Source organism: Lissotriton helveticus, chromosome 10 (assembly GCF_964261635.1).
Source record: "Lissotriton helveticus chromosome 10, aLisHel1.1, whole genome shotgun sequence".
In the NCBI taxonomy this organism is placed as follows: Eukaryota; Metazoa; Chordata; class Amphibia; order Caudata; family Salamandridae; genus Lissotriton; species Lissotriton helveticus.
This window is the reverse complement of record NC_136071.1, coordinates 1,174,098-1,462,455: the sequence shown is the minus strand read 5'-3', so window position 1 is coordinate 1,462,455 and position 288,358 is coordinate 1,174,098. Positions and strand designations below refer to the sequence as shown.

General features: G+C 49.5%; 4 protein-coding genes across 4 annotated transcripts; 3 read left to right on the top strand and 1 right to left on the bottom strand.

Annotated features, from left to right (window-relative positions):
* The first annotated feature begins 75,817 nt into the window (after positions 1 to 75,817).
* UBL4A (ubiquitin like 4A) lies at positions 75,818 to 90,591 on the top strand. Its single transcript, XM_078664493.1, has 4 exons — positions 75,818 to 75,973; positions 79,704 to 79,809; positions 80,519 to 80,721; positions 90,373 to 90,591. Exons 1-4 carry the CDS (start codon positions 75,926 to 75,928, stop codon positions 90,481 to 90,483), a joined length of 468 nt encoding a protein of 155 aa, XP_078520619.1. The 5' UTR covers positions 75,818 to 75,925; the 3' UTR covers positions 90,484 to 90,591.
* Positions 90,592 to 111,341: 20,750 nt separating this feature from the next.
* On the top strand, positions 111,342 to 120,810 carry LOC144784986 (EKC/KEOPS complex subunit LAGE3-like). The gene is made up of 3 exons (XM_078664110.1): positions 111,342 to 111,422; positions 118,044 to 118,172; positions 120,315 to 120,810. Exons 1-3 carry the CDS (start codon positions 111,403 to 111,405, stop codon positions 120,430 to 120,432), a joined length of 267 nt encoding a protein of 88 aa, XP_078520236.1. The 5' UTR covers positions 111,342 to 111,402; the 3' UTR covers positions 120,433 to 120,810.
* An 8,907-nt stretch (positions 120,811 to 129,717) lies between these two features.
* On the top strand, positions 129,718 to 200,761 carry WDR45 (WD repeat domain 45). Its single transcript, XM_078664492.1, has 10 exons — positions 129,718 to 129,881; positions 134,555 to 134,629; positions 139,864 to 139,968; positions 151,107 to 151,212; positions 155,037 to 155,131; positions 170,570 to 170,649; positions 184,896 to 185,104; positions 186,675 to 186,776; positions 189,076 to 189,221; positions 200,120 to 200,761. Exons 1-10 carry the CDS (start codon positions 129,833 to 129,835, stop codon positions 200,227 to 200,229), a joined length of 1,077 nt encoding a protein of 358 aa, XP_078520618.1. The 5' UTR covers positions 129,718 to 129,832; the 3' UTR covers positions 200,230 to 200,761.
* Positions 200,762 to 200,874: 113 nt separating this feature from the next.
* LOC144785710 (uncharacterized) lies at positions 200,875 to 234,075 on the bottom strand. The gene is made up of 5 exons (XM_078664491.1): positions 233,885 to 234,075; positions 232,854 to 232,892; positions 226,814 to 227,492; positions 208,679 to 209,341; positions 200,875 to 202,709 (listed from the first exon to the last, which is right to left on the bottom strand). Exons 3-5 carry the CDS (start codon positions 227,181 to 227,183, stop codon positions 201,733 to 201,735), a joined length of 2,010 nt encoding a protein of 669 aa, XP_078520617.1. The 5' UTR covers positions 227,184 to 227,492; positions 232,854 to 232,892; positions 233,885 to 234,075; the 3' UTR covers positions 200,875 to 201,732.
* Positions 234,076 to 288,358: the final 54,283 nt, after the last annotated feature.

The window sequence follows — 288,358 nt, the reverse complement described above, 5'->3', positions numbered from 1 at the left end:
GCAATGCCAGTGGGAGGGCGTCGGGCCATTTCAGACCGTGGTAGCCACTATTTTGGCCAGTTTAAGCTTTAGTGTGGCATTGTGTCGTTCGACCAGCCCAGCAGATTGGGGGTGGAAGACTGCGTGGAATTTCTGTTTAATACCCAACCCATTTAGGATGAGCTGGATAACTTTGGCTATGAAGTGGGGGCCATTATCACTCCATAAAATACGACAGAGGCCATAACGGGGAAAGAACTCCTTTAACAGAACCTTTGCAGTGGCCATAGCGGTGTTGTCACGGGTTGGATATGCTTCTACCCACTTGCTAAATGCGCACACCACAACAAGTACATACTTTAGGCCTTGGCATCTGTCTAGCTGGATGTAGTCCATCTGTAGGACTTCAAATGGGTGGTTTGGGACCCCAAATCCCCCCCCGGGGTACTACAGTTCCTTTCCCGGGGTTGTGTTGCAGGCATATTAAGCATTGTTGGACCAGGCGTTTGGCGGAATCCGGGATCTTATCATTGTGCCAAACTCTGGAGACAAGGTCGATCATGGGGGCTGATCCTATGTGGGCAGGGGAGTGTGCCATGGTCAGTATGGGAATCAGGTATGAATCAGGTAGCAACCATTTGTTTGTGTCTTTTGTCCGCCAGCAGCCTTCATCGTCTTTTAATCCCACCCGTGTCCATTCAGTCAACTCGTGTTGTGTGCTAGCCGTTTGAATGTCCCTGATAGTGTCTCCAACGTCAGTCCATTTTTCCGCTTGTGACCTGGTCACGTACATACGTGTCGTTGTCCTATTTTCAGCTGTCGTTCGGGCAGTGATGTCGGCTAGTGCATTTCCCTGTCCAATAATGTCTGTCACCTTCTTGTGTGCCTGGCATTTGATGACGGCAAGCTTGTTGGGGAGGAGGACAGCTTCGATTAAGGCGGAGACTAGATCCCCGTGCAAAATGGGTGTGCCGTGTGAGGTCAAGAATCCCCTTTCCCTCCAAAGGAGCCCAAAATGGTGAACCACCCCGAAGGCATACTGGCTGTCGGTGTAAATGTTCGCTGTGGTTCCTGTTGCCAGGATGCAGGCTCGTGTCAAAGCAATCAGTTCCGCTGCCTGGGCAGATCGCTGGGTGATGCGGGCTGTTTCTACTACGGTTCGAGCCGTGGTGACTGCATAGGCAGCGGAAGTGGTACCGTCAGAGAGTTTGATGCAAGAACCGTCCACCCACAGCTCCCCGTCGGGGTCAGGGAAAGCCGTGTCTCTGAGATCAACCCTACTCCTGGTTTGTTCGTCCGTAAGAGTCACGCAGTCATGCACAGGGTGCACATTGGGATCGTTCTCTGGCAAGGGTAGCAGAGTTGCCGGGTTCAGTGTGGTGCATCTTTTCAGGGTGACATGGGGGGCAAGCAAAGTCAGTTCGTATCCAGTCAGTCGTGCACTCGTCAGATGTTGCGTCTTGGTTTGGTTCAGGAGGGTGTCGACTGCATGGGGTACCAGTACCGTGAGGGAATTCGAGAGTACAATCCCCTCACTCTGTCGGATAGAGATTGCAGCAGCAGCTACAGCTCGAAGGCAGGCAGGCAAGGCTCTGGCGACAGGGTCAAGAGTGGCAGAGAAGTAAGCGCACGGTCGTTGCCTAGGGCCGATGGCCTGGGTCAGGACAGATAAAGCGCACCCCTCCCTTTCGTGAGTGTAAAGGGAGAAGGGCTTTTTGTAATCAGGGGTACCTAGGACGGGGGCTGAGCAAAGGGCATCTCGCAGTTCCGTGAAGGAAGTTTGACACTCAGGGGTCCAAGGGAGTGGGAAAGGGACGTCTTTATTTAGCAGAGAAAGCAGTGGTTTTACAACGAGGCTAAAGTTCGGTAACCACTGTCGGCAGAAGGAGGTGAGGCCTAATAGGGAGCGAACCTGCTTCTGGGTCTTAGGGACAGGGGTATCTAGAATGGTTTGGATTCGATCAGGAGTGAGTTTTCTTCCATCCTTGGACAAAAGGTGACCTAGGTAAGTGACCTGGGGTAGGCAGAATTGCAACTTCTTCTTGGAGACCTTGTGGCCATTTTCCGCAAGGAAGTGCAGGAGTTGAATGGTGGCGGTAACCGCTAGAGGGGTGGTGTCGGCTGCCAAAAGGATGTCATCGACATATTGTACTAACACCACTCCGTCGGGTAACTGGACTTGGTCTAGTTGTCTTTTGAGGACCTGGCTGTAGATGCTAGGGCTTTCTGTGTAGCCCTGGGGCGCTCTGCAAAACCTGTATGAGCGGGCTTTTAGGGTAAAGCCGAAGAGATATCGGCTGTCTGGGTGGATGGGGATGGAAAAGAATGCGTTCTTAAGGTCGATGACGGTAAAGGTGGTGGCAGTAGAAGGAATCAAGGTCAGGATGGTGGTGATGTCTGAGACCACAGGGTACTGGGGTACCACCACTTTGTTGATCTCTCGGAGGTCGATGATAAAACGGTATGCTTTCTCATCTCCCTCTCCCTGCTTCTTGATAATGGGCAAGATAGGGCTGTTGCAAATGTTGCTAACCACTTCCTCTACCACTCCTGCGTCTATCAGTGACTGGATAATCATTACCAATGCCTTCTCGCCCTCTGGCGATATCCGATATTGTGGGAGTTTTGGGAGTGTTGCGTCTGGTCGGACAGTAATGTGTACTGGGTCAATTAACATACGCCCTACGTCCGAATCCGCTTTGGCCCACAGATACGGAGGCAGAGTGTCAAGCAGGGATGCGTCAACGTCGGTGATGGAAAACATGTGTTGGGGAGAGCAATGTCTAAGCAGAACGGGGTTGTCGTAAAGAAACACTCGAACTCCATCTTGAGAACACCTGATCGTCGCTCGGAAGTGTTTCAGTAAGTCAAGTCCCATAATGGCGTCAGGGCTATTGGAGGAGAGCAAGAACGTGGTGTCGGCGGTGTTGTTTTCTACGTCAAAGAGAATCGGGGCAGACAAAGGGTTGGTGGAGGGCGTTCCATCGAAACCTGTCGATGTTATGAGTGAGCCAGACAAGGGTGCCCTTGGAATCAGTCGTTTTGATAACGCACTACGTGTTGCGCCAGTGTCTACCAGAAATGGAGACTTGGTACCCAGGACCTTAGCAGTGACGTAAGGGCCCTGCGGGTCAACATAGAGCTCGACTGGATCCCTCCCTTGCCCTTGGCTGTCCTATGCGAAGTTGTGGGCGTCTTCATAGTCAGATTGTTGATATTGGTTCTGCCTGGGTCGATCAAACGTATTTGGTCTGCCTGATCTGTCGTTAGTCGTGTCATTTGGGGGCCCTCGCTGTTGTCCCTTATGTCTTAGCCCATTTGCTACGTCCCTGGGGTCTTTGTTTTTGATCATTTCCAGAAGAACTGGGCACTGGGATTTCCAATGGCCAGTCCCTTTGCAGAAAGCACACTGGTTCTCTCTAAGGTCTGTGCGTCCACTGTAGGAAGTCAGAGTGCGGTCCTGGGGAAATGTAGTCTTAGGGACGTTCGTCTGGTAGTTTCCCCGATATTGGTCTCGTCCTATAGTCACCCCTTGTAGTTTGGCAATCATCACCCTCTCTTTTAAGTCCTTCTTTTTCTCTGTTGCCCTATCGTTTTCATTTTTCTGATGCTCATAATATTGGGCCATTTGGAGAATCGCTGTAGGTTTGGAGGCTGCCCAACTACTCTCGCTGGCCTGTAGTTTCTGGGAGATCTCCGATGACAGGCCCTTAACATAATTCTGGACAAACAGATGGTGTCCGGTTGCAGTGGTCATGTCCTGGCCGCTGTAATCGGAGAACACCGTTTCAAACCGGGAGAAGTATTCCGATACATCCTCCTGGGGTTTCTGGCGACAGGCTGTTACTATCGACCAGTCCACTTTATTTTCTGGGATCAGGGTTTTTAATTTCTCTACGATTTTATCTGGAAGGTCTAGAATGGATTTCAAAGGCTTTTGTCCTGGTCCCCGTTGTTTATCCAGGTCATTGAGTTGTGACCAGGTTTGTCCAAACAGCTCAAGGTGGTCGACTTTCCGGATTTGCTTCCACACATCAGCTGGTAGACATAACCCGAAGAACAAGTCGATGTCAGCCAGGGTCATAATCGTTGAGCCCAGGGCTGTACCCAATTCAGTATAAAAGGCAGTGGGGTTTTTACGTAGGTCGGGTAGAGATTTCCGGAATGTCAGAATCTCTTGCCGGTCCCATGGCACGTAGACCCAGTTGAACACTACCCTTCCCTTCGCATCTTGGTTGTTTGCATCATCGTGAGTCCCTGTACCTCGGGGAGGAACCCAGTAAGGGGCAGCCTCTCGTATCGGCATCATGGTGTTAGATTGCTCGGTTGGTGGTTTGGTCACTACGGAGGTCGCGGATTTAGCTCCCGGCTCTCGTTCAGTGAGGTGGCGGAAAACCTCAAGCGTACGCGTAAGGAGGTCCGACACATCACACTCGCCCTCATCCCCGATATCGACCTTCCGGTACAGAGTCGTTAGGCTCCCGGGACCGTTGTCTCGATATCGGTCCTCGTATGCATTCAAGACATGATAACACAGTCGTACGGTAAAATGTCGTCTGTGACTCCCTGTATACGAGCTGAACATATCCGTGATGTACTCTTCATCTTCTTTCCTTTCTACCAGTGTCCTTGCTATTTTGTCGATCCCCGCTCGCTCATCTTTGCTTAGTCTGCTTGTTCTTGCAGGGCCAGCCCCTCGAGTCTCATGGTCGTCTAACGTTGTTGCTGATGCGGTATTTAATACAAGGGGTTCGGCTGGCACAGAGGCCATTGGGGCCGAAGCTGTGGCGGTACTTTCGTTTGTACCTGGGGGTGGCGCGTGCTGCGCTAAGGGTTGGGAAGGGGCATATGGAGGGGGCATGTAGATGATAGGAGGACCTAACAGCAGATCCTCGTTGGCTCGTTGTTTCGAGGGTAAATCAGGGTAGAGCATGGAGGGAGTTCTAACCGGACACTGGTTTGGTGTTTCCATTTCTAGTTTCTGTTTAGCTTTCTCTCTTTCCTTTATCTCTTTTTCTAGTTTCTGGGCAGCTAGGTGGGCTGCTTTTCGCAGCTCTTTTTCCAACCTACTCTCCGTTTTCTTTTTACGTTGTTCAGTTTCTTTGCGCCACATGCCGAAACTGTCAAGCATAGTGGGTGTTGTTTTGTTTTTACCCAGGGCTGTTTCTAGCGTTTTTATTTTATCATCATCATCGAAGGATCCTATCAGGGGCCACTGACTTTCTTGACCCTTTTTCGTATATTTATGCCATAGTTTACTATAGGCTATAGCGGTCAATCCATGCTTCATGAACATGTCCTTATTAGGGGTGCCTTCCAGTGGGGCTGGATGGTCCATCTCTAATAAGCGGTCCGGGCTAAACAGGCTACTAATCAGTGGGGAGAAGACAGACATGACGGCTCGTAACGAGGGACTAAAAAGTCAGCACTGCCTATCTTATCACTAGGTGCAAAGACTGGACAGAATATTTCTATTCTACGTTGTTTGCAGGCAGTGAATACCTCATGGATCAAAATAACAAAAAGACCAATAAATATTCAATGGGGAGAATGAGTAGGTCCGCAAAGATCTGCGTTACCTACCCTTTTCACTATCTGCAAAAAGGGTGGTCTCTTCCCTGTTTGCAGACAGAGAATCTCCAGAAAACAATAGTTTTGCGAACAACAGTTCAGTTTCAAGTAATTATTGAGTGGGGGAGAAAAAATAAGCACGGCTGCTGCCCTACCTATCCTCCACTGCTTGCAAAGAGAGAGCCCGTTGTTTCTCCGTTTGCAGACAGCGAATCTCCAAATAAATAAAAAGGAGCAATACTAGTATTTTTTTCTTAAAACAATCAAGCAATCAAGCAATCATTTCGCAACTTGTCGTGTTTACACGACCTTACCCGGACCGCATGGACAGTTTCTTGTCTTCCGAATCCAGCGCCCGATCGTCCTCTCTTCTCCGTTATCCTCGCGGCACTCCTGATGGTTCCCAGTCAGGACCGTAGATCACTCGAGAGAGGTCTGTTCGGAACCAGTGAAGTTCGGATGATCGGCTGTCAGACGAGGGTCTATCGGACAGACGCGTTCCCGATCGTTGCAGTCGTTCACTCTGTCGTCAGGACCTCTCCCACTGGATCCACGAGTCGCTGATGGGCCCCACGCTTGGGACGCCAATTGTAAAAGGGTGACACTACCAACCAGAATATAAGATCCTTAAGTATTGCCCGGCGGTGTCGCCTCTTGAACCCACAAGGAAGTTTAAACTACTGAAGAGGCAGGCGCTGGAGACTGGAAGGCAGGAAACAAGGTTTTTATTCTCTCCGGAGGAGAACACAGCAAAACAGACAGCAGGTATCGTTCTGAGGTGTTCTCCCCGCATCTCTGAGGCCTGGCCTCTTATACACAAGTTAATCACTTTATTGCATGAAACGCATTCTTGTTTATACTTTGATGTATGAAAAGACATCCTCGGAATCTCCCCTTCAGGTCCGTTCCCACACATAGTTACAGTTGAAGTCCCCACCCCGGTCACAACAGGTGGTGATCATCGCGCAGTTGGATATTCCGCCGATTCGCGGAATGTGTGGGGTTCGATCGGATCTCATGGGGTGGGGGCTTTGATCGACTCGGGGGTCCTTTGATGAGGGAAGCTTCCTACTGTACTGGGGGGTAATAAACAGTATCCGCAGAGCCAGATGGCGGCCTGGGAACGGGGAAGACAGGCGGGCACACAGAAAAAGGGGGTTTGCATCAAAAGGACCTGGGACCATGTAAGGAATGAAGGGGGGTGTCGTGCTGGGAACAGGATGGGATTCCGGGGCCGAGCTGCGCTGGAGAGGGGTTTATGACCCGAGACATGTGAGGGCGAGGGGGTTGTCAGCATGCGGGGGATGCCCGTGAGGCTAGGAGGGGGGTAGAGACGCGCTGGTTATCGGGAAAAGGGCAGGGAAGCCATGGTGTTCAAAATGGCGGCTGTTTACGTGCACGAAAAGGGTTCGAGAAGAGCAAGAGGGCGCCGATAATGTTGACGGTTTCAGCCTAACTTTCAACACAGGGGCCAGCTCATTGGCCCTCCAGTCAGGGAGGCAGTCCAAGTGGCGGTTCCTCCTGGCCCCAGCAGCAGCAACAGCAGTTCCCCTCAAGTAGGATCAGAAAAAGAACAACTTCTAAGGGGACACAGCCCCTTCTTATCCTAGTAAATCCTTTGTTCTGGCACAGGGTGAGGGGAGAAACCAGTCGCAGCTGGTTGGTGAGCACTCTTGATGTGCTCAATCACCCTTTTCATTCACTGGCAGGACTAGGGTCATTAGACGCACCGGGGGCGGAGCCAGCATTGTGTGGGGGAAAACCCAGCCTCATTCAGGACACAGGTGCACTCCTCCCCAGCCATCAGCATGCTAATCTCACACTCACCACCGGGCAGACCCATCCAGACTTCTGGAGCCAGGCTCACCAGCCAGCTCCAGTCAATCACACGCCAGGCATATTTTACACTGATATGCCAACTCCTAGAAGTGGCACTTCCGCACAAGACACAATCATGCCACATACATCATTGCAAAGCATTCAATCACACGAGTCCGCACATACCAGACTCGAGCCTGTACACCCCACGCATCAGGAACTACCAGGGACACAGACATTCCCCATGCATTCCTATGGGAGGGCCGGCCAACCTTACCACATGCACTCAGAGTGCGCACACACTTTACACTGGGACACAGTGAAAGTGCGCAGAACCCAAAAATCATCATCACCAGGTCACCATTTCACGCAAAAAGTCTAGGGGTGAACCTGCCCTAAGGGCCAAGTCCAACACCCCCTGTCTCTCTCTGCTCCCTCCCTGTCTCTGTCCCTCTGATCCTCCCTGTGTCTCTCTGCCTCCTCAGTGTCTCTGTCCTTCTGATCCTCCCTGTCTCTCTCTGCTCCCTCAGTGTCTCTGTCCCTCTGATCCTCCCTGTCTCTCTCTGCTCCCTCAGTGTCTCTGTCCCTCTGATCCTCCCCATCTCTCTCTGCTCCCTCAGTGTCTCTGTCCCTCTGATCCCCCCGTCTCTCTCTGCTCCCTCGGTGTCTCTGTCCTTCTGATCCTCCCTGTCTCTCTCTGCTCCCTCAGTGTCTCTGTCCCTCTGATCCCCTCTGTCTCTCTCTGCTCCCCCAGTGTCTCTGTCCCTCTGATCCTCCCCATCTCTCTCTGCTCCCCCGTCTCTCTCTGCTCCCTCAGTGTCTCTGTCCCTCTGATCCTCCCTGTCTCTCTCTGCTCCCTCAGTGTCTCTGTCCCTCTGATCCCCCCTGTCTCTCTCTGCTCCCTCAGTGTCTCTGTCCTTCTGATCCTCCCTGTCTCTCTCTGCTCCCTCAGTGTCTCTGTCCCTCTGATCCTCCCTGTCTCTCTCTGCTCCCTCAGTGTCTCTGTCCCTCTGATCCTCCCCGTCTCTCTCTGCTCCCTCAGTGTCTCTGTCCCTCTGATCCCCCTGTCTCTCTCTGCTCCCTCAGTGTCTCTGTCCCTCTGATCCCCCCTGTCTCTCTCTGCTCCCTCAGTGTCTCTGTCTCTCTGATCCTCCCTGTCTCTCTCTGCTCCCTCAGTGTCTCTGTCTCTCTCTGCTCCCTCAGTGTCTCTGTCCCTCTGATCCCCCCTGTCTCTCTCTGCTCCCTCAGTGTCTCTGTCCCTCTGATCCTCCCTGTCTCTCTCTGCTCCCTCAGTGTCTCTCTCTCTCTGCTCCCCCGTCTCTCTCTGCTCCCTCAGTGTCTCTGTCCCTCTGATCCTCCCTGTCTCTCTGCTCCCTCAGTGTCTCTGTCCCTCTGATCCCCCCTGTCTCTCTCTGCTCCCTCAGTGTCTCTGTCCCTCTGATCCCCCCCTGTCTCTCTCTGCTCCCTCAGTGTCTCTGTCCCTCTGATCCTCCCTGTCTCTCTCTGCTCCCTCAGTGTCTCTGTCCCTCTGATCCTCCCCGTCTCTCTCTGCTCCCTCGGTGTCTCTGTCCCTCTGATCCCCCCTGTCTCTCTCTGCTCCCTCAGTGTCTCTGTCCCTCTGATCCTCCCTGTCTCTCTCTGCTCCCTCAGTGTCTCTGTCCCTCTGATCCCCCCTGTCTCTCTCTGCTCCCTCAGTGTCTCTGTCCTTCTGATCCTCCCTGTCTCTCTCTGCTCCCTCGGTGTCTCTGTCTCTCTGATCCTCCCTGTCTCTCTCTGCTCCCTCAGTGTCTCTGTCCCTCTGATCCCCCTGTCTCTCTCTGCTCCCTCAGTGTCTCTGTCCCTCTGATCCTCCCTGTCTCTCTCTGCTCCCTCAGTGTCTCTGTCCCTCTGATCCCCCCTGTCTCTCTCTGCTCCCTCAGTGTCTCTGTCCCTCTGATCCTCCCTGTCTCTCTCTGCTCCCTCAGTGTCTCTGTCCTTCTGATCCCCCCTGTCTCTCTCTGCTCCCTCAGTGTCTCTGTCCCTCTGACCCCCCTGTCTCTCTCTGCTCCCTCAGTGTCTCTGACCCCCCCTGTCTCTCTCTGCTCCCTCAGTGTCTCTGTCCCTCTGATCCTCCCTGTCTCTCTCTGCTCCCTCAGTGTCTCTGTCCTTCTGATCCTCCCTGTCTCTCTCTGCTCCCTCAGTGTCTGTCTCTCTGATCCTCCCTGTCTCTCTCTGCTCCCTCAGTGTCTCTGACCCCCCCTGTCTCTCTCTGCTCCCTCAGTGTCTCTGTCCTTCTGATCCTCCCTGTCTCTCTCTGCTCCCTCAGTGTCTGTCTCTCTGATCCTCCCTGTCTCTCTCTGCTCCCTCAGTGTCTCTGACCCCCCCTGTCTCTCTCTGCTCCCTCAGTGTCTCTGTCCCTCTGATCCTCCCTGTCTCTCTGCTCCCTCAGTGTCTCTGTCCCTCTGATCCCCCCTGTCTCTCTCTGCTCCCTCAGTGTCTCTGTCCCTCTGATCCCCCCCTGTCTCTCTCTGCTCCCTCAGTGTCTCTGTCCCTCTGATCCTCCCTGTCTCTCTCTGCTCCCTCACTGTCTCTGTCCTGATTCTAGGTGGCTGGGCCCAGCCCGGAGGCAGAGGGAGGTCTGCTTCACGCTCCTGCATTACAGGTTCAGCAACATCCGGGCTGACAGCAGCAGAGGTGCAGGACTGCAGCGATGGAATGCGGCCCTTCCTGCTCCCTGCACCCTCCCCCTTGAACCCTGCCCCTTACTGCACTACGGAACCCTGCCTCTTGCCACCTATCTGAGCCCAAAGCGGTACAAAAGGGGGTGGTGATAGATGGAGCATCTGAACCAATCAAACACTCACACCCAGTCAACAGATCTGGGTTTAATCCATCACCGTTCTTTAGCCCACTCTGCCACCCCAGTTCGGACATGGCTATATGCAAATCAGTCTGACCCTGTGCCTCATGGGAACAGTCCAGCCCGAACTGCCAAGCCATGTCTTCCCTGGCCCGGAAACAAGCTTCCGAGGACCGGTTTCTGGTATTTCAGCCGTCATCAGCCAGGCTTGCTTGAATCCAGTGGCAAAGTGATTGGTTCAGATGCTCCGTCCATCACCACCCCTTTTGTACCTATCTGAGCCCAGCCTGTTACGGTCTGACCGAACCCTGCGGCCCCTTACGGCCTGACCGAACCCTGCGGCCCCTTACGGCCTGACCGAACCCTGCGGCCCCTTACGGCCTGACCGAACCCTGCGGCCCCTTACGGCCTGACCGAACCCTGCGGGCCCTTACGGCCTGACCGAACCCTGCGGGCCCTTACGGCCTGACCGATCCCTGCGGCCCCTTACGGCCTGACCGAACCCTACGGCCGCTTACGGCCTGACCAAACCCTGCGGCCGCTTACGGCCTGACCAAACCCTGCGGCCCCTTACGGCCTAACCGAACCCTGCGGCCCCTTACGGCCTGACTGAACCCTGCGGCCCCTTACGGCCTGACCGAACCCTGCGGCCCCTTACGGCCTGACCGAACCCTGCTGCCCCTTACGGCCTTACGGCCTGACCGAACCCTGCGGCCCCTTACGGCCTGACCGAACCCTGCAGCCCCTTACGGCCTGACCGAACCCTGCAGCCCCTTACGGCCTGACCGAACCCTGCGGCCCCTTACGGCCTGACCGAACCCTGCGGCCCCTTACGGCCTGACCGAACCCTGCGGCCCCTTACGGCCTGACCGAACCCTGCGGCCCCTTACGGCCTAACCAAACCCTGCAGCCCCTTACGGCCTGACTGAACCCTGCCGCCGCTTAAGGCCTGACCGAACACTGCCCCTTACGGCCTGAACGAACCCTGCCCCATACTGCCTAACCGACCCCTGCCCCTTACTGCACTACAGAACCCTGCCTCTTGCTGCCTATCCGAGCACAGCCTGTTACTGCCTGACCGAACCCTGCCACCCCTTACTACCCGACCGAACCCTGCCGCCCCTTACAGCCTGAATGAACCCTGCGACCCCTTACTGCCTGAATGAACCCTGTCCCTTACGGCTTGATCGAACCCTGCCCCTTACGGCCTGACCGAACCCTGCCCCTTACTGCCTAACCGACCCCTGCCCCTTACGGAACTACAGAACCCTGCCTCTTGCTGCCTATTCGAGCACAGCCTGTTACTGCCTGACCGAACCCTGCCACCCCTTACAGCCTGAACGAACCCTGCGGCCCCTTACTGCCTGAATGAACCCTGCCCATTACGGCCTGACTGAACCCTGCCGCCCCTTACTGCCTAACCAAACCCTGCCCCTTATGGCCTGACCGAACCCTGCCCCTTACGGCCTGACCGAACCCTGCCCGTTACGGCCTGACTGAACCCTGCCCCTTACGGCCTGACCGAACCCTGCCCCTTACGGCCTGACCGAACCCTGCCCCTTACGGCCTGACCGAACCCTGCCCCTTACGGCCTGATCAAACCCTGCCCCTTACTGCCTGATCAAACCCTGCCCCTTACTGCCTAACCGATCTCTGCCCCTCACTGCACTACAGAACCCTGCCTCTTGCTGCCTATTCGAGCACAGCCTGTTACTGCCTGACCGAACCCTGCCACCCCTTACAGCCTGAACGAACCTTGCGGCCCCTTACTGCCTGAATGAACCCTGCCCCTTATGGCCTGACCAAACCCTGCCGCCCCTTACTGCCTAACCAAACCCTGCTCTTTACTGCCTGACCGAACCCTGCCCCCCCTTACTGCCTGACCGAACCCTGCCGCCCCTTACTGCCTGACCGAACCCTGCTGCTCCTTACTGCCTGACCGAACCCTGCCGCCCCTTACTGCCTGACCGAACCCTGCCGCCCCTTACTGCCTGACCGAACCTGCCGCCCCTTACTGCCTGACCGAACCCTGCCGCCCCTTACTGCCTGACCGAACCCTGCCGACCCTTACTGCCTGACCGAACCCTGCTGCCCCTAACTGCCTGACCAAACCCTGCGGCCCCTTACTGCCCCTTACTGCCTGACCGAACCCTGCGGCCCCTTACTGCCTGACCGAACCCTGCGGCCCCTTACTGCCTGACCGAACCCTGCGGCCCCTTACTGCCTGACCGAACCCTGCGGCCCCTTACTGCCTGACCGAACCCTGCGGCCCCTTACTGCCTGACCGAACCCTGCGGCCCCTTACTGCCTGACCGAACCCTGCGGCCCCTTACTGCCTGACCGAACCCTGCGGCCCCTTACTGCCTGACCGAACCCTGTGGCCCCTTACTGCCTGACCGAACCCTGTGGCCCCTTACTGCCTGACTGAACCCTGCCCCTTATGGCCTGACCGAACCCTGCCACCCCTTACTGCCTGACCGAACCCTGCCACCCTTACTGCCTGACCGTACCCTGCCCCTTACGGCCTGACCGAACCCTGCCCCTTACGGCCTGACCGAACCCTGCCCCTTACGGCCTGACCGAACCCTGCCCCTTACGGCCTGACCGAACCCTGCCCCTTACGGCCTGACCGAACCCTGCCCCTTACGGCCTGACCGAACCCTGCCCCTTACGGCCTGACCGAACCCTGCCCCTTACGGCCTGACCGAACCCTGCTACTTTCTGCCTGAGTGAACCCTGCTGCCCCGTACTGCCTGACCGAACCCTGCTGCCCCTTACTACCTGACCAAACCCTGCTGCCCCTTACTGCCTGACCAAACCCTGCTGCCCCTTACTGCCTGACCAAACCCTGCTGCCCCTTACTGCCTGACCGAACCATGCCGCCCCTAACTGCCTGACCAAACCGTGCTACCCCTTACAGCCTGATCGAACCCTGCAGCTCCTTGTTGCCTGACTGAACCCTGCCCCTTACTGCCTGACCGAACCCTTTCTGCCTGAGCGAACCCTGCTACTTTCTGCCTGAGTGAACCCATTGGCCCCTTACTGCCTGAGCAAACCCTGCCGCCCTTACTGCCTGACCGAACCCTGCCGCCCCTTACTGCCTGACCGAACCCTGCTAATTTCTGCCTGAGTGAACCCTGCGGCCCCTTACTGCCTGAGTGAACCCTGCGGCCCCTTACTGCCTGAGTGAACCCTGCGGCCCCTTACTGCCTGAGTGAACCCTGCGGCCCCTTACTGCCTGAGTGAACCCTGCGGCCCCTTACTGCCTGAGTGAACCCTGCGGCCCCTTACTGCTGAGTGAACCCTGCCGCCCCTTACTGCCTGAGTGAACCCTGCCGCCCCTTACTGCCTGAGTGAACCCTGCCGCCCCTTACTGCCTGAGTGAACCCTGCCGCCCCTTACTGCCTGAGTGAACCCTGCCGCCCCTTACTGCCTGAGTGAACCCTGCCGCCCCTTACTGCCTGACCGAACCCTGCCGCCCCTAACTGCCTGACCAAACCCTGCGGCCCCTTACTGCCCCTTACTGCCTGACCGAACCCTGCGGCCCCTTACTGCCTGACCGAACCCTGCGGCCCCTTACTGCCTGACCGAACCCTGCGGCCCCTTACTGCCTGACCGAACCCTGCGGCCCCTTACTGCCTGACCGAACCCTGCGGCCCCTTACTGCCTGAGTGAACCCTGCGGCCCCTTACTGCCTGAGTGAACCCTGCGGCCCCTTACTGCCTGAGTGAACCCTGCGGCCCCTTACTGCCTGAGTGAACCCTGCGGCCCCTTACTGCCTGAGTGAACCCTGCGGCCCCTTACTGCCTGAGTGAACCCTGCGGCCCCTTACTGCCTGAGTGAACCCTGCGGCCCCTTACTGCCTGAGTGAACCCTGCGGCCCCTTACTGCCTGAGTGAACCCTGTGGCCCCTTACTGCCTGAGTGAACCCTGCCGCCCCTTACTGCCTGACCGAACCCTGCCGCCCCTTACTGCCTGACCGAACCCTGCCGCCCCTTACTGCCTGACCGAACCCTGCTGCTTTCTGCCTGATCGAACCATGCGGCCCCTTACTGCTTGACCGAACCCTGCCGCCCCTTACTGTCTGAGCGAACCCTGACGCCCCTTACTGTCTGAGCGAACCCTGCCGCCCCTTACTGTCTGAGCGAACCCTGCCGCCCCTTACTGTCTGAGCGAACCCTGCTACTTTCTGCCTGAGCGAACCCTGCTACTTTCTGCCTGAGCGAACCCTGCTACTTTCTGCCTGAGCGAACCCATTGGCCCCTTACTGCCTGAGCAAACCCTGCTACCCTTAGTGCCTGACCGAACCCTGCCGCCCCTTGCTGCCTGACCGAACCCTGCCGCCCTTACTGCCTGACCGAACTCTGCTGCCCTTACTGCCTGACCGAACCCTGCCACCCTTACTGCCTGACCGAACCCTGCTGCCCCTTACTGGCTGACCGAACCCTGCCGCCCTTACTGGCTGACCGAACCCTGCAGCCCCTTACTCGCTGACCGAACCCTAAGGCTCCTTACTGCCTGACCGAACCCTGCTGCCCCTTACTGCCTGACCGAACCCTGCGTCCCCTTACTGCCTGACCGAACCCTGCGTCCCCTTACTGCCTGACCGAACCCTGCGTCCCCTTACTGCCTGACTGAACCCTGCCGCCCCTTACTGCCTGATCGAACCCTGCGACCCCTTACTGCCTGACCGAACCCTGCCGTCCTTACTGCCTGACTGAACCCTGCCGCCCTTACTGCCTGAGTGAAACCTGCCGCCCTTACTGCCTGAGTGAAACCTGCCGCCCTTACTGCCTGAGTGAAACCTGCCGCCCTTACTGCCTGAGTGAAACCTGCCGCCCCTTACTGCCTGAGTGAAACCTGCCGCCCTTACTGCCTGACCGAACCCTGCCGCCCCTTACTGCCTGACCGAACCCTGCCGCCCCTTACTGCCTGACCGAACCCTGCCGCCCCTTACTGCCTGACCGAAGCCTTCGGCCCTTTACTGCCTGACCGAACCCTGCGGCCCCTTACTGCCTGACCGAACCCTGCATCCCCTTACTGCCTGACTGAACCCTGCCGCCCCTTACTGCGTGACTGAACTCTGTGGCCCCTTACTGCCTGACCGAACCCTGCGGCCCCTTACTGCCTGACTGAACCCTGCCGCCCCTTACTGCGTGACTGAACTCTGTGGCCCCTTACACCTAATCGACCCCTCACACCCCCCCCGAACCCCTCGAAATAACTTCAATGTACCTCTTCCTGTCGCACTGCAGCAGCCCTCTTCCAGCATTGATTACACTGGAATCTTGTGCCCTCCTGCTTCGTGCCATCTCTTTGCCACCCCTCACTTCCTCTTCCGGTAACACGCCATTTTAATTTCACGTACTTGGTAGTGGCACGGTGGTCTGCCCCAGCCCACGCACATGTCTGGCGTCTGCCTTTCTATGGGTTCTGTGATGAAGCGTTTGGCATGAAGGTGTGTGCCAGGGGTAACTACACAAGGCTCACAGGTACTGAAGGCCAGAGTGGCATGGAGACCTGTAGGAAGATATGTGGGTAGTGTGGAGGCACACACACAAGTGAAGGCAGATATGTGGTGCATAGGAAAATATGTGGGTAGCATGGTAGCAGATAAACCAGTGGGGGTATAACTGAAATTTAAAGTTTTTTTTCTTTTTTTTTTGTAAAAGCATCAAAGCCAAACTGACTTCCAAATACTGTAAGGTATATATAAACGCAAACAGAGCCCAGCATATTACACTGTAGGGCTATTGAGTTGTAAAACATAGGCCTCACTCAGGGTTTGGCGGAGAAGGACGAATGCCATAAAGCGGCGGCCCTCCATCTCCACTAACCATGTGGGTCCTCCCTGTAGAGTAGGAGAAATCACTGGATTTTTATCGATGGAGCTGCTGCTGTTTTCGCCGCCACTAACCCTTGACCCAGAGACAGAGGTTTGGGTGTACGTGGGGGGTATTTTTTATTTTCTCACTACTTCAAAATCTGAGGTGGAATGGTGGGCAAATGAATGTTGTGTTGAATTCTACCCGAGTAATTGCAAGCATTCTTCCCATCGCCTTCTGTGTGTTTCATGTACTGCCTTAAGTGGCAAGGGTGTGCCCAGACGTGGGTCTCGTGCTCACTGTGCCACTAGAATCATGCCACACCCGACTGAAGGGCCCCGATCAGGGTGAAACTGGTCCAGGGCTTATGTTCCAGTTTAGAGAGGACATGGCCTGGCAGTTCGGGCTTGACTATTCCTATTGGAGCCGGGTCAAGACTGATTTGCGTACAGCTGCGTCCAAATGGAGGTGGCATGGTGGGCAAAAAAATTATTGGTTGGAATGCTACTGTGAGAGTGCCATCTTGCATGGTATGCCCCCACTTTTTGCTCAATGGCTGATGTACTTTGAGTGTGCCCTGGGTCCCTACAAACCAGGTACCCAGGGCCTGTGTTCCTTCCCTGAAACTGTGTGAAACCTAAACCCAGTTGGCATCTCTGGCCACAGGTCAGCCCCTGGTAAATGGTACCCTAGGTACCCAGGGCACTGTGACCAGAGAAGACCCCTGAGGGCTGCAGCACTTATTGTGCCACCCTTATGGGCCCTGTACCCTGACACACACACAATGCCTTTGCAGGCTGAGTGACTTGGTGCAGAACTAAACAGAGAGTCGACATGGCACACATCCCTGTGTGCCATGCCCACAAACCCACTGCACTGGCATTCCTCAGTCACCCCTCTAGCTGTGTGCACTATGCCAGTGCTGTGGGCACAGGTGCATGAGCCCTGTACCCCTACAGTACCCAGGGCCATTCCTGGAGTAAGGCCATTAAGAGTATATGGTGCTGGGAGATTGTCATTACGAACTCCACAGCACCATAATGGCTTCACTGAAGACTGACAAGTTTGATATCAAACTTCTCAGCACATTAAACATACACTGATGCCAGTGTGGGATTTAATGTAAAATGCACCACAGAGGGCAACTTAGAGTTGCCCCCTGAACCTATCCTACAATACACGTCTTGTCTGAGAGGCTGCCTAGGCTGCCATCACCAGACATGTTGCTGCACCCCTGGGTGGAGAGCCCCTTCTCCAGGTCACTTGCTGTACTCCGCAACTGGCCCCCACCAGTTCTGACCCCCACTCTGGCGGGAAACCCTAAGTGAGGAAAAGGGGGTGTGCCAGCCTGCGCCAACTCCGCCCCTCAGGTGGGAGAGGCGAGGTGAAGCACAACTCCGGGCTCCGGCCATCTTGAGGATGGGGAGCCCTGCCCAATCAGAGATAGGCTTCTGCCCCCTCCCACAGGAGAGGAGCAGGCTAGGGGGTGTACTCACCCCAGGACAGGGACCCATTAGTCCCTGCCCTTACCCTTCCTGTAACGCTCCTAAATTTAGTATTTCGGGGCTCCCTGAACCTTCCTTACTCAGATCCCAATTTTGAAACAAGAAGAAGAACAAGAAGGACGACCTGCTGTGAAGCTGCTAATAAAAGGACGACACCAACTGACTTGGCCCCAGCCCTACCGGCCTGTTGATCCTTGAACCTGCTCCTGCTCAATCCCGGCGTCTCCTGTGGACAGCAACCTTGAAAACCCCAGAGGACCTGCCTGCCTTGCTCATCTAGAGACTGGGACTCGCATGAGCAGTGGTTCTGCTCAAACAAGCAACACCCCTGGTGCCAGCCAGGAACCACAAATCCAACACACTCTGCGCCCGGCCTGTGCCTGAGTGGACAAAGACCCTGAGGACGTCCCCCCGGCGATTGTGACCGGAAATCCAGTGCCCAAGGACCCTCCTCGACGACCAAGACGACGCCTGCAGTCTCACAAGCAGGGACCCCTCCCAACAGCGATCAGCAGAGGGTAAGATTTCCCGATGTCAAAAGACACCCCTGCACCCGGCGCCCCACGGCCCCCTGTGCCCAACCCTGGGGTGCCTAACTATCCTCCAAGATCCCAACTTACTCCTCGCAGTGTTGGTCGCTCCGGAAGAATCTCCGTCCCGAGCCTGCAGCCTTTGTTCATCTTCCAAATCTTTCATTGAATAACATTGATTGCCCGACGGCTCAAAAGCACCCTACACCCAGCCGCCCGAGTGCCGCTGGCAGTGCAACCTTTTTCCTAATCTACTTCCCCATTTGCCCTGAGCAAGTGACCTGGAGCCCAGCTCCTACAGCCGCATGGCCTGCTTGCCAGCAGCCACCAACCGAAGGCCCCCTGCCTCTCATGGGATAACATTGGGCCTAACTACCTCTGCACCCAGCTGCCCCTGTGCCGCTGAGGGTGTACCAACTGTACCTATCTGACCCGGGGAGACCCCTGAGTCTATGCCCGGAGCCTTAACTCTGCCAGTCGAGTACTTACCCAAAAGCCGATAACTCACTTTTCTTCCATAGGGTAACATTGACTGGTTTCACTTGGAAATTCTTCCAAGTGTGGAGTTTTTAAACTTTAAAATATTCATCTAAAATCAGCTGAACAACGAATTCCGATTTACTCACCTGTTATTAGGAGAGATCCCAGGGCTGTTTCTTTCAGCCCAGCACTGACCCTGAAAAGTCATTTTAACTGTACTTACCAGTAACTTGAATTTCCTTCTATAGGAATCAATTGTCTAGTTTCCCCAGCCAAGTTTCTAAGCGTCGATTTTCAAAAACGACAAATATTCCTTAAAAATTGCCTGTATGACTTAAACGCATTCTTTAAATTGTTTACAGGAGATGCACCCGTGCTGGATCCAGGATCCAACACGGAGTAAGAAAAAGTAATGATAGCACTACTTACCTGCTAAATGAATTTCCTCCTGTAGGATAACATTGGTGAGTCTATGTGGAAAAGTTGCAGTGTCAACTTTTAAAATACAATAATATTCCTTAAAAATCACTACTGTAACCAAAACGCTTTTATTTAACTGATTACAGGAGATGTCCCAGGACTGAATCTAGGATCCAGTCCTGTGGTTAGAAAAGTAATCCATAAAGTAACTAATTGCATTGGGAAACAACAGTTACAACGCAACTTTTACAACGGATTACTTTTACAACGCTACTATTACAACGCAGGATCTTTTACAACGACTGCCTTTACAACGCATGGCATTACACAGCAGATGCTATTACAACGCATGCCATTACAACGTAAGTATAGGTAAGTTTATCTTTTTTTAATCATCTATTTAATTTGGGTTTAGGGGTTTAGGGGTATTTTAAGGGTTCAGGGCTAGGTTTAGGATATGGGGTACAGGGGTATTTTTAGGTTTCAGGGCTAGGTTTGGGTTTTGGGGTACAGGGGTATTTTTAGGTTTCAGGGCTAGGTATGGGTTTTGGGGTACAGGGGTATTTTTAGGTTTCAGGGCTAGGTATGGGTTTTGGGGTACAGGGGTATTTTTAGGTTTCAGGGCTAGGTTTGGGTTTTGGGGTGCAGGGGTATTTTTAGGTTTCAGGGCTAGGTATGGGTTTTGGGGTACAGGGGTATTTTTAGGTTTCAGGGCTAGGTATGGGTTTTGGGGTACAGGGATATTTTTAGGTTTCAGGGCTAGGTTTGGGTTTTGGGGTACAGGGGTATTTTTAGGTTTCAGGGCTAGGTATGGGTTTTGGGGTACAGGGGTATTTTTAGGTTTCAGGGCTAGGTATGGGTTTTGGGGTACAGGGGTATTTTTAGGTTTCAGGGCTAGGTTTGGGTTTTGGGGTGCAGGGGTATTTTTAGGTTTCAGGGCTAGGTATGGGTTTTGGGGTACAGGGGTATTTTTAGGTTTCAGGGCTAGGTATGGGTTTTGGGGTACAGGGGTATTTTTAGGTTTCAGGGCTAGGTTTGGGTTTTGGGGTACAGGGGTATTTTTAGGTTTCAGGGCTAGGTATGGGTTTTGGGGTACAGGGGTATTTTTAGGTTTCAGGGCTAGGTTTGGGTTTTGGGGTACAGGGGTATTTTTAGGTTTCAGGGCTAGGTATGGGTTTTGGGGTACAGGGGTATTTTTAGGTTTTAGTGCTAGGTTTGGGTTTTGGGGTACAGGGGTATTTTTAGGTTTCAGGGCTAGGTATGGGTTTTGGGGTACAGGGGTATTTTTAGGTTTCAGGGCTAGGTTTGGGTTTTGGGGTACAGGGGTATTTTTAGGTTTTAGGGCTAGGTATGGGTTTTGGGGTACAGGGGTATTTTTAGGTTTCTTGCTAGGTATGGGTTTTGGGGTACAGGGGTATTTTTAGGTTTCAGGGCTAGGTATGGGTTTTGGGGTACAGGGGTATTTTAAGGGTTCAGGACTAGGTTTGGGTTTTGGGGTACATGGGTATTTTAAGGGTTCAGGACTAGGTTTGGGGTACAGGGGTATTTTAAGGGTTCAGGGCTAGGTTTGGGTTTTGGGGTACGGGGTATTTTAAGGGTTCATTTAAAAAAAAATAACTTAAAAAAATTACTTAAATTAAAAAAATTAAATAAATGAATTAAATTATTATTACTTACTATATATTTTAAAATGATATACTTACCTATACTTACGTTGTAATTGCATGCGTTGTAATAGCATCTGCTATGTAATGACATGCGTTGTAAAGGTATTCGTTGTAAATGATCCTGCGTTGTAAAATTCGTGTTGTAATGGTATGCGATGTAAAAGTTCCCGTTGTAACGTCATACATCCAATTGCATTTATCTAGAAATTTCCATTGAGCTCAATGTTGCATTGTGTTTGAAATTGTGTTGCCTATTGCAACAAACTGTAACTATTGTAATCAAAAAGTCTATTGCCGATTTGAAAAGTATTTAACTAAAGTAACTCATTCTGAGAAAGTATATTTTGATACCTTGTTGGTTCTAAAATAAAACTATATATTTGTATACAAACAATTGGCCTAGAGTTCAGTTGAGTGTGAGACCATTTGCTGACTGAGTGTGTGCAACAAATGCTTTACACTGTCCTCTGATACTGCCTTACTGCTCGACCAAGCTATCACTTTAGAGAGTAAGGTTATATCTAACTTTAACCTCTGCCAAACCTCTGGGGGCTGTGGACTCTGTGCACTGTACCTTACTTTGGACCAGTATATATAGAGCCACTTTCTTACAGCTACCCCGTGTGATTGCCAGTGGTTAGACTTATTGCAAGCATTCCTCCCATCACCTTTTGTGTGTGTCATGTACCGCCCGACGTGGCCATGGGTATGCCCAGACGTGGGTCCTGTGTTCACTGTTCCACTGGAACCATGCTACACCGGACTGAAGAAACCGATCAGGGTTCGGGCTGGACTGTTCCTATTGGAGCAGCGTCAAGACTGATTGGCATGTTGTTGGGTCCAAGCGTGGCATGGTGGGTAAAGAACAGTGGGTCGGAATGCTGCCTCGAGTGATTGCCAGTGGTTAGACTTACTGCAAGCCTTTTATCCATCGCCCTTTGGTGTTCGTGACGACATATGGATGCGGGTTGTATGTTGATCCATCCTTCTGACTGCTGCCGACTCGCACTAGGACCACGTCGCCCTGGTGTATGCGAGACTTCTGGCGTGTCGGTCTCTACTTTCCCCTTCTGTCCCTCCTCATCACATCATGAGGTTGAGTTTGACGATACGTGGTTGTTCAGTTCTTCCAGAGGGTGCGGTACCTGGGTTTGTATTCTCCACCCACCCATCCGGTGTCACACCGGTGGCACTGAGCGGCGGAGATCAGTATTTACACCGAGTGTGCCACAAAGTCTCAGATATGAAGCTGTAGATATTTCATGAGCCAGGCCACATTGTTGTTTCCCCAGTCCTTCGCTGGTGGCCACAGAGGCGAGTTCAAGGACTTGGAGGCTTTCGAATTCCTTCCTATAGAGGTGCCAGATGCAACAAAGAGCAAATACTTGCCCCCTTCCCTGTTGTAGGACAATGTCCCCTAATTCACCAGCAATTGTATCATGTATGTAACATGATGCTCCAATGAACAATTTGTAATAAGAAAGGTGTGAAGAAAAAAGAAAGTTAAAAAAAATAAAAAAAGAAAGAACGGTGAGCCTTGTCGGACTTGAGGATAAAAGGAATTTTCAAAGTGGAGAGGACTTTATTCAGTGCAGGTCTGACCACTTCTGCAGCAGCGCTGGGAATCCATCACTTCTGGACACAAGATGAGCATAGCTTCAACTGAACCCCATGTCAGGGGGGCTGCCACTCTACACGTTTTTAACGAGGTGGATTACCAACCGGACTAAAAATACTATTTGGAATACCTAACCTTTTTTAACGCACTCACTGCACTTCACTGTATCAACACCTTCACGGGCCACACACCCCCACTTCATCATACGGCTAAGGAACAAAAGATCCCCGACAAAGAGCCCCTTCGCGGGTGCCCGTTGGGTATTGCAGCGCCGGCCCAACGGGGAGCAGGTCCAGATGGTGAAGCATGGCACCTAGCTGGCTGGGTGTGTCAGGACCCTAGTTCCGCAAGAGCGGGACCTCCTCCGTATCCCTCTTCCCCCTAGTACTCCCACCACCACCTTCTTGTTAATGGATGCTCCACTTATCGCAATTTACTAGGCACCGCAATTAGAGGAACAGCATCCACATTTGCTTTAACCCTTTGCGTGCCGTCCGATGTCACGGTGGGCGTGTGCGGAGGACGGCCGGGGGCCATCCTGACCACGCCCAGTCCTAAATCACCAGCACGCCGCGGTCAACGGGTTAAAGAAACCAAGGGCCACTCTGGCCCAGAGGAGTCGTGGCTGGCAGCGGGGACATCTGCTTGTCTCTGGCGCCAGAGTCTTTCTCAGTTGTTGGCACTTGTGACATTCACCCACAGCTTTCGCCGCGAGGGCTTCCTGGATCTTGAACCCGCACTGGCTGGTGCACTGGATGGTTTGTTGCCACTGTCCCTCGGTGGCCATCGCGGCCTGGCTCCTCGGCCTGCTGTAGGAGGGGTGTTCCGCGTTCCCACAGTGAGGCCATGGTGGCGGCTGGCCAGTCCTGCCCGTGGGTGGGTGAAGGAGGTGAGCTGAGCCAATGGTTTCCCTTTCAGGAAAAAGATGCAACGCTCACAGGCCCAGGCAGCAGTGGGGTTTCTTTTCGGCTTCCGGACCTGGCTGGCCGGCTTGCTGTGGGTGGAATCACTATGGGTCGGCCTGGAGCCTCGGCTCGGGCTCTCTGTGCATCCGGCCAGGGGCGTAACACAGGCCCCCGCCGCCCCTGCAGCGAGGGGGGGGCCCAAGCTCCAAGGGGCCCCCTCTGCACCGCACTCTGGACAGAGAGCTCCTAATTGAGCCTGGAGGGGGCCCCTCTCCCGGGGCCACACTCAGGGGGGCATTGACGGTCACTCCAGTGTGTAGTGAAGGGTCATAGTAGGCCTCCTTCCCAGCACTTGTTATCTTTGTGCTCACAGTCCAGTGACCAGTTGAAAAGACCCCTTCTTTAGTGGGGTCCATCGGGGTGCGTCGACTCTGGCGATGTGACTCGCCGGGACCAGGACAGACCTGGCGGCGGGGCATTATTAGGGTCAGGGGCAAATACCAGCGCATCCACCTTACGGGCCAGGGTGCATTACCTGCTCTGGTGGTGACGCACTTCCTGTCTCTGGAGCTTTCTAGGAGAAGGGGTGTGTGAGCTCGAGGGGGCCTCTGCTGGGGCGGAAGGTCTGGTCTGCACTGGTGCCTGGCCTCGCAGTGCCCGGGTGGCACCACGGCTGCCCTGGCCTCTCACAGGCCAAGTGGCACCACCGCTTGGCAGGGCTGCTGCATAGTCAATGGGACAGTGCGATTCCTTCTCAGCAGGACTGTGATACCGGACAGGTCAAGCACTCCTTAGCAGGACAGTGATATAGGACAGGTCATGCACTCCTTAGCAGGACCGTGATATAGGACAGTGCATGCACTTCTCAGCAGGACAGTGTATAGGACAGTGCATGCACATCTCAGCAGGACAGTGATATAGGGCCGTGCATGCACTTCTCAGCAGGACAGTGATATAGGACAGTGCATGCACTTCTCAGCAGGACAGTGATATAGGACAGTGCATGCACCTCTCAGCAGGACAGTGTATAGGACAGTGCATGCACATCTCAGCAGGACAGTGATATAGGGCCGTGCATGCACTTCTCAGCAGGACAGTGATATAGGACAGTGCATGCACTTCTCAGCAGGACAGTGTATAGGACAGTGCATGCACTTCTCAGCAGGACAGTGATATAGGACAGTGCATGCACTTCTCAGCAGGACAGTGTATAGGACAGGTCATGCACTCCTTAGCAGGACAGTGATATAGGACAGGTCATGCACTCCTTAGCAGGACCGTGATATAGGACAGTGCATGCACCTCTCAGCAGGACAGTGTATAGGACAGGTCATGCACTCCTTAGCAGGACCGTGATATAGGGCCGTGCATGCACTTCTCAGCAGGACAGTGTACAGGACAGTGCATTCACTTCTCAGCAGGACAGTGATATAGGACAGTGCATGCACCTCTCAGCAGGACAGTGTATAGGACAGTGCATGCACATCTCAGCAGGACAGTGATATAGGGCCGTGCATGCACTTCTCAGCAGGACAGTGATATAGGACAGTGCATGCACTTCTCAGCAGGACAGTGTATAGGACAGTGCATGCACTTCTCAGCAGGACAGTGATATAGGACAGTGCATGCACTTCTCAGCAGGACAGTGTATAGGACAGGTCATGCACTCCTTAGCAGGACAGTGATATAGGACAGGTCATGTACTCCTTAGCAGGACCGTGATATAGGACAGTGCATGCACTTCTCAGCAGGACTGATATAGGACAGTGCATGCACTTCTCAGCAGGACAGTGTATAGGACAGTGCATTCACTTCTCAGCAGGACAGTGATATAGGACAGGTCATGCACTCCTTAGCAGGACAGTGTACAGGACAGTGCATGCACTTCTCAGCAGGACAGTGATATAGGACTGTGCATGCACCTCTCAGCAGGACAGTGTATAGGACAGTGCATGCACATCTCAGCAGGACAGTGATATAGGGCCGTGCATGCACTTCTCAGCAGGACAGTGATATAGGACTGTGCATGCACCTCTCAGCAGGACAGTGTATAGGACAGTGCATGCACATCTCAGCAGGACAGTGATATAGGGCCGTGCATGCACTTCTCAGCAGGACAGTGTATAGGACAGTGCATGCACTTCTCAGCAGGACAGTGTATAGGACAGTGCATGCACTTCTCAGCAGGACAGTGATATAGGACAGTGCATGCACTTCTCAGCAGGACAGTGATATAGGACAGTGCATGCACTTCTCAGCAGGACAGTGTATAGGACAGTGCATGCACTTCTCAGCAGGACAGTGTATAGGACAGTGCATGCACTTCTCAGCAGGACAGTGATATAGGACTGTGCATGCACCTCTCAGCAGGACAGTGTATAGGACAGTGCATGCACTTCTCAGCAGGACAGTGATATAGGACAGTGTATAGGACAGTGCATGCACCTCTCAGCAGGACAGCGATATAGGACAGTGCATGCACTTCTCAGCAGGACTGATATAGGACAGTGCATGCACTTCTCAGCAGGACAGCGATATAGGACAGTGCATGCACTTCTCAGCAGGACAGTGATACAGGACAGTGCATGCATTCCTTAGCAGGACAGCGATATAGGACAGGTCATGCACTCCTTAGCAGGACAGTGATATAGGACAGTGCATGCACTTCTCAGCAGGACAGTGTATAGGACAGTGTGATTCCTCTCAGCAGGGCTGTGCTGTAAACCAGCACTAACGCTTCTCAGATGGGCTTATGTGCACTTAATGGGACAGTGCAAGCACTTTTAACCAGGGATTTGCTATAGAACAGTAAAGGTGTTTTCAGCAGGGCTGATGTGCATTTAATTGGGCAGTACAAGCACTCCTCAGCAGGGATGAAATATAGGGCAGTTTACGCACTTGAGCATGGATGTGATACAGGACAGTACGAGCACTTGTCAGTAGGGCTGTGATGTAGGACAGTATGAGTACAGGGTGTGATATAGGGCAGTAGAAGCACCTCTAGGCTGGACTCTGATGGAGGACAGTATGAAAACTTCCCAGCAAGGCTGCTGTACGTTTAATGGCAGATTACAAGCACTTCTCTGCAATGATGTGATGTAGGAAAGTATGAGCACTTCTCAGCAGATGTAACATAGGACAGTATAAACATCACTTCTCAGCAGAGTGGTGACATAGGACAGTATGAGCATTTCTCTGGAGGAATTTGATATAGGGCAGTATGAGCAGTACTTCTTATCAGAGTATTAATATAGGACAATACGAACATTTCTCAGCAGGGCTGCTTTGCGTATAAAGGAACAGTAGGAGCACTTAAAGTGCATGTAATATGTGACACAGAGCACGTCTCAGCATGGATGTGATATAAGACGGTTCAAGTTGGAGCACGGATGCTGTGCATATAATGGCAGAGTATAAGCACTTCTCTGCAGCGATGTGATATATCTCTGATATATCTTCTGAAGTATTAGCACTTCAGAAGTGTTGAAATACCGCTCACGCACTTTCGGCAATAATGGGCATTACAGGTATTTCTCAGCAGGGCTGTGCTATAGAACAGTACGAGCATTTCTTTGTGAGTATCTAATATAAGATTGTAGAAGCACTTCTCAGCAGGTGTGTGATGTAGGACAGTAGAAGCACTTCAGCAGGGATGCCATATTGGGCAATAAGAGTACCTGACAGCAGGGCTGTGATTTGGGGCAGGAAAAGCACTTCTAAGCAGGACTCTAAAGGAGGACAGTATGAGTACAGGCCGTGATATAGGACAGTATAAACACCTCTAGGCTGGACTCTGATGGAGGACAGTATAAGGACTGGAGTAGGACAGTATAAACCCCTCTAGGCTGGACTCTGATGGAGGACAGTATGAGTGCAGGCCGTGATATAGGACAGTATGAACACCTCTAGGCTGGACTCTGATGGAGGACAGTATGAGTGCAGACCGTGGTATAGGACAGTATAAACCCCTCTAGGCTGGACTCTGATGGAGGACAGTATGAGTGCAGACCGTGGTATAGGACAGTATAAACCCCTCTAGGCTGGACTCTGATGGAGGACAGTATGAGTGCAGACCGTGGTATAGGACAGTATAAACCCCTCTAGGCTGGACTCTGATGGAGGACAGTATGAGTACAGGGCGTGATATAGGACAGTATAAACCCCTCTAGGCTGGACTCTGATGGAGGACAGTATGAGGACTGGAGTAGGACAGTATAAACCCCTCTAGGCTGGACTCTGATGGAGGACAGTATAAGGACTGGAGTAGGACAGTATAAACCCCTCTAGGCTGGACTCTGATGGAGGACAGTATGAGTGCAGGCCGTGATATAGGACAGTATGAACACCTCTAGGCTGGACTCTGATGGAGGACAGTATGAGTGCAGGCCGTGATATAGGACAGTATGAACACCTCTAGGCTGGACTCTGATGGAGGACAGTATGAGTGCAGACCGTGGTATAGGACAGTATAAACACCTCTAGGCTGGACTCTGATGGAGGACAGTATGAGTGCAGACCGTGGTATAGGACAGTATAAACCCCTCTAGGCTGGACTCTGATGGAGGACAGTATGAGTGCAGACCGTGGTATAGGACAGTATAAACCCCTCTAGGCTGGACTCTGATGGAGGACAGTATGAGTACAGGGCGTGATATAGGACAGTATAAACCCCTCTAGGCTGGACTCTGATGGAGGACAGTATGAGGACTGGAGTAGGACAGTATAAACCCCTCTAGGCTGGACTCTGATGGAGGACAGTATAAGGACTGGAGTAGGACAGTATAAACCCCTCTAGGCTGGACTCTGATGGAGGACAGTATGAGTGCAGGCCGTGATATAGGACAGTATGAACACCTCTAGGCTGGACTCTGATGGAGGACAGTATGAGTGCAGACCGTGGTATAGGACAGTATAAACACCTCTAGGCTGGACTCTGATGGAGGACAGTATGAGTGCAGACCGTGGTATAGGACAGTATAAACCCCTCTAGGCTGGACTCTGATGGAGGACAGTATGAGTGCAGACCGTGGTATAGGACAGTATAAACCCCTCTAGGCTGGACTCTGATGGAGGACAGTATGAGTGCAGGCCGTGATATAGGACAGTATAAACACCTCTAGGCTGGACTCTGATGGAGGACAGTATGAGTGCAGACCGTGGTATAGGACAGTATAAACCCCTCTAGTCTGGACTCTGATGGAGGACAGTATGAGTGCAGACCGTGGTATAGGACAGTATGAACACCTCTAGGCTGGACTCTGATGGAGGACAGTATGAGTGCAGACCGTGGTATAGGACAGTATAAACCCCTCTAGGCTGGACTCTGATGGAGGACAGTATGAGTGCAGACCGTGGTATAGGACAGTATAAACCCCTCTAGGCTGGACTCTGATGGAGGACAGTATGAGTACAGGGCGTGATATAGGACAGTATAAACCCCTCTAGGCTGGACTCTGATGGAGGACAGTATGAGGACTGGAGTAGGACAGTATACACCCCTCTAGGCTGGACTCTGATGGAGGACAGTATGAGGACTGGAGTAGGACAGTATAAACCCCTCTAGGCTGGACTCTGATGGAGGACAGTATGAGTGCAGGCCGTGATATAGGACAGTATGAACACCTCTAGGCTGGACTCTGATGGAGGACAGTATGAGTGCAGACCGTGGTATAGGACAGTATAAACCCCTCTAGGCTGGACTCTGATGGAGGACAGTATGAGTGCAGACCGTGGTATAGGACAGTATAAACCCCTCTAGGCTGGACTCTGATGGAGGACAGTATGAGTGCAGACCGTGGTATAGGACAGTATAAACCCCTCTAGGCTGGACTCTGATGGAGGACAGTATGAGGACTGGAGTAGGACAGTATAAACCCCTCTAGGCTGGACTCTGATGGAGGACAGTATGAGGACTGGAGTAGGACAGTATAAACCCCTCTAGGCTGGACTCTGATGGAGGACAGTATGAGTGCAGGCCGTGATATAGGACAGTATGAACACCTCTAGGCTGGACTCCGATGGAGGACAGTATGAGTGCAGACCGTGGTATAGGACAGTATAAACACCTCTAGGCTGGACTCTGATGGAGGACAGTATGAGTGCAGACCGTGGTATAGGACAGTATGAACCCCTCTAGGCTGGACTCTGATGGAGGACAGTATGAGTGCAGACCGTGGTATAGGACAGTATAAACACCTCTAGGCTGGACTCTGATGGAGGACAGTATGAGTGCAGACCGTGGTATAGGACAGTATAAACCCCTCTAGGCTGGACTCTGATGGAGGACAGTATGAGTGCAGACCGTGGAATAGGACAGTATGAACCCCTCTAGGCTGGACTCTGATGGAGGACAGTATGAGTGCAGGGCGTGATATAGGACAGTATAAACTCCTCTAGGCTGGACTCTGATGGAGGACAGTATGAGTGCAGACCGTGGTATAGGACAGTATGAACCCCTCTAGGCTGGACTCTGATGGAGGACAGTATGAGTGCAGACCGTGGTATAGGACAGTATAAACCCCTCTAGGCTGGACTCTGATGGAGGACAGTATGAGTGCAGACCGTGGTATAGGACAGTATAAACCCCTCTAGGCTGGACTCTGATGGAGGACAGTATGAGTGCAGACCGTGGTATAGGACAGTATAAACCCCTCTAGGCTGGACTCTGATGGAGGACAGTATGAGTGCAGACCGTGGTATAGGACAGTATGAACCCCTCTAGGCTGGACTCTGATGGAGGACAGTATGAGTGCAGACCGTGGTATAGGACAGTATAAACCCCTCTAGGCTGGACTCTGATGGAGGACAGTATGAGTGCAGACCGTGGTATAGGACAGTATAAACACCTCTAGGCTGGACTCTGATGGAGGACAGTATGAGTGCAGACCGTGGTATAGGACAGTGTAAACCCCTCTAGGCTGGACTCTGATGGAGGACAGTATGAGTACAGGAGGTGATATAGGACAGTATAAACACCTCTAGGCTGGACTCTGATGGAGGACAGTATGAGTGCAGACCGTGGTATAGGACAGTATGAACCCCTCTAGGCTGGACTCTGATGGAGGACAGTATGAGTGCAGACCGTGGTATAGGACAGTATAAACCCCTCTAGGCTGGACTCTGATGGAGGACAGTATGAGTGCAGACCGTGGTATAGGACAGTATAAACACCTCTAGGCTGGACTCTGATGGAGGACAGTATGAGTGCAGACCGTGGTATAGGACAGTGTAAACCCCTCTAGGCTGGACTCTGATGGAGGACAGTATGAGTACAGGAGGTGATATAGGACAGTATAAACACCTCTAGGCTGGACTCTGATGGAGGACAGTATGAGTGCAGACCGTGGTATAGGACAGTATAAACCCCTCTAGGCTGGACTCTGATGGAGGACAGTATGAGTGCAGACCGTGGTATAGGACAGTATAAACCCCTCTAGGCTGGACTCTGATGGAGGACAGTATGAGTGCAGACCGTGGTATAGGACAGTATAAACCCCTCTAGGCTGGACTCTGATGGAGGACAGTATGAGTGCAGACCGTGGTATAGGACAGTATAAACCCCTCTAGGCTGGACTCTGATGGAGGACAGTATGAGTGCAGACCGTGGTATAGGACAGTATAAACCCCTCTAGGCTGGACTCTGATGGAGGACAGTATGAGTGCAGACCGTGGTATAGGACAGTATAAACCCCTCTAGGCTGGACTCTGATGGAGGACAGTATGAGTACAGGGCGTGATATAGGACAGTATAAACCCCTCTAGGCTGGACTCTGATGGAGGACAGTATGAGGACTGGAGTAGGACAGTATAAACCCCTCTAGGCTGGACTCTGATGGAGGACAGTATGAGGACTGGAGTAGGACAGTATAAACCCCTCTAGGCTGGACTCTGATGGAGGACAGTATGAGGACTGGAGTAGGACAGTATAAACCCCTCTAGGCTGGACTCTGATGGAGGACAGTATGAGTGCAGGCCGTGATATAGGACAGTATGAACACCTCTAGGCTGGACTCTGATGGAGGACAGTATGAGTGCAGACCGTGGTATAGGACAGTATAAACACCTCTAGGCTGGACTCTGATGGAGGACAGTATGAGTGCAGACCGTGGTATAGGACAGTATGAACCCCTCTAGGCTGGACTCTGATGGAGGACAGTATGAGTGCAGACCGTGGTATAGGACAGTATAAACACCTCTAGGCTGGACTCTGATGGAGGACAGTATGAGTGCAGACCGTGGTATAGGACAGTATAAACCCCTCTAGGCTGGACTCTGATGGAGGACAGTATGAGTGCAGACCGTGGTATAGGACAGTATGAACCCCTCTAGGCTGGACTCTGATGGAGGACAGTATGAGTGCAGGGCGTGATAAAGGACAGTATAAACCCCTCTAGGCTGGACTCTGATGGAGGACAGTATGAGTGCAGACCGTGGTATAGGACAGTATGAACCCCTCTAGGCTGGACTCTGATGGAGGACAGTATGAGTGCAGACCGTGGTATAGGACAGTATAAACCCCTCTAGGCTGGACTCTGATGGAGGACAGTATGAGTGCAGACCGTGGTATAGGACAGTATAAACCCCTCTAGGCTGGACTCTGATGGAGGACAGTATGAGTGCAGACCGTGGTATAGGACAGTATAAACACCTCTAGGCTGGACTCTGATGGAGGACAGTATGAGTGCAGACCGTGGTATAGGACAGTGTAAACCCCTCTAGGCTGGACTCTGATGGAGGACAGTATGAGTACAGGAGGATATATAGGACAGTATAAACACCTCTAGGCTGGACTCTGATGGAGGACAGTATGAGTGCAGACCGTGGTATAGGACAGTATAAACACCTCTAGGCTGGACTCTGATGGAGGACAGTATGAGTGCAGACCGTGGTATAGGACAGTATGAATCCCTCTAGGCTGGACTCTGATGGAGGACAGTATGAGTGCAGACCGTGGTATAGGACAGTATAAACCCCTCTAGGCTGGACTCTGATGGAGGACAGTATGAGTGCAGACCGTGGTATAGGACAGTATAAACACCTCTAGGCTGGACTCTGATGGAGGACAGTATGAGTGCAGACCGTGGTATAGGACAGTATAAACACCTCTAGGCTGGACTCTGATGGAGGACAGTATGAGTGCAGACCGTGGTATAGGACAGTATGAACCCCTCTAGGCTGGACTCTGATGGAGGACAGTATGAGTGCAGACCGTGGTATAGGACAGTATAAACACCTCTAGGCTGGACTCTGATGGAGGACAGTATGAGTGCAGACCGTGGTATAGGACAGTATAAACCCCTCTAGGCTGGACTCTGATGGAGGACAGTATGAGTGCAGACCGTGGTATAGGACAGTATGAACCCCTCTAGGCTGGACTCTGATGGAGGACAGTATGAGTGCAGGGCGTGATATAGGACAGTATAAACCCCTCTAGGCTGGACTCTGATGGAGGACAGTATGAGTGCAGACCGTGGTATAGGACAGTGTAAACCCCTCTAGGCTGGACTCTGATGGAGGACAGTATGAGTACAGGAGGATATATAGGACAGTATAAACACCTCTAGGCTGGACTCTGATGGAGGACAGTATGAGTGCAGACCGTGGTATAGGACAGTATAAACACCTCTAGGCTGGACTCTGATGGAGGACAGTATGAGTGCAGACCGTGGTATAGGACAGTATAAACACCTCTAGGCTGGACTCTGATGGAGGACAGTATGAGTGCAGACCGTGGTATAGGACAGTATGAATCCCTCTAGGCTGGACTCTGATGGAGGACAGTATGAGGACTGGAGTAGGACAGTATAAACCCCTCTAGGCTGGACTCTGATGGAGGACAGTATGAGGACTGGAGTAGGACAGTATAAACCCCTCTAGGCTGGACTCTGATGGAGGACAGTATGAGGACTGGAGTAGGACAGTATAAACCCCTCTAGGCTGGACTCTGATGGAGGACAGTATGAGTGCAGACCGTGGTATAGGACAGTATGAACCCCTCTAGGCTGGACTCTGATGGAGGACAGTATGAGTGCAGACCGTGGTATAGGACAGTATAAACCCCTCTAGGCTGGACTCTGATGGAGGACAGTATGAGTGCAGACCGTGGTATAGGACAGTATAAACACCTCTAGGCTGGACTCTGATGGAGGACAGTATGAGTGCAGACCGTGGTATAGGACAGTATGAACCCCTCTAGGCTGGACTCTGATGGAGGACAGTATGAGTGCAGACCGTGGTATAGGACAGTATAAACCCCTCTAGGCTGGACTCTGATGGAGGACAGTATGAGTGCAGACCGTGGTATAGGACAGTATGAACCCCTCTAGGCTGGACTCTGATGGAGGACAGTATGAGTGCAGACCGTGGTATAGGACAGTATAAACCCCTCTAGGCTGGACTCTGATGGAGGACAGTATGAGTGCAGACCGTGGTATAGGACAGTATAAACACCTCTAGGCTGGACTCTGATGGAGGACAGTATGAGGACTGGAGTAGGACAGTATAAACCCCTCTAGGCTGGACTCTGATGGAGGACAGTATGAGGACTGGAGTAGGACAGTATAAACCCCTCTAGGCTGGACTCTGATGGAGGACAGTATGAGGACTGGAGTAGGACAGTATAAACCCCTCTAGGCTGGACTCTGATGGAGGACAGTATGAGTGCAGACCGTGGTATAGGACAGTATGAACCCCTCTAGGCTGGACTCTGATGGAGGACAGTATGAGTGCAGACCGTGGTATAGGACAGTATAAACCCCTCTAGGCTGGACTCTGATGGAGGACAGTATGAGTGCAGACCGTGGTATAGGACAGTATAAACACCTCTAGGCTGGACTCTGATGGAGGACAGTATGAGGACTGGAGTAGGACAGTATAAACCCCTCTAGGCTGGACTCTGATGGAGGACAGTATGAGGACTGGAGTAGGACAGTATAAACCCCTCTAGGCTGGACTCTGATGGAGGACAGTATGAGGACTGGAGTAGGACAGTATAAACCCCTCTAGGCTGGACTCTGATGGAGGACAGTATGAGGACTGGAGTAGGACAGTATAAACCCCTCTAGGCTGGACTCTGATGGAGGACAGTATGAGTGCAGGCCGTGATATAGGACAGTATGAACACCTCTAGGCTGGACTCTGATGGAGGACAGTATGAGTGCAGACCGTGGTATAGGACAGTATAAACACCTCTAGGCTGGACTCTGATGGAGGACAGTATGAGTGCAGACCGTGGTATAGGACAGTATAAACACCTCTAGGCTGGACTCTGATGGAGGACAGTATGAGTGCAGACCGTGGTATAGGACAGTGTAAACCCCTCTAGGCTAGACTCTGATGGAGGACAGTATGAGTACAGGAGGATATATAGGACAGTATGAACACCTCTAGGCTGGACTCCGATGGAGGACAGTATGAGTGCAGACCGTGGTATAGGACAGTATAAACACCTCTAGGCTGGACTCTGATGGAGGACAGTATGAGTGCAGACCGTGGTATAGGACAGTATGAACCCCTCTAGGCTGGACTCTGATGGAGGACAGTATGAGTGCAGACCGTGGTATAGGACAGTATGAACCCCTCTAGGCTGGACTCTGATGGAGGACAGTATGAGTGCAGACCGTGGTATAGGACAGTATAAACCCCTCTAGGCTGGACTCTGATGGAGGACAGTATGAGTGCAGACCGTGGTATAGGACAGTATAAACACCTCTAGGCTGGACTCTGATGGAGGACAGTATGAGGACTGGAGTAGGACAGTATAAACCCCTCTAGGCTGGACTCTGATGGAGGACAGTATGAGGACTGGAGTAGGACAGTATAAACCCCTCTAGGCTGGACTCTGATGGAGGACAGTATGAGGACTGGAGTAGGACAGTATAAACCCCTCTAGGCTGGACTCTGATGGAGGACAGTATGAGTGCAGACCGTGGTATAGGACAGTATGAACCCCTCTAGGCTGGACTCTGATGGAGGACAGTATGAGTGCAGACCGTGGTATAGGACAGTATAAACCCCTCTAGGCTGGACTCTGATGGAGGACAGTATGAGTGCAGACCGTGGTATAGGACAGTATAAACACCTCTAGGCTGGACTCTGATGGAGGACAGTATGAGGACTGGAGTAGGACAGTATAAACCCCTCTAGGCTGGACTCTGATGGAGGACAGTATGAGGACTGGAGTAGGACAGTATAAACCCCTCTAGGCTGGACTCTGATGGAGGACAGTATGAGGACTGGAGTAGGACAGTATAAACCCCTCTAGGCTGGACTCTGATGGAGGACAGTATGAGTGCAGGCCGTGATATAGGACAGTATGAACACCTCTAGGCTGGACTCTGATGGAGGACAGTATGAGTGCAGACCGTGGTATAGGACAGTATGAACCCCTCTAGGCTGGACTCTGATGGAGGACAGTATGAGTGCAGACCGTGGTATAGGACAGTATAAACCCCTCTAGGCTGTACTCTGATGGAGGACAGTATGAGTGCAGACCGTGGTATAGGACAGTATAAACACCTCTAGGCTGGACTCTGATGGAGGACAGTATGAGGACTGGAGTAGGACAGTATAAACCCCTCTAGGCTGGACTCTGATGGAGGACAGTATGAGGACTGGAGTAGGACAGTATAAACCCCTCTAGGCTGGACTCTGATGGAGGACAGTATAAGGACTGGAGTAGGACAGTATAAACCCCTCTAGGCTGGACTCTGATGGAGGACAGTATAAGGACTGGAGTAGGACAGTATAAACCCCTCTAGGCTGGACTCTGATGGAGGACAGTATAAGGACTGGAGTAGGACAGTATAAACCCCTCTAGGCTGGACTCTGATGGAGGACAGTATGAGGACTGGAGTAGGACAGTATAAACCCCTCTAGGCTGGACTCTGATGGAGGACAGTATGAGGACTGGAGTAGGACAGTATAAACCCCTCTAGGCTGGACTCTGATGGAGGACAGTATGAGTGCAGACCGTGGTATAGGACAGTATGAACCCCTCTAGGCTGGACTCTGATGGAGGACAGTATGAGTGCAGACCGTGGTATAGGACAGTATAAACACCTCTAGGCTGGACTCTGATGGAGGACAGTATGAGGACTGGAGTAGGACAGTATAAACCCCTCTAGGCTGGACTCTGATGGAGGACAGTATGAGGACTGGAGTAGGACAGTATAAACCCCTCTAGGCTGGACTCTGATGGAGGACAGTATGAGTGCAGACCGTGGTATAGGACAGTGTAAACCCCTCTAGGCTGGACTCTGATGGAGGACAGTATGAGTACAGGAGGTGATATAGGACAGTATAAACACCTCTAGGCTGGACTCTGATGGAGGACAGTATGAGTGCAGACCGTGGTATAGGACAGTATGAACCCCTCTAGGCTGGACTCTGATGGAGGACAGTATGAGTGCAGACCGTGGTATAGGACAGTATAAACCCCTCTAGGCTGGACTCTGATGGAGGACAGTATGAGTGCAGACCGTGGTATAGGACAGTATAAACACCTCTAGGCTGGACTCTGATGGAGGACAGTATGAGTGCAGACCGTGGTATAGGACAGTGTAAACCCCTCTAGGCTGGACTCTGATGGAGGACAGTATGAGTACAGGAGGTGATATAGGACAGTATAAACACCTCTAGGCTGGACTCTGATGGAGGACAGTATGAGTGCAGACCGTGGTATAGGACAGTATAAACCCCTCTAGGCTGGACTCTGATGGAGGACAGTATGAGTGCAGACCGTGGTATAGGACAGTATAAACCCCTCTAGGCTGGACTCTGATGGAGGACAGTATGAGTGCAGACCGTGGTATAGGACAGTATAAACCCCTCTAGGCTGGACTCTGATGGAGGACAGTATGAGTGCAGACCGTGGTATAGGACAGTATAAACCCCTCTAGGCTGGACTCTGATGGAGGACAGTATGAGTGCAGACCGTGGTATAGGACAGTATAAACCCCTCTAGGCTGGACTCTGATGGAGGACAGTATGAGTACAGGGCGTGATATAGGACAGTATAAACCCCTCTAGGCTGGACTCTGATGGAGGACAGTATGAGGACTGGAGTAGGACAGTATAAACCCCTCTAGGCTGGACTCTGATGGAGGACAGTATGAGGACTGGAGTAGGACAGTATAAACCCCTCTAGGCTGGACTCTGATGGAGGACAGTATGAGGACTGGAGTAGGACAGTATAAACCCCTCTAGGCTGGACTCTGATGGAGGACAGTATGAGTGCAGGCCGTGATATAGGACAGTATGAACACCTCTAGGCTGGACTCTGATGGAGGACAGTATGAGTGCAGACCGTGGTATAGGACAGTATAAACACCTCTAGGCTGGACTCTGATGGAGGACAGTATGAGTGCAGACCGTGGTATAGGACAGTATGAACCCCTCTAGGCTGGACTCTGATGGAGGACAGTATGAGTGCAGACCGTGGTATAGGACAGTATAAACACCTCTAGGCTGGACTCTGATGGAGGACAGTATGAGTGCAGACCGTGGTATAGGACAGTATAAACCCCTCTAGGCTGGACTCTGATGGAGGACAGTATGAGTGCAGACCGTGGTATAGGACAGTATGAACCCCTCTAGGCTGGACTCTGATGGAGGACAGTATGAGTGCAGGGCGTGATATAGGACAGTATAAACCCCTCTAGGCTGGACTCTGATGGAGGACAGTATGAGTGCAGACCGTGGTATAGGACAGTATGAACCCCTCTAGGCTGGACTCTGATGGAGGACAGTATGAGTGCAGACCGTGGTATAGGACAGTATAAACCCCTCTAGGCTGGACTCTGATGGAGGACAGTATGAGTGCAGACCGTGGTATAGGACAGTATAAACCCCTCTAGGCTGGACTCTGATGGAGGACAGTATGAGTGCAGACCGTGGTATAGGACAGTATAAACACCTCTAGGCTGGACTCTGATGGAGGACAGTATGAGTGCAGACCGTGGTATAGGACAGTGTAAACCCCTCTAGGCTGGACTCTGATGGAGGACAGTATGAGTACAGGAGGATATATAGGACAGTATAAACACCTCTAGGCTGGACTCTGATGGAGGACAGTATGAGTGCAGACCGTGGTATAGGACAGTATAAACACCTCTAGGCTGGACTCTGATGGAGGACAGTATGAGTGCAGACCGTGGTATAGGACAGTATGAATCCCTCTAGGCTGGACTCTGATGGAGGACAGTATGAGTGCAGACCGTGGTATAGGACAGTATAAACCCCTCTAGGCTGGACTCTGATGGAGGACAGTATGAGTGCAGACCGTGGTATAGGACAGTATAAACACCTCTAGGCTGGACTCTGATGGAGGACAGTATGAGTGCAGACCGTGGTATAGGACAGTATAAACACCTCTAGGCTGGACTCTGATGGAGGACAGTATGAGTGCAGACCGTGGTATAGGACAGTATGAACCCCTCTAGGCTGGACTCTGATGGAGGACAGTATGAGTGCAGACCGTGGTATAGGACAGTATAAACACCTCTAGGCTGGACTCTGATGGAGGACAGTATGAGTGCAGACCGTGGTATAGGACAGTATAAACCCCTCTAGGCTGGACTCTGATGGAGGACAGTATGAGTGCAGACCGTGGTATAGGACAGTATGAACCCCTCTAGGCTGGACTCTGATGGAGGACAGTATGAGTGCAGGGCGTGATATAGGACAGTATAAACCCCTCTAGGCTGGACTCTGATGGAGGACAGTATGAGTGCAGACCGTGGTATAGGACAGTGTAAACCCCTCTAGGCTGGACTCTGATGGAGGACAGTATGAGTACAGGAGGATATATAGGACAGTATAAACACCTCTAGGCTGGACTCTGATGGAGGACAGTATGAGTGCAGACCGTGGTATAGGACAGTATAAACACCTCTAGGCTGGACTCTGATGGAGGACAGTATGAGTGCAGACCGTGGTATAGGACAGTATAAACACCTCTAGGCTGGACTCTGATGGAGGACAGTATGAGTGCAGACCGTGGTATAGGACAGTATGAATCCCTCTAGGCTGGACTCTGATGGAGGACAGTATGAGGACTGGAGTAGGACAGTATAAACCCCTCTAGGCTGGACTCTGATGGAGGACAGTATGAGGACTGGAGTAGGACAGTATAAACCCCTCTAGGCTGGACTCTGATGGAGGACAGTATGAGGACTGGAGTAGGACAGTATAAACCCCTCTAGGCTGGACTCTGATGGAGGACAGTATGAGTGCAGACCGTGGTATAGGACAGTATGAACCCCTCTAGGCTGGACTCTGATGGAGGACAGTATGAGTGCAGACCGTGGTATAGGACAGTATAAACCCCTCTAGGCTGGACTCTGATGGAGGACAGTATGAGTGCAGACCGTGGTATAGGACAGTATAAACACCTCTAGGCTGGACTCTGATGGAGGACAGTATGAGTGCAGACCGTGGTATAGGACAGTATGAACCCCTCTAGGCTGGACTCTGATGGAGGACAGTATGAGTGCAGACCGTGGTATAGGACAGTATAAACCCCTCTAGGCTGGACTCTGATGGAGGACAGTATGAGTGCAGACCGTGGTATAGGACAGTATGAACCCCTCTAGGCTGGACTCTGATGGAGGACAGTATGAGTGCAGACCGTGGTATAGGACAGTATAAACCCCTCTAGGCTGGACTCTGATGGAGGACAGTATGAGTGCAGACCGTGGTATAGGACAGTATAAACACCTCTAGGCTGGACTCTGATGGAGGACAGTATGAGGACTGGAGTAGGACAGTATAAACCCCTCTAGGCTGGACTCTGATGGAGGACAGTATGAGGACTGGAGTAGGACAGTATAAACCCCTCTAGGCTGGACTCTGATGGAGGACAGTATGAGGACTGGAGTAGGACAGTATAAACCCCTTTAGGCTGGACTCTGATGGAGGACAGTATGAGTGCAGACCGTGGTATAGGACAGTATGAACCCCTCTAGGCTGGACTCTGATGGAGGACAGTATGAGTGCAGACCGTGGTATAGGACAGTATAAACCCCTCTAGGCTGGACTCTGATGGAGGACAGTATGAGTGCAGACCGTGGTATAGGACAGTATAAACACCTCTAGGCTGGACTCTGATGGAGGACAGTATGAGGACTGGAGTAGGACAGTATAAACCCCTCTAGGCTGGACTCTGATGGAGGACAGTATGAGGACTGGAGTAGGACAGTATAAACCCCTCTAGGCTGGACTCTGATGGAGGACAGTATGAGGACTGGAGTAGGACAGTATAAACCCCTCTAGGCTGGACTCTGATGGAGGACAGTATGAGGACTGGAGTCGGACAGTATAAACCCCTCTAGGCTGGACTCTGATGGAGGACAGTATGAGTGCAGGCCGTGATATAGGACAGTATGAACACCTCTAGGCTGGACTCTGATGGAGGACAGTATGAGTGCAGACCGTGGTATAGGACAGTATAAACACCTCTAGGCTGGACTCTGATGGAGGACAGTATGAGTGCAGACCGTGGTATAGGACAGTATAAACACCTCTAGGCTGGACTCTGATGGAGGACAGTATGAGTGCAGACCGTGGTATAGGACAGTGTAAACCCCTCTAGGCTAGACTCTGATGGAGGACAGTATGAGTACAGGAGGATATATAGGACAGTATGAACACCTCTAGGCTGGACTCCGATGGAGGACAGTATGAGTGCAGACCGTGGTATAGGACAGTATAAACACCTCTAGGCTGGACTCTGATGGAGGACAGTATGAGTGCAGACCGTGGTATAGGACAGTATGAACCCCTCTAGGCTGGACTCTGATGGAGGACAGTATGAGTGCAGACCGTGGTATAGGACAGTATGAACCCCTCTAGGCTGGACTCTGATGGAGGACAGTATGAGTGCAGACCGTGGTATAGGACAGTATAAACCCCTCTAGGCTGGACTCTGATGGAGGACAGTATGAGTGCAGACCGTGGTATAGGACAGTATAAACACCTCTAGGCTGGACTCTGATGGAGGACAGTATGAGGACTGGAGTAGGACAGTATAAACCCCTCTAGGCTGGACTCTGATGGAGGACAGTATGAGGACTGGAGTAGGACAGTATAAACCCCTCTAGGCTGGACTCTGATGGAGGACAGTATGAGGACTGGAGTAGGACAGTATAAACCCCTCTAGGCTGGACTCTGATGGAGGACAGTATGAGTGCAGACCGTGGTATAGGACAGTATGAACCCCTCTAGGCTGGACTCTGATGGAGGACAGTATGAGTGCAGACCGTGGTATAGGACAGTATAAACCCCTCTAGGCTGGACTCTGATGGAGGACAGTATGAGTGCAGACCGTGGTATAGGACAGTATAAACACCTCTAGGCTGGACTCTGATGGAGGACAGTATGAGGACTGGAGTAGGACAGTATAAACCCCTCTAGGCTGGACTCTGATGGAGGACAGTATGAGGACTGGAGTAGGACAGTATAAACCCCTCTAGGCTGGACTCTGATGGAGGACAGTATGAGGACTGGAGTAGGACAGTATAAACCCCTCTAGGCTGGACTCTGATGGAGGACAGTATGAGTGCAGGCCGTGATATAGGACAGTATGAACACCTCTAGGCTGGACTCTGATGGAGGACAGTATGAGTGCAGACCGTGGTATAGGACAGTATGAACCCCTCTAGGCTGGACTCTGATGGAGGACAGTATGAGTGCAGACCGTGGTATAGGACAGTATAAACCCCTCTAGGCTGTACTCTGATGGAGGACAGTATGAGTGCAGACCGTGGTATAGGACAGTATAAACACCTCTAGGCTGGACTCTGATGGAGGACAGTATGAGGACTGGAGTAGGACAGTATAAACCCCTCTAGGCTGGACTCTGATGGAGGACAGTATGAGGACTGGAGTAGGACAGTATAAACCCCTCTAGGCTGGACTCTGATGGAGGACAGTATAAGGACTGGAGTAGGACAGTATAAACCCCTCTAGGCTGGACTCTGATGGAGGACAGTATAAGGACTGGAGTAGGACAGTATAAACCCCTCTAGGCTGGACTCTGATGGAGGACAGTATAAGGACTGGAGTAGGACAGTATAAACCCCTCTAGGCTGGACTCTGATGGAGGACAGTATGAGGACTGGAGTAGGACAGTATAAACCCCTCTAGGCTGGACTCTGATGGAGGACAGTATGAGGACTGGAGTAGGACAGTATAAACCCCTCTAGGCTGGACTCTGATGGAGGACAGTATGAGTGCAGACCGTGGTATAGGACAGTATGAACCCCTCTAGGCTGGACTCTGATGGAGGACAGTATGAGTGCAGACCGTGGTATAGGACAGTATAAACACCTCTAGGCTGGACTCTGATGGAGGACAGTATGAGGACTGGAGTAGGACAGTATAAACCCCTCTAGGCTGGACTCTGATGGAGGACAGTATGAGGACTGGAGTAGGACAGTATAAACCCCTCTAGGCTGGACTCTGATGGAGGACAGTATGAGGACTGGAGTAGGACAGTATAAACCCCTCTAGGCTGGACTCTGATGGAGGACAGTATGAGTGCAGACCGTGGTATAGGACAGTATGAACCCCTCTAGGCTGGACTCTGATGGAGGACAGTATGAGTGCAGACCGTGGTATAGGACAGTATAAACCCCTCTAGGCTGGACTCTGATGGAGGACAGTATGAGTGCAGACCGTGGTATAGGACAGTATAAACACCTCTAGGCTGGACTCTGATGGAGGACAGTATGAGGACTGGAGTAGGACAGTATAAACCCCTCTAGGCTGGACTCTGATGGAGGACAGTATGAGGACTGGAGTAGGACAGTATAAACCCCTCTAGGCTGGACTCTGATGGAGGACAGTATGAGGACTGGAGTAGGACAGTATAAACCCCTCTAGGCTGGACTCTGATGGAGGACAGTATGAGTGCAGGCCGTGATATAGGACAGTATGAACACCTCTAGGCTGGACTCTGATGGAGGACAGTATGAGTGCAGACCGTGGTATAGGACAGTATAAACACCTCTAGGCTGGACTCTGATGGAGGACAGTATGAGTGCAGACCGTGGTATAGGACAGTATAAACACCTCTAGGCTGGACTCTGATGGAGGACAGTATGAGTGCAGACCGTGGTATAGGACAGTGTAAACCCCTCTAGGCTGGACTCTGATGGAGGACAGTATGAGTACAGGAGGATATATAGGACAGTATGAACACCTCTAGGCTGGACTCCGATGGAGGACAGTATGAGTGCAGACCGTGGTATAGGACAGTATAAACACCTCTAGGCTGGACTCTGATGGAGGACAGTATGAGTGCAGACCGTGGTATAGGACAGTATGAACCCCTCTAGGCTGGACTCTGATGGAGGACAGTATGAGTGCAGACCGTGGTATAGGACAGTATGAACCCCTCTAGGCTGGACTCTGATGGAGGACAGTATGAGTGCAGACCGTGGTATAGGACAGTATAAACCCCTCTAGGCTGGACTCTGATGGAGGACAGTATGAGTGCAGACCGTGGTATAGGACAGTATAAACACCTCTAGGCTGGACTCTGATGGAGGACAGTATGAGGACTGGAGTAGGACAGTATAAACCCCTCTAGGCTGGACTCTGATGGAGGACAGTATGAGGACTGGAGTAGGACAGTATAAACCCCTCTAGGCTGGACTCTGATGGAGGACAGTATGAGGACTGGAGTAGGACAGTATAAACCCCTCTAGGCTGGACTCTGATGGAGGACAGTATGAGTGCAGACCGTGGTATAGGACAGTATGAACCCCTCTAGGCTGGACTCTGATGGAGGACAGTATGAGTGCAGACCGTGGTATAGGACAGTATGAACCCCTCTAGGCTGGACTCTGATGGAGGACAGTATGAGTGCAGACCGTGGTATAGGACAGTATAAACCCCTCTAGGCTGGACTCTGATGGAGGACAGTATGAGGACTGGAGTAGGACAGTATAAACCCCTCTAGGCTGGACTCTGATGGAGGACAGTATGAGTGCAGACCGTGGTATAGGACAGTATGAACCCCTCTAGGCTGGACTCTGATAGAGGACAGTATGAGTGCAGACCGTGGTATAGGACAGTATGAACCCCTCTAGGCTGGACTCTGATGGAGGACAGTATGAGTGCAGACCGTGGTATAGGACAGTATAAACCCCTCTAGGCTGGACTCTGATGGAGGACAGTATGAGTACAGGAGGATATATAGGACAGTATGAACACCTCTAGGCTGGACTCCGATGGAGGACAGTATGAGTGCAGACCGTGGTATAGGACAGTATAAACACCTCTAGGCTGGACTCTGATGGAGGACAGTATGAGTGCAGACCGTGGTATAGGACAGTATGAACCCCTCTAGGCTGGACTCTGATGGAGGACAGTATGAGTGCAGACCGTGGTATAGGACAGTATGAACCCCTCTAGGCTGGACTCTGATGGAGGACAGTATGAGTGCAGACCGTGGTATAGGACAGTATAAACCCCTCTAGGCTGGACTCTGATGGAGGACAGTATGAGTGCAGACCGTGGTATAGGACAGTATAAACACCTCTAGGCTGGACTCTGATGGAGGACAGTATGAGGACTGGAGTAGGACAGTATAAACCCCTCTAGGCTGGACTCTGATGGAGGACAGTATGAGGACTGGAGTAGGACAGTATAAACCCCTCTAGGCTGGACTCTGATGGAGGACAGTATGAGGACTGGAGTAGGACAGTATAAACCCCTCTAGGCTGGACTCTGATGGAGGACAGTATGAGTGCAGACCGTGGTATAGGACAGTATGAACCCCTCTAGGCTGGACTCTGATGGAGGACAGTATGAGTGCAGACCGTGGTATAGGACAGTATGAACCCCTCTAGGCTGGACTCTGATGGAGGACAGTATGAGTGCAGACCGTGGTATAGGACAGTATAAACCCCTCTAGGCTGGACTCTGATGGAGGACAGTATGAGGACTGGAGTAGGACAGTATAAACCCCTCTAGGCTGGACTCTGATGGAGGACAGTATGAGTGCAGACCGTGGTATAGGACAGTATGAACCCCTCTAGGCTGGACTCTGATGGAGGACAGTATGAGTGCAGACCGTGGTATAGGACAGTATGAACCCCTCTAGGCTGGACTCTGATGGAGGACAGTATGAGTGCAGACCGTGGTATAGGACAGTATAAACCCCTCTAGGCTGTACTCTGATGGAGGACAGTATGAGTGCAGACCGTGGTATAGGACAGTATAAACACCTCTAGGCTGGACTCTGATGGAGGACAGTATGAGGACTGGAGTAGGACAGTATAAACCCCTCTAGGCTGGACTCTGATGGAGGACAGTATGAGGACTGGAGTAGGACAGTATAAACCCCTCTAGGCTGGACTCTGATGGAGGACAGTATGAGGACTGGAGTAGGACAGTATAAACCCCTCTAGGCTGGACTCTGATGGAGGACAGTATGAGTGCAGACCGTGGTATAGGACAGTATGAACCCCTCTAGGCTGGACTCTGATGGAGGACAGTATGAGTGCAGACCGTGGTATAGGACAGTATAAACCCCTCTAGGCTGGACTCTGATGGAGGACAGTATGAGTGCAGACCGTGGTATAGGACAGTATAAACACCTCTAGGCTGGACTCTGATGGAGGACAGTATGAGGACTGGAGTAGGACAGTATAAACCCCTCTAGGCTGGACTCTGATGGAGGACAGTATGAGGACTGGAGTAGGACAGTATAAACCCCTCTAGGCTGGACTCTGATGGAGGACAGTATGAGGACTGGAGTAGGACAGTATAAACCCCTCTAGGCTGGACTCTGATGGAGGACAGTATGAGTGCAGGCCGTGATATAGGACAGTATGAACACCTCTAGGCTGGACTCTGATGGAGGACAGTATGAGTGCAGACCGTGGTATAGGACAGTATGAACCCCTCTAGGCTGGACTCTGATGGAGGACAGTATGAGTGCAGACCGTGGTATAGGACAGTATAAACCCCTCTAGGCTGTACTCTGATGGAGGACAGTATGAGTGCAGACCGTGGTATAGGACAGTATAAACACCTCTAGGCTGGACTCTGATGGAGGACAGTATGAGGACTGGAGTAGGACAGTATAAACCCCTCTAGGCTGGACTCTGATGGAGGACAGTATGAGGACTGGAGTAGGACAGTATAAACCCCTCTAGGCTGGACTCTGATGGAGGACAGTATAAGGACTGGAGTAGGACAGTATAAACCCCTCTAGGCTGGACTCTGATGGAGGACAGTATAAGGACTGGAGTAGGACAGTATAAACCCCTCTAGGCTGGACTCTGATGGAGGACAGTATAAGGACTGGAGTAGGACAGTATAAACCCCTCTAGGCTGGACTCTGATGGAGGACAGTATGAGGACTGGAGTAGGACAGTATAAACCCCTCTAGGCTGGACTCTGATGGAGGACAGTATGAGGACTGGAGTAGGACAGTATAAACCCCTCTAGGCTGGACTCTGATGGAGGACAGTATGAGTGCAGACCGTGGTATAGGACAGTATGAACCCCTCTAGGCTGGACTCTGATGGAGGACAGTATGAGTGCAGACCGTGGTATAGGACAGTATAAACACCTCTAGGCTGGACTCTGATGGAGGACAGTATGAGGACTGGAGTAGGACAGTATAAACCCCTCTAGGCTGGACTCTGATGGAGGACAGTATGAGGACTGGAGTAGGACAGTATAAACCCCTCTAGGCTGGACTCTGATGGAGGACAGTATGAGGAATGGAGTAGGACAGTATAAACCCCTCTAGGCTGGACTCTGATGGAGGACAGTATGAGTGCAGACCGTGGTATAGGACAGTATGAACCCCTCTAGGCTGGACTCTGATGGAGGACAGTATGAGTGCAGACCGTGGTATAGGACAGTATAAACCCCTCTAGGCTGGACTCTGATGGAGGACAGTATGAGTGCAGACCGTGGTATAGGACAGTATAAACACCTCTAGGCTGGACTCTGATGGAGGACAGTATGAGGACTGGAGTAGGACAGTATAAACCCCTCTAGGCTGGACTCTGATGGAGGACAGTATGAGGACTGGAGTAGGACAGTATAAACCCCTCTAGGCTGGACTCTGATGGAGGACAGTATGAGGACTGGAGTAGGACAGTATAAACCCCTCTAGGCTGGACTCTGATGGAGGACAGTATGAGTGCAGGCCGTGATATAGGACAGTATGAACACCTCTAGGCTGGACTCTGATGGAGGACAGTATGAGTGCAGACCGTGGTATAGGACAGTATAAACACCTCTAGGCTGGACTCTGATGGAGGACAGTATGAGTGCAGACCGTGGTATAGGACAGTATAAACACCTCTAGGCTGGACTCTGATGGAGGACAGTATGAGTGCAGACCGTGGTATAGGACAGTGTAAACCCCTCTAGGCTGGACTCTGATGGAGGACAGTATGAGTACAGGAGGATATATAGGACAGTATGAACACCTCTAGGCTGGACTCCGATGGAGGACAGTATGAGTGCAGACCGTGGTATAGGACAGTATAAACACCTCTAGGCTGGACTCTGATGGAGGACAGTATGAGTGCAGACCGTGGTATAGGACAGTATGAACCCCTCTAGGCTGGACTCTGATGGAGGACAGTATGAGTGCAGACCGTGGTATAGGACAGTATGAACCCCTCTAGGCTGGACTCTGATGGAGGACAGTATGAGTGCAGACCGTGGTATAGGACAGTATAAACCCCTCTAGGCTGGACTCTGATGGAGGACAGTATGAGTGCAGACCGTGGTATAGGACAGTATAAACACCTCTAGGCTGGACTCTGATGGAGGACAGTATGAGGACTGGAGTAGGACAGTATAAACCCCTCTAGGCTGGACTCTGATGGAGGACAGTATGAGGACTGGAGTAGGACAGTATAAACCCCTCTAGGCTGGACTCTGATGGAGGACAGTATGAGGACTGGAGTAGGACAGTATAAACTCCTCTAGGCTGGACTCTGATGGAGGACAGTATGAGTGCAGACCGTGGTATAGGACAGTATGAACCCCTCTAGGCTGGACTCTGATGGAGGACAGTATGAGTGCAGACCGTGGTATAGGACAGTATGAACCCCTCTAGGCTGGACTCTGATGGAGGACAGTATGAGTGCAGACCGTGGTATAGGACAGTATAAACCCCTCTAGGCTGGACTCTGATGGAGGACAGTATGAGTGCAGACCGTGGAATAGGACAGTATGAACCCCTCTAGGCTGGACTCTGATGGAGGACAGTATGAGTGCAGGGCGTGATATAGGACAGTATAAACTCCTCTAGGCTGGACTCTGATGGAGGACAGTATGAGTGCAGACCGTGGTATAGGACAGTATGAACCCCTCTAGGCTGGACTCTGATGGAGGACAGTATGAGTGCAGACCGTGGTATAGGACAGTATAAACCCCTCTAGGCTGGACTCTGATGGAGGACAGTATGAGTGCAGACCGTGGTATAGGACAGTATAAACCCCTCTAGGCTGGACTCTGATGGAGGACAGTATGAGTGCAGACCGTGGTATAGGACAGTATAAACCCCTCTAGGCTGGACTCTGATGGAGGACAGTATGAGTGCAGACCGTGGTATAGGACAGTATGAACCCCTCTAGGCTGGACTCTGATGGAGGACAGTATGAGTGCAGACCGTGGTATAGGACAGTATAAACCCCTCTAGGCTGGACTCTGATGGAGGACAGTATGAGTGCAGACCGTGGTATAGGACAGTATAAACACCTCTAGGCTGGACTCTGATGGAGGACAGTATGAGTGCAGACCGTGGTATAGGACAGTGTAAACCCCTCTAGGCTGGACTCTGATGGAGGACAGTATGAGTACAGGAGGTGATATAGGACAGTATAAACACCTCTAGGCTGGACTCTGATGGAGGACAGTATGAGTGCAGACCGTGGTATAGGACAGTATGAACCCCTCTAGGCTGGACTCTGATGGAGGACAGTATGAGTGCAGACCGTGGTATAGGACAGTATAAACCCCTCTAGGCTGGACTCTGATGGAGGACAGTATGAGTGCAGACCGTGGTATAGGACAGTATAAACACCTCTAGGCTGGACTCTGATGGAGGACAGTATGAGTGCAGACCGTGGTATAGGACAGTGTAAACCCCTCTAGGCTGGACTCTGATGGAGGACAGTATGAGTACAGGAGGTGATATAGGACAGTATAAACACCTCTAGGCTGGACTCTGATGGAGGACAGTATGAGTGCAGACCGTGGTATAGGACAGTATAAACCCCTCTAGGCTGGACTCTGATGGAGGACAGTATGAGTGCAGACCGTGGTATAGGACAGTATAAACCCCTCTAGGCTGGACTCTGATGGAGGACAGTATGAGTGCAGACCGTGGTATAGGACAGTATAAACCCCTCTAGGCTGGACTCTGATGGAGGACAGTATGAGTGCAGACCGTGGTATAGGACAGTATAAACCCCTCTAGGCTGGACTCTGATGGAGGACAGTATGAGTGCAGACCGTGGTATAGGACAGTATAAACCCCTCTAGGCTGGACTCTGATGGAGGACAGTATGAGTGCAGACCGTGGTATAGGACAGTATAAACCCCTCTAGGCTGGACTCTGATGGAGGACAGTATGAGTACAGGGCGTGATATAGGACAGTATAAACCCCTCTAGGCTGGACTCTGATGGAGGACAGTATGAGGACTGGAGTAGGACAGTATAAACCCCTCTAGGCTGGACTCTGATGGAGGACAGTATGAGGACTGGAGTAGGACAGTATAAACCCCTCTAGGCTGGACTCTGATGGAGGACAGTATGAGGACTGGAGTAGGACAGTATAAACCCCTCTAGGCTGGACTCTGATGGAGGACAGTATGAGTGCAGGCCGTGATATAGGACAGTATGAACACCTCTAGGCTGGACTCTGATGGAGGACAGTATGAGTGCAGACCGTGGTATAGGACAGTATAAACACCTCTAGGCTGGACTCTGATGGAGGACAGTATGAGTGCAGACCGTGGTATAGGACAGTATGAACCCCTCTAGGCTGGACTCTGATGGAGGACAGTATGAGTGCAGACCGTGGTATAGGACAGTATAAACACCTCTAGGCTGGACTCTGATGGAGGACAGTATGAGTGCAGACCGTGGTATAGGACAGTATAAACCCCTCTAGGCTGGACTCTGATGGAGGACAGTATGAGTGCAGACCGTGGTATAGGACAGTATGAACCCCTCTAGGCTGGACTCTGATGGAGGACAGTATGAGTGCAGGGCGTGATATAGGACAGTATAAACCCCTCTAGGCTGGACTCTGATGGAGGACAGTATGAGTGCAGACCGTGGTATAGGACAGTATGAACCCCTCTAGGCTGGACTCTGATGGAGGACAGTATGAGTGCAGACCGTGGTATAGGACAGTATAAACCCCTCTAGGCTGGACTCTGATGGAGGACAGTATGAGTGCAGACCGTGGTATAGGACAGTATAAACCCCTCTAGGCTGGACTCTGATGGAGGACAGTATGAGTGCAGACCGTGGTATAGGACAGTATAAACACCTCTAGGCTGGACTCTGATGGAGGACAGTATGAGTGCAGACCGTGGTATAGGACAGTGTAAACCCCTCTAGGCTGGACTCTGATGGAGGACAGTATGAGTACAGGAGGATATATAGGACAGTATAAACACCTCTAGGCTGGACTCTGATGGAGGACAGTATGAGTGCAGACCGTGGTATAGGACAGTATAAACACCTCTAGGCTGGACTCTGATGGAGGACAGTATGAGTGCAGACCGTGGTATAGGACAGTATGAATCCCTCTAGGCTGGACTCTGATGGAGGACAGTATGAGTGCAGACCGTGGTATAGGACAGTATAAACCCCTCTAGGCTGGACTCTGATGGAGGACAGTATGAGTGCAGACCGTGGTATAGGACAGTATAAACACCTCTAGGCTGGACTCTGATGGAGGACAGTATGAGTGCAGACCGTGGTATAGGACAGTATAAACACCTCTAGGCTGGACTCTGATGGAGGACAGTATGAGTGCAGACCGTGGTATAGGACAGTATGAACCCCTCTAGGCTGGACTCTGATGGAGGACAGTATGAGTGCAGACCGTGGTATAGGACAGTATAAACACCTCTAGGCTGGACTCTGATGGAGGACAGTATGAGTGCAGACCGTGGTATAGGACAGTATAAACCCCTCTAGGCTGGACTCTGATGGAGGACAGTATGAGTGCAGACCGTGGTATAGGACAGTATGAACCCCTCTAGGCTGGACTCTGATGGAGGACAGTATGAGTGCAGGGCGTGATATAGGACAGTATAAACCCCTCTAGGCTGGACTCTGATGGAGGACAGTATGAGTGCAGACCGTGGTATAGGACAGTGTAAACCCCTCTAGGCTGGACTCTGATGGAGGACAGTATGAGTACAGGAGGATATATAGGACAGTATAAACACCTCTAGGCTGGACTCTGATGGAGGACAGTATGAGTGCAGACCGTGGTATAGGACAGTATAAACACCTCTAGGCTGGACTCTGATGGAGGACAGTATGAGTGCAGACCGTGGTATAGGACAGTATAAACACCTCTAGGCTGGACTCTGATGGAGGACAGTATGAGTGCAGACCGTGGTATAGGACAGTATGAATCCCTCTAGGCTGGACTCTGATGGAGGACAGTATGAGGACTGGAGTAGGACAGTATAAACCCCTCTAGGCTGGACTCTGATGGAGGACAGTATGAGGACTGGAGTAGGACAGTATAAACCCCTCTAGGCTGGACTCTGATGGAGGACAGTATGAGGACTGGAGTAGGACAGTATAAACCCCTCTAGGCTGGACTCTGATGGAGGACAGTATGAGTGCAGACCGTGGTATAGGACAGTATGAACCCCTCTAGGCTGGACTCTGATGGAGGACAGTATGAGTGCAGACCGTGGTATAGGACAGTATAAACCCCTCTAGGCTGGACTCTGATGGAGGACAGTATGAGTGCAGACCGTGGTATAGGACAGTATAAACACCTCTAGGCTGGACTCTGATGGAGGACAGTATGAGTGCAGACCGTGGTATAGGACAGTATGAACCCCTCTAGGCTGGACTCTGATGGAGGACAGTATGAGTGCAGACCGTGGTATAGGACAGTATAAACCCCTCTAGGCTGGACTCTGATGGAGGACAGTATGAGTGCAGACCGTGGTATAGGACAGTATGAACCCCTCTAGGCTGGACTCTGATGGAGGACAGTATGAGTGCAGGGCGTGATATAGGACAGTATAAACCCCTCTAGGCTGGACTCTGATGGAGGACAGTATGAGTGCAGACCGTGGTATAGGACAGTATGAACCCCTCTAGGCTGGACTCTGATGGAGGACAGTATGAGTGCAGACCGTGGTATAGGACAGTATAAACCCCTCTAGGCTGGACTCTGATGGAGGACAGTATGAGTGCAGACCGTGGTATAGGACAGTATAAACCCCTCTAGGCTGGACTCTGATGGAGGACAGTATGAGTGCAGACCGTGGTATAGGACAGTATAAACACCTCTAGGCTGGACTCTGATGGAGGACAGTATGAGTGCAGACCGTGGTATAGGACAGTGTAAACCCCTCTAGGCTGGACTCTGATGGAGGACAGTATGAGTACAGGAGGATATATAGGACAGTATAAACACCTCTAGGCTGGACTCTGATGGAGGACAGTATGAGTGCAGACCGTGGTATAGGACAGTATAAACACCTCTAGGCTGGACTCTGATGGAGGACAGTATGAGTGCAGACCGTGGTATAGGACAGTATGAATCCCTCTAGGCTGGACTCTGATGGAGGACAGTATGAGTGCAGACCGTGGTATAGGACAGTATAAACCCCTCTAGGCTGGACTCTGATGGAGGACAGTATGAGTGCAGACCGTGGTATAGGACAGTATAAACACCTCTAGGCTGGACTCTGATGGAGGACAGTATGAGTGCAGACCGTGGTATAGGACAGTATAAACACCTCTAGGCTGGACTCTGATGGAGGACAGTATGAGTGCAGACCGTGGTATAGGACAGTATGAACCCCTCTAGGCTGGACTCTGATGGAGGACAGTATGAGTGCAGACCGTGGTATAGGACAGTATAAACACCTCTAGGCTGGACTCTGATGGAGGACAGTATGAGTGCAGACCGTGGTATAGGACAGTATAAACCCCTCTAGGCTGGACTCTGATGGAGGACAGTATGAGTGCAGACCGTGGTATAGGACAGTATGAACCCCTCTAGGCTGGACTCTGATGGAGGACAGTATGAGTGCAGGGCGTGATATAGGACAGTATAAACCCCTCTAGGCTGGACTCTGATGGAGGACAGTATGAGTGCAGACCGTGGTATAGGACAGTGTAAACCCCTCTAGGCTGGACTCTGATGGAGGACAGTATGAGTACAGGAGGATATATAGGACAGTATAAACACCTCTAGGCTGGACTCTGATGGAGGACAGTATGAGTGCAGACCGTGGTATAGGACAGTATAAACACCTCTAGGCTGGACTCTGATGGAGGACAGTATGAGTGCAGACCGTGGTATAGGACAGTATAAACACCTCTAGGCTGGACTCTGATGGAGGACAGTATGAGTGCAGACCGTGGTATAGGACAGTATGAATCCCTCTAGGCTGGACTCTGATGGAGGACAGTATGAGGACTGGAGTAGGACAGTATAAACCCCTCTAGGCTGGACTCTGATGGAGGACAGTATGAGGACTGGAGTAGGACAGTATAAACCCCTCTAGGCTGGACTCTGATGGAGGACAGTATGAGGACTGGAGTAGGACAGTATAAACCCCTCTAGGCTGGACTCTGATGGAGGACAGTATGAGTGCAGACCGTGGTATAGGACAGTATGAACCCCTCTAGGCTGGACTCTGATGGAGGACAGTATGAGTGCAGACCGTGGTATAGGACAGTATAAACCCCTCTAGGCTGGACTCTGATGGAGGACAGTATGAGTGCAGACCGTGGTATAGGACAGTATAAACACCTCTAGGCTGGACTCTGATGGAGGACAGTATGAGTGCAGACCGTGGTATAGGACAGTATGAACCCCTCTAGGCTGGACTCTGATGGAGGACAGTATGAGTGCAGACCGTGGTATAGGACAGTATAAACCCCTCTAGGCTGGACTCTGATGGAGGACAGTATGAGTGCAGACCGTGGTATAGGACAGTATGAACCCCTCTAGGCTGGACTCTGATGGAGGACAGTATGAGTGCAGACCGTGGTATAGGACAGTATAAACCCCTCTAGGCTGGACTCTGATGGAGGACAGTATGAGTGCAGACCGTGGTATAGGACAGTATAAACACCTCTAGGCTGGACTCTGATGGAGGACAGTATGAGGACTGGAGTAGGACAGTATAAACCCCTCTAGGCTGGACTCTGATGGAGGACAGTATGAGGACTGGAGTAGGACAGTATAAACCCCTCTAGGCTGGACTCTGATGGAGGACAGTATGAGGACTGGAGTAGGACAGTATAAACCCCTCTAGGCTGGACTCTGATGGAGGACAGTATGAGTGCAGACCGTGGTATAGGACAGTATGAACCCCTCTAGGCTGGACTCTGATGGAGGACAGTATGAGTGCAGACCGTGGTATAGGACAGTATAAACCCCTCTAGGCTGGACTCTGATGGAGGACAGTATGAGTGCAGACCGTGGTATAGGACAGTATAAACACCTCTAGGCTGGACTCTGATGGAGGACAGTATGAGGACTGGAGTAGGACAGTATAAACCCCTCTAGGCTGGACTCTGATGGAGGACAGTATGAGGACTGGAGTAGGACAGTATAAACCCCTCTAGGCTGGACTCTGATGGAGGACAGTATGAGGACTGGAGTAGGACAGTATAAACCCCTCTAGGCTGGACTCTGATGGAGGACAGTATGAGGACTGGAGTAGGACAGTATAAACCCCTCTAGGCTGGACTCTGATGGAGGACAGTATGAGTGCAGGCCGTGATATAGGACAGTATGAACACCTCTAGGCTGGACTCTGATGGAGGACAGTATGAGTGCAGACCGTGGTATAGGACAGTATAAACACCTCTAGGCTGGACTCTGATGGAGGACAGTATGAGTGCAGACCGTGGTATAGGACAGTATAAACACCTCTAGACTGGACTCTGATGGAGGACAGTATGAGTGCAGACCGTGGTATAGGACAGTGTAAACCCCTCTAGGCTAGACTCTGATGGAGGACAGTATGAGTACAGGAGGATATATAGGACAGTATGAACACCTCTAGGCTGGACTCCGATGGAGGACAGTATGAGTGCAGACCGTGGTATAGGACAGTATAAACACCTCTAGGCTGGACTCTGATGGAGGACAGTATGAGGACTGGAGTAGGACAGTATAAACCCCTCTAGGCTGGACTCTGATGGAGGACAGTATGAGGACTGGAGTAGGACAGTATAAACCCCTCTAGGCTGGACTCTGATGGAGGACAGTATGAGGACTGGAGTAGGACAGTATAAACCCCTCTAGGCTGGACTCTGATGGAGGACAGTATGAGTGCAGACCGTGGTATAGGACAGTATGAACCCCTCTAGGCTGGACTCTGATGGAGGACAGTATGAGTGCAGACCGTGGTATAGGACAGTATAAACCCCTCTAGGCTGGACTCTGATGGAGGACAGTATGAGTGCAGACCGTGGTATAGGACAGTATAAACACCTCTAGGCTGGACTCTGATGGAGGACAGTATGAGGACTGGAGTAGGACAGTATAAACCCCTCTAGGCTGGACTCTGATGGAGGACAGTATGAGGACTGGAGTAGGACAGTATAAACCCCTCTAGGCTGGACTCTGATGGAGGACAGTATGAGGACTGGAGTAGGACAGTATAAACCCCTCTAGGCTGGACTCTGATGGAGGACAGTATGAGGACTGGAGTAGGACAGTATAAACCCCTCTAGGCTGGACTCTGATGGAGGACAGTATGAGTGCAGGCCGTGATATAGGACAGTATGAACACCTCTAGGCTGGACTCTGATGGAGGACAGTATGAGTGCAGACCGTGGTATAGGACAGTATAAACACCTCTAGGCTGGACTCTGATGGAGGACAGTATGAGTGCAGACCGTGGTATAGGACAGTATAAACACCTCTAGGCTGGACTCTGATGGAGGACAGTATGAGGACTGGAGTAGGACAGTATAAACCCCTCTAGGCTGGACTCTGATGGAGGACAGTATGAGGACTGGAGTAGGACAGTATAAACCCCTCTAGGCTGGATTCTGATGGAGGACAGTATGAGGACTGGAGTAGGACAGTATAAACCCCTCTAGGCTGGACTCTGATGGAGGACAGTATGAGTGCAGACCGTGGTATAGGACAGTATGAACCCCTCTAGGCTGGACTCTGATGGAGGACAGTATGAGTGCAGACCGTGGTATAGGACAGTATAAACCCCTCTAGGCTGGACTCTGATGGAGGACAGTATGAGTGCAGACCGTGGTATAGGACAGTATAAACACCTCTAGGCTGGACTCTGATGGAGGACAGTATGAGGACTGGAGTAGGACAGTATAAACCCCTCTAGGCTGGAAAAACCCCTCTAGGCTGGACTCTGATGGAGGACAGTATGAGGACTGGAGTAGGACAGTATAAACCCCTCTAGGCTGGACTCTGATGGAGGACAGTATGAGGACTGGAGTAGGACAGTATAAACCCCTCTAGGCTGGACTCTGATGGAGGACAGTATGAGTGCAGGCCGTGATATAGGACAGTATGAACACCTCTAGGCTGGACTCTGATGGAGGACAGTATGAGTGCAGACCGTGGTATAGGACAGTATGAATCCCTCTAGGCTGGACTCTGATGGAGGACAGTATGAGTGCAGACCGTGGTATAGGACAGTATAAACCCCTCTAGGCTGGACTCTGATGGAGGACAGTATGAGTGCAGACCGTGGTATAGGACAGTATAAACACCTCTAGGCTGGACTCTGATGGAGGACAGTATGAGTGCAGACCGTGGTATAGGACAGTATAAACACCTCTAGGCTGGACTCTGATGGAGGACAGTATGAGTGCAGACCGTGGTATAGGACAGTATGAACCCCTCTAGGCTGGACTCTGATGGAGGACAGTATGAGTGCAGACCGTGGTATAGGACAGTATAAACACCTCTAGGCTGGACTCTGATGGAGGACAGTATGAGTGCAGACCGTGGTATAGGACAGTATAAACCCCTCTAGGCTGGACTCTGATGGAGGACAGTATGAGTGCAGACCGTGGTATAGGACAGTATGAACCCCTCTAGGCTGGACTCTGATGGAGGACAGTATGAGTGCAGGGCGTGATATAGGACAGTATAAACCCCTCTAGGCTGGACTCTGATGGAGGACAGTATGAGTGCAGACCGTGGTATAGGACAGTGTAAACCCCTCTAGGCTGGACTCTGATGGAGGACAGTATGAGTACAGGAGGATATATAGGACAGTATAAACACCTCTAGGCTGGACTCTGATGGAGGACAGTATGAGTGCAGACCGTGGTATAGGACAGTATAAACACCTCTAGGCTGGACTCTGATGGAGGACAGTATGAGTGCAGACCGTGGTATAGGACAGTATAAACACCTCTAGGCTGGACTCTGATGGAGGACAGTATGAGTGCAGACCGTGGTATAGGACAGTATGAATCCCTCTAGGCTGGACTCTGATGGAGGACAGTATGAGGACTGGAGTAGGACAGTATAAACCCCTCTAGGCTGGACTCTGATGGAGGACAGTATGAGGACTGGAGTAGGACAGTATAAACCCCTCTAGGCTGGACTCTGATGGAGGACAGTATGAGGACTGGAGTAGGACAGTATAAACCCCTCTAGGCTGGACTCTGATGGAGGACAGTATGAGTGCAGACCGTGGTATAGGACAGTATGAACCCCTCTAGGCTGGACTCTGATGGAGGACAGTATGAGTGCAGACCGTGGTATAGGACAGTATAAACCCCTCTAGGCTGGACTCTGATGGAGGACAGTATGAGTGCAGACCGTGGTATAGGACAGTATAAACACCTCTAGGCTGGACTCTGATGGAGGACAGTATGAGTGCAGACCGTGGTATAGGACAGTATGAACCCCTCTAGGCTGGACTCTGATGGAGGACAGTATGAGTGCAGACCGTGGTATAGGACAGTATAAACCCCTCTAGGCTGGACTCTGATGGAGGACAGTATGAGTGCAGACCGTGGTATAGGACAGTATGAACCCCTCTAGGCTGGACTCTGATGGAGGACAGTATGAGTGCAGACCGTGGTATAGGACAGTATAAACCCCTCTAGGCTGGACTCTGATGGAGGACAGTATGAGTGCAGACCGTGGTATAGGACAGTATAAACACCTCTAGGCTGGACTCTGATGGAGGACAGTATGAGGACTGGAGTAGGACAGTATAAACCCCTCTAGGCTGGACTCTGATGGAGGACAGTATGAGGACTGGAGTAGGACAGTATAAACCCCTCTAGGCTGGACTCTGATGGAGGACAGTATGAGGACTGGAGTAGGACAGTATAAACCCCTCTAGGCTGGACTCTGATGGAGGACAGTATGAGTGCAGACCGTGGTATAGGACAGTATGAACCCCTCTAGGCTGGACTCTGATGGAGGACAGTATGAGTGCAGACCGTGGTATAGGACAGTATAAACCCCTCTAGGCTGGACTCTGATGGAGGACAGTATGAGTGCAGACCGTGGTATAGGACAGTATAAACACCTCTAGGCTGGACTCTGATGGAGGACAGTATGAGGACTGGAGTAGGACAGTATAAACCCCTCTAGGCTGGACTCTGATGGAGGACAGTATGAGGACTGGAGTAGGACAGTATAAACCCCTCTAGGCTGGACTCTGATGGAGGACAGTATGAGGACTGGAGTAGGACAGTATAAACCCCTCTAGGCTGGACTCTGATGGAGGACAGTATGAGGACTGGAGTAGGACAGTATAAACCCCTCTAGGCTGGACTCTGATGGAGGACAGTATGAGTGCAGGCCGTGATATAGGACAGTATGAACACCTCTAGGCTGGACTCTGATGGAGGACAGTATGAGTGCAGACCGTGGTATAGGACAGTATAAACACCTCTAGGCTGGACTCTGATGGAGGACAGTATGAGTGCAGACCGTGGTATAGGACAGTATAAACACCTCTAGACTGGACTCTGATGGAGGACAGTATGAGTGCAGACCGTGGTATAGGACAGTGTAAACCCCTCTAGGCTAGACTCTGATGGAGGACAGTATGAGTACAGGAGGATATATAGGACAGTATGAACACCTCTAGGCTGGACTCCGATGGAGGACAGTATGAGTGCAGACCGTGGTATAGGACAGTATAAACACCTCTAGGCTGGACTCTGATGGAGGACAGTATGAGGACTGGAGTAGGACAGTATAAACCCCTCTAGGCTGGACTCTGATGGAGGACAGTATGAGGACTGGAGTAGGACAGTATAAACCCCTCTAGGCTGGACTCTGATGGAGGACAGTATGAGGACTGGAGTAGGACAGTATAAACCCCTCTAGGCTGGACTCTGATGGAGGACAGTATGAGTGCAGACCGTGGTATAGGACAGTATGAACCCCTCTAGGCTGGACTCTGATGGAGGACAGTATGAGTGCAGACCGTGGTATAGGACAGTATAAACCCCTCTAGGCTGGACTCTGATGGAGGACAGTATGAGTGCAGACCGTGGTATAGGACAGTATAAACACCTCTAGGCTGGACTCTGATGGAGGACAGTATGAGGACTGGAGTAGGACAGTATAAACCCCTCTAGGCTGGACTCTGATGGAGGACAGTATGAGGACTGGAGTAGGACAGTATAAACCCCTCTAGGCTGGACTCTGATGGAGGACAGTATGAGGACTGGAGTAGGACAGTATAAACCCCTCTAGGCTGGACTCTGATGGAGGACAGTATGAGGACTGGAGTAGGACAGTATAAACCCCTCTAGGCTGGACTCTGATGGAGGACAGTATGAGTGCAGGCCGTGATATAGGACAGTATGAACACCTCTAGGCTGGACTCTGATGGAGGACAGTATGAGTGCAGACCGTGGTATAGGACAGTATAAACACCTCTAGGCTGGACTCTGATGGAGGACAGTATGAGTGCAGACCGTGGTATAGGACAGTATAAACACCTCTAGGCTGGACTCTGATGGAGGACAGTATGAGGACTGGAGTAGGACAGTATAAACCCCTCTAGGCTGGACTCTGATGGAGGACAGTATGAGGACTGGAGTAGGACAGTATAAACCCCTCTAGGCTGGATTCTGATGGAGGACAGTATGAGGACTGGAGTAGGACAGTATAAACCCCTCTAGGCTGGACTCTGATGGAGGACAGTATGAGTGCAGACCGTGGTATAGGACAGTATGAACCCCTCTAGGCTGGACTCTGATGGAGGACAGTATGAGTGCAGACCGTGGTATAGGACAGTATAAACCCCTCTAGGCTGGACTCTGATGGAGGACAGTATGAGTGCAGACCGTGGTATAGGACAGTATAAACACCTCTAGGCTGGACTCTGATGGAGGACAGTATGAGGACTGGAGTAGGACAGTATAAACCCCTCTAGGCTGGACTCTGATGGAGGACAGTATGAGGACTGGAGTAGGACAGTATAAACCCCTCTAGGCTGGACTCTGATGGAGGACAGTATGAGGACTGGAGTAGGACAGTATAAACCCCTCTAGGCTGGACTCTGATGGAGGACAGTATGAGGACTGGAGTAGGACAGTATAAACCCCTCTAGGCTGGACTCTGATGGAGGACAGTATGAGTGCAGGCCGTGATATAGGACAGTATGAACACCTCTAGGCTGGACTCTGATGGAGGACAGTATGAGTGCAGACCGTGGTATAGGACAGTATAAACACCTCTAGGCTGGACTCTGATGGAGGACAGTATGAGTGCAGACCGTGGTATAGGACAGTATAAACACCTCTAGGCTGGACTCTGATGGAGGACAGTATGAGTGCAGACCGTGGTATAGGACAGTGTAAACCCCTCTAGGCTAGACTCTGATGGAGGACAGTATGAGTACAGGAGGATATATAGGACAGTATGAACACCTCTAGGCTGGACTCCGATGGAGGACAGTATGAGTGCAGACCGTGGTATAGGACAGTATAAACACCTCTAGGCTGGACTCTGATGGAGGACAGTATGAGTGCAGACCGTGGTATAGGACAGTATGAACCCCTCTAGGCTGGACTCTGATGGAGGACAGTATGAGTGCAGACCGTGGTATAGGACAGTATGAACCCCTCTAGGCTGGACTCTGATGGAGGACAGTATGAGTGCAGACCGTGGTATAGGACAGTATAAACCCCTCTAGGCTGGACTCTGATGGAGGACAGTATGAGTGCAGACCGTGGTATAGGACAGTATAAACACCTCTAGGCTGGACTCTGATGGAGGACAGTATGAGGACTGGAGTAGGACAGTATAAACCCCTCTAGGCTGGACTCTGATGGAGGACAGTATGAGGACTGGAGTAGGACAGTATAAACCCCTCTAGGCTGGACTCTGATGGAGGACAGTATGAGGACTGGAGTAGGACAGTATAAACCCCTCTAGGCTGGACTCTGATGGAGGACAGTATGAGTGCAGACCGTGGTATAGGACAGTATGAACCCCTCTAGGCTGGACTCTGATGGAGGACAGTATGAGTGCAGACCGTGGTATAGGACAGTATAAACCCCTCTAGGCTGGACTCTGATGGAGGACAGTATGAGTGCAGACCGTGGTATAGGACAGTATAAACACCTCTAGGCTGGACTCTGATGGAGGACAGTATGAGGACTGGAGTAGGACAGTATAAACCCCTCTAGGCTGGACTCTGATGGAGGACAGTATGAGGACTGGAGTAGGACAGTATAAACCCCTCTAGGCTGGACTCTGATGGAGGACAGTATGAGGACTGGAGTAGGACAGTATAAACCCCTCTAGGCTGGACTCTGATGGAGGACAGTATGAGTGCAGGCCGTGATATAGGACAGTATGAACACCTCTAGGCTGGACTCTGATGGAGGACAGTATGAGTGCAGACCGTGGTATAGGACAGTATGAACCCCTCTAGGCTGGACTTTGATGGAGGACAGTATGAGTGCAGACCGTGGTATAGGACAGTATAAACCCCTCTAGGCTGTACTCTGATGGAGGACAGTATGAGTGCAGACCGTGGTATAGGACAGTATAAACACCTCTAGGCTGGACTCTGATGGAGGACAGTATGAGGACTGGAGTAGGACAGTATAAACCCCTCTAGGCTGGACTCTGATGGAGGACAGTATGAGGACTGGAGTAGGACAGTATAAACCCCTCTAGGCTGGACTCTGATGGAGGACAGTATAAGGACTGGAGTAGGACAGTATAAACCCCTCTAGGCTGGACTCTGATGGAGGACAGTATAAGGACTGGAGTAGGACAGTATAAACCCCTCTAGGCTGGACTCTGATGGAGGACAGTATAAGGACTGGAGTAGGACAGTATAAACCCCTCTAGGCTGGACTCTGATGGAGGACAGTATGAGGACTGGAGTAGGACAGTATAAACCCCTCTAGGCTGGACTCTGATGGAGGACAGTATGAGGACTGGAGTAGGACAGTATAAACCCCTCTAGGCTGGACTCTGATGGAGGACAGTATGAGTGCAGACCGTGGTATAGGACAGTATGAACCCCTCTAGGCTGGACTCTGATGGAGGACAGTATGAGTGCAGACCGTGGTATAGGACAGTATAAACACCTCTAGGCTGGACTCTGATGGAGGACAGTATGAGGACTGGAGTAGGACAGTATAAACCCCTCTAGGCTGGACTCTGATGGAGGACAGTATGAGGACTGGAGTAGGACAGTATAAACCCCTCTAGGCTGGACTCTGATGGAGGACAGTATGAGGACTGGAGTAGGACAGTATAAACCCCTCTAGGCTGGACTCTGATGGAGGACAGTATGAGTGCAGACCGTGGTATAGGACAGTATGAACCCCTCTTGGCTGGACTCTGATGGAGGACAGTATGAGTGCAGACCGTGGTATAGGACAGTATAAACCCCTCTAGGCTGGACTCTGATGGAGGACAGTATGAGTTCAGACCGTGGTATAGGACAGTATAAACACCTCTAGGCTGGACTCTGATGGAGGACAGTATGAGGACTGGAGTAGGACAGTATAAACCCCTCTAGGCTGGACTCTGATGGAGGACAGTATGAGGACTGGAGTAGGACAGTATAAACCCCTCTAGGCTGGACTCTGATGGAGGACAGTATGAGGACTGGAGTAGGACAGTATAAACCCCTCTAGGCTGGACTCTGATGGAGGACAGTATGAGTGCAGGCCGTGATATAGGACAGTATGAACACCTCTAGGCTGGACTCTGATGGAGGACAGTATGAGTGCAGACCGTGGTATAGGACAGTATAAACACCTCTAGGCTGGACTCTGATGGAGGACAGTATGAGTGCAGACCGTGGTATAGGACAGTATAAACACCTCTAGGCTGGACTCTGATGGAGGACAGTATGAGTGCAGACCGTGGTATAGGACAGTGTAAACCCCTCTAGGCTGGACTCTGATGGAGGACAGTATGAGTACAGGAGGATATATAGGACAGTATGAACACCTCTAGGCTGGACTCCGATGGAGGACAGTATGAGTGCAGACCGTGGTATAGGACAGTATAAACACCTCTAGGCTGGACTCTGATGGAGGACAGTATGAGTGCAGACCGTGGTATAGGACAGTATGAACCCCTCTAGGCTGGACTCTGATGGAGGACAGTATGAGTGCAGACCGTGGTATAGGACAGTATGAACCCCTCTAGGCTGGACTCTGATGGAGGACAGTATGAGTGCAGACCGTGGTATAGGACAGTATAAACCCCTCTAGGCTGGACTCTGATGGAGGACAGTATGAGTGCAGACCGTGGTATAGGACAGTATAAACACCTCTAGGCTGGACTCTGATGGAGGACAGTATGAGGACTGGAGTAGGACAGTATAAACCCCTCTAGGCTGGACTCTGATGGAGGACAGTATGAGGACTGGAGTAGGACAGTATAAACCCCTCTAGGCTGGACTCTGATGGAGGACAGTATGAGGACTGGAGTAGGACAGTATAAACCCCTCTAGGCTGGACTCTGATGGAGGACAGTATGAGTGCAGACCGTGGTATAGGACAGTATGAACCCCTCTAGGCTGGACTCTGATGGAGGACAGTATGAGTGCAGACCGTGGTATAGGACAGTATGAACCCCTCTAGGCTGGACTCTGATGGAGGACAGTATGAGTGCAGACCGTGGTATAGGACAGTATAAACCCCTCTAGGCTGGACTCTGATGGAGGACAGTATGAGGACTGGAGTAGGACAGTATAAACCCCTCTAGGCTGGACTCTGATGGAGGACAGTATGAGTGCAGACCGTGGTATAGGACAGTATGAACCCCTCTAGGCTGGACTCTGATAGAGGACAGTATGAGTGCAGACCGTGGTATAGGACAGTATGAACCCCTCTAGGCTGGACTCTGATGGAGGACAGTATGAGTGCAGACCGTGGTATAGGACAGTATAAACCCCTCTAGGCTGGACTCTGATGGAGGACAGTATGAGTACAGGAGGATATATAGGACAGTATGAACACCTCTAGGCTGGACTCCGATGGAGGACAGTATGAGTGCAGACCGTGGTATAGGACAGTATAAACACCTCTAGGCTGGACTCTGATGGAGGACAGTATGAGTGCAGACCGTGGTATAGGACAGTATGAACCCCTCTAGGCTGGACTCTGATGGAGGACAGTATGAGTGCAGACCGTGGTATAGGACAGTATGAACCCCTCTAGGCTGGACTCTGATGGAGGACAGTATGAGTGCAGACCGTGGTATAGGACAGTATAAACCCCTCTAGGCTGGACTCTGATGGAGGACAGTATGAGTGCAGACCGTGGTATAGGACAGTATAAACACCTCTAGGCTGGACTCTGATGGAGGACAGTATGAGGACTGGAGTAGGACAGTATAAACCCCTCTAGGCTGGACTCTGATGGAGGACAGTATGAGGACTGGAGTAGGACAGTATAAACCCCTCTAGGCTGGACTCTGATGGAGGACAGTATGAGGACTGGAGTAGGACAGTATAAACCCCTCTAGGCTGGACTCTGATGGAGGACAGTATGAGTGCAGACCGTGGTATAGGACAGTATGAACCCCTCTAGGCTGGACTCTGATGGAGGACAGTATGAGTGCAGACCGTGGTATAGGACAGTATGAACCCCTCTAGGCTGGACTCTGATGGAGGACAGTATGAGTGCAGACCGTGGTATAGGACAGTATAAACCCCTCTAGGCTGGACTCTGATGGAGGACAGTATGAGGACTGGAGTAGGACAGTATAAACCCCTCTAGGCTGGACTCTGATGGAGGACAGTATGAGTGCAGACCGTGGTATAGGACAGTATGAACCCCTCTAGGCTGGACTCTGATGGAGGACAGTATGAGTGCAGACCGTGGTATAGGACAGTATGAACCCCTCTAGGCTGGACTCTGATGGAGGACAGTATGAGTGCAGACCGTGGTATAGGACAGTATAAACCCCTCTAGGCTGTACTCTGATGGAGGACAGTATGAGTGCAGACCGTGGTATAGGACAGTATAAACACCTCTAGGCTGGACTCTGATGGAGGACAGTATGAGGACTGGAGTAGGACAGTATAAACCCCTCTAGGCTGGACTCTGATGGAGGACAGTATGAGGACTGGAGTAGGACAGTATAAACCCCTCTAGGCTGGACTCTGATGGAGGACAGTATGAGGACTGGAGTAGGACAGTATAAACCCCTCTAGGCTGGACTCTGATGGAGGACAGTATGAGTGCAGACCGTGGTATAGGACAGTATGAACCCCTCTAGGCTGGACTCTGATGGAGGACAGTATGAGTGCAGACCGTGGTATAGGACAGTATAAACCCCTCTAGGCTGGACTCTGATGGAGGACAGTATGAGTGCAGACCGTGGTATAGGACAGTATAAACACCTCTAGGCTGGACTCTGATGGAGGACAGTATGAGGACTGGAGTAGGACAGTATAAACCCCTCTAGGCTGGACTCTGATGGAGGACAGTATGAGGACTGGAGTAGGACAGTATAAACCCCTCTAGGCTGGACTCTGATGGAGGACAGTATGAGGACTGGAGTAGGACAGTATAAACCCCTCTAGGCTGGACTCTGATGGAGGACAGTATGAGTGCAGGCCGTGATATAGGACAGTATGAACACCTCTAGGCTGGACTCTGATGGAGGACAGTATGAGTGCAGACCGTGGTATAGGACAGTATGAACCCCTCTAGGCTGGACTCTGATGGAGGACAGTATGAGTGCAGACCGTGGTATAGGACAGTATAAACCCCTCTAGGCTGTACTCTGATGGAGGACAGTATGAGTGCAGACCGTGGTATAGGACAGTATAAACCCCTCTAGGCTGGACTCTGATGGAGGACAGTATGAGTGCAGACCGTGGTATAGGACAGTATAAACACCTCTAGGCTGGACTCTGATGGAGGACAGTATGAGGACTGGAGTAGGACAGTATAAACCCCTCTAGGCTGGACTCTGATGGAGGACAGTATGAGGACTGGAGTAGGACAGTATAAACCCCTCTAGGCTGGACTCTGATGGAGGACAGTATGAGGACTGGAGTAGGACAGTATAAACCCCTCTAGGCTGGACTCTGATGGAGGACAGTATGAGTGCAGACCGTGGTATAGGACAGTATGAACCCCTCTAGGCTGGACTCTGATGGAGGACAGTATGAGTGCAGACCGTGGTATAGGACAGTATGAACCCCTCTAGGCTGGACTCTGATGGAGGACAGTATGAGTGCAGACCGTGGTATAGGACAGTATAAACCCCTCTAGGCTGGACTCTGATGGAGGACAGTATGAGGACTGGAGTAGGACAGTATAAACCCCTCTAGGCTGGACTCTGATGGAGGACAGTATGAGTGCAGACCGTGGTATAGGACAGTATGAACCCCTCTAGGCTGGACTCTGATAGAGGACAGTATGAGTGCAGACCGTGGTATAGGACAGTATGAACCCCTCTAGGCTGGACTCTGATGGAGGACAGTATGAGTGCAGACCGTGGTATAGGACAGTATAAACCCCTCTAGGCTGGACTCTGATGGAGGACAGTATGAGTACAGGAGGATATATAGGACAGTATGAACACCTCTAGGCTGGACTCCGATGGAGGACAGTATGAGTGCAGACCGTGGTATAGGACAGTATAAACACCTCTAGGCTGGACTCTGATGGAGGACAGTATGAGTGCAGACCGTGGTATAGGACAGTATGAACCCCTCTAGGCTGGACTCTGATGGAGGACAGTATGAGTGCAGACCGTGGTATAGGACAGTATGAACCCCTCTAGGCTGGACTCTGATGGAGGACAGTATGAGTGCAGACCGTGGTATAGGACAGTATAAACCCCTCTAGGCTGGACTCTGATGGAGGACAGTATGAGTGCAGACCGTGGTATAGGACAGTATAAACACCTCTAGGCTGGACTCTGATGGAGGACAGTATGAGGACTGGAGTAGGACAGTATAAACCCCTCTAGGCTGGACTCTGATGGAGGACAGTATGAGGACTGGAGTAGGACAGTATAAACCCCTCTAGGCTGGACTCTGATGGAGGACAGTATGAGTGCAGACCGTGGTATAGGACAGTATGAACCCCTCTAGGCTGGACTCTGATGGAGGACAGTATGAGTGCAGACCGTGGTATAGGACAGTATGAACCCCTCTAGGCTGGACTCTGATGGAGGACAGTATGAGTGCAGACCGTGGTATAGGACAGTATAAACCCCTCTAGGCTGGACTCTGATGGAGGACAGTATGAGGACTGGAGTAGGACAGTATAAACCCCTCTAGGCTGGACTCTGATGGAGGACAGTATGAGTGCAGACCGTGGTATAGGACAGTATGAACCCCTCTAGGCTGGACTCTGATGGAGGACAGTATGAGTGCAGACCGTGGTATAGGACAGTATGAACCCCTCTAGGCTGGACTCTGATGGAGGACAGTATGAGTGCAGACCGTGGTATAGGACAGTATAAACCCCTCTAGGCTGTACTCTGATGGAGGACAGTATGAGTGCAGACCGTGGTATAGGACAGTATAAACACCTCTAGGCTGGACTCTGATGGAGGACAGTATGAGGACTGGAGTAGGACAGTATAAACCCCTCTAGGCTGGACTCTGATGGAGGACAGTATGAGGACTGGAGTAGGACAGTATAAACCCCTCTAGGCTGGACTCTGATGGAGGACAGTATGAGGACTGGAGTAGGACAGTATAAACCCCTCTAGGCTGGACTCTGATGGAGGACAGTATGAGTGCAGACCGTGGTATAGGACAGTATGAACCCTCTAGGCTGGACTCTGATGGAGGACAGTATGAGTGCAGACCGTGGTATAGGACAGTATAAACCCCTCTAGGCTGGACTCTGATGGAGGACAGTATGAGTGCAGACCGTGGTATAGGACAGTATAAACACCTCTAGGCTGGACTCTGATGGAGGACAGTATGAGGACTGGAGTAGGACAGTATAAACCCCTCTAGGCTGGACTCTGATGGAGGACAGTATGAGGACTGGAGTAGGACAGTATAAACCCCTCTAGGCTGGACTCTGATGGAGGACAGTATGAGGACTGGAGTAGGACAGTATAAACCCCTCTAGGCTGGACTCTGATGGAGGACAGTATGAGTGCAGGCCGTGATATAGGACAGTATGAACACCTCTAGGCTGGACTCTGATGGAGGACAGTATGAGTGCAGACCGTGGTATAGGACAGTATGAACCCCTCTAGGCTGGACTCTGATGGAGGACAGTATGAGTGCAGACCGTGGTATAGGACAGTATAAACCCCTCTAGGCTGTACTCTGATGGAGGACAGTATGAGTGCAGACCGTGGTATAGGACAGTATAAACACCTCTAGGCTGGACTCTGATGGAGGACAGTATGAGGACTGGAGTAGGACAGTATAAACCCCTCTAGGCTGGACTCTGATGGAGGACAGTATGAGGACTGGAGTAGGACAGTATAAACCCCTCTAGGCTGGACTCTGATGGAGGACAGTATAAGGACTGGAGTAGGACAGTATAAACCCCTCTAGGCTGGACTCTGATGGAGGACAGTATAGAGGACTGGAGTAGGACAGTATAAACCCTCTAGGCTGGACTCTGATGGAGGACAGTATGAGGACTGGAGTAGGACAGTATAAACCCCTCTAGGCTGGACTCTGATGGAGGACAGTATGAGGACTGGAGTAGGACAGTATAAACCCCTCTAGGCTGGACTCTGATGGAGGACAGTATGAGTGACTGGAGTAGGACAGTATAAACCCCTCTAGGCTGGACTCTGATGGAGGACAGTATGAGTGCAGACCGTGGTATAGGACAGTATGAACCCCTCTAGGCTGGACTCTGATGGAGGACAGTATGAGTGCAGACCGTGGTATAGGACAGTATAAACACCTCTAGGCTGGACTCTGATGGAGGACAGTATGAGGACTGGAGTAGGACAGTATAAACCCCTCTAGGCTGGACTCTGATGGAGGACAGTATGAGGACTGGAGTAGGACAGTATAAACCCCTCTAGGCTGGACTCTGATGGAGGACAGTATGAGTGCAGACCGTGGGAGTAGGACAGTATAAACCCCTCTAGGCTGGACTCTGATGGAGGACAGTATGAGTGCAGACCGTGGTATAGGACAGTATGAACCCCTCTAGGCTGGACTCTGATGGAGGACAGTATGAGTGCAGACCGTGGTATAGGACAGTATAAACCCCTCTAGGCTGGACTCTGATGGAGGACAGTATGAGTGCAGACCGTGGTATAGGACAGTATAAACACCTCTAGGCTGGACTCTGATGGAGGACAGTATGAGGACTGGAGTAGGACAGTATAAACCCCTCTAGGCTGGACTCTGATGGAGGACAGTATGAGGACTGGAGTAGGACAGTATAAACCCCTCTAGGCTGGACTCTGATGGAGGACAGTATGAGGACTGGAGTAGGACAGTATAAACCCCTCTAGGCTGGACTCTGATGGAGGACAGTATGAGTGCAGGCCGTGATATAGGACAGTATGAACACCTCTAGGCTGGACTCTGATGGAGGACAGTATGAGTGCAGACCGTGGTATAGGACAGTATAAACACCTCTAGGCTGGACTCTGATGGAGGACAGTATGAGTGCAGACCGTGGTATAGGACAGTATAAACACCTCTAGGCTGGACTCTGATGGAGGACAGTATGAGTGCAGACCGTGGTATAGGACAGTGTAAACCCCTCTAGGCTGGACTCTGATGGAGGACAGTATGAGTACAGGAGGATATATAGGACAGTATGAACACCTCTAGGCTGGACTCCGATGGAGGACAGTATGAGTGCAGACCGTGGTATAGGACAGTATAAACACCTCTAGGCTGGACTCTGATGGAGGACAGTATGAGTGCAGACCGTGGTATAGGACAGTATGAACCCCTCTAGGCTGGACTCTGATGGAGGACAGTATGAGTGCAGACCGTGGTATAGGACAGTATGAACCCCTCTAGGCTGGACTCTGATGGAGGACAGTATGAGTGCAGACCGTGGTATAGGACAGTATAAACCCCTCTAGGCTGGACTCTGATGGAGGACAGTATGAGTGCAGACCGTGGTATAGGACAGTATAAACACCTCTAGGCTGGACTCTGATGGAGGACAGTATGAGGACTGGAGTAGGACAGTATAAACCCCTCTAGGCTGGACTCTGATGGAGGACAGTATGAGGACTGGAGTAGGACAGTATAAACCCCTCTAGGCTGGACTCTGATGGAGGACAGTATGAGGACTGGAGTAGGACAGTATAAACCCCTCTAGGCTGGACTCTGATGGAGGACAGTATGAGTGCAGACCGTGGTATAGGACAGTATGAACCCCTCTAGGCTGGACTCTGATGGAGGACAGTATGAGTGCAGACCGTGGTATAGGACAGTATGAACCCCTCTAGGCTGGACTCTGATGGAGGACAGTATGAGTGCAGACCGTGGTATAGGACAGTATAAACCCCTCTAGGCTGGACTCTGATGGAGGACAGTATGAGGACTGGAGTAGGACAGTATAAACCCCTCTAGGCTGGACTCTGATGGAGGACAGTATGAGTGCAGACCGTGGTATAGGACAGTATGAACCCCTCTAGGCTGGACTCTGATGGAGGACAGTATGAGTGCAGACCGTGGTATAGGACAGTATGAACCCCTCTAGGCTGGACTCTGATGGAGGACAGTATGAGTGCAGACCGTGGTATAGGACAGTATAAACCCCTCTAGGCTGGACTCTGATGGAGGACAGTATGAGTACAGGAGGATATATAGGACAGTATGAACACCTCTAGGCTGGACTCCGATGGAGGACAGTATGAGTGCAGACCGTGGTATAGGACAGTATAAACACCTCTAGGCTGGACTCTGATGGAGGACAGTATGAGTGCAGACCGTGGTAAAGGACAGTATGAACCCCTCTAGGCTGGACTCTGATGGAGGACAGTATGAGTGCAGACCGTGGTATAGGACAGTATGAACCCCTCTAGGCTGGACTCTGATGGAGGACAGTATGAGTGCAGACCGTGGTATAGGACAGTATAAACCCCTCTAGGCTGGACTCTGATGGAGGACAGTATGAGTGCAGACCGTGGTATAGGACAGTATAAACACCTCTAGGCTGGACTCTGATGGAGGACAGTATGAGGACTGGAGTAGGACAGTATAAACCCCTCTAGGCTGGACTCTGATGGAGGACAGTATGAGGACTGGAGTAGGACAGTATAAACCCCTCTAGGCTGGACTCTGATGGAGGACAGTATGAGGACTGGAGTAGGACAGTATAAACCCCTCTAGGCTGGACTCTGATGGAGGACAGTATGAGTGCAGACCGTGGTATAGGACAGTATGAACCCCTCTAGGCTGGACTCTGATGGAGGACAGTATGAGTGCAGACCGTGGTATAGGACAGTATGAACCCCTCTAGGCTGGACTCTGATGGAGGACAGTATGAGTGCAGACCGTGGTATAGGACAGTATAAACCCCTCTAGGCTGGACTCTGATGGAGGACAGTATGAGGACTGGAGTAGGACAGTATAAACCCCTCTAGGCTGGACTCTGATGGAGGACAGTATGAGTGCAGACCGTGGTATAGGACAGTATGAACCCCTCTAGGCTGGACTCTGATGGAGGACAGTATGAGTGCAGACCGTGGTATAGGACAGTATGAACCCCTCTAGGCTGGACTCTGATGGAGGACAGTATGAGTGCAGACCGTGGTATAGGACAGTATAAACCCCTCTAGGCTGTACTCTGATGGAGGACAGTAGGAGTGCAGACCGTGGTATAGGACAGTATAAACACCTCTAGGCTGGACTCTGATGGAGGACAGTATGAGGACTGGAGTAGGACAGTATAAACCCCTCTAGGCTGGACTCTGATGGAGGACAGTATGAGGACTGGAGTAGGACAGTATAAACCCCTCTAGGCTGGACTCTGATGGAGGACAGTATAAGGACTGGAGTAGGACAGTATAAACCCCTCTAGGCTGGACTCTGATGGAGGACAGTATAAGGACTGGAGTAGGACAGTATAAACCCCTCTAGGCTGGACTCTGATGGAGGACAGTATAAGGACTGGAGTAGGATAGTATAAACCCCTCTAGGCTGGACTCTGATGGAGGACAGTATGAGGACTGGAGTAGGACAGTATAAACCCCTCTAGGCTGGACTCTGATGGAGGACAGTATGAGGACTGGAGTAGGACAGTATAAACCCCTCTAGGCTGGACTCTGATGGAGGACAGTATGAGTGCAGACCGTGGTATAGGACAGTATGAACCCCTCTAGGCTGGACTCTGATGGAGGACAGTATGAGTGCAGACCGTGGTATAGGACAGTATGAACCCCTCTAGGCTGGACTCTGATGGAGGACAGTATGAGTGCAGACCGTGGTATAGGACAGTATAAACCCCTCTAGGCTGGACTCTGATGGAGGACAGTATGAGTGCAGACCGTGGTATAGGACAGTATAAACACCTCTAGGCTGGACTCTGATGGAGGACAGTATGAGGACTGGAGTAGGACAGTATAAACCCCTCTAGGCTGGACTCTGATGGAGGACAGTATGAGGACTGGAGTAGGACAGTATAAACCCCTCTAGGCTGGACTCTGATGGAGGACAGTATGAGGACTGGAGTAGGACAGTATAAACCCCTCTAGGCTGGACTCTGATGGAGGACAGTATGAGTGCAGGCCGTGATATAGGACAGTATGAACACCTCTAGGCTGGACTCTGATGGAGGACAGTATGAGTGCAGACCGTGGTATAGGACAGTATGAACCCCTCTAGGCTGGACTCTGATGGAGGACAGTATGAGTGCAGACCGTGGTATAGGACAGTATAAACACCTCTAGGCTGGACTCTGATGGAGGACAGTATGAGTGCAGACCGTGGTATAGGACAGTATAAACACCTCTAGGCTGGACTCTGATGGAGGACAGTATGAGGACTGGAGTAGGACAGTATAAACCCCTCTAGGCTGGACTCTGATGGAGGACAGTATGAGGACTGGAGTAGGACAGTATAAACCCCTCTAGGCTGGACTCTGATGGAGGACAGTATAAGGACTGGAGTAGGACAGTATAAACCCCTGTAGGCTGGACTCTGATGGAGGACAGTATAAGGACTGGAGTAGGGCAGTATAAACCCCTCTAGGCTGGACTCTGATGGAGGACAGTATGAGTGCAGACCGTGGTATAGGACAGTATAAACACCTCTAGGCTGGACTCTGATGGAGGACAGTATGAGGACTGGAGTAGGACAGTATAAACCCCTCTAGGCTGGACTCTGATGGAGGACAGTATGAGGACTGGAGTAGGACAGTATAAACCCCTCTAGGCTGGACTCTGATGGAGGATAGTATAAGGACTGGAGTAGGACAGTATAAACCCCTCTAGGCTGGACTCTGATGGAGGACAGTATAAGGACTGGAGTAGGACAGTATAAACCCCTCTAGGCTGAACTCTGATGGAGGACAGTATAAGGACTGGAGTAGGGCAGTATAAACCCCTCTAGGCTGGACTCTGATGGAGGACAGTATGAGTGCAGACCGTGGTATAGGACAGTATAAACACCTCTAGGCTGGACTCTGATGGAGGACAGTATGAGGACTGGAGTAGGACAGTATAAACCCCTCTAGGCTGGACTCTGATGGAGGACAGTATGAGGACTGGAGTAGGACAGTATAAACCCCTCTAGGCTGGACTCTGATGGAGGACAGTATAAGGACTGGAGTAGGACAGTATAAACCCCTCTAGGCTGGACTCTGATGGAGGACAGTATGAGTGCAGACCGTGGTATAGGACAGTATAAACACCTCTAGGCTGGACTCTGATGGAGGACAGTATGAGGACTGGAGTAGGACAGTATAAACCCCTCTAGGCTGGACTCTGATGGAGGACAGTATGAGGACTGGAGTAGGACAGTATAAACCCCTCTAGGCTGGACTCTGATGGAGGACAGTATAAGGACTGGAGTAGGACAGTATAAACCCCTCTAGGCTGGACTCTGATGGAGGACAGTATGAGGACTGGAGTAGGACAGTATAAACCCCTCTAGGCTGGACTCTGATGGAGGACAGTATGAGTGCAGGCCGTGATATAGGACAGTATAAACACCTCTAGGCTGGACTCTGATGGAGGACAGTATGAGGACTGGAGTAGGACAGTACAGCATGAACCATAGTCTTTCTTCTCTTTCTCTACACCATATACTTGTGTATTTCCGGTCTCTGTTAAACTAACCCTTGAAGTGGGATTTTAAACTGCCGTGGGGCTCTTTAAACCGGGAGGCGTCACTAGGGGCGAGGATGTGGTTTAGCGGCCAGAGCTGCCGACCTTGGAGACCATGGCTCGAGCCTCGGGGTCTGTGACTCTCGGCGGATCCCCCCCCCCGGAATGTGTCCTTGTGTAACGGACCCGGTGCTCGCGTGAAGCCTCTGTAAATCTGCACCAAAGAACCATTGAAGGGGCGTGGCTTCGAGGCACCTGTGCCACGGGCCGCTCTACAGGGCCTAAGGTTACACTCTGTCCGTGTCTCCTCTCTATGGTCAGAGTGTACATTCCGTGCCGGGCACTTTTCTCTATGGTTACCGCTACCGGCTCCATGGGGGCCTAGGTTTCCACTCTGCCCGTGTCTCATCTCTATGGTCAGAGGGCGCTCCTGTTCATGGTTCCGGTATACACTCTATCCCCGCCGCTCCTCTCTATCGTTCCTGGTTCCGGTATACACTCTATCCCCGGCGCTCGTCTCTATCGCTCTTGTGTACTCTCTGCCCGGGCGCCCTCTATGGCTGACGCTGCTCTCGGTGTTGTCTGGGCTTCCGCTCTGTCCCTGCGTAGCTCTATGGTCAGAGCGCCCTCACTGGCTCTGCTGTCTATGGTTCCGGTATACACTCTATCCCCGGCGCTCCTCTCTATCGTTCCTGGTTCCGGTATACACTCCATCCCCGGCGCTCCTCTCTATCGTTCCTGGTTCCGGTATACACTCTATCCCCGCGCTCCTCTCTATCGCTCTTGTGTACTCTCTGCCCCCGCGCTCTCTATGGCTGGTGCTGTTCTCGGTGTTGTCTCCCGTGGCCCCGGTGATGCTTCTGACCGTGAAAGCGCTGCAGGGAGAGGAGGCCCGGCTGCAGGTACCGGGGCTGGGGGAGGGGGGAGGGGGGAGGGGGCTGCAGGTACCGAGGGGAGGGGGCTGCAGGTACCGAGGGGAGGGGGGAAGGGGGCTGCAGGTACGAGGGGGGGAGGGGGGCTGCAGGTACCGAGGGGAGGGGGGCTGCAGGTACTGGGGGAGGGGGGGCTGCAGGTACCGAGGGGAGGGGGGCTGCAGGTACCGGGGCTGGGGGAGGGTCCGCTGGCTGCTCTGGGGGTGCAGTGTCTGTCCAACCCAAGAGAGTGGGGTCTGTGTATTGCACAGGTGGGGGTGAAGGGGGCTTTCTGTGCATCACTGTAGAGGTGGGGTCTGTATGTCTAACGCAAGAGAAGGGGGCTGTATGTCCAGCAGGTCAGGAGTGGTCTCCATCTGCAGCACTGTAAGGGAGGGGGTTGTTGGTTACACAACTGAGGGAGGATCTATACATACACCGTTGACTGGGATCTGTACACCGCGGACGGGGATCCGTACGTACACCGCGGACGGGGATCCGTGCGTACACCGCGGACGGGGATCCGTGCGTACACCGCGGACGGGGATCCGTACGTACACCGCTGACGGGGATCCGTACGTACACCGCTGACGGGGATCCGTACGTACTCTGCTGACGGGGATCCGTACGTACTCTGCTGACGGGGATCCGCACGTACTCTGCTGACGGGGATCCGTACGTACTCTGCTGACGGGGATCCGTACGTACACTGCTGACGGGGATCCGTACGTACACCGCTGACGGGGATCCGTACATTCCATACATACACCGCTGACGGGGATCCGTACGTACTCCGCTGACGGGGATCCGTACGTACACTGATGAGGGGGATCGGTATGTACTCCCCTGACGGGGATCCGTGCGTACTCCGCTGAGGGGATCCGTGCGTACTCCGCTGAGGGGGATCCATGCGTACTCCGCTGAGGGGGGTCCGTGCGTACTCCGCTGAGGGGGATCCGTGCGTACTCCGCTGAGGGGGATCCATGCGTACTCCGCTGAGGGGGTCCGTGCGTACTCTGCTGAGGGGGATCCGTGCGTACTCCGCTGACGGGGATCCGTACGTAGTCCGCTGACGGGGATCCGTACGTACACTGCTGACGGGGATCTGTACGTACACCGCTGACGGGAATTAGGACGTACACCGCTGACGAGGATGGGTGCATACACCACTTGCGGGGATCCATGCGTACACCACTGCCGGGGATCTGTTCGTTCACCGCTGCCAGGGATCTGTTCGTTCACCGCTGCCGGGGATCTGTTCGTTCACCGCTGCCGGGGATCTGTGCGTTCACCGCTGGCGGGGATCTGTGCGTTCACCGCTGGCGGGGATCTGTGCGTTCACCGCTGGCGAGGATCTGTGCGTTCACCGCTGGCGAGGATCTGTGCGTTCACCGCGTGCGGGGATCTGTGCGTTCACCGCGTGCGGGGATCTGTGCGTTCACCGCATGCGGGGATCTGTGCGTTCACCGCGTGCGGGGATCTGTGCCTACACCGCTGGCGGGGATCTGTGCCTACACCGCTGGCGGCGATCCGTGCGTACATTGCTGGCGGCGATCCGTTTTCCTAGCACTAGGCAGTGGGGAATTTGTGCACCACACAGTATGTGTGTGCAGCACACAGTTTGTGTGTGCTTGTCTTTGCAGCACTGTAGGGGTGTCCATGGCCAGCGCTGGTGGGACGGGGGAGGATTCTTTTAGTGTGTCATAAGAGGAGAGGGATCCGTAGGTAGGAGTTTTCTGTACTTTCACTGGATAGGTGTGGTCTGGTTGTCCAGTACTGAAGGAATGGAGTGTTAGTCTGTCACTGAAGGGGTTTGTATGTGTTGCTTCGGAGGTTTGAGGGACAGCATTTCTCTGGCAAATCATTCATCTTACAGTGACCATTTAATGTTTCCTTTGTTGCCATAGATCATGTTGCACAGTGTGCCATCCATGGTATGTAGTAAAAAAAAAGTTACATGATGAGTGGATGAGGCTAAATACATGTGACCCCTGAGCATGGCCCTTCTATTATCTCCTCAGCCAGTCAGGCCCCAATCACAGTGGGTCTCCTTTGATATTCGTGTCCCCGCCTATTTGAATGGTCTGTAAGGTTCACATAAAACTTTCAGGGTGTGATTCAAACCTGCAAACAGAAAGCAAAAACAATTTGTGTGCATCAACTCTCCGGTTGCTGAAAGCTCAGCTTTGTTATACCAGATTTCTGTCTCTGAGGTTATTGTGGGTACAGAGTCTGCCTTGCCCTGCTGACCAGTGACAACGGGGCCTGCACTAGACCCTGCTGTTTCCTCTGCCTGACACCCTGTGAGCCTCAAAGTGCCTCACCTGAAGTCTTGGAGAGGCTTTAGAATTCTACTCCTGTGGTAGATTGGGACTTAAAAGACTAAAGTCAGCAGGTAAAATCTTTGACCAGGACAATTCTGGTTAGGGTATCCGACCCGTGCTCCATCGTGGTCTGGGTTATATTGTGCCTAGGTCCTCCGCTACCGCAACCATTGACTGTGCTCTGCTGGCACCAAGGGAAATGCCATTCAGTGCTGATGTCAGGCAATATATAATTCCCACACAGATGTTATGTTAATTTTCATAGCGCACTAATCACCTGAGACGATATTCAGGCGATGGAGAAGATCAGGATTCGGTAAGTGGTGAACAGTGGAGGATTTCTTTTTGGTGTCTGTGTTTTGGCAGGGATTGATCTGTTGGTGGGTCTGCTGAGTCACTGTAAAACGAGAGGTGTTTTTTTAAAGGGCCGCTATTTGTTGTGATATTCTTGGGGTAGGGTGACTGATCTAAGTAGTATTGTAGGCACGGTATAAAGTGTTGGGGGCTGTAATGGAAGTACTAAGGTTCTACTTGAGGCACAGGGTGAGGCAGGTGCCCCATGTTCAGGTAGTGGTGGTGACAAGGAGCGGATGCTGATTTGCATGAAATGCTTACTTTGAAAGCTGCTGCCATTAGTATTCATACCTTTGCTGTGGAGTGGTGTGGGGCTCTTGTGTGGTCGCAGAGTAGTGGCAGTCAGCCCATCCCCTGGCTCAAATACCATGGCTATGAGGATTTTTGGGACCCATTTAAAGTACCTCACGTTACTCTATGTCGATGGAAAGAACCTTGGATTCATGGCTGGTGATATAAGAGTTGTATCTTAGGTGTCACTTAAAGTTATGTGTCTGTGGTAGATTGCCCCCACCTGCTCGCGTAAAGGTACATGGTTATGGCATTGGCATGGAACTGTAAGCCCTGTGGATGGATTCCTTAAGCGCTGCATTCCTACCACTCAAGAAAGCATTCTTTGACCCGTTTTCATGTGAGCTGTGTGTTCTCATGCTTCGCTCTGTAATTCAAGCAGTAGTTGGTATGACACATGCTTGCTTTTTCATGAATGTAACATGCCAGGATCGTTCCACTTATACCTGCTACTGTAGCTCTTCTAAAGCCACGCATCGGAATGAGCTGACTCTGAGACCCCTGTTTCTTTGGGTGACTAGACTGTGTAACTGTGTGTAGGGACGTGCTTGTTTCTTGGGATGTTCGCTCACTGGCCAAGTGCTGGCTCTGTTGCCCACGGCAGACCAGGCCACCAAAGAAAACAAGCCTCAAAGTGGACCAAGCCTGATCTTTCCCTTTCTTGGATGCTGAGAGCTCAGAAGGGGTTGCATGGGTGTGTGTGCACTTTAGATGAGTTCCTTCTGACAAGGTTCTGCACTCTACCCGTACAGGTTTCACAGGAGGACCGGGTCTCCACAGTGAAGAAGCTGGTGGCTGAGAAGCTCAAGGTCCCGGTTGGTCAGCAGCGTCTCCTCTACAAGGGCAAGGCACTAGCAGGTACAGGGCATGTTGCTTGTGTTAAATGTGGATGCACATATACCACGCTTTGAACCCCCATACTCACCATTAGCTTTATTACTTCATTCCGTCAGAGGACCAGAACGTGCTAGCCACCCCCAGTGCCAAATACATTGGCACAAATAGAAAGTCTTTAGTTTTTTCCAGGTTGGAAATTCTTGTAGCAATTTTTTGCCCCAAACTGTTTGAAATACCACTACTATCACGTGATTCAGGAAAACAAATAAACCTGTTATGTTCTAAGTCTGTCTTTCTTTCCTCTCCTTTTGTCGGTACTTGCATGCTCTGTACAGGGTATGTACTGCCTAAACACATGATTGGATTGAAGTCTTCCTTCCCTGCTTACTTGTGAATGTTTCTTTACTTGTCTTCTTCTCTTGCATATGAGGAGCTCCTTTCTTTCCTCCTTGTGAATGTTTCTCTACCTTTCTGCTTCTCTCGAAGATGAGCAGCTCCTGTCCTGCCTCCTGCTGAATGTTTCTCTACATGTCTGCTTCTCTTGTAGATGACCAGCACCTGTCCGGTCTCGTCGTGAATGTTTCTCTACCTGTCTGCTTCTCTTGCAGATGAGCAGCTCCTGTCCTGTCTCATGTTAAATGTTCCTCTACTCGTCTGCTACTCTTTCAGACGAGCAGCTCATGTCCTGCCTTCTGTTGAATGTTTCTCTACCTGTTTGCTTCTCTTGCAGATGAGCAGCGACTCTCTGATTACTCCATCGGCCCAGACTCCAAGTTGAACCTGGTGTTGAAGCTGACCGAGAGACCGTCCCCTGAGGAGCCACCTAAGGGGATGTCCCCCCAGCCGCGTGGAGTCTGGCTCCTTTTGTCTCAGGTGCTGGCCAGACACTTCAGTACGTCTGATGCGGAGAAGATTTTGGAATATCTGCAGAAGGTGAGAGTGGGCATCTGATAGCGTGGGTGATACCTCTGAGCTATATCCTGGGCCTTCTGCTTGCTCCACTCAATCTGTCTGTCAGTGTAACAGTAGGCGCAGCTTTAAAGCACAAGGGAGCATTGAACATGCTCACCAGCAGCAGCCAGCGTCTGACATGTAGGTCACCACCTAAAGCTCTTCTTTAAAGCAAGCAAAATGCTGTGGACTCCTTTGTAAACTTCTCTTCCAGCTTTCCTTATATGTGCCTCGCTGCATCTTCAATGGCGACATTCTTACACCGGTGTCTCGCCTGATAGAGGTGAGCTCCTGCAACCCTGCGGGGAGCACTTGTGCTGGTTTAAGTAAATCCACTTCACTAGTGGGACGGTAGGGTGCTGAACAGGTCAGAGTTCAGAAGCCAAAGCAAATGTAATTGGGGATTTCCAGGCTTATCCCTGCTGTTGTGGCTCAACTAGCAGGCTTCCCTCAACTCCCCTAACAAAATAGCAAAGTTGGAAATCAAAAAGATACAATTCCAAACATAACAAAGTAAAAAATACAATGTAATGATTACAATTACGCCACAATGATAACATTTGACAACGGGGATCCAAGTTAAACATTTACAAATTAAAGACAAAGATGGATCAATAAGTTTTCCGGTCGCAAATGGCCCGATTCTCAGAATTGGGCCATTTGCAACCGGAAAAATGCTTTTTTGTATGCATCATTCTCAAATTGCGATTCAGTAACATGTTACATAATCAAAGTTTGGAATTGCTAAAACATACCAATTTGATATTGGGAAGGGGCGTGTTTGGAGCGTCCTTTCCTAAAACCGAATTGTAGTGGTATGTAAGAATGTTTAGCAACCGTATTGTCTTAGTGAGACTAGCGGGGAGATGACTATAGCAAGTCGTTTTGCGAATATTTTAGCATAGATTTTCCCGTTGTAATTAACGAGGGAAATTGGTCGATAGGACCCCGGGATATCAGGTGGTTTTTCCTTCTTTTTAAACACAACAATATTAGCCTCATCCCAGGATCCCGGTGAGCCCCCAGTTTGAGCTGCTTGAAATACGGCCAGCATGTCCGTTTTGAAATCCTGAAAAAAGGTCCTGTGGACCTCCGCGGGGAGCTTATCTGTCCCAGCCGCCTTACCAGCAGTCATGCTATTTATAACTAGTTCCAATTCATCTATAGTAATAGGGCCATCCAAAATCCCTACTTCCGCTTGGTCCAACCGCTCTAATATTACGTCTTGAAACTCCCAATCCCTAGTGTGTCGCCCAGCCTCCTGTTCTGTATATAGGGGGGGGAAAGCTCCAGGGCTGGATGGAATTCCCTCAGACATTTTCAAGCATGATAAGGCTCGGTGGGCAAAATATGTGACTGTGCTTGGAAATGCCCTTGCAAAAGGGGCAAAAATCCCGGATGTATGGAAGGGGGCAATTATAATCCCGATCTTTAAGAAAGGCGATCGGTCGCTACCGGCAAATTATAGACCCATAAGTTTGCTGGCCACTATCCAGAAAGTGGTGGGTAAGATGGTGGTCGACAAACTTATGTCTTGGGTGGATGAAAATAACGCCTTATCCCCCTACCAGGCAGGATTTAGACGTGCAACCAGCACGGTCGACCAAATCTTTCGTTTCACCATGTTACGGTGGGGAACTGTACTCCTTGGTGAAGGCAGCCTTTATGTAGCTTTTGTAAATCTGAGGGCTGCCTTCGATTTGGTGCCTAGGAGTAAGCTGTGGGGTGTTTTGAGTAACATAGGGGTTCCACTCGAATTACTTACATTAATAATGCGTCTCCACGAAAGCAATTTCGCCAAAGTCCAGTGGGGAAGGAACGGGGAATCTTCCATCAATTTCCCCGTTGAGCGGGGGGTACGTCAGGGTTGTGCCATGGCACCCTTGTTGATCTCCTTGTTCATTAATGGCATAGTGGATAGGATGCTGAATGCCAGGGTTGATGCACCTTCGCTGGCGGGCATCAGGGTTCCGATCCTGATGTTCGCCGACGATACCCTGATTGTGTCCAAGACCCCGGCAGGACTCCAGCGAGCCTTGAATATATTTGATATGTTTTGCAAGGAAAGGGGTCTTGAAGTCAATGTTAACAAAACTAAGCTGATGGTCTTCGGGCAAAAGCGTCAAGTCCAACCTAAGGTATCTCTGAACAGTATTAGACTAGAGGTAGTAAATGTTTTTACTTACCTAGGGGTGGAGATATCAAGCAAACCTGGCTGGACTAGACATATCGAGAAGGCAGTTTTGAAACATCAACAGATTTCGGGTGCGCTTCGAGTGGAACAAGCAAAATCTAAAATCAGGCCCATTAAACCTGTTCTCATGGTATACGACGCCAAAGCCTTAGGAGCAGCCCTTTACGGAGCTGAAGTCTGGGGCTTTGAGAGGTTTGATATGCTACAAAGGTCGGAGAACAGGTTTTTGAGAGGGATAACTAGTTTGCCCCAAAGTACACCGCTAATACCACTAGGCCTGGATTTGGGAAGAAGATCGCTCAGTGATCGTGCCCGCCTAAGGCCTATCCTTTACTGGAGACGGTTGTGGATGACCCCAGAAATTAGACATTATGCCGAGGGGTTTTCAGCCCTAGTTAAATCAGATGTTTTCCATAAAATTACATGGCTGAAAAAGCTCAGGGACGTTCTTGCTGAGCTTGGTTTATCCAAGCTGTGGGAAAATCCCTCTGGGGAAGCATTCCCTAGTAAAACAACTATAAAAGCTATATATTGGGATCACATTGACCAGAAGCTTTGGAGGAGTGCGACCCCAGAATCTATGGCGGGTAGGTTTATGGAAATCAAAACAAGACCTGTACTAGAACTGTATTGGGACACCTTAACTGTTCCACTAGACAGGAAATTATTTTTCCAGCTAAGGGCAGGTTCACTCCCCCTGAGGTCAATAACGTCTAACTGGGGATCCAATAGTAGCTCGAGTTGCCCGACATGTGGCGCCCCCAATGAAAGCATAGCACATTTCCTATTCCTATGTGAGGCCTATGTAAATCCAAGAAACATGTGGCTGGCACCTGTTTGTAGGAACCTTGGTGTCTTAAGTGGTGTCGAGGGTTTGAGAATTATCTGTTCCTCGACCGAATTGCCCATAGTAATAGGAACGGCAAAATATCTGGGGTGGGCTTGGGCCATAAGGCGGAGGTTACTATCCCCGAATAGGCTTTGAATTTTGGTTTCTCGTTTATATGCTCATATGAATTCTAATGCCAACTATCTTGAGGGAGACAATTTTGAATTTTAGCTATAACATGTTGCTAAATGTAAGTAATAAGTTTTGATTGTTTAACTTGGGTTATGGTCCACATTGTGGGCGATTTGGCTTTTTAACTTGCATTTAGCTCGTGTACCTTATGAGAAAGCTTATATTAACTTTTTTGTGAATATTTTATGTGTTTATACTGTGTATTTTAAGCTAGGAATTAAGTGCTAATGTATGTCTAGAGTTTTTTAAAAATGTGCAATTTTATATGTGTGTGCTTTTATGAGTGTATAACTCGAATAAAGCTTTCTCAAACTGTATATAATTCTTTATAAAAGTTATGGAAGATCTTTAAGACCTCCGGGGGATCATGTACCACATTACCCAAAGCATTCTTCATGCCATCTATTTTTTGTGCGGCCTCTTTTGAGCGAAGTTTTTGAGCTAAACAGCGCCCAGTGGCTTCACCAAACTCCTAGCCATCCTTTTTGTGCAGCTGATATTTTAACGCAATCTCCTTGCTCAATAACAGATTGATATAAGCCTTACATCTAGCGACATTGGTTTGTAGATCCGTAATATTTTTATGAGCCGAAATCCCAGGTGCATGATTTTCTTCAGCTGCTTTGAGCTTACTATATAATTCCTGAACAGCTAACTTAGCTTGCATTTGTTTATGCAATCCGTAACTCGGAGCTTTTCCTCTAAAACCAGCTTTAAGGGCATCCCAGATCCCAGACGACCCCACATGACGTGGAGTGCCAGTTGTTTTGGAAGAAATACTTAATCCAAACCTTCATGTGGTCAACAAAGATATTATCCAAAAGGAGCTTCCTGTGAAATGTAAAACCCCCTTGGGGCTCTACATGTACCTAGTGCAGGAATATCCAACACTACTGGCGCAAGGTCGGAAGTGATCCTACGGATATTCTTGGGCACGTACACGCCAAGATTTACTGTTTTAAAAAAAATGTAATTGTTTAAGCTAAAGCAGGCTTTGTCAGTGTCAAGGCTGTCACCGCCGACACACCAAACAGCACTTTTCATCTTTAATTCAGAATTTACAAGTGAACCAACTTCGCATATTTCACTGTTGAATTAAATGCAGCCGAACCTTGCGAACTTCAAGTCCTACTTTACTTTTGATTTATTTATTGTTAGAAATAGGCGCTCACACGTGTCAAAAATAGTTTTACTTTGACATGTAAATGCTGCATCTTGCCCTGCAGTGGCGAAGGGCTGCCGGGCAGCTTTACTGGCATGTTTTTTAAGTCTCCCTTGTGCATGATGTGAGACCTCACTGAAGTCCACACAGGGAGCTTGTGCCTTTTACCCAAGACGCCCCTGGGTACAAGTGTGCTGAATAGTTATTGTCATCATGTAACTCGTGTAGTCTTGGCACATTTCTGCTATGAGCTCACTTATAAGTCAAGTTTGCTGATAGGGTTGTGCCAGATATCAAAAAGGCACCATGTTTGCTGAATTATATCACACGCCTTGGGAGGTGCTTAGAACACTCCGACTGCCCAGAGGGTGGAATACGCCACAACCCAGCACCAAGAATGGGAAAGACATCTGAGGTGACGAAAAAAGGCAGATTCCTAAGGCCTGTTGCTGTCCAAATATGCTTCATGGTACCCCATGAAAAGACTTGTTTGAAATGAAGACTTTGTGTGAATATTCCAGAGAAGTGAATTTAATGGACAGGGAGACGCGGTTTCATATCCAATGGCCACTGGGTGCTCTGGGTGAGAGGGGGTCATTTCTCTCTTATTTGGTTAAATGTTTTGAGCTTGGCCTCCAAGCAAGGACAGAACAGAGCCCACTAGGCAATGATGCTGAAGTGTTTTACTGTGCTGTTAGTAATTCGTTTTTAATGAATGGAAGTGTGCCTGTGTACCACCTCTTACAAGGACAAGTCCTATACGTCTTGCACAGCTGTTCTCATCACCTTGGTCCACATGAAAGCGATGGTTGCTTTCTGCACTCCGCCTGTCCATCCACGTGTCAGCGATCGTAGCTCTTCCACGGGCCCTGGATGCATTTTACATCACTGGTGACAAGTGACACTGCTGTGACCATAGTCAAGTTTCTCGTGAATGGTATCTGATATTTTGTTGCTGCTATGCCCCGTTCCACTCCTCTATTTATGTCACCGAGGTGGTGTCACTCGCACACACATTCTGTTTGCAGGGCTCTCTCAAGGTTGGGTAAGGCGTGGCTGTTCACCCCCACGTGCTCTGTTTGCAGGGCTCTCTCAAGGTTGGGTAAGGCGTGGCTGTTCACCCCCACGTGCTCTGTTTGCAGGGCTCTCTCAAGGTTGGGTAAGGCGTGGCTGTTCACCCCCACGTGCTCTGTTTGCCGGGCTCTCTCAAGGTTGGTGTCACTTGCACACACATTCTGTTTGCAGGGCTCTCTCAAGGTTGGGTAAGGCGTGGCTATTCACCCCCACGTGCTTTGTTTGCCGGGCTCTCTCAAGGTTGGGTAAGGCGTGGCTGTTCACCCCCACGTGCTCTGTTTGCAGCGCTCTCTCAAGGTTGGGTAAGGCGTGGCTGTTCACCCCCACATGCTCTGTTTGCCGGGCTCTCTCAAGGTTGGTGTCACTTGCACACACATTCTGTTTGCAGGGCTCTCTCAAGGTTGGGTAAGGCGTGGCTGTTCACCCCCACGTGCTCTGTTTGCAGGGCTCTCTCAAGGTTGGGTAAGGCGTGGCTGTTCACCCCCACGTGCTCTGTTTGCAGGGCTCTCTCAAGGTTGGGTAAGGCGTGGCTGTTCACCCCCACGTGCTTTGTTTGCCGGGCTCTCTCAAGGTTGGGTAAGGCGTGGCTGTTCACCCCCACATGCTCTGTTTGCAGCGCTCTCTCAAGGTTGGGTAAGGCGTGGCTTTTCATCCCCACATGCTCTGTTTGCAGGGCTCTCTCAAGGTTGGGTAAGGCGTGGCTGTTCACCCCCACGTGCTCTGTTTGCAGGGCTCTCTCAAGGTTGGGTAAGGCGTGGCTGTTCACCCCCACGTGCTCTGTTTGCAGGGCTCTCTCAAGGTTGGGTAAGGCGTGGCTATTCACCCCCACGTGCTCTGTTTGCAGCGCTCTCTCAAGGTTGGGTAAGGTGTGGCTGTTCACCCCCACGTGCTCTGTTTGCAGGGCTCTCTCAAGGTTGGGTAAGGCGTGGCTATTCACCCCCACGTGCTCTGTTTGCAGCGCTCTCTCAAGGTTGGGTAAGGCGTGGCTGTTCACCCCCACGTGCTCTGTTTGCAGGGCTCCACACGCATTCCTTTTGTGTGTGCACCAAGGAAGGTGGGGGAGTGGAATCCGTGCGGGGGCATCACTGTTGTTACTGCTACAGGTACAGCCAGGACTAGAGTTGTGAATGGCCCACTGCTCCTCAGTTAATGGCTATCCCTTGCTGCTTAACCAGTGTGGTGGGACAGAGGGGGGTGCTGGCAGTAGCACGATGTGGTCGTTGCCACAGCACTGGATCTATAAACCATTTAAGAGCAGTGACCCTCATAAGTGGATCCTTTTGTTCGCTATAACTCCACCATCTGCAGCAGTCCGGCCCCTGGCTTTACTCGTCCAGGGAATTATGGGTTTAGGTGGGAAGCAGGGGTAGAGTTAAGTCCTCTATTGTTGAGTATGGCACAGAGAATATTTCAGCAGAGTGACTGAGTGTTGACTGCTTTAGGTTTAAGAGCCCTTTGAATATTGCCCATAGAAGGAAGCTTGTCGCGCAAGGAAGCTGCAGGAAGCCTCAAGGCAGTACTAATACCCATGGCTCGCACCTCTCTACAGTTCGCGCCTAGCTCTTCCCCTTTCCCCTAGGGTTGTCTGCTTAAACACAACATTCGCAAAGCTAATAGATCTTGCTTTTATAACGCGAGTATCGAGCTGTTGACCATGCCACTGTTTATCTGTAAAGTATTGTTTATGAAAAGCAAAAGAAAAAAACATTTCAAAACATGGGAGGATTAGCAAACACATAAGTCATGGCACCTGAAAACTTTAGATTAAATTCAGTGTTTTCAGTCTTTATAAATAGCACAGTTTATTTTTCTCTGAACCAATAAAAGAATGAGGAAGTAAATCTGTGCCAAGGCCCAATTTTCTTTGCGCAAGATTCATATATTTGCTCGCCTGCAGTAGCCCAGGGAGCAAATGTTTGGGCCTCCAGGAGAAGTGTAACTCTAAGTACACCTTCTGATTTAGACGCCAGCTGAGTGAATGAGCAGATGGGCCTTTCCCCAGAACCATAATAGCCTCTGTATGGCAAAGCTTGTGCTTTGAGGCAGTTTGTGGAACGCAGGCGATAAAACAGAAGCAACCCATAAAGCCTGCTCTTTAGCCATACCGTGGCTAAATTATCCCTGTTTCTGTGCCTTTACAAATCACCACAAACGGTGGATCATGAAGGATTACTAATGTATATAGACAGAATCAGACATAATCAGGACATCACATTCCGTTGTTAGGTAGCCCCTCACACACCCTGTTGCTGCCTCATCATCTGTTCTCATCCTGGTCCCTAAAAACCAGGATGGGCTCCACCATAATCCAGAGAGCACTTTGGATAATTTTTCCTGCCAGGGTCTTAGATTAAAAATACCTCAAAACGCCAATGCATCCCTTTTATTGTCTCTCCTTCAAACCTCCGATCTTGGGAGTGGTTGGTCAGTGCTTTGGTCTCCTAAAAATGCTGAGGAAATTTCTTCCTCTTCTATCCTTAGCACACAGGAAGATCACGGTCCAGGCCTTGATAGGCGCGCGACTGGACTACGCCAACGTGTTATATTTAGGTCTTCCTGAATATCTTCTTTCACGTCTTCAAACAGTGCAAAACGCGGCAGCACGAGCGCTTTTCGGTCTTAACCGGAGATCCCACACTGCAGCTCTTCTTAAATCTCTGCATTGGATGCCGATTCGTAAGCGCATCGTCTTTAAAACTTTGACCACGGCATTTAAGGCCCTCCATGGGACTGGTGCCCGCTATATCAGGAAAAGACTGGGCCTCTATCTTCCTTCAAGGTCCTTACCGTCGTCATCATTGGCCCTGGCCACTGTACCGGGAATTAGGCGAGCACGCATTGGGGGCCGCTATTTTAAACGCTTGGCACCCCAGCTCTGGAACTCATTACCTGAGTCTCTGCGGAAGAGCGGCAACCTCCGTGCTTTTAGGAAGGAACTCAAGACATGGCTTTTTGGACAATAACCTCATTGTACTCTCTTGCTCTGTGCCTGATAGATCTGTTTAGCACCAGGACACTCTACCTGAGTAGCTGTGCGCTTTATAAATCACCATATAATATAACATAACATAACATTTTATCCACTGTGTTCCAGGTATGATTACAAATTAGGGGGGTGTCTTTGGGGGTAATGGTTCTACCCCTATCTGTAAGATTATCTAAGCTGGAACTGCAGACTTTGGACTACTGCTCCCAGCTTTAATTTACCAAACCACACGCATGTTGACATATTGCAGTTGTTGTATTCATACATTTTCCCTGCAAAATCATAGGGTGTGAGGAAACCTGACAGACTAGACCCATCTCTGCTGACCCTCCAAAGAAAGGTGCACAGGCAGACGCCCATGTGACATGGAGATGGATTGTGTGGGCTCATGTGGTGCCATAGATGGAGATGGATTGTGTGGGCTTGTGTGGTGCCATAGATCAAGATGGATTGTGTGGGCTCGTGTGGTGCCATAGATCAAGATGGATTGTGTGGGCTCGTGTGGTGCCATAGATCAAGATGGATTGTGTGGGCTCGTGTGGTGCCATAGATGGAGATGGATTGTGTGGGCTCGTGTGGTGCCATAGATGGAGATGGATTGTGTGGGCTCGTGTGGTGCCATAGATGGATTGTGTGGGCTCGTGTGGTGCCATAGATGGAGATGGATTGTGTGGGCTCGTGTGGTGCCATAGATGGAGATGGATTGTGTGGGCTCGTGTGGTGCCATAGATGGATTGTGTGGGCTCGTGTGGTGCCATAGATCAAGATGGATTGTGTGGGCTCGTGTGGTGCCATAGATGGAGATGGATTGTGTGGGCTCGTGTGGTGCCATAGATGGAGATGGATTGTGTGGGCTCGTGTGGTGCCATAGATCGAGATGGATTGTGTGGGCTCGTGTGGTGCCATAGATGGAGATGGATTGTGTGGGCTCGTGTGGTGCCATAGATGGATTGTGTGGGCTCGTGTGGTGCCATAGATCGAGATGGATTGTGTGGGCTCGTGTGGTGCCATGGATCGAGGTGGATTGTGTGGGCTCGTGTGGTGCCATGGATCGAGGTGGATTGTGTGGGCTCGTGTGGTGCCATAGATAGAGATGGATTGTGTGGACTCGTGTTGTCGTGTTAAACGTAGAGATGACCAATATCTGAATCTCCCTCCCCCGTTGACCATGCTGCTTTCTTTTTCTCCTTCTGCAGGATTACGAGCGAAGCCTTCGCCTGCTCAGCCTGGATGACATTGAGCGCTTGGCAACACGCCTACTGCACCCCCAGATGCTAGAAGCCATGGAGATGGGCTTCCTGGACTAACCACTGGCAAAATCATGCTTTGAGGGGGACGAGTCCTGGTACCTCAAAAGGAGGGTTTGCTGGGGCCACTGTGTAACTTGCACATATTAAATGCTGTTCCTGGGCACATATTTTCGTTCTGCTTCCTGATTCAGTGTGGCTGTTGGCCATTCTGCGGTGCCGGCTGATAGTCCAAAGGCTGGAGACAGATATTTACAGCTCAGTGTGGTCCTGTTATGCGTCTTGTTGTTTTCTGATGTCACTCTTGAATATCTTGGGGCCTTAAACCACAACCTGCTGGGAAGCCATTCCTCGTGCCTTCTTGTATCCGTTATGGATGATGCTCGGGTGGAGAGGCAGTACGAATACCAATAAAATCAAGTGATAAGGAGATGAGCTAGTATTAAACGCAAGCTAGTCTAGACCACAATCCATTGCTGCCTGGTGGGGTCCCTCGCCTGCCAAGTCATCGATTCTGCTCCAAATCATTTCCAGCTTCCAAAGGTCCCTTCCTGGAGCTTTTCAGAGCTCCCATCCTTCTGGGAAATCACCTGACGTCACTGTGGGCTCTGGTAAGAGAGGGCGGCTCTTGTATTTGTGAAGGGGTCTCGGTGCAGTATGGCTGTCGCGAGCGGACAGTAAATGTGGGAGTTAGAGGTCAGTTTGGTTGGTAAGGGGGGGGCGTATCGAGCCAAACGTTTTAGTTGTTATATCTAGACATATATGTAAGTCGGCGAGGATGGATCGAGAGACAGAAATCAAAAATTCAAGGCCCCACCATTGAAACTGACCAGTGAACCAGGGTGACGGTCAAGTTCCTGTACTGCCGAAGGGAGCTGTTCAGTTTGAATCAGTACATTTTAGAGAATGGGGGACTTCTGCAGGACTTCTGCGTACTGTCATCTTCTTGGAATATTTTAGGAAAGGGAATTAAATTGTAAGCACCAGTATGGCCAGAGGAACACTGCAGATGGCAGTCTGAAGTGAAGCGTGGTCATTTCTTTCTGTCTTTTACCTCCATTTGTTCATTTTCAAAGTTTGTTTCTTTGTCCTTGAGTGACCCTGTTTCTCCTATGACTGTGTTACCAAAATCCACACACAACATCTACAGTGGTTGGTTTGTCCCACCTTGTGGTGCCTAGACTTCCATTCAGCATTTTTTATCTCCTGGAATGCGGATAGCCCTTCTGGGTGGGTGTCCTGGAGAAATGAGCTACAGCAATAGACACTGCGTGTTGTTGAATAAGAATCGACACAGGAGCGTGCTTGGGGGATGAGTGTGCTGCTGTAATGGTAACTTATAAAAAAAACTAAAGACCTTTATTGATGTTGTGTGGTTCCATTGGCCCTGCTTAGCGTGTAAGCTCATTTAGAATGGTTGGCGAGTTAGGAACTACTATTTGAGCCAGTTTTTAACTCTGAGATGGTCCAGGTTGAAACGTAACTTCTGCTCCTCTGCTGACAGACTCACTGCCACCATCTTTTCCAGTGTGTTAAGTGCACAAACTCCACCTTGGGAACCTATAGGAACGCTCCATCACTGCCCACGCAGAAGTGAGCAGAGTTAAGCATGTCGTTTCTGCCAGGGTTTTTATTCTGTTGAGTAAGCCTATGGGTGTAGGCTGCAGGCTATGTATATGCTATACCAAAGTATAGTTTCAGCAGTTCCTGAACCTCCTAATTTATAAAGGCCTGTTCACATGGGAAAACAAAGTTACGGGGGGAGGGGGGATGTTGCTGGCACGTATAATCGTCAAACTCCAGTTTGTACAGCCTCTAGAACCCATGCATCCTGCAATATTTTTTGTCAATTGGGTACGAAATGTTGAACCCTGCCCTCCCAAAACCACTTCTCTTAGAGGCTCGCCTGTTCCTGAGGATGCTCCACAATAGCCTCCTAAGGCATCATACCATCCCCTGTGACCCCGTGGGGGGTATATCCTCTCTGATGTCCTTGGAAGGAACCACGGCCGTACAATGAACCCCTGAATCTCCCAGCCCTGGCAAATCTGCTGAGGTCCTTCACAAATGGGAGATCAAACAGACCTCCAGTAGTTGCCCCAACTTCTGAACTTGCGAGTGCGCTTAACTTGGGGTCTATCCGAATTGATCTATGCCTTTCTGTTGCGATACCAGTTAGCGTTCCCCAACTGGCAAATCGCTGTCTGCCCCAGCCTGCTAGGATGTCTCAGTCTATAGGTCTTGAGGTATCTTTGGCCTTATAGGTCATTTCTAGGATCTTTGTGAGTGGCTCTACCAAACCCAGCACCGTATCTTTGCAATTGTGCCAAGCTCGATCCTGCTCTTCCTCCGGGTCCCCGGAATATTTCTTCATAAAGGTGACGATACTAGGGTCCTCTTCTGGGGTCTCGGTCACCATGCCTAGGAGGGTCGGTCTTGGGCTGCAAATGGATCCGAACCTCCTCAAATCTTTTTCTAGTATGTGTTTGGACATAGGTTTTCCACACCTGAGGTTGCAAACTATCAGAAGATCTGATTGACTATTGCAAAAACAACAAGTGATGGACTGAATGTGGATCAATGTCACACACTCCCCCAGTCAAAAGATCTGGGCCCAAATCCATCGTTTTTTTGCACTCCACACCACCCTGGGTTAGACAATGGCGATATGCAAATCAGCTCTGACCCTGTTGCCCCATGGGAACAGTCCAGTCCGAACTACAAAAGCCATGTCCTTCCCAGAGCGGAATCAAGCATCCGAGGACCGGACCGGTTTCGAGGTAACACCTCTCTTCAGCCCGGCTAGCTTGACTCCAAGTGGTGTGGAGTGCCTGGGACCCATGTCTGGGCATCCCCAGCGCACTTAGGGCGGCAATTGCAAAAACAACAAGTGATGGACTGAATGTGGATCAATGTCACACACTCCCCCAGTCAAAAGATCTGGGCCCAAATCCATCGTTTTTTTGCACTCCACACCACCCTGGGTTAGACAATGGCGATATGCAAATCAGCTCTGGCAACAGGGTCAGAGCTAATTTGCATAAAGCCATTATCTGACCCAGGGTGGTGTGGAGTGCAAAAAAACGATGGATTTGGGCCCAGATCTTTTGACTGGGGGAGTGTGTGACATTGATCCACATTCAGTCCATCACTTGTTGTTTTTTGCAATTGCCGCCCTAAGTGCGCTGGGGATGCCCAGACGTGGGTCCCAGGCACTCCACACCAATTGGAGTCAAGCTAGACGGGCTGAAGAGAGGTGTTACCTCGAAACCGGTCCGGTCCTCGGATGCTTGATTCCGGTCTGGGAAAGATATGGCTGTTGTAGTTCGGACTGGACTGTTCCCATGGGGCAACAGGGTCAGAGCTGATTTGCATAAAGCCATTATCTGACCCAGGGTGGTGTGGAGTGCAAAAAAACGATGGATTTGGGCCCAGATCTTTTGACTGGGGGAGTGTGTGACATTGATCCACATTCAGTCCATCACTTGTTGTTTTTTGCAATTGCCGCCCTAAGTGCGCTGGGGATGCCCAGACGTGGGTCCCAGGCACTCCACACCACTTGGAGTCAAGCTAGCCGGGCTGAAGAGAGGTGTTACCTCGAAACCGGTCCGGTCCTCGGATGCTTGATTCCGGTCTGGGAAAGATATGGCTGTTGTAGTTCGGACTGGACTGTTCCCATGGGGCAACAGGGTCAGAGCTGATTTGCATAAAGCCATTATCTGACCCAGGGTGGTGTGGAGTGCAAAAAAACGATGGATTTGGGCCCAGATCTTTTGACTGGGGGAGTGTGTGACATTGATCCACATTCAGTCCATCACTTGTTGTTTTTTGCAATTGCCGCCCTAAGTGCGCTGGGGATGCCCAGACGTGGGTCCCAGGCACTCCACACCACTTGGAGTCAAGCTAGCCGGGCTGAAGAGAGGTGTTACCTCGAAACCGGTCCGGTCCTCGGATGCTTGATTCCGGTCTGGGAAAGATATGGCTGTTGTAGTTCGGACTGGACTGTTCCCATGGGGCAACAGGGTCAGAGCTGATTTGCATAAAGCCATTATCTGACCCAGGGTGGTGTGGAGTGCAAAAAAACGATGGATTTGGGCCCAGATCTTTTGACTGGGGGAGTGTGTGACATTGATCCACATTCAGTCCATCACTTGTTGTTTTTTGCGATCTGATTGACTATGTCATGTGCAGCAAAGCCAGGTACCCTTCCAAGTGTTGGTGCTCTGAGGGGGATTCTCCTTGGTCTTGTGTTTCTTCGTGCTTGGCTCTGGTTTGTCCACCCTAGAGGATGGAATCTGACTATGAAGAATGGTCAGTGTTGGGGTCGTCACCTTTGGTGATTTAGTGCTGTGTCCGTCTGGTATCCTAGGTATCCGATAGGCAAGAGCACGAGAAAGTTTCTTAAACGCCTCCCTGTGTGGCCATGTTCTAGTTTTATTTTTGCCTTTTGAGGGTTAGGAGGTACTGGCAAGGGGGGACTAAAAGTTCTTCATGGACACAGGGCATTGGGCATATTATTGAAGACGTTTTGTAAAAGATTCTATTGGAATTGCCGATGCTTTGTTCGCAGACTGCTGAACACTAGTCCAACGCATCCGTCATCGTCTCTTCGAGCCCCAGTTAAAGCTCCTCGTAGCAGTCATTACATTCATCCTCCTAAGCCTGGAATGAAGTCATGATAATGGGATCCGGCGCCACTAAATCTATAGACAGTTTGTAACTACATGTTCTTCCCTTCAGGCACGCGGGCAGCAACCCCAAGGCAGGGCTAGTGATGGTTAAAGTGTGAAGGGAACTTTCTGACTTGTGCTCCTAAGGCGAAGCTTGAAAGTTTTAATTCCCTGCTGCCAAGGAGGGGGCGGGGGGGGGGGCATCACTGGGAAGCACAGCTTACCATATACGTTTTGCCCAAAATTACCACGGCTGTCTGTTAGCTGCTGGAGAGCCTGATATTCATACTGTTGGGGGCTATAATTACGAAAAAACGATTTAGGTGAGACGCAACTGATGGTTGTTCCTTGTTCACGTGAGGAGAGGGAGGGGAGAGTAGTACCCTAGCGTGAAAATGATAGATTAAAAGAAAATGTTTTACATGTCGGGAAACCCCTGAAGAAGGGTCCCACCCGAAATGCATTGGGTTTCCAATAAAATCTATGGCATGTGGAAACAGTGAGTCTCCTGCGTTCTTTGGAAAGTCAAGAGTGAAAGACCAAATATGGCTATGAGTAGAATGGATTGAAGAATAATCGAGATGAAGATTAGTGGATATAATTTTTGAAAAAAACAAAGAACTGAGTGCGAATTTGATTAATTAAATTCATTAAAATAGGTTGTCACAGCAGTGGCAACGGGAAAGTGGTTCCTTTGTGTTCTGGCTATGTAATTACTCCACATTTGAGTTTTGCTGCGGAGAACTGGCGCACATGCGTGACTCAAATAGTTGACATAAAAATCAGACTGCTTCTGTTGGAACTGACGCAGCTCGGCTCCACACTACTGGGCCACAAGCTCTGTACGCAGAAAACTCTTGAGAGGAACTCACGGAACATCCGCCGCAACATCTAGAAAAGAAAGCGGTGTTAAGGATAAGAAAATCCACCCTTTGATCAAGAGATTAAAATTTGTTTGAAACAATTGCAATGACGGGGACTGCTGGTCCTGATACGGGCGATGCGAATGTAGTAGTTGCTTATATACACAATTAAAAAAAAGAAAAACCTTTGTCATTTTATAAACACATGACAATAAACAATGAAGCAGCAACTCAGCAGATGGAGTACAGACACATCAGAGCCACAAGGCCCACATCAATTGCCAAGTTACATCATTAAGATAGTGTAGGGGGAAACAAAGACGTAGCCGTCCACCATAGTAAACATCACAATCCTAATACAATCCATATCAAACACCCCAACATAGTGTACCCAAGCGCTACATTGATTCATCACTGCCCCCTCCTCACCTCCCTCCGGATCCAAGAACTTTTGGCAAAGCAACCCCCAGGCTTCCAAGTCTAGCAGAAGTTTGGCCTCAGTTCTAATGCGACGCATTTGTGTTTCCGCTGTCACCGCCTGTTCTGAGACATCTCTAACCCAAAGCTCCTCCAAAGGAGCCCTCATCCCTAACCAAGTAATGGCTACACACCTCCTTGCCAGTGCTAGTGGCGGCTGCATGAATCTGTACGTCATTTTACTTTTCTTTGGAGGGACCAACAGCCCCAGCCAACAAAGCTGAGATGCTAGTTCTCAAACGAGGGCCGTGGCACGATTCAATCTGATCACTGTCTCCCAGAAGGCCCCATGCTAGATGCATAAATTCCGCCCCCCAACTGCACACCGTAGACACATGGAAGTGTAGTCCGGACTAATTTTATTCAGGTGCACAGGTTATTACGTAGGCGCGAAGCATGAAGTTAAAATTAACTAATTTGCACAGGGTTTTTCTGGACCCCATCCTCAGTAACTCACATGGCTGAGGCCAGTCCACAGCTGATATAGGGGTCTCCAGATCCTCCTCCCAGGCACTCCGCACCCTCAGCGCTGCCCTAACTGTATCAGCTTGAAGAGCCTTATATGTCAGGGATGTAAGATGTCGCATCGACCCCAGCGTCAATACCGCGCCCAACGTGGCCAATGCGGATGGAGCTTCCAGATAAGACGGCCAAATCGCCCTCACTGTGCCAGATACACCCACATAATGAAGAAAGTAGCCCAGGCCCAAAGCAGCCTGCTCCTGCGCCTCCTCAAAAAACAAAAATGCCTCACCAGAATACAAATCCCCCACTACCTCACAACCCCCCTCCTACCAAGAGTGGTAAAACAGTCTCTTTCTTCTGGCGAAATGGAGCCAAGATCCATATTGGCAGTTCCCTGTGAAATGAAGCCATCCTAATTACTACCAACACCAACCTATGCTTACCGCTGCTGTCTGTCGCACCAAACAAAGCGTGCCGTAAGACACCCCAGCACCTGCTATCAAGCACATAGGGAGTTTGTTCCCCTCTACCATCCCCGCCAGCAGATCCTTCTCCCAATTGCCCCGTCCTCTATCCATTTCACTGCATGCTGCGTATGAGCTGCATGATGGTACTCTCAAGCTCAGTACACCAAGGCCACCATCCTTTTATCCCTTCATCATGTCCGGCGCTGTCCTATTCGGCTTTCCTTCCCAGATAAGTGAGGTGAGAAGAGAGTTTAACCGACTGAACACCCCCACTCACAGGGGACATCATGAATTCTGAGTCACATACTGGCACTGAGGCAAAAACACCATCAATGCAGCTCAGATATTGTGTGGTAACCGTTTTAGAAATTGAAAGATTCAAGGGCCAAGGTCCAAAGTGCCACGGCCAAGGTCTTTGGAGCTTTACCGGTTTCTGTGGAAACAATAGACAAAGGGACTTGGCAGCTGGCGCTAAAAGGGGCCACCTGTAAAAGCCAAGGGGGACTTGCAAGTGAGTCTGAGGGCTCTCAAGGGAGAGTAAAGGTTGCAAGGGCTCTGAGGCCTCGTGAGCACAGCTAGATTAACGATGCCCCAGGTAGGCTGGGTGCAGTGAACTTGTGCAGCTGGGCAAAGGTGTGCAAAGATGGGCCTCGCGGTCAGTGGCTGACACCTTGGAGCGACGATTCTGGAGCTGCTGAGCAACTGCTGAGGTGGGTCTCTGAAGTCCTGAAGTTACACGTCGGTGCTGGCTCGCTGTAAAGTTGGAGTCTGCTTGGACTTGGCTTTGTAGGTTTTTGCAGCAAGGGCTCCGGTACCACAGGTATTGGTGCCTTTTGTCTCTGGTGGGTTCTAAGGCCTCATGACTTGAAGTAGAGGTTGAACTGACCCTCCAGAGCAGGGATACCTTTTGCTGGTACTCTGCGGCATCGGTCAGACCGCAGAGCTGGACGACGCTGGACCGGGCTTTGCTGTTTTGGGTGCTGCGGCTGCAGGGAGATAGTACCTCTATCTCGAGGGAGTTCTTTAATATTGCACTGCGTGCATGATTAGGGCACTTGGAGAAAATCCTTTTCCAGAGAGAGAGAGCTTTGCTAATCCTGACTTGATTCACTTCTGCTGATCTTGGAGCATGGGGTTCCCCATTCAAGCCTAAGAGACCTTCTATTATTATAAAACCTACTTCCTAGCAAGGGAGGGTGGTTCACAAGGCACTATAGGACCTGTTTCCACTATCATTATAATATGATTTCTCCCTTTGTGTTTTATGGAATTGTAACAATGCTGATCGTATTATTTTTAATCATATGCCTGCTTATGTTAGTAAAAATACTGCATCTTGGAGCACGTCGTTAAAATAAACATTTTAAACTTTTCCGTGTCTCTAATTACTCAGGTTGTGGACTGGTTTGAGAATAAAACGAAAGAGTGTTCTTGATTCCCACCATTCCAAAGAGTAGCCTAAGTCGCATGTTCTGGGTTGCCTAATCATTGGTAACTTTGCTATAGGACAGAGTGCTAATGAGACACTGATGCTAGTCGGTTAGGGCTTCTAGGTACGGAGGTGAGTTTTTTGGTCCACCACAATTCACTGAGGTCCTGGGTCTCTGTGCAGAGTTCTGTGTATGAGCAGAATCCCCGCAACAATACCTCAGGAGGTCTCTGGGGCTGAAGAGGGGAGTGTCCTTAGGTAGAGCACCCTGATGACCCACAAGGAAACCTGGCTTACTAGCAGTTCACTTGAGCTGAATCCAACTGCTGGGCCTCTGCCTAGTAGTGGTGCAAAGGGCAACAAGGCGAGTTTGCAGCATTGACTGCACAATGCAAGGCGCCTTGGGTAGCCTCGGCAAAGGCATCAACACTTTGTTACAGCGAGACGGAAACTGCTGCATCTTCGGGGTTCTGAAATGTGTTTGCACGGGTTCTGGATGCTCCTTCCAACCTCAAGCAATGGCGGTAGCAGGGTTGTTTTTCAGCTTCATCAAATCCCTCAAATTTGTTTCCACTTTCTCCCCCTTACAGCTAGGAAAACCGTAGTTTTGCCATCGTTACATCTCGATTTTACTACTGCAACAGCCTGTATGCGGGCTGTTCCAAGCAGCGAATCCATAGGCTTCAGATGGTCAAACACGCGGCAGCCAAGATGGCGCTACAGCTTCCTAAGCAGAGCTCTGCATCGGCTGCACTAAAAAGACTCCATTGGCTGCCAGTCCACAAAAGAATTGCATTCAAGACCCTGCTGCTAGTCTTTGAGCAGCCAAGGCCACCGACCCTAAATACCTCACGTCCAGATTCAGTCCTTATAAGACCTAGAGAACGCTGAGATCCTCAAATGCAAATCTTCTGAAGCCTCCCCCTTTAGACTAAAAACTCAGGAAGGAAAGGCCTTTACGGTGTTGTGCACCAAAGCCTGGAACCAAGTGCCAGCTCTCCTCCGCTTCACGGAAACGGAAGACTCATTCGAAAAAGCCTCAAAGGCCTGGCTTTTCCAACTCCCGGATGCACTCTGCCACGTCCTTATTTAATTCAATCTTTCCTGTCTACGTTAGGGTTTCACAGTGTTCCATAATGTAGAGGCAGGACGCTCAATCACGAGTGATCGTGCGCTTTAGACATGCAATATTCATTCATTCCTTCATTATTCATTCTTATCTACCAATCCTCTTCCCCTTAGGCCACAGCAGGAGTCATCTTGAGCCTGTTACTGACTCTTACAGGGGGGCAGCCAAAGGAAGCGGTGCCCTGGTCCAGTGCTTCCCTCTGTGGTTCATAGAGCATTGATGAAATCAAAAGGTGAACTTTGATAACCTGATGCTAAATTGAAAGAGAGAAGTCAACTGGAATGAGAGAAAGTGGAGCTGCCCTGCTCCTGTGAAGTGTCTGCAGTGAAGCTTCAAACAGAGCTCTAGGCACATTGAAATGCGTTTCCCATGGGTGGATACAGAGGGCTTGCGTGTAGGCTGTAGCACGTGGGCGCTTCCTTTTTCTGGTGCTTGGGGGCGTACCTCCGATGCAGTCACATGGACAGGTGTTGGAGGTGGGAGTACTGGACTGCACTGGTGTGACTGTTGTGTTTTCAGAAGTTCCGTCTGTGCATAGTGAGGACTGTCATGGCATCTGATGTTTGTGCAGCGCCCAGAGTGTGTCTTACTGTGTGCAGCACCCAGAGGGTGTCTTGCTGTGTGCAGCGCCCAGAGTGTGTGTTACTGTGTGCAGCACCCAGAGGGTGTCTTACTGTGTGCAGCACCCAGAGTGTGTGTTACTGTGTGCAGACTCAGTTGCGTTCTTCCGTCTCGCACTTGGTCGCGTTGCTTTGGCCAGCTGGTTGACTGGGCGTTTGGTGTGGTGGGGTGCTGGGCTTGCGTGGCTGGATGTGTCTGAGGCTGATGCCTTTGGGCATGTGTATTTTGCTTGGGGAAGATATAGAAGAGAGAGCTTGTTGTCTTGTTCCTGAATGATTGTTGCATCTGTTGGACATACTTTCTATCTTTACGGACATGGGATGGTGCAGTGATGAGGCGTGGCTGGGTTATCCTCCTGTAAATAAAGGGGACGCTGTTGTGATGCCTTTACGCATGGGCTGAGTAGGCATGCTGTGGAATGTATAGTGTGAAGCTGTGAGGATGGATGTGATGATGTGTGCAGTGTCTGTGCCAGGTGAAGCCTGGCAGGTTGTGAATTTAAGGATCTAGCATGATATAAAACTGACCTCTGACCTGAGTGGGTCCAGACTCTTGTGTGAACATCCTGCCCTTCAAGTACAACATTTCAGCGTTGTGTAAAGAACCAGCATTGAGAGGCAGTAGGACTCTGGTGGCAGTTCAGTGATATTCCAAAGAAGAGATGGCCAGCGGGGAGTTGGAGCAAGGCTCTCTGACCAGGAAGAAGTCGTCTCCGGTCATCCACCCTCAAATCCACTGGCGAGTGGTGTTGGCGCTAGCTGCTGGGTAGGAGGAACTCAACGAGAAAGGTGAGAAAAACCAAGCGGTCAGCTGGACAGAGAAAAGCCAGAGCTGCAAAGATCTCTGAGAACATTAAGAAGAGGAAGGTAACTACCAGTGATTATGGACCTGTAGGTCTGAGGGACTGTGAGTTGTGTTGATGTTGTCTGGAGGAGTGCGTTTGCTTTATTCACCATTCGTTGTTGAGTCAGGCTTGGCAGCGCATTGTGAGGTTGGGCATTTCTAATGGTTTTTCACTGTGCGGATTAATAAACCAGCATGGATGCGGCTATGAGCAGTGTGAATTTGATGGATGCGAGCCCTGCAGTGACAAAACTTTGCTGAATTTATTGTGAGAGCCAAGATCATCCCTGCCCTCAATCTTTATTGACACTTGTTCGTGAAATTATCACGTTTCCCACAAACAAAGCGTATTATTCTTTTCGATGCCCATATCTTGGGGATGAATATTCTATTGAATTTAACTAGAGAAGAGATCTAGTTATTTCTACTAACAACGTTGTGTACTACTTTAGATGACTGACGTCTTCGTATCATTTGTTGCTTGAGTAGGACAATTGATTCATGAGCCCTGAAGAAGGGACTGCTGTTGCGACTCGTGCTGGCTGTTAGTTTGGCGCAAATTGTCTTTATGAAATTAGGAAAAACAAACTTTATGGCAAATCATGAATAAAAGAGACTTTTATAGAAAAAGATAACAAATCGTGATTGTGTTGTTTCCACCTCGATAAGAACGAATGATGGGCTGCTTTATTTATATCTGCTTATGGCCACATTCTGCTTGCATTTCTTTATTCCTGTTATTTCCCAACCTGTCTCATCATTGCTCCTAATCAGAGGAGGCCCCTCTGGTCCTTTCCACCTTCAGGATGTTAGGAAGACCCCTCGACCCAAACATTGACAACTGGAGCTGAGGCAGCCAAGTCACAAAGAGGCATATGTACAAGCCTCTATCGCCAACACAACGTCACCTTTATGGCCATGTCTGAACTGGGGTGGCAGAGTGGGCTAAAGAATGGTGATGGATTAAACCCAGATCAGTTGACTGGGGGTGAGTGCTTGTATTGTCAACGCTCCGTCCATCATTTCCTTTGGTTTTGCCTTGTGAATAAGGCACAATTTCACACTGCATTTAGTGTGGAAGGGGTGGGAAGTGGGTGTGGTGTAGGAATTCCACGGCAACAGCCATTGATTTAGACGCTGCCCCCCTATTTACAAGGGTAGCATAAACAGGAGGCATAGCGTGAAAATAAGGCTAAGCCCCTATCGCCACCACAATGTTAGAAAAAGTGACGTTGTAGTGGCAATAGGGGCTTGTACATATGCCCCTGAGTGTCACTCAAAATGTCACACATGAGACTGGAAACTTGGCAGCAGTGTACCTTTTACCTGTTCCACCAGAGCAGCTGCAACTCCCGGGCCCCGGCCATGTTAATTACAGCTTATAGCAGTTGCACCCCCTGAGCCCCGGCCATATAATGGCGGCTCATAGCAGCTGCACCCCCTGAGCCCCGGCCATATAATGACAGCTCATAGGAGCTGCACCCCCCTGAGCCCCGGCCATATAATGACCGCTGTGAGAAGTTGGCCTGTATATGATGTTCACTATTCTAGTGTGCACCTTGCACCAGTCCAAACAACCCTTATGGTGATGGTTGTAAGTCAACCTTATAGACCAGCTATCCTAGTGGTAGCGTGGACAGAACAGTCTTAGGCTAAAAGACTCTTGAGGGCGTGTCAAGCCAGCTGTTTTACCATATGTAACCCCTTGAATATCAAATGAAAGGACACCACACATGATATATATAAAATATATATGTATTTATTTACTAACACACTCCTCTGAACATGTCTTCTTCCTCTAGAAGGGTGGAATGCTACCCCCGTCGCCAGAATTGGCGAGGGGGTAGTATTCCAAATTGTATGACACCTTACACGACATGTTTGGATAAAGCCAAACCAAAGTTAGCATTTAACCGCGAGGATTATAATGCACTTAAGAGTATATGGTATGGCGATATCATAGAACAGCTATAAGGACATGGTTCCGAAAGCTGCAGACAGGCTCAGCTCATGCTAGATCACCATTTCACACATAACCAAGCACTCTGCCTCCAGGATTGTTAAGGCCTGCCATAGGAGTGACTTAAAGGTTACTGTGTGTCTATATATAAGGGTAGATATAGGAATACTATACCTAAGCAAGGGGTGATTACACAACCTTGCCCCAGCTGAGTGATCAGCCAGTTGTGTCAGTTTGGATGGCCTGCCAGGGGTGGCAAAAGATATGCTGCAGCCCCTGGTAGGCCTTGGGTGCACCTATGCCCTGGGTACCTATGGTACACTATACAGGGGCTCATAAGGTGACCCAATATCAAATTAGGTATGTACCTAAAGTACATGGAGTCCATTTTACAGAGAGAGCAGATAGCCTGGGGCCCTGATTAGCAGGATCCCAGGCCAACTAAGTCGAAAACCAGCTAAACACAAGGCAAAAAAATCTGGGGTAACCATAGTCGGGTATCTACTTTCCTACAACTGCTCATAGCAGCTTCACCCCCCTGAGCCCCGGCCATATAATGTCAGCTCATAGCAGCTGCACCCCCTGAGCCCCGGCCATATAATGACAGCTCATAGCAGCTGCACCCATGAGCCACGGCCGTATAATGACAGCTCATAGCAGCTGCACCCCTAAGCTCCGGACATATAATGTCAGCTCATAACAGCTGCACCCCCTGAGCCCCGGCCATATAATGTTAGCTCATAGCAGCTGCACCCCCCTGAGCCCCGGCCATATATTGTCAGCTCATAGCAGCTGCCCCCCCTGAGCCACAGTCATTTAATGTCAGCTCATAGCAGCTGCACCCCCTGAGCCCCGGCCATATAATGTTAGCTCATAGCAGCTGCACCCCCCTGAGCCCGGCCATATATTGTCAGCTCAGCAGCTGCACCCCCTGAGCCACAGTCATTTAATGTCAGCTCATAGCAGCTGCACCCCCTGAGCCCCGGCCATATAATGTTAGCTCATAGCAGCTGCACCCCCCTGAGCCCCGGCCATATAATGTCAGCTCATAGCAGCTGCACCCCCTGAGCCACAGTCATTTAATGACCGCTCATAGCAGCTGCACCCCCTGAGCCCTGGCCATGTTAATGACAGCTCCTAGCAGCTGCACCCCGAGCCCCGGCCATATAATGACAGCTTATAGCAGCTGCACCCCTGGGCCCTGGCCATATAATGTTAGCTCATAGCAGCTGCACCCCCCTGAGCCCCAGCCATATAATGTCAGCTCATATCAGATGCACCCCACTGAACCCCGGCCATATAATGTCAGCTCATAGAAGCTGCACCCCCTGAGCCACGGTCATTTAATGTCAGCTCATAGCAGCTGCACCCTCTGAGCCCCGGCCATATAATGACAGCTCATAGCAGCTGCACCCCTGAGCCCCGGCCATATAATGTCAGCTCATAGCAGCTGCACCCCTGGGCCCCGGCCATATAATGTCAGCTCATAGCAGATGCACCCCGCTGAACCCCGGCCATATAATGTCAGCTCATAGCAGCTGCACCCCCCTGAGCCCCGGCCATATAATGTCAGCTCATAGCAGCTGCACTCCCTGAGCCACGGTCATAAAATGTCAGCTCATAGCAGCTGCACCCCCTGAGCACCAGCCATATAATGTCAGCTCATAGCAGCTGCACCCCCTGAGCCGCAGTCCCCCTGAGCCGCAGTCCTATAATGTCAGCTCATAACAGCTGCATCCCCTGAGCCCCGGCCATATAATGTCAGCTCACAGCAGCTGCACCCCCTGAGCCCCGGCCATATAATGTCAGCTCATAGCAGCTGCACCCCCTGAGCCACGGTCATATGATGTCAGCTCTTAGCAGCTGCACCCCCTGAGCCACGGTCATATAATGACAGCTCATAGCAGCTCCTCACTGGCTTGCACCTGCACCGAGCAGCAGCTGGAGGCCTGTCCAGTGCCCCCTTCTTTCTTTCCTGCAGCGGGGGGAGGGGGGGTCAAAGCACTGAGAGGCCTCACATTAAGGCGCTAGAGTTCAAGGCCTCGGAGAGACAGTGAGCGCTGGAAGAACCGCATGGGCTTGGAGGGCACTGTGCTTAATTGATTGGCTTCCTTCCTCTCTGATAGATGCCAAATGATCAAAATAGCGAACAGTCTTTCATCTCCTTTGGTGGTAGGTCAAGGTGTTCTTCAAGGCTCTATACTTGCACCTCTACTGTTCAATCTCTATTTAGAACCACTGGGAGAACTATTAGGTAAATCCGGGATCCACTATCATCTCTACGCTGACGACACTCAACTCTACCTCAAGGTTGCCTCCACTCACGATCTCTCTATCCTAAGCTCTACTCTCGACTCCATTCAAAACTGGATGTCAACTCGTCAACTGATTCTGAATCCCTCCAAAACCGAATTCCTCCTCCTCTCCTCCTCGCTTTCTCCTCCCCCGGTTCAATCATGGATGGATCAGATGAATCTACTAAACAATAAACCCATCATTGTCGACAGCGCAAAATCCCTTGGTGTCATACTCGACACAAAACTCAATCTAATCTCCCACATCAACTCCTTTGCAAAGTCCGCTCGATACCAACTGTACCTTCTTTGGGGGATTCGTCGCTTCTTCCCGCAGCATGACCTTAAAACCCTGGTCCAATCGCTGGTTCTCTCCAGACTTGACTTCTGCAATTCTCTTCTGACTGGCCTCCCCAAATCCCACCGGTCCCCCCTTAATTCTGTTCTCCATTCTGCAGCTTGTTTCATTTATGGGGCCAAAAGAAGCGATCACATCACACCGATGTTATCCACCCTCCGCTGGCTTCCCATTGAGGCAAGATCTATCTACAAGACTGCTTGTATCACCCACAAAGCCCGAACCTCTGGTGGCCGGAAGATCTGAGCCCCGCCCTGACCCCAAAGGACTCTGTGAGAAACTTAGGAGTCCGCTGGGATAACAAATTAGCTTTTGACAGTCAGGCTCAAACTGTCTCAGCGGCATGTTTTTCCAAGATAAGGATCTTAAAAAAACTAATCAACTATCTACCATGTGCTAACAGAAAAACCATTGTTCATGCCCTTATCATCTCCCATGTCGATTATGCTAATGGTCTGTATCTGGGACTCAATAAAGGTCTCTGTCAGAAACTTCAAAGGGTCCAAAATGCTGCTGCACGTTTAATCGGTGGCCTTTCCCGCAGACAGCATATTTCCCCATACTTAAGGGAACTACATTGGCTCTCTATGGGCAAACAAATTGAGTTTAAGGCGATGATACTCGCCTTTCGATCCACTAAGGGCCTTGGCTCGGCTCACCTTCAATCTACCTTGCGACCCTACAGTAATCTGAGAACCCTTCGCTCCAATACCAAATTTTTTCTGGCCACCCCAAGATACAGGAAAGCCCGAGCGAGTGGAAAGACCTTTGAGCTCAGGGCTGCTCTAAGATGGAACAAATTGCCTCTTGATCTTCGTAGGAGCAATTTGGAACAAGAATTCCGTAGATCCCTGAAAACCTTCCTGTTTCGCCTGTAATTTCTAGCCTTCGAGATGGTTATCATTCATTCAGCGCCGGGACACCCCGTTGGGGTATCTGCGCGCTTTACAAAAGACACAATAATAATAATATCATCCACAAAGCCATGCACACTTCCTCCCCTCGATACCTATTGAATAAACTGAAACTCTCTGGAAGCTCTAGACCATCACGTAATGCAGAAAATCTATTGCTTGAACCTCCCACTTTCAAGAAGGAAAGGTGTGAGAAATTGGCTCTGTATATACTGCACAATAAGGTAGATTAGTGTGTATAGAGTCCACAAACCCCAAAGGTATAACGGAGGTTAAAGTCAGAACTGACCTTATTCTCTAAAGTTGTAGCTTGGTCGAGCAGTAAGGCAGTACCAGAGGGCAGTGTAAGGCATTTGATGTACACACTCAGTCAGCAAATGGTTTCACACACTCAAGAACTGAACTCCAGGCCAATTGTTGTTATAGCCTCAGATATAGTGGTTTTATTTTTAGAACCAACAGTTATAAAAATATACTTTGAGGTACGAGTACTCTCATGTAAATACTTTGCAGAGGAGCAATATGTCTGTAAACACAATAATTACAGGTTAGCTAATAAGCAATACAGTTCTGAAACCCTCTAGCATTGAGCTCAATGGGTTTTTCATAGGAAAGTACAGTTGATTACTTTATGGATTACTTTGGTAGTTCCAGGACTAGATCTTAGATTCAGTCCTGGGGTTTAAGCTGAAACCAGATTAGCAAAAACGTTTTAGTTGCTGTGATGAATATTCCTGAATATAAATCTGTTTTAAAAGTTCACACTTAGAAACTTTTCAAGGTGATTCTGACAATGTTATCCAATGGGAGAAAATTCAGGTTGAAGGTAAAGTACGATTGTGTTACTTTTGTAACCCAGCACTAGTCTCCTAGGGCCAGCAATGGGGACTTAACTCAAAACAGGTAGGTAATTGCGTTTCAGTATTTCAGACGATTTTTAAAGAATATTTGCAGTTTTCAAAAGTAGACACTTAGAAGAAATTTCATAGAAAAGCAGACAATGGGTTCCTATGGAGAAAATACAGGTTACTAGTAAAACCCACTAGGGATTACTTTTGCGGTTCAGTACTGGGCTGAAAGGTACAGTACTGGCTTCTCTCCTGATCACAGGTGAGTATTTTCAAATTCGGACTTTGGCTGATTTTATAGGAATATTTTCAGTTTTCAAAACTCCACACAGAAAATTTTCGAGTCAAAATGGGTCAATGTTATCCAATGGCAGGTAAGTGAATTACCGGTTTAAAGTTGAGTACTTGGTTGGCGAAGTTAGGGTTCTGGGCGTGGACTCAGGGGTCCCCCAGGGTCATGTAGGTACAGTTGGATCACCCTCAGCGGCACAGGGGCGGCCGGGTGCAGAGGTCGGGAGGTCCAATGTTTTCCAATGAGGGAAAGGGGGCCTCCGGCTGGTGGCTGCTGGCTAGCAGGCCACGCGGCTCTGAGAGCTGGGCTCCTGGTCACTTGCTCAGGGCAAGGGGGAAAGTAAGATAGGAAAGAGAGGTCACAACCAGCGGTACTCGGGCGGCTGGGTGCAGGGTGCTTTTGAGCCGTCGGGCGCTCAATGTTATCCAAAGAGGATCTTGCGAAAGGAAAAAAGGCTGCAGGCTCGGGGACGGTGACTCTCCAGGGGCGACCAGCACTTTGAGAGGTAAGTTGGGATCTTGGAGCACAGGTAGATACCCCAAAGTGAGGCACAGGGGGCCGTGGGGAACCGGGTGCAGGGGTGTCTTTGGGGGTCGGAAAAGCTTACCCTCGGCTGGTCGTGGTTGGGGTGGCCCCTGGTTCTGAGTCTGCAGGCGTCGGCTGGTTCGTCGAGGAGGGTCTTTGGGCACTGGACTTCGGGTCCCAGTCGCCGGAGGGACGTCCTCGTGGTCTTGGTTCGGGTTGGCCCGGCCCGGGCTCGGCTGGTGCAGAGTGGGCTGGTCCGGAGCTTCCTGGTGGGCACCAGGTGGGTTGTTGCAGCAGAGCCTCTGCTGATGGGAGTCCCAATCTTCGAGAGGGTTAAGGCAGGCAGGTCCTCTGGGTGTCCCAAGGTTGCTGTCCGCGGAGGTCGCCGGGATTAGGCAGGAGCAGGTTCCAGGATCAACAGGCCGGTAGGGTTTGGGCCAAATCAGTTGTTGTTGTCCTGTTGTTAGCAGCTGCGCGGCGGGTCTTCTTCTTCTTGATCTTCTTTCTTCTTTTGATATCGGGATCTGAGGAAGGAAGGTTTAGGGAGCCCGTAAATACTACATTTAGGGGCGTTACAGGTAGGGCAAGGACAGGGACCAATAGGTCCCTGTCCTGTGGTGGGTACACCCCTATCCTGCTCCTCTCCTGGGGGAGGGGGGCAGGAGCCTAGCTGTGATTGGGCAGGGCTTCCTTCTTCAAGATGGCCGGAGCCCGGGGTCGTGCTTCACCTCGTCTCCCCCACCTAAGGGGTGGGGTTGGCACAGGTTGGCACCCCCCCTTCCTGACGGAGTTTTTCCCGCCAGTCTTCCTGCCAGAGTGGGGGTCAGGACTGGTGGGGGCTGGTTACTGGGTACAGCAAGTGGTCTGGGGAAGCTCTCAGAGGCGGTATGCCTTTGAAGCTTCCCCCTGTCCATCCTGGGGGAGACCTAGCACCTCGCCCAGGGTGTGCATTGTTGCAGGCCCAGGAGAGCGGGGGGTTCTCCACCCAGGGGTCCAGCAACATGTCTGCTGTGTGGCAGCCTCTGCAGCCACTCAGCCCAGACGTGGATTGTAGGTTCGGGTTTTGGAGGGCATCTCTAAGATGCCCTCTCGTGCATTTTACATTAAATCCCAGACTGGCATCAGTGTGGGTTTAATGTGCTGAGAAGTTTTATATCAAACTTGTTGGTCTTCAGTGAAGCCATTATGGTGCTGTGGAGTTCCTAATGACAACCTCCCAGCACCGTATACTCTCAATGGCATCACTGCACTTACGGTGCCCAGGAGTGGTCCTGGGTACTGTAGGGGCACAGGGCTCATGCACCTGTGCCCACACCACTGGCATAGGGCACCCAGCCAGAGGGGTGACTGATGTATGCCAGGGCAGTGGGTCTGTGGGTATGGCACACAGGGATGTGTGCCATGTCGACTCTTTACTTTGTTCTGTACTTAGACACTCAGCCTGCAAAGGCAGTGTGTGTGTGTCAGGGTAGAGGGCCCCTAAGGGTGGCACAATAAGTGCTGCAGCCCTCAGGGGTCTTCTCTGGTCACCATGCCCTGGGTACCTAGGGTACCATTTACTACGGGCTGACAGGTGGCCAGAGATGCCAATTGGGTATTTTGTTTCAGCATATATTTTCTTTGTAGGGAAGGAACACAGGCCCTGAGTGCCTGATTGGCAGGAGCCCAGGGCACACTCAGTCAAAGTACATCAGCAGTTCAGAAAAAAGTGGGGGCATACCATGCAAGAAAGATGGCACTTTCTCACAAAAGATCGCTGGCCCAATCCTTTTCAGGCAACGCGGTGAGAATCTGGAACTCACTTCCGCCTCAGCTCCGGACCACCGCCTCCTCCCAGGCCTTCAAAACTGACCTCAAAGTTCTCCTCCTTCAAAGACACTTCCAAAGTGAATTCATTCCCTCTCTGAGCCCGAGTGTCTAGCACTTATTGCAGGACTATACCTCTAATTTGACTGTTTTCTCTTATAACTGCACACTTGTCACTTTTATTTTCTCTTGTGCACTTTTGACCACCTCATGTATTTTTGGTTGCTCACAGTTTTTACTACCTCATGTATTTTGTTTGCTCACAATTGTCACTATTACCTTATGTAAGGAACGTATGTTTTTGCAATGTTCTTTTGTAATGTTTCTCATTATGTATCAGTTCTGTTCCTACTGTGAAGCCTCTGACGCCTTTGGGTAAAGTCCGCGCTATATAAAAATGCATAAATACATAAATAAATAAATATTATCTGAAGGAAGGCCTTTTACTATAGAAGATCTCTATTCTCCATGACTATGGAAGTGCCTTCCCAGTGGGTTCTGCCATTTATTGCAGGATTATCCTTCTACCTGTGTTTAGTTCTCTTTTGTAACATCAACAAGTCGCTCTCTCCTCCTGTAATGCACCGTTCGCTCCTCTTGTATTTTGTTGGCTCACGATTGTCACTTTTGCCTCATGTAACCTAACGTTTGCTTTTGTATTTTGTTCTCTTGTTTCAGTTCTGTTCCTCTTGTGAAGCCTCCGACGCCTTCGGGGAAAGTCCGCGCCAGAGAAAAATGCATCAAATAAAAAAATTATAATAAATGCTCCATGGGGAGGACAGGGGCTGGGGTGAAGGGGGATAAACAGCCCCCCCCATGCCGGACCCCAGAGGGCGCTCCTGGAGAGGAAAGGAGGGGCGGGGGGGTGTCCTCCAGTCCTCCCCTCCCCTTGCTGACGCCCCTCCTCCCGGGGGTGTGACTCCCCCTCCTGGCTCCGCCCCCCCGGCCCTCCCCCGCCGGAAGCGGCCCCCCCTCCTCCCACCGCGCTGGAGCCGGAGGAGCCGGGGCCGAGTCAGCCATGGAGGGCGCGCTCAGCTTGTATCCTGCACCGGGGGGGGGGGCAGATCTGCTGGGGATGGACGTGCACTAGGGTCGGTTCATGAGGGGTGGGTCTGTGGGGGTGGACGATGGTGGGGGCCCTTTGCAGTAAGATTGTGTGTGGTGCTCTTACGGTGGGGGGGTCTGTGGTAGGGGTGTGGGGGTGAGGGTGGGGGGGTCTGTGGGGTGAGAGGGGGGTCTGTGGATAGAGCGCGGAAGTCGCCGATTGTCCCCACGAGGTCTCGGGCATCTGCGATCCAGAGTTCAGGGCCGACCCATCATGTCATCCTTCTCAGGTCCATCGATTCCCAGCGCGTGCTCTGGATCGATCTTTGAACGCGCGCGCGCGCGGCCGAGTGAGACTGGAGGGGGTACGGGGGGGGGGGGGGGCTCGATGGATGGCGGGACAAGTGCAGGGGTCCGGGGGGGGGGGGGGGGGGTGCGGAGACTCCGGGGAAGAACACCCGAGGGTGGAGAGGGGTGCAAGGTGTGGACACCCTCACCTGTAACACCCCCTGAACCCACACTTACCACCCACACAGCCGGTGCACAGAGACGTTTTAAGACATGGGCAAAGTGGGCAATTGCCCAGGGCCCTCAGCTTCCTAGGGGCCCCCTGAGAAACTGAACTTTCTTCAAAATTAACATATAATTTAGTATACTTTGGCCTGTGGACTTGAATTAACAGGAAATGGTTAATAAAAAACAAATTTGTTCTGTATAGGGGCCCCCAATATATGTTTTGCCCAGGTCCCCCAAAAATCTTAAGATGTCCCTGCCGGTGCAGGCCTCAAAGCTGCCAACAGGCGCGCCAGGCAGGCAGGTGCCTCCAGGCAGCCCTAGCAATCCTGGGGGGGCTGGAGTCTGGCAGAAGGACCCTGAGGGGTGTCAGGCCTTACCAGTCTCCGAAGGCCGTATGACTGCAGCCATAGTGAGGCGCCTGAACCAACCAGGCTGTCCCCTGAGGCAAGAAGGGCTGCTGTCTGCGACAGTCAGGCGCCTGAACCAACCAAGCTGTCCCCTGAGGCCAGAAGGAGGTAGGACGATGCAGAGTCTGTGCTCTGCTGGGCCGCCCAGTAGCAGAAAACTCTTGAGAAATATTCTGTAGACACGAAGGGGCAGATTTACAACAAAGTGACGCATCTGTAGAAATGCGTCACTTTCTCTGCGCCATCATGAGAAACCCTTGCGCCACCATAGATGCTCCACAGTGATAGTCGTGCTGCAAGCACAACGCAATCCAGCAATGCATGGGAGGCCTTTCCTCCTTGAGCTGCGACCCTCCTTACGCCTGCTTCAAGCAGGCGTAAGGTTTTGGCGCAGTGGCGTCCTAGAAGTGGCGCAGTGAAATCTTGTATATTTCACTGCGTCACTTTTACGAGGCTTCCCTGCGTGGGAACGCCCACCCTGCATACATTATACCTGACAATAGGTGGCGCAAAAATGACAAAAGGGCCTTGTCAATCAGCCCCAAAATACCTAACCAACATGGGGGCCTATACACTGGATTGGGGGGCTGCACTGTGTGTGAGGTGGCTGTGGAGCACAGTGTGTGCCCGTGTGGGATTGTACTTGAGTGGTATCGATGCTTTTACTCTTCCATTGCGCCTCTGAGGTGAGTGCGGCCCTCCCCCGTCTGCCTGCAGCACTGTTGTCGCATGGAGTGGCGGCTCAGCCTCTGTGGGGTGAGTCTTGGCACACCCAGGGCCTGGTGGTACTACTTGAAAAGCCAGGTCTTCGGCTCCTTGTGAAGTTCAAGAAGTGAGGAGGAGGCTCTTATTTGGGGGGGGGGGGGCATTCCACACTTGTGGAGGGACGTAGGAGAGGGCCCGCCCCAGATCACGTTTTCGATGTGTGGGATGTGTGCGAGTAGGAGTCGGGACGAGCGGAGGTGTCTGGGAGGTTTGTGAAAGCAGACGCGATTGAGGTATGCCCGGTTAGGGTTATGTAGCGCCTTGGGAGTGTGGCTGACGAGTCTGATTTGTCCTCGTTTGTGTATGGGGAGCCAGCGGGGCTTCGTCAGGTGTGGTGTGATGTGCGTGCGGCCTCGGAGGTTGAAAGTGATTCTGGGTTGAGAGCAGTACATCATTTGTAAAGCAATAAGGGGCATATTTACGAGGAAGTGGAGGAGCGCGGCGTTGTGGTGGCGATAGGGGCTTGTAAATATTCCCCTAAGTGTCAGCGCCCTGGTCAGCAGTCCACAGCAACTTGCGCCACCCATAGTGCTACTAATGACAATTCAGGCTTTTTATATATTAAAATGACTAATAGGAGACACCCGGGCTATTTTTGTAGCTATGGGTGGCAGGTATTAGTCGTTTGTAATGTATATAGAATTATTAAACAACTGTTGTGTTCATCACAATATAGGACAAACTGCGCCCCCATGTGGCTGTCTGCCATAAGTCCCAGAATTGAAGATTAAGTGCTGGTGCTGAGCACCAGAACCCACTGGTTCAAATTAAGCACTAGTTGAGAGGGATTCTGGCCGCGGAGTTCTGAATGGTTTGCAGCCTTCTGCTGAGTTTTTTTGTTGATCCCAACCGAGAGGATGCTTCCGTAGTCCACTTGCCGGTGACACGGGCGTGTATGATGTTTTTCTGGGGTTTCTGATTTGAAAACCTTCTTCGGGTCATGGACGCACAAGGCCGTGGCAGCATTGACTTGGGGGTCTTGTTGAGTTTGCTGTCAATGATGATCCTGGGGTTCTTGACGTGGGTGCTGGGGGTGACGGACAGTCCTAATCTTTAGGCAGTTGTTTTTCATCCAGCAAGTAATTTCAGTCATGCAGGGAATGATCTTGACCCGGGTACTGGGGATCTTGTCTGTGGGGCAGAGACTGAGCTGCGTGTGTCAGCGCAGGAGAGGACGTTGATATCGGTAGAGCGGATGATGCTGGCTAGAGGTATCGTGTGCGTTGAAGGGGGTCCGGCTCAGGGGGGATCCTTGCGGACCTCCGCAGAGGAGGTTGTGGGTGTCCGAGGTGTGCTGTGCCCGGCTGACTGACTGGGTCCTTCCAGCCAGGAAGACGCAGACCCATCGGGTGCGTGTCTTTGGATTCCAGTGTCATGTAGGCGTTAGATGAGGATGATGTGGGAGACGGTGTCAAACGCTGCGGAAAGTTCCAGGAGGATGAGGGCTGCTGTGTCTCTCTCCCCACAGCCCCCCCCTCCAGTCATGCAGATGTGAGTAGCAGCGATAAGGGCAGTTTCTTTGCCGTAGTTGGGTCTGAAACCAGACTGAGAGGTGTCGAGGAGTGGGCAGCCATTGAGGTGTATTTGGGGTGCGTGTGACCATCCTCTGTCTGCATTGAGCCCGGTCTGTGGAGCACGGGGTGTCCCTCCGTGGGGTTGTGCTCCGGTGCCTTCAGTGGTTGTATCAGGTCATTGTGTCTCTGAGGTGAGTGTGACCAACCAGGGTCCGCACTGGGTCTGTGTGACTGTGGAGCGCAGGGGGTACTTCAGTGGGGTGGTTGTTCTCGATTGGTCCTGGCAGCTTGTACCGGAGCATCGTATCGATAAGGTGAGTGTGCGTAAACACGACCAGTCCATATTGGGTGATTCTATCATGCGTCCTTTGGGCATCTGTTTGAGGTGACTGTACCCGAGCTTGGTCTGTCTTCGGTGAATGCATCTGTTGTGCGACTGTTCAGGCCTCTGAAAATCATAAAAATGTTGCCAGATCTGGAGGCCTAATGACTTTAATAGTCTACTCGACCTATCTGTAATGTACTTGTCCAGTAAACTGGTCTCAAAGTGTGTGATGTAGGGATCTTTTATTTTGATATTGTGATGTAGGCAAGTCTTTTATTTTACAGAGCTGCCTTTTTCTTCATTGTCACATATGAGAGCCCCTTCAAATATCCACGTTCAGCATTTCTGCTGTACAAAAACCTCTTTTGTTTGATTTAATAAATTAAACGTTTGCCTCACGTATAATTAGAATCTGGCCCACATATGGGGTACACATGACCCCTAACTTGCCTCCTGGTTCACAAATAACTTTGTCGTCAGGGCAGGTGTAGGCATGTTTCTTAGTTCATGTTTAACCCCTTCGCTGCAGGGGTTAATTTCCCGCTGTGCTGGGGGGGAGGGGGACGCGCATGGCGCATGCTCATGACGAGCTGAGCTCGTCACAGGTGCATTACCTGCCCTGGAACGCTCAGCACAGCAGGGGAATTATCGCCGCGTGTGAGCGTTCCACGGCTCATTACGAGCTGAGCTCGTCATGAGCATGGAAGAGGTTAAAAACGTACTTTTAATAAATATATTACTGAAGCATAATGTGGTAGTGCACTGTCATTTACAAACAACACATTTTCCGTTGAAATGGCCACAACTTGTCCCACTAACACCCTGGTTTACTGATAATACTATATACCTTATATAAATTCTGTGGAAATTGGGTTTCAGCAAAAATATTTACCATTTGCACATCACCAAGTAAAGGGTTCCAAATGTGTTTTCATTCCTATTAAAAACTTACTTTTACTCATTTACAAAAAATGTGCTTTCATTACTGAAATATATTTTAAAATGTTTGTACAGTTCATTTACTAGCTGTTTAAATGTTGTGCATTAATTTTTCAAAATCCTCTAACTTTGCAGTCAGAGAAGAAAAGTAAACGTCAACCTCCAGGATAAAATACATTTTTAGAAGCCATAAGCTGACATTTGATCGGTCTCTGAACTCTGAGCGAATGCAACAAGATAAAAACAAGATTTAAGGGCATCTTTATTGCTTTTTCACCTTCTGAGTGAACAGAACTCCTGCTCTTTGTCAGCACCCCAGAGCAGGCTAGCAAGCCCATAAACAGCTCGCCCTGATAATATATGGCTCGCCATAACTAGTAGGGGAGTAGATATCTCGAGCCCTCCTGTTTCTCAGCACTTGTCTTGTGGTGTTGGTCTGTATGGTGTCTTTATCTTTTAGAATTGTTCTCTGGTTTCCGGGGAGGGGTGATGCCCTAGTAGTGGTACGTTATGTTGGATGCGGGACGCATGTCTGTGGTGTGTTCTGAGAGTCATGGGGCTGGTGATGTTGAGCCCTGTGCTAGCTGTGGGTGATTCTGTGCCTCTGTATGTGGGTGCTTTGTCGATCCATGTTGTCTTCTGGGTTCGGTGTCTCTGTGGCGTTGAGTCTGAGGTCCTGCTTCTCTTATAAATACCCTCTGTGGACACTCGCCCACCCTGCCAGGACCAGCAGAGACCGAGGAGCGCCTTCCAGGCCCCACTGGTGGTTCTTCCCAGGGCGGCACATTGACCAGAGGGGCGACCACCAAGGAATGACCCAACCTTCCAACCCTTGAAAGAGGCTTCAGCTCACCCCAGAGACCGCCCAGCTCAGACGTGTCTCTTCCCAACATCACATGCCCCCGGGACTCCAAGAGCAGCCCTGGTGGTCTGTAAAGGCACTGGGAGGGGAGGCGGGCAGTGCTGAGGGCGGTTTGATGGAAGTGAGGCGTGCTGTATCCGTCCTTAAGGGTGAGCTGCGCCTGACTATAAGTGTGGTATGTGATCATATTTAGGCACATTGCTCGGAGTCCCTTGTTTGTGCTCTGCTGTGCCTGGCGGTAAGGCGGTCTGTCGTAAGGTTTAAGCCCGATGCACTGCGTCCTTTGTTTGTGCTCTGCTGTGCCTGGCTGTGGGGTCGGTAAGGCGGTCTGTCGTAAGGTTTAAGCCCGATGCACTGCGTCCTTTGTTTGTGCTCTGCTGTGCCTGGCTGTGGGGCCGGTGAGGCGGTCTGTGATAAGGTTCAAGCCCAGTGCTCTGTGTCCCTTGTTAGTGCTCTGCTGTGCCTGGCTGTGGGGTCGGTAAGGCGGTCTGTGGTAAGGTTTAAGGCCAGTGCTCCGCGTCCCTTGTTTGTGCTCCGCGTCCCTTGTTTGTGCTCCGCGTCCCTTGTTTGTGCTCCGCGTCCCTTGTTTGTGCTCTGCGTCCCTTGTTTGTGCTCTGCGTCCCTTGTTTGTGCTCTGCGTCCCTTGTTTGTGCTCTGCGTCCCTTGTTTGTGCTCTGCGTCCCTTGTTTGTGCTCTGCGTCCCTTGTTTGTGCTCTGCGTCCCTTGTTTGTGCTCTGCGTCCCTGGTTTGTGCTCTGCGTCCCTTGTTTGTGCTCTGCGTCCCTTGTTTGTGCTCTGCGTCCCTTGTTTGTGCTCCGCGTCCCTTGTTTGTGCTCCGCGTCCCTTGTTTGTGCTCTGCGTCCCTTGTTTGTGCTCCGCGTCCCTTGTTTGTGCTCCGCGTCCCTTGTTTGTGCTCCGCGTCCCTTGTTTGTGCTCCGCGTCCCTTGTTTGTGCTCCGCGTCCCTTGTTTGTGCTCCGCGTCCCTTGTTTGTGCTCCGCGTCCCTTGTTTGTGCTCCGCGTCCCTTGTTTGTGCTCCGCGTCCCTTGTTTGTGCTCCGCGTCCCTTGTTTGTGCTCCGCGTCCCTTGTTTGTGTTCCGCGTCCCTTGTTTGTGCTCTGTTGTGCCAGGTTGCATGTATAGGAGCCGAGAAGGACACTTTACTGGGCCAGGGGGTCCTAGGTCGACTTAGGATGGGAGGTAGTGTCTCTACTCTAGAGGGTGTAACACTGCCAGTAGTGTGTGGGGGAGTCTTCGGGGTGTCTGCTTTGGACCTTGACCCTATGCTCAGCCAGCTGGACGTTCCTTTTCCATCTCACCTGGAGGCACAGATCGCACACAACAGTCTCGCCCCCGACAGGGAGCCACGAAAAGGGGGCATCAGCAAGACGCTGCTGGTGACCGACAACATCCTGCACGTGTGAGTATTACCACTCTTTCCAACACTTGAACTGCAGTCCTGTGAACCTACCGTCCCAAACTATTTGTCTTGTATACATAGTGCTCACAGGCTGACCCCACTATCTCAGGATCTGAAAATTCAGACAAATAAACAATTTCTGTGATTCTCTGCACAGATGCTTGGGGCTTCTGAGCTCTGTACCCTTGCCCACAGCGCCTAGAGCCTCTATGCACTATGCGTCAGGCTTTGCCAGGTGCCTTGAGCACACCTCTGCTATGCCCATCCCTCTCTGCCCTGGGCCTCTAGCCACAGTGTCCGTGCCCTCTCCCCACTATACCCGAGGCCTTGGCATGCGTTGGCAGGGTCCTCTCTGTGCTGTCCCTCTGCGGGTGTTCTCTGCCCACTGCCCGTGCCATCTTCCCACTGTGCCTGTGGACTTTGTCCCCATACCCAGGGCCTTGGTGAAGTATGCTCATCCCTCTCCACCCTGGGATTCTTGCCACAATGCCCAGCCCCCCTTCACATAGTGCCCAAGCCCTTTTCACATAGCTCGTGGAGCCTATGTACCCTATCCCGGTGCCTGGGGCCTTGACGCCCTCTGCCAGGGGGCACTGCACACAGTCCCTGTGTCTTGTGCACTTTGACCTTCCCCTCTTTTCATTGCGATTCTTTGCACAGTGATTGTCTCTCCCTCACAGAGTGCCTTAGCTCTCTTCAAAGGATGCCTCTGGCCTCCATGCACTGGTCACTGCCTGGGGCTCTTGTTCCTTGCATCCCTCTGCACCGTGCCCATCACTTCTCCTCTCTAAGACTTCTTGCAGAGTCCGTGCCTCCTTCACACAGTGCCCGAGTCTTCTTGGTGCTGGCTGGGGCCGCTTGACATTACCCACGCCTGGGGCCTTAGCACACTGAGCCAGGGGACTCTACACACCGTTCATGACGTTGGCACCCGGGCCTCTGGCCCTTTAGAACTCTGTGCTCAGTTGCTTGTGTCCTCTCTGCATGAATTTGGGGCCTTCTTGTCAAACAAAAACAAAGGAGTGTTCTATAATGCTCGCATGGCTGAGCCGCTGTCCGAATCATACAATGATTGTCAAAACAAGATGGTGATGGAAGGAATGTTTGAATTAACCTCTGCTAAGAGCCCAGTCCACATTCCAGCCCATCATTTGTGTCGCACTCTAGACCGAGACTCACCCCTTATGCAAATCAGTCTTGGTCCTGCACCAATAGGAACAGTCCTGCCTGGCCAAGTCTCCTCCAGATGGGAATGCAAGCAACCCCAGACCCCTAAGCCCACTGGGACTAAAGAACACGTGACTGAAGAACCCCAATCAGGGATTAACCGGTCTTGGGTGGCTTGTATTCTGATTCGGAGAGGCCCGGCTTTGGCAGTTCGGGCTGGACTGTCCTACTGGAGCACGGTCATGACTGATTTGCATATAGCTGGGTCCAAACGGAAGTGCCATGGCGTGAAATAAACAATGGACTGGGATGCAACCCGAGTAGTTACCAGTCGCTGAGATTAATTCAAGCATTCATCCATCACTTTTTTGTAACCTGTTGGCCTAATTCCCCCGCTGTGCTGAGGGGGCGGGTGGGCGCGCACAGCGCCTCGGTGTTTGTGCCGAGCTGAGCTCGTCGTGAGCCTCGGTGGCCGTGTGCTCATGACGAGCTGAGTTCGTCACGGCCACACCCGTTTTCATAGAACGTTCAGCACAGCGGGGGAATTAGCCCCGCGTGCGAGCGTTCGGACCGTTATGACGAGCTCAGCTCGTCATGAGCACACGAGCACCGTGGCTCATGACGAGCTCATGAGCGTCCAACGGGCTAATTCTCTTTCAAGCCCTCCAGGTAATCTTCAGAAGTACCCAGAGCCTTTACACAGTCGGCCCTGGAACGTTCGCACTCTTCCCCTTGCCTGCACCCGTGGCCTGCTCACCATTCCCTTAACTGTGCCTCCTTAGCTCTGTCTGTGCGCTCAGCAGTGAACGCGTGCCCTCTTTGCACTGCGCCTGGAGCCCTGCGGCATCCTCTTCATGCCTGGGACTTTCACACACTTCCTCTTTCTTGCCTGTACTTGTGGCCTGCCTGCTGTGCCTGCTGTACCTGGTCCTGTCCCAGATGTCTTACTTGCTTTTCCTCATTTACACTTTGCAGGCAGTGGAAAGCTGCTGAGGCCAGGATCCTGCGTGTTTCTATTAACTCCTTCCTGGACAACCTCTCCCTCGTCCTTCAAACCATTGACCGCTTCGGACCTGCGTTGGAGAGACCGTGACACTGACTGGAGCGCGCTGGGGCCAGTGACCGCAGCCACTGCTGGAGGACTAACTACAAGAGTGACTTGAGAAGCCAGCCCGAGGATGGTCCAGAGACGACAACCGAGCACATGGCGCAGCCGGAACCTTGAACTGTTGAAGCTCAAAAGCTACTCTGGCTGTCAGTGCCCTGGCTGCAAACATGACTGGGTCCCTTAATCTGAGCTTTCGGGCACCAACATCTGACTGGGCAGGGGCACATGGAGCGAGCTAGCATCTGACTGGACAAGGGCACAAGGGAGGGCACTAGCATCTGACGGGACAGGGCACATGGAGCGAGCTAGCATCTGACTGGACAAGGGCACAAGGGAGGGCACTAGCATCTGACTGGACAAGGGCACAAGGGAGGGCGCTAGCATCTGACTGGACAAGGGCACAAGGGAGGGTGCTAGCATCTGACGGGACAGGGGCACAGGGAGGGCGCTAGCATCTGACGGGACAGGGGCACAGGGAGGGCGCTAGCATCTGACGGGACAGGGCACAGGGAGGGCGCTAGCATCTGACTGGACAGGGGCACAGGGAGGGCGCTAGCATGACTGGGCAGGGGCACAGGGAGGGAGCTAGCATCTGATGGGACAGGGGCACAAGGGAGGGCGCTAGCATCTGACTGGGCAGGGGTGCAGGGAGACCTTGAAAGTCCTCTGTCCAGACAATGAGATGTCTAGCCAAAGGGATTCAAGTGGTCCTTCTCTCATGATGAATGGGGGATTGAGCAATGTGCACTCTGGTGGTGTTATGGGACACTTCCCTGCATCTGTTTGAGGATGTACAGGGGTCTCACCCAAATTTCCCAGAATAGTGTTAAATACCGGCCTGTTACCCTATACATTCTTTCCCAGTTACAGGCGGTGCACCCAAGCCCGCTCCCTAGCTCGTCAGTCTGTCACCTAGTCTGAATCCTCCATCCTAAATCTGCCAAACTAAGTTAACTCTTAAATCAATGTTGTATTTCAGCGTTCACTCTTCAGCTGCTTCTGTTTCCTGTTTTATTGTTTATTTGACCTGCTCAGATGATTGTGCAGCAACTGCCTGTTTGTGATGCGCAAGGTGTGCTGGTGGGACAAAGCTTGTTCCAGCTCCCACCGCGAAGTTGTCGAAACCTTGAGCAGCCTTTATTGGCCACAAAATAAAGAAATCTGCACAAAGATTGACGTCTCTGCTGGTCATTCACTTCCTGGTGGCCGAGTGAAATGTACCATTTGGATGTTCCAAACAATGCCCCCATTTCAGCCCCATCGACAGATCCTCCGTCTTCCAGTGATGCTGGAAAACACGCAGAATGTCACTTTCAGATCTACATAAATGACCTCCTTCTGTTCTGTTGTTATTGTATAGATAATGTTTACTTTCATGGCTGGCACAGCTGTGAAGGACAATTTTTTTGATAGCAACTTTTAATTGAATGTTAAATGGACACTCTGTAGTTAATAAGGCATGGAAAATCTGTCACGTTTAATGTAAAACCACTGAGAGCAAAAGCTGCATATATACCAGATTGACATTTGTCAACTCAGTTTTTATGAAATAGTGCAAAGTATGAACAGTGGTGACAAAGAATTTAGAAATGTCCCTGCAGTGTAGAGGTTTGGGTAAGATCCAGTTCCACTCCCTCACCCTCCAAAGGAGTGTAAAGGCTCAGATTCTGTGGTCTTCTCTATATTGGTGATTCAATTTGGTCTATAAACTTTTTCACAATAGAAAACATTTTAACCTTATTTTAATAATTCTGCACAAACCATTGTCCATGTTGGATATCCGGTTTGCCAAGGCATCAGTGGTTTCCTCATGAGTTACATGGGGTGTCTCTAAAACTCAGGATGTCGCCAGCACTGGGATTTTTTAAGTGTTCTTCAGAAGGATTATTAAACTCATTACTGTGATAGACAAAGAAATATACTTTCAGGTTATATCCAACTGTATGTGTGCAGGAATCTGGAAGAGGACTATACATAAATAACGCTACAAGGATTAAACTTTCAGGCGTGTCACTGCTGTTCCTACCCCCGCCTCATGACACCACCTGCAAAATCCACTTGAAACAAAGGACTTTGGGGCATATTATCCAGGGATTTATCTCCGCTTTTTTGGCTTTAAAAGCCAAGAAAGTGGAGATAAAATTATCTCCCTATCAGCAACAGGGTGCTAACACGCAAATTCGCATGTTAGCACCCTTTTTCTCTACGCTTCCCCTTGCATCACTAATGAGATGCAAAGGGGGCGTTCCAGAGAAAAATAATAGGAGAAATGTTGTTAAGCAACATTTCTCCTATTATCAAGGATATCGCTAACCCTGTTAGTGATAAAAAAAGCAGCACTAACCGCGGTTAGCGCTGCTTTTTTTACACCTGGTATTTTCCTGACTTAGCCATGATATCCTATGGAAGGTGGATATCATGGCTAAGTTTGTGAGCCCCTATCATCGTTGGTTTTCCAGCAATAATCTCTCATTTGGCAGTTAGCGCGAGGATTTTTATCACTTCTGAGATAAGCGTTGCTGATAGCACACTATCTCAGTGATAAAAATCCACGCTACCCGGCGATAATTTTCCTAGCGCGAAGTGCGCTTAGCGATAATTATCGCTGGGGCTTGATAATATGCCCCTAAATCTGTTCAGTGTGACCATTGATGACGAGTTCTGGTTCATACAGAGCCGTGCGCTTGAAAGCAGATCCTCTGCTTTACCGAACAAGTTCAATGTGAGATTTAGCGATAAAGAGCAGAAATATTTCTACCAGAAATGACAATGAAGAGATCAGTAGACGCATGTAGAAGAGAATGGGATGTTAGTATCAGAGCAAAAAAAGATAAGGGCGTTCATTGACGTGCGCAGCATTCCATTTGAAAAACGTACCATTCAGTCCAGGTCTGTTGGACCAGTCGAATCTGTGATCATAGAAGAGCAGGTTCTGTGCCCTGAGATCTCCCCTTTACTTTTAGGGCAGATTAGAAAAGAGGCGGAAAGTACTTGACCAAAGCCCATCAGCAAGAGCTTTACAGCACAAGGGGACCAGGAGGCTCACGATGGGAATCTGGATGTAGTGCGTGGTGGTCTGGGAGGGGTTCACAGGTCACGGTGTACGCAGCAGGACAGCTTACAAGTGAGGTATGCCGGGACAGTAATGTTTCAGTGGCTTGGAAACATCATGACAGAGTGGTTTTTATTTTCTGATCTGCCCTGTGTTTCCTCTGATGAACGTGAGAGTCTGTGGAGTAATTTGAAGGTGTATTTACTTTACTGTTCATCAGCAGAACACTGTTCTGATGACGGGTGATCCAATGCAAATGACCAGCAGTGATGGCATCTTTTGCTTTCTTATTCTGTTGCGTAAACTAAGGTTCTGGCTCAGCTCCACACGGTTTCTTTTTGCACACACAGGTGACACGAGTCAACTTAGTTCACTGCACCAGCAACTGGATGTGAAAGACAGGTTATTGTAGCTCCACAGGGCCCCACACAATCTATAGTTGAAATGGCATCAAATACCTCGGGTTACTAACAGTCCCTAAACGGGGATCCAAGGACGCCGTGGTGATTTGAAGAACCAATCTCATTCCTTACAATATCACACACACGAAGAAAAAGACACTTTAATTAAGAAGCGTTTATCTCCATAGTTTAATCGTATTGCTTAGTACATCAAAAATAACCACGCAGAATGTTAAAACGACACAAATACATGTGAATATCGAGAATAAAATGAATATTCCTGCCGTAGTTAAAGTGTCATCTAACACTCTAAAACTTACTTCACTAGGAAAGCATGGAGTAGCAAAACTTGCATCTAGAGGTTCCTAGGCGGAATCAACGCACTGTTTAGAGCAAAACGTTATAGAGTTACACATATAGTTATGAGAAATTGTGGATGCAGTGTCCCTGACAAAGGAAACACTTGTCATCCTCTCCTCCCACACTTGGCTTTGTATATATTCTCTGTATCAGTTGCCAGCATAAAGCGCAATGCGGCAGCATCTCTGTAAGCTGGCAGTCAAGCCCTTCTTTGGTAGTATTTTTCAAGTTAATCTGGGGCAAAGGACCCCCCCCCCCCTCCTCCCCCCAGTAACCAAGTGGGAGCCCTTTTACACCGTTTCTTATCTGAGATGGAAATTTCTGACATAACCATAGGAATGTCTGACATAACCTATGTGCATCAAGATGAAATGAAAGTCAAATGTATAGAGTGCTCTACTACCCCGGGGTGACCAGGTGCTATAGCTCTGGGAAACAGATACTAGTCTTAGACGCTGTCTTAAAAACAAGATAAAACATGTCAATTCAGACTTCACTGCTTATGTTATTGTTCTTGCCTGATGTTGAGCTAGAGATAACGAGGCACTTGTCCCAGACTGATGTCACATCAGGTGTTCTCATTGATGTCATTGTCTGAGTGACTTGACACTTTTGCAGGTTTTTGTAAAGATATGCAGAGACGACATCTAGATCAAAGGCAGACATGTCAATGATTCTGCAAAAATTGAGAAAACTGAGTCTCGCGCTGCTTAAGGACTTTATTTCAATTCTAGGTTTCAAATTGTGTTGCCCCTGCGGAGAGTCTGCCCACAGGTTCTACCTGTAAAATATGGATACGTCTAGTTGTGAGTGTTGTGTCACAAGGTATGAGTGAATGGCGCTGTGTGTTTGGGACTGTCTGCATGCATGCACATACTGGTAGTCTCTGTAGGCGGTCCTTTGGCTGTGGTAGACAAGAAAGTCTGCATCTCCCTGTGTTCTAGACCCCCTTCCTGAAACCAGTCTTTACTCTGCTGGGTAGTGGAGGGTTCCCAGAGGGCACAGTACGCCTGCACCGGCGTCACTACGAACTAACCCTCTAGTGGGTTGTAGATTTCCTTATAGGCATGGTGGCAGAGAAGACTTACTGCATTGATCCATGGCGAGAGGTGGAGCTGCAACGCCCCCTGCAAGGACCAAGACTTCCTAGGAGCCATATGACTCCTGCATAGTCTCCCTCCTGTGTGGGATCTTGCTCTGTTGCCTAACACTAGTTTTGACAGCAAAACTGGTTTGTCCCACACAGTGCAGAGTGGTCATTTGTAGGCGCTGTAGATTGCTAACTCTGACGTCCAGCGGCAGCTGGTGATGTGGTGGGTTTCAGGGAGTGCGTCCATCAACAGAAATATTTGACCTTGACCTATAATTTCAAGATAACAATAGGTTTCCCTGGGTGACAACAGTGGATGCGGACCCTGTTTACAAACTAAAAGCCAATTAGGGTCTTATCTTTTTCTTTTACACTGTGAACTCTGAGCAGTATCAGGCTCTCCAGTCACCACAGACTGGCCTGGCCCAACGGTCACCACTGGCTGGTGCATAGAGGCGCTCGAGCATCCTCTTAACTGCATCATTAATTTCACAGCACAAGGCCCTTGTTAGGATGGCCAGTCTTTGGGTCCAGGAGTTTTGGTCACCCTGCAGTCAAGGTTAAAGTGCACTAAGGTGTCCAGTCTTGAACCCAGAGCCATTGAAACAGGAGACCAGATATATTGTGGTATGGTTGCTATTGACCAGAACTTCAAAGACTGAAAATAATATAATGAAGACCCAACGAGTCCTGAAGTTCCACAAGTACACCCCAGTGTCGTCCCATAGGACAACATTAGCAAAAGAACCAGTTATAGAAAATCTAGATCCTGCCACTGAAGAATGTTTCGTTTTTTGATCTGTTTTATATTTCATTTTGTCAGCTGATTTTACGTACCGGAGAGTTGGACTCTTTGCCCTATTCTTCAGATATAGCACTGGTGGGATTTTGAAGGCATTGAGTGCTGCTTACTGCCTTGCTTTTCTAGGCTCTACCTCTTTCATGGCGAGGGGTCAACTTTAGTAATGGAATAGCTGCTGTTGCATTGAGAGGCTGTGAGCGAGGATGAAGATGCGTTCTCCATGATCATTATCCAGTTACTGTAAAAGGAAGGCACCCATGGCTTTGTCATAAGAGTCACTCAATTATTAATCTTTTCATAAGTTGGGAATAACAAACAGCAGTGGTCACGAAAGCTGACAAGCTTATTCAGTCATAGAGACTTTTCTTCGTTTTTTTTACCAATCTACTAATGTCAGAAGAATGCCTGGATTAGTCTTTAAAAGAATGAGTGTTCAGGAAACACTGAGGGGCATATTTACAAGCCCCCATCGCCACAGGAACATCAATTTTTCCTATGTTCCTGGGGCGAGAGGGGCTTCGCCTTATTTCCAAGGCGGTGTTAAGCCACGCTGCATTGTGGGCAATAGGTGTTGTGGTGGGTGTTCCACCGCAACACCCACTGATTTTGACCCTGCCCCAATTTACAAGGGCTGTGTAAATAGGAAGCAGCGCCAAAATTAAGACCAGGGAAAACTGGTCTTAACATGGTGAAACGAGGAGAAATGCTTTATATCGCCTTCTTTTTTTTGTTTCTGTGTTCTGCATTGTGCAGCAAATATAGAAACAGCAACTTGCCATGAATGATTGGTTATGTGCAGAAAGGGACACCTTCCTGCATATAAACAATTAAAAACAAGCATTGGAAATGCAATAGGTCTCGCAATAACGCGAGTCTGAACTATTAGCATTGTAAATGATAATGCCCTTTATTTTTGCGTTCTGGTTTTTGGAACATAAATAAAAGGCTTTGTCATTTACAAGGCCTATAGCTTAAATTTGCGTTAAAACGAGACCTATTGCATTGCAATGGTGGTGGTGCTGCTGAGTTTTTTCTGAATCTGCACCCACAATCTGCACCCACAATCTGCACCCACAATCTGCACCCACAATCTGCACTCTAAATCTGCACCCACAATCTGCACCCACAATCTGCACCCACAATCTGCACCCTGAATCTGCACCCACAATCTGCACCCTGAATCTGCACCCACAATCTGCACCCACAATGTGTGAGTGGCGTTGCGTGGGTGAGTGGCGTTGCGTGGGTGAGTGGCGTTGCGTGGCTGAGTGGCGTTGCGTGGCTGAGTGGCGTTGCGTGGCTGAGTGGCGTTGCGTGGCTGAGTGGCGTTGCGCGTGTGAGTGGCGTTGCGCGTGTGAGTGGCGTTGCGTGGCTGAGTGGCGTTGCGCGGCTGAGTGGCGTTGCGCGGCTGAGTGGCGTTGCGCGGCTGAGTGGCGTTGCGCGGCTGAGTGGCGTTGCGCGTGTGAGTGGCGTTGCGTGTGTGAGTGGCGTTGCGTGTGTGAGTGGCGTTGAGTGTGTGAGTGGTGTTGCTTGGGTGAGTGGCGTTGCGTGGATGAGTGGCGTTGCGTGGATGAGTGGCGTTGCGTGGATGAGTGGGGTTGCGTGGATGAGTGGGGTTGCGTGGGTGAGTGGGGTTGCGTGGGTGAGTGGTGTTGCTTGGGTGAGTGGCGTTGCTTGGGTGAGTGGCGTTGCGTGGGTGAGTGTGGTGTTGCGTGGATGATAGTGGGCTTGCGTGGGTGTGAGTGGCGTTGCGTGTCTGTAAGTGTTGCTGTGTGGGTGAAAGTGGCACAGAGCCTTTGATGTGGCCTGGCGCAGGAGAAATGCTGCTGCTGCTAATTAAATACAAGAGCGGCCGGGAAACACAAGTACGGCCGGCCACATAATTAGGGGAGGAGAAGCTGCACAGCACACGCTGGGAGAAGCCCTTTGATGTGCTGTGCGGCCGCGATGCGCGCTCTGTGCTGGGGGAGGGCCATTAGCCTGAACTCTCGGCAAGATCAAACGAAGGGTGGGAGGGACATTGAGGAACAGGAACAGATGGCCATGAAAGTGTATGGGCCAAATGCGCGTGCCTGTACGTGCACTCGAAGAAAACGCCACGGAAAAAAGCGGTGGTTTGACAATCCGTTCGAGCACTTGAATTCTCCCCCATTTCCCATTGCTTCGCAATGGTAAAGGACGAGACCTAAAAATAATAATGATTTACAACTTCTGTGTGCTGCACAATGACCACGAGGATGTTTATGCAGCTGTATTCCCACAAAGCGCTGCACTCCTCTTCACCCTCCTATCTAAACAAGGTATTGAAAGTCTCTGGAACAAATAAGGGTTTCTGAAATGCCCAATCCCTGGTCCTGAAACCCCCCACCTTCAGCCATGAACAGTGCATGAGCCAGTCATTCTCTGGTAGTGCCACAAGAATCTGGAACTCCTTGTCCCCTTTGCCAAACCACTTGCCTAGTCACCTCCAAAAAGGACCTTAAGCTCCTCCGTGTAGACAGACACCTTGGTTAATCACCCTCGACCAGATTTAAGTATTCGCTCCACCAGGATCTGAACTACCGGGGTTATGTGACCCCCCCCCCCCCCACCATCTACATCAGTGCATTAACTGTGTATGACCTTTGACCCAACGGCTGTACCTGGCTCCTGAGGTCCCTCCTGCACACATCTGGCGATGCCAAAGTCAGAGTGTAAACACTGGAACCCGTTGTAACCCTTGTATCCTGACACTGCTGTAAAGCGCTTGGATGCGTTCAGGCCATGTCCGCGCTATATATAAATTACAAAAATAAAATAAAACTAAGGGGCCTTTGCCCCGCAGCAGGGTCCTGGATTGAGATGGAAGCAGGCCTCAAGGAGTCACGTTGTGTGCACATGAAAGGCCTCCCAGGCCCCTCTCGGCCCCATGACTCACGGCCGCATGAGCTCAGTTTTGTAAGTATGTTTTCTATTCTTCTTCGCCCTCATGCAGCCTCCGTGGTACTCCTGTGTTGTGGTTCTAGTTGTTTAAAGTTTCACTGCTGTCTTATTGGTTGCTAGGCACGCGCACATCTAGATTGTGAAGCAGGTATAAGAATGACGTCAGTGATGTTATCGTGGGATTTCACCCTGGCTCTGTGTAGCCATCACTCCTCGCACAAGCTCTTTTACCTTACAAATAAAGTTCATAAAAATACATTTCTTTCTTCTGCTGTTTCTTCATGTACGATTTCACAACATCCTGGTTGTGTATCGGGCTCTGCGCGTTCACGAGGGGTGCCTCGAGGCGGCCGCGGCCGGTGGAGCCCCGCAGACCCAGCCCGGCCCGGCCCGAGGCCCTGAGGGCACTCGAGCCGAGCCGGCGCACACCAGGCCCACGCACGTACACGCACGCGCCGTCGACAGGCCACGGCGCGCGCAGGGACGCATGCGCACTCTGCGGCCAATCACCACTGCAGAGCTCTGTCGGGTGCGCTAGGACTGGCCGAGGCGCCTCCGATGGTCCAATCATAGGAAACCTTACCGCTATGAGTACCGCCCACTTTAGAGCGCGCCTGGAGTGTCTCCAGCCGTGGGATTGGCTGTGTGACCCGGAAGTGAATGACAGCAGTGAAAGGTAAATAAGCGAGCTGGAGCCGCGGCCGGTGACCGCCCCGTGACCCCACCTCCTCCCGGGCGGAGCCCCCGGCCCCGCAGCCATGGCGCAGCCGCGGGGGGTGAACAGTCTGCGCTTCAACCAGGACCAGAGTGAGTGCCGCAGCGTCCTGGGCGGAGGCCCCCGGCGCCCCCGCTGGGGGCCCCAGGGAGGCAGCAGAGGGGCCCCTTGTGTCCATGGGGCGCTCCCTGGATGATTACACCTGAGCATGGGCCCCTCCACCCCCCCCAGCTCCATGGAGCACTCACAGGGTGCGTGTGCTGGCAGGGGGTGTGTGCTGGCAGGGGGTGTGTGCTGGCAGGGCTGTTTGTTGGCTGGGGGTGCTGGCAGGGGTATGTGCTTGGTGCCTGTTGGCAGGGTGTGTGTGCTGGCAGGGGTATGTGCTGGGTGGGGTGTGTTGGCTCGGGTATATGCTGGATGTCTGCTGGCAGGGGGGTGTGTGCTGGCAGGGGTATATGCTGGGTGTCTGCTGGCAGGGGGGTGTGTGCTGGCAGGGGTATATGCTGGGTGTCTGCTGGCAGGGGGTGTGTGCTGGGTGTGTGTGCTGGCAGGGGTATATGCTGGGTGTTTGCTGGCAGGGTGTGTGCTGGCAGGGGTATATGCTGGGTGTTTGCTGGCAGGGTGTGTGCTGGCAGGGGTATATGCTGGGTGTCTGCTGGCAGGGTGTGTGTGCTGGCAGGGGTATGTGCTGGGTGGGGTGTGTTGGCTCGGGTATATGCTGGATGTCTGCTGGCAGGGGGTGTGTGCTGGCAGGGGTATGTGCTGGGTGGGGTGTGTTGGCTCGGGTATATGCTGGGTGTCTGCTGGCAGGGTGTGTGTGCTGGCAGGGGTATGTGCTGGGTGGGGTGTGTTGGCTCGGGTATATGCTGGATGTCTGCTGGCAGGGGGGTGTGTGCTGGCAGGGGTATATGCTGGGTGTCTGCTGGCAGGGGGTGTGTGCTGGGTGTGTGTGCTGGCAGGGGTATATGCTGGGTGTTTGCTGGCAGGGTGTGTGCTGGCAGGGGTATATGCTGGGTGTTTGCTGGCAGGGTGTGTGCTGGCAGGGGTATATGCTGGGTGTCTGCTGGCAGGGTGTGTGTGCTGGCAGGGGTATGTGCTGGGTGGGGTGTGTTGGCTCGGGTATATGCTGGATGTCTGCTGGCAGGGGGTGTGTGCTGGCAGGGGTATGTGCTGGGTGGGGTGTGTTGGCTCGGGTATATGCTGGGTGTCTGCTGGCAGGGGGTGTGTGCTGGCAGGGGTATGTGCTGGGTGGGGTGTGTTGGCTCGGGTATATGCTGGGTGTCTGCTGGCAGGGGTGTGTGTGCTGGCAGGGGTATATGCTGGGTGTCTGCTGGCATGGTGTGTGTGCTGGCAGGGGTATATGCTGGGTGTCTGCTGGCAGGGGGTGTGTGCTGGCAGGGGTATATGCTGGGTGTCTGCTGGCAGGGGGTGTGTGCTGGCAGGGCTGTTTGTTGGCTGGGGGTGCTGGCAGGGGTATATGCTGGCAGGGGTATGTGCTTGGTGTCTGTTGGCAGGGTGTGTGTGCTGGCAGGGGTATGTGCTGGGTGGGGTGTGTTGGCTCGGGTATATGCTGGATGTCTGCTGGCAGGGGTGTGTGTGCTGGCAGGGGTATATGCTGGGTGTCTGCTGGCATGGTGTGTGTGCTGGCAGGGGTATATGCTGGGTGTTTGCTGGCAGGGTGTGTGTTGGCAGGGGTATATGCTGGGTGTCTGCTGGCAGGGGGGGGGTTCTGTTGGGGTTCCAGAGGGAGACAAAAGCAGAAGGGAATTTAGTGCTAAGGCAGAAACAACAGAAGGAGAAGGGAGGACAGGAAGGTTCTTCCATGCCCAGGGTCAGTAGTTGTTTTAGGTGTCACAAGGAGGGTCATTACAAGAGAGACTGTTGGATGAAAGATCCTGTACCAGTTACACCCATGATAGGGACACCCCATGGCTGAGGCCCACTAGCCCCTAGCCCCTGTTTGTCCCATGGCTCCCTAAACGGTGTCTGACAGTGTTGTAGCACACCTTGGTATTAAGTACAATTGTTTAGAACTTGCAGACGCTTCAGAAGAAAGAACACTATGCAAATTCAGGTGATGCTGTTCAAACTATTGAAGAATACATTATTTTATCATGCATGGAAACATAGGAAGGCCACTATATTTATCCTGTTCTCACTATCCCCCAAAATATAATAGTTTGTGTAGAATATATACAATGCTGCACTTAGCAGAGCAACATTATAGGCTTACATAGCACAACAATTGGGAAAGGGGGGTCCAAGGGAGACTGTTTAAAGACCTGCAAGGAGTACACTCTCAACACAAAACAAATCCTTGGGTCTATATTAGCGCACACAAGTGCCTGTGAAGTGACAGACTAATGTCTCACACACTCCCCACGTGGGAGAGATCCCTTTCAGGACGAATACCCTCACCCACCAGAGGCTGCATGCTTCATCATATGGGTATCTCTTGTCGACAGCGAGCCAGTGTAGGTCTCTCAGGAGGGGGGTGATGTGGCTGCGGCGGGGGATGTTGCCGATCAGTCGGGCGGAGGCGTTTTGGTTGCGTTGTAGTCGTCGTAGGTGTTTGGCTGGGATTCCTGCGTAGAGTGCGTTGCCGTAGTCCAGTCTGCTGCTGACGAGGGCCTGTATCACCATTCTTCTTATTTCGGTCGGGATCCACTTGTAGATCCTGCGGAGCATGCGGAGGGTGTTGTAGCAGGAGAAGGAGACGGCGTTGACCTGCTTAGCCATGGAGAGGGAGGAGTCGAGGATGAATCCTAGGTTGCGTGCATGGTCGGTGGGTGTTGGTGCTGTTCCCAGTGTGGTCGGCCACCAGGAGTCGTCCCAGGCTGAGGAGGTGGGTCCGAGGATGAGTACCTCTGTCTTGTCCTAGTTCAGCTTCAGACGGTTGCTCCTCATCCAGTTGGCGACGGCCTTCATTCTCTCGTGGAGGTTGGTTTTGGCGGTGTGTGGGTCCTTGGTGAGGGAGAGGATGAGCTGGGTGTCGTCTGCGTAGGAGATGTTGAGGTCGTACTGGCGGGCCAGTTGTGCGAGGGGGGTCATGTATATGTTGAACAGCGTCGGGCTGAGGCATGAGCCCTGGGGGACGCCGCAGATGATGTTGGTGGCTTCGGATTGGAAGAGTGGGAGGCGGATGCTCTTGGTTCTGCCGGTGAGGAAGGACGTGGTCCAGTCAAGGTCCTTTTCTTGGATTCCGGCTTCTAGGAGGCGTGTCTTTAGAGTGCGATGACAGACTGTGTCGAAGGCGGCCGACAGGTCCATGACGATGAGGGCTGATGTTTCACCGTTGTCTAGTTGGTGCCTAATGTCGTCTGTGGCGGCGATGAGGGCTGTCTCGGTGCTGTGGTTTCGTCTGAATCCAGACTGGAACCGGTCCATGACGTTGTTGTCTTCCAGGTGGTGGGCCAATTGCCTGTTGACGATTTTCTCGATGACCTTAGCCGGGAATGGTAGCAGGGAGATGGGCCGGAACTTCTTGAGGTCCTCGGGGTCCGCCTTGGGCTTCTTGAGGAGGGCGTTGATTTCGGCGTGCTTCCAGCTTTCTGGGAATGTCGCTGTTTCGAAGGAGATGTTGATGACCTTCCGTAGTTGGGGTGCGATGGCTGCGTCTGCTTTGTTGAATACGTGGTGTGGTCACGGGGTCTGACGGAGATCCCGAGTGGATGGAGTTCATGACCTTACGTGTCTTGTCGCCGTTGACGTTGGACCAGGAGGTCAGGCGGATGGCGTTGGTGATGTTCACAGGGGAGGTGAAATCTGGCGTAGTCGGGCGGTTGTGGTGGTGAACCTGTCGTGGATGTCAGCGATCTTGTGGTGGAAGAAGGCGGCTAGGGAGTCGCACAGTTCTTGTGGGGGCGGGATGTCGTTGGCGCTGGGGTTGGATAGTTCCTTTACGATGCTGAAGAGCTCTTTGCTGTCCTGTGCATTGTTGTCCAAGCGGTCTTTGAAGGAGGATCTCTTGGCTAATCTGATGAGGTGGTGATATCTGCGGATGGCGTCCTTGTGGGCTGCGTGGTTGTCCGGTGTGTGTTCGTAGAGCCATATTTTCTCCAAATTCCGGCATGCGCGTTTGGAGGTCTGAAGCTCGTCTGTGAACCAGGTAGCTCTCTTGCTGGCGTGGCTGTTGGAGGGTTTCTTGAGCGGGGAGAGGGTGTTGGAGCAGTCTTCGATCCACTGCCTGAGGTTGCGTGCTGCTGCGTCTGGGTTGGTGGGTGGGTTCTGGGCGAATGTGGTGGTGATCATCCGGTCTTCGGTGACTTTGCCCCAGCAACGGCGAGGCAGCTGTTGGGTGCGGTGGTGCGTGGTTGGTTTCTTGAAGGTGAAATGAATAGATCTCAACAACCTTTGCTCCTGCACCTCAGCACACACAACTTCTCCTCATGCAATAGGTCTCAACAGCCTCTGTTCCTGCACGTCAGCACCAGCACACATGACTCCTCTTCATGCACTAGATTTCAACAATCTCTGCTCCTGCGGGTCAGCACCAGCACACATAACTCCTCCTCTTGGAATAGATCTCAACAACCTCTGCTCCTGCACGTCTGCACCAGCATACATGACTTCTCATTCAATAGATCTCAACAACGTCTGCTCTTGCTCGTCAGCACCAGTACATAACTCCTACTCATGCACTAGATCTCAACACACACTCAGCCTCCCTGAGTACCAGGCCAGCCACAGGCTGCTGCTGCTCAAACTTCTAGCGCTTTAGTACCACTCACACAACTACCATCCTGTCTTTATCTCTCTGCTGCAGGTTGCTTCTGTTGTGCCATGGAGACTGGAGTCCGTATCTACAACGTGGAGCCTCTGATGGAGAAAGGACACCTTGGTGAGATGGCAATAGAGAACTTACTTTGGAAAGAGTACAAGAGGAGGGGAGCAGTGGAAAATACTATGAGAGAGAAAACCACAGGAAGAGAGCAAGAAGAGGAGGACCAGAGGAGTGAAAAATTAGTTGGTAACCTATGGGAGAAGAGCAGAGCGAGAGAACCATAGGAAGAGAACAAGGCAAGAGGGAAAGAACATTAGGAAGAGAGCAAGGAGGAAGAATCGAGGGAAGAGAGGACAAGCATGGGAAAAGACCATGAGGGAGTAGACAGAAAGCATGGAAAAATTCAAGATCACAGTAGAATTTCTGTGAAGGAATTAAACAAGGAGATTGAGAGAGAGAGAGAGAGAGAGAGAGAGAGAGAGAGAGAGAACCCTGGCAGAAGAATAGGAAAGGGAAATAAATAATCATGGAAGGGTGGAAGGCAGAGAAATATAAGTTGAAAGAGGGAAAAAATAAAATGTGTTTAGGAGTTTCCTAAATCTCTGGACATGCTGTCTTGTGCTGACTACAGAACGATGAACTGAAGGAGTCTAATGTATCCCATGTAGCGGTATGGAGGTAGAATCTAACCAAATTAAAAGTGAGCCCTTTAGTCTTACTCTGACACCACTTCTGTCAAAGCCAGTCATCATAGGAATGCCTGACTAAAGAGTTCAGTCTTGTGGGTTTTCTGAACTGGAAGTAATTCAATTCGGCTTTCCGGTTGAGGTCCAAGGAATTCCAGAGTTTGGTTCACTGGTCACCCATTGATGTGTCTCCACTGTTCTATTACTTGAAAATTCGTTGTTGTCTGTGATATAGATTACCCTGTCAAAGCTTCTTGGCTGAAATGTAATGTGGTTCTAAGTTTCTAAGTTTGGTTGGTCTGTTGTAGATGGAGCATTTTTTAATATAATCAAGGGTTCCAATGGGAGAGCAGAGGGCTTTCAAGGCCAGTTTAGCACTGTAATGTTTCTGGTGGTCAAAGTAGAGTTTGGCTGTATGATTTTGCAGTTGTTGCCTCTTGTTGCTGAGTTTTTTTAAGAGCCCTGAATAAGTGATATTAGAGTAGTCACCTAACCCATTACTGGGGCTCTTGTTAGTTCTGTCTGAGCGTTTGCAAGCCATGGAGCGAAGGGGCAATCACTGAAGTTAAAAGAAATTGCCTTTGTAAGGAAAAGAGCTGGAAATAAACAAAAAAAAAGTGGAGGTGTCGAGAACAAGCAAGGTATGTAAACAGCTAAAAGTGAAAGTCAAAATGGGAGACAGGAGGAGAGTGCACATTGGTAATAGCAAGGGACTAGCCTGACCGTCCAAGTGTCAGCGGGATGGGGAAGACACAGCCACCTTGCTACCATAGCACTGCTGTCATTGGTTGAAATTTCACCCATCAGTTTACCTTTTACACGTGTTTCTCTTTGGCAGAAGGGACTCTAAACCCTTATCTATCAATTTAGAAGGCCATTTGTGACATTCAATAATATATTATGAAGATCTCGCACTCTTTCTGATAATAGATCTCGTGGTTGGCCTGGGCGCTGGGTGCACTGTATAGGGAGAATCGGCTGATTTGGAATATGAAGTGTCAATTGATCGGCATTGGAGGTTTCCAGAGGGCTGACATCATGATCTGAATTTCAGAGAATGTCAACTAGTCTTTGTGTTCTGATCTTCAATTTTAGTGTGGTAACACCCGCATGTCCTCAATGCTATTTGAAGATTTGTAATGCCAGTAAAAACCAGGTGTTCCAAATTTAGTAGCCATGCACTGAGAACGTTTGATGGGGAATGAAAAATATACTGTTTAAACTTTCCAAAATGAACTGGTTTTCATATCGCAGGCTTAGAATTATATGACATGCTCCTTCAGAAATGTAACTGACGTTTAGGTTTACGATTACCTCTCTGTTCCGTCCAAGGGTTCTTGGCATTCTTAGCATGTAATCCTGCATGGCTAAACACTTATAAGGTTCCAAAGGCAAGACCTATTGGCTGTGCCAATGCTTGTTTACTCATGATAGGACAAAACAAAGTCATTCGTGGTCCATTGAATGTAATGCCCTGGGTAACAATTCAGTCAGCAAGTGAACAGAATCAGTCACGTAACGAAGATGGAAGGCCATGACCGTTGAACTTTAGTAGAAATCGTGGCGATAGAAGACGACAATCTTTCTTGCAAATACTGTTTAGAGCGGCCAGCAGAGTGACGCGATCTGTGGTCGCACTTTCAAAAGCCACTCACTAAATTTCTCGCAGTGCAGCGCATGCGCTGGCTCAGCGAGACCTAAAAATGTAAAACGGATTGTCTTGCCTGTACAGTGCATGAATGACCTAAAGAAATAAACGTGTGATGTCAGTGTGATTCTCAGATGTAAAATAGTTGTCCAGCATGTCAATGGAGGTGAAAGGAAAGAACCAATAGAAAGAAGATGAGACTAGGACTCCTGTTGATTGATCCAGGATGTGATTGATAATATCTCAAGGAAATGACTGAATGTTCCAGAGGCAAAGAAGGCTAACGGGGGCTGAACTAAAGTCCCGTAACATGTGTATTGATTAAAATATATTTGCTATGAATGACACAAGCACCATAGCATTACAAACCTAAAAATGTGAACTGGTGGCAGTTCTTTTCGGGACTCACAGAAAATCAAATAAGATCCACCAGAAAGACTCAGTAACTCTCCCAACACCCAAAGAATACCTCTTCAGGGCTTCCAGAGTCAGAGCAGTTTCCAGAGATCAAGGACCAGTTGCATTCTACCATTTTCACAAGCTGTTGACATTTGTGTCAAAGTTTCACTTTTTTGTGTGAAATCTGATCCAAGCTTGGCATTGCTGTGCAAAGTACCAAGTGTAGAGCAGCAGGAATAAAGACGTTTGAAAAGTCTGGTCTGTTCAGTGCCCGGATGTAGGGGACCAGGGACTGACACTTTTTTCACATTTCTAAGTAGTTGTGCATGGTAGCTCAGTACAGTTCTCGGACAGTGAGACTCATCAAGAGAGTTCCGTACAAGAACTGCCAAAGTTTAGGTCATGCTTAAAGGTTTGCTGCATCCTCAATCTAGGATTCCTTCCAAGAGCATGGCAATGAGATTTTTCATGTGAACGGAGTAAAGGTTGACTTCCCAGACTGAGATTGGTGTTTTCCTCAGCACTGCCCTTTGATACCAAGAAGAAAGAATGCATGTGGAATGGCCACCAGATGGCTACTTTCCATGGTTATACCTGTGACTTTCCACCAGACGGCCACCTTTCTATGCTTATACCTGTGACTTTCCACCCGACGGCCACCTTTTCCCATGCGTATACCTGTGTCTTGCCACCAGACAATCACCTTTCTATGCTTATACCTGTGATTTGCCAACAGATGGCTACTTTCCATGCTTATGCCTGTGAATTGCCACCAGACTGCCAGCTTTCTATGCTTATGCCTGTGATTGGCCACCAGACGGCCACCTTTCCAGTGCTTATGCCTATGACTTGCTATCAGAAGGCCACCTTTGTTTGTAACTTAAATTTAATTTGTAAATTAAATTTAATTTAAACCATACTTGGTTTGTGGGGAGCAGGGAGCCTAGCCGGGATGTAAATGTGTCCATTACGAGAAATGTTTCTATGCTTATGCCTGTGACTTGCCACCAGACGGCCACCTTTGTGTGCTTATGCCTGTGATTGGCCACCAGACGGCCACCTTTCTATGCTTATACCTGTGACTTGCTACCAGAAGGCCACCTTTGTGTGCTTATGCCTGTGACTTGCCACCAGACGGCCACCTTTCTATGCTTATACTTGTGACTTGCCACCAGACGGTCACCTTTCTTTACTTATACCTGTGACTTGCCACCAGACGGCCACCTTTCTATGCTTATACCTGTGACTTGCTACCAGAAGGCCACCTTTGTGTGCTTATGCCTGTGATTGGCCACCAGACGGCCACCTTTCTGCGCTTATCCCTGTGACTTGCCACCATGCTGCCACTTTTCTATGCTTATGCCTGTGACTTGCCACCAGACGTCCACCTTTCTAATCTTATGCCAGTGAGTTGCATGCAGGAGCCACCATTTCTGTGGGGTTTCTAGTCTGGACTGCCACAAGGAACTTTCTAGTTTTAACCAAGACTAATACATTTACTATGGTAGATAACCTTAGTCCTGTGGAAATGAGGCGTTGGATATCATCAAAGTGGCTGACCCATTGATGACACCCCAGGTCCCCTAGAAGCTAGAGATCAGAACATCAACACTTGTAGGCCACAAGGAGTAATGCAGCACTTGTACTCTGTATATTTATTTTTAGCCAATATCATCTCCAACTTGTACATCCGTTTCAAATCTATAATTACTATTCATTGTTTATTTACTGTGAACACCTACCTATGTCCGTCTCCCAGAAAAATCAATACACTAATCTGAGAAAGTGTAGCATTTTAAGATTCGATAATTTTACATATTAATATATGTGTGACTTTCATCTAGTCCTCACCAATTCCTAACAGAACTTGCACCAAATTCAATGATAGAAAGTCTGTATTGTTGTAGCTGATTATCACTTGACCTTGGAGCCAGGGGAACATGTAGTTCTATAAACATGTAAAGAATAAAGTTTCATATTTGTTTGTATCATGATCTTTAGAGCCACTGGACCACATTTGAGCTGTCTTGCTAAATGTCTCTAAAAGGTCTTACATTTTTAGTGGGTAAAGATCATTCACTCATGGTGGCAGGTGGAGAAATCTTCCATACTTTAGAAGCACTGCTGTTTTTTTGAGGCTGAGGGGTCTATACTTTCTCCAAAATCAATGTTGTGTTGCTATTTTAACACATCATTACAAACTGGGTTTTACCTTTTATAAATACTTGGTTTGTGGGGAGCAGGGAGCGTAGCCGCGATGTAAATGTGTCCATTACTTTGAGAAATGTTTATAATCCACATCCTCTAGGGATGAGGAGATACTTTCCCACCTTCTTATGCCCCCAATGTTCATTTTCTAATGTAGGGAGCCCGCAAACGTTTGTGGTTCGTTCACATTGCATAAATGTGGCCCAACCAGATGTCTGTCTCACACAGGCTCTCATGCACACAGTCTAACCCATGCTCTCACACACACAGTGATTGGTTTACATGCTAACTCTAGGTTAAAACTTGAAAATGAGACAAAATCTGGAAATCCAAGTGGTGCCAATGTTGAGTGAAAGCCTTATTCTGTGAAGTAGACATTGTCTTCTCTAATGCACCCCTTTCTCTCGCAGATCACGAGCAGGTGGGGAGCATCTGGCTGGTGGAAATGCTACATAGATCCAATCTCCTTGCCATCGTGGGTGGTGGCGGCAGTCCCAAGTTCTCTGAGATCTCAGGTAATTCCAATATAACCTGAACTCCAAGAACCATCTTTCTACTCTGCTGTGCCTCGCTGCACTGTGCTAGCTGCCTCTCCTCTTGCTGCTATCTCATTCTTTGCTTCTCCTGTCCCTGCTTCTCACTTCTCTGTGTTTTTTGCATCTCCCTAAGTTGCTTTCTTTTTCTTTTTCTCCTGTCTCTGCCTCTCGCTCCTCTATGCTTGCAGCTTTTACTCTAGTTGCCCTCCCATTCTTCACTTCTCCAGTTCCTACCTCTTTGTGCTCTCAGCCTCTCCTTTTGGTGCTCTCTGTCTTCTCCTACTTCTGCTTCTCGCTGCTGCTCTCTTATTCTTCGCTTTTCCTGTCTCTGCTTCTCCCTGCTGTGTGCTTGCAGCCTCTCCTTTTGCTGGTTTCTCATTATTTGCTTCTCCTGTCTGCTTCTCACTTCTCTGTGCTTGCAGCATCTCCTTTTTCTGCTCACTGTCTTCGCTTCTCCTGTTTGTTTCTCGCTGCTCTGTGCTTCACAGCCGCTCCTTGTGCTACTCTCTGTCTTTGCTTCTCCTGTCTTTGCTTCTCCCTGAAGCCTCTCCTTTTGCTGGTTTCTCATTCTTCGCTTCTCTGTTTCTCACTGCTCTCTGCTTGTAGCCTCTCCTTTTGCTGGTTTCTCATTCTTCGCTTCTCTTCTCTGTTTCTCACTGCTCTCTGCTTGTAGCCTCTCCTTTTGCTGGTTTCTCATTCTTCTCTTCTCCTGTCTGTTTCTTGCTGCTCTGTGCTTGCAGCCTCTCCCTTTGCTGGTTTCTCATTCTTCGCTTCTCCTGTCTGTTTCTCGCTGCTCTGTGCTTCACAGCCTCTGCTTTTTTTCTGCTCTCTGTCTTCGCTTTACCTGTTGTTGCGTCTCCCTGCAGCCTGTCCTTTTGCTGGTTTCTCATTCTTCGCTTCTCCTATCTTTGCTTCTCCCTGCTTTGTGCTTGAAGCCTCTCCCCTTGTTGCTCTGCATTCTCTGCATCTCTTCTCATCTCACTGCGCTGCCACTCCCTTCTTCCCTGAACCCCCCTCCCTTCTTTTTCCACCTCTATCTCTTGTTGTACAGCTTGTCTCTGCTCTGCCTCTCGCTGATCTTCATCTCTCTGCTTTGCCTCTACTGCCTCTGCCTCTCTTTCCCTTGCTACTCAAATAACTCCTTCCCTGCTCTGTCCTCTTGCCTTGCTTTCCATTACATCCCTCCCTCTCACTCCACTCTTTATCATTTTACTGCCTTAATTCTTTAATTCTCTTCCCACTGCACTTGTCTCTCAATACTCCTCACACTTGCTACAGGGTGTCCTTTTACACAGTCTGTCTCTTCAGTGCTTCTTACTGCTATTCACTGTCAAGTCCTGGCACTCTAATCACAGTGCCTGTCTCTGCTCTATCACTGGTCTGACTCTCAATACACTTTCCTTTCACTGCATCGCCTCTCACTGTCAGTGTGAGAGTTTGTCACCTTAATTACTGCTCTGGTTCACTCTGCTCTGGTTCACTCTGCTCTGGTTCACTCTGCTCTGGTTCACTCTGCTCTGGTTCACTCTGCTCTGGTTCACTCTGCTCTGGTTCACTCTGCTCTGGTTCACTCTGCTCTGGTTCACCCTGCTCTGGTTCACCCTGCTCTGGTTCACCCTGCTCTGGTTCACCCTGCTCTGCTTCACTCTGCTCTGGTTCACCCTGCTCTGGTTCACCCTGCTCTGGTCTGGTTCACTCTGCTCTGGTTCACTCTGCTCTGGTTCACTCTGCTCTGGTTCACTCTGCTCTGGTTCACTCTGCTCTGGTTCACCCTGCTCTGGTTCACTCTGCTCTGCTTCACTCTGCTCTGGTTCACTCTGCTCTGGTTCACTCTGCTCTGGTTCACTCTGCTCTGGTTCACTCTGCTCTGGTTCACTCTGCTCTGGTTCACTCTGCTCTGGTTCACTCTGCTCTGGTTCACTCTGCTCTGGTTCACTCTGCTCTGGTTCACTCTGCTCTGGTTCACTCTGCTCTGGTTCACTCTGCTCTGGTTCACTCTGCTCTGGTTCACTCTGCTCTGGTTCACTCTGCTCTGCTTCACTCTGCTCTGGTTCACTCTGCTCTGCTTCACTCTGCTCTGCTTCACTCTGCTCTGCTTCACTCTGCTCTGCTTCACTCTGCTCTGCTTCACTCTGCTCTGCTTCACTCTGCTCTGCTTCACTCTGCTCTGCTTCACTCTGCTCTGCTCTGCTTCGCTCTGCTCTGCTCTGCTTCGCTCTGCTCTGCTCTGCTCTGCTTCACTCTGCTCTGCTCTACTCTGCTTCGCTCTGCTTCACTCTGCTTTGCTCTGCTTCACTCTGCTCTGCTCTGCTTCACTCTGCTCTGCTTTGCTCTGCTTTGCTCTGCTCTGCTCTGCTCTGCTTCACTCTGCTCTGCTCTACTCTGCTTCGCTCTGCTTCACTCTGCTTTGCTCTGCTTCACTCTGCTCTGCTCTGCTTCACTCTGCTCTGCTTTGCTCTGCTTTGCTCTGCTTTGCTCTGCTCTGCTCTGCTTCGCTCTGCTCTGCTTCACTCTGCTCTGCTTCACTCTGCTCTGCTTCACTCTGCTCTGCTCTGCTTCACTCTGCTCTGCTCTGCTCTGCTTCACTCTGCTCTGCTCTACTCTGCTTCACTCTGCTTCACTCTGCTTTGCTCTGCTTCACTCTGCTCTGCTCTGCTTCACTCTGCTCTGCTTTGCTCTGCTTTGCTCTGCTCTGCTCTGCTCTGCTCTGCTCTGCTCTGCTTTGCTCTGCTCTGCTCTGCTTCGCTCTGCTCTGCTTCGCTCTGCTCTGCTTCGCTCTGCTCTGCTTCGCTCTGCTCTGCTTCGCTCTGCTCTGCTTCGCTCTGCTCTGCTTCGCTCTGCTCTGCTTCGCTCTGCTCTGCTTCGCTCTGCTCTGCTTCGCTCTGCTCTGCTTCGCTCTGCTCTGCTTCACTCTGCTCTAGTTCGCTCTGCTCTGCTTCACTCTGCTCTGCTTCGCTCTGCTCTGCTTCGCTCTGCTCTGCTTCGCTCTGCTCTGCTTCGCTCTGCTCTGCTTCGCTCTGCTCTGGTTCACTCTGCTCTGCTCTGGTTCACTCTGCTCTGCTCTGGTTCACTCTGCTCTGCTCTGCTTCGCTCTGCTTCGCTCTGCTTCACTCTGCTTTGCTCTGCTTCACTCTGCTCTGCTTTGCTCTGCTTTGCTCTGCTTCACTCTGCTCTGCTTTGCTCTGCTTTGCTCTGCTTCACTCTGCTCTGCTTTGCTCTGCTTCACTCTGCTCTGCTTTGCTTCGCTCTGCTCTGCTTCGCTCTGCTCTGCTTCACTCTGCTCTGCTTCGCTCTGCTCTGCTTCGCTCTGCTCTGCTTCACTCTGCTCTGCTTCGCTCTGCTCTGCTTCGCTCTGCTCTGCTTCACTCTGCTCTGCTTCGCTCTGCTCTGCTTCGCTCTGCTCTGCTTCGCTCTGCTCTGCTTCACTCTGCTCTGCTTCACTCTGCTCTGCTTCACTCTGCTCTGCTTCACTCTGCTCTGCTTCACTCTGCTCTGCTTCACTCTGCTCTGCTTCACTCTGCTCTGCTTCACTCTGCTCTGCTCTGGTTCACTCTGCTCTGCTCTGGTTCACTCTTCCCTGCTCTGGTTCACCCTGCTCTGCTCTGGTTCACTCTGCTCTGCTCTGGTTCACTCTGCTCTGCTCTGGTTCACTCTGCTCTGCTCTGGTTCACTCTGCTCTGCTCTGCTTCACTCTGCTTCGCTCTGCTTCACTCTGCTCTGCTTTGCTCTGCTTCACTCTGCTCTGCTTTGCTCTGCTTCACTCTGCTCTGCTTTGCTCTGCTTCACTCTGCTCTGCTTTGCTCTGCTTCACTCTGCTCTGCTTTGCTCTGCTTCACTCTGCTCTGCTTTGCTCTGCTTCACTCTGCTCTGCTTTGCTCTGCTTCGCTCTGCTTCACTCTGCTCTGCTTTGCTCTGCTTCACTCTGCTCTGCTTCACTCTGCTCTGCTTCACTCTGCTCTGCTTCACTCTGCTCTAGTTCACTCTGTTCTGCTCTAGTTCACTCTGTTCTGCTCTGGTTCACTCTGCTCTGCTCTGGTTCACTCTGCTCTGCTCTGCTTCGCTCTGCTCTGCTTTGCTCTGCTTCACTCTGCTCTAGTTCACTCTGCTCTAGTTCACTCTGCTCTGCTCTGGTTCACTCTGCTCTGCTCCACTCTGCTCTGCTCTGCTTCACTCTGCTCTGCTCCACTCTGCTCTGCTTCACTCTGCTCTACTCTGCTCCACTCTGCTCTGCTTCACTCTGCTCTACTCTGCTTCACTCTGCTCTGCTTCACTCTGCTCTGCTTCACTCGGCTCTGCTCTGGTTCACTCTGCTCTGGTTCACTCTGCTCTGCTTCACTCTGCTTCACTCTGCTCTGCTTCACTCTGCTCTGCTTCACTCTGCTCTGCTTCACTCTGCTCTGCTTCACTCTGCTCTGCTCCACTCTGCTCTGCTCTGGTTCACTCTGCTCTGGTTCACTCTGCTCTGCTCTGCTTCACTCTGCTCTGCTCTGGTTCACTCTGCTCTGCTCTGGTTCACTCTGCTCTGGTTCACTCTGCTCTGCTCTGCTTCACTCTGCTCTGGTTCGCTCTGCTCTGCTTCACTCTGCTCTGCTTCACTCTGCTCTGCTTCACTCTGCTCTGCTTCACTCTGCTCTGCTTCACTCTGCTCTGCTTCACTCTGCTCTGCTTCACTGCTCTGCTTCGCTCTGCTCTGCTTCGCTCTGCTCTGGTTCGCTCTGCTCTGCTTCGCTCTGCTCTGCTTCGCTCTGCTCTGCTTCGCTCTGCTCTGCTTCGCTCTGCTCTGCTTCGCTCTGCTCTGCTTCGCTCTGCTCTGCTTCGCTCTGCTCTGCTTCGCTCTGCTTCGCTCTGCTCTGCTTCGCTCTAGTTCACTCTGCTCTGCTTCGCTCTGCTCTGCTTCGCTCTGCTCTGCTTCGCTCTGCTCTGCTTCGCTCTGCTCTGCTTCACTCTGCTCTACTTCACTCTGCTCGGGTTCTCTGCGCGTTGCCTCTGGCTGCACTGCCGGTCACTGAACAGCCTCTTGCTGCTCTGATGCCCAATGCCCCTCTTTCACCGAGCTGCACTCTCTGTGCAGTCTCACTGCCTTGCAACCAGTGTCTTCAGTGGTACGTCCCTTTGTGACGTGTAAAGCTCTGCTATGCCCAGTGAAAGGCCCCTTATTGTTGCCCCCAGGACACTCTGGGCCGGATATAGATTTCGACAGACAGTGCTATCTGTCACCGTTGTGACTGAGTAACCCGTCAGCCAAGATCTAATTCAGACCGTCTTTAGTGGGGGGCCGATGTGTGATCATTCACCCCCCTGCATGTTAGCAGGCCCCCCCGTGGCCAGTAAAGGGTGGCAGTGCTTAGGGAGAGGAAGGGTTGCAGTGTGTGCGCAGGAATGCCCCTTAGTGGCCAGTGAAGGGTGTTTATGTTTAGGGAGAGGGAGGGCTCCAGTGTGTGCACAGGAAGGCCCCTCAGTGGCTAGTGAAGGGTGTCCGAGCTTAGGGGGACGCCTCTAGTGTGTGCACAGGAAGGCTCCTCAGTGGCCAGTGAAGTGTATTTGTACTCGGGGAGGGCTCCAGTGTGTGCATAGGAAGGCTCTGCAGTGTCCGGTGAAGTGTATTTGTGCTTCGGGAGGGAGAGGCTCCTGTATGCCAGGGAAGGGTGTTTGTGCATGGGGAGAGGGCTCCAGTGTGTGCACAGGAAGGCCCCTCTGTGGCCAGTGAAGGGGGTTTGTGCTTAGGGAGGGCTCCAGTGTGTGCACAGGAAGCCCCCTCAAGTGGCCGGTGAAGGGTGTTTGCGCTTAGGGAGGGCTCCAGTGTGTGTACAGGAAGCCCCTCAAGTGGCCGGTGAAGGGTGTTTACGCTTAGGGAGAGGGCTCGTGTGTACAGTAGCAGAGCTTGCATGTGTACCATGGCAGAACCTTCTTGTGTCCTGGCTTTGCCGGCCTTGTGTTTGGTTACAAATCTCCTGTGATGTGTGCAGTAGTAGGACCCCCGTGTGCAGTGGCAAGAACGTGTAGGCGCAGTGGCAGGTGTTCAGTGACGGGGTCTTTCTGTGTGCAGTAGCAAGAGCCACTGTGGAGTGGTAGGTTTGCAGTGGCTCTATGTGTGCAGTAAAGGGCTCCTCTATGTACAATACCAGGGCTTTCTAGCATTCTGTGACAGGGCCTAATGTGTGCATTTCTAGGGCCCTGGTGTACGCGACTCCAGCGCCCTGTGTATATAGAGCAGTATGTGCAGCGCCTGGCCTCTCAATGTGCAGCGCCTGGCCTCTCACTGTGCAGCGCCTGGCCTCTCACTGTGCAGCGCCTGGCCTCTCACTGTGCAGCGCCTGGGCCTCTCACTGTGCAGCGCCTGGCCTCTCAATGTGCAGCGCCTGGCCTCTCACTGTGCAGCGCCTGGCCTCTCACTGTGCAGCGCCTGGCCTCTCACTGTGCAGCGCCTGGCCTCTCACTGTGCAGCGCCTGGCCTCTCACTGTGCAGCGCCTGGGCCTCTCACTGTGCAGCGCCTGGGCCTCTCCCTGTGCAGCGCCTGGCCTCTCACTGTGCAGCGCCTGGCCTCTCACTGTGCAGCGCCTGGCCTCTCACTGTGCAGCGCCTGGCCTCTCACTGTGCAGCGCCTGGGCCTCTCACTGTGCAGCGCCTGGGCCTCTCACTGTGCAGCGCCTGGGCCTCTCACTGTGCAGCGCCTGGGCCTCTCACTGTGCAGCGCCTGGGCCTCTCACTGTGCAGCGCCTGGGCCTCTCACTGTGCAGCGCCTGGGCCTCTCACTGTGCAGCGCCTGGGCCTCTCACTGTGCAGCGCCTGGGCCTCTCACTGTGCAGCGCCTGGGCCTCTCACTGTGCAGCGCCTGGGCCTCTCACTGTGCAGCGCCTGGGCCTCTCAGTGTGCAGCGCCTGGGCCTCTCAGTGTGCAGCGCCTGGCCTCTCAGTGTGCAGCGCCTGGCCTCTCAGTGTGCAGCGCCTGGCCTCTCAGTGTGCAGCGCCTGGCCTGTAGATCTCCCGAGGCTTCGCCGGGAGCAACAGTGTTATTTTAATCCCTCCTGTTGACATTTTAAGACTTGTGCCTACCTGCTGAGTGCACAACGTTTAGCGCCAGGAACCAGCGCTCAGTTATTCTTTGGCTGCCCCTTCGCCTGCTTCCACGACCCAGACCGCCAGACCGCCTCCGCTGATCGCTTCCTCCTTGCCTCGCGTGGGGAGTGGGACGGGCGGACATCACACCTTGGGCGGGTCTGGGCTGGGCGTGCAGTCCTCTGGCTCCTCCACCCCCTGCCACGCCCCAATCGAAACTCCCCCCACATGTGTCCCTATATAATCACCTCCCCTTACCGACGGCGCAGCGGGCGGGCGCAGCGGGCGCGACGAAGGCGCGCCGAAGTTGCGCCTAAGTTAAGCCCGTCTGCGCCCGTCCGCGGCCGACCGGGGCTAGGGGCACATCACCCTGCCCAAATTATCTCCTACACTTCTTCCCAACTCCACAGTCTACAGGGTCCATGGTATCTATCTCCTTCGACTCACTCACGCATATCCCTGCTTGATTTATCCTCTGCTTCTCACTGCTCTTGTTCATCTGCCTCTCTCACTCCCGCTCCTCCTCCCAAAGAGGATGTCATCGCAGCTCCAGTTAAAACCCTCAAGGCCTATTATTTGAATACCAGATCGGCGGTGGCTCATTCACATGAACTATCAGTGTTGTTAGATCTCCATGCACCGGATCTTCTCCTCCTAACCGAGACATGGTTCTGCGATGACTCTCTACCTACTTTGCTAGCCACTCTGCCCGTCCCTTACTACGCCCTTCGAGCGGACCGTTCATCTGGCAGAATGGGGGGTGGCGTTTCAGTCATTGCCCGCGCTGATCTTCCATTTCAACTGCTCTCTCTCCCCGACATCGCCACCACCGAGTATCTCGCTATCCGCACCACGTCTATATCCCCCCCTCTCACCTGTGTTCTCATCTATCGCCCTCCCCAGTCACCTTTACGCTTTCTTCCTGATTTTCAGGAGGTGCTAGCCACCCTCTCTGTTAACAATTCTTCTGTGTTACTACTGGGCGATTTCAACTTCTGGCCTTCCGACCCAGCAGTGTGTTTATCTTCAAGAGAGTTCTCAGACACACTTCTATCTCTTAATTTTGTTTCCCATGTTTCTTCCCCCACTCACGTCAAGGGGCATATCTTGGACCAGATTTGGTCCTTGAACTGCCCTGTTGACTCCCTTTCTATCTCTCCCTGCTCTTGGTCTGACCACCACTTGATTTCTTTTGTTCTCCCTATTAGTTCTACGCCCAGGGTCCCCCTTCCTAAAAATGTCTGGGTCCGCTCGTGGAGCAGAGGTGACCCGGCGAACTTGTCTGCCCTTTTAAGTGCTTCCTACCCCGTCTTACACGGTCTTTCCACCTTGGCTCAGGCCAACATCATTGAACAATGGCTCTCCTCAGCCAGCGAGTCCATTGCCCCTTTGAAGCGATTGACTTCCAAGCGGGAGAAAGATGCCAATTTGTGGTTTATCGATGACCTTAAAACCATCAAATTATCGGTACGCCGTGCTGAGAGGGCCTGGAGGAGAAACTATTGTCCCATCTTAAGAGCTGACTTCACTACTCTATTAGCCCAATATAAGAATGCTATCTTGGCGGTTAAAACAGCCTATTTCTCCTCCAAGATCCTCACAGCCGAGAACCAATCAAAGGAAATCTTTTCGATTGTTCAGAACCTAGCCTTTTCAGATCGCACCTCCCTCAAGCCCTCCCCCTCCCAGGCCCTCTGTCACTCTTTGAATAGTTTTTTCATTGATAAAATCGCCGCTATCAAAGCCAGCCTCCCTTCACCTTCCCCGTTTTTTGTTGATCCTCAGTGCCCTCCTCCGCAAGGACAACTAAATATTCTCCCCCTTCTGACCAAGGAATCCTTTACATCATTAATTCCCCTTGTAAAATCTGGTTCTCCCCTTGATATCTGTCCCGCTCACATACTTCGTCTCATTTACACCTCTTGCCCCGATCCTCCCCTTCACTTTCTCAACAGCTCCCTTTCTCAGGGGGTTGTCCCCAACCCTTTGAAGTCTGCTATCATTTTACCTATTTTAAAGAAGCCTGGCGTGGACCCTTCGATCCCAGCCAACTATCGCCCCATTTCTCTCCTACCATTTTTGGCCAAGGTGCTCGAGCGCCATGTCACCAGGTCTCTGAGCACCTTTGTGGAAGAGAATGGGGTATTGGCTTCCCGTCAGGCTGGTTTTCGCCCTGCACACTCTACGGAGTCCGTAGTCCTTTCGGTCCTCGACAACCTCAGGGAGGGGAGGGATACCAATCAATCCCAGGCATTGGTCCTCCTCGATCTCTCTGCCGCCTTTGACACGGTGGATCACACCATCTTACTCTCCCGTGTCGCGGCGGCGGGGATCGGGGGCACGGCCCTGGTATGGTTATCCTCCTTCCTGAGGGACCGCACCCAGGCAGTTCGCCTGGGTGACTTCTCTGCGGACTTCCGGAAAGTTCAGTGCGGGGTCCCCCAAGGTTCCTCCCTTTCTCCTCTTCTGTTCAACCTTTACATTTCTCCCCTCATTTTTACTTTAGAACACATGGAGGTCTCCGTATATAACTATGCGGATGACCTCCAACTTGTTTTCAACCTATCTTCTTCTCCTGCTTCTATCTCTAATTTCCAGTCTACTATGATCTTTATCCGATACTGGATGGATTTCAACCACCTGAAACTCAACCCCGATAAGACCGAGATGGTGTTGACGGGTGGTTGCTCCAGTCCCTGGTCTTCACTTTTCTGGCCCCCTTCCCTTGGTCTACCTCCGGTCCCTTCTACCTCTGTCAAGACCCTAGGTATTAAACTCAACTCTCACCTTACCCTTCACTCCCAGGTTAGTTCTGTGGTTTCTTCTTCCTTTTTTTCTCTCCGTACCATCCGCAAGGTCTCTCGATTTTTCACCTTCGAGGCCTTGAAGCTGATCGTCCTTGCGATGGTCATCTCCCGCCTGGATTATGGCAACGCCCTATATGCAGGTATACCTGCATACAGTCTTAGGCGGTTGCAGATGATTCAAAACCTGGCGGCTCGGTTGGTCTTTAACCTTCCCAAATCCTCACATGTCACTCCCCTCCTGAAAACCTTACATTGGCTCCTGGTCCGGGAACGTGTCCAATTCAAGCTTGCGACTATCACCTACCAGGCTCGACTGGGCACGGCCCCTGCTTTCATTTCCTCGGAGATTATCCCTTACTTTCCAGCCAGGGAGCTCCGATCCTCTTCTCAATTTTTGTTGACAGTCCCCCGGTTTCGTCGGAAAAAATGGGGGGGCTCCAAATTTGCGACCCTTGCCCCAGCTCTCTGGAATTCATTACCCTTAGAGCTCAGATCCCTAACTCCATATTCCCAGTTTCGAAAGAAACTTAAAACTTATTTTTTCAGTAAAATCTTTATTTAGTCCCCGGTCATCTGTCCCCCTCCCTTTGTCCCCTGTGGAGATCTGCTAGTTACAGCGCCATGAAACCGCTGGTGAAGGAGCGCTATATAAAAACTTTTAAACTCAAACTCCAACTCAAACTCTCACTGTGCAGCGCCTGGCCTCTCAGTGTGCAGCGCCTGGCCTCTCAGTGTGCAGCGCCTGGCCTCTCACTGTGCAGCGCCTGGCCTCTCAGTGTGCAGCGCCTGGCCTCTCAGTGTGCAGCGCCTGGCCTCTCACTGTGCAGCGCCTGGGCCTCTCACTGTGCAGCGCCTGGGCCTCTCAGTGTGCAGCGCCTGGGCCTCTCAGTGTGCAGCGCCTGGGCCTCTCAGTGTGCAGAGCCTGGGCCTCTCACTGTGCAGCGCCTGGCCTCTCAGTGTGCAGCGCCTGGGCCTCTCACTGTGCAGCGCCTGGCCTCTCAGTGTGCAGCGCCTGGGCCTCTCAGTGTGCAGAGCCTGGGCCTCTCAGTGTGCAGCGCCTGGCCTCTCAGTGTGCAGCGCCTGGCCTCACTGTGCAGTGTCAGGGCCATGGTTGTGTTGTGGAGGGACCTCTGTATGCACACTCGCAGGGCTCCTTTTGTACAGTCTGGGCCTCCCTGTGGGCAGTGGCAGGTCCCTCTGTGTGTGCTGTGAGGGCCCTTCTGTGATTGCTCACAACACTTTCTTTCTCTACAGTTCTCATCTGGGATGATGCCCGTGAGGGGAAGGAGGGGAAGGATAAACTGGTTTTGGAATTCACCTTCACCAAACCGGTGCTGGCCGTCCGGGTGCGACACGATAAGTGAGTATAACGATGGCTGCACATTGGGGAGGAGGGTGCAGCGACACCAGGATTCAACAGGTGTTTTTTTTTTTTAAATGTTTTTATTAAACGGAACAAAAGAGGAAATGATACATACAAATGAAATGATAAGCATTACGTAGATCAAGAGAGCATAGCAACCTTGTTCATCATTTAAGTTGCATATTAGGAATATACGTAGTGACAAATCAACATCATAAATCTTTACATGTCCAATGTGTGCTATTCTGAGGTATTGCCATCGTCTTCAAGCCTTGGAGGCTCACAAATATTACCACGAAACCTATTCCAAGCCCCCTGGATTCAACAGGTTTGTGCTTAGATTCTGGATCTAGATCACAAACGCTCACAACAGTTTAGTCCCTTCCACTAATGTGGTCACAAGCACGCACCGCACAGGAGATCAGCCCCGTGTACGAATGTGGTGGTGACAGAACTTCACTGGAGTTTATGCAAACCCTCTACCCCGCGACAATACACATCAGTGCGCATGCAAAGCCGCAGCGCCCTTCTACCAACCTACCCATCTATATCTGATGCCCCTTCTCCTGCCTAAAGTCACCTGTGCAGGGAGGAGGCTGTCAACATTCCCCCCCACACTCCTACAACCCTCAAATATACAGAGAGACCACACAGCCAAAGGTGTTAGAGTACAGGTAGACATGTACCCCAGGCAGAGACACGTGTGTGCACAACATGTTTTAGGCAGCTCATTGTTGTGTCTGTCATATCTGACCCCGATTGTAGATCACTGACTAGAGGCTGATGGATGTACGATGTAACAGCGCGATCAAAATCATCGCGGTACATCACAACTCATCTTTTACAACGCAAGTCGTTACCACGACTTGCGCTGTAGGGCTCTGGACTTAGGAATAGTTAGATTTACTATTCCAACTCCAGCCTACGTACAGTAGGGAAGGTGTTGGAATAGTAAATCTACTATTCCTTAGTCTACAGCGCCCTCCAGTGCAAGTCGTGGTAACGACTTGCGTTGTAAAAGACGCGTTGTAATGGCACCGCAGTGTTTTAACCGCGTTGTGACGGTCGTTCACCGAGGCTGATACCAGAGACTGAATCACTTTACAGAATCTTAATTGAGACCCAAAAAACGTTATGGTATTATCTGCCTCGGGCACCAGGACAATAGGCCTTGCTCATCTGCTGGACTTTGATGACTGCAGTCTCGTGAACCTCCCTCATTCAGCCTTTGAGGCTGCTGGGAGGGCCGGGTAATGTAGTAGTAAAGCGTAGTATTTTACTAGGCTAGAGGCGTGGGAGCCACTGAAAAACTTAGACCAGAAACATGGCTCTGCTCTGGGTCCTCTTGTAATCTCGAACCAAACCCAAGCTGAACCTTTATGTAGTTTCTGTCCCTCACTGTTCCCTCAATCACCTTTTTGTCTAGGACGTCATCTTTTAACTTGATTTAACCTATAATACTTGCATGTATTTAGCATAGCCCATGGATGCAGCTCCTCAAAGACTTAACGGCAAAGAACTAACCTTAGTTTTAAAACCGGAGCAAGGCGGAGGCATCCATCTAGCGGCTGAATTGAACAACCATGAATCCTGGGACCAGTCTCTGCTTCCCTGCTTGACCAAATTGTGTGATCCTAGGCAATTACCTTAGTTGTCTGTGCCTCTTTGTTCCTAACATTTTCAAGCACCTTGAAATATCAGTTCAGGCTATCTGCTGTACCAGAACAATTCTTGTATATGTTTAAATAGACTTTAATGGTTCTCCATCCATAATAACAGCGCAGGCCGCATAGAATGTGTAGACGGCCTTTAGTCTCTCTAATGACATGGACGTCAGGCCTATGGAAAGAGGAAGAGACTTTTTCTAAGTTTATGTTTAGAAACTTTCACTTCTAATAAATGCCACTCAACACAGTGATACAGACCACGTCTGTAAAGTGAAACTCTTCAGTGTGAAACAATGCACCCTTTGAGCTTAGAAATGTCTTTATCTTGTTTTCAGTTTACAGACCAAAGATGATGTTGATCTGTTCAAATTAGGGCTCTTAGAACCAAACCAGATCCTGGGCTCCGCTCGGCTCTTCCTGTGAGTTTTCTGGCTTGCCCACCTTCATGCGAGGTTGGCTCCATAAGGGTTTTGTAAACAAAGGTGGAACGTTCTCAAATTCTGTACTCTCTCACACTTATTCCTACGTCTGTCCAAATTCAGTTGTATGAAATTCGTGTTTATGCAGCTTAAACAGGTGAAAATGAGCACAATTCTTTAGGTTGTTTTGTCCATTCTGAGGTCTGAAACTCTGAAGGGTGCACAGATTGTGAAACATGTAAACACTGAATGCTGCGCTAATGGTGTTTATAGGGCGTGCAGCGTATGAGCTTATGGGCATCTGTGCAAAGAGCTTCTCAGGGAAAACCAGAGCCCTTCTTGCAGTTGGCCAAGAAGTGAAAGATGGGATCCCATTCCCTCTCTCTGCTCCTCCTGTGGATATGAACACTGTCCTCTCATGCAGCCACATAGTTTGTTCCATTGATTGTCCCAACCACCTTGTGACTTCCAGTCCCTGCAGCATCTTTCGGGTTTGATTGGTTCTATATGTCCAGGGTCATAGCTTCAGAGCGGTATTTGGGGTGTTGCACCCCCCCTAATAAATGTATTTTCTGATAAATAGTTGGGTACAGATGCTTTCAGTCAAGTATAACAATTGCATTTTTCTCAGAATAGTTGCAGCCTTTTCGTAGCCCGAATCAAGATTGGGTCAAGTAACGGTAAATTCAAAGATGATTGGCCTTTGGGCAAGGATCCCACTGACACTCTATCCTCTCTGTGTCCAAACTATGCCATGACAAAAATTGAATCAGTTGTTGGTGCGCACTTTACAGTTGTAATAAAATAAACAACCTCTGCACTCACTGATGGTCAGAGACGTCTATTTAAGATACCAGAGGATGCAATGAACAACGAGGCTAAGATTGTCAAGACTTTTTGTAAGCGCTGCAGTGCGGTCATTGGAAGAACGCCTTACTAGACCTCATTGTGTGTTATGGCTCAATTCCTTTTATTGGTATTTTCAAAACAGGACCAAAATCAGCAATGCTAGTCTCAGAACACGCGGGAGGTCGCTAATCAAAACCTCCTGAAACCAGACTTATCTCCTCCTCTGCATTCTTTAAAAAAGAAGTAAAAGCTATCCTCATGACTAAATTCACCTGAACTTGTAATTTGGATCTATTTGAGACTCTACACCTATCTGCACTATTGTTTGTCTGATTGTCGATATGTATCACTGGTTTTAGTCAATTATTATGCTCCCCCATGTATCCACCCTATTTTGCTTTTCATTTTTTACCTACAACTATTCTTTGCTCAAGTTTGTTAATCACTTCCATGTTTCCTGTTTCCTTACCCCCTGTATTTGTAAAGCGCTCTGATATCTGCAAAGATCTTGTTTGCGCTATATAAAACTCTCAAAATAAAAAAATATGTGGAGGTGTCTGATGAATTTCACCAGAACTTTTTAGATACACACATATAACGCTGTTTTGAAAGTTCCCTGAAATATTGATTTTACAAAATATAATACTACTATAAAACCAAGTTTGTTTCCCTTTCCACTGCCGGTTAGGCCCCTCTCATTCATCAAGCTTGTATAATTTATTTTAACATTATATGTTAGCGTGACTATTGGAAATTCCGAAGATCACCCCCTTCCATACTTACTGACCAAGCTACGCCCCTGTCTGCGTCACTACCAAGCACCGCTTTGACTCTCTTCTCACAGTGTCTATGTTGTCTTATTGATCCGTGTTTTTCTTTTCCTCAGGATAATAATTGTTCTACGAAACCGGATCTATGTCTATTCCTATCCAGACAATCCGATCAAGCTTTTCGAGTTTGATACACGGGATAATCCGAAAGGTAAGTACACTTATCTCCGCCGTCTAGCAGCAGATACTGCTTTGGGGTCTCTCTCTGACCCAGGGGGTCTTGTCACTTTGTCTTGGGGTCTCCTGATGTGACACAGGGTGCTTGTTGTTAAGTCTGAGGGGTTTTGTTGGTCTGTCTTTGGGTTCCTGCTCTGTCTCTGATCTGATTCTCTTTGTCTCTTCAGTCGCTTCACTCTTGTCTCTGTGTTCCCGTTGTTCTATTACTGGAGTTTGGGTTATTTTCTGTTCTGATTGGCCTGGCATCCATTTGATTTCTCATTAGGTTGGAGGGGGGCCATTCACCGATTTGTCTATGAGCATCTTATTGGTTTTCCCTAATGGTTTCACCAGTCCCCCCCCCCCCCCCCCCCCCCCCAGCCGGGCCGTACGCTGTTCCCCCTCCGCCCCTATATAAGCTGAGCCACACCCGCCACACCCTCGACCGCACCTGCTTTGCCCCTATATAAGCTGGGCTGCGCACACTCCCACCTCCTCCCTTATAAAAGCCGGGCCACAGGCGCTTCCCCCTCTGTCCTTGTATATGCCGAGCCCGAGTACTCACCTAGTCCCCCTGCTCCACAACGCCAAGCTCATGTACGCTTTAAGGTACAGAAATAGAGAGTTTTCTCATAAAAGGAGGCTGCCTGGACATGGAAAGACGGCTGGGTACACACTACCAGATGTACGGGTGTTTAAAAAAAACAAATCGATGCAAAGAGGCTTTTGTAGATTCATGCTTTGCACACTCTGTGGTATATAAATAAATAATACCGGATCTAGGTTTGACTGGACATAGCAATAACAGATAGCTCAATAAATAAGAGTCAAGATTCGAGGTAGTAGGAGTTTGCAGGTTTAATACAGCATAAGGACAGGAACAGGACAACCTGCACGGGAACAGGATGGCAGGGCCCTGCAGGGGGGACAGGGAATGAGCGCGCTAACTTTAATAACAGTACACAAGTATATATACTAAAACAGTTGCATTACAGTGAATACAATAGGCGGAGCAGTGGGTGTGGTCAATAGCAGTCGCGAAAGATAAGGGTGAAAGTGGGTGTAGCAAGGCGTATACATAGACATGTGATGTAAACGTAACAGAATATGTCATTAATGGGGCGGAAACATGGAGGGGGCTACCTAAGGAGCCGGGACCTCTAACCTAATGGTGCGCGCAAACTGACAATGACGTGTTACTAGGAGAAGCTGGGGGCTATGAACTCTGTGCTAGGAGCAGAGACTGAAGTCTGGAGAGTCAGGGCGACATGTGCCTAAACAATATCTAGTATCTGATGTTTAGAGAACATGTTGATAGAATCCAAAAGTTATCGGGGTAAAGGCTAACAGACTCTAAGACTGGTGCATGCATTATTCTACATGTAGTGCGTGTTGAGGAATATAAAATGACCATAAATACAGTATTTCTCTTACATGGAGACGTAAAGGCTAGACAATGACGGAAACTATTGATGCGATTCAGTAGCTTAGGAATGCAGAGAAGGAGGGCTGGACTGATAACTAGAATCATAACATACTCTTGGCAGACTCAGAGGCAGAGCCAGGCTGAGCCGGGCACTGTGAGGCAGGAAGTAAGTGAAGGGTCAGGAATACAGGTGGGGGCTGTATCGCTCCTCAGCGAGGGTTCAGGAGACAGGAGCTGAATCTGGTGTCCGGGCCCTTTTGAGGCCTAGAAAACGGGGACTTTACAATGAAATAACGTGCACACTGAGAAACGTGGCAACGTAACTTTACATAGGCCTAATACTTGTAGTTTTCATGAGAACTGGAAACTGGCATACTAGAGATGGACACAACTGTAATTGCATCTTAAATCGAACATGGGGAATACATATGCATATTAATCATGCATACATAACATAAGATGGGGAACACGTAGGGACACAGAACATGGCAAAATTTACTTTTCCACATTCCCTCCTTGTCACTACGTTTCCATCAGGAAACATCAATATTCATGATACCATCTATCATTTCATACAGTATCATTTGCTCGTCTCGAATTTTCTTGGAACTGGATTTAGAACGGGACTTGGAACTAGGAATACAAGAGGTAGCACAAATGCCGCAAATCGCAGGGCCACATTGTATACAGAGGCAGCAACTGAATATGATCGCTACTGCAATACCTAGAAATGACAATACTTTCCATCCCCAGGCGGAAATCATATTCCAGAACCAACCGGACCATGTCCAGGTGCCTGGATCTTGGTGTAACATATGGGCAATTTTATGGAGTCTGGTTATAGCTGAATAAACAGACGGCGCGTTATTAGGAATGAAAATGCAGCAACTAGATCCGATGACTCTACATGCCCCGCCCCTATCGGCCAGTATGACGTCAAGGACGAGACGATTCTGGAGCACGACAATTCTCATAAAGGATTGCTCTTCGGTTAAGTTACCTAGAGCAGAGGTAGTCTCAATCACTACTGCTTCAAGGGTTCTGGTTAATCTACGTATCAGTTTACTATTCACGACAGTACCTAAGTAGGGGAAGGCACCTTTATTGATATCTATGTATTGCTCTAGAGCAGTTTCAGTATAATCGACAATCGGGAGATTTCTCTTGTGTCTAGTATGTACTAGGTGGGAATTCCTATGATAGTCAGGTGGGGCTAGAAAAACTGGTGGCAGTAGGAAGGCAATGTAACAGATACCATCCCAATCGAGGGGCAGACGAACATATGCGGTTTGACCACAAACAAAATAGGAATGACGTGAGGCTTTGAAAATAGATTTCCTACTGTCACTATACTTGACAATAGTAGTACAATCACTATGGCCTACATGTACGGAACCATTCTTTCGGACACATAATTCACCTTTGACTGGTAATACTGACATAGAGGGTAAGTCTGGAGTAGAATCAGACTGAACATTCAGGACCATGAAATTCGAAGAATAATTACCTAAATTATAAACTTCATTTTCTAGATCTAACCCTGTTCTGTGGGGAAGACCTTGCTTGTCTGGAAAACATGTACTGTTAAGAAAAGACATATCTGTTGAGGATGACGTTAACGTGGACCATGCTCCACACGAACCATTATGTGAAAATGGATAAGGAAACAGTGGCAGAACTCCCTTCGGTGTCTGGAAAGGGGGGAGTCGACCACACACCCAACAATTAGTGGCATTGCTGGTCTGGTGTGAATAATGTAACATGCGGATAAAGGAATTATTACGCATAGCAAGACGATAAGATAGTTCATGAGGAGGCAGATCACTAAATGTGTGCTCTACTGTAGCAATAGAAGACGTATTTACATGAGGAACTGGAAAATACAAATAAAATGCATAACCTGTGCAGGTAAACATAAGGCTGAAAAACAATATGAAACTTAGAAAAACGATACATCGGATTGAGTTTTGACTAACTCTCTCACTATGGGGGTCTATTTTATACATGTCAGAAACCGGTCTAACCGTTTCACCTAGGGGAGGACTTAGACAATCAAACTGGCTGACTTATTTTACTAGACCTTAATTTTTTCTTATACTCCTGCTGCGGAGTTTTCTCTAACAGGGAGGGATTCGTATCATAGTCCTTTGCGGGACAGTCCTTAAGAATAGTACTTTGGCAGTCTTTCAAATCCTCGGTAATGTTCTTGGTAACAGACTTCAATCCAAAAAATCTTTTCACATGTGACAAATGGACCCAGCCCTTCCTGCCTTCCAGCTTGACGGCAGTACGGGTGGCCAGGAGGACCTGTTTGGGTTCTTTCCAGCGAGGCTCCAGCGGACTTGAACGATCAAAGTTCCTCACAAGAACCATGCATCCGGAACGATTTCATGCGGTGCCACCTCGGTATTGTCTGGAAATGCGGCGGCAACCTGTGAACGACAAGAGTGTAGGGCAGACATCAAGGAAGCTAGGTAATCTGTCAGCATATTACTTGAAACATCGGTAATACTTCGGGGTCTAGGTGTACCCCACATGTTAGGGGGGCGGCCGAATACGACCTCGTACGGAGACAGACCTGATCGGGAATGTGCGACCATGCGCATATAAAACAAAGCGACTGGCAGAGCTACTATCCAGTCTACACCTTTCTCTTTACATACTTTTGCAATTCGAATTTTCAGGGTCTGATTATGTCTCTCTACTAGACCAGCTGCTTCTGGATGGCGTACACAATGGAACTTCCACTGGTACCCTAACAACAGGGAAATATGTTTCATAAGCTCGGATGAGAATGGCTGGCCGTTATCAGAATATACGACTCTAGGGAGTCCGTAGCGGGGGAAGAATTCACGAACCAACTGCTTGGCAGTGGTCGCGGCTGTGTAATCTGGGACTGGATATGCCTCTGTCCACCTGGAAAAAGCGCATACAACTACAAGGACATACTTGAAACCTCGACATCGCTCCATCTGAATATAATCCATCTGGAGGACTTCAAAAGGGTGGTCAGGGGGCTGGAAGCCACCTTGTTCCACCGGGACACTTTTACCTGGATTAAACTGGCAACATATCATACAGGTACGGACTTTCTGCTTAGCTGCAGCTCGTAAATGCTTGTTGAACCAAATGTTCTGGATACTATCTAACATAGCTTTTTCTCCTAAATGTGCTGGACTATGTGCGGTATTAATAATGACTTGAACCATAGAGTCGGGGAGAAACCATGTGGCTCTACCCTTCGTTACCCATCCCTGATCTGTCTGGACCCCTCCTTGTTCGGACCATTTCTTGATTTCATCGGGAGTAGCATGTGACTGGATATCTATGACGTCTTGAGTAGGGTCCTTAACTGTCATACATGTAGTCGGATCTGGAGTATGTGTCTGTGTCGGGTTAACTGAAATGTCTGGAGTCTGTGCTGTAAGTTTGGCTGTGCGATCTGCTAGATCATTACCTTGGGAAATAGTGTCAGTAACTTTCGTATGTGCTTTGCACTTCATGATAGCAATAGATGTCGGTAAATGTATGGCATCTAACAGAGCCTGAATAAGGAGACCATGCTGAATCTTGGTTCCATGAGAAGTCATGAAACCTCTCTCCTGCCAGAGCACTCCGAAGTCGTGTACAACTCCAAATGCGTAACGTGAATCTGTGTAAACATTAACTTTCAGGTTCTTAGCGTGTATGCAGGCTTGAGTCAGAGCAACTAGCTCTGCTGCTTGAGCAGACAGGGTGTCAATACGGTGTGTTTCTATAACTTCAGTGTCTGTAGTCACTGCATACGCGGCTACTAGTTCTCCTGTACTTGTTCTCATACATGAACCATCCACATAAAGTGTCAGGTCGGGATCTGGTAATGGAATATCTGTCAGATCTTGTCTTGGCTTTGTCATAGTGTTAACTACTTCCACACAGTCGTGTGTGGCAGAATTTGAATTAACTGATGGTAACAGTGTTGCAGGATTTAAAACGTTGCAGCGTCTGATTTCTATGTGTGGCTGGAACAGTGTCAGTTCATAACCTGTTAAACGTGCAATTGTCAAGTGCTGAGTCTGTGTTCGGTTTAAAAGAACTTCCACAGAGTGTGGAACTTGTACTGTCAAGGAATGTCCTAACACTATGGAATCACTTTGTCTGATAGCTAGTGCTGTGGCTGCAACTGACTTGAGGCACGCAGGCAGAGCAGGATCTAGTGTGCTCGAAAAATAAGCACAGGGCTTGTATTGTCCTGCTTGATCTTGTGTGAGAACAGATAATGCTGTACCTTCACGTTCTGTGACAAAAAGTGTAAAAGGCTTACTGTAGTTCGGTGTAGCTAGAACTGGAGCTTGGCATAGAGCTTTCTTTAACTCATTGAAACTAAGTGTATGTTCAGATGTCCAAGGGAGGACAGTCGATACGGCTGCCTCCTGTGTCGTTAACTGTATCAGTGGCTTGGCTAGAAATGCATACTGAGGAATCCATTGTCTGCAGTAAGAAGTGAGGCCGATAAAAGCACGTACCTCATTCTGGGTCTTGGGCTGAGGAAGACTCGCTATTAACTGGATACGGTCTGGTGTCAACTGCCTACCCCTCTTGGACAGTAAGTGGCCTAAATAGATCACTTGCTGGACACAGAATTGAAGCTTAGAAGGGGACACCTTGTGCCCCATCTCGGCAAGGAAATACAAGACTGTCAGTGATGCTCGCTCGCAAGCACGTTCAGAACGGGCTGTGATCAGTAGATCATCGACATACTGGAGCAGGGCAGTGTCAGTTGGCATGTGAATGTTGTCTAGTTGTCTCTTAAGTGCTTGACTGTAAATACTAGGACTTTCTGTGAAACCTTGAGGAGCTCGTGTGAATTGGTAGCTCCTTCCATTTAAACAGAATCCGAAAAGAAACTGGCTGTCTGGATGGATGGGGACACTGAAAAACGCGTTCTTGAGGTCTATGACTGTAAAAAAATGAGGCTTCGGAATCAATGGCTGTCAATAGGGATGAAATATCTGGGACAACTGGGTACTGAGGAATAATACATTTATTGAGTTCTCGAAGGTCAATCACTAATCGATATACTGGGGGTGCATTTGGATCAGTACGTTTCATGACTGGAATGATCGGAGAATTACATACATTGGAGTCAGTTTCTACAACTACTCCTTGAGCCATGAGCTCGTCAATAATTTTGGATAAGGCTGCTACAGCCTCAGGTGGCAATCTGTACTGTCTGATTCGTGGCAGGACTACACCTGGCTTGAGAGTCACACGATGGGGTGTGATTTGCATATAACCAACATCAGTTGGACCTTGCGCCCATAGATGCTGCGGAACATTGGACAATCTCGGATCAAAATCTTGTAATACATAGTGACCCTTGAAGTCACGTAGGAACAATCGTATTCCCTCTGGGGAGCAGCAAATAACTGCACCTAATTCTTTCAGTGTTTTAATACCTAACAGATTTTCTGGACATGACTTCGTAAGTAACAGATCAGTAGTGCGGGACAATGGACCTACTTCTAGAGTAACTGGCTTAGATATCTCGTTTACAATAGGCTTTCCTGAAAAACCAAGGGAAACATTTCTAGAGCCTGAGAGCGGAGCCCCTGGAACTTCGGCGTGACTGATGGTCGTCCTACTTGCCCCTGTATCAATCAGAAACTTTCTGTCTTTCCCTAATACTTGACTATGAACATAGGGACCCTCTTGATCTACAGGTATCTCGATGAGAGGCAAGCCTACCTCCCTCTCTAGGCTGTTTCATGAATACGGTTGATACTCTGGATACTCGGTCTGAGCATACTGGTACATCTACTGTGTAACATGCTGTGTTGCAGCAATAGGCTGCGGTGCTGGAACTGTCTGTTGTGCATTCTGTGGCTGAGAAGTCTGTGAAACTTGTTCTTGTCTAGGCGGACGTGGTCTTTCTTTAGTCTTACCAGTAGCTATATTATGTTTCAGAACTGCACACTCGTTTATATAATGACCTGGCTGTTTACAATAATTGCATGTCCCTTTAACGGGAACTGCAGGATGACTGGCTTGATTCGTACCCCTCTTCTGACTGTCTTGAGGAACGGATTGTGCAACTAGTACTTTCATTTTCGTGTCTTTCATACGTTTTCTCTCGTGTTCTTGCTCTTCTCTGATTCTATTCTGGTGGTACTGAAGCATCTGTAACATCTGGGACGGAGTACTAGCTTGCCATGTGCTTTCGACTTTCAAAACTCGGTTCTTAACTTGTGGACTTGAGTTCTCGACTAATTTAGTAACAAAAAGATGAGGGTATGACTCGCTACTCGTCTTGAGGCCACTGTTTATAATAAAGCATTTCTCAAATCTAGAATAAAAATCACTAGTGTCTTCGTCTTGTTTCTGTTTACAGGCTGAGATTGCATCCCAGTCTTCCTTTTTAGTGGCTAATAACCTTGGCAAAACTTGTATTAACAGTTCTGGTAATTCTTTACATTTCTCTCCTAGACCGGTACCTGGTACTCGTATCTTACCTTCAGCTTCTAGAACTGCCCAATCGATCTTTTTCTCTCCCACCTCCCATTCTTTTTCCTTGAGTTTCTCGTATACCCCTGCGGGCAACAGGACCTTTAACATTTTAATGATATCTGGATACGTGTATTCTCCCATACGGAGCATGTCTTTTAATTCTCGGTGGAACCCTGCTGGATCTTTGTCGTGACAAGGAATTCATTTCTTCATCTCTAAGAGTTCCATCTTTGTAATCGGGGTGTAAACAAACACTCGTTGCATTTCACCATCTGCTGTCCTGACTGGGTGTACTTCTCGTAACGGATTCTGTCTGTCTATGTAAAAGGGTTTACTTTCTGGGGGTGAGACATGAACAAAATGCGGGTTCAAAAACGTTCTATATTTGTGGCGCTGTTCTAGAATGACACTAATTAAATCGGTACCTAGACCCTTCCACCTATACTGGAGTAACTCGTTCAGGACATCATGTAACGGACCTGGATCAGAATGTTGACCCTCATACAATGTAATGAGGTGCTGGATCATATACATACCCACCAGTCGTTGCTCGGCTGGGGGCAATTTCAGAAACATTTGTGCCACTATTTCGTCTGGAAAAGTGGTAGAATCAGTAATCCATCGGACTGCTGATCGGGCTAGTTCTTGTTCATGCATGGTACTTAACTCACTATAACCGATTCGTGATTTCAGAATGTGATCGGTAGCTTGAAATACTTGTTCTAGAGAACCTTGTTCTGGTGCTGGATGATGAAAAACTGTCTTGTGTTCTAGGCGTAAATGGCGATCTGGAAATCTAGATTTTCCTACATACGCTATTCTGGCGGGATTCTCGTCCTCTACCTCTTCAGGAGAAGAGTCATTCTCTTTCTCGCTTACTTGTGCTGCTTTACGTTGTTCGTGTAACTTTATTATTTCTTTACGAATTTTCTTGTACATACTCTCTATACTACTGATAGTTCTGTGTTTACCCTCGGCTATATTATCACTCCACCTTGTCAGGATTCTCATTTCGGCCGGATCTTTAGTCGGGGAATCTTGTTCTCTTATTAAACAATTAATCAGAAACTTTAATAGCATGAGCTGGATCTCAGCTTTCCTTTGAGACATGGCTTCGCCAATACTTTCTGGATCATCCCCTGTACGGATGAAACGATATATTCTCTCTAGATCTTCTTTCATGTCAGGTATGGTGTCCAAATACCCGGTCACCCGTCTTACACGGATGGAATATATTACTGTACTATCATCACCTGCAACTGGATCATAACGGCATTCAGTAAGAGCTCGTCGGATGTCTGCAACGGACTTATATTTGGGCGTACGCTGTAACGCACATTCATGTAACTCGACTAACGTTACTCGTTGGTGTGGTGGCGGGGTACCAGGAGGACCTCCTCCTGCGGCCCCTATACTGGAATCGTCGACTGATACTCTTCGTACTGGCGCGGCGGGAAATTGTAATGTGGGCTGGACCGGGGGTACCGTAGCAGGTACTCCGGTGACTGGAGGAGCAGGATTTACATTATTTACAGGAGCTGGCGGATTTGCATATTCTGGGACTGTGTCGTCCAAATAGGACGAGATGAAAATATCAGCTGCGGTCGGTTTGTGACGTAGCTTGATCGGAACTAATGGTGGCGGAAAATTGCTGGATGCCTCCGGGGTCGCTTTTGGCAAGCCCTCGGCAAGAAGAGGGTACATACCCTTAATGAGGGCATGCCTCTGTCTGTCGGACTGTTCGGTTTTGACTCGTTCACCTATCTCGATTAATTCCCTTTCTTGGGCTCGTTCTAAGGATTCTCTACTTAGTTCTGACTTTCTGATTTCTTTTTCGGTTCTTTTATGAGATTCTTTGCGCCATAACTCGATGGCATCTTTCTGTGACTGTCTGGCTTTCTTTTTCCATAATGCTTCTTCTACTCGCATGATGCACTCGGCATCCCACGTACCTGATACGGGCCATCTATACTTTTCCTCTAACTGTTTGGTATACTCTACCCATAAATCTAGATATAATATGGCACTTATGCCATGCTTTTGATACATAAAATGACCTGGACTGTCCCTAGGCGGGACAGGAACTGCTGCTTCTAGCAGACCTTTTCTGGTTTTTAACTGACGTAGTTTAGAAAATAAGGGCATGACTGAACTGTAACCTAGACACAATACGCAATTACAATACACAATGAACACGATAATTACTCCACATTCATACCACGACATTACAATACATGAAAAACATTTAAAATAACAGTTCGAACAGAATACTACCTGGAATACTGAAAACAGACTACATGAATTTTCACGAGAAACAGAACTGACTAGAACAGAAACTAGATGTACTGCTAAAACAGTACGAAACTCACCGGTCTCATAAAGAGACACGTCAGGACCCGCATCCACCGAAGTGGACACTTCGTTTTGGGGTCTGTGTACCACCAAACCCCACGGACCAGAGACAATTAGATTGACCCTGTCTAGATACTACCCAGCAACGGTACTCACCGGGCAGCAAGAACGGAAGGCCTCGGACTGGACTGGATTGGACTGCTTCGACGCCGGACGGACGAACTTCGGACTTCTGTTACGGGTGGGCCTCCGGATACCTCGGACCTTGGACTCTCGGCTTGGGCTCTGGTCGGGACTCGCCGCGTTCCTCCACCGCCTCGTCTGGATGCTGGACCGCCACCTCCGTCTCCTCCGTGGGCCTGAGGGATACTTGGAGCAGAAATATCTGCACGTGGCCGGTATGGTTCCGTCACGGCTGCAGAGGGTCAGGGGGCCGGCGTGGCTTCACCGGCACGTGGGGAAAGGGCAAGTCCCTATTCGGGCGCCATTATGTGGTATATAAATAAATAATACCGGATCTAGGTTTGACTGGACATAGCAATAACAGATAGCTCAATAAATAAGAGTCAAGATTCGAGGTAGTAGGAGTTTGCAGGTTTAATACAGCATAAGGACAGGAACAGGACAACCTGCACGGGAACAGGATGGCAGGGCCCTGCAGGGGGGACAGGGAATGAGCGCGCTAACTTTAATAACAGTACACAAGTATATATACTAAAACAGTTGCATTACAGTGAATACAATAGGCGTAGCAGTGGGTGTGGTCAATAGCAGTCGCGAAAGATAAGGGTGAAAGTGGGTGTAACAAGGCGTATACATAGACATGTGATGTAAATGTAACAGAATATGTCATTAATGGGGCGGAAACATGGAGGGGGCTACCTAAGGAGCCGGGACCTCTAACCTAATGGTGCGCGCAAACTGACAATGACGTGTTACTAGGAGAAGCTGGGGGCTATGAACTCTGTGCTAGGAGCAGAGACTGAAGTCTGGAGAGTCAGGGCGACATGTGCCTAAACAATATCTAGTATCTGATGTTTAGAGAACATGTTGATAGAATCCAAAAGTTATCGGGGTAAAGGCTAACAGACTCTAAGACTGGTGCATGCATTATTCTACATGTAGTGCGTGTTGAGGAATATAAAATGACCATAAATACAGTATTTCTCTTACATGGAGACGTAAAGGCTAGACAATGACGGAAACTATTGATGCGATTCAGTAGCTTAGGAATGCAGAGAAGGAGGGCTGGACTGATAACTAGAATCATAACATACTCTTGGCAGACTCAGAGGCAGAGCCAGGCTGAGCCGGGCACTGTGAGGCAGGAAGTAAGTGAAGGGTCAGGAATACAGGTGGGGGCTGTATCGCTCCTCAGCGAGGGTTCAGGAGACAGGAGCTGAATCTGGTGTCCGGGCCCTTTTGAGGCCTAGAAAACGGGGACTTTACAATGAAATAACGTGCACACTGAGAAACGTGGCAACGTAGCTTTACATAGGCCTAATACTTGTAGTTTTCATGAGAACTGGAAACTGGCATACTAGAGATGGACACAACTGTAATTGCATCTTAAATCGAACATGGGGAATACATATGCATATTAATCATGCATACATAACATAAGATGGGGAACACGTAGGGACACAGAACATGGCAAAATTTACTTTTCCACAGACTTGCTTTGCTAGCCGTCACCCACGCCACACGCATTAAGAGCACTCCATCCAGTCTGTGCCATGACCCCATGACCAGTGAACCATCAGTCACTCTCAGCAGGGTCTCAGGTTTGCGTGTGCACCCCCTGCTCATATATCATTCATTCACAGAACAGAAGCTGAGAACACTCTTATATGGGGGTTTGGGGAAGAACAAAAGATGCTTCTGGATGGGAGGAAACTGGAGAGACACTAAAGGTCTTGGGGGAGAGACGGAGAGATGGAAGTTTCTTTGAAAGAACTGTTCAGGGAATTTTTGTGGGGAATTCACAAGGATAAAAAACATAGCATCTTCTGCTTGTTTGCTATGACCCTTGTCACTGGCAGCAGGAATTAACGCACACTGAAATGGTCTAAAGAGCGCTGCAATGATTGAGCCGCAGTTCAGAGCCACAGAAGCTGAGACCTGGGCCCACATTGTCTTCTGTGCTCGCTAATCCTATTGGGAAGTGAACGGAGTCAGTTCTGCAGTGACAGACATGGGACATGGTCTATTATTAAAGGGCCCAGAGCTCCAGTAAAACCTTTAATACTCCTACACCGCACCTCGTTCATATCTCAACTTGTGGCCTCCAGACATCTCTGGGGGGCTGCAATTACTTCTGTCACTCTTAAAACAGACCTTTGTATTACTTGGTACCACACATGCAATTCTTGGGTATATCCTATATCCCTGTGTTTATGCGCATTCTCTCCATCTCTCCTTTCTGTCGTGTGGATGAGAATCTGCTTTTTTAAAGTTCGCTCACTCCTTATATGTGCCTCCAGTTTTTCCAATCCTATTCCTGTTCTTTTTCTTCCCCCATCCTCTTCCATTAACATTGGATTTAATATTGGGAAGAGGAGTCAAGAAATGAATGCCCGCCATCGCCCCCTTGTGGCACCCTGTACCTTCCATGTGAATGTCACCCTCCGAAAACTCCTGACGTTTCTTTCAGATTGACCCCGCTGTCAAAGTTCAGGGCCAGAGCACCCATCTCCCCGGGGGTCAGGGCCCCTTGGCGATCAGGCCATCCCCAGCTAATCGGTTGCACCGTCGGGCCGCGTATCCCGTCTGGGCATGGAGGTCTTATCTTCAGGATTGGACCCTCTCTGGCAGACAGTGTATGTCCGACTTGTTGCACTAAGAGGTTGAGCAAAGCTCTTGCTGGGCGTGATTGGGGGGGGGGGGGGTCAACGTTCAGTTCACTGTGATTTTCACAGGACAGTAGAACCTGTGGTCCTCCTCTGCTTGACTGTGCTAACACTCCTCCTCTGTGGTTGAGCTGGACGTCTGCCCACTGCAGCGATCTGTTGAGAAGGGGCCGGCAAGGAAACAAGCAGCCTATCTAATAGCAAGGCAGAGAAATGGGGGACTAACTCGCCCAGTATTTGCTCCCGTGTGAAACACATTAGATGCAGCATGAACCGCACTCACCTGAGGGCAGGCTTCCGATGAGTCCACTACCAGCAGAAGTCTTGTTACACGTTTGCTTTGTTCTTGGACATGCTCCAGACCCACACGTATGTGGCACTGCTGAATTCCCTGTCAATCTATATCTTTGAGGGTCCAGGCCTTGTTCTGGAGTTTGCTGCACAGTCTTAGGATCCCTGTGGATTTCAGCAGCTACCAGAGATCCCTCTCTTCCACAGTCCCTCTCTAGAAGATCCCCCCCGGCTGTCCTTAAGTTGGTTCCCATAGCAGACAGATCAGACATCCAATAAACTGGATCGATAACAAATAGAGCTTGAGCGGCGGTATCCGTCCCAGCTCCCTCTTAGCTAAGCCTTGATCTTCTCTCCAGGTTGTATTTCATTCTTTGCTTGTGGATACTCTGAGGGTAAATTTGAAGTATAGGACACTGCTCCAGCCCTTTCTGTCTGCCCTCCGTGCACTTCCTGGTGTCACTGGTACCTCTCCAGCCCTGGAGAGCCAGCCCCCGACACAACCCTCTGCGACTTCTAGCACTGTCCGTTTTGCTGCCGCTTGACACCCTCTTCCAGATGTTCAGCTGTGTGAAGGCGGTGAGATGAGGCCCTTCTGTGTCGATAAGTCACCATCTTCCCTGAGACTCTCAATCAAACCGTGCTACTTGATGCTTAACAAGCTCTTGTCGGTTCTGTCCATTAAGACTCTGATTCCTTCTGTGAATCAGTGGCCGCCCCTGTGCTGTGGTGGTGTCTTCGACTCCTGCACTGAAGCGAACTCTGGTTCTTGAGCCCCAGGTCCTCAAGCGAGTCTCACGAGATATGAAAGAAATCAATCCCCGATCCAGCTATCAAGGGGGCCTTCGGCAAGAAATATGTAGCTCCCAAGACCAGCAACTGTTTGCTTCCAGAAGCCCCCAGTTCATGATAGTGGGGGTGCTGTTTGCTTCCAGAAGCCCCCAGGTCATGATAGTGGGGGTGCTGTTTGCTTCCAGAAGCCCCCAGGTCATGATAGTGGGGGTGCTGTTTGCTTCCTGAAGCCCCCAGTTCATGATAGTGGGGGTGCTGTTTGCTTCCAGAAGCCCCCAGGTCATGATAGTGGGGGTGCTGTTTGCTTCCAGAAGCCCCCAGTTCATGATAGTGGGGGTGCTGTTTGCTTCCAGAAGCCCCCAGGTCATGATAGTGGGGGTGCTGTTTGCTTCCAGAAGCCCCCAGGTCATGATAGTGGGGGTGCTGTTTGCTTCCAGAAGCCCCCAGTTCATGATAGTGGGGGTGCTGTTTGCTTCCAGAAGCCCCCAGTTCATGATAGTGGGGGTGCTGTTTGCTTCCAGAAGCCCCCAGTTCATGATAGTGGGGGTGCTGTTTGCTTCCAGAAGCCCCCAGGTCATGATAGTGGGGGTGCTGTTTGCTTCCAGAAGCCCCCAGGTCATGATAGTGGGGGTGCTGTTTGCTTCCTGAAGCCCCCAGTTCATGATAGTGAGGGTGGCTGCTTCCCTTTGCCCTTTTTAGAGCAACCCAGCACCCCAAAGGCCCGTAGATGCCTCCTTGATTAATTTGTTCCACAGAAATGCTACGCGCCTTAAACACAGTAACGACAATAGTATAAGTTGGAGAGAAATGCAGAGTAATCAGCTAAGCAGGATCCACCTGGAAAGAAGGTTAAACCTAAACATAGGCTCTTGTTAAGGAAGTTTGCGGACAAAGAGGGAGTGAAGCTACCATCTTCCGTCTATGAGACCGCTCTCTCTCGCGTCATCATTACACCCTCCACACAAATAAAAGAGCAATGCAGCTCTACCCACACGCTGTTGGCAGCTTGGCATGTCTTGGGTCATTGCGCTAGTCAGGGCAGTGCTTCGAGGGCATCACAGTTTTACTGCCCACAGGCTTCAGGGCCTCTGTCTGTCTTCCCTCTGTCGTACTACTCTCTTTCTTTCACAGTCTCACTTGACTGTAGTGTGTGCGTCTCTCTTTCTACATGCTGTCAGTGCATCTGTGAGCTACAAGCGGGTTCTGACCCAGTGTCTTTCTCTTCTCTCGTTCTCAGGACTCTGTGACCTTTGCCCCAGCATGGAGAAGCAGCTGATTGTGTTTCCTGGCCACAAATGTGGCAGCCTGCAGCTGGTGGTGAGTGAAGTGAATCTGCCATGATTGCATCTTTGTCTGTCTTACTCCCCTCTTTTCTTTACACTCCAGCCAGTATTGTATCGCTTATAAAAAAGATGCTTTCTCATTTCAGCATGACCCGACTAGGAGTCCCTTTTTCCTCTTTATTATACAGCTTGTTTAGGGTAGTTCAGCCTTTTGTCCTCATGCTTGGTTACTTTAGGTCCGCATGTCCTATTCCTTTGCTGTGTATACCACACAGGGCGGCTCGTTGATAAGCCAGTGAATAAGCGTACCCGGAGACTCCGATGCTGCTGTCGGATGGGTTTGGGGGAAGGTGGCGTGAAGCAACATCCAAAACTGGTCCAGCCGTCATCTATTGATCAGTCCTGAAGAAAGGCCCAGAGTCATTCCATTCTCCTTCCTTGTTCACCTAGGGAAGCAGGAACTTCTCTCGCTGTCATCTTTTTATTCATTGTTTGAAGTGTTGATGCTTGAGCCTGTGAGATGGAGAACCTCCAATAATCCCCAGCTTGTGGTTTCTTTTTATGTTTCTTTTCCACTGTAACAAGATGACCTCTGTATCCTACTGTCTACAACTAGCTATAATATTCAGTGTTATGTGCCATTATACAACAAATCTGTGGGTTTCTGCACATGATCTACTTTTCTTATCTCACATTAAGAGTTTTTCGGTCGTGATGTAGAGGTAACTGTTACGATTTCTGCCACAACCAGCAGAAGCAATGACGCAATCCCTTCTAGTTTCTACAGCGTTTGTTTTGGAAGGTGAAAGTATGCACTCTTTATGTGAGAAGGAACTGACGTCTGTATCAGTTCTACAGGCAGGTGGGTGCACGGCTAGTGAGGGTTTTAAAAAAAAATCTTTTTATTAACACATTCCAGAAAGAAAAGAAAACAAAAAAAAAATCAGGTGACAATCTTGATTTTCACATTAATCAAATACACATGATCATATATCAAAATCAGTAATCGGATAGGGTTTAGAGATCAATGAGGTTCCAACGCCAATACCTCCTCTCTTGCCACAGGAGGTGTGCATATATCCCCTCTGTATCCATTCCACGCCCCCCATACCTTCCCCCACTTCCTGGGGCAACCCCTGGCGATATATAGGGACCTTTCCCTGAACATGCACCAATCCAAATCTTCCATCCATTTTCCAATTTGGGGCGCCTGACTAGCACCCCACAACTGAGCGATGTTACGTTTAGCGATCATGCATGCCAGCGTTACCCACACTTTTCCAGAAGTAGTCAGGTCCATGGGTTCCCAAACATTTAGGACACATCTACGGGTCTCCAGCGCCACTTCCACCCCCATGACCTCCCGGATCTTCTCGTTAACTTGACACCAGTAGTCTTGTATTACGGGGCAGTGCCATAAGATATACATAAATGTGCCGACCTCCCTGCACCCTCTCTGACACTCCTCACTACTCGCCAGACCCATCCGTACCAGCCGGGGCCCCGTGGTGTAGGAGCGGTGCAGGATCTTTAACTGGACCAACCTCAGTCTCATGGGTACTGCTACTACCTTTGGGGAGGAAACTGCTTCCTTCCAGTCCTCATCATCTAACACTAGTCCGTCCGCTCTCCACTGCTCTCTAAGAGTCGCTAATGGATCCCCCATATCGTTTATTAGTTTTTTATATATTAATGAAATAGTTTTCTCTGGAAGATGGCCATCCAGTATCCGGTCCTCCAAAGGGGAGGCCTCCGGGAGCACTGTTCCTCTGGGGACATTTGCTAATAAGGCAGGCCTAACCTGAATGTATCGATACCGCTCACTCTCCTGTAGATGATTTTTTTCCCGTAGGGCGTCAAATGTGAGTATGCCATCTGTCCCCCAGATATCTTTAATCTGTGAGATCCCGATGAGGTGCCATTTGTCAAAGCCCTTCGTTTTCCACAAACTACCTAGTCTCTCTGAATTCCATAACGGGGTAGCCAGGGTTAATTTCCCTTCCCACTGGAGGTTCCGGGTGGCAGCGTGCCACACTTGTACCGCGTGTGCCGGAGGTTCGGCAAGGGGAAACCGACTGTTTCTGGCATACAGGGCTCTCGTAATATCTCCCACCAGTATCTGACCCCGGTCCATCGCAAATCCAGGGTCCAGAGGGGACCCATACACTGCGTGGTTAATCGCTGCAAGCTGAGAAGCCCAATAGTACTTTCGAAGGTCCGGCAGACCAATTTCTCCGTCATACCAAGGAAGTGTAAGCTTGGAGAAGGCAATACGCGACCTGCCCTTCCAAAGAAGCTGCCTTTGGAGGGACTCTGTCTTTAAAATATGAAGGGGGTACCGGGTCCATTGAGTTCTGTAGAGCATATAAGATGCGTTGAAGGGTCATCATTTTAAATAATACAGCTCTACCTATAAGGGAAAGTGGCAATAATGTCCATCTCTCCACGTCTCTACAGAATCTGGCCAGTGGGGGCCCCAAGTTATTATCGTATCTCAATTTCGGGTCCATGGTAACATATATGCCCAAGTAGTGAAATCCCACTGCTTCAATCTGTAGTGGACAGGACTCCGGGACCACAGGGGGATCTCCACTGATGACGAATAGCACCGATTTCGTCCAATTAATGGCAAATCCAGAGTATCTCCCAAATATTGCCAGAACATCTAAAAAATAGATCAGGGACGCCCTGGGAGTAGTGAGATATAACAAAATATCATCAGCGTACAGTGATATCTTATCCCCCCCATTCCGGGGTCCAACGCAACCCTCTAATCGTTCGGTCCCATCGTACCCAAGCCGCCAACGGCTCAAGGGCCAGTGCGAATAGCAGTGGGGACAGTGGGCACCCCTGTTGCGTGCCTCTGTGTTAAGCAAAATCAACTGATCTGTGATTATTCACCACAACTCTGGCTAGAGGCCTCGTATACAAAAGACGGACCCGTCCTATAAAATCCTGGCCGATACCGAACTTCCCCAACACGGCGAATAAATAGGGCCATTCGACTGTCAAATGCCATGGTCGCATCCAGTGACACCAGTGCCGCTGGTTCGTGTATCTTTGACGCCCCTCCTAGGATCCCGTGCAACCGTCGTAGGTTGAGGGCCGTATTTCAGCGCGGCATGAAGCCTGACTGATCAGGGTGTATCAGATTTGAAATAACCTTAACGAGCCTGGTCGCCAGCAATTTTGCCAACACTTTGGGTTCAGCATTTAATAATGAGATCGGCCGATAAGAAGAGCATTGCGTCTTAGGCTTACCGACCTTATTGATGGCCACGATGTTTGCCACCCGTTGGTCGTAGGGGAGTTGGCCCTTTTCCTTGCTCTCCATGAGCATCGCACGGAGAAACGGCGCCACATTATTCGCGTTGAGTTTGTACAATTAATTGGGAATACCGTTCGGGCCCGAAGCCTTCCCGTAATGAACACCCCTAAAGGCCTGCGCCACTTTGTCATTTGTGAGGGGGGAGTCTAGGTATTTCCTGTCCTCTTCTGATCATGCAGGCAACTGGATGTTGTGTATCATTGCCTCGTTTTCATCCTCTGTATAGTTGCTCGCAGACTTATAACGATAATAGTCAGCAAATTCCTCGGCTATCACTTGTGGATCTGTCACTTTGCCTGACTCTCCTGTATTCCGTTCTGGTACCAATCTCGACGCCCGCTCCCCTTTTTCTAGCCATGCGATAAGCTTCCCTGCTTAGTCTCCATGTTCATACACCCTACTCTGGGTATCCGCGTGCTGCACTTTGGCCCTATCTCTTGCCAGCGATTTATATTCATCTTGGAGTAACCGCAAACGGTGCGTTCCATCGGGGTGGGGTCTCTCGACTCCTCCCCCTCCAGGATTGCTAATTCTGCCTCAATTTTAGCCACCTCTGCTCTTCCCTTCTTCCGTTTCCCTGAGACCAGTGATAACACCTCTCCTCTGATGATCGTCTTATAGGCCTTCAACAATGACTGAGCCGACTCCACTGTTCCCACGTTCTTCTGGAAATATCTTTCTGTGGCTTGCAGCACCTCCTTTTTGATGTCGGGATCTCTTAATTGCCATGCAGTGATGGGGGTGACCCTCCCTGCATCCCGCTGCCCCACCTCTACTCTGAGCCAGACTGGTGAGTGGTCCGAAATCCCCCTACCCATGTGACGTGCCTCCCGAACCCAGGATGCCTGCGATGCCGGCACCAGTATATAATCAATTCTCGATAAGGAGTTGTGTGCAGCAGAGGTGTGTGTGTGTGTGTGTGTGTGTGTGTGTGTGTGTGTGTGTGTGTGTGTGTGTGTGTGTGTGTGTAGTGCACTCCGTTGGGATTCCTCAGTCTCCACCTATCTATAAGGCCTGTTGTGGCCACGAAATCCGGCAGCCACCTCTGAGATGGCGCCAGAGTTCGAGCCGGGTATATATCCGCTTGACCGTCCATCACTGCATTAACGTCTCCACCCACAATTAGTATCCCAACCGGCAGTGTCAAGAAGATCGCACACAGGTCATGATATGTATCCGTCTGAAGACCCGGTGGGACATAAACTGACAAAAAAGGGACAACTCTTCCCTCCCACAGCCCCGAGACAGCAACATACCTGCCTCGATTATCAGCCCATGTGGCCTGTATAGCCAGTGGAAAGGAGTTTTTCGTCAATATTCCCACTCCCCTAGACCCAGTGGTGAAGCCGGCATGTGCCACCAATTTGTAGCCGCCCCTGTGTATGGCCATACGATTACCGACCAAATGCGTCTCTTGTAGCAACACCACATCTGGGGAGTGTCTCCTGAGCAACTGGCTCACCATGCCCCTTTTTATCTTGTCTCCCAGGCCATTTACATTCCAACTAAGCGTGGATACCCCTAATCCCTTACTACCAATAGACATTGTAACAATAAATCCTGTCTAGGTCACCTGATGCTATACCAAAAGATAAACAAATCGACAATACTTCTGCGTCAAATTGAAACTGGAATAGGAAACCCCCCCCAACACTCAACCTCCCTTCCCCCACCCTGCACCCCTGCATACAGCTTACGCTCATCCCCAACTAGCAGTGTGCCTGTCGCCCCCACACCAATCTACAACTAACTAAAGGTGGAAAATAGAGGGAGGGCCCGGACCGTCCCGCCAACCCTCTCCTTCCCCGCCTCATCGTCCCCGCCCCTGATCTATGGATTCAACAATAATAACGGTCCAATGTTCCTTGGCAGGGGAAAAAACCCATTACCTACCCTCCCATCCCCCCCTTACACAAAATATCACAATTTAAACCCTTTTGTCCGTCGATTCACGGTACGTTATTGTTCGTCCGCTTCGTCCCGGGCCTCGGATTCCGTCTCCGCATTGTACGTAGTTTCCAACCAGTCCGCCGCCACTTCTGGATTGTCGAAGAACCAGGTCTTTCCGTTAAGCTCCACTCGAAGGCGGGCCGGATACATCATGGCATATTTTAGCTCCTTATCTCTGTTTCTTCTGCACCGATATGAAGCTCTGACGCTGTTTTTGAACCATTTGTGTGAAGTCCAGGAAAAAGGAGAGAGTCGCATTTTCATACCTCAGGGGAGCCCCGGCGCGTGCTGCCTGAAGGATGGCATCCCTGTCCCAAAAATTCAGGACCCTTGCGATCATGGGGAAGGGGGTGCCCCCAGCCTGGGCCTACCCCCCGGGACCCTGTGTGCCCTTTCCACCGTAAAAAAGTTGCTGAGACCTTTAGGCTGAAGATGTTGGAGGACTAAGTTCTCGACAAATAGATCCGGCGCTTGACCGTCTGATTTTTCCGGAACCCCGAGGATGCGGACGTTGTCTTGCCCTGCCCTCATACTCGTCCAGCTTGCGGTTTGCGAGGGTTCTTGAGGTCTTAAGATCCCGCACCTCTTGCTGCAGCAAGCTCACGTCATCAATTAGACTGGTCGTCTTGAGCTCGAGTGACTTGACCTTCTCGTTCGTCTTCACAAGATCCGCCCGCATCAGCCCCATCTTAATTGTGACAGTGTCCAGCTTGTTATCTAGGGCCTCCATCTTCTGGCCCAGGGACGTCTGTACTCCAGTGATTGCCGCCATGAGATCCGTCAAGGTTGGCTCGACGAGGGGTTGTGTGGTGCCTTCCCCCCGACGGGGTCTTCCTTGTTTCCCCTGGGGACCCCTTTGGCAGGGTGTATCCGTCCAGCTTGTTTGTTTGGATAGTTCTGGACGCCTTGGATGACCGAGGCAGGGGCATCTCCTGTTCCGGTTTTGTCGCCATTTCACCTCGCTGGTCCCCCTCGACAGATATCGCGGACCTCCTCACCCCGGATCAGGGCTCCGGTCTCCACCTGGTGTCCCCGATCTCTGAGTATCTACTGTGGCGTTGCGCAGTCACCTGGTCCAAGGCTCACCCCCACTTTCCCGCTCTGAAATCAGCGCCCGTCGCACTGTTCAGGGGCCTCCCGGTGTCGTCGTCTGTCTTTCGCGTATGCACCTCCGGCATTCCCAGTTGGTTCGGTGGTGCAGTGTCCGCTTTTGTCGGTGAAGGCACTCACTCGTCCCCTCCGGCGGTACACAGTTTAGGGGCTCCCTCCTGCCGCTCCGCACTCCCAGCCTCAAATAGTAGCACAGTGAGGGAACTGCATAGGACTCCTGCAGGACAACTTCGTCTCTCTCTTCCCTCGCTGCAGCCACCCGTATAGGCCCTTTCATCAGCAGGCCCTCTCTCAGTGGGGAAAGTATCCACCTCCTCCCCGGTCACCACTTCCACTGGGCTCCTCAGGACTGGGCCACAGTTAAATCTAATGCCCACCTCACTCTCTTCTTCTGCCGCTTCGCACCCACCATCCGGGGATCCTCACTCTGCACCGGTCTGCGGCCGATCTCCACCTAGCCCAGTCCCGACCGGCCCGACCCGACCTCCAGCAGGGCAGTCGTGGTACGGGGCTCACAATCCCGCTCTTCTGCGCCGCTGCCTCCTTCCAATGCGGCCGGGTGCCCCAGGGGGACTTCAGTCCCAAGTCCCTATCCGGCGGCGGCCGGACCTCTGCCCCCGCTGTATTTGCACGTCGGGCGGTCCGACCAGACAATCAAGGCCCCCGGCGCGCACCTCTTCAGGGCCTCAGATTTCCTCCTGCTGTCCCGGCGAGCCCAAATCGTCCTCACCTCCTCTGCCCCGCCTCACCACAATGTGGCCAGACACCCCGATGTAATTGGAGCTCTCCGGGCACACTCTGCAGCGACCGGAACTCGGCCCCCGCTGGGTGCTCACCTCGGGCAGCACTGCCAATCAATCGAGCGATACAATAGGGGATGATGGATGATGGATGCTTTGTTCGCCCTAAGTGTGGCAGGGTATGCTCAGACGTGAGTCCCTTGCTCACTTGGCCACTGGATTCAAGATAGCCTGGCTGATGAGGATTATGAATTGAAATTGAAATTAAAATACTTATTAAGCGCACGACTACCAGGCGGTTTCTTGGCGCTAGAATCCGAAACCGGTCCCAGGATGCTTGTTTCCGGTCCAGGGAAGACATGGCTTGGCAGTTCGGGCTGGACTGTTCCCATGAGGCACAGGGTCGGACTGATTTGCATATAGCCATGTCTGAAATGGGGTGATGAAGTGAGATAAAGAATGGTGATGGATTAAACCCAGATCTTTTGACTGGGTGTGAGTGTTTGATTTGCTCTAACGCTCCGTCCATCATCCCCTTTTGTATCGCCAATCAATCGAGGCCCTTGCTTTCTCGCCAGGCAAGGCCCCGAGGCGCCAGTCGATGAAGCTCGGTCCCCAGAGCACCGGGACGGCTCGAAATGGGGACCTACAAGGACCGGAACTGCTCCTAATGACGGGGACATGGTCGAGGCACAGGATGTTTGTCAGGATAGTGTCGCAGGGAAGTGAAGTCGGCGGAGCCGATTCACTACGCGGCCATCTTTGTCGCCGGCTTGGCTCCTCCGCTAGTGAGGGTTTTAAAGTGAAGAATTTCGAGGGTTGGTAGAAACATATGGGAGGACAAAAGCAGACTGTTGAATTGAACGTTCCTTAGAGTAGAGCATTGAATTAAAAGAAGCCCCAAAAATGATCATGTTGGGAGGGCCCATAGTCACAAGGCGGAGATCTGAAATCGGTTAAATTGGTCTCCAACACACCCAAATTCTGAAAGCAAATGTCAAACAAACTGTTGACACTGATTCAGTCTACCATGATTGGCAAGTACTTGGAGAATATTATGACTGTGCAAGGGGCTTGTCGGCAGGCTATGTATATAGAGTAGACACAGGGAATGCTTCGGCTGCCTGGTACATGTCATAGACTCGTTTCTTAAGACCTGCCTGGCGGTGACTACATCCAGACGGCTGTCACAACACTCGGATTGCTCCTGGGCGCATCCCTTGTATTCACACCTGCTCAGTTGTATGCTCTTGGTGATCTTGTTCAGCTCATCAGAATGTTTACCAGTGCAGTCACTGCCAAGGCTTCGTTCCAGGACCTGAAAATAACACCAGGTCTCTCCCAGTGAGGGTAACTATCTTAGAGGTCTGCTCGATCTGGCTCATTGCACTGCCAGGAACAAGTCCCCAGGTCCTGTGTCATCACCTGTATGCTCTGAGAAGCACAGCAGAAGCATGGAGAGCAGAGGAGGAAAATCTGCCTCACAAGCTTGTTCACCCCAAGGAGTGTAGCTTGGATGTTGCGATTGTGAGACTGGAGAAAGGCCTGTGGGTAAAGAAGGAGCTTGAGCAGTAAGATATCTTTGTCCTCTTGAAGAAGGAAACAGCAGCTCTGAATCATCCCGTATAGATGAGATTGGGTACAGCCCAGGGTCAAAGAATCTGAAAGCTGATGTCCTGTTGGGCTCTAGGATCTAGGATCTGGCATGAGGCTTAATGACCCCTCACACTGGGCAGTGCGAGTTATCAATAAGTGAATTGAGACTTCTAATGTATTAAAGCAGAGATGTGCCCCCCTGCCCCCAGCTGTGGAGAGTGTTTTCCAAATGACACTGGTGTAACAAAACTTGAGGGCCCCCCCCTGCAAGGGACGTGGAGGGGCCCCCTCCGGACTCTGTCAGTAGCTCTTTGGCCAGAACTGTGCTGAGGGGGCCCCCTGGAGCTTAGGCCCCACTCCGCACTGCGGGGGCTGCGAGGGCCTATGTTACGCCTCTGCCACATGAACATGGTGCTTGGTAAAACCAAATCTGGCCTCTTTAACTGGTTAGGACCGCTGTGTCTGAAGTCCGGGCTTCCAGACAATCTTAGTTTTTTTTTTTTTTTATAAACTTTATTTTTCCAGCAAGATGAACAACATAATCCCCTCCCCCCAAAATTAGCATTGGTAGAAAGAAAATACAGGTGTACACGTTTCATAGCCCCATTACAACTCCAGCAGGTGCAGATAGAACAGTAGATACAAGAGTCAAATCCTTGGGAAGCAAAGCAATCATACAAAACTGACATTAAGGAACCTGTGCGTGGTCATCAGGGCATTACCCCAACACCAACTCCCCCTCCCCACCCCCTGCCTCCCCGTCCTCAGGTCCCGATTCCGCAGAGGAGAACAATTCAGCACTAGTTACATCGGAATCGCTGCCAACTGACCCCACAGCGCACATCATTCTCCATGCGAGCAAGTCCTCTTGCAGCCGCTCATCCTTACGCGTATGTTGCATGTGTGTCTCCTCAGCCAATGTCCATTCCCCAACATCTCGGAGCCACAATGATATGTCTGGTGCCCTCTGTCCCATCCATGTGATAGCCACCTGTCGCCTCCAGACAATCTTAGTTAACTAAAGTAAGAGCTAAGAAGAGATTTCAACAAATAAGAGTGTAGCAACCTCAAGTGTAAGAAGCCTCTCGGTTCCAACAATGGCCTGTGCACCCGGTTAAAAATGCTTCGTTCCAGATTAGAGAGAACAAAACACCTTGTCCAACCAAACTGGGATGGTATAAATAGGCTTTCAGAGTACCACCCAAAACCCCTCCCCCATCCTCCTCTATCTATGCCTACTCTCTAATCACCGTACTTGTAGTTGCAGGAGGCCATGTTTTTTATGCAACAGTGTCAGAATATTACCAATGATGAATATGGTACAAATTATGCTTAAGCGATCCGACCGCTTACAATTCAGTGAGATGCCATCAAAAGCTACTGCAGAAAAGAGAAACAATTCCTGAAAGTAAGGCAGGGAGATAGTTTATTCTTTGTAAATGAATCTCCCTCAGAGCGCACCTGTCATCATGTTGTAGCTCTTCATAGACAATACCTGTGTTCCAATAAATCCTCTTCTTTCTCAGTCTGGAATTCTTATATTTGGACACTTAATTTACAAAGCCATTTTTTTGACATCCTATGATGTTACTGAGAGAATGAACTGGCCTCACCACAGTAAGAAAATCCTGTTAATTACCAGGCTGTTATCTCAACCTAGTGTCTAGAGGCAATGGGAGGTTGTTTGCAAAAACTCGAACCACTGCCAGTATCTCGAGGTAGCATTCCAACCCATCATGTTTTGCCCACTGTGCCACTCTAAGCAGAGGCATGCCTTTTGCAATCAGTACTGACCCTGCTCCTTATGGGAACCTTCCATCCTCCGCTGCCAGGCAATGCCTCCTCCAGAAGGGAACGCAAGCAACCGTAGACCAGTTTTGACCTTGTTGGACCTCATCAGTGAGGTATACCTTGGATCTTATGCCACAGTTTGCAAGGTACCCATGTCTGAGCATACCCTTGGACACGTAGGACGTAACGTCAAGCTCGCTGTCCTGGTTGCTTGTGTTCCATTTCACAGAGGACCTGACCTGGCAGTTTGGGTGGGACTTTTCCTGTTGGAGCAGGGTCAAGAGGGATTTGCATTTATCTGAGTATATTCTGAAGGGGCGCAGTGGACAAAAGAATGATGGGTTGGAATACTACCCCAAGGGGTTTCCAGTGGTTAAACGTATTGCAAGTAATCCTCCCATTACATTTGTGTGTTTGATGTAGAGCCCTAAGTGACCAAGGGTATACCGATAAGTGGGTCCCCTGCTCGCTATGCTAGTGGAACCACGCTGCACTCAACTGAAGAGGCCCAGTCAGGTTGAAACTGGTCCTGAGTTGCTTGTGTTACAGTTCAGAGAGGACCTGGCCTTGCTGTTCAGACTGGACTGTTCCCATTGGAGCAGGACCAAGACTGATTTGCATATGGCTGGGTTTAATCTGAGGTGGCATGGTGGTCAAAAATATGATAGGTTGGAACGCTACCCCAAGCAATTTCCAGTGGCTAGACTTACTGCAAGCCTCCTCCCATCACCGGTTGTGTGCTTGGTCTTTACATAATGTTCAATTCCCCCTTCAATGGCTCTCATTACACGTAGATCAGGGCACTAATTTCACCTCGGGTAAGTACAGATACTGGACCTTGTCGGGTTTCTCTGGGCCAAAATTACTATGAGATTCAGAGTTTAAAATGAGAGATAACACAAGAAATGTGAGCTATCGCATCCAGTGTTTTGCATTTTTTTAAATTTCTGTTTCTGACCCGTTTCCTCCATGTGAATTTCATGTTTTTTCCTTGAGAAATCTCAGTTGCGCAGTAATGATGCATAACTCTTAATTACAGGATTGTCAGGACCCCCATTCAGGGGGCCATGAGGCAAGTCATGTCATGTCATGTCAAAGGTTCTTATATAGCGCCTTATCACCGCAAGGTCTCAAGGCGCTTGCTTTGGGAACCCGTCCTGGCTTTTCCCCTGTGAGATAACCCATACTGGGCATCCCCAAGGTGAAAGCCAGGCATCCCGCCGCGGGGGGGCCGTAGTGGAGATTAAGCAAGCTATTGCCCAGAGTTGCAGAGTGTGAACCCGTGATTCGAGTAGGCACCAAAGCGAGAATTATCGAGTCCGTGAACATTTGGGCTCAAGACCCCGCCGAGCCGGGAATTGAACCCTGGTCTGACCTCTGCTTCAGGGTCTGCCTCCTCTAACCAGTGAGCCACACTTCTCCACTGTGAGCCACACTTCTCCACTGAGAAGCAGGAGCTTCAAAGCCCAACCATGGGGTTGATTCCGTTTACTTCTAAATTTCCAGGGTCCAACCTATTTTGGATTCTGAGCAACTGACCAAGTACCCCTTCAGCACTTGACTCTCAGTGGTGTCACGGGTCAAGCAGACCAAGGCTTCTCGGACGAAGGTAGATACAGGAGAGTGAACACCGGTTCACAGCTCAAAGGATGTTCGGTAGCAGCAAAAAAATATTGTCTAGTCAAATACTGTAATTTATACTAAAAGTAGTATTTCAATACATGCATAAAGTGAAATATGGCATACACAAGCAATACACACAGCTCCTGAGGTCAGGGCTCTAGTGGTTCATAGGCAGGTCCATGAGTTCCTTTCTTCTCTCACTAGTGATGGGGTTTTGTTCCCATTCACTAAAGGCGACCTTCATGTCCGGCCCACTAGCAGTCTGAGTCTCGGTAGTCTCTCTCTGACTCTTAGAAAAGTCAAAAGTGTTGCAGCGCCAAACCATTGTTTGGCAGCCAAGATCCCCTTCAGGGCCTTCTGGCCCTTCGATTAGACTTACCTCTTGTGTGCCTGGCAGCTGCAGCTGCTGCCTCCCGTGAGTATCACATACGTGGCTCTGCAGGGACCGTGGCTGGGTGTCCTCGGCGCTACTCGAATGCAACTGTACTTTTCCTTTGGTCTTCCCCCACAGGTACGGATCGGGGGGCTTCAACGGCTTCTGGTTGTAATTCTTTTTTTTTCGTTCTGGCCAGCACGGATCACCAGGTCGGCCTCTCCTTGCTACAATCGCATCCACCAAGCTATGATCCATGTCTTTTACCAGTGGCACCCTTTAGCATATAGGCTCACCACACCTTCTCCACACTGGGGCAATGGCCCGTTCGGCACAGTAGCAGGGTCCTCTTCACGGCAGCCTCCTCTGGCATATGGGGGCACCGACTTACACACCGCACACAGGTGATGGCCTAATCAGTGCACCAACCGTCTCCTCACACCTCGCTGCAGGGATTGACTCTCCAGTATCCTTCCAGTGCTCTCTTCTTCCCCACAGGACTCCCTGGTCTTGGCAAGCAGACCGGCACTGGTGCGCCAGGGTCAGGTGGTCTGTGATGTCCCCACACCCAGATGGGAAACTGTCCGGCCTTAGCCTCCAGCCGTGGTTACAGGCAGAAGTCTCAGACCTCCCCCTCCTCGCACAGCCGGATTGGCTGCATGACAGTTGACTCCTTTGGGGGCCTCGAGATCCCTTTTTCGTATAGTCCATTTCCAGACACCAAATGCAATTTAGGGTCCGAGTCTTTAAAGTTTATGATGGGAGTCTGCTTCCTTTTGAAGTGCCCACTCCCTGCCCCGCTCTGCCCTTACTCCAGAAGGTAGACCGACGCAGCAGGCTCTTCTTCCTCCAGTGCGTGTGTGTAGGGGTGTGTGGGGGTGTGCGTGTGTGTGTGTGTGTGTGTGTGTGGGTGTGTGTGTGTGTGTGTGTGCGTGTGTGTGTCCCACCCAGCTCACAGGAATGCAGCAATTCACAGATCTATCTGGCGGGATGCCTCTACCGCCTCATGCTCCTCCAGTCAGCCCTGGGTCTTCTAAAATGGAACTCGCAGTCTTCCATGTACTGCACCACTCACAGGCACACATACACCCGGCACTCCTGCAACCACATGCGTGCCGCACAGCACTAAGGGGCCAAGGGTGAGTTGGGCACACAGCTGTGGAACTTTACTTGTAGGCCTCACTCCAGTGACACTTGTAAAGAGGGCTGTTCACTTCTACTGATCACTGCACGGCATGATGCCACCATGCTCCTTTTACTTAACTCCTGGTAAAGGCAGTAGCCTTTTGCCATCAAGAGAGCGGCCCTTTCAATGCTCCCCCCCAGTCCAACAAGACTGCAATCCGTGAGACAAGCCTATGTTGTGGCAAACATGCATGATCTGTGTTTGCCCATGACCGCAAAATTGAGCACCAGGGATTCAGGCGTTGTTGCATGCTGGAGACTCGGGCAGCGGTGTACATGCGTCACCATGCAAAGGACTTTTCTGTCCCAACAAAGATCCGACACAAACACTGTTCACCCCTTATCCTGACAACCTTGTAATACATGAGTCTTTATTTACATATGTGTAGATCTCCTTATGTCAGGAGTAGACCAATCATTGCGATGGATCATCGTCGGGTAGAATGAGTGCATGCTTCCTTGCAGTGTGCTAAAAACCTGTTTAACCATTTACTAAATGTGTTAATTTGGAAATGATGGCCTCGCTGAGCGAGCACCCCCTTCCTGTGGGTTCTCACCACATGGAGTTTTCTGTTTTCCCACAGGATTTATCTAACACCAAGCCGGGCACTTCATCGGCTCCGTTCACTATAAACGCCCACCAGACCGAGATTGCCTGCATTGCCCTCAATCAGCAGGGCACCGTCGTAGCATCTGCGTCGAGGAAGGGCACCCTCATACGACTCTTCGATACCCAGACCAAGGACAAGCTGGTGGAGCTGAGGCGAGGCACGGACCCCGCCACACTCTACTGGTAAGACGCGGGTGGAGGGGATGGATGTGTGGGAGGGGGGGGGGTCCTGGTAGCTGTGGTTTGTACATATGGTGGGACCAAAGAGGGTGCACACACATCCATGCAGTACGGCTATTAGGAGATGTTACAAGAAGTCACAGGGGGGGTATGAAGACAGACAAAACATTACAGAACGGAGTGAGCAATACAAGACTGAAACACCATAAGGGTTTGTGGCTTGAAGGGTTTAACACGGAGACCAAAATCCATAACACAGAGAAATGTTCTTCAAAGGTACCAGTAAGAAATAGGGGTGCGCTCAATTAAGGTCACACCTATGGAATTGTGGTAGGTTCACAACTTTAGTGTTGTGAAGATGGAAAGTTTGGAAAGTTTGCCTGTAGGTGGAATTTCGTACAAAAAAGTTTTGAGAGACTATTGTGCAAAAAATAGTGTTTGCACAATTTTTCTCCAGCATTTTCACTCTTATTTATTGCCAGACTTCATGGACTTCAAACTGTGCAAAGTTTAAAAAAAGTGCATAATATTTGTTTAAGCAAAGTTCTACAAGTTCGATTTTCCCTCTTCAGAACTGACACATGAGAATCTGAAATCTTAGCTTTATCTGTATGTTTGCCAGGACTGGTCGATAACACCGGTGGGAATAGGAAACAGACAGCCCTTGCAATTTAACACGAGAACAGTCCATCTTAAGGTAACAAACACAAAAACCTAGAAGGATGACCAGCATGAACAGAAATAAAAAGTCCCTGTCGACAGTAGCCTTGCACTTTTCCACAAGCAACTCCATGGCTGTATGAAGAAGACCATATCTTGCTGTTATTCGTCATTGCCCGGGAAAACTGTTTTTAGTCACAAATGTTTCATCTCCTTGGAACCTGTTTTGTGTATAATCCTTTGCTGCTGCACGTTCCACTTTATTTAATCTAGATTTACTGTGAAGTGGATATTGTATTGAATTCTAATATCTATAAAATCGTATAAGTATTTAAATGTATGTCCCTTGTCGATTCATGAATATCCCTGTCTCCTTTTGCATATTCGGTGTTATCGATTGTTCCCCTGTGTTCAGAGACCTTGAGCACTGGCTATGAAGGGGCACGTTTCTTTGATGAGGGGCTACTTTGAGTTTAATACTGCCGGTGTTATATAGTTATACATTCTGTGTTTTAGTGATCTTTAATACAATTACACTGGAATTTAATGTGTTTCATATTTTATTCTATTTATGATGGCAATGAACTGAATTCGTATTTTAATGTGTGTGTATATGATAATTGTGCGTATTTTTAAGTGGGCCTCATTGGCGATCCAAATATTGAATTGAATTGCTATATGAAGAATTGGCCCGAATGGAAGATGTGCCTTTTGTGCCAGACATGAAGTCACAAAAGACTGTCCCAGGGTGTTGGTTGACGCCAGGGACATTGAATCAGGACCCCTTTAGATGTTATTCCTGGCTGTGAGGGGGGGGGGGCATTGAATCAGGACCCCTGTAGATGTGGTTCCTGGCTGTGAGGGGAGGGTACTGCAGGGATGCTTCACTCACAATTTCCGTCTTGTTTTGCAGCATCAATTTCAGCCACGACTCGTCGTTCCTCTGCGCCTCCAGTGACAAGGGGACCATCCACATCTTCGCACTGAAAGACACGAAGCTGAACCGCAGATCTGCGTAAGCTGAGAACATCGATTTGATTAATAGGAAGTTCAGATCTAACCATGGCTTAATTCCATGCACACATTCTTGACACCCAGAAACATCGCTCCAAAACCCCCACTGTGCCCAAGCCTCCTCCCAAGTTACTTAGGAATTCTTTTATATGATGTACGTGAGAATAGCATCGAGAGACAGATGAGCACCGTAATACACCGAGAGTCTCTGTGGGTACCCAGTGGTATACCCTAAATACAAAGTGCTGCACCTGCGTGACACCGATGTGAACCATTGACATGCAGAGGTGCTCCTGTTGAGCCGGGGAGCACTATAGATACCCATCATCGACCCTTGGTTACACACAGAGGTACATCATAAATGGGTCAAGGGGCACCATGATACTGCACGGATCACCACAGCGACCCCGTGCACAAGCTGAGGGCCACCGTAACACCAAGCGGCCTCAACACATAACCCTGAGGCAAAATAGAAACCCTGAGGGAGGCCATAGACCACTCCAGTTGCACTGAGGGGCACCCAATATACCATAGAGTTGCACCATAGAGACCCAGGGCTGCGCCGCGATGACCCAGGGCTGCGCTGCAGAGACCCAGAGGGGGGGCGCACAGAGACTCGGGGGGGGGGGGGGCGGGGCACAGAGACCCAGGGGTGTGTGATTGCTTGTAGAATGTACCAAATTATTCTGCCAAAAGACTGATTTGCATATTCATGGCAGGAGTTCAGTGCACTCAGTGACCGCTACAGCAAGACCTATGAACTTCATGTAAGACTGTTTTGCAATAGATGTGCAAGGCAGTTAGCTGGAGGAATTCAGTGAATTAATGGAAATTCCTCCAATCACTACTGTCGGGAAACTGACACATGCATGTGTGTTAGGATGGCAAACATTGCCTTACCTCCTGCCTTCCCACGTACCTAAGGATATAACAAACATTGCCCTGCATGGTTTGTGGGAGCAGGGGACCTGCATTGTGGTTGAGTTCATCTGAGCACTCGTGCGGTTTTGCTGCTCGGCTCGCAGTGCGGCGACTTTTGTACCAAGTGTTTGTTCACTCCGGAATGTTCGGTCGGGGGATTACGGAATTAGCCTTTCATGTGGGCCTCTGAATACTTTGCCTGAGGCCCGCTGACAGCCCACTTGCGCAACGCTGCACACTAATTAGAAACAGATGGCACCTGCGCACCGCTGCTCACTCCTGCTAAGGTGGATGCTGTGGGAGTCAACATTTTGAAAAAAAGGTGGGACCTGTATCAGCTCTAGGCCAATTGTATATTGTTTTTCTGAAAGACAAACGCGAAGGCCAAAACAATTACTACAAAAAAGCCATACGCACGAGTTTCAGAAAAGTGCAGACCGATTCCAAGAGGTCATCTCCTAGAGCAGCGTATACGCGCTGCGCTAGGCTCAGCCTAAAAAGGATCACATAACTCTATGAAGGATCTGTTGCTGGAAACAGGAGCTACTGGTTTGTTTCTTGTACTCCAGTGATGGCCTTTTTTCATTAATTCTGATGCAGTGTGCATGCTCCTCAGGCAGGCCAGTTATTTCGGGTTACTCTGTAGCTCCAACATGGCTTTCGGCCGGATCAGAAGCAATTATCTTTGACATAAACAAAGGTTGGAGAACTAAAACTAGCGCCAAGAAATTATTCGATGTATGTGCGCTTTATAAATACTTATTAACGTAACAATTACTTGTAAGTAACTAATGTTTTTTTGAACATATACACCCCAAATCATGGAACTCAGGCTTGAGTGCCGGTGGTCATGCACCGAATGAGACCTTCCCTGATCTTTATCAAGGCAGAGTCGGGCGTGGGCAGCGACTGACACAGCTGATCTGAATGTCACTATTTACTTCATTGTATATGATGAAAACAATGCTCTGTTTGCACGAAGCTTTCCTTTTCCTCTGCCGGGGAGTTTGACGTGCCAGTGCATGCTATCATGGTGAAGTCTATCACTATTTAGCTTTCTCTATTCATTTCTGGTTAGAAATGTATGCCTGGCGTTGATCACATTTCTTTAAAGAGACGCTTGCAGGAGGCTGAGATGTGCGACTAGTTTGCAGGGCAGAGATCGCTCTCCGGGCCATATTTGCTGGTACGAGTGGGATTCTATTAGTAGCAGAGGGGTGCTGTAGAGTGCATAACGGTTAATTCAACACTGTCTGGCCTCCTTGCCAAAATATTCTCAACCTCTGCACATTTTGTAAATATGCTGGTAAAGCATAATAATGTAAACCTTTTGGGTTGCCTAGTATCCTTTGAAACCCTGCTCTCCTCTTCCTCTGCAGCTTGGCTCGTGTGGGGAAGGTGGGCCCCATGATCGGTCAGTACGTGGATTCCCAGTGGAGCTTGGCCAGTTTCACCGTACCAGCAGAGTCAGCCTGCATCTGTGCATTTGGGAAGAGCGCCTCGAAGAATGTCAACTCTGTTATCGGTGAGTGACAATGAGTGTCCTGATGTGGTGTGTAGAGTGTCGTTGGGGGCATGAAGAGAGTGCCTGTGGAAAGTTACAGCACGAGTCATTGGTGATTATAGAAGGTTCAGTCAGAGCGATCAGGAGTTTACAGGCAGTGTGTAAAGATTCACATACCAGACAGTGAAAATTATAATCCAGATTTATTGCCCCAGGACTTGAGCTCGTTCAGTAACTGAACCCACTGTAACAAAGTTATTTACGAATCATTATTCACAGAACAACATGCTGGAGAAAATGGAAAGATGGAATGTACTCCAAGGGTGGGAAATATACATTGGAAATACTTAAGATTTCAGTGCTTAATTTGAGCTGGTGGCTTCCAGTGCTCGGCACCGGCACTTACTTGTCAGTACCGGCAATTATGACAGCTGTCACATGGTGGCACTCTTTGTGTACTTTAGAGAGGAGCAGAACAACAGTTCTTTATTCATTTAATAAACATTAAAAACAACTGATACCGATCGTCCGAGCCATTCTTATAGACTTGGAGGCCTCGAACAGTATAAATTGTCACAAATGTAGCCGTGTTACGGGTGGTAGTTGTGTAGGTACTGTCCTTGGCAGCGCTAGCGTTTGCAGTTGGTGGTGCAAGCTCTGGTGGCCTCCTGGATAGGACTCTGGCACACATTATTTTTACAAATTAAGCATTGCTTAAGATAGACACCACGTCACCTTTCCTATAAAAAAAGAAAAACTACAAAAGCTTGCTCACATACATAATCGTTTACATTTGCAGGAGACCAGGCACCCGTTTCTTCCTGGGTGACCTTGTTATGTTATGTGTTTTTCTGTGAAAAGCATTATCACCCACGAGGGTAGGTTGTCTCATTGAAAAGCCAGTGAAGCGTTCTTCCTCAGCCTCTTCAGGGTGTGGAAACGGTGCAGTGATGGTGTTGACTTGAGCGGTCATGCCCAGTTTGCTGAAGTCCATGATTCCTTGCATGGGTGCTGGGTGTTCATCCAAGTTCCGCTGGCCACCAGTCGGAGTCCCACGGTGAGTTGTTTTTGTTGTTTTTTTGCTAAAGAGCACTACTTCTGTCCTGTCGGTGTCTAGCTTGAGGCAGTCGGCTTTCATTCAGTTGGTGACTTCTGTAACGCAGGCATGGAGCTTGCTTTTAGTGTTGGGTTCTTGTTCGAGAGGGAGAGTATGAGTTGCAAGTCGAAGGCATAGGAGAGGATGTCCAATCGCTGCATGTTACCCCGGTGGTCTCCAGGCGCTGGAGCGATACGCGAGCCTGGATCGGAGGGCAAATGGTGGTTGAACAACTATGTCTTGAGCTGCTCCCGAAAGTCCTTCAGAGGTGGGGAGGTGCGCAGGTAGAGGGGGAGGTTGTTCCAGGACTTGGCGGCGAGGTAGGAGAAGGAGCGACCCCCTGCAGCGGCTACAACGGATGTGGGCCAGGGCGAGGGTGGAGGATCGGAGCTCTCTGGTTGGCTGGTGGAATGTCAGGCAGTTGTTGATGTAGGTGGATCCAGATTTGTGGAGGGCTTAGTAGGCGTGCGTGAGGAGCTTGAAGAGGCATCTTTCCTGGATGGGGAGCCAGTGACTAGCTCGGAGGTGGGGGCTTATGCTGGTTCGAGAGCAGAGGGATCAGGTCTACACAGCGAGTATTATCTGGAGATTTCATGGAGAACCTTCGAGAGCAAAAGGGAACGATCTTGTTGTTTGCATCGAGGTTTATTTATTGTGCCATTGGAAGGTTTGACAGTATATCTTTGGGGGTTACAGGGATAGGTGGGGAGTATTTTTGGGAATATGCAGGGAGTGCCATTTCAGTGCTACAAGGTATCTGGGGCTACAGGCAGTGCCAATTGAAGGTTGTGGGGCATGTCATCAGCGTTACCGGGAACACCTTCAGGAGGTTACAGGAAAAGATTAAGATGTCACAGAAAGTACAAAAGTAAAGATTAGGAAGTTCTTAGTCCATAAATTCATGCAGTTACATTTTCTTATATCCGTATTGTTTTTAAAATAAATCTTAATTGGTATGGTAGGTCAATTATTCCATTTGTTTAATCAACTCATCCTTTTCAAATAATAATTAAATGAAGGGTCCCATTGCATTTCAAGGTCTCCACTCACCCTTTAATATCACTTTTTAAAGGAAAAATAAAAAATCAGCAAATCTGTAAGTAGCAAAGAAAAACAGAATGTCACAAACTGTGGCATAACCCTGTTCTAAAATTACTAAATCATTTATCAAATCTGTAATCCGTTTAGACTTGCTCATGGTATTCTGACAGTGCACCAGTGTCCCTCCTCATGTTAAGTTACATCAGCATTCGTTTGGTACGTGTCACAGTGATTGCAAGAGATTTTCAGACTGCGTCCCACTGCAGGTCAAGTCACCGGCACCATTGGATAACATTTGTATGTGTGTGTTGTCGTCCCACAGCATACTCCCCAATAGAAGGGCCTAACGTAATCGCTGTAATCTTTCTACGATTCCTTTTTATCAAAAAGCATAAGCTATATTTACATCTATGTTCAGCAATTTGTAAATGTCAGTTTAAGTTTTCTGTCACAATGTTTATGAAAGCTCTGTGATCTTTTCAATCTTTATCTTCCATAGATTATAATTTATGAAAAACTTTCTCTCAAAGATGCCAATTATCATTATCTCCCCATTTTTCTGGATTTATTGTAATATTTTGTTTGCTTTTAATATTTTCTCGATTAATTTTAATATGTATTTTGCTCTTAATATTCCCTCACCAACTTTATCCATCTTGTTTGACAATTGATTTTCCACAAACATCTTTCTTGTGTTGTGATCATAATCTCATCTATTGAACCAATTATATTTTCATCTCTCATGATAACCTATTGTTTGTCTCCCCTTGATCCCGGTGGCCACCCATCCCTCTTGGGTCAAGTGTTTTTAAAAGTTGCAACCATTCATTTCTCTTTATTTTAGTCTTTCTTTATAATTATCCCCTTGAAGTTATGTTTTTGCTGTCACTAATACCTGTCCTTAGTTTACACAGTTTATAACCACTGATGATGTTAGATTCTTTATCCTCAGGTTAGATTGATGTTCATTTCATCCAACATTTATAGTTGTTTTGAGCATTTAATCCCATGAATACAGCCTTGGTGTCATGTGTAATGTTTCCAATTGATTTAGTGAATTATTTTCTCTTTTAATATTGGCTTCGTGGTAAGGTGTTCTTTGTCTTTTCAGAACGGAAACGTGAAACCATCAGTAGGTTATTAATAGCGGTCAGTCTCATGTTAACATTAGTTTCATGTAGACCTTTTGTTTTGGAGTTTGTGCACCCAGAAAGGTTATACACTTGTTTCATATATTTTGTATAAATCTGATGTGTAATCAGATTTCATTCAATATGTATGTCTGGCTTGATAGCGCGACTGTCGCTGGCGTTATGTAATCAACAGAATAAGAGCTCTAAGAAGTGCTACAGAGAACGGGGTTTGGCTTCGCCCTCCTTTTGATTTACTGTTTACAGCATTTGATTGGACAGATGTCGTGTGCTTCCACTGACAGAGATGCTTATCCCGCAGTTTTGTCTTGTGGAAAGCTTATGGTCAATAAAGCAGGATTGATGTGATTATGATGACAAGTCAGTGATCGAGGCCATAGTCCTAACTTGTTTGTTATGAAAATGTATGACCAGTCCAGGAAGCCGGATATGCTTATTGTGAAAAGCATGTTAAAGCCAGCGGGTATTTAAGCGTGGGTTGGTAGTATGATGTGTTAGAGACTGTAGACAGTTATTGTATTTGATGGCCTCTCACACATTACTGTAGTAGGCAAGAGTTTTGTTTGGTGTTGGAAACCTGCTCTAACAAACCATGGGGACTGACGTTGACAGTCCTTGTTAACCCCTCTTATGTGAGGCTGCATATTGTTTTTCGAGCTCTTTTTGCATATAATTTACATTTTATGACTACGCCCAATGGTTGCCTTATTGGAATGCGTAAGCGCAAATCACTGGGCTTGATTTAGTTATTGTGATAAGCAAATGATAAAGGCCATTGGCCTTATTGCTTCACTGGGAAACATTACCTTGTATGCCTTATGTCTTACCTGTTTATCATGAAAGGTTATGACAAAAGCAGTATGCCTGATATATTTATTTTCCAGTTGGGGTATACCCAAGCCACCCTTAGTCACCAGGAGATATGTGCGCTTCCTGCCATTCTGGCTCTCCTACCGCCCCAGATAAAAGATTCTAAGGAAGATTGAAGTTTCTTCATCATGGAGGTGGGCGGTTGTAGTGGCATCGCCTGCACGAGGTATAGGATCTTGGACAGGAGGGACATTTTTACGGCTGCTATTCGTCCCGACCAAGAGATGGGACCCCCGTGCCAGGACTGAATAAGAGAGCGCACAGTGGCCAGCAGTGTGGAAAGGTTATGTGACCGGGATTTGTCAATAGTAGAAATAGTTGTATGCCCTGGGAAGAGATTCTCTGTGTGGCCCGTGTGAGGGGAATGTCTTTGCTAGGCGTGATTGCTCGTCCTGCGGAATGGTGAGATTAAGGGCTTGGATTTGGTGGCGTTCACTTTGAACCCCGATGCTTCCCCGAATAATGCGATTTATTAACTTGCACTAGTGCCACCGGTTCTGCGTAGCTGGCCCAGATTAATTGACGAAAGTGGGGGTGGGGGAGGGGGCCAAGCCAATAGTCTCCAGCACCAATTGCAGGAACGGCCAGTGCACCCAGTCGAACGCTTTTTCGGCGTCTACTGATAAGAACAGTGTGGGTGTCTATGAGCAGTTAATTTTATCCATTAGGTGAAAGAGACGTTTTGTGTTGTCCCAGCATGTGCGTCCAGGAATGAAGCCCCACTAGTCAGGCTCTACTAATCCGGGCATGTACCGTCTCAATTTGCTGGCGAGAATCCCCGTAAAAATCTTTGCATCCACATTGAGCAATGATATGGGGCGGTAGGAAGCGCGTTGCTTAGGATCCTTCCACGGTTTTGGTAGGACCGTTATGATAGCCGTCTTCATGAAATGAAATGAAATGAAAAATTAAATTTATATAGCGCGTAACTACCCGTAGGCCTCGCAGCGCTTTAACTGATTGCTAGTGGCGGGCTAAGGGTAGATTAACACGCTTTTGCGAACAGGTGAGTCTTTAAAGCCTTTCGGAAAGACATAAGATCCTTGCTCTCTCGAAGGGAGAGGGGGAGAGAGTTCCACAGTTTAGTCGCAGTATGGGAAAAGGAGCGACCACCCCAACGGGCCTTGGAGATTTTAGTGGTAGTCGCTAGATGTAAGGACCCAGAGCGCAGAGCTCTGGCCGGGACATAAGGCATAGATATGGGGTGCAGAATTGCCGGGCCGGTGCGGTGAAAAGACTTGAACACAACGCACATAGCCTTAAACTGCACTCTGGCCGCTACTGGGAGCCAGTGAAGTTCTCTCAGGGCTTTCTTGGCTGACTGCCAGCGGGGAATATTATACAGTAGCCGAGCAGCACAGTTTTGTGTGACTTGGAGCCTGTGGGTCACTGCTGCCGGGGCTCCTATATAAAGGGCATTTCCATAATCCAGGCGCGAGAGGATCAGGGCCTGAACCACGATCCTCCTAGCCTGGAATGGGAGCAGAGGGAGCACCTTGCGAAGCATCTTCATCAACCCGATGCATGTAGAGGCAGTTTTAGTGGCCTGGACTGAAAAGTCAAGCGCTTTATCCAACCAAATTCCCAGGCTCTTTATTTGGGATTTGGGAGGAGGAGGCGTGCCAAGACAGGGGGGCCAGATGGAGGTTAAAGAAGAAGGAGAGGGGTTGCCCAACAGCATGATGTCAGTTTTCTCTCCGTTAAGCTTAAGATGGGAAGATTGCATCCACCTCGCCACCGCCTCTAGACAGGGCCCTAAGGTGGAAGACGATCCCTCTGAGTGGTCAAGAGAGACCACCAATTGAGTATCGTCGGCGTAGGTGACAATACGCACACCAAAGGGCTGGACTATCCCTTCTAGAGGTTCCATATAAGCATTAAAAAGAGTGGGGCTCAGGGAGGAGCCCTGGGGCACCCCACAACTAAGTGGATGTTTGGGGGAAACTGACTCACCCTCGAAGACCTGAAAGAACCGTTCCTCAAGGAAGGAGGCTAGCCACTCCAGGGCCGCGCCCGACACGCCCAAACCACTCAGTCGTTGTAATAAAGTGGCATGGTTTACCGTGTCGAACGCGGCACTGAGATCAAGTAATATGATGGCGGCCTTTCCTCCGCGATCAAGCACTGCTCTGGCTTCCTCAGTCACTGCCAAAAGGGCAGTCTCAGTTCCATGCTGAGGACTGAACCCCGTCTGAGAGGCCCGGAGCAGACTATTAGACTTCATGGTCTCTGTGAGGGTGCCCGAGGAACTAAAGGAATTATATAGCCGGGCCAGCATGGGGGACAACTCCTCCACAAATATTTTATAAAAATCGGCTATGAATCCATCCTGTCCAGGGGCCTTTTCCACTTTAAGCCTCCCTATTACCTCAAGGACCTCTTGCATGGTTATGAACATCATCTCCTATGCCGAGGACACCCAGCTCATCCTCTCCCTCACCAAGGAACCGCACCCCGCCAAGACCAACCACCATGAGGGAATGAAGGCCGTCACCGAATGGATGAGGAGCAGCCGTTTGAAACTGAACTCTGACAAGACGGAGGTCCTCATCCTCGGCCCCATCCCCTCTACCTGGGATGACTCCTGGTGGCCGACCACACTGGGAACAGCACCGACCACGCACGCAACCTAGGATTCATCCTCGACTCCTCCCTCTCCACGTCGAAGCAGTTCAACGCCATCTCCTCCTCCTGCTACAACACCCTCCGCATGCTCCGCAGGATCTACAAGTGGATCCTGACAGAAACTAGAAGAACGGTGACCCAAGTCCTCGTCAGCAGCAGGCTGGACCACGGCAACGCACTACGCAGGAATCCCGGCCAAACACTTACAACGACTGCAACGCATCCAAAATGCCTCCGCCCGACTGATCCTCAACATCCCTCACCGCAGCCACATCACCCCCCACCTGAGAGACCTACACTGGCTGCCCCCGTCAACAAGAGGATCACCTTCAAGCTCCTCACCCACGCACACAAAGCACTCCACAACGCCGTACCAGCCTACCTGAACAGAAGACTCAGCTTCTACACCTCAACCCACCAGCTCCGCTCCGCAAGCCTCGCCCTCACCGCCGTCCCCCGCATCCAACGAGCAACTTCCGGTGGCAGGTCCTTCTCCTTCCTCGCCGCCAAGACCTGGAACACCCTCCCTACCCACCTGCGGCAGACCCAAGACCTGCTTACCTTCAGAAAACTCCTCAAGACCTGGCTCTTCGAGCAGTAGCAGCACCCCCTCCCCTCAGCGCCTTGAGACCCTCATGGGTAAGTAGTTGCGCTTTACAAGTGATTGATGTCTGCCTCGAGGGCTCCAGTAGTTTTGTTAGGGGGGGTCTACTCCAAATAGGTGGTGCAGTGTGTGGAAAGCAGGGGTTCCGCACTGTATAATAAGGCGTAGAACCGTCCGAATTCCACCGCAATGTCCGTATCTTGTGTCAAGAGATGCTGGTCTTGGTCTCCTACAGCCTGTATGCAGTGCGCATGCGCCTGTGTGCGTAGTCTTTGGGCTTAGAGCCTTCCAGCTTTGTTGTCCTCTGCATAGTATTTCTGCTTCGTACGGAGAAGGTCATGTTCCGCTTGGTCCATGTCAAGGGCCCTGAGCTGTTTTCTAGCAACGATCAGTTGTTGTGCCTTGTGTGAGTCTGTCCGTCCATGCGCCTCCTCCATGTCCCTCACTTGCGTCTCTAGCACCTCACGTTTAACCCTGCGTTCCCCATTGAGCCGCACCGCTATAGCTATATAGGTTCTCGTCACTAAATCTTTAAGGGCGTGCCACAATGTTGTTATTGATGTATGCGGTGTGTCGTTGTTTGCGATATAGTCCATGATTACTCTCTTAACTTCTTTAATGGCAGGGTTATAGGATTGCAGCTTAAGATTAAGGCGCCACAACCTGGAACCCTGACTGCTATTGGGAAGGCACTGTGTAAGCTGGATAGGAAAATGGTCAGAGATGGAAGCAACCTCGATGTCCGCCTGTGTCACCGCCGGGAGTAGGGAGGCTGAGACTAGAATAGTCTATTCTGGCATAGGACTGGTGCGCAGCTGAGAAAAAGGCGTACAACTTTATGGAAGGCTGTAGTGACCTCCAAGCCTCTACTAACCGCACATATGCTAGCCACCGGAGTCCCTGCTGGGTGAGGGCTCCTGTTGGGCCAGCCTTCTGAGGGGGGTCCAATCTAGGGCGGTATCGGGTACCAGGTTAAAATCCTCCCTATCAAGACCTTAATATGTGGTGTGCTGAGAATCATCTCAACCGCCTGGAGGATAATGGGTTCCTGTTGATCATTGGGCACGTAAAGGCATGCAACAGTCAAGTTGTATTGATAGAGGGAGATCTGCACGGATGGCATGTGGCCCGTGATTTCAGAGTGTATTTAAAGGGCCTAGCCCTGGAAGTGTGTGGATACTAGGATTGCTACCCCCGCTTTCTTGCGTGGCCCAGCACACCAGAACCGACGGTCAAACCACTTTGACCGCATGCGGTTCCAGTCCTTTTTCAACAGTTGAGCGTCCTGCTCTATGTGTGCGGTCAAGAGGAAGGTCTCTTTCCTCCAGCTCTGGGACAATGCGGTGAAAGAGTCGTAGAACTAAGTCCTCCAAGCGACCTGCATCCGCCTGCAGCGGAAAGACCTTGATTCTAATATAAGATCCCTGGGACCTGTTCTCCAAATCCTCCAGATAGTTGAGATCAGCGTTGCGCTCCTTAGGTTCCAAAATGTCGCTGCCTAACACCTCCTGACATTAATATTTTAAATTAGAATACTCTTTTGTGTTTCTAAAAGATTAACAAACTTTTACACTTTTTTCCTGTACTATAACCCCTTGCATCCTGATGACGGCCCCCAGCCATCATGCACTACGGCGCTCGTGTGCTGATGACGGCTGGGGGCCGTCATAAACCCGCCCGCTTGCGATTTTGCCGCACAGGCGCAGAATCGCGGCCGCATGCAAGGGGTTAATTTGCGGAGAGCTCTGTCCCGATTGGTGGATACCTGTGCCTACATGTGAAAAGTTACTAGTAGTAACTTCAAACTCTTGACTTATTTTTTACATGTTTGTTCCATTTTTTTTAAATATATTAAATAAAAATTTTTTAACAATTTATTAAAAAAATTTCGCCTAAACTAAAATGTTTGTATTTACATATTTATTAACATTTTTAAAAAGGTTTATGTATCAATTTGAAATTCATTTTTTTTAAATGTATGTTTATTTTTTAATCAAAGAGTTAGTACAATATTTTAACTTAAAATATTTATTTTTTAATATATATTTTTTTACATTCAGTTTAATTTAAATGTTTTTAAAAAGTCGGGAAACATTACTTACATTTACCGTTATTCTTTACAAAGTTCAATTACAAGTCTCTGCCTCCATTATTTTCTATGGGAGGAGGTTGCAGTATCCGTGGTTGGCAATGTGTGTTGCTGGACTTACCGCTGCTCCTTTTTGGCTGTAGTAACTTTGCATTCTACAGCAGTGGCCCCTCCTGCTCCAGGGGGTTGAGACCTGTAAGTCTACACTGTTGGTTAACTTCACATGTATCTCAAAGTAGTAAAGCTACTCCAAAGTGTAAGAGTGAGCGTGCATGTTTAGGTTTATTTGCATGTAAGCTTCCCTTTCTGAATCAGCTCCACAGATTTTACAAGATAGAACGGGCAACTTACTCAACTTTGGCCGTGGGGGTAAAAACAATATGTGGTGATTGTAGCCACCAATGTTCACAGGTGTTTCACTCTGGATGGATTCCTACAGGCCAGTAGGGTCTAGAAGGCTGCTCTTGAGCAACCCAGAAATCCTGCCGCCCATCTCCAGTTGGACATGTGACTGGTCACCTGAGCAGCAACATGTATTGGTCTGTGAGAATGACAAAGTAAGGAGCAGGGCGCACATGGTTGCTGTGCTGAGGACTTTCAATCCTACACGGAGTTTACATGGAGAGTTGTTTAGCCCCTTCGCCGCTTGCGATATTTCCCCACTGTGCTGGGGGGCGGGGGGGGGGGCGCGTACAGCACCCCCATGCTCATGACGAGGTCAGCTCGTCATGAGCCACAGCGTTCTGGTGCTCATGACGAGCTGAGCTCGTCATGACCGCGCCCGTTCCAATGGAACGTTCAGCACAGCAGGGGAATCAGACCAGCGTGCGAGCGTTCCACGGAACGGGCGCGGTTATGACGAGCTCAGCTCGTCATGAGCATCGAAGGAGTTAGAAGTCACACGGCTAGTCACATGGAAAGCGGGAACTACCATCAACGGTTATATTTAGTACCAATAGAACATGACCGGAGAGAATCAGGTTTTCAAGGAGGTCCTTCACAAGGGTGCCGTAAGCCTACTGGGCCATGTACAGGGAGTGAGTGTTCCAGGAGTACCAGCTGTGTGGGGGGGGGGTAAGGGGGGGTTGATGATGAATATTTGGGAGACGTAGCGAGTGGTGGTTGATTGAACTCTAGACTGGTGTTGGGGGATGGTTGGTTGGAGCGTCATGCATTGTTGGTTGTTCAAAACTTAGACTGGAAACCTGCAGAGGGTGTCCATGTTACTATGTCAACTTTAAGCTGGTTCAAAGTTTGAGTTGAGTATGTGTCCCGGGCAGGTTCAGGTGTTTGTGCCTGCTGCAGTATTTCTTTTAGCTTCATACAGCATCCTCCCAATCTTCCCTATCCCTTTACCTCCCCCTCCCAATATCTGCCATTAGAAGCTGGTAGGTATGAGATTATTTTGCTATTCTAAGTTGTCCTCCTCTCTTTCCCTTACAGCTATCTGCGTGGACGGCACCTTCCACAAGTACGTCTTCACTCCTGACGGCAACTGCAACCGGGAAGCGTTTGACGTGTACCTGGACATCTGTGACGATGACGACTTTTGAAGGCGGTGTGGGCGGACACTGTACCTGGTCTGCGTGTGGCCCACTGTGTAGTATGTGGCTCTGGGCAGCCAAAAGTGGACATTGCACCCTGTCTTGAAGGGGCCCTCCCTGAAGTGTGGGAATCTGGGCCCAAAAAGCTGGATATTGTGCCCTGTTGGGACAGAACCTGCCCTGGAATGTGTGGCTTTTGGCATGGAAAGTGGACATTGTGCCCTTTTGGGGAATGTGTGGCCCATGGCCGAACTCAGATTTCAAATTGCCACCAGAGTGCAGGCGCCTGCAGACTCCTGGCCGAGCCCTGCACCACGTGTTGTGTATAATAAACGTGTAGTCCGTCTTGCCTCTGCATGTGCTGCGTGGGACGACAGACCTGGACCACAACACCTTCCTCCTATAATGGACACTTCTGCAGCATGGATCCTGTTCTTCTGCTGCTTTTTCATTGGATCCTGGTTATTAAATAATACTGTCCTGTGAGCATAACCCGCTGTGTTATCTGTGGCAAGAGGCTAATAAATGAAGATAAAACACAGCATCATCTTGGCTTTGATGCAGCTGCCCTTTATTTCTTTGTTAGCCATCACTGGGTTGTCGCGCAATAGACTTCTCTTTCGTTTTATTTATCGTTAAAGAAGTCCTTTCACCTTTGTTGTATTCTCTCTTTATTTGGTTGATGGTGGTGCTGTTTTTTTGAGTGTTTTCAGCAACAGAATGATGTTTCATAAAATAATGAAAAAATTATATATTTTTGTTTCCATCCCAGGTCTCCACTTCGACATCTTCTCTCACAGCGGTTTGACTATCTAGACATGGTTGTAAGTTCCACAAAGGCCACTGGTGCCAGTGTATGTAAACTCTTGCACTGAGGTTGGACTAGATTTTATGTACAAATGATCAACGTCATGATAACCTGTCATTCTAACATTATGCATTGCTGGGTCCACCTTCACCTCACTCCCACTTTCCATCCCTTTACTCTTTCTTCACTGTGTTCCAGCTTCAGTACGCTTCACCATGGAGAAGCGCGACAGTTAGGATGCGTTCAATGGCTAAAGAACCATGACCCATGCACGGAGCAGCTCCGGCCGGGGGAGGGACGGGTGCAGCCAGTATGTGATTATAGACCCCATCAGGGTATCATTTGGAACACATTACACATAGTTTTCGGTCAAGGGTAGCATGGCCAAATTCTCTTCACTTGTATTCATCTGCAGTACAGGAGCATGATACGATTGCACTGTATTCGCAGTTCTCAAAATGCTGGCACGTTCTCTTTGTGCCTGCTGAGTGTGGAAGGTAGTTTGAGAGCAGACATTTGTAGTAACTTGTATTGCCTTTAATGCAATGTCTGGTTTTGACTCCCTCGAACCAGAATTCTTTGAACATAGTGATAGATAAGTGTTACATTGACACTATGTTTGGTTACTAGACAAATGTCTCTCAATTAATTAATATTCAAATGTTCTGTAATCTAGAATCCTTTTTTTAACAGTTTAATTTACATTATTGCCCTAGTTGCTTTCGTATATGTATTCTTTGATGTTGGGTAAGACTTGAGCTGCAACCAAAGCATTTTCCACACTCACTGCATGCATACGGTTTCTCCCCTGTGTGTATCCTTTTATGTGTAATTAAATTGGAGATACGGCTAAAGAATTTTCCACATTCGGTGCATCTGTACGGCTTCTCTCCAGTGTGTATTCTTTTATGTTTGGTAAGACTTGAATTATGACTAAAGCTTGTGCCACATTCATCACATGCGTACGGTTTCTCCCCAGTGTGCACTCTGTGATGCGTGATGTAGCTTGAGCGGTGTGTGAAGCCTTTCCCACATTCAGTGCAGGTGTACGGTTTCACTTCCATATGGATTCTCTGATGGTGGCGAAGGTTTGAGATTTGGCTGAATGTTTTCCTACAGTCTTTGCATACAAATGGTTTCTCTCCAGTATGTGATCGAAGGTGGTTGATAAGTTTATACTGATAATTAAAACTTTTATCGCATTCTGTGCACATGAAAGGCTTCTTTTTCTTGAGGTTTGTGCCTGCACACTGAAGTTCTTTGTCCCCAGTGCGTATCCACTGTTGTCTATATTGGGCACCGGCCGGCATGAAATGTCTGCTACTTTCAGGACGAGCTCCTCTTGATCGTTTTCCACGCTGAGTCCAATAGTTGCTTTCGAGCGCAGGGCTGTTTCTGAATTGTTTGCCATGTTCACCACTCGTGGTAGCTCTCGTCTCTATGTATGTCTGGAGGTGTTTATTGCTGTCTGTCATGCTTCGTTCATACTTAATGATTTTGTTGTGTTTCGTGGGTTCAGGAAATTTCTTCTTCCTTTTAGGTTCCTTATATTTCTTGTCGGTTTTGTTCTCCTTCAAAGTTTGAGGAGCCTCATTTTTCATTTTGTCTGAACCCACCCGCGGATCCAGATTTTCAGAATATTCTTTCTGATTCTTCTCGCATCGGTTTACAAAATCATCATCTGGTAAAAAAAAGAAAAACACAGTTAAAACAGGATATTTTCAACAAACATCGAAAACATGGAGTTTTTGTAGCACAACCTGTGATTTCTTACATTTTCAAGGAATGTTGCGTTTGCATGGTCAAAGCTCAACCTGCTGGAGGTATCCTGGCAATCTACACCCGCGTCATGAACGGCGGTGGCCTCCACCAATGAGCAGAGCTCAAAGCGCTCTCAAGGATGACACATAGGATTTGTATGGGAAACCTGGCAGAATCCGAAGACCTTTTTAGGCGTGCTGTATGGAAGCTGCCACTTGAGTTCTGGAGCCTTGCTTTTATTTGACATTTACAGAAACAAGAACTGGCAAAGCCAATATGGTTCGCATTTAGCATTAATCGGCTTTGCCAATTGTTTATATCCAAGCTGCAGAGCATTCCCGATGCTGCGTAGCATGGCTAAAAAATACTTTAACACAACCAGCTGCGTTATTTTATAGGTAGCCGCACCATGTGTCACTTTTATCTTCTTTTCAGTTACCAATCCAAGTTTGATCAGTAGCTACAAATGAAAACAAAACACAGGAAAGCAGGTGTGGGGAAGCAACAGCACCGGTTGGAAGCAACAGTGGAGGAATCAACAGGGGGTGAGGGGCAAAAGCAACACAAGAGGGCGTGGATAAGGGAAGCAACACAGAAGGCAGGGCTGAAGCAACACTGGGGTGCAGCGTGGGGTGGAAGCGACATGGAGGGAGCAGAGGAGAAGCAACACAGACGGTGGGGCGGAAGCAAAACTGAGGTGCAGCGTTGGGGTGGAACCAACATGGAGGGAGCAGGGCAAAGCAACACAGAAGGCACGGCTGAAGCAATATGGAGGGAGCAGGGTGAAGCAACATAGAAGGTGGGGCGGAAGCAACACTGAGGTGCAGCGTGGAGGCAGAAGCAACATGGAGGGAGCGGGGGAAGTAACACAGAAGGCGGGTGCAGAAGCAACAAGGTGGGAGCAGGGGAAAAGAAACACAGAAGGCGGGTGCGGAAGCAACAAGGTGGGAGCAGGGGAAAAGAAACACAGAAGGCGGGTGCGGAAGCAACAAGGTGGGAGCAGGGGAAAAGAAACACAGAAGGCGGGTGCGGAAGCAACAAGGTGGGAGCAGGGGAAAAGAAACACAGAAGGCGGGTGCGGAAGCAGCAAGGTGGGAGCAGGGGGGAAGAAACAGAAGGCAGGTGTGGAAGCAACAAGGTGGGAGTAGGGGGAAAGCAACACAGAAGTTGGGGGCGGAAGCAACAAGGTGGGAGCAGGGCCGGTGCGGAAGCAGCAAGGTGGGAGCAGGGGGGAAGAAACAGAAGGCGGGTGCGGAAGCAGCAAGGTGGGAGCAGGGGGGAAGAAACAGAAGGTGGGTGCGGAACAGAGGTGTGGAAATTTCTAAATAATCTACTTGTCCATGGGACAAAATGCAACATAAATCGGGAAGCAGCATGGTGGGAGTAGGGGGAAAGCAACACAGAAGTTGGGTGCAGAAGCAACAAGGTGGGAGCAGGGGAAAAGAAACACAGAAGGGGGTGCGGAAGCAGCAAGGTGGGAGCAGGGGGGAAGAAACACAGAAGTTGGGTGCGGAAGCAACAAGGTGGGAGCAGGGGGGAAGAAACAGAAGGCAGGCGGAAGCAGCAAGGTGGGAGCAGGGGGAAGAAACAGAAGGCGGGCGGAAGCAAAAAGGTGGGAGCAGGGGGGAAGAAACAGAAGGCGGGTGTGGAAGCAACGCGATGGGAGCAGGTGGGAGAAAAGCAAAAGGGTTAGAGAGAGCAATATGGAACTGGCAGTGAAAAGCACCTAAGCGAGAGAGGAAAGCGATGGAGGTGAGAGAAGAAACAGAAGGCGGGTAGAAGCAGCAAGGTGGGAGCAGGGGGGAAGAAACAGAAGGCGGGTGCGGAAGCAGCAAGGTGGGAGCAGGGGGGAAGAAACAGAAGGCAGGTGTGGAAGCAACAAGGTGGGAGTAGGGGGGAAGAAACAAGGCAGGCGGAAGCAGCAAGGCGGGAGTAGGGGGAAAGCAACACAGAAGTTGGGTGCGGAAGCAACAAGGTGGGAGCAGGGGGAAGAAACAGAAGGCGGGTGTGGAAGCAGCTAGGTGGGAGCAGGGGGAAGAAACAGTAGGTGGGAGCAGGGGGAAGAAACAGAAGGCGGGTGTGGAAGCAACACGATGGGAGCAGGGGGGAAGAAACAAGGCGGGTGCGGAAGCAGCAAGGTGGGAGCAGGGGGGAAGAAACAAGGCGGGTGCGGAAGCAGCAAGGTGGGAGCAGGGGGAAGAAACAGAAGGCGGGTGCGGAAGCAACAAGGTGGGAGCAGGGGGGAAGAAACTGAAGGCGGGTATAAGCAGCAAGGTGGGAGCAGGGGGGAAGAAACAGAAGGCGGGTGTGGAAGCAGCAAGGTGGGAGCAGGGGGAAGAAACAGAAGGCGGGTGTGGAAGCAGCAAGGTGGGAGCAGGGGGAAGAAACAGAAGGCGGGGTGGAAGCAGCAAGGTGGGAGTAGGGGGAAAGCAACACAGAAGTTGGGTGCCGAAGCTACAAAGTAGGAGCAGGGGGGAAGAAACACAGAAGGCGGGGTGGAAGCAACACGGGGTGCAGCTTTGGGGTGGAAGCAACACGATGGGAGCAGGGGGGGAAGAAACAGAAGGCGGGTGCGGAAGCAACACGATGGGCGCAGGTGGAAGAAAAGCAAAAGGGTTAGAGAGAGCAATATGGAACTGGCAGTGAAAAGCACCTAAGCAAGAGAGGAACGCGATGGAGGTGGGAGAAGTACGCAAGAAAGATGCTGGAGCAGACATGCACGCTTGGAAAGTGCTTAAAAAACCCCCAAAAAATAACACTCGGAAAACAAGCAGCGGAAGGACACAAGTAATGTGCTCCAGGGCAGGGACAAACACAAGAAGAATGAAAGCTCACACATGCTGACAAAAAAAATAAGCAAGCAAATAAGAGTGACACAGCGAAACGTTGGTGAGGAATAGGCGGGATCTAAGTCGACCGTAAGCACATGCGCTGTCCAGAAGGTGAGACCTAAAAGTGTTTATATTGGCTTCTAGCAGATTTGTGGGAATGCTTTTCTTGTTTTGCTCTTTACTCAAGAGATGTATGAAGAGATGTGTGCAGACCATAGATTTAAATCTAAATAAAACTATTCAGTTATTAATGTGAGTGTAACATATTGGTTACCATCATAAAGTAATAGAGCAGTGGGTTATTGCACTTACTGCTGAGATATGTGCGTAACCTATTTATCGTAGGTGCCTATTCTACTAACATAGCTCCCTTTTAGCAATGCAAGGACAGCGAGGCACCGTCTCCGGCTTCATTAAAACTGTGAGATTATCACATTTTGAGAAATTATTTACATATTAACAATCTATGCTTAGGAAATCAAATCAAATATGTGACAAATAAGGTAATTCAGAAGCTGGACCAAATGACGTATGTTTGTTTTCTGTAGGTGAAAGGTTTACAGAGTAGTTGTACAATGTTTTGTTCTTTAGCCACCACACCTTTGACCCCAACAGTTGCACTCAGAATTCTTATTTGTGCTATTTAGAGATTACGTACGTCAAACAGAGGGGGTAGCTTATAATAATAATAAGATAGAGATGTGTCCAGGGTAAAGTATTTTGAGGTCAGTGGGGCAGATTTATGAAGGCCTTGCGCCGCCGGTGCGTCACTTTATTTGACGCAACGGCGGCGCAAATAATGCGCCCTATTTACAACGTGACGCATCTAGGAGATGCGTCACGTTGGAAAGCCCTGCGCCATAAGGAGGCGTTCCTGCGCGGGGGGGGCGTTCCTGCGCAGGAACGCCTCCTAAAAGTGGCTGAGTGAAATCTATGAGATTTCACTCAGTCACTTTCAGGACAATGCTGCGTCAAAACCCTGCACCTGCTTGAAGCAGGCGTAGGTCTTGACGCAGCATTGTGGAGATGGTGCACCCCCGAGCCTTGCTGGAGCTAATGCGCCACCTTTACGGCACAGATGCGTGACGCATCTGTGCCGTTTTTGCCCCATGGTGCGCCGCATTGTAAATGCGGCGCACCATGGGTGGCGGAGCAGCGGCGCAGGATGATTGGCGCATCCCTGGGGATGCGCCAGTCATCATAAATCTGCCCCACTATATTTAGTGATTAAAATATGTATGGAGGAAGTTGAACATCCGCTCTCATTTTGAGTCTGGCTTTCCTCCTGTTTCTTGCCCTCCAGCAACCTTTGTTTACTCCCCAGTTGAGCACTGATCAATGCTAGTTTAGAGGTAATACCTGAAATGTAACTCACCCCCATTCAAAGGCTGTACTTCATCTTTGCCAGGATATGAGAGACCGAAGGTTGGCGGGAGTCGTTCAGTAGAGAAGCGCAAGCGTTCTCCAGGAAATATCCTGAGCATTTACATCAAGATAATTCATAATTTTGAGACTATTCCTGTATGATTCATTTTGAAGGGAACATTCTAAGTCTTCATTACTTTCAATTATTTTTTTAATAGCTAAAGGCTTTTAATTCAGAAATTCTAAAGATAGCCTTGAAAGTACCAATTTATAAATTCATTATAGGGGAAGGCACCCCTCCCTTACCATAAACTTACTCTGTAAATTATTTTCCTTTTGCCCCCCCTCCAAGCTTCCATCCTCTTAGGTTTGTATACTTAGGGCCCAATTCCGATCTTGCTCGGAAGGGCTCCTGACTGCATCCGTCAGAAGCGAGTCCGAGTCGCATGTGCGATTTCCGACCGACTCGTCCTGCCGTATGAGCGAGCGAGTACGTTGTGAATATTGCCATGCACGCCATACGACTCGGACCCGTCAGCAAAGCCCTCTGGACGACTACAACATGGCTGACTTGTGCAGCGCAATGGGTCCGATTTCTGAGTGACCAAGTACGATGCACCCGTCGACCAGCTGGATCGACTCGGAGCCTCCGACTCGAAAAAGCTTCAGGAAGCGGACCCCCCTTCACCCGTAGCCCTACGACTCGATCACAGGGGGGACCCAAAGGTCCCCCCTAAACATGCATGTACAGTGGGCACCAATGTGTCCCAATGACAGGGGCACCCTTTTCTGCAACATACTTTTTTCTCAATGGTAGCCTATTGACTTCAATGGGGCTCCAAGGGACCGAGTCCATCAGCGCTTACTTGCATCGTACTTGAGCGTTCGGAGCCCAGGGGAAGGAGTCGTTCGGAAAGCTCTACGGGACCAAGTCGGCCGTTGGGCTTTCCGAGCGAGATCAGAATTGGGCCCTTAGTACTTACCAGTATGCTTTCATCTAATGTTGTTTAGTTTGAAATTAAATACCCTGAGCATTTTGCACCATGAGGCCTTAAAATAGAGTTAATGGCTCTTCACCCAAGAGGAGTTATAGACCCTCTTATAATATTTAATGGGTGCCCTATAACCAAAGCCTTTGACTTAGTTGGCATGTGTTTTTTATGGTGTGGGATTTTTGTTACCTGTGTGTTGTTGAAAAGTATCCTTTATAAGGACCAAGTGACAGCAGTAGAAATGGTGGTGCCCCTCACATGGGCCAGTTGGTGTAGAGGTGACAGTCAGAATGTGGCTGACTTTTATGTCTGCCATACCAGGGTATTGTCCACCACGATGAAGATGGGCCGACAGACATAGCTGCAGTTCCAATCAAACAATCTATACTATATGGAACACATTCAAATGCTCCAAATATTTCTAAAGAGTATTCTAATCAATTAGTTAGACATGTAATATAAAAAATCATAACAAATAATGCAGAATACTGTGGTGTGGGTGACTGCACTGCGCCCTGCCTCTGCGCCACGCTGCCTGGCTGATTATGCTGTACCTCTGTGCCGTGCACAACAATCACAGCTCACAACAGTTTGGAAGATCCAACCAATGTTTGCCAAGTCCATGCGACACCATCTGAAAAAGCTCAAAGCTGCAAACCCCATTCAAAACCATTTCAATATCTCATGAGAAGTCTGAGTACCTGATCCTGCGGACGCACGGCCATTTCGCCCACAAGGAGACCGGGCTTGACGCTGCCCTTCGGTTTCAAGCTTCTGACCATTCCCAGCGTAGGTCTCCTCCTGGGAGATCGGAATGAGTTCATTCTTCACAACCACAAAATACTGTTTTTCCATTCGCGGTCTCTGCGGTCGTGTGGAGGCTGCGGCAGGGAATGAAGGTTCCACAAGGACGTTGGCCGATGGATTTCTGATTGGTCCAACCGCGCTCGTTTTATCAACATTGGCTTTTCTTTGGTGCTTTAAAACTCCAACTCCTGGTGACAAGTGTTCTCTCCTCTCTCTGCCATCAGTGGGCGGATGGTTCACAGTCCGGTTTCTCATGTGGTCTCCAAACTGTGGTATAATCTCAGGTGTTGAACCCAGGAAGCTTGCTTTGGAGGTTGCAGGGATCCCTCTCTTTGAGTCACAATCAGCCAGAACACCACACGGTGCAGGTTGCGTCACCTCAGGGTCTCCAGCCGCCACCCATTGTTCAACTTTGGGTAAAACCTCAGAGTTCACCTCAAGAACTTGTGATGCACAACTGTCCACTCTCTGGCTCACTGCCACGTTGATGAGGATTTGAGCAGAAGGCTCCGCCCATTCCTCAAAGCCTGCAGTGTCTGGTGTCGGGATCTCAAACCCTGAAACACAAAAGTGAAAAGCTCAAAGGTAACGTTCAGGTGCCTCTGTGATCTTCAACAGCATCAATGACACCCACTGACCCCCTATTAGGCGTGCAACAATGGTGTATGTTCACTGTGGTGCACGTCTGTCTCTTAGCGGCCTAATACGTCAACAGGGACAATTCCTTCTCGATGTATTCCTGATATCTTTCTCCAGGATCTTAAAGGTGCTTCCCTTGCTTCGGAGCGAGAACACTGAGGGCAGGTTTACTAGTTTCTCACGCAGCGCAGTAGCAGCAAATACTGCGCTGCGCGAGAAGGAGAAAACAGGCCATATTTACAGAAACACTGCAGCCTCCTGCCCTCTTCCCTGCGCCACATGAAACCTGCGTCAGGTTTCATGTGGGCGTTCCCACGCAGGTACTCCTCGTGAAAGTGACGCAGTGAAATCTACAAGCTTTCACTGAGTCACTTTTATGGCCGTGCTGCGTCAAAACCCTGCGCCTGCTTGAAGCGGGCGTAAGGAGTGATGCAGCATGTTAGGCGTAGGGCGCCCCCGAGCCTTGCTGGAGCCGCGTCGCGATTGCGACATGACTCCAGCAATGCGCCACCTTTCCGCCGGGGGATGCGACACGCATCTGCCCATCCGTGCGCCACGGCGCGCCACCTTGTAAATGCGGCGCATCAGTGGGGGCGCACGGGTGGTTTTGCAAGTGTTCTGGCGCATCCCTGCTGATTTGCAGAGATGCGCCAGACCTTGTAAATCTGCCCCGCAGTCCCTAAGTCGGTCTGGCGTTAACAATGGCCTTTTGTGTTTATTCAAATTCTGTCTCACTCTTTCTATCGGCTCGCTGAAATGTGAGTGACAGCATTATGTTCTTTCACAGGGAGCATACTGACAGTCGTTTTGTTCATTGCCAGGAACTACTGTGGCAATGTGTGCTCTTTGAGACCTTCTAAAACATTGACAAAAGCAAAAATAGTTTTAAGTGTGAATGCACCAATAAGATTTTTAGAAAAATCATGCCAAAACAAGTCATGCATTGACAAAACCAAAAGGCTAACCAACAACTTCAGACTTACTGGCTTTACCAATGCTTGTTTGTTTTATGTTTCCCATAACCTTATTAAAACTGGTTAAACTGAATTATGAGTATTTTTCCATTATGAGTATTTTTGGAGAATACTAGCATACATCAACACATTTTACTAAATGATGCTGCAAAGAAATGGTACCTAAAATATTATTACAATAGTTTAGCGAAATGTTTTTGCATTTTTTTGTGAGTGAGCCCTTGACCTCTTGTCTGGGTCAGCACTCTCCCCAGCAGCTTCGCACCTCTGTCACCTCGCTGCAGTGTCGAGTCCTCCTCCTGGTTGAGGGTTCGCGCTGGCAGCCCGTTTCTGACTCCTGCCTCGGAGCTGCACCCGTCTCCGCCTGCCTGGTGTCCCTTTCTCGCCCTCATTTCAATTTCATTTTAATATTATTCTCTCCCTCATTTTAATCTTATTTCTCGCCCTCTTTTCAATTTAATTGTAATCTTTATTTTTTGCCCTCATTTCTATTTAATTTTCTCTCCTCTGCCTGCTAGCTGTTTCCTCCACTTAGACCCTTTAGCACTGCTGGTTTCCCGCCGCTGCTGCCCCACCCCCTTGACAACCCTCGCTCCCACCTCCCTACCTATCGGCCGCCCCCCCCTCCCCTACTTGATGGTGGCCGATGCACGGAGGCGCAGTAGGCGCACCGCTGGTGTGCCAAGGCGAGCCCGTCCGCGACCCGACCACGGCCAGGAACCTTGGATGTGCGACCACTACACTGCCGCCACCCTCCTCGCACTCAACCCCGAAAGAAGCAACCACTGCCATAGATAGACGTGGAACACCGCCCACGGCCAGTTCTCCTGGCGACTATCCTTCACCATCAACAGCCCTCCCACGCCATCCTCGACCCCTCCGAATCCGGATTGTGCAGCAACCACAGCACCAAGACCGCCCTCCTTGCTGCCACCTATGACATCTGCATGCTACACGACCAGGGCCACACTGCGGCCCTCATCCTACTAGAACTCTCCGCAGCCTTCGACACCATCTCCCATCGGACTCTTGCTGCCAGACTCCACAACGCCCGTATATGGGGAACTGCCCTCGACTGGATCCGCTCCTTTCTCTCTGGCAGAACCCAAAGGATCAGACTCCCTCCCTTCCTCTCCGAACCCACTTAGCTCAACTGCAGAGTACCCCAAGGAACCTCGCTCAGCCCCACACTCTTCAACACCTACATGGTCCCCCTCGCCGCCATCGTCAGACAGCATGGACTCAGCATAGTATCTTACGCCGATGACACCCAACTCATCCTTTCCCTCACCAAGAACCCCGAAGACACTAGACTCAGCTTCCAAGAAGGAATGAAAGATGTTGCAACCTGAATGAGCAACAGCTGTCTAAAACTGAACTCTGAGAAGACAGACCTGGTGGCCCCCTGCCCTCAGAAACTCACCCACCCCGACGGACCACGCCTGGAACCTCAGCATCATTCTAGACTCCTCCCGCACCTTGACCCGTCAGATCAACGCCGTCGCCTCCACCTGCTTCAACTCCCTCCGCAAGACCTTCAAGTGGCTCCCCCCCCCCAATGCAGAAAGGCCGTCACCCACACACTCATAACCAACAGATTGGACTACGGCAATGCCCTCCATTCAGGAATCAACAACCCCTGCTACACAAGCTCCAAACCATCCAGAACACCGCAGCCAGACTCGTCCTCGGAACCCCACGACATGCGCACATGACCCAGCACCTACGTTATGTTATGTTATGTTATTTTATCTTTTGTATAGCGCACGGCTACTCAAAAAGAGTGTCCCGGCGCTTTTAGTAAGGAGGGCTGCATCATAATAACATAACACAGTTAAAAAAGGAAAAAGGACAGAAGGCCGAGCGGGCACACAAAAAACGGGCTACTGGGTAAACAGCCAAGTTTTAAGGCCTTTTCTAAAGGCAAGTAGGCTGGTGGCTCCCCGCAGAGTGAACGGCAGAGAGTTCCACAACTGTGGCGCTAGTAGTCCAAAAGAGCGGCCTCCCAGGCGAGCTCTCTTCACTCGCGGGACAGCCGCCAGGAGCAAGGATTCCGACCTCAAAGAGCGAGTCGGATGATAAAAGGCCAGTCTCTTTTGGAGATACTTTGCTCCCACCGCATGGAGGGCCTTATAGGCCAGAGTCAAAGCCTTAAAGGCAATCCGTTTCCGGATTGGAAGCCAGTGCAAGGTCTTCAACAGACCCGCTGCACTGGCCCGTCTATTTAAACCAAAGATAGCTCTCGCGGCAGCGTTCTGCACCACTTGGAGCCGCTGCAGCAGATACTCTGGCAGGCCCAGGTAAAGAATGTTCGCGTAATCTAACCTGGACCCGATTAGAGCCTGCACCGTCAGCTTCCTGTGCTCCTCAGACAACAGGGGAAGGAACCTCCGCAGCATCCTAAGGAGGCCAAAGCAGGTGCCCGACACCCCGAGGATCTGGGATTTCAGAGTTAGCCCCTTATCCATCTTGACCCCCAAGTTCTTAGCAATTTTGGAAGAACAAGACGGAGGGAACATATTAACGGGCCACCAAGCCTGCCAGTCTGGCTCTGTATCACACCCAAAGAAGAGTACCTCGGACTTATCGGAATTGCACTTGAGGCTGTTAAGTTGGAACCATTGGAAAACAGCCCCAAGGCAATCCCGGATACTCTCCCCGTCAAAATCTCCTCCTCTCTTACAAGAGAAGAGGAGCTGGGTGTCGTCAGCGTAGGATACGATCTGGGCCCCATACAACTCCGCCAACGCCGCCAAAGGAGTCATGAAGATGTTAAATAAGGTCGGGCTCAGAACGGAGCCCTGTGGGACCCCGACTCCCAAAGGCGGCATCGCGGCGGAATCTGGCAAGGCCCAGACCGTTTGCCGGCGGCCAGCTAGAAAGGAGGAAAACCAGCCGAGCACCGTCCCCCGCAGACCTATCTCATAAAGTCTAACGAGAAGGCCATCATGGGGGACGGTGTCGAAAGCCGCCGACAAGTCCAACATCACCAGCATGGCTTTGCCCCCCGAGTCCCGAACCCCTTTAATGGTTTCTGAGACCTCAAGGAGCGCAGTCTCTGTGCTGAGATGGGGACGAAAGCCCGACTGGGTGGCGTGCAGGATCTCATTGCTCTCAAGAAAATTGGAGAGCACCACCTGAACGTGCTTTTCCACAATCTTCGTGAGAGCCGGCAGCAAAGAAATAGGCCTATAGTTGACAGGGGCCTTCGGGTCTAGGCCTGGCTTCTTGCGCAGTGGAATCCCCATCGCCTGCTTCCAGGCCTGCGGGACCACTCCCTGGCTCAACGAAAGATTCAATAGCGGGTTCGCCAGCGGATTGATCACCTCTGCAACTTTCGCCAGAAATTTAGCGGGGCATGGGTCCAGAGGTGAGCCCGATTTAAGATTGCCCATGAGAGCTAAAGAGGCAAGGGCAGAAATCGGAGGAAACACGCCCAGCGTCAAACCTGGCGAAGCCAGCGGAGACAAGATGGCCTCAGAATTAATCAGGCCCGTGGATACAGCCGATGGAAAAGAATCCTGTATAAGTTGGATCTTGCTCGTAAAAAAATCAGCAAGATCCGAGGCCCAGGAATCAGATGGCCTTTCCTCCGAGGTATTGGACCGTGGGGAGATAAATTCTCTCACAATGGAGAAAATCTCCTTACAGGAGTTGGAAGCGGCTTCTATTCTCCCTGCCAGGTAGGCTTTTTTTCCCAGGCGAATGTCCCGGTGATAGGCCTTAACCACCGTCTTATAGGTCAGCTTGGCTGCAGTATCGTATTGTGCCCGCCAAGCTCTTTCGGCCACCTTGCACTGCTGCCGCATAGCCGACAGTGCTGCGGTGAACCAAGGTGCGGAGACCCGTTTCGGTGTCAGGCGGGGTGTCACTTCCGGGGCAAGATCATTTAGCCTGTCTAAAAGCCAGGCTTGCAAGGCCTCCAGATCCCTCTCCAGATCGCCTGAGAGGGAGCAGGGGTGATCCACGGCAGCCTGGGCCAGCATCGCTGGGGTCACTCGATGGTATGCCCTATGGACTCGACCCTGCTGCTGTGACAAAGCAGCCACCGGTTTAACTGTGCCTCTGATCGAAAATTTGGCAAGCAAATGGTCTGACCATAGTACCAGGATAATCTCAATCACCTCAAGAGGGGATGACGAGAATACCTGGTCGAGAGTATGCCCCTTGTCATGCGTGGGCCCCTGCAGATGAGGGATCAGTCCCAGCGGGGCCATAGCCTCAGAAAGTTTAATAGCGGCAGGGTCCGACGGATCATCCATCCGAAAGTTGAAATCCCCCGCCACGATGCAGTGTTCCGCTTTCAGGGCCAACCCCAGCAACACGGAGTCAAGATCTTCAAAGAACGTTCCGGGTGGACCAGGCGGTCTATATACCAGTAAACCCTTAACTGATTGATGCGGAGACAGAGTGATGGAAAAGGCAAGGGTCTCCGAGCCGCGGATATCCTCCACTGACAGGATAGCACAGGGCGTGCCCTTCTTCACCACCAGTGCCACTCCACCACCCCTTCCCTTAGCTCTATCCTTCCTGAAGATGTTATAATCAGGCGGGATTGCCGTGGCGACATCTGGGTTGGAAAATTCACCCCACCACGTCTCAGTAAGCATAAGACAAAGTGGCTTCGCCGTATCTAGAAGCTCAAATATGTCTTGTGCATGTCTACACGCCGATCTGGTGTTTAATAGCATGCAGAGATATCCAACACTGACGATGTTATTGTTGGAAAGCGATAACTGAGCGCGGTTGGGGCGCCAGCCACAGCCAGGGCAGCTGGACTTACCTCGATGACGTCCGGGAAAGACAGTGCAACAGCCAGTGGCTAGGCTGTTGAGAGAGCGAAGCTCCCCAGGAGTATATTGCAGCACTGGTGGCCCAGGAGAACACATACCTGGTATCAGAGCCCCACCCGCCGCCCCGATCGCCTCCGAGACGCTGACGGGCGCAGACGGGCAGGACTCTGGCTTGACTCAGGCGCGAGTCAGGCGCCACCGCTGCGCGTCTCCACTGCGCGAAGGGAAGCGAGCTTTAAATGCAGCCTCACCTGGTCTCCAAACGGAGCACTAGAGCGCTGGATCCGGAGGAGCGCTGGAACAACAGCAGCCCCAATATGGCGGCCAGGCGCCACGAGTAAGCAACCAAAATCCTATTAACTCCGCTCTAAAAGCGGTGAGGGGCCCAATTATGATGCAACTGTGTGGGCGCGGCGGCGACAATAAAAACAGGGGCTGAATAAAATAAAATAACAGAGATTGAAAAAACGGTGATTTAAAATACAAAGCGCAGCGCGCCTGCAGCAATATTATGCAAAGAGTGCAGCACGATGAAAAATGCCAAATCTCCTTACTAGAGGTCGAGCTGCTCTGCCAGCTCGCCTTAAATGCAGCCTCACCTGGTCTCCAAACGGAGCACTAGAGCGCTGGATCCGGAGGAGCGCTGGAACAACAGCAGCCCCAATATGGCGGCCAGGCGCCACGAGTAAGCAACCAAAATCCTATTAACTCCGCTCTAAAAGCGGTGGGGGGCCCAATTATGATGCAAGTGTGTGGGCGCGGCGGCGACAATAAAAACAGGGGCTGAATAAAATAAAATAACAGAGATTGAAAAAACAGTGATTTAAAATACAAAGCGCAGCGCGCCTGCAGCAATATTATGCAAAGAGTGCAGCACGATGAAAAATGCCAAATCTCCTACGAGACCTCCACTGGCTTCCCATCGAGAAGAGAGTGACCTTCAAGCTACTCACCCACGCCTACAAATTTCTCTACAAAAATCTGACCCAAATACCTCAACGAGAGAGTTTTCTTCTACGTACCCAAAAGGAATCTCCGATGACCTCGCCCTGGCAGAGACCCCATTCAGCATCAGACGCTCCCCCACTCTGCACACCTTCAAGAAGAGCCTCAAAACCTGGCTCTTTGATCCGGAGCTGTAAAATTATACAAAAATCTGTGTAATTTTTCTAAATTGGTCTCCGATTTTCTTCTTGAGTGTGTGTCTCATTTATTGAATCCGTGTGTACAACAAATCCTTAACACTTCCCTCTGAGGAGCATAAACTGTGCGACCACACTACCACAAATAGAGCACTTGGGGTTATTGATGTAAGCGCTATCAACCCATAAGGGTCACCTGGACTTTTCTATCTGAAGAAACTAGAACTCGTGCCCAAGGTCATTTCCTCAGGCCCTCTCCATGCACAGTTTTCTCATCAATACTTAAAGCACATATCGCAGTGATATTATCAATGATGTCACAGAATATGTCACGAGTGACGTAATATGTGGGGTAATGAGCAGTGCATGGCCAGGGCACAAGTTATAATTATCTGAGGGCTTGAGTTACAGTTTCTTCTATGCTTTTTTAACATGAAGTAATATTTAATACGTTAATCCAACCTCGACTGTGCACGGCCTTCTGCCATGCACGCCGGGGGGTGACCACAGGGCCTGGTCTGTGGCCAGGCTCTACAACCAACCCCCCACATGACTACATGCAGCCAACCCTGCACAATCCCATGACGCATGTGGCCTTCGGCCATGTACGCAGGGGGGGGGGGGTTGGCCACGGGACCCGGCCTGTGGCCAGGCCCTACAACCAATTCCCACATGCCTGCAAGCAGCCAACCTCCCGCCAGGAGCAGCCTGCAACCAACCCCACACACGCAGCCAACCCACGACGCACATGACTTTTGGCCATACGCGACAGGGGAGTGGCTGTACGGCCTGGCCTGTGGCCAGGCCCGGAGGACAACCCCCCCAAAATTAGTCAACATAGTTGTGGGCACGCAGCCTCCCTCCCTGGACCCAATCCCCTATGGCCTGCCACCTTTTAATAGGGGAGGAGGGTATGTGGCTCCCCTCCCGGGCTGTACTTGGCCACGGGGACTCCATCACTTATATCAGGGGAAGGGGGCACATGGCCCCCCTCCCCAGGCTGATTAGGCCCCAGGGACCCCTTTTTTTAGAGCCTGACCTTATTATAAAGGGAGTGAACGTAGTCTTTATCCCCGGGCCAATATTGGCCCCGGGGACTCCATCCCCCTGGGCCTGGCCAAATATAAATAGGGAAAAGGGGCCGCATGGCCCCCTCCCCAGGCCGATTTCAGCCCTGGGGACCCCCATCCTCCAGGGTCTGGCCAGTTAACGGTGGGTGCCCTGGAGACCACCCAGGGCACCGGCGGTCTCTTTGTTGGTGGATGCGGGGGAGTCCCAATGCCCTAGCCGGCTCCGAGTCAGCATTGCTCCCGCACGCAGGAAGCATAAAACAATGTTAGTCTGCATGCTGGAGCAATTGTTCCATCTGTTTCCCTGCACTCTTCACAGCGGGCAGGGAAACAAATGAAAAGTTTGCTCCCAGCAGGCAGGAGCATTTTTCCAGCTCCTGCATCCTAGGAGTGGTCTTATTGCTTGCTCTCGCTTGGCGGGAGATTTAAATTGCTCCCGCCAAACGAGCAAACAGAGTTGGAAAAATGCTATGTCCCAGGGGTGCACAAGCAAACACATGGAGATACTGGACGGAGCGCTGACACTCACCCCCAGCCACAGATCTGGGTTTAATCCATCACCATTCTTCAGCTCACTTTGCCACCCCAGTTCAGACCCAGATATATGCAGATCAGTCGGACCCTATGCCTCATGGGAACAGTCCAGCCCGAACTGCCAAGCCATGTCTTCCCTGGACCGGAAACAAGCATCCTGGGACCATGCAGCCCTCGTAGTCAGCAGCACCAAAAGTGGGCTACTTAGCAAACTTTGCGACCCATCACTATTTTTTCTTTTTTACAAATTAAGCAAAACACTGTATCTGAAGTCAATGTGGGAAGCAGCAGAACATTAGATTTCAAGTCAATCAACAGAGAAAGATTGTGGCGAGCACAGAAAACAAGACTCTGGCAAGACGCAGACAACACAGAGTCACTGGGATATAGTGACACATACCAGAGAAATAGACACAGCAGCAGTGGTGAAAGAGCGACCATGCAAACAAGATGGAACAGAGTAGAGAAATCCTGGCAGGAAGCTGAGAAAGAGGTATGATGGCAAGGCACAAAGAGAGAAACTGTAGTGAGCATCATAACATGATAGCAAGCAACTAAGACACTGAGAGGCATATTCACAATGTCTGGCGAATCTCTGCAAATCAGCAGGGATGCGCCAGAACCGATGCGTCACGCGATCCCCCCCTTGTGCCACCACGGATGCGTCGCATTTACAATGCGGCACACCATGGTGCAAGGAGAGGCAGATGCGTGACGCGTCTTGTGGCGTAAGGGCGGCGCATTGCTGGAGTCGCAAGCGCGACACAACTCCAGCATAAACAGGGGCCGCCCATACTTAACGTGGTTCGTCACTCCTTACGCCTGCTTCAAGCTGGCATCCGGGTTTGACCCAGCGGCGTCGTAAAGCTTCACTGCGTCCGTTTTACGGGGCTTTCCTGCGAGGGAACGCCCACCCTGCGACAGAACGCCCACATGAAACCTGACGCAGATTTAATGTGGCGCAGGGCTTTATAACGTGACGCATCTGCCTAGATGCGTCACTATGTAAATATGTCGCAACGTGGCGCATGATTTACGCTGCCACTCCGCCACAAAAGTGACGCAACGGCGGCGCAAATGTGTCACAAGGGGCTTGTAAATCTGCCCCTGAGACCACCAAGAGTCACAGGCAGATTATTGAACATATCAAGGATATAGAGGATACAGAAACCATCAGAGAAAGATACACCGTGACCAGTGACCAAACTAGAAATGAGTATAACCTAGAAGAGAAAGGCAGGTCATAGCACACCGTAGAGCAAGAGATATTGTAGCAGGTAAAAGACAACAGGGTTCAGCAGAAAGACCCCAGGCCAGCGCAGAGAAATTAAAGTTTCTGCAATTCAAGAATGGGATCACAGCAAGAAAGTAAATTGATTCACAAACTCTGAGGCAGATTAAACAAAAAACAAAGTTCATAGCACACAACAGAGAAAGAGAGACCAAAAAAGTGACAGAAGGAAAGGAGTACAAATCAGAAGAGAGACCAGGACAAATGACAGAAAATTAAGGACTATGGGCTATATTATCAAGAAAGGGCGATACATTATTGCAGCTTTTATCGGCAGGAAACTGCCGCTAAAGCGGCGATAGTGGGCTTGATAATACGCCCTTGTGAATTCCCATAGAAGCCCATGTTCTGTTGTGAACATGGGCTTCTATGGGAATTCACAATGGCCTATTATCAAGCCCATTATCGCCGCTTTAGCGGCAGTTTCCTGCCGATAAAAGCTGCAATAATGTATCGCCCTTTCTTGATAATATGGCCCTATGTTATGTAACTGGAACTTGGTACAACGCAATGACTCACTCCTAAGGGGGTATCGCGGCGCTCCACCGAACCCAAACAAGACAACCAATCGGAATAACCATTGTATTCAGTCGTTTTTTTAAGCTACTGAAGTCTGAGCAAAACCGAATACGAAGGGGAAGCTTGGCCCAGTGATGAGGGGCGAGGTCAGAAAACGACCGTTCGCCATATCTCTAGGTGCGAATACGCGTGGACACAGCAGCAATGTATCCTTTGATCTAAGATTTCTGCTCAGGCAGTACTGAGTAAGTATCCTCTCCAGGTAAGCTGGTCCCTTTCCAACCAGAGACTTATGAATGAGACAGAGAAGCTTGAACAAGTGTTGAGGCCAGGGAACTTTCAACGTGTGGGCCGACAGTTTACTAACCAGGCGTGGACGTATTTTGAACAACCTGCAGTTTAGAGAGGAGCGATTCACTGGCTGCTACCAGCAAGGCGTTCCCGTAATCGAGACAACGCATTACAAGAGCGTGAATAAGAGTTCTCCGTGACCTAAGCGGGAGCCACTGAAATACTTTTTAAGCAAGCGAATAGAGCAGAAGCAGGCACCACAGATGGACATAACCTGTTCTCTCATAGAAAGGTTCTCCTCAACCAAAGCAGCAAGAGTTTTAACCGCCCTCCTGGGGCAAGGGTCTGAACCTAGCTCAGAAGGCCACCAGTTATCCGACCAGAAGGCTGGCGCTTTATCACCCAACAGAATCTCAGTCTTGTCTCCATTTAGTTGTAAACAGTTCAGAGTCATCAAAGTGGAGATTTTCCTCATGCAGCCAATAAACCTGCTTTTAACATCTTCCGGATGGCACCCAAAAGAGATGGTTCATTGGGTGTCATCTGCATAGGATATTATTTCAAAGCAAAAGGACTTGCTTATCTGGGCAAGGGGTGCCAGACAGATGTTAAAGAGGGTGGGGCTCAAAGAAGAGCCTTGGGGGACCCCCTTGTCCAGGAGCATGGTCCGAGATCTAAAAGTGTCGAGTGAGACCATCTGGGTCCTGTTTTCCAAAAAGACTCTGAGCCGGTCTAGGGCCTTCCCATGGATGTCTGTCTCAGAGTCGAAGAACCAGGATGGAATGAAAGATTGAGTCAAAAGTGGCTGACAGGTCGAGTAAGAGTAGCAACGCAGGCATCTAGGGACAGTCTGATGGAATCAACTGCAGCCACCAATGCAGTTCCATGCTGTGAAAAGCACTGACGAGAGGCATAGAGTGCAGTGGCATAGTGTGGCACACAGTGGAGTGTCGTAGAGTGGTGCAGAGTAGAGTATAGTGCCGTAGAGTGCAATGGCGTAGAGTGAGGTGTTGCAGAGTAGACTGGCATAGAGTTCAGTGTTGTAGAGTGCAGTGTTGCAGAGTAGTGTTTTGTAGAGTGCAGTGGCATACAGTAGAGTGGTACTGAGTAGAGTAGCGTGGAGTGCAGTAACAGAGTGCAGTGGTACGAGTAGGGTGCAGTGGCGTAGAGTGCAGTGGCGTAGAGTGGCATGGTGTAGAGTAGCGTGGAGTGCAGTGACAGAGTGTAGTGGTATGAGTAGGGTGCAGTGGCGTAGAGTGGTGCAGAGTAGAGTGCAGTGGCGTAGCGTGGCATGGTGTAGAGTAGCGTGGAGTGCAGTGATAGAGTGCAGTGGTTCAAGTAGAGCGGTGCAGAGTAGAGAGCATTGGCGTACAGAGTGGCATATAGTGCAGTGACGTAGAATTCAGAAGGGTACAAAGCAGCGTCATAGAATGCAGCGAAGTAGATTAGAGTGATGCATAGTAGAGTTCAGTGGCGTAGAGCGCAGTGGTTCAGAGTGCAGTGGCGTAGAGTGCATTGGAATAGGGTAGTACAGAGTGGAGTTGCATAGAGTGCAGAGGCAGATAGTAACTCGAGCATTTCATGACATCTTTTGCCGCTATAATATTTGCTTTTAAAATCTACTCTCTGCACTTTACCTTCTTAATCTGCCTTGCAGTTTTACTTCTCTGTTGTTGTGGGAATTTTAATAACTGGGAATTGTATTTGTGGAGTGAGGGGGAATCGAACTGGTCTCCTCGAGCTCTGTGACCGCTAGCCGTCATTTTTCATCTTTGGCGCGGTCTAGTGGTTGGATGCTGGCCCCTTCAAAACGGGTCTCTGCACTAGCGCAGCGGTCGCGTGCAGCAGGCGCGCCAAAGGCAAGCGAGTCTACGCCCCAGAAGGGCCCGGAGCCGGTCATGCTGCCAGTTTTGCTTTGGAGACATCTAAGGTAATTACCTATGATAGGGACCACTTGGTAGCGCTTGACAAGGATTCGGCGTGCAGACCCCATTCGGTTACTTTGGGGTACAACGGTTCTGAGAGGTGCATAGACTGTAATTGGTCAGCCCGACCTTCTCTAAAAGAGTACAAAGTTAAATGGGATATGCTTGCCCCTGTCAGGGGACAAGAGGTCCCAGATATATTTTGGAAGGCTTCTCTATTGAATGTCCGGTCCTTGAAAAAACACTAATTTGAAATCTAGGATTTTTTAAGCGATTCATCCCCTGACTTGTTGTTTCTCACAGAAACCTGGTTAACGGATGCTTCTAATCCCACTATCGCTAATGCGATTCCGCAGGGCTACCAGATCTTGAGGAAGGACTGCCCGGAGGGGAGAGGCGGTGGGCTTGCTATCATACATAGGAGCTCTTTTACTTGCACTCCTTTAGCGGATGTGGAGATAGAGGGGGCGGAAAGTCTGGGCTTTCTCAACTCTCTCGGCTCAGCAATCCATGGCAGGAGTAGTAATTTATCGCCCTCCTGGTCCGGCAAAGAATTTCCTGGACTCAATTAGCCATTCTATTTCTCCCATTGCAGCTAAATATAGCCATTGTACGGTTTTGGGGGATTTTAATATCCACATGGATACATCTCTGGAGCCTGACCCTATTAGACTATATGAATATTTTGATATCCGTAACGTGACCCCGTTTGTATGTGGTGTTACGCATGACAAAGGCCATTTACTGGATCAGGTTTTTTTCCTCTAATCAGATTCGTGCGGACGCCCCCTTACCCCTAACCTGGCCCGATCATTATCTGGTCAATTTTAAAATCTGCAGAGTTGCTGTTAGGCCTCAACCTTTAGATACAGCCACGGTGAATCATTGCTTTAGATCATTTCACTTGATGACACCCGAGGCCATCCAGCTGGCGTTGCGACAGCTGCCGATTCTCTTAAGACCTGTTAAATCTACTCGAGTCTCAGCCCCTTGGTTTTCCGAGGTTCTTAGGGACAGTAAAAGAGCCTGTAAACATTGCAAAAGAGAGTGGCGGAGGAATTATAATCCTTCGGACAAACTGATTTACAAACAGGCATTGAACAATTATTATAAGAGTATACGCGAGGCAAAGAACCTTTTTCTGTCCACAAAAATAGATATGGCAGCTAAGAAGAGTGAAACCCTTTTTAATGTTGTAAAAAGCTTCACCTCTTCTGCCTCTATAAGCCAACCGTTTGCTCCTACAAGCGATTGGACGGAACGAATGGCCCTCTCATTCTATGAAAAAATTAAACTGATCCGGAATTTCTTTGAAGCTCAATCACTGGATCGGGAGGGTGTTGAGGTCCCCCATTCAGCTGCCTGCTCCAGCACCAGGGCCTCCCTGAGGGAGTTCCCTGAGATTAACTTGGAGCGATCTCCGATGTTTATGAAAACTCTGAAGTCGGGCTCGCCCACGGACCCTTGCCCAGCAAAGGTTTTATCTTCACCAGCAGATGCGATTAATCCTTGTGTGAATACTATTCTGAATACGGCTCTTCGGGAGGGGCTGATGCCACACAGGTGGAAACATGCAAACATCCTTCCATTATTGAAGAAACTTTTAGCAGATCCTGAGGTAGCATGTAATTATAGACCTATCTCGCTTTTGCCTTTCTTTTCGAAGGTTCTAGAAAAATTTGTCAACAAAGTCTTAACAAACTTTCTGGAGACCAACGATTTGCTGCACTCTAGCCAGTCGGGTTTTCGAGCCAACTTTAGTACCGAGACGGCCTTATTGGAAGTTGCAGAAACTATTAAAGCTGTATTGGACAGAGGAGGCAGTGCAGTTTTGGTTGTGCTGGACCTCTCTGCAGCTTTCGACGCCGTGCCCCACACCAGACTACTGGAAAGACTCAGTGATAGCGGTATTGGAGGCACATTGTTGAGTTGGTTTGCATCCTTTTTGGCTAACCGCTCTCAAACCATCTGGGCTCCTCCCTTCTCGGCGGTAGTTCCCCCTCTGAATGTGGGGGTGCCTCAGGGCTCTATTTTGAGCCCTACGCTTTTTAATTTGTACATGGCTCCCTGGCCCCTCTCGCTGAGAGTTTTGGTGCCACAATAGTGTCATATGCTGATGACACCCAGCTGTTGTTTACCTGTGAGAAGGGAGCTGAGTTTGATGGCAACTTAATGAACACTCGTCTCTCCAAAGACTTCTCTTGGTTGAGTTGAAATCATTTAAAAGGCAACCCGAGAAGCCCGAGATTATCTTTTTTGGGCCTCAGCCACCGGATATCTGGCAGGAATGGTGCCCCCAGGATATGTCTTCCCCTGTGTCGGCCGTCTCTACAGTGAAAAACCTGGGAGTCAAGATGGATTCCATCCTTTCCATGAAGGCCCAAGTACACTCGGTTGCCGGGGTATGCTTTGGGTTGTTGAAAATGCTGCGAAATTTCCTCCCATTGCTCTCTATTCCATACAGGAAGACAGTGGTTCAGGCGTTGATAATGTCCAGATTGGATTATGTTACTTCCTTGCATCTCTGCCTCTCTGAATATCTTCTGAGCCGACTACAAGTGATCCAGATCTCAGCAGCCAGGGCCATTTTTCTGTTAGGTTCTAGAACGCAGACCACCCAGCTTCTGTCTTCCCTTCATTGGCTTCCAGTTCGGAAGAGAATTCAGTTTAAAGCATTGGTTTTGGTTTTTAAAGCCTTCCATAAGATCAGAGCTCCTTATCTTAGGGACAGATTTGAGCCTTACCTCCCTCGGCGCTCCCTGAAATCTTCATCTCAACTCTTGATCATTACTCCCAGGGTGCTACGGGCCCCGATAGGGGGCAGATCTTTGCACGAAGCTGCCTCACAGTTGTGGAACAGTCTTCCTTTCGCGATCAGACAGAGTCCTGACCTCCTTACTTTTAGGAAAGGGCTTAAAACGTGGATTTTTCAGCTGTGAGTTGTTGGCAGTTTTTGGTTGTGTTTGTGTTACTTGACATGTGGATGTTTTAGCGCCGGGACACTCCAGGGAGTAGCCGCGCGCTTTATAAATATGTGTCAACATAACATAACTTAGAGTAGAATACTGTGCAGTGCAGTGGCACAGAGTGTAGTGATGCAGAATAGAGTGGCGTAGAGTGCAGTGTTGGAAAGTGCATTAGTATAGAATGCAGTTGTGTAGAGTGCAGTGGTGCAGAGTAGAGTGGCGTAGAGTGCAGTGTTGTAAAGTGCATTAGTATAGAATGCAGTTGTGTAGAGTGCAGTGTTGCAGAGTAGAGTGGCGTAGAGTGTATTGCCAGAGTATAGTGGCGTAAAGTGGCATAGAGAGCAGTGGCGTAGAGTGCAGTGGCATAAAGTGCAGTGACGAGTGCAGTGGTTTAGAGTAGTGGCGTAGAGTGCAGTGGCGTAGAGTATATTGTTTCAGATTTGAGTGGAGTGGTGCAAAGTAGACTGCAGTGGCGTAGAGTAGCATAGAGTAAAGTGGTGTACAGTGCAGTGACAGAGTGCAGTGGTGTAGAGTAGATTAGAGTGGGTTGGCGTAGAGTGCAGGGGCGTAGAGTTGAGTGGTACAGAGTAGAGTGCATTGGCGCATAGTGTACTGGTATAGAGTGCAGCGGCGCAGAGGGGTCTAAAGTGCAGTGGTGCAGAGTACAGTGCAGTGACGTGGAGTGGTTTAAAGTGCAGTGGTGCAGAGTACAGTGCAGTGACGTGGAGTGGTTTAAAGTGCAGTGGTGCAGAGTACAGTGCAGTGGCATGGAGTGGTGCAGAGTAGTGTGGAGTGGCGTAGAGTGGAGTAAGCATGGTGTGGTAGCACACTGACATTACAGACAACACGTTTCAATTGAAATGACTATTACATTCGCACAGAAATAGTTTTACGAATAAAACTATACAGTTTACAAATACTTGCACAGTGCTAGAAAAAAACACCCTTTCCTAACCTCAGTATCCAGCAAGGTTGTAACATAAATCCTCTCACTTCGAAGTCAGAGAGAGAAAAGTAAACACCAAGCTGCCTCGAAAGAGCCTGATATCTGACCTCTGTCTTTGAATTCACCGCAAATGTAACAAGATAAGAAGAACAAGACGTACAGAAATGAGCACTCATGGAAGAATACGAAGAGAGTTAGTGTGAAATGGCTTTACTCCTTGGGAGGGACGAACAGAAGCTGGACAGCCAGCAAACAGAAAGCCAGAATACTTTAGTTACAAACCACAAAGCCAACAGTAAGCAATGGGCGGAATACATTCCCAGGGAAGATTTCTGAATGTCCCCAAGATGTCTTTATCAAACTAGTCAGCTGTGGTGTCTGGTAGGCTTCGACCGGCTAATCACTGGGTTGTTCAGAAAAGGCACATGACCAGCATCAGAGAAAGACAGATTATGAAAGATACAGACAAGAAATTAAACAATCAAAACATAGAATAGAAAGTAAACAAAACGCAGATTAGAAGAGCTTTTTCTCAACGGTTTCTCCTGCCCATGTACTGCTTTTTACACTCCATATAACTTTGTACTACCTCTGACGAAGCCGAAAGGCTATTGAACGGAAACGTATGGATGACGCGTAATGACTCCACAAGCCTTACCTCCTTCATCTTGCCAATAAAATGATGGTTGTCAATATTATCCTGAAATGTTCAATAGTTCACACACACTGCATAGTTTCTGGGTATCTGATTATTAGCTCCTATTATCCAGCCAAAAGGTATGCATATTACAGAACTTTGATAAATGAAAGGCTGTGTTAGTCCTACCAACATATACATTTTTGACTTTGGGGTCTTGGGTTGGGTGGTCCGCGTACAGACATTTTATTGACTATAAACAAGTTCTCCCTTCCGTTCATCCTCCTAAGGCCACCACCTACCTTTGGACGTGCCCGCTGGGTCCTGGGCAGTCATCTCAAGGGTAGAATCCACATCTTCTGCTCCGAAGCCTCCTTCTGTGAAGTATTCTTCAAGCAGCCTCACGACCATGTCAAGTGACGACACAGGGTAATGGCTCAACCACTCCCCAGCCTTCTCCGGCAGGGTCTGGATGAACTGCTCAAGGACGATGAGCTCCACAATCTGCTCAGGATTCCGGATCTCTGGCTTCAGCCACTTCCGGCCCAAGCCTTGCAGCTGAGTGGCCACTGCCCGCGGCCGTGCTCCAGATGTCAAAGTCAGACTGCGGAACCTCTGGCGGCAACTTTCCTCAGTACACAGGAAGGCCTCTGGGCCTTCCTCTAGGTCCATCTTGACTCGCCCAATGTCTCGTCTTTGGACCAGGAACCTCTCTGCAGATGGTCAATGGCCTGTCTGCATGGTGAGCTGTGCGTGACCTGCACTCGGCGCCCTGTGCATGTCCAGCACTCTTGACCCTGTGCTCTCCACATGCACCGCATGCAGCTGGAGTCTCACATCCGCTACTCACGCCTCTGTGGCCAGGTGATAACACGCTTTACCAGTTCCGCACAATGTACATTCCCTCTCACGCCAGCGACATAAACACTCATCATTATGACTTTACAAAGCTTCGGCTCGACGGCTCATGACATGGAGCACCTAAAAGAACAAAAGACGAGCGTTAAAAGTCACACAAGTGATTCAAGTATCACACATTCTCACTGCTGGTTTAAGCTCACAGGCCAAACACGTGCAACCAGCTGTTGGAGCCAGGTGTGCGCTAATGCCGTAAACTCCCTCACCAGCAACGGGGGAGATTTACATTTATAAAAAATCAGACTCTGCAAAGAAAAAGTCATATGGAATAAAGACAGTAGGAAAATATATTATACTGCAAATGGTAAAGAAAACAAGCATTGGCATTGCCAACAGGCCTCACCTATGGGAGAGCTACTGGCTGTTCCATTGGCTGCTGATCAGCATGGCTCAAAGTTAGTGGTGCGGCTTAGAAGAGAGTGGCGTAGAGTGGCACAGAGTAGAGTGCTGTAGAATGGAGTGCCGTAGGGTGATGTGGAGTAGAGAAGAGTGGCGTAGAGTGGCACAGAGTAGAGTGCTGTAGAATGGAGTGCCGTAGAGTTATGTGGAGTAGAGGAGAGTGGCGTAGAGTGGCACAGAGTAGAGTGCTGTAGAATGGAGTGCCGTAGAGTTATGTGGAGTAGAGGAGAGTGGCGTAGAGTGGCACAGAGTAGAGTGCTGTAGAATGGAGTGCCGTAGAGTTATGTGGAGTAGAGGAGAGTGGCGTAGAGTGGCACAGAGTAGAGTGCTGTAGAATGGAGTGCCGTAGAGTTATGTGGAGTAGAGGAGAGTGGCGTAGAGTGGCACAGAGTAGAGTGCTGTAGAATGGAGTGCCGTAGAGTTATGTGGAGTAGAGGAGAGTGGCGTAGAGTGGCACAGAGTAGAGTGCTGTAGAATGGAGTGCCGTAGAGTTATGTGGAGTAGAGGAGAGTGGCGTAGAGTGGCACAGAGTAGAGTGCTGTAGAATGGAGTGCCGTAGGGTGATGTGGAGTAGAGAAGAGTGGCGTGGAGTGGAGAAGGGTGGAATACCGTGGAGAGGAGGGGTGCTTTTCTGATACAATAGTTTAATCCTGTCCACCACCACCAATTTATAAACAATGTGTGGTCTGTGCTGACTGTCTGCTACCAGTGTCACATTTTTAATTCCTCAGTAGGGTAACTTTCTTCAAGGGACATTATCTTGGCAAAAAACACTTTGGTTAGAATACATTGTTGTAGACTGTGATATTAGCACTGACGTGCCAGAATGCAAAATGATGTCACATTTATTTCCCGCATATATTAAGGTCCAGCTTGATTTTGTCCCTCCTGAGGCCCATCTACGGTATCCTTCCACCCTGTTCCTTTCTGTAAACAGACCTTTAAATCATGTTCTTTTATTGCCACATTTGCTGTGCATTCAAGGACAGAGGTCAAATGTCAGGCTCTGTTTTCAGAGGGAGGCTCGGTGTTGACCTTTCCTTCTCTGTCTTCAAAGTCAGAGGATTTATGTGACAATCTTGCTGGCTACTGGGTATGTGCTGGATGGGAGGCTGTACCATGGTATTTTTTTCTAGCACACAACAAAATTTAAATGTCTGTAAATTAACAGTGCCAATATTTAATAATTTATTAGAATTAGAGAAGCACAAATAGAGCACATTTTTTGGTAATTCTGAAGTGTGGTAAAACAAATATTTTAATATGATAAAAAAAGAAAAAAACAATATGTTACGTAATGACATTTCCACTATTGTTTGTGCGCTGTAAACTTTTATCAGTAGACTGTATGTCTGCGCAGATGTAATAATGGTCATTTCTATTGAAGATCTGTTGTTTGTAATGGCGGTGCGCTACCACACCATGAATACTCCCCTTTACAGCACTCCACTCTGCATCACTCCACACTACGCCACTTCACTCTACGCTTCTTTACTCTACTGTGGTACAAAAGGGGGTGGTGATGGACGGAGCATCTGAACCAATCAAACACTCACACCCAGTCAAAAGATCTGAGTTTAATCCATCACCGTTCTTTAGCCCACTCTGCCACCCCAGTTCAGACATTGCCATATGCAAATCAGTCTGACCCTGTGCCTCGTGGAAACTGGGTGTGAGTGTTTGAATGGTTCAAATGCTCCGTCCATCACCATCCCCTTTTGTACCGCTTTGTTCGCCATAAGTGTGGCAGGGTATGCTCAGATGTGAGTCCCTTGCTCACTTTGCCACTGGATTCAAGCAAGCCGGGCTGAAGACGGCTGTAATGCCAGAAACCGGTCCTCGGAAGCTTGTTTCTGGTCCAGGGAAGGCATGGCTTGGCAGTTCGGGCTGGACTGTTCCCAGGAGGCACAGGGTCGGACTGATTTGCATATGGCCATGTCTGAACTGGGGTGGCAGAGTGGACTAAAGAACGGTGATGGTTTAAACCCAGATCTTTTGACTGGGTGTGAGTGTTTGATTGGTTCAGATGCTCCGTCCATCACCACCCCCTTTTGTACCGCTTTACTCTACTGAGCATCACTCTAGTTTATGCCAATGCACTCTACCCCACTCTGGCCTAGGCCGCTCCACTCCACTCTACGCCACTGCACTCTACTGAGTTCAATAAATGTGTTACTTATTAAAAATGTGACTTATTGATGTGCCACACTCTGCTTTCATGCATTAAGTTCTCTTTGCCAGGGGTTTGTTTGTGGCTAAAGTACTGCAGTGGAACAATCTATTTTTCATTACATTCTATCATTGCCTTTAGCCTGCAATAAAGAATTATACTCCTAATGTACAAAGCCATTTTGCAGTTACAAACCTTGCAAAGTGAGGGTTTAAAAATCACAAAATATTTTTGGTATGTATAAATTCCATTTTGCAAATCAGGAATCATTTCCAATTCACAAAATGGATTTACAACGCCTACTGAATCTCAGTTCATAGAGGGAGTCAGAGGGACGGCGTTCCTTCCTAATTGTCATCCAGTATTGTATGCAACAATCGTTTGGGGCTTCAGGTGTTGTACAGCCATTGATGGGTTGCCACTGCCTCAAAAGAGGTGGCGACTGATCCGCAAAAGGGAAGGTTCTTCCGCTGCTGGTTGCACCCGTGTCTCGCTGCGGGCCAGACATCTGCGGACACTAGTAGAAAAATAGAGGCCGCGTCTGACCGCTGGCACAGAGGTAAGGCGGCTTCACAACGTGCAACCCTGTGTTGGTGAGCAGTGGCATCTCACACTAGGGGGCCTTATAGGAGTAATCATTACCATCAATGGTACCACTCCATACAATCGATCTCACATATAAGTACACAGATGGTATACTCAGAAGAACACAACAAAAGGGGGAAAGGAAGAAGCACTACTATGTTAAGATGAGAACCCCCTCTCACTCTTGGGTCCCCTCTTCACACTGGGACGCAAGGTACCCAGTGTGGGCTACAACTCCCCCGTTGGAGAGGAGCGGGAGGTGTTTTATGTCATCCATACCAGGGTTTTGCGAGGGGCAGAGTGCAAAACAAAATGTATATATGTGTGAGTTAAAACTATCTCTTGGTGGGTGAGAATAATCTTCATTAATGCCCCCACTGGAAAGATTAAAACCAAGCTAAGTGAAACTGGGATATGGATGTTCCCCTATATTAAGATCTGGTCAACATGTTTCTGCCTCTAAAGACCAAAAGGTTCTTGGCATTCATCAGGACCCCGCTATATGTCACTCTGCTCGACAGGTGTTGATAATAATCATAAGTACCATACTTTCACTGGTGCGGGGTTTGCAAGTGGTACCGCCTTCTCATCAGGTCCACATGATGCATTTCGAGACCACTATTCATGCATCACCTTCGTCAGTCCCTTCGTGGCAGATAACAGGACTCTCTATCGTCTCCAACACCGCGATACAGAAGAGAAGAGTGACATATAGCACGTTGAAATGCAGAGTGTGCTCACCCTCTTCCTTATGTTGAAATGCAGAGTGTGCTCTCCCTCCTCCTTGTGTTGAGATGCAGAGTGTGCTCCCCCTCTTCCTTGTGTTGAAATGCAGAGTGTGTTCACCCTCTTCCCTGTGTTGAAATGCATGGATGTGCTCACCCTCTTCCTTATGTTGAAATGCAGAGTGTGCTCACCCTCTTCCTTGTGTTGAAATGCAGAGTGTGTTCACCCGCCTCCTTGTGTTGAAATGCAGTGTGCTCACCCTCTTACTTGTGTTGAAATACAGAGTGAGCTCACCCTCTTCCTTGTGTTGAAATACAGAGTGTGCTCACCCTCTTCCTCGTGTTGAAATGCAGAGATGCCTCTTCCTTTTGTTGAAATGCAGAGATGTGCTCACCCTCTTCCTTATGTTGAAATGCAGAGTGTGCTCACCCTCTTCCCTGTGTTGAAATGCAGAGTGTGCTCACCCTCTTCCCTGTGTTGAAATGCAGAGTGTGCTCACCCTCTTCCTCGTGTTGAAATGCAGAGATGCCTCTTCCTTTTGTTGAAATGCAGAGTGTGCTCACCCTCCTTCTTGTGTTGAAATGCAGAGATGTGCTCACCCTCCTCCTTGTGTTGAAATGCAGAGATGTGCTCACCCTCTTCCCTGTGCTGAAATGCAGAGTGTGCTCACCCTCTTCCACGTGTTGAAATGCAGAGATGCCTCTTCCTTTTGTTGAAATGCAGAATGTGCTCAGCCTCCTTCTTATGTTGAAATGCAGAGTGTGCTCACCCTCCTCCCTGTGTTGAAATGCAGAGTGTGCTCACCCTCCTTCTTGTGTTGAAACGCAGTGTGCTCACCCTCCTCCTTGTGTTGAAATGCAGAGATGTGCTCACCCTCCTCCTTGTGTTGAAATGCAGAGTGTGCTCACCCTCCTCCTTGTGTTGAAATGCAGAGATGTGCTCACCCTCCTCCTTGTGTTGAGATGCAGAGTGTGCTCCCCCTCTTCCTTGTGTTGAAATGCAGAGTGTGTTCACCCTCTTCCCTGTGTTGAAATGCATGGATGTGCTCACCCTCTTCCTTATGTGGAAATGCAGAGTGTGCTCCCCCTCTTCCTTGTGTTGAAATGCAGAGTGTGTTCACCCTCTTCCCTGTGTTGAAATGCATGGATGTGCTCACCCTCTTCCTTATGTTGAAATGCAGAGTGTGCTCACCCTCCTCCCTGTGTTGAAATGCAGAGTGTGCTCACCCTCCTTCTTGTGTTGAAACGCAGAGTGTGCTCACCCTCCTCCTTGTGTTGAAATGCAGAGATGTGCTCACCCTCCTCCTTGTGTTGAAATGCAGAGTGTGCTCACCCTCCTCCTTGTGTTGAAATGCAGAGTGTGCTCACCCTCCTCCTTGTGTTGAGATGCAGAGTGTGCTCCCCCTCTTCCTTGTGTTGAAATGCAGAGTGTGTTCACCCTCTTCCCTGTGTTGAAATGCATGGATGTGCTCACCCTCTTCCTTATGTGGAAATGCAGAGTGTGGTCACCCTCTTCCTTGTGTTGAAATGCAGAGATGTGCTCACCCTCTTCCTTGTGTTGAAATGCGGAGATGTGCTCACCCTCTTCCTTGTGGTGAAATGCAGTAATGTGCTCATCCTCTTCCTTGTGGTGAAATGCAGTAATGTGCTCAACCTCTTCCTTGTGTTGAAATGCAGAGTGTGCTCACCCTCCTCCTTGTGTTGAAATGCAGTGTGCTCACCCTCTTCCCTGTGTTGAAATGCAGTGTGCTCACCCTCTTCCCTGTGTTGAAATGCAGAGTGTGTTCACCCGCCTCCTTGTGTTGAAATGCAGAGTGTGCTCACCCTCTTACTTGTGTTGAAATACAGAGTGAGCTCACCCTCTTCCTTGTGTTGAAATACAGTGTGCTCACCCTCTTCCTTGTGTTGAAATACAGAGTGTGCTCACCCTCTTCCTCGTGTTGAAATGCAGAGATGCCTCTTCCTTTTGTTGAAATGCAGAGATGTGCTCACCCTCTTCCTTATGTTGAAATGCAGAGTGTGCTCACCCTCTTCCCTGTGTTGAAATGCAGAGTGTGCTCACCCTCTTCCCTGTGTTGAAATGCAGAGTGTGCTCACCCTCTTCCTCGTGTTGAAATGCAGATGCCTCTTCCTTTTGTTGAAATGCAGAGTGTGCTCACCCTCCTTCTTGTGTTGAAATGCAGAGATGTGCTCACCCTCCTCCTTGTGTTGAAATGCAGAGATGTGCTCACCCTCTTCCCTGTGTTGAAATGCAGAGATGTGCTCACCCTCTTCCCTGTGTTGAAATGCAGAGTGTGCTCACCCTCTTCCCTGTGTTGAAATGCAGAGTGTGCTCACCCTCTTCCACGTGTTGAAATGCAGAGATGCCTCTTCCTTTTGTTGAAATGCAGAATGTGCTCAGCCTCCTTCTTATGTTGAAATGCAGAGTGTGCTCACCCTCCTCCCTGTGTTGAAATGCAGAGTGTGCTCACCCTCCTTCTTGTGTTGAAACGCAGAGTGTGCTCACCCTCCTCCTTGTGTTGAAATGCAGAGTGTGCTCACCCTCTACCTTGTGTTGAAATGCAGAGTGTGCTCACCCTCCTCCTTGTGTTAAAATGCAGAGTGTGCTCACCCTCCTCTTCCTTGTGTTGAAATACAGAGATGCCTCTCCCTCCTCTTCCTTGTGTTGAAATGCGGAGATGCCTCTCCCTCTTGCTGGGCGTCTCTCCTCCTCCTTTGCACTTACAGTAGTTTCCTCTCATGCACTATGAACAGCTGAGCCTGTGGCACTTTTGCAGAGTAAGGGCAGCCAATCATCGCGTGCAGCCGCCCACAGCAACCAATCACTGCTCGAGCTGCCGCCCACAGCAACCAATCACTGTTCGAGCTGCCGCCCACAGCAACCAATCACTGCTCGCACTGCCACCCACAGCAACCAATCACTGCTCGGAGTGGGCGGACATAAACAGCAGAAGAGGAGAGAAGGAGATCCGTTCCGGGTTAAAGGTGAGGCGAAGAGCAGCGGTGGAGGCTTCAGTTGCAGGGCCCGAGCGTCACCAGGAGGAGGGGGCGTGGCCAGAGCAGGAGGAGGGGCCGAGGCCAGAGCAGCCTCTCGATGCACAGGGCGGAGGTGGCTTAATGGCCAGAGCTACCTCTCGAGGCACAGGGCGGAGGTGGCTTAACGGCCAGAGCTGCCTCTCGCACAGGGCGGAGGTGGCTTAATGGCCAGAGATGCCTTTCGAGGCACAGGGCGGAGGTGGCTTAACGGTCAGAGCTGCCCCTCGAGGCACCCGGGCGGAGGTGGCTTAACGGTCAGAGCTGCCTCTCGAGGCACAGGGCGGAGGTGGCTTAATGGCCAGAGCAGCCTCTCGAGGCACAGGGCGGAGGTGGGTTAACGGCCAGAGCTGCCTCTCGAGGCACAGGGCGGAGGTGGCTTAACGGCCAGAGCCGCCTCTCAATGCACAGGGCGGAGGTGGCCTAACGGCCAGAGCAGCCTCTCGATGCACAGGGGCGGAGGTGGCTTAACGGCCAGAGCAGCCTCTCAATGCACAGGGCGGAGGTGGCCTAACGGCCAGAGCTGCCTCTCGGTGCACAGGGCGGAGGTTGCTTAACGGCCAGAGCAGCCTCTCGATGCACAGGGGCGGAGGTGGCTTAAGGGACAAAGCTGCCTCTCGATGCACAGGGTGGAGGTGGCTTAACGGCCAGAGCTACCTCTCGATGCACAGGGCGGAGGTGGCCTAACGGCCAGAGCTGCCTCTCGATGCACAGGGCGGAGGTGGCTTAAGGGCCAGAGCTGCCTCTCGATGCACAGGGCGGAGGTGGCTTAACGGCCAGAGGGCGGAGGTGGCTTAACGGCCATAGCAGCCTCTCGGTGCACAGGGCGGAGGTGGCCTAACGGCCAGAGCAGCCTCTCGATCGCACAGGGCGGAGGTGGCTTAACGGCCAGAGCAGCCTCTCGATGCACAGGGCGGACGTGGCTTAACGGCCAGAGCTGCCTCTCGGTGCACAGGGCGGAGGTGGCCTAACGACCAGAGCTGCCACTTTGGGGCTGGAGCGCACGGATCGAGTCTCGGCGCAGGCTCACGCTCCTGTGATCCTTTGCAAATCATCCAATGTCGCCGTGCTGGAGAGAAGTGAATGTGTCCCAGGGTCATGCGCCTGCTGCTTATGGAAAGCCCAGTGCACTCGGCTGGAGTTATAGACAAAAACATCTCTGTAGAGCCAACAACTAGGAGGAAGCAGCTGTGTGCAGAGCGAGGCGCTACGAGGCCCAGAGGAGGAGGAGGCGCCCTGTGCGAGGCCTCCTGGCATGCCCTGACAGTGCCCTCTTGGGGGCAGATTTACAAGGACTGGTGCATCCCTGCATATTAGCAGGGATGCACCAGTAAAGATGCGACACGCAGGAACACCCTTGCGCCACCACGGATGCGTCGTATTTACAATGAGATGCACCGTGCGCAAAGATAGTCAGATACGTGTCGCATCTTGTGTCGTAAGGGCGGTGCATTGCTGGAGTGGTGTCGCAAGTGCGACGCAACTCAGCGGTGCCCAATACCTAACATGCTGCGTCACTCCTTACGCCAGGCAGGCGTAAAGTTTTGACGCAGCAGGGACGTAAAGGTGACAATTAAATCTAGTAGATTTCACTGCGTCACTTTTATGGGGCTTCCTTGCGACGGAACGCCCACCCTGCATACATTATACCTGACGCAGGGCTTTACACTGTGATGCATCTCACTAGATGCGTCACATTGTAAATCTGTTGTATAGTGGCGCACTGTTTATGACGCCGCTGCTTCACAGAAGTGACGCGACAGTGTCGTAAAAATGTTGCAAGGGGCCTGTACATCTGCCCCTTGGTTTTACTGCAGTCCACATCAGCAGAGCAGAGGCCTGTCGAGAGGTCCTGGCAGGCTCAGCTCAGCTCCCTGAGCACTGGAGGTGGGCGAGCCTGATGCCTCGAACCCTTGCCCAGCTGAGCCTCCATGTGGCATTGCCTGCCCCTCTCCCCTTACCCTGGATGTGGTGTTATGGCCAGACCTGCTGACAACTGAGGAACCCGGTTCGAGTCTCGAAGTCAGCTCAACATCCTGTGATTATGGGCAAATCACCTAATCTTCCCGTTCCAATAAAAAGTGAATGTGACCTTGTGTAATGTAACTAGTGCTCATGTAAAGCACAACAGCACCTACATAAAAGCGGCAGAACAATTCACAAAGTGGTAAAAACAAAACCTTAACTTAAGTAAATACAATTTGGTGCCATTTAGTGGCTGATGTGTACAAAGTGAAACCAGAAAACCAGGGGGTATCTTTACAAGGGAAGTGGCCAAGTGAGGCGTTAGCCTTCCTGGCTTAATGCCTCACTCTGCCACTTCGGAAACAGAGGGCTGGAACCATATTTACATGAATACGGTGCAGACCTGCTTTCCCCCTGCGATGGTGCTACACTTAGCAGCCTAGCGCCAACACAGGCCCCCTTACGCCATAGTGCAGGGTGTCTGCATTGAGGGGAGATTGCTTATGTGCTGGAAGGTCCCCCTTCCTGCACATAAACAATCTTTAAATGCTGTTTTGTAAGTTCTATGTGTACTGATTAATGCAGCACACATAGAAGGTGCAAAACAGCATTGTCATAAAATGATTGTTTATGCGCAGGAAGGGGGACCTACCTGTATATAAACAAACATTGGCATGTTGCTGTTTTCATGTGTGCTGCACAACGCAACACACAAGAAAACAGCAAAACCAAGGAGAAATTAAAAATTTCTCCTCGTTGCGCCAGGGTAAGATCAGGTTTTCCCTGGTCTTAAATCTGGCGCTGCCTCCTATTTACGCCTCCCTTGTAAATAGGGGCAGCTTCAGAATCAATGGGTGTTGTGGTGGTACGTCCACAGCAAACACCCACAGCCCACCCCTTTCACGCTAAGTATAGCGTGAAAGGGGGCCTTATTTACATGGCAGTGTTAAGCCACGTTAAGTGGCTTAACACTGTCTTGTAAATAAGGTGAAGCCCTATCCCCACCACAACGTCAGAAAAGTGATGTTCCCGTGGTGATAGGGGCTTGTAAATATGCCCTCAGGTGTGGTAATGAAGTTCAGGTAGCTGAAGTGTAGTTTAAGATGATTTATTTAGTCTTAGTTGAAGGTTGGTAAGTCCATGTACACCAGGATAAATCGCAGCTTCAATGCTTAAATTGTGCGATCTTAGGAATAGATATTATTTGTCTTTGGAGGCTGGCAGCCTCTATTTAATATTCGTTGACCTCCGGTCAGCCTTCGATTTGGTCCCTAGGGGTAAACTCTGGTCAGTCCTCTATGATATGGGGGCCCCCCACATACTTAATCCATTTTATCAAGCTGCTACACAAGGAAAATTTCGCACAAATTAGGAACGCTAAGGATGGAAATCTTACCGCACCAATTCCAATCAAGCGTGGAGTATGCCAAGGTTGCGTGCTTGCCCCCACCTTGTTTAGTCTTTATATCAATGGTTTAATAGATTATTTAGCAACAGTAAAAGATCTTGATGCCCCTAAACTAGCCTCCCGTCCGATATTCGCAATGATGTTCGCGAACGATACCTTGTTGGTCTCAAAATCCCCCATGGGGATCCAGAGGGTCCTTGATAAATTTGAATTTTTCTGTAGGCATAGGGGTTTGGAAGTCAATCTGCAGAAAACCAAATTTATGGCGTTTAATTGCCCAAAAAGTACAAGATCTAACCCTACATTATCTGGTAAACCCCTGGAAAGAGTTATCTCATTCGATTATCTAGGGATAACAGTATCAGACAAAATGGAGTGGGGGGCTCAAGTTAAAAACTCAGTTCCTAAACTAACGCAATCTACGGGAGGCATCATGATGGTCTTTTGTAAATCTAGCCAGAAATTACTGAGCCCAGCCATTGAAATATATAAAGTACAGGCACGGGGAGGGTCATTATATGGCGCAGAACTCTGGCGGCATGTAAGCCAAGAGAATCTTACCCAGGTAGAGAATAGCTTCCTCAGACAGTTAGTAAATCTCCCACAGAGCACTCCACTTATCCCTCTACGCTTAGATCTGGGACTTTGGGCAATTGCGGATATAACAAATCTGAAACCTCTACTCTACCGGCACCACCTCCTGGTGACCCCCGAACTCCTATCATACAGAGAGGAACCAATGGAAATACGGAACCTGCGAGGGGCTGGCAGATTCCCATGGCTTGGCCATATTAAACAACGGCTGGTACGTCTTGGGTTGAAGGATCTCTGGGAACACCCAGAAACCGCTTGTGACACTCACCCCAAGAAACTATTGAAGGCATACTACGAGGAGTATAAACTATCTCAACTTCATAGCTATCCCCGAAGAGGTAGATTAACTACAGCTTTTCTAGAAACTAAAGATAGGTTTAGCTTTGAGCCGGTATTAGATGAAATTAAACCTGTAGCAGCCAAAAAGCTGTACCTCCAGTTTAGATATGGGACACTTCCTCTTCGATGTTTTACTTCGGGGGGACGCACAAAGTGCAAACTGCCCTGCTTGTGATTGTACTGAAGAGACTATTCCGCATGCTTTATTTATTTGTACCGCCTATCAAAAGGCGAGGAAACAATGGTTGGTCCAGATTTGTAGAAACCTAGGAACTATGGGGCATATTACCAACAACTAGCGATAATTATCGCTATGTTGGCTTAGCGGCAATATTTTTATTGCCGAGCTGCGGCGATTTTTATCGCTTAGGAACCTTGCTATTAGCAAGGTTTATCTCCTAAGCGATAAAAATCGGCCGCAATGCATGAATATCGCTGAAAAGTCAGCGATATTCATGCATTACCGAGCTAATACTCTTAGCCATGTTATCCACCTACCATTGGATAACATGGCTAAGAACTGCTATGGGGCAGGTGTTAGCTTTTTGAGATAATCGCGCTTAGCGCGAATATCTCCAAAAGTTGGTAATAGGAGATAGTGATGTTAGCGACTGTTTCCAGTCGCTAACAGCTTGGCACGCCCACTTTGCATGTCATTAGTGATAAATATCTCTGACATGCAAAGCGGGGCCCAAGATGGTCGCTATCTCCGACTAGCTGTCGCTAACTGGTGTTAGCGACAGCTAGGTAATAGGGAGATCATTTTATTTCCACTTTCTTGGCTTTGAAAGCCAAAAAAGCGGAGATAAACCCCCTTGATAATATGCCCCTAGATGCTGTTCTGAGGCTCTCAGGATACTTAAGTATGATACTAGTATCCCGATTGTAGGAGAGTGGGGTCTGCAATCCCATGGCCACCCCCGTTTTTTGCTTTTTGCTTCACTGGTTTACGACTTTCCTTGGCTGTGGGCCTGCTAATCAGACCCACAGCCTAGCTGTTCTCTCTCTAAACTGACAAGCATGTACCTTAGGTGCATTTACTAATTGGTACTGGGCCACCTTATCAGTCCCTGTACAGTATACCTTAGGTATCCAGGGCATAGGTGTACCCAGGGCCTACCAGGGGCTGCAGCATGTATTATGCCACCCCTGGCTGGCCACCCAAAACTGACACAACTGGCTGCACAACAGCTGGGGCAAGGTGGTGTAATCACCCTTTGCTTTAGATATAGTATTCCTATATCTAACCCTAAAATGGACACATATATTCCTATCAGTCACTCCTATGGCAGGCCTTATCAATCCTGAAGGCAGAGTGCTTGGAATTATGTGAGATGGTGCTCTGGCATGAGCTGAGCCCGTTTGCAGCTTGCGGAACCAAGTCCTTATAGCTGTTCCATGATAACGCTATACCATATACTCTTAAGTGCATTATGATCCTCGCGGTCAAATGCTAACTTTGGCATAGCATTATCAAAACATGTCGAGTAAGGTGTCATACGAATTGGAATACTAACCCCTCGCCAATTCTGGCGATGGGGTTAGCATTCCACCCTTCTAGAGGGACACGACATGTATGTAACTGTGAACCCCGGTTAAAGTTAACTCAAGCCTCAGCATCACAAAATGGATGCTGCCACCAAAAGACACAAGTCTGACCTCCTGCTGCTGGGAGTCCTTCCAGCGAGGGGGGCTTGGACAAAGGGTTTCCTGCCTTGGGAGGTGCTAGCACCACCCCAGACAGGATTTTGTGTATTAGGTAGGCTCAGGCTGAAAGGAATGAGACATGCCTGGGGCACACAAGGTGCCCTGTGCATACACCGGTTCCAACCAGTTGCTGGGGCACTCCAGCCCCAGCTCTGGCGGGAAACTGGACAAAGGAAAGGGGGTGTAGCCACCCCCCTTCCTGGTCCCACCCAGAGGAGGGACCTAGTTGTAGTGCAGCCCCCTTTAGCCGGATAAAGGTAGGAGCTGGTCCCATTCCCAGTTAGATTAATCTTGACAACTTCCACGAAGAACTCTTGACCTTCGACCTCCTGAACATCAGAAGACTGAAGAATCTCCCCTATAGTCAGGGAGTGACCATCCTGCTTCGCAGGCACCATCAAGCTTCTGTGCGGTTTGCTGCAAGTCCTTCCTTCCAGGAATCCGACGACCCAGCTCGACAAGACCCAGACCTCCAGACCTCTCTGACCTCTACCCACATCCACAGCACAGCTGGGACCCGTGGGTGCGACGAGCAACGTAGAGACGGCCATCTTGAAGAAACCTGCACAGCGCTTCCAGCACGACCCCAAGGGTTCCTCGAGTAAGTGCATTGGGGACTGAGAAGCCCCACACCGACCCAGCTCCTGCACAAAAGACCAGCCCCCCAGCATCCCCGTGATCTGCGTGGGGCCCTTTTGCTTGGTTGCTGCCCTTCCTGTTGTCTGGTCACTTGCTGGCTGGCTAGTGACCTCTGAGACGATGACCCGAAGATTTCGACACTGCTAGTCTGGTCCCCCAGACTGGCCCTTGCTTCCTTGTAAAAGAGAAGCCCCTTGGACCCTCCTGGTCCACACCAGACGCCATCTTTGTTCCACCGCGTGGCTTGCATTAGCCAAGGCCTGTTGTCCAGATCGACGATCCGACACCGCCAACAGCAGCAGACTACGTGGGACAGCTCGTGCCTCCAGCCTGGTCGTGAAGAACAGCTCCTGGTCCGCGCAGCTACAGAGAGAAGCGACCCTTCCTTCACCTGAACGCGGCGACAGCATCTGGTTCCCTCCTGGTTCCAGCACCGTCACTGGCTAGTGACCAAGACTCTGTCCCCTTCCTTTTCAGGACTTCCTTCTTCCCAGTTCCATCCTTGGAACCACCAGACTCCTCCATCTGGCTGCCTGCCAGCAACTTCTTGTTTCAGGCATCACCGGGATCAACGCAGCAAACCCGACACTACTTCAGCCCTATGCACCCGCAGCCTGTGGGTTAGGTAACTAAAGCTTCTAGGTCCTGAAGTCTGTGTTCACTATCCTAGTGTCCAGGTCCACTGTTGTTTTCCCTCCATCCAGCCGGGTTCGTCCGGAATCCGTAACTTTGTAAACTGTTGCATCCATAGACGTTGGTACGCATCCCGCGTGAGAGTTTCCACTCTGCACGTGAGTCCCGTGGGCCTCCTGCTCCTTACTTACCTAGTTCGTAGCGTAGTCCCACCGATCCTCCAGCCTCTGGATCTCCTTACAGTATTTTCTTTCCTCGCATTCCATTGTATTGAGTATATGGTTTGTCGTGCCCCTAAGGCACACGTGTAAATATTGTGCGAACTCGTATTTCTTTCATAGTATTGTCATGTGCTTAGCCCTCTGACCTCATAAAGAGCTCAGAGGTGTTGTTATTAATAAATAGATTGTTTATTTTCATAACAACCTGTGTGGTGTCCTTTCATTTGGTATTCAAGGGGTTATATTGTGGTAAAACAGCTGGCTTCACATGCCAAAAGAGTTTAGCCTAAAGACTGATTTTGTCCACGCTACTAGGATAGCTGGTCTATAAGGTTGACTTACAACCAATCACCATAAGGGTTGTTTGGACTGATACAAGGTGATCACTAGAATTAGTGAACATCATATATCAGGCCAACTTCTCACACCGATAGTGTACTCAGTGGCCGGGTTCCTATTTTCTATGTGGTGCAGGCGCCGGACATATTTGAAAGCGTGAGTGAGGAGTGGTAGGGTCTTTCCCCCTGCTGGATGTGAATTATTGAATGCCCCAGCCTGTTAGCTTTAAATTAGGTTTTGTTTTTATTAGAATAATCTAAGACTGTTGTTGGCCTTAGAACTCAGTACAGAGAACCTTGATCCCCAGGTATCATGTTTGAAGAATGATAAAGTACAGGCCATCTTTTTACATTATGTCTGTAAGATAAATGTTTTTAGGTAATTTATTTATTTATTGAGCATTTTGCACTTCCCGAGTATGGAGCATTACAGACAGCCATGAACCAACCCTTGTTTTTAGCACTTTCTCATGATAAATCAACTTGACGTGTATCTCTTTTTATTGTTATTTTTAGAAATTTTAATTGCATTTGTAATGTTTTGTGATTGTACTTTTGAGGTTTGTGAACCGAAATAAAGTATTTTTTTGAATTTGAATATTATTTCACCAAAACGTATTTTTCTTCATTATTGCACATTAACGCCCCTTCAAATATGTGAGTTCAGAATACCAGTTGTACAAACCCCGAATGTGTTTGATTTACTAGACTATAATGTTGCTCAATAATATTCCGGGCCAGGTATAGGGTTAAAAAATGTTTTGTTAACAGATTGTATTGGCATTTCCTTTTTTTAAATCTCAGTTCTTCATTAAAGTTGCACACAGTTTTCAGATACAAACTTTGTGCACCAGTGATACAGATAAGATCGATCAGAGACATCATACGAGTGGAAACATCTGAAAAGACAGTGACAACTTAAGAAATACTCACAACCTATGGCACAACCAAGGGGCAGATTTACAAGCCCTTTTACGCCGCCGTTGCGTCACTTTTGTGACGCAGCGGCGGTGCAAAAGATGCGCCATGGTGCGGGGTACTTACAACGTGACGCATCTGGGAGATGCGTCACGTTGTAAAGCCCTGCACCAGAAGGAGGCGTTCCTGCGCAGGGGGGCGTTCCGGCGCAGGAACGCCTCCTAAAAGTGGCTGAGTGAAATCTACAAGATTTCACTCAGTCACTTTTGGGCCCATCCTGCGTCAAAACCCTGCGCCTGCTTTAAGCAGGCGTAAGGATTAACGCAGCTTTGTAAGAACAGGCCCCCTCAAGCCTTGCTGGAGCTGCGTTGTGCTTGCGACGCAACTCCAGCAATGCGCCGCTTTTACAGCACAGATGCGTCACGCATCTGTGTCGTTTTTGCCCCATGGTGCGCCGCATTGTAAATGCGGCGCATCCATGGTGGCGTAGGCTTGGCGCACAATAAGTGGCTCATCACTGCTGATATGCAGGGATGCGTCAATTATTGTAAATCTGCCCCCTAGTCTCCTAAAGAGAGGCGAAGCAACCCGAGGTGGCCGAGACTTGAGGCATCAATACTAGTGTGAGTACATCTCTGAGGAAATACGCAAAGGGCCCTTCGAAGGGTAACGACCACGCATGGCGTGGGTGCCAAGATAAGTTGCTAGATGTCGTGGGTCCCCGTGCCAAACGCCTGGAGCCAGCATTGAACGCTAAAGGGTCTGGGGCGAGCATCGACCCACGTGTGCCAGCTGGGGGGTCACGGCGAGCAGTCTGTCATCTCGGACAAACAAATCCCAAAATGGTAGACTTGGCCTCGGTGGACGCCGGTCCCATGGCAGAAGGGCTCCTGTGCGGGGAAGTGTTTGGCAAGGATGTGGGAAAGTTTGTGACCACTTTACTAAGCTCGACAAGGTGCAGATGGCCTTGAACAAAGGGGCATATTATCAAGGGGGGCGATAGGCGCTTTTCGCCGGTTTAGCGGCCATTTTCGGCCGCTAAGCGGCAAAAATTCTATCGCCCTATCATCAAGCTGTCGCTAACAGCAGTTAGTGACAGCTTGAAGGTGATAGCGAGCGGTTTGGGGCCCGCTTGCATGTCAGCGATATTTATCGCTAATGACATGCAAAGTGGGCGTACCCAACCCGTTAGCGACGGAAAGCAGTCGATAACGTCGCTATCGCCTATTCACAAAGCTGGCGTAGCGATGGAAATATTCCCGCTATCGCCAAAAACTAACGCCTGCTCTGACCAGTTCTTAGCCATGTTATCCAATGGGAGGTGGATAACATGGCTAAGAGCATTTCGCCGCTAATGCGAGAATATCGCTATATTCTCAGTGATATTCTCTCATTACGCCGCTATCGCTGGATATTTTAGCGCTATGGAGAAAAACGTTGCTAATAGCATGTTTTCTCCGCTAAAAAATCCAGCGATAGGCAGCGATAAAAAAAAGTCGCTAAGCGCATTTAGCGATAAATATCGCTAGTTGTTGGTAATATGCCCCAAAGTTTTTCACTGTGGCCGGGCTAAGTATGGCTCGTTTGTCAGGTCGTCCATACTACCAGGGCCACCAAAGAGGCTGCAGCCTACATGACAGAGGATCACGGCTGGGGGGGATGTAGAGGTGGAACCTTTGCTAGAGATCGCGGGTCACCCGACCAATAATGTCGCCACTTCTGGCTTCGGGCCCATATACTTTACTTTATCATATACATTGATCAGGTGACCACACAATCTACTATCAATAATTGTGAGTTCCCTTTTCGATTTATTTCCAGTGTACCCAACTTACCATCCACCGTTATGGGTACCTATGACCACGATGGGTCAGGGAGCTAGCTGTAAAAGGAAAGGCAGCAAAATATACTATTCACCATATATCTTTACTTTTCATAAAATGACCACAGACAACTGGAAGTTTCGAAAGTTTATCTTAAATTCAAGTAAAAGGCAGTCATACAGTTTTATCAAAAAAATGCTAGTGCGACAGGGAACCCGCTAAGTGAGAGGAAAACTAAGATAAGGGGCAAGGTGAACACGCTATAAATCTGAGTTACTTAGTCAGTTTTCGAGAGAAAAACCAAGACCATATCAGGAAGTTGCAAACTGCAATACAGAAAATGATTTCTAAAAGGTAGGGTAACATAGGAACACGCTATGAAATCAAATGCAAATGACTTTATGAAATGCAATGGTTGCAGGAGAAAGCATGGAAATGTATTCACGTGCAAAGGTATGTCTTTATTAAAGCAAAGACAGAAAAATAGAAAGGTGCAGTTTAAGAACTCAGAGCGATATTTACCTAGACTGGTGTGAAAACCAACTCTGGCCACGGGTCAGTTAAGGACAGGAAAAACCCTCAAGGAAGGATAACCCTCAGTGGGACAGCAGGTGCAGAATGGACACCCCAGGACAGGACAGGAAACCCAGATTCGGATCAGGACAGGACCACCAGGATACGACCAGCACCCGCAGTTCGGAAGCAACGCCTGCGCTCCACCCTCTCTGCAGCTATCAGTCAGGACCCCGATTGGGTCAGCGAATTCCCAGACAAAGTGCTCCGCCAGCACTTAAGGTTTAGTAAAACCTTCAGAGTCTATGGTCAGATTTCGGACAGAGAGCTCCGCAGCACCTCTGTATCAAGTCACCTATTGAGTGCGTTGGGTCAGTGACAGGTCAGCTATTCAGACAAGTCGGACGATTTCTCTAGTTAAACCTAGGCTAGTTATACTGTTTTAGGACAGGGTACCACCCCCCAAATGTTGCAAAATGTCAGAATCCCCAATTTGGATTGGTCCTAAGGTAGGCTTTGGTTAACACACCAATCAGAACAGACTATTCTAAGGCCTAATTTGCATCCTAAGGTGCCGCCTAGCAAGATTGGGGTTCCCACGAGAAGTCGCACGGAATACAATGAAAATTTATACAATGTATTACAATATAGCATAATCTAGATGCTTCTGGCTGGGTGAAGGTGCACGTTCCCAGGCAGGCTCTGCCAACAACCTTCTTTGGCTTGGTTTCAATGCCGTTTCACTGCATCTGCTCATGCGCCGATCTGCCCTCCAAGATGGACTCCCCATCCCCATTCACCCCTCAGTGCCGAAGATACATGAAAAGTAAGCGAAAACAAATTAGTACATAAAAATAAATGAATGTATTACATGTCATGATTTCACATTTCAGGTTTATCATTATAAAAATATACTATGCATTATTGGTAAGTGCAACGAACAATTTCACAAGAGCAGCAGCACAAAGCTTCACCACGTTATAGCCATCTTATTGCTTATTACGCATGCGCACCCTTTCCCTCCAAAACTATCTCTACACGAAGTCACGTGAGTGTGACTGACGCATGCGCAGAAGAGGAAAGTCAAGCAGCGGCCATTTTAGAAACCCGGATTAATCGTATTAGTAAAACACATAGGCAAGCATCTCTATGATACCCACGCACATCCAAAATACATAAAATTAGTAAAACGAACAATTAAGTTACGAGATTATAATAGATTTTCGAGGTTCTAGAATTGAGCAAGTCGCGATGCGAAATCTTGCTCTATCAATCCCCTCTTTGATGATATTTACTATCATCACAAAAAATGGAACCAGATGCCAACTTTCTTTCACACCTTGTACATCTCTATCTCTTCCAACAGGCGATTAAATTTTTCTTTCTCATTTAAAGTAGGGTGAGAATTTTTCACCTTTTTATAAATTTTATTATTCATTTCTTCTAATTCAAGCTCATCCGCACTTCGTTTCACTCCTCTCGCATTCACTTGGTATTTCTTTTGGTGTTTGCGACATTTGCAACAGACGAATATGAGAAATAGGATAAGACCTATCACTCCAATTGGCATCAGTACCTTTAACAATAAGCTTTTACCTAAACTAGCAAACCAATGACCTACATTGGAGAGACCATCAACCAGTCTCTTCCAGGCACTGTCAACCTCGAGTGGTTTGAGTTCCTTTTCCAAATTAGTAATGTATTTCACATATCTTTTGAGCTGTACGCTTTTGTCCGGAATGTAAGTGCAACAATGTTGCGCCTTCAGCATCCGGCAGACTCCGCCCTCTTTTGCTAATAAGGTGTCAAGAGCAAGTCTGTTCTGCAAAACCATTGATCTGATCGCAACCATTTCAGTATTGACCAGCAGAAATCCATGAGCTGTGTCAGTAGACAACACATCCACTATAGTGGATAATTTGCAAATTCTGTGAGTGTTCAGAACCACTCCCACTCCAGGTATCAGTGCACTGAAAATACTACCCATTATTTCACCTACACTTTCTCTTTTACTACGCACTAAGCCATTAGTATTTTCATTGCTTCCAGAAATTTCATTCACATGGTATATTTTCGGGAAGACAATGCCAAAGTAGCAGCTTCCATACCAGTGATCCGGCAATTTGAAATAAGCCTTGTCTCCACATATATAATAAATTCCAGGAAACACAGGCTCTGACCCATTTTTGAATCCCCAACCTCCAATTACCTTGTAATTATGTTCACATTGACTGGAACCAATGAAAATGTTATTATAATATCTAGTCTTCTCGCGATGAAGACAGAGTTTCCCTTTCTTCTCGAAATCCAGCAACAAAGCAGGCCCTGCCCCGCCATTTGAGGTGCTTTCCATGTTCTCAGCCCATTTAGGTGTTTTCTGCCTTTTGTCATTTGCCTTCCTTTGGAAACTCTCCCTTCTTTTCTCTGCCATGTTTAAAAATATATTTTCTTGTTCATGTAATGTACAGGTCAAGTTATCTCTGTGTGCTTCAGCTATGTCTATATTGCCTATAGTCAGAAAATAGTCTCCCATATATCGTATTACGTCACTTTTGGTATGTACAGGATTCAGATTTCCACGAATGGGAAGTTCAGAAAAGATCACGTCATTATTAGAATAATAGTACTGTAACGGTCCTCTTTTGTAAAATAAGCTTGCTAAGATACTACAGGAGATTCCATAGGTCAGAGGTAGGTGATGATATGTCACGCCTTCAGCCACAGAAGTAGGCAGCTTCATGCAGACATAACAATCTTCTATTTCCATAGTTTCTACGTCATGCACTAACAAATTTGCGAAAACATTTAAATGTGTCTTGTTTCTAACTCCGTGGTAATGTAGTCCTTCCTCATCTGATGCTTCTAAGTCTCGTTTTGTCTGTCTGAGTGCTTTCTCACGTCTTTCTACACTTCGTGTTGTCAGTTCTTCAGTGTCGGTAATCTGAGTAGGGTCAATATTAGTATTTTTGCTAACCATAAAAGGAATAAAAACTGTTAATCCTATCCAAATTAATATTACTATAACTATACTACATATACACACTTTGCAGCATGTTTTGCAACAACTGCGGCTAGGTCTACCACTCACGTTTGTATCAGACATTTTGGCTCAGAAGGAAATTTTAACCCCTCTTTGCAGCTCTTCCCAGGTAATTTTATTGCTGACCAATTTCACGGAGGTTCTTCCTCTTCCTCTGCAGAGTAATCAGTAATCCGTTCTCCGTCGCTTTCGTCAGTAATATCAAGATCCTCAAAGTTTTCCAAGATTAAGTAGGTCCACTCCGGATCCTTGTATTTTTCGTTTTGTCTTTTTATTCTTTCACTCCTTCTCTTGGAGTTCTCTTCAGGTATTTCTGCAATTCGGGGACTTTTTCTTATGTCTGCAAGTTTCTCTTGGACTGTTTTTATTCTTAATCTTAGTCTTTTAATATACCTCGGCTCAATGTGCTTCTTTTTCTTGAGTCTTTTAGCTGGCACTGTTATTTGGCTTTCTTCTAATGTCCTTTTATTTTCACTTGTTTGTGGCACTTCAATTTCTGCCTTCTTCCTTTCTGTCTGGCTAGTCCCAGGTCTTGTATCTATTTCTTCTGCCTGGTCGCTAAGCTGGCCTGGTTCAGGTATTTTTTGTGTTTCGCTTTCAATAGTCTCTGTTTCTATGTCCTGAACATGTTCTCCTAGTTCTGTCTGATCCTGCTCGAGCACTTCGATCCCTTGATTTTCTTCTGCTCGAACTATTACACTATGTCTAGTCTGTCCCTTTTCGATATCAGGAGTCTGTGGAGGAGTATCGATCACTTGTTCTGTCCCTGTCTGACCTTCTTCTTCGTCCTCAGTTTTGATGTGAATCTCAATGATCTGAGGGTCTTCGCCTGTGCCTTGCTCGACCTCTCTATTCCACTCTCTATCTTCTTTGATTCGCTCTCTTGTTCTCAGTGGATCTCCAGTAAGATCGATTATGGGTATCCAATCCTCTGGCCAAATCCTCTGCAGCTCGTCATCGGCTACTTTCGGACCAACGTCTGTGGGCTCCTCGGCAGTACTGGTGCTTGGCCATACGTCATCGGCTGCCTCTGGACCAACGCCTAAAGGACCCTCAACGGGACTGGTGCTCGGCCGTCTGATATCAGCTACTTCAGGACCAACGTCTGTAGACCCCTCAGCGGGACGACCTTCAGCTCCAGGCTCCTTGTCTGGTATCACCTTCTGGGTATGGCTGGCATGGATCCACTTGGGAACGCCTGCACACTTCACTGCTGTCGTCGTTACCAGGATTACTTGACGCTTTTTTCCCCACCTTGGTGCAAGGCAACTTGAACGAGTATGCTTCTTTATCTTAACCCAGTCACCAGGAACCAATTTGTGAACTGGAGTTGTCGGGTTGGCGACGGCGTCTGCCCCAATCTGGCGAGAGATAGAACGCACTTGGTCACCCAGTTGCTTGCAGTATTCAAGTACCAAATCATCAGAAATGCTTAACAGTTTGTATCCTGGTACCCATGCTTGTCTCATCACTCTTCCCATCAATATCTCATGGGGGCTCAGGCCTGTTCTTCGATCTGGAATGCTTCTGAGTCCCATCAGAACAAGAGGTAAGGCATTTATCCAGTTCAAGCCAGTAGAATCACATATTTTTGCCAATCTATTTTTTATTGTACCGTTTATCTGTTCTACCACTCCAGAAGCCTCTGGATGATATGCACAGTGCAGCTTTTGTGTGATCCCAAATGCTGTACAAAGCTGGGCCAAAATTTCATTCTGAAAATGTCCGCCTCTATCTGAGTCAATAAAGACTGGAACCCCAAATCTAGGTATCAACTCTTTTAGTAGGAGCTTAGCTACTGTTATGGCATCATTCTGTGTGGCAGGGTAAGCTTCCACCCATTTTGAAAATAAGCAGACAATGACAAGGACATATCTTTTTCCCTCACAACGAGGCATGGTAATGAAATCAATTTGTATTCTCACAAAGGGACCCCCTGATCTCCCAATTTTCATCAGTTCAACTTCTGTTTTCTTGCCAGCGTTGAACTGCTGACATGTCAAGCACCTCTGGCAAAGGGACTCTGCTACCTTCCTGAATTTCTTGTTGTACCAAGTCTGTTGAAATACCAGAACCATGGCGTCCCTCCCAATGTGTGATCCCTCATGTATCAATCGAGCCATTGGGGCAAGCAGGTGTCTTGGTAACACAGGCATACCATTTGGGCCCACCATGACACCATCCTCACGTCTCGGTTTACAGCCTTGTTCTTTCCATTTCTCTTTCTCTTCCCAGGGCGTCACATGCTGCCATTCTCTCACTTCATCCCAAGTAGGCACTTCTTCAAACATTCTAAGTTGGCAGCTGTTTCCAACCCCACCCCGATTGGGATTTATTCTCAGTCGATCCTTAGCACATTGTTTTGCCACCCGATCAGCGAAATCATTTCCCAAAGATACAGGGTCAAGGCCCTTCTTATGAGCAACACATTTGACCACTGCCAATTCTTTTGGTAATTGGATTGCCTCTAAAAGGTCTTGGACAACTTTTCCATTCCGAATGGGGGTACCTGAAGAAGTCAGGAATTCTCTTTGTAGCCATAATTGGCCAAAGTCATGCACAACCCCGTAACAGTACTGACTATCAGTATACACTGTTACTTTTTTGTCTTTTCCCAATTTGCAAGCTCTTATCAGGGCGATCAATTCAGCTACTTGTGAAGACTTTACTCCAAATAGATAAGATGCTTCTTCAATTTTGCCTAACGTGACCACAGCATAGGCAGCACTTAGGCCTCCTAGTTCATGTCTTAAGCAGGAACCATCCACGAACCATTCCACATCATGCACAGGCAAAGGAGTTTCTTTAATGTCTGGGCGAGGTTTGGTACTGAACTCTGTCAGGTTAATGCAGCCATGCTCATTATCTCCCTTCTCTTCCATTACCATTGAGTCAGGGAGTAGAGTGGCAGGGTTTAAAATGTTACATCGGGTAATAACGATATTTGCAGCACCCATGAGAATCCTCTCATATTTAGTCAGCCGACTAGGGGTGAGATACTGAGTTTTTGTACGAGTCAATAGGATCACAACTGCATGTGGAACATATACAGTTACAGGATGTCCCATAATGATAGACTCACTTTGTTCTAAACTGGTGCAAGTTGCAGCTACAGCTTTTAGACATCCAGGTGGTCCAGCAGCCACTGGATCCAAAGTGGCAGAAAAATATGCCACAGGCCTTCTGGTCAACCCATGCTCCTGAGTCAGGACTGACAATGCACAATTGTCACGAGTGTCACAGAACAAGCCAAACTCCTTGGAGTAGTCAGGCATTCCCAGAGCAGGAGCTGTACACAGGCAATTTCGCAACTGTGTGAAAGCTGTTAAGCTCTCGTCATTCCATTCAACTGGGTCCTTTGCTCCTTTCTTTGTCATTTGTATCAAAGGCTTTGCAAGAACTGCAAATCCCACAATCCATTGCCTGCAATAACCTACAACTCCGAGGAACATTCTGATTTCTTTCTGAGTACGGGGTAACTGCATATTTTGAATTATCCTGACTCTCTGAGGTGACTTTTCTGATACCTTTTTCTATCTGGTGTCCCAGATATTTCACTGATTTCGAACAGAACTGTAATTTCTCAGGGGCCACTTTATGTCCCTTTTCACTCAGGTGATTCAGTAGGGCAATGGTGTCAACCACGCAATCCCTATGGCTTTTGGACGCCACCAATAGGTCGTCAATGTACTGTACCAAAACAGATTTTCCAGGTAAGACTAAAGTTTCAAGGCATTTTTTCAAGATCTGATTAAAGATAGAGGGGCTTTCTGTGTACCCCTGGGGGACCCTGTTCCAAACATACACGTTACTGTTGAAAGCAAATGAGCAAAGAAATTTGCTATCTGGATGCAATGGGATCGAAAAGAAAGCATGACATAGGTCTATCTCAGTGAACCATTCAGCATCCCAGGGAATCTGATACAGGATGACTGCTGGGTTTGGGACAATGGGACAGCAAGGAACCACAATTTTGTTTACCTTTCTCAGGTCCTGCACTACTCTGTACTTGCCATTAGGCTTTTTGATGCCCATAATGGGTGAATTACACGGGCTACTCATTACTTCCTGTATGATGTTTGCTTCTAGCAATTTCTGTACTTCAATGGCAACACCTGCTCTCACTTCTGCACTCATTCTGTAAGGCTTGGTATTGGGGTACACTGCATTTTCTCTCATGGCTATTTGTATGGGGTCTACGTTTGTCATCAACCCTACATCCTTTCCAGTAAAGTCCCACACTTCTGACTTCACTGTCTGCTGGAGTTCTTCAGGTAAGTCCTGCATAGTCATTCGTTTTATTTCTGAGTCAGGTCTAATTAACATTAGCTTGTAGATACTGTCCTCATCTGGTGTTTGAATTTCGACGCCCTTTGGTGTGCAAAAGATGGTACAATTCATTTTGCACAGCAAATCACGTCCGAGCAAATTTACCGGACTGGTATCACAGACAACAAATCTGTGCATTTGTTTAAAGTTTCCAATTGAGATCTCCATGGGTTCGGTAACAGGTGTACTAATCAATTGATTAGATACTCCTACTACTTGGATTGCTTCTCCCGAGAGGGGTAGGTTTGGAACGTCCACTGTTCTCACAGTAGAACGGGTAGCACCAGTGTCCAACAGAAAGGTGACATCATTTCCATCAACCTTTCCTTCAATGTATGGCTCTGACTGGTCTACCGGCAAAGAGGCGCCAAGTACGCACTCCTCGTCCTCCCCTCTCAGGCCCCGTCAGTACTGGTCATCACAGAAAAAAGTGTCGTTCAACAAATACTGCGAAGTTGCTGTATTTCTATTTTCATTGCCTCCCCAGACTTCTACATCATCACCCTGTGGTGACTTCCCTCTAAATATAGGCTTTGGCGCTCGTGGCACTTGAATCGTTTTTACCTGCTGCTGGGTCTTTCTTTGCTTTTCATTCTGCGTCTGTGGAATTAAATCAGGTGTTTGGGCATTATCATTTTGTAAATACGGACACTCGTCTCGCCAATGTCCAATTTCTCCGCACTGATGGCAGGGAAATTTCTTTTTGGCTTCCTCCCTACTCATTTTAGGTCGGGGCTTTCCTCCATTCCCTCCCCCAGGACCTTGGTTCTGAGCAACTTTATTTAATTTACTCAGTTGCTTTTCTTGCTGTTCTGCGAGCTTTACTTGAGCCCACATCACCATCTCCTTCACGGCCTTTTTCTTTTCTGCCATTTCGTCCTCACAGTACTTTGCGTACCGTAGGACCTCATCTATCTTTTTGGTATGCCAACAAATTTTATTATCCTTTATCCACTGACAAATTTCGGGTCTTAAACCGTTTACAAACCTGTAAATGAAGTGGGTCATGTCCTTCATCTCGATGTTATCTATACCACTGTATGTTTTGAACACCTGCAACAGCCTTTCATAAAACGAGTGCACTGTCTCGTCCCTTTCCTGCGTGGTTCTATCTATCTTGGTCCAATCAGTTTCCTTTGCAGGTACTTTTATTTTCAAATGTTGAATTACCTGTTTATACTTCCTCATCACTTCCTTTGATGGTTCCCCTGTCTTGTCATCTCTCGGGTATTCCTCACTAGGCCAGGCGATGGCTATTTTACCATCAGTCCACAGATCTACAGGGACCACTATGTCGAAGAACCCATCCAGGTCTTTCCATAGGCATTTCTGCACTTTTACAAATCTCTCTACCTGCCGGTACCAGTCGACTGGTTTTTCTCGTAATTTTGGGAAGTCATTTGTGAAGGACACAATATCCTGACGGGACCATGGGACATGTACATATTTTCCCCCTGGTACTTCACGCATAGGGCATAACTGTTCTGGCTTTTCAGCTTCTCTTAGAGCGAATTCGGGAGTTACCTGCCTAGACCTGGCCTCATCTTTCTTCCTAGCCCATCTGGCTTTCCATTTTTCCACGTCTCCCCATTTCTGCAACACTGTCAATAGTTCTTTGACCTGTGCCTTTTTCCCTGACACATTCAGGTTTTCCAAATCTTTGTCTGAAAATTCTGCTCGGTAGGGTTTCTGCAAGGGTTTCGATTTTGAAATGTCTATTCCCATACTAGCAGCAGTATCAGTCAATTTTTCATGAAGTACTCGGACATTGCGGGTAAGACTTTTGCACATAAACAACAGCTCTACTTCAGAGTAGGTATTTAATCTGTCTAACCCCACGTTTCCTGCCATTAATTCTTCTATCTCTATTCTCAGTTTGTAGAGGTCTAAAGGTTTCGCTTGCGAAGTTTGTTTCTCTAATTCTTGACTCCATCTTTCAATTTCTTCAGGTGTGACCAAAGTGACACTTCTAGTACCTGAAGTCGATTCCATTTGAATCTCCCTCGTATTGAAAGGATTATGTCTTTTCTGCATTCTCTTCCCTGTATTTCTAATGGGCAGATCCATCAGTGAGACTTCAGATTCACATTCGCTTGTCTGTTCATCTATAATTAAGGGTTCTGGTCTGGACTGTGCTATTACGGGAGTAATGACTGGAGGTTTTGGACTTTCATGCCGATCCCCGTACAATGAAACTACTGGTCCGATTGTTACGGGGATTGTCAATGCTTCAGGACTGGTATTTAACTGGGTCATTTTCTGAACGATCTCAGCTCTCTGTTTTGCTAGAACCTCCCGCTCCTTTTCTTCCAGTAATCTCTCTATGGATTTGTCATGTAACACCTGCGGGGTTAGTGTGGGAGCATAACTTGGGGCAGTGGGATGAGTCTCACTAGGTCCTTCACCATAATTTGGTCTTGGGAATAAACTTCCTGTACCTAGGGATCTTCTTTCTTCCTCATACTGTGACTGTAATAACGGCATTCCTGAACTTGAGGGTGTCATCTCGCCTCCGTAGGGAGGTCGAGAACAAAAATCTCCTTCACGGGAATATCCTGTCTCCCCACTAGCTGACATCCTGGGGTAAATGTTTCTGGTATCCACTGGTCCTAGACTCTCGGTATAGGGAGGAATGTGGTAACCCCCTCCTACACTTGCGGACCTAACTTCTTCCTGAGGAGGAAGTCTTCGGGAAATATCTCCTGTACTGGAAGGTCGATGTCCCTCATTATAAGGAGGCGGACTTCTTGTACATAGGTCATCTAATAATTCATCATCCGACTCTCCGATGGGTACCCAATGTTTTGATTTTTCCAACCGTTTCTGTCCCCCAGAAGGATCATCGGCTGGCATCATGGGAAACAATCCCTCCACTATCATGTTCTGCCTCCACTGTTTCATCTTTTTAGCTCGTGCTTCCTGTTTCAATTTTGGATAAAATTTAGTTAACCCTTTATCCATCCGTGGCTTATCCCTTTCGAAAGCCTCGATTTCCCATTCCTCTAGCGCTTCATACTGCGTTAATCTAGGTCTGGGATGTAAATCATTCATTCGGGTTCTCAAATTAAATAGAATCCTGCTGTTAAAGGTACCCTCTAACGGAAAAGCCAATACTCCGTCATCTTTCGTGTATTTCACCCAATTCTCCAACCATACACATGTGTTGTACCCTTTATCGAACATCATGAAAGATGCGGGAGTGTTGGGTTGCGGTATGACAACACCTTCTCTACTTTTAATCGGCTTGTCCTTTTTGAAATAATTCTTCACCTTATTTACAAGAGATACTTTTCTCTTAGTTCCGTACATAATGTCGTTTTTAACTCCTTTCCACTGATCGTTCTCAAATCCCATATAACGTGGATCAGGTCTGGTATGCGGTCTATACGAATGCCACATACGATTTTACGAGTGATTTTGTTTACAAAATCACTTCCAATCCGAGTGCGTCTATTATTTTCGTGCGACCAATGAAATGCACGAGTTCAAATAATCTCGACCAATGGGTGCGCGGCCCTTTCGCGAGACAGTTCCCACGCTCCGGCGCTCGCCCCTCCTTTACAATTCCAGCTCCGCCACCAGCCCGCTGCGTCTACCAATCCCCGCGCGGCACAGAGTGACGTCAGAGCAGCTTCGCGACTGACTCCCTCCTTCACAAGGTAACGGAAACTTTCTTTCCTTTTAAAGTGCTTAGTGCTTGGTTATTTTACAACGAATACACATTCGCCACTGTGCTCAAGTGTCTAGACAAGAAAGATTTGTTTTACTGCAAGTAAACTACTTCCATTTACTTTTCACTCACTACGAGTAGATCTCTTCTGCCTACCCTTCACACTAGCATTGGAGAACCTGTTACTCCCCTAGACTCATCCACCTTTCCGGGATATATCCGAGCCTAAAGTTTCCCTAACGAACCCCTTTGCTTTCACTCGAGCTCCGATGAACCTGCTACTCTTCCGGTGCGACCCTCACTAGGTTATGCCACAGTAGGAATTTTGCCAATGAACCTCGTCACTAACATTTATTCAATCATACATTCAGAAAAACCCTAGTTAGTGCTTCCAGTTCTGCCTAACCTGCACCAACTTTCCTTGGGCCAGTGACCTCAAAGCAAGTGGATTCTATTCACCACTCGCTATTCAATTCCCCGGGGATTCTTAACAACATGCAAGACGTTTTACGTACGAATGGATTAATACATATAACAGTATGATAAGAAGAATAACAATTTTAAAACATTTCATAATTTTTCAAAGCAAACACTTCAAGTGAGTGATCAGATCACCCGAATTGCCTACTCTTGTTAGCAGCATCCGACTTAGCTAGACTAACTAGTCCTACCTATCCTTTAATTAGTCCCTAACCATACCTCTGCTACCAGAAAATTACTGCTAGAGATCGCGGGTCACCCGACCAATAATGTCGCCACTTCTGGCTTTGGGCCCATATACTTTACTTTATCATATACATTGATCAGGTGACCACACAATCTACTATCAATAATTGTGAGTTCCCTTTTCGATTTATTTCCAGTGTACCCAACTTACCATCCACCGTTATGGGTACCTATGACCACGATGGGTCAGGGAGCTAGCTGTAAAAGGAAAGGCAGCAAAATATACTATTCACCATATATCTTTACTTTTCATAAAATGACCACGGACAACTGGAAGTTTTGAAAGTTTATCTTAAATTCAAGTAAAAGGCAGTCATACAGTTTTATCAAAAAAATGCTAGTGCGACAGGGAACCCGCTAAGTGAGAGGAAAACTAAGATAAGGGGCAAGGTGAACACGCTATAAATCTGAGTTACTTAGTCAGTTTTCGAGAGAAAAACCAAGACCATATCAGGAAGTTGCAAACTGCAATACAGAAAATGATTTCTAAAAGGTAGGGTAACATAGGAACACGCTATGAAATCAAATGTAAATGACTTTATGAAATGCAATGGTTGCAGGAGAAAGCATGGAAATTTATTCACGTGCAAAGGTATGTCTTTATTAAAGCAAAGACAGAAAAATAGAAAGGTGCAGTTTAAGAACTCAGAGCGATATTTACCTAGACTGGTGTGAAAACCAACCCTGGCCACGGGTCAGTTAAGGACAGGAAAAACCCTCAAGGAAGGATAACCCTCAGTGGGACAGCAGGTGCAGAATGGACACCCCAGGACAGGACAGGAAACCCAGATTCGGATCAGGACAGGACCACCAGGATACGACCAGCACCCGCAGTTCGGAAGCAACGCCTGCGCTCCACCCTCTCTGCAGCTATCAGTCAGGACCCCGATTGGGTCAGCGAATTCCCAGACAAAGTGCTCTGCCAGCACTTAAGGTTCAGTAAAACCTTCAGAGTCTATGGTCAGATTTCGGACAGAGAGCTCCGCAGCACCTCTGTATCAAGTCACCTATTGAGTGCGTTGGGTCAGTGACAGGTCAGCTATTCAGACAAGTCGGACGATTTCTCTAGTTAAACCTAGGCTAGTTATACTGTTTTAGGACAGGGTACCACCCCCCAAATGTTGCAAAATGTCAGAATCCCCAATTTGGATTGGTCCTAAGGTAGGCTTTGGTTAATACACCAATCAGAACAGACTATTCTAAGGCCTAATTTGCATCCTAAGGTGCCGCCTAGCAAGATTGGGGTTCCCACGAGAAGTCGCACGGAATACAATGAAAATGTATACAATGTATTACAATATAGCATAATCTAGATGCTTCTGGCTGGGTGAAGGTGCACGTTCCCAGGCAGGCTCTGCCAACAACCTTCTTTGGCTTGGTTTCAATGCCGTTTCACTGCATCTGCTCATGCGCCGATCTGCCCTCCAAGATGGACTCCCCATCCCCATTCACCCCGCAGTGCCGAAGATACATGAAAAGTAAGCGAAAACAAATTAGTACATAAAAATAAATGAATGTATTACATGTCATGATTTCACATTTCAGGTTTATCATTATAAAAATATACTATGCATTATTGGTAAGTGCAACGAACAATTTCACAAGAGCAGCAGCACAAAGCTTCACCACGTTATAGCCATCTTATTGCTTATTACGCATGCGCACCCTTTCCCTCCAAAACTATCTCTACATGAAGTCACGTGAGTGTGACTGACGCATGCGCAGAAGAGGAAAGTCAAGCAGCGGCCATTTTAGAAACACGGATTAATCGTATTAGTAAAACACATAGGCAAGCATCTCTATGATACCCACGCACATCCAAAATACATAAAATTAGTAAAACGAACAATTAAGTTACGAGATTATAATAGATTTTCGAGGTTCTTGAATTGAGCAAGTCGCGATGCGAAATCTTGCTCTATCACCTTCACCCCCACTAGATCACGCTTCAATAGAGGCCATCACCATGGTGCACTTGATGGTGTATTTGGATGACTCTTCACTATGGCACAATCTGACGCAGCTGATTCAGAATCTAACCTGGACGATTCCGCAGTTGCAGGGATTGGTCATTGACGAGAAGAATCCAATTGAACTCCTGCGCAGTCAATGGAGTTTTTGGGCTTTCAGGTGGGCTTCATCAATGCACTGCAGATGTTGCCCAATCGAACGGTAAAAGTCATCAAGGTGCTGAGGTCAACCCTGAGCAAGCAGACGGCGTCCTAGAGAGTCATGGCAAAGATAGTAGACCTCCTGGCATCCTCCATCCAACCTGCATTCCCGGGCTAGTTGCACTACAGCAGCTTGACAGTTCGGGCTGGACTGTTCCCATGTGGCACAGGGTCAAGGCTGATTTGCATATAGCTGTGTCTGAACTGGGGTGGTGTGGAGTGTTGTTTTTGCATTTGTCACCCCGAGTGGGCTGGGTATGCTCAGACGTGAGTCCCATGCTCTCCACACCACTGGATTCAAGCTATCCTGGCTGAAGGCAGCTGATAGCCAGAAACCGGTCCTAGGATGCTTGATTCCCGTCCAGGAAAGACATGGCTTGGCAGTTCGGGCTGGACTGTTCCCATGAGGCACAGGGTCAAGGCTGATTTGCATATGGCCATGTCTGAACTGGGGTGGTGTGGAGTGCAAAAAAACGATGGATTTAGGCCCAGATCTCTGTACTGGGGTGAATGTATGACATTGTTCTGCATTCTGTCCATCAACTGTTGTTTTTGCAGTTGCACTACAGGGCATTGCTGCGTCTCAAGATACAACACCTGAGGAAACGGCTAGCTTACTTCGATCATACACCGATCTTGCAGGAAGCCAAAGAGGAGTTGCTCTGGTGGATTGAGCACATAAGAGCATGGAATAGCAGGGATATTTTCAGCTTCCATCGAGATGTGATAATAGAATCCGATGCCAGCAGATGGGGCAGGGACACGAGATGCGTAGATATCTCCACAGGTGGTAGGTAGTCTCAGGAAGAGCAAGACCTCTGCATCAAATGTTTGGAGGTACTGGAGGGATCCTTTGCTAAAAAGACTCTGTCTCCCAAGAGGAACAAATTCAATACTCTGCTGAGGATGGACAATATCTCAGCAGTGCGATACATCAACAAGCTGGGAGGAACCAGATCGAGATTGTTAGCGGAGATTGCCAAAGACTTTTGGCATTTCTGCTTGAAGCACAAGATTTCAGTAGTAATGGAGGACATTCCGAGGCAGTCCAATATAGCAGGAAAGAAGCATTGCCAGCATTGTATTGTAGCCTTTTCAATGTGTCGGACGGCCCCCGGTCGTCCGACGTCTCGGTGGCAGTGTGCGTCGTCCGATCTGCGCACGTTTAAGATTTGGCCACACCCCAGCGGTGTGTCCACCGCGGCGTAGCAGGTAGGAATCTGGCTCTGTATATATTATACCAAAGTAAGGTATAGTGTGCACAGAGTCCAGTGGATCCCAGAGGTGTAGCAGAGGCTACATTAGATAATCACTAACAGCTCACTTTGTGGTAGTGTGGGCGAGAAGTCAGGCATATCAGGAGGGTGTGTTAAGCACTTATTGTATTCACTCAATCAAGCCACACACTCAGAGACCCAGACCAATTGGGTAAGTATAAAAAGGTATACTTATGTTTATTTCTAGAAGCAAGCCGGACTTGGCACAGGCAAGTAGACTATATTTTCAAATGCAAAACTGTGGACGGAAATGCAATTGTGAAAGGAATCGGAATCATTACAGGTCCGTAGTTGCTTTTCAGACTGTTTAGAATATATAGAAATTAATTTCGATTACTTTTCAGTTACTTTGACTACTTGGAGTGATAAGCCGAGAAATCACACACTGGGCCTTACAAAATACAGGTAAGTACAACAGTGTTAGGTTTAAAGCAAAGTTACTTTGATTTTTATACAAAAGTCAGTTCAAAAGAGAACATTTTTGGAACAAAAATCATAACAATACTTACTTACTTATTTGAGTTTTATAGAGCGCTGGCTAGCCCCGGAGGTATTGGAGTGCTTTACATAAGGTTCCACAAAGTTACAAATTTACATAAGTTATATCAGTTACTAGAAAAACATTTCACAAAAGTGGAGCTTAGAAGGGAAAGGGTGTAGCGTAAAGGGGTAGGAGGGAAATAGGATGGAGAGACGAAGGATAGTCTACTCAGAGTCCGGCCGGGTAGGTGATGGCCGAGGGGGAAGTACACGGCCCATCTCCTCTGTAGCTATCAGGTAGTTCCACTGGACATCGGTCAAATAGCTAGGTCTCAACGGGAAAACATTTAGAGAGCATAGTGGACAAGATAAATGGAGCATAGGGGGGAGGGTAAAGGGATAGGAGGTAGAATGCGACGGAGAGATGAAGGAAAGTCTGCCCAAAGTCTGACTGGGTAGGTGACGGCCGAGGGGGAAGTCCACAGCCCATCTCCTCCATAGCTATCAGGTAGCTCCACCGGGCATCGGTCAAAAAACTAGGTCACCACGGTCAGAGGTAAGTTCATAGATTGAGTATCCTGAGGGGTAGGCCGGATGGGGGATGGATAGGGAGTAGCCATTCTGCAGCGCCTGATCATTCTTATTTTGTTCTGTTTTTTTTAATGTAATGGTTACACAGGTCAAAAGTGGAAGAAGGTAGGAGGGAGGTATCAGAGAGCATTACATCAGGTTAAGAGTTGGAGCAGAGCAGAGATGACATAATTACACCTGTTAAAGCATGGCAAAGATAAACCCTGTATCATAGTTACATAAGTTACTTGGGTAATAAATAGCATAGAAGACAGGACCTCAGGTGCAGAGGGAGTAGTGGGGGAATTAAAAGGTCGAAGGAATGCAGGTTAGTTCCGGCCGAACAAGGGTAGTACTACAGGAGGGCACCAAAGAGTCAAAGTATGCGAGTCACAAATCCGGCAAGGGTCCAATAGATGAACAACGTCCAGGGCCAGACCCCCTCACTGCGTTGGGTCACATTAGAAATGGAACAGGACCGGAGGAGGGCGAAGGGGTGCCTCGTGTTGACCATACCAGGAAAGAGGAGTGATTTGGTTCCTATGGGAGAAAAGAAGGTTATTGGTTTGTAGGTACTTAAATGACCTGCAAGAATAACTTTTGGCGGTTAAAACTAAGGTTCAGTTAGGCACTCAAATCAGCACTAGGGCAACCGGGTGCAGAGTGCAGGGGCCCAATGCTAGCCAGTGGGGCTAGGGGGGTCTTCGGTCAGGGGCTGCTTATGAGCAGGACACTGTTGTGGGGTTAAGATCAGCACTGCAGGGGCCAACAATCAGCCCAAGAGCTGCACCATCAGCAGCACGGAGGCGTTGGGAGGACTGTGGTTTTCAATCTCCAGTTGGGAAGAAAAGCTGCAAGGTCGGACAAGGATGTTTCCTGAAGGCGACCACTGGCAGGAGAAGTAAGTTGGGTTCTTGGGGATGCCTGGACACCGTCCATTGGTCCACCCAAGGCTGTGGAGAGTTGGGTGTAGGGGTGTCTTTAGGTGTCGAATCTTCTTACCAGCTCCGGTTGCAGAACGGGGGAGACCCCTCAGATGGAGGCTGCAGTTGTCAACTTGAAGCTCGAGTTAAGCCAGGGATCACCAGATCCCAGGTCAGAATATCTGGGGAGACCTCTTCGTGGTGTTGGGCCACGCTAACTCTAACTTGACCATGGTAAGTACCTTCCCAATTGGCTACTGGTGTACCCTTCTAAGTCCCTAGTATATGGTGCTAAGGTACCCAGGGCATAGGTACCCCAGGGGTCCCCCATGCGGTGGAGCATGTATTATGCCACCCATGAGAGATCACTCAAACTGCAACGACAGGCCTGCCATTTCAGCCTGTGTAAGCTGGTGCTAGCACCACTTACGACGCATATGTTCCTTATATCTGAGGTCACTGCACTTAAAACCTATAAGTCACCCTAAGGCAGGACTTTCAATCCTGAAGGCAGGGTGCTAGGTTATAAGTGTGAGGGTGCCATGTATGAGCAGGACATCCCCCAAACCCCAGAGTCAATTTGCCAGGCTTTGTAAGTTCTGTCAGCCATTTAATATATATAGTAGCCATCATATCAATTATGAGATGTCTATCCATGTAGTAGCTGCACCGGAACTGGTCATGTTTCAATCAATCAATCAATCAATCAATCAATCAGGAAATTGTAAGCGTGCTACTCACCCGTGAGGGCCTCAAGGCACTGAGGGGGGTACGCAGATCTGTTCAGCCGAAGAGACAGGTCTTGAGAGCCTTCTTGAAGGTGTCCAGGGAGGGGGCGCTTCCGATGTCTGTCGATAGCTCGTTCCAGGTTTTGGCTGCAATGTGAGAGAGCGATCTTCTGCCTGTTCTGGCTCTGCGGATGCGAGGGGTTTCAGCTAGTGCGAGGTTGGCAGATTGGAGGTTTCTTTTGGGCACGTGGAAGTTTATTCTGTCGTTGAGGTATCTGGGTTCGTTGTTTTGTAGGCATTTGTAGGCGTGAGTGAGGATCTTGAAGGTGGAGCCAGTGGAGTCTCTGTAGGTGTTGGCTGATGTATTTGTGCCGGGGGATGCTGAGGACGAGTCTGGCCGCGGTGTTCTGTATTGTCTTGAGTGTAGGAGAGTGGGGTCTGCAATCCCATGGCCACCCCAGAATTTTGCTTTTTGCTTCACTGTTTTACGACTTTCCCTGGCTGTGGGCCTGCTAATCAGACCCACAGCCTAGCTGTTCTCTCTCTAAATTGACAAGCATGTACCTTAGGTGCATTTACCAATTGGTACTGGGCCACCTTATCAGTCCCTGTATAGTATACCTTAGGTATCCAGGGCATAGGTGTACCCAGGGCCACCAGGGGCTGCAGCATGTATTATGCCACCCCTGGCTGGCCACCCAAATCTGACACAACTGGCTGCACGACAGCTGGGGCAAGGTGGTGTAACCACCCTTTGCTTTAGATATAGTATGCCTATATCTAACCCTAAAATGGACACATATATTCCTATCAGTCACTCCTATGGCAGGCCTTATCAATCCTGAAGGCAGAGTGCTTGGAATTATGTGAGATGGTGCTCTGGCATGAGCTGAGCCCGTTTGCAGCTTGCGGAACCAAGTCCTCATAGCTGTTCCATGATAACGCTATACCATATACTCTTAAGTGCATTATGAACCTCGCGGTCAAATGCTAACTTTGGCATAGCATTATCAAAACATGTCGAGTAAGGTGTCATACGAATTGGAATACTAACCCCTCGCCAATTCTGGCGACGGGGTTAGCATTCCACCCTTCTAGAGGGACACGACATGTATGTAACTGTGAACCCCGGTTAAAGTTAACTCAAGCCTCAGCATCACAAAATGGATGCTGCCACCACAGACACAAGTCTGACCTCCTTCTGCTGGGAGTCCTACCAGCGAGGGAGGCCTGGACAAAGGGTTTCCTGTCAGGGGCGGTGCCAGCACCATCCCAGACAGGATTTTGTGTATCCCAGGTAGGCAGGGCTGAAAGGAAGGTGACTGCAAGTGGCACCCCGGTGCTCACTGTGCATATGCCGGCTCAAACCAGTTCCAGGGGCACACCAGCCCCTGAGCTGGGGAGAAACCGGACAAAGGAGAGGGGTGTAACCACCCCCCTCCTGGTCCCACCCATGGGCAGGACCTAGTCGCGTGCCAGCCCCTTTTCTTAGAATAAAGGTAGGAGCGGGCACCCTTCCCAAATTGGATAATCTTGAAACTTGAACTACTTTCCACGAAAGGAACTCTTGTCATTCTCTGAAGACTCTCCCTTGTGGCTAAGGAGTAGCCACCCTGCACCAGCAGGCACCATCTAAGCGCTTGCGGGTTGCTGCACGTCCATCCTCCGGATCAAGACTGCCCAGCTCGACGAGACCCGGATTCCCTGCCATCTCTGACCTCTACCTGCATCATCAGCCCAGCTGAGATTCGTGGGTGCGACGAGACCCGTGGGACCGGCTATCTTCAAGACCTGCACGACGCTTAACCAGCACGACCGCCGAGGGATCCTCGAGTGGGTGCACTGGGGTTTGAGAAGCCCCAACCCTGAGCAGCTCCAGCACCGAAGTCCAGCCCCCCAGCATCCACGAGATCTGCGTGGGGCCCTTCTGCTTCTTTGCTGCTTGCCACGTTGTCCGGTCACTTGCCCGTCGGGTAGTGACCCTCCTGACGACGTACCACGACGTTTTCACCGCTGGTCTAGGTCCTCTAGACTGGCCCTTGCTCCTTGTCCAACAAGAAGTGCCCTGGACCCTCCTGGTCCACTCCAGACGCCATTTTGACTCCACCGCGTGGGCTTGCCTTTGCCAAGGTTTGTTGCTCCAATCTTGGATCCAGCATCGCCGACAGCAGACACCATCGTGGGACAGCTCGCACCTCCAGCCTGGAGGCCGACAACGCCTCCTGGCCCGTGTGACTGCAGAGTCCAGCGTCACCCACTCACCTGATCGCGGTGACTTCATCCGGTGCCATCCTGGTGCCCACACAATCACTGGCTAGTGGTTGAGAACTGAGTCCCCTCTGCTTTCAGGTCGTCTCCTTCACTGATCCAGCCTTGGATCACACCGAACATCTTAACTGGTTATGGTTACTGGTAACATGGTAACATCTTCTTTCAGGCTCCATAGACTACAACGAGGATTCCCGACGACATTTGAACCCTATGCAGCCGCAGCCCCTGGGCTAGGTAACTCGAGCATTTCGGTGCTCCAGCACAGGTTCACTATCCTAGTGTCCAGATCCTTTTTCGTTTTTAGTCTACCTAGTCGGATTCGTCCGGAAACAGTAACTTTAGAACTACTAGCATCCATAGACTTTGTCCCGCATCCCGCGTAAGAGTTCCCACTCTGCACCCGGGTTCCCTAGGCCTCCTGCTCCTAACCTTAGGGTTCAGTAGTGTAGTCCTAGCGGTCCTGAAGCCTCTGGATCGTGTTACTTACCTGCTAGTATTTCGCATTCCACTTTTAGAGTATATGGTTTTTCGTGCCCCTTGGGCATTTGTGTTATTTGTGCACCTTGCAGTATTTTTGTAAGAGTTTTGTATTGTGCTTAGCTCCCTGACTCATAAAGAGTTCAGGGTAGTCTTGTTATTAATAAATATCCTTTATTTTTATAACAGCTTGTGTGGTGTCCTTTCACTTGGTGTTCAAGGGGTAATGTGATGGTAAAACAGCTGGCTTAACACGCCCTCTAGAGTTTAGCCTAAAGACTGCTCTTGTCCACGCTACTAGGATAGCTGGTCTAATAAGGTTGACTTACAACCAATCATCAATAAGGGTTGTTTGGAATGATACAGAGTGATCACTAGAATAGTGAGCACTATGTATCAGGCCAACTTCTCACATTGGTGAGCAGCGGTTGGGATTTGAGCTTGCTGTTGTTTTACCACACACGTATCCTAAGAATATCATCTGAAAGATCACATAAGTACCAAGGTACATATAACTTAACTTAGAATACTCTGAGTTCTACTGAATCAGCTGTTGTAGTGTAACAGGGCTTAGCACACCCTAACTACAACTCTAGCAAGGGATCAGTAGGTAAACCCATAGTGTAGGTAGGTGCATCACCTACACCACACTAGAAGCATGTCTACCCAGGGAGAGTCTTCAGAGACTCCCCTTGTGGTTGTTGACCCTCCACAGGTCACTTCCAGATATGCAGGCCTTAGCTTCCAGGAGATGAGACAATTGTGTACCTCCAGGAAACTAAAACAGGGTTCTAACCCTACCACTCCTTTTCTGTTAGGTCTCTTAGAGACTTATGATGCTAGAACGGCTTCTCATACAGATGGGAGCATGCCCCCCTTAGAAGGTACTCGTGGTGACCCAGACTCCAACCTCCCTGAAACAGAGAATGTAGAAGAGGAGGAGGAGGAAGAGGAAGTCTCTGGGGATGAGGCAGACAATGGTCCTGAGCTAGTCAGACTTACTAGGGCCAACTTAGACCTACATAGGGAAGGATCTGGGGGACCCCCAGTACTGACCCTAAGCAGGCCTAACTTTGGAGTTAGAAGAGATAGGTCTCCTTCTAGTGACTCCAATAGATCTGTGCTCTCTCATGCCTCTTCTCAGAGGATAATGACTTCTCCCCAGAGGAGAATGACTTCCCCTCAGAGGAGAGAACATGAAGCAAGGATGAAACAGGCTAATCTGAGGATTCAGAGGGAAGAACTTGCCCTTGCCAAGGAGAAGCTTGCCTTTGCTAGAGAGCAACAGTTGAGTGGGGTAGTCCCCACTGGTGGCAGCAATATCACTAAGGATAAAGACAGGAGTTTTGATACTAGACACCTGAGTAAAATAGTGCCCCCCTTTAAACAAGGGGATGACATCCACAAATGGATGACTGCTTTGGAGAGGGCCTGCACTGTCCAGTGCATCCCCCAGAGTCAGTGGGCAGCTATATTGTGGCTCTCCTTTGAAGGTAAAGGTAGAGACAAGCTCCTCACTACTAGAGCTGAGGATGCTAACAATTACCAAGTCCTGAAGAATACACTGATTGATGGGCTTGGCTTAACAACTGAACAGTACAGGTTGCTGTTCAGAGACACCCAGAAAATTCAGTCTCAGGATTGGGCTGACTTTGTTGATTGTGCCACCAAGGCTTTTGAAGGCTGGTTACTAGGAAGTAAAGTTACTGATTACACAGGATTGTATAATCTAATTATGAGAGAACAAATCTTAAATAATTGTCAAAATCAGTTGTTGCATCAGCACCTTATTGACTCAGATCTGACCTCTCCCCAAGAATTGGGAAAGAAGGCAGACAGATGGGTCAGGACAAGGGTCAAGCAGCAGAACCAGAACCAGGGTGGTGGCCAAAAGAAAGCAGACCCCAAGGGTAATGAGAATAAGCAAAATGACCAGAAGTCTTCAAAAGGGCCCCAACAATCTAAAGAGGGTGGATCCCAAAATTCCCAAAAGATGAAGAATAATGGTCAGAAGAAACCATGGTGCCAATACTGCAAAAGTAATACTCACTGGTTTAGTGAGTGCACCAAGAAAGGCCCAACTCCTACCACTACTGCCCCTAAGGCATCTGCACCCCTAGTACAGTTAGTAGTGGTAGTAATCCTCCCAAGGCTATAGTGGGGTTAACCCTGGGAACTGAGGCGGGTTCTGACTTAGTCAGGATACCTACTCAGGCTGTTCTTGTTTGTACTGGGGACATGGATATGACCCCTACAATAAGTCCCAGTACTCTGGGCAAGTACAGGCAGACGCCTTTAATCAATGGAAAAATGGCTCAGGCCTACAGGGAAACTTGTGCCAGTGTCACTATGGTGACACCAAACTTTGTGGACCCTGAACAGGTAATACTAGGTTCAGACTACCTGGTGACCAATGCTAGCAATGCCACTACCTCTCATAGTATGGCACTTGTTAATTTCTCCTGGGGAGGGGTAAATGGCCTCAAAAGGGTTGTTGTTTGTTCAGACCTCCCCGTGGACTGTCTTTTGGGCAATGATTTGGAATCCTCCTTATGGTCAGATGTGGAGTATAGGACTCATGTGGAAATGTTAGGTTTATCAGCACATGTCCTTGCTGTGACTAGGTCACAGGCCAAGAAATGCCCAGCTGAACTAGTGCTGGATCCTGGAAGAATGGACCAGACACTACCCAAGAGAAAGAGCAGTAGGGGTAAGGTTGACCCTTCCCCCCTACCTCAGGTGGAGGATCAGCTCTCTCAGGAGACTGACCCCAAGACCCCAGAAGGAACTGTCCTAGAAGAGCTTGAGCCTGAACAGGTTGAGTTTCTTGGGACAGGGGGACCTTCCAGGGCAGACTTGAGGCAGGCACAGTTAGACTGTTCCTCTCTTGAACCCCTCAGACAGCAGGCTGCTGCTGAGGCTGCAGGGAATGCTACAGGTGCCCATAAGGTATATTGGGACGATGGACTCCTATACTCCGAGGCAAGAGACCCCAAGCCTGGTGCTACCAGGAGGCTGGTCATCCCCTTGTCTCTGAGAGGTTTCCTTCTCACCTTAGCCCATGAAATTCCCCTTGCAGGTCACTTAGGCCAGAACAAGACTTGGGACAGGCTTGCCCCACACTTTCACTGGCCTCATATGTCTGAGGACACTAAAGAGTTTTGTCGCTCATGTGTCACCTGCCAAGCCAGTGGCAAATCAGGTGGCACCACAAAGGCCCCCCTTATACCACTACCTGTGGTGGGGGTTCCCTTTGAAAGAGTGGGGATTGACATTGTTGGACCAATGGACCCCCCAACAGCATCTGGGCACAGATTTATACTGGTGGTAGTGAATCATGCCACCAGGTACCCAGAAGCTATTCCCCTTAGGACCACCACAGCTCCTGTGGTGGCTAGGGCCCTGGTTGGAGTTTTCTCCAGAGTGGGGTTTCCTAAGGAGGTTGTCTCTGACAGAGGTGCAAACTTCATGTCAGGATACTTGATTGCTATGTGGAAGGAGTGTGGTGTAAATTACAAATTCACCACACCCTATCACCCACAATGCAATGGGCTTGTTGAAAGATTCAACAAGACCCTCAAAGGGATGATAAAAGGGTTACCTGAAAAGCTTAGGCGAAGATGGGTCATCCTTTTACCCTGCCTTCTGTTTGCTTACAGAGAGGTCCCACAGAAGGGGGTTGGTTACAGCCCTTTTGAGCTTTTGTTTGGACACCCTGTAAGAGGACCCCTATGTCTTGTGAAGGAAGGATGGGAGTTACCTCTCAAAAAGCCTAAACTTAACATAGTGGACTATGTACTTGGTCTCCGCTCCAGGATGGCAGAGTACATGGAGAAGGCATCTAAAAACCTGGAGGCCAGCCAAGAACTTCAAAAAGCTTGGCATGACCAAAAGGCTGTCCTAACTGTTTACCATGAAGGACAGAAGGTGTGGGTGTTGGAGCCAGTGGCCCCAACAGCTCTCCAAGAAAGACAAATGGTCTGGACCCCACATCATCATTGAGCAAAAGTGAGAAGTCACCTACTTGGTGGACATGGGAACTCCCAGGAGCCCTCACAGAGTACTTCATGTGAATAGGCTCAAAGCATTTGTTGACAGGGAGGACATGGGCTTGCTCATGGCCACAGATGAGGGACAGGAGGAAGAGAGTGACCCTCTCCCAGACCTGCTCACTCAGAACCCTGATGATGGGTCAGTAGATGGTGTAGTCTTTTCTGACAGCCTCTCTGAGCATCAACAAGAGGATTGTAAACAGGTTCTTCAATCCTTCAGACAAATGTTTTCATTCACCCCCAGTCAGACAAACTGGTGCACCCATGAGGTGGACACTGGTGACAGTCTGCCTGTCAAGAGTAAAATCTACAGGCAACCTAACCACGTCAGGGACTGCATTAAGAAAGAAGTCCAAAAGATGTTGGAATTGGGAGTCATTGAACCCTCAGAGAGCCTTTGGGCTAGTCCTGTAGGTCTAGTGCCTAAACCTCACACCCAGGATGGTAAGAGAGAGATGAGGTTTTGCGTAGACTACAGGGGTCTCAATGCTGTCACTAAGACTGATGCCCATCCAATACCTAGGGCAGATGAACTGATAGACAAGTTGGCTTCTGCAACTTTCTTAAGTACATTTGACCTGACAGCTGGTTATTGGCAAATCAGGTTAGCTGAGGATGCCAAGGCCAAGACAGCATTTTCTACCCCAGGAGGTCATTACCAATTTGTGGTGATGCCCTTTGGTTTGAAAAATGCACCTGCCACTTTTCAAAGGTTGGTGAACCAAGTTCTCACTGGGTTGGATGACTTCTGTGCAGCATATCTAGATGATATTGCTGTCTTTAGCTCCACCTGGGAGGATCACCTGATCCACCTAAGGAAAGTTTTAGAGGCCCTGCAAAAGGCAGGCCTCACTATCAAGGCTACTAAGTGCCAGATAGGGCAGAGTCAAGTTGTATACTTGGGCCAGCTTGTAGGTGGAGGCCAAGTTCAACCTCTGGAGAGCAAGATACAGGCCATAAAGGACTGGGCTCCTCCAACCACCCAGACACAGGTCAGAGCTTTCTTGGGCCTGTCTGGTTATTACAGGAAATTTGTCAGAAATTATGGAACCATTGTGACTCCACTTAATGACCTGACAAGTAAGAAAATGCCAAAGAAAGTTCAGTGGACAGTTAGCTGTCAGAAGGCATTCAATGACCTAAAGCAGGCCATGTGCACTGCACCTATTCTCAAGAGTCCAGACTACTCCAAGCCTTTAATTGTCCAAACAGATGCTACTGAGTTGGGTGTGGGAGCTGTTCTATCTCAGCTGAATATTGATGGTCATGACCAGCCCATTGCTTTTATAAGTAGAAGGCTGACCCCTAGAGAGAAACGTTGGTCAGCTATTGAGAGGGAGGCCTTTGCTGTGGTTTGGGCCCTGAAGAAGTTGAGACCATACTTGTTTGGTACTCACTTCAAGATTCAGACTGACCATAAGCCCCTCTTATGGCTAAATCAAATGAAGGGTGAAAACCCCAAACTTCTTAGGTGGTCCATTTCCCTACAGGGGATGGACTTTACAGTGGAGCACCGCCCAGGGACTGACCATGGTAATGCAGATGGTCTCTCCAGGTACTTCCACTTAGAACAAGAAGACTCACCTGGTCAAGGTTAGTTTAATGTCCCTAAGTTTGGGGGGGTTATGTAGGAGAGTGGGGTCTGCAATCCCATGGCCCCCCCAGATTTTTGCTTTTTGCTTCACTGGTTTACGACTTTCCCTGGCTGTGGGCCTGCTAATCAGACCCACAGCCTAGCTGTTCTCTCTCTAAATTGACAAGCTTGTACCTTAGGTGCATTTACCAATTGGTACTGGGCCACCGTATCAGTCCCTGTACAGTATATCTTAGGTATCCAGGGCATAGGTGTACCCAGGGCCACCAGGGGCTGCAGCATGTATTATGCCACCCCTGGCTGGCCACCCAAACCTGACACAACTGGCTGCACGACAGCTGGGGCAAGGTGGTGTAACCACCCTTTGCTTTAGATATAGTATGCCTATATCTAACCCTAAAATGGACACATATATTCCTATCAGTCACTCCTATGGCAGGCCTTATCAATCCTGAAGTCAGAGTGCTTGGAATTATGTGAGATGGTGCTCTGGAATGAGCTGAGCCCGTTTGCAGCTTGCGGAACCAAGTCCTCATAGCTGTTCCATGATAACGCTATACCATATACTCTTAAGTGCATTATGAACCTCGCGGTCAAATGCTAACTTTGGCATAGCATTATCAAAACATGTCGAGTAAGGTGTCATACGAATTGGAATACTAACCCCTCGCCAATTCTGGCGACGGGGTTAGCATTCCACCCTTCTAGAGGGACACGACATGTATGTAACTGTGAACCCCGGTTAAAGTTAACTCAAGCCTCAGCATCACAAAATGGATGCTGCCACCACAGACACAAGTCTGACCTCCTGCTGCTGGGAGTCCTTCCAGCGAGGGAGGCCTGGACAAAGGGTTTCCTGTCAGGGGCGGTGCCAGCACCATCCCAGACAGGATTTTGTGTATCCCAGGTAGGCAGGGCTGAAAGGAAGGTGACTGCAAGTGGCACCCCGGTGCTCACTGTGCATATGCCGGCTCAAACCAGTTCCAGGGGCACACCAGCCCCTGAGCTGGGGAGAAACCGGACAAAGGAGAGGGGTGTAACCACCCCCCTCCTGGTCCCACCCATGGGCAGGACCTAGTCGCGTGCCAGCCCCTTTTCTTAGAATAAAGGTAGGAGCGGGCACCCTTCCCAAATTGGATAATCTTGAAACTTGAACTACTTTCCACGAAAGGAACTCTTGTCATTCTCTGAAGACTCTCCCTTGTGGCTAAGGAGTAGCCACCCTGCACCAGCAGGCACCATCTAAGCGCTTGCGGGTTGCTGCACGTCCATCCTCCGAAACAAGACTGCCCAGCTCGACGAGACCCGGATTCCCTGCCATCTCTGACCTCTACCTGCATCATCAGCCCAGCTGAGATTCGTGGGTGCGACGAGACCCGTGGGACCGGCTATCTTCAAGACCTGCACGACGCTTAACCAGCACGACCGCCGAGGGATCCTCGAGTGGGTGCACTGGGGTTTGAGAAGCCCCAACCCTGAGCAGCTCCAGCACCGAAGTCCAGCCCCCCAGCATCCACGAGATCTGCGTGGGGCCCTTCTGCTTCTTTGCTGCTTGCCACGTTGTCCGGTCACTTGCCCGTCGGGTAGTGACCCTCCTGACGACGTACCACGACGTTTTCACCGCTGGTCTAGGTCCTCTAGACTGGCCCTTGCTCCTTGTCCAACAAGAAGTGCCCTGGACCCTCCTGGTCCACTCCAGACGCCATTTTGACTCCACCGCGTGGGCTTGCCTTTGCCAAGGTTTGTTGCTCCAATCTTGGATCCAGCATCGCCGACAGCAGACACCATCGTGGGACAGCTCGCACCTCCAGCCTGGACCCGGACAACGCCTCCTGGCCCGTGTGACTGCAGAGTCCAGCGTCACCCACTCACCTGATCGCGGTGACTTCATCCGGTGCCATCCTGGTGCCCACACAATCACTGGCTAGTGATTGAGAACTGAGTCCCCTCTGCTTTCATGTCGTCTCCTTCACTGATCCAGCCTTGGATCACACCGAACATCTTCACTGGTCGCCTGCCAGCAACATCTACTTTCAGGCTCCATAGACTACAACGAGGATTCCCGACGACATTTGAACCCTATGCAGCCGCAGCCCCTGGGCTAGGTAACTCGAGCATTTTGGTGCTCCAGCACAAGTTCACTATCCTAGTGTCCAGATCCTTTTTCGTTTTTAGTCTACCTAGTCGGATTCGTCCGGAAAAAGTAACTTTAGAACTACTAGCATCCATAGACTTTGTCCCGCATCCCGTGTAAGGGTTCCCACTCTGCACCCGGGTTCCCTAGGCCTCCTGCTCCTAACCTGAGGGTTCAGTAAGGTAGTTCTAGCGGTCGTGAAGCCTCTGGATTGTGTTACTTACCTGCTAGTATTTCGCATTCCACTTTTAGAGTATATGGTTTTTCGTGCCCCTCGGGCATTTGTGTTATTTGTGCAACTTACAGTATTTTCGTAAGAGTTTTGTATTGTGCTTAGCTCCCTGACTCATAAAGAGTTCAGGGTAGTCTTGTTATTAATAAATATCCTTTATTTTTATAACAGCTTGTGTGGTGTCCTTTCACTTGGTGTTCAAGGGGTATATGTGATGGTAAAACAGCTGGCTTAACACGCCCTCTAGAGTTTAGCCTAAAGACTGCTCTTGTCCACGCTACTAGGATAGCTGGTCTAATAAGGTTGACTTACAACCAATCATCAATAAGGGTCGTTTGGAATGATACAGAGTGATCACTAGAATAGTGAGCACTATATATCAGGCCAACTTCTCACATTGAGTTTGCTGAGTAGGGACTTGCTGATGCTGGCATAGAGAGCGTTTCCATAGCCCAGTCTGCTGGTGATGAGTGCGTGGGTGACTGTCTTCCTTGACTCTGGGGGGATCCATTTGAAGGTCTTTCGAGGATGCAGAGGGTGTTGAAGCAGCTGGAGGTGACGGCGTTGACCTATTGGTTCATGGAGAGGATGTAGCCTTGCGGCTAGTGCGGTGGACCTCGAAGCTGGGGAACCGGGTTCGAGTCTCGGCAACCACACTCAACATTCTGTGATTCTGGACAAATCACCTAATCGCCGGTGCCTAACAAAAATGAATGTGTCCTTCTGCAACGAAACTGGTATTCATGTAAAGGGCTCTGACACCCGATTTCTCGGGTGTAGTTCACGCTATATAACAACTCTAAACATTTTTTTTTAAAGAACCGAGTATGATGCCGAGGTTTTTGACATGGTCTGAGGGGGTGGGTGGGTTTTCGAGGGTGCGTTCGACAGGTGTTGTCCCATGCTGAATGGGTGGTTCCAAGGACGAGGACTTCTGTCTTTTCGGCTTTGAGTTTTAGGCAGCTGTTGGTCATCCAGACTGTGATGTCCTGCATCCCTCTCCAGAAGTTGAGTTTTGTGGTGGTGGGTTCTCTGGTGAGGGAGAGAATGAGCTGGTTGTTGTCAACGTAGGATACGATGTTGAGGCTGGGTTGTCGGACGATGGCTGCGAGGGGGGCCATGTAGATGTTGAAGAGGGTCGGGCTCAGTGATGACCTCTGTGGGACTCCGCAGGTGATTTCCGTGGTTGCGTAGAGGAAGGGTGGTAGTCTGATCCTCTGGCTTTCTCCGGTAAGGAACAATCGGATCTAGACCAGGGCGGTTCCTTGTATGCCGACGTTGTGTAGTCTGTTGACTAGTGTGCGGTGAAAGACGGTGTCAAAGGCTGCAGACAGGTCAAGGATGATGAGGGCTGCAGAGTGGCCTTGGTCCAGAAGGGTGTGGATATCATCTGTGGCGGCGAGTAGAGCAGTCTCGGTGCTGTGGTTGCTTCGGAATCCGAATTGGGATGGGTCGAGGATGGCGTTCTCTTCGATGAATCATGATAGTTCCCCTGTTTACTGCCTTCTCTGCCACTTTGGCTGCAAAGGGGAGGAGCGAGATGGGCCGGTAGTTGTTGAGGGCGGTAGGGTCGGCCCTGGGCTTCTTGAGCAGGGGCCTGACTTCTGCGCGCTTCCAGTCATCTGGGAAAGTGCCTGTTGAGAAGGTAGTGTTGCTGGTCCATTACAGTTCAGGTGCGATGGTGTCTGTGGCCCTGTGGTAGATTGCGGGGGTTAGGGGTCAATGGGGGCCCCTCGTGGATACCTTTCGTGATCATGGCAGTGTCCTCGGTCGTGATAGGTGTCCAGTTGGAGATGGTGGGCTGGCGTCTCGGGGGGCGGAGGGCTGGCTGTGGTGTCTAGTGGGTGGTCGACGAAATTGTAGTAGAGTGTTCTGATCTTGAAGTGGAAGTAGGTTCCATGATTGTCGCAGAGGTCTTGGGACGGGGTGAACAGTTCCTTGGAGTTGGCAGAGTTGGCGAGTATTTTGCTGTGGATGAAGTTCCTTTTGGTTGGTCTGGTTTGGTTGTGGTAGTCAGCCCTTGTAGATGGAGTGGCTGTAGGTTGCGTTAGTGTTCCTCCAGTTCTTCTCCAGGCGTCTGCAGGTGCACCTGGCTACTTGGAGATCGGTTGTGAACCACGCAGGCTTTCCTGGGGTGCTGTTTGCCTGGGTTGTGTAGCGGGGCGAGCTCATCTGCACAGTTGGAGATCCAAGTGTGGAGTTCTCTGGCTGCGGTGCTTGTGTTGGATGCCCATGTGGGGTTGTTTCGGGTGAGGGTGGAGTTCAGTTGCTCGTCGGTAACCTTGCTCCAGTTCTTTTGTGGTGGGTGGTTTTGGTGCATTGGGTTTGTCGACTGTGAAGTGGACGGAGTGATGGTCGGTCTATGGTGGTTGCATTGTGTGGCTGAAGTGAATGCGGTTACCTGAAGCGAAGATGGGTTGAGGGTGTGTCCCGCTCTGTGTGTAGGTGTGTTGACAAGTTGAGGTCGCCAATGAGTATGTAGTTCTTGGATGCGATGGCGTGGGGTGCGATGAAGGCTGTGATGGTGGTGGCAAAGGGTGTCCGGGGCCCAGGGGTCTGTAGACGATGGTTCCTCTGAGTGTGGTGTTGGGGCTGGTCTGGATCTGGAAGTGCAGGTGTTCGGCATAGGGGAAGGTTTCGCTGGAGGTAGTGAGGCGGAGGCTGCTCTTGTGTGCGATGGCGAGGCCCCCTCCTGGGTGGTCCTTCCTCTGAATCTTGTTTCCGTCCGGAATGGCGGTATTGATGTCGAGGGTGGAGGCGACGTTGGTCCAGGTCTCTGTGAAGAAGACGATGTCGGGCGAGAGAGAGTCAAGTAGGTTGCAGATCTCGATGGAGTATTTGTGTACAGAGGGCACAATGAGAAGGATGCCTCTTAGGGTGTAGTCGGCGTAGGTGTCGGAGGTGCCGGGGTCGGGGTGGTGGTAAAAGTCTGACAGCAGTAGAGACAGGAGAGCTGGCCATGGGTTGAGTTTGGTGAGGTCTGTTTGTAGTCTTGGAGTCTTCCGTTGATAAGTCAAACATGCCTGGTATCCCAGATGGAGGTGTTGATAAGTCAAACATGCATAGTATCCAAGATGGAGGTGTTGGTAAGTCAAACATGCATAATATCCCAGATGGAGGTGTTGATAAGTCAAACATGCATAGTATCCAAGATGGAGGTGTTGGTAAGTCAAACATGCATAGTACCCCAGATGGAGGTGTTGATAAGTCAAACATGCATAGTATCAGATGGAGGTGTTGATGAGTCAAACATGCATAGTACCCCAGATGGAGGTGTTGAGAAGTCAAACATGCATAGTACCCCAGATGGAGGTGTTGATAAGAGTCAAACATGCATAGTATCAGATGGAGGTGTTGATAAGTCAAACATGCATAGTATCAGATGGAGGTGTTGATAAGTCAAACATGCATAGTACCCCAGATGGAGGTGTTGGTAAGTCAAACATGCATAGTACCCCAGATGGAGGTGTTGATAAGTCAAACATGTGTAGTACCCCAGATGGAGGTGTTGATAAGTCAAACATGCATAGTACCCCAGATGGAGGTGTTAATAAATCAAACATGCATAGTACCCCAGTTGGAGGTGTTGATAAGTCAAACATGCATAGTACCCCAGATGGAGGTGTTGATAAGTCAAACATGCATAGTACCCCAGATGGAGGTGTTAATAAATCAAACATGCATAGTACCCCAGTTGGAGGTGTTGATAAGTCAAACATGCATAGTACCCCAGATGGAGGTGTTGATAAGTCAAACATGCATAGTATCCAAGATGGAGGTGTTGGTAAGTCAAACATGCATAGTATCCCAGATGGAGGTGTTCATAAGTCAAACATGCATAGTATCCCAGATGGAGGTGTTGATAAGTCAAACATGCATAGTATCCAAGATGGAGGTGTTGGTAAGTCAAACATGCATAATATCCCAGATGGAGGTGTTGATAAGTCAAACATGCATAGTATCCAAGATGGAGGTGTTGGTAAGTCAAACATGCATAGTACCCCAGATGGAGGTGTTGATAAGTCAAACATGCATAGTATCAGATGGAGGTGTTGATGAGTCAAACATGCATAGTACCCCAGATGGAGGTGTTGATAAGTCAAACATGCGTAGTACCCCAGATGGAGGTGTTGGTAAGTCAAACATGCATAGTACCCCAGATGGAGGTGTTGGTAAGTCAAACATGCATAGTACCCCAGATGGAGGTGTTGATAAGAGTCAAACATGCATAGTATCAGATGGAGGTGTTGATAAGTCAAACATGCATAGTATCAGATGGAGGTGTTGATAAGTCAAACATGCATAGTACCCCAGATGGAGGTGTTGGTAAGTCAAACATGCATAGTACCCCAGATGGAGGTGTTGATAAGTCAAACATGTGTAGTACCCCAGATGGAGGTGTTGATAAGTCAAACATGCATAGTACCCCAGTTGGAGGTGTTAATAAATCAAACATGCATAGTACCCCAGTTGGAGGTGTTGATAAGTCAAACATGCATAGTACCCCAGATGGAGGTGTTGGTAAGTCAAACATGTGTAGTATCCCAGATGGAGGTGTTGGTAAGTAAAACATGCATAGTACCCCAGATAGAGGTGTCGATAAGTCAAACATGCATAGTACCCCAGATGGAGGTGTTGATAAGTCAAGCATGCATAGTATCAGATGGAGGTGTTGATAAGTCAAACATGCATAGTACCCCAGATGGAGGTGTTGATAAGTCAAACATGCATAGTATCAGATGAAGGTGTTGATAAGTCAAACATGCATAGTATCCCAGATGGAGGTGTTGATAAGTCAAACATGCCTGGTACCCCAGATGAAGGTGTTGATAAGTCAAACATGCATAGTACCCCAGATGGAGGTGTTGATAGGTCAAACATTCATAGTATCAGATGGAGGTGTTGATGAGTCAAACATGCTTGTTTCCCCAGATGGAAGTTTTGATAAGTCAAACATGCATAGTACCCCAGATGGAGGTGTTGATAAGTCAAACATGCATAGTATCAGATGGAGGTGTTGATAAGTCAAACATGCATAGTACCCCAGGTGGAGGTGTTGATAAGTCAAACATGCATAGTATCAGATGGAGGTGTTGATAAGTCAAACATGCATAGTGCCCCAGATGGAGGTGTTGGTAAGTCAAACATGTATAGTACCCCAGATGGAGGTGTTGATAAGTCAAACATGCATAGCACCCCAGATGGAGGTGTTGGTAAGTCAAACATGCATAGTAACCCAGATGGAGGTGTTGGTAAGTCAAACATGCATAGTACCCCAGTTGGAGTTTTTGATAAGTCAAACATGCATAGTATCAGATGGAAGTGTTGATAAGTCAAAAATGCATAGTACCCCAGACGGAGGTGTTGATAAGTCAAACATGCATAGTACCCCAGATGGAGGTGTTGGTAAGTCAAACATGTGTAGTATCCCAGATGGAGGTGTTGGTAAGTCAAACATGCATAGTACCCCAGATGGAGGTGTTGATAAGTCAAACATGCATAGTACCCCAGGTGGAGGTGTTGATAAGTCAAACATGCATAATATCAGATGGAGGCGTTGATAAGTCAAACATGCATAGTATCAGATAGAGGTGTTGATAAGTCAAACATGCATAGTACTCCAGATGGAGGTGTTGGTAAGTCAAAGAAAATCAAATGGGGGGAGTGAAGAGGTGGTGCCAATGGGCACCGAGGTGGGCACGTCCTCCTCTTATCAGGGATTCTATTAATCAAAAGGGTCCACCTCACGTAGGGTGGGTGTATGTCCAGATGTCAATGGAATACACCTTCTTTGTTAAAATACCCCTCACACACCAAAAGGGCCCTTGGTGTCATGCTTCATCACCGGGGTCTTCCCGTCCCGCTGCGGGGCGGGGCAGTGCTGCGACAAGCGACTACGCTGGAGCACCTTTAGATGGGGGTGCTATGTGTTAGTAGTGAGTGTCAGTGGGGTCAGGAGTGATATAAAGAGTGAGTTGTTTTAAAAAAATACCTGGCCTGGTGGTAAATTTTTTTTTATTAGACACTGGCTGGTATTGTTAAAAGAAAAGTGAAGCGGAGAGATGGAGCTGGTTAATGGGCTCTCTCTCCTGTGTGGGTCAACATGTTTCGAGGCGTGAAGCCTCTTCGTCAGGACCTAGGGGATGATCCCCCTGTCACTCACTAGTGTTACTCCACAAAGGTAGTTAAAAGTGTATATACAAAAAAGTGAAAAAAGTATCAATGTGTGTAGCTATAATTTATAATTACACATTTCGTACTACTGTCACACTAATGATGTAGTATGCTTATCATGGGAGGAGTCAATGCCTCATGAGCCAGTTCAAGACAGAAGGGTAATGTGGGGTCCCAATCAGCCCCCTGCACGGTTGTGCTTCCTCCTTCGTCTGCGGCTTCCGTGGATCAAAGTCAAACATGCATAGTATGAGATGGAGGTGTTGATAAGTCAAACATGTATAGTACCCCAGATGGAGGTGTTGATAAGTCAAACATGCATAGTATCAGATGGAGGTGTTGATAAGTCAAACATGCATAGTATCCCAGATGGAGGTGTTGATAAGTCAAACATGCATAGTACCCCAGATGGAGGTGTTGATAAGTCAAACATGCATAGTATCAGATGGAGGTGTTGATAAGTCAAACATGCATAGTATCCCAGATGGAGGTGTTGATAAGTCAAACATGCATAGTACCCCAGATGGAGGTGTTGATAAGTCAAACATGCATAATATCAGATGGAGGTGTTGATAAGTCAAACATGCATAGTACCCCAGATGGAGGTGTTGGTAAGTCAAACATGCATAGTACCCCAGATGGAGGTGTTGAAAAGTCAAACATGCATAGTATCAGATGGAGGTGTTGATAAGTCAAACATGCATAGTATCCCAGATGGAGGTGTTGATAAGTCAAACATGCATAGTATCCCAGATGGAGGTGTTGATAAGTCAAACATGCATAGTATCCCAGATGGAGGTGTTGATAAGTCAAACATGCATAGTACCCCAGATGGAGGTGTTGATAAGTCAAACATGCATAGTATCAGATGGAGGTGTTGATAAGTCAAACATGCATAGTATCCCAGATGGAGGTGTTGATAAGTCAAACATGCATAGTACCCCAGATGGAGGTGTTGATAAGTCAAACATGCATAATATCAGATGGAGGTGTTGATAAGTCAAACATGCATAGTACCCCAGATGGAGGTGTTGGTAAGTCAAACATGCATAGTACCCCAGATGGAGGTGTTGAAAAGTCAAACATGCATAGTACCCCAGATGGAGGTGTTGCCATTACAAGCAGGGGAAGGGACAGGAATGAATGCCCCATGTTGCATAAATATAGTGCATTTCTGCCCTTTCACTGTGGTGTGGGGCAGCGCTGTAAACTGGCTCGCTGCCCTTCCCAAAGTCCCATAAATGAGCCCCTGCGTCTGTCTGGACTTTAGGAAACCCTGTTATGTGACCATGTCAAACTCTGTATTGTATTGTAATTGCATTTATATAGCGCTTACTACCCCTGACGAGGCGTCAAATTGCTTGTTCGGCGAGTAGCACGCTACTCCGGGACCCATAGAGGATTAGTGTTGAATTAGTATAGTAAAACATGCAAGTACGTTTTAAGTGGTGTATAGGTTAGTCAGTTATTTGGATTTGGAATGATAGTAGAAGGATAGAGGAGGAAAAAAGGTTTGTATTTATATAGGTCTTGTTACCCCTGTTGGGGTGTTGAAGCACGCTACTCCGGAAGCCCATAAAGGATTAGTTGTGAATTAATATGGTGAAATATGAAAGTAATTTCAGTGGTGGATATTAGTCAGTAATTTGGAATGAGAAGGAAAGCGGAGGGATAAAAGGGCAAGAAAGGTTTGCATTAATATAGCACTAGTTACCCCTGATGGGGTGTTTAAGCGCTTTTCTGGCAAGTAGCACGCTACTCCGGAACCCATAAAGGATTAGTGTTGAAAATTAGTATAGTAAAATATGAAGTAATTTGAGTAGTGGATATGTTATTCAGTTATTTGGGTAGAGAAGGGTAGGTGGCGGGATAGAATAGGGAAAGAGGTTTGTATTTATATAGCGCTTGCTACCCCTGATGGGGTTTTGAAGTGCAAGTAGCACGCTACTCTGGAACCCATAAGTATTAGTGTTGAATTAGTATGGTGAAACATGAAAGTAATTTTAGTGGTGGATATGTTAGTCAGTTATTTGGATTGAGAAGGGTTGGGGAGGGGTAGAAAAGGGAAATGGTTTGCAGTTATAAAGCGCTAGTAACCCTGATGGGGTGTTGAGACGCTTTATTGACGAGTAGCACGCTACTCTGGAACCTATAAGGATTAGTGATGAATTAGTATAGTTGAATATGGAATTTGAGAAGTGAACATGTTAGTCTGTTTATTCTGATTGAAAAGGATAGTGGAGGGATAAAAGAGTGAAGGATTATTTTTTTAAGGCAGTAGGAAGAGGCTTTTGGATGAGTAGAATAAAAAGGTGTTTTGGAGAGGAGGAGAGGAGGAGTCAGAGGGATGAGTTTAGAAAGGTTTGTTGTAGGGGATCGGTATAGTAAAAGGTGTCAGATGATGCAAGGAGGAGTAGAGTAGGAGAGAGTCAAGAAAAGGTTATTTTGGGGATCATAGTAGTGGTCTGGGGTTTGGGATAAATGAGAGAGTGGATGTAGAGGATATATTGATAGATGTATAGGATGAGAGATAGGGTAGTGCATTAGAAGGAGTAGTAGAAAGAAGTTTGAGATGAGTCAGAAGGTTGGGCTAGAAGATATATTGAGCGAAGTATAGGCTGAGAAATAGGGTAGAGCATTGGAAATGCTAAATTAGAAGAAAGTGATAAATATATAGATCCATAAGTACATTGAAAGTATATAGATACATAAAGGAGGTAAGTATATGTTGATTAAAGATATTGATAGAGGCACAGGATGAGAAATAGGGTAGTGCATTGGATATGCTTTTTTAGGAGAAAAGTAACAGACACACAGATCCAAGTACATGGAATGTGCATAGATGCACAATGGAAGTATGTACATGTAGACCAAAGATGATTTTTATTTATTATTATTATTATATTTTTTTCTCTCAACAACATAATTATTCTACATGTTCATACAAAGCAATACACAAAGATATGTACATAGCTATAGTGAAAACAAAGGCTTATATACAGATGAATATGCTGTATATTTCTGTTTGCACATGGTGCTTACATGGGGAAGAGCCAATTCTTGAGTAGTTTGCTGAAGATAAGGTGGTTGTTGGTGGACCTTATGTTGGGGGGGGGGGTAAAGAGTTCCATATTTTGGCTGCTTGAACAGAGAAGGATGTGCGACCCATGGTTTTTTTCTTGTATCTTGGGATTCTGAGGCAAGATGGTCCTTTAGAGCGGAGGTTCCTCCGTTGAATGTGTTTGGTGATTTTATTCCTGATGAAGAGCGATCCCATTCCATGTATTGCTTTGTGGGTGATAGAAAGCAGCTTGATCGTGGATCTTCTGGCAACCGGTAACCAATGCAGGGCTTTCAAGGCTGGGGAGATGTGGTCTTGTGGTTTGATATGCAAGAGTAGTCTGGCAGCCGAGTTCTGAATCCGTTGTAGTCTTTTCATGGTCGTAAAAGGTGATCCGTGGTTGAAGCTATTGGCATAATCGAGTTTGGATAGAACAAGGGAGATGGTAGCTTGGACCTTGTGCGGAAATCCCAAATGAGGTAAAATTTGTTGCAGCGTTTTTATAGTGACAAAGCTTGATCTTGCTAGTTTGTCCACTTGGGCATTCATCGACAGCTTGGAGTCCATGGTCATTCCGAGGTTTCTTACTTCCTTCGATACTTTAGGCGGTGATCCCAGTTCATCAGGTCATGCGTCAAGCGGCTTGTAATGTTTCCAATCGCCACACGTGAGTATTTCAGTTTTTGAAGCATTCAATTTGAGATGGCTCCAAGTCATCGACTGATCCACGGCTCTGAGACAACTGAAAATTGGTGATTTTCCAATGTCTTTGGGGCATTCCAGTTGAAGGAGTATGTTCAGTGTCTCCTCTTCTGACTGTTGCCTCACGGCCCCGCCCCCACGGAGGACATGGACAGGGTGGGTATATGCACAGGTCTTTAAGTTCTTTCAATACATCTGGTAGTTAGAAGCTGATGTGCATATGTTTCGAGGTACGTATAGAAGGGCCACATCTCTTTATGAGGGTTAACTTTGTATGGGTGCTTTCCTCTTTGGGGCGCGCTCTGAGGTCATGATGGGCGTGGTACGTGTTATTATGAATGTACCCGACGAACGACCTGTCCCACTTTAGAATGACGCCCACAAAAGTCTGGGGCCCTTCTTTGGTGAACAAATGTCATCTCTCGGCCGTTAAGGAAGCACAGGAAGTAAAGCAGATTTTTATGCTCCACATGGATCAGTGAAAGCATCACCAACATGATGCAGGTATGTAGCGCCCCCTCCTGTTCCATGGCGGTCAGTTCAGGGCACATGCAACACTACTAACGAGATGTACGTGCGGCTCCGTCCAGAGTAGTAGGGGTCCGTGCAGTGCACATGCACCACTAACCAGGGTGTGGGGATCACATGATTTATTTATGCATTTGTGTGCAGCGCAGACATTACCCAGAGGTTTCATAGCGCTTTACATGAAAGCAGGTTTCATTAGAAGAGATGCAATATTACAAATAGTTGCTAATTATGTTCATTACAAAAGGCACAAAGTGGCGTTTAGACCCTACGGACAGTTGTTTGTTTCAGTCCTTACCGTCGTTAGAGGATGTAGGTGCTATGGGTAGTAGCAGCAAGGCTAGATCAAGAGACGAAGGCGGTGCAGTAATCTCAGCCTCCAGAGGGAACATTATCAGGGTGGATAATTAAGGGGACAACTGTCAAGTGTCTTAGTAGGAGAAAGGCTCAACTCCGTTCTGAAGATCTGCAGTGAGGTGGTGGGCTTGGTTTTCGGGGTAGGGAGTTCCATGTTCAGGTTGCGCTGGCGAGAAAGATTATACCATGAGTTGATCCTATGTAAGGTTGGAGGCTCTAACGGCAAAGCTTCAGCGATTCATGATGTCCAGGTGATTATATCAACCGGCCCACATCCACAAACACAAACCGGAACACCTCCGCACCCAATGGGACCTCCTCACCATGCAAAGCACCATCTCCAGTCAACACCAGAATGACCTTCACACAGGCCCTCATCACCAGAAGGCTGGAGTACGGAATCGCACTTCATGTAGGAATCGTGGCACGCCTCCTGAAGAGTCTTCAGACAATATAGAATGCAGCAGCAAGACTCGTCCTCGACCTGCCTAGAAGGACCCACATCACATCCCACCTCAGGAAACAACACTGGGGCTCCAGATACAGAAGAGATGCCAGTTCAAGGTACTGACCCACACCTACAAAGCCCTACACGAAGGACCAGCATACCTCCACAAATAACTGACCTTCCACGAACACACCAGACACCTCTGGTCTGCCTCACGCTTCTTTGCAGACACCCCCCATGATCTGCTGAACCAACAGCAGAGGACGCACCTTCTCGTACCTGGCTGCCAAGACATGGAACACCCTTCCCCGGCACCTAAGGTCTGCCCCATCACTCCACCAATTCAGGAAAGAACTAAAGACCTGGATGTTCGAATGAGATACAACCTTACAGGAGCTACAAACATCTAAAGACCCAATCAGATGATTTGCCGCGCTGTGTACATCTCTGATTAAAATAGCTGATTGATCCAGGTGTGAATATGCAGTGGTTCATTCGAAGAGTAAATAAGGAGGAACTGGGTTTTGCAAGGGTCCTTTTGAGGTTGTGAGAAGTGAACCAGTCTGGAACGGAGTTTACTGGTGGCTAGATGAGAGATGTTGTTACTGGATGGGACTTTTAAGTAGAGTTGGGTGTCATCTGCATACTGGTGGTAGGCGATCCCCTCCTTTCTTAGTAGGACTCCCAGAGGCTTGATGTAGAGGTTGCACAGGGTAAGACCAAGGATGGAACCCTAGGAGACTCCTTGATCGACTGTCTTTGGTGAAAAGAGACGATTATCAAAAGTGATCCTCTGTGTCCTACCCATGAGGAAGGTGCACATCATTTCAGGGCACACCCTGGCAATGCCCATCCAATTGTTTTCATAGTATATCAAGAGGTATGTGGTCATTTGCTGTATCAAATGCTGCCGACAGATCGATACGTATCAGGAGCTGCCAGAATCTAGGACTCGAAGAGGATCAACCTCTCAAGAGCGGTTCCAGTATCTCACCCTTGATTGAAGCCCGAGTGGAATCCCTCAAGAAGGTGGTTGTATTGATGTGTTGGGCAAGTTCCTCTTTTGATGGTTTTTGCAAGAAAAGGCAGGTTGGAGATAGAGTGAAAGTTGAAGTCATCCACCAAAGCTTCTTGAGAAGTTGGTGACTGGGCCGTTTAGTGGGAGTCGGGGAATGATCCTTGACTGAGCGAAGATGCTCCATCAGTTTTGGCCAGTAAGGGTGCATAAGCGTGTAAAGATCTTTGTTAATGTTACGCAGAATGGAATCCGCAAACTATTTTGAGGGTTTGCTTGTAGTGATGTTTTCAAGTAGGACTTCCTCCCCGATTATGTAAGAGGTTCATCATTCGTTCCTGTCTTTGCAAACCACGGTGTGGGTAGGACATTCATCTTGGCAAAGAAGGGATTGAACTTTGGAGGCAAAAAATGGTGGAAACTCTTCTGCTTTCTTGGAGGGGAAATCAAATTTGATGGAAGTGGGCAAGGTGACCAGTGCAGCAGGTGCAGTGGCACCGGGGCAGACTGAAACCACATATACATTTTTTCCTATGAAACAAGGGAATTAGGGGTATTTTCTGTGCTTACATCAGGGGTCCTAGCACCCTTACTACAACGTTGCCACTGACATGCAGGTATTTGGCGCCCCCTCCTGTTCCACGGTTGTCAGTGCAGAGCCCACAATAACACATTAGATGATGGTTCCTAATTAACAAGACATGTCAAAATCAAAAGGTGGCATGCACACCATGAAGCGGTCATTTGATTTTCCGTCAGAGGTCACACCTGTGATTTTTGCACCTGCTTCTTTTGTTACCTACAAGGAGGAGGGTTCCTGCCTCTGCGTGTTCCCAAGTGAAAAGTTTTTCTACCTTAGTTTTACAGCCTTCCTTCGTTTTACAGATGTAAGGAAAGAAGTGCCCAGATTGTAGTATTGTGATGTGGATAGTTTAGGAGACCATGGGCCTCATTTATGAGGCCGTGCGTGCCTTTTACGTCGCCGGTGCGTCACTTTTTGTGACGCACCAGCAGCGTAAAAAATGTGCCTTGTTGCACCATATCTACAAAGTGACGCATCTAGGTAGATGCGTCACTTTGTAAACCCTTGCGCTACATTATACCTACGCCAGGTATAATGTATGCAAGGGGGGCGTATTGACGCAAGGAAGGGTCGTAAAAGTGACGCAGTGAAATCTATGAGATTTCAGGGCGTCACTTTTAGGACGCCGTTGCGTCAAAATCTTGTGCCTGCCTCACAGCAGGCGTAAGACTGGCGCAGGCCCTTTCACATGGGGCTTGCCCCATGTGAAAGGACACATTGCTGGAGTTGCGTCACTCCAGCAATGCGTCACTTTTGCGCTTACAGATACGTCAGAAATACTAACGTATCTGTAACTCCTTGCGACATGATGCTTCATACATTAAATATGACGCATCAGGATTGTCGCAAGGAGTGCGCAGTGAAAAGTGACGCATCGCTGTTTTCACGCAGCGATGCGTCACTTTTCATAAATGAGGCCCCATGTCTTTCTCCCTTTCTTTTCACATGTCTAATTGTTGCCAAACTCTGTCCTCAGTTTGCGGTTTGACCTGTTCCCAAACCTTTCACACTCGCCTCTAATCAGCCTATACTTGGTGAGGGTTTGCCTGTGCTCTGTGGTGTTCGCCACAATCCTTGTACTATGCAGTATTCAAGGCTCTCTGTGTGTGTAGCTCGGACCCACTGTGGACATTGTGATGCCCCCCTGCAGGCACCGTGAGGCTGTGTTGTATGACCTGAGGAGCCTCCGGTGATTGATACTTGTCAGCACAGGGAGGGTTTGTGTTCCGGGCCTGACCGGATTCTGCTCCGTCCTCTTCCTTCCTGACCACTTTATTTCCATGCGGAGAAAGCTTCATCGAAGGTCCTGTCAAGCAGTGAATACATGTTATACAACAGCGCTACCCGGTGGTTTCATCTTTCCACTACAGGTCATCT

What these genes read in the sequence shown, in the direction of transcription:
- LOC144784986 (XM_078664110.1), top strand. Translation starts at nt 111,403, where the DNA reads ATGGAGGGCGCGCTCAGCTT. An exon ending in ATGGAGGGCGCGCTCAGCTT is followed by an intron (nt 111,423 to 118,043) that starts GTATCCTGCACC and finishes CCCTATGCTCAG; the next exon opens with CCAGCTGGACGTTCCTTTTC. An exon ending in ACCGACAACATCCTGCACGT is followed by an intron (nt 118,173 to 120,314) that starts GTGAGTATTACC and finishes TACACTTTGCAG; the next exon opens with GCAGTGGAAAGCTGCTGAGG.
- UBL4A (XM_078664493.1), top strand. Translation starts at nt 75,926, where the DNA reads ATGCTTCTGACCGTGAAAGCGCTGCAGGGAGAGGAGGCCCGGCTGCAG. An exon ending in GAGAGGAGGCCCGGCTGCAG is followed by an intron (nt 75,974 to 79,703) that starts GTACCGGGGCTG and finishes CTACCCGTACAG; the next exon opens with GTTTCACAGGAGGACCGGGT. An exon ending in CAAGGGCAAGGCACTAGCAG is followed by an intron (nt 79,810 to 80,518) that starts GTACAGGGCATG and finishes CTTCTCTTGCAG; the next exon opens with ATGAGCAGCGACTCTCTGAT.
- LOC144785710 (XM_078664491.1), bottom strand. Translation starts at nt 227,183, where the DNA reads ATGGACCTAGAGGAAGGCCCAGAGGCCTTCCTGTGTACTGAGGAAAGT. An exon ending in CCCAGCGGGCACGTCCAAAG is followed by an intron (nt 209,342 to 226,813) that starts GTAGGTGGTGGC and finishes TTTGTGTTTCAG; the next exon opens with GGTTTGAGATCCCGACACCA. An exon ending in CCGTGCGTCCGCAGGATCAG is followed by an intron (nt 202,710 to 208,678) that starts GTACTCAGACTT and finishes TTTTTTTACCAG; the next exon opens with ATGATGATTTTGTAAACCGA.
- WDR45 (XM_078664492.1), top strand. Translation starts at nt 129,833, where the DNA reads ATGGCGCAGCCGCGGGGGGTGAACAGTCTGCGCTTCAACCAGGACCAG. An exon ending in TACACGGGATAATCCGAAAG is followed by an intron (nt 155,132 to 170,569) that starts GTAAGTACACTT and finishes TCTCGTTCTCAG; the next exon opens with GACTCTGTGACCTTTGCCCC. An exon ending in GAATGTCAACTCTGTTATCG is followed by an intron (nt 189,222 to 200,119) that starts GTGAGTGACAAT and finishes TTTCCCTTACAG; the next exon opens with CTATCTGCGTGGACGGCACC.